Source organism: Rhinolophus ferrumequinum, chromosome 9 (genome assembly GCF_004115265.2).
Source record: "Rhinolophus ferrumequinum isolate MPI-CBG mRhiFer1 chromosome 9, mRhiFer1_v1.p, whole genome shotgun sequence".
Classification (NCBI taxonomy): domain Eukaryota; kingdom Metazoa; phylum Chordata; class Mammalia; order Chiroptera; family Rhinolophidae; genus Rhinolophus; species Rhinolophus ferrumequinum.
In genome coordinates this window covers 24,433,228-24,698,156 of record NC_046292.1, presented here as the reverse complement: position 1 = coordinate 24,698,156, position 264,929 = coordinate 24,433,228, and the positions used below count along the sequence as shown (strand labels likewise).

The 264,929-nt window shown below is 39.4% G+C and overlaps 4 protein-coding genes, 1 long non-coding RNA gene and 1 other non-coding gene across 13 annotated transcripts; 2 read left to right on the top strand and 4 right to left on the bottom strand.

Annotated features, from left to right (window-relative positions):
- Positions 1-2,181: 2,181 nt before the first annotated feature.
- Positions 2,182-20,163, bottom strand: TFAP2E (transcription factor AP-2 epsilon). Its single transcript, XM_033113224.1, has 7 exons — positions 19,846-20,163; positions 19,048-19,530; positions 18,451-18,502; positions 6,992-7,214; positions 5,566-5,684; positions 4,875-5,016; positions 2,182-3,105 (listed from the first exon to the last, which is right to left on the bottom strand). Exons 1-7 carry the CDS (start codon positions 19,870-19,872, stop codon positions 2,823-2,825), a joined length of 1,329 nt encoding a protein of 442 aa, XP_032969115.1. The 5' UTR covers positions 19,873-20,163; the 3' UTR covers positions 2,182-2,822.
- A 5,773-nt stretch (positions 20,164-25,936) lies between these two features.
- Positions 25,937-34,611, bottom strand: NCDN (neurochondrin). Of its 3 annotated transcripts, XM_033114280.1 has the most exons (8): positions 34,467-34,542; positions 34,131-34,198; positions 33,114-33,254; positions 31,041-32,009; positions 30,017-30,258; positions 29,231-29,455; positions 28,690-28,832; positions 25,937-27,434 (listed from the first exon to the last, which is right to left on the bottom strand). In XM_033114280.1, the coding sequence occupies exons 2-8, from the start codon at positions 34,161-34,163 to the stop codon at positions 26,998-27,000; spliced, it is 2,190 nt and encodes a 729-aa protein (XP_032970171.1). In that variant the 5' UTR covers positions 34,164-34,198; positions 34,467-34,542; the 3' UTR covers positions 25,937-26,997. The 3 variants fall into 3 exon arrangements, with proteins under 3 accessions (XP_032970171.1, XP_032970172.1, XP_032970173.1); XM_033114281.1 differs by lacking the exon at positions 34,131-34,198 and having other exon boundaries at positions 26,822-27,434; positions 34,467-34,611; XM_033114282.1 differs by lacking the exons at positions 34,131-34,198; positions 34,467-34,542 and adding an exon at positions 33,387-33,595 and having other exon boundaries at positions 26,822-27,434.
- A 55-nt stretch (positions 34,612-34,666) lies between these two features.
- KIAA0319L (KIAA0319 like) lies at positions 34,667-121,579 on the top strand. Of its 2 annotated transcripts, none has more exons than XM_033114279.1 (21): positions 34,667-34,789; positions 37,790-37,959; positions 63,585-64,111; positions 85,647-85,884; positions 88,209-88,310; positions 91,334-91,431; positions 94,266-94,353; positions 95,534-95,626; positions 97,421-97,553; positions 100,521-100,749; positions 102,035-102,158; positions 102,798-102,930; positions 104,716-104,864; positions 105,940-106,091; positions 106,413-106,551; positions 108,092-108,251; positions 112,069-112,211; positions 113,006-113,128; positions 113,666-113,756; positions 114,477-114,568; positions 120,297-121,579. In XM_033114279.1, the coding sequence occupies exons 2-21, from the start codon at positions 37,818-37,820 to the stop codon at positions 120,482-120,484; spliced, it is 3,144 nt and encodes a 1,047-aa protein (XP_032970170.1). In that variant the 5' UTR covers positions 34,667-34,789; positions 37,790-37,817; the 3' UTR covers positions 120,485-121,579. The 2 variants fall into 2 exon arrangements, with proteins under 2 accessions (XP_032970170.1, XP_032970169.1); XM_033114278.1 differs by lacking the exon at positions 34,667-34,789 and adding an exon at positions 34,955-35,141.
- A 45-nt stretch (positions 121,580-121,624) lies between these two features.
- Positions 121,625-129,312, bottom strand: LOC117026959 (uncharacterized). The gene is made up of 3 exons (XR_004423857.1): positions 128,367-129,312; positions 121,946-122,143; positions 121,625-121,758 (listed from the first exon to the last, which is right to left on the bottom strand). It is a non-coding gene; the product is annotated as an uncharacterized LOC117026959 (long non-coding RNA).
- A 928-nt stretch (positions 129,313-130,240) lies between these two features.
- Positions 130,241-261,469, bottom strand: ZMYM4 (zinc finger MYM-type containing 4). Of its 5 annotated transcripts, none has more exons than XM_033114939.1 (30): positions 261,102-261,469; positions 206,030-206,075; positions 182,218-182,739; positions 180,478-180,539; positions 179,963-180,133; positions 173,129-173,213; positions 172,633-172,888; positions 168,481-168,655; positions 168,168-168,380; positions 166,370-166,520; positions 165,771-165,886; positions 165,088-165,363; positions 164,764-164,914; positions 163,813-163,985; positions 163,125-163,275; positions 162,430-162,570; positions 162,060-162,097; positions 160,991-161,135; positions 158,683-158,798; positions 157,768-157,939; positions 154,892-154,945; positions 154,063-154,242; positions 153,569-153,663; positions 148,668-148,839; positions 148,389-148,484; positions 147,655-147,806; positions 138,999-139,110; positions 137,247-137,495; positions 133,116-133,245; positions 130,241-132,244 (listed from the first exon to the last, which is right to left on the bottom strand). In XM_033114939.1, exons 3-30 carry the CDS (start codon positions 182,726-182,728, stop codon positions 132,037-132,039), a joined length of 4,551 nt encoding a protein of 1,516 aa, XP_032970830.1. In that variant the 5' UTR covers positions 182,729-182,739; positions 206,030-206,075; positions 261,102-261,469; the 3' UTR covers positions 130,241-132,036. The 5 variants fall into 5 exon arrangements, with proteins under 5 accessions (XP_032970830.1, XP_032970829.1, XP_032970831.1 ...); XM_033114938.1 differs by having other exon boundaries at positions 261,106-261,469; XM_033114940.1 differs by lacking the exon at positions 261,102-261,469 and adding an exon at positions 260,920-260,938.
- On the top strand, positions 195,258-195,364 carry LOC117027905 (U6 spliceosomal RNA). The gene has a single exon (XR_004424020.1). It is a non-coding gene; the product is annotated as a U6 spliceosomal RNA (small nuclear RNA).
- Positions 261,470-264,929: the final 3,460 nt, after the last annotated feature.

Sequence of the window (264,929 nt, the reverse complement as noted above, 5' to 3'; positions counted from 1 at the left end):
AGCTCATGCCTGCAAGCCTCTCCGGGGGGCCATGGGGTGCAGTGGAAATGAAGGGATGGGCGGATCAGACAGATCTGTGAGTCCCACTCACTCTGACCTGGGCAAGTTGCTCTGAGCTGTAATTTTCTTATCTCTAAGCTAGGACTTGCTGAGGACTACCTGGTTAACTTAGGGAACGTTGTCAAGCACTGAAAAAGTTTGTGATAAACTAGTTTCTTCCTTGTTCACTGTAGAGGTACTTACAACCTTTCGCTGATGTGTTACCATGTGCTGGGCATTGTTTAAGGGTTATTTAATCCCCCTCAACTTCCCATAGTCTTAAGATAGTTTTAGTAGTTAAATGTCTCTTGCCAGGCCCAGGGCTTTGGTTAAAGCACAGCATACTTCCAGCCTTTCCTCCATTCTTCCTTTCGTATGGGTGGGTTGAGGTAATGAAACTTCTTGAGAAAAGAAATCACATCTTCAGACCTTTACCCGGGAGATGATGCCTGGACCCCATGTTCCTTTCAATTCTTTAGAACATTCAACATCTGTCTCTGACAGCACACCTGCAAAGAACTAGGGGAAGAGCCTTCCAGGCAGACAGAACAGTGAGTGCAATGGCCCTGAGGCATAAAAAAAATGGTAATTTGAGGAAGAGAAAGGAAACCAGTATGACTTGGAGCAAAGGAAGAGAGATAAGTTTGAGATAAGGTTGAAGAAGTAGGCCAAGTCCAGATATCTCCCTGCAGGGCCTTGCAGTGGTCCGGAGGACTAAGGTGGTGGCAGAAGGGATAGAACAGGATAGACTTTCTGATGGGTTGGGTGTAGGGAAAGAATCAAATAGGACTCCAGTTTTTGGCTTGAGCAACTGGGTAGAGGGTGGTGCCATTTATTGAGGGAAAATGTATTGGAGATCAAAATTTGAGTACTTCAGTCAAGTGCTGCATTTTGGACATAAGTTGGAGATGCCTATTAGACAATCCAGTGGAGACATCAGGCAGACACTTGTATATGTATACCTGGAGTTCAGGGAGGCCAACTGTTGGAGGCCAAGTAGAGAAGGAGCCAGAGTTGGAACCAGTAAGATCAGGAAACCAGGAAAAGTTGGGAACCACAGAGAAGAGAGTGTTTCAGGAAAGAGCAAGTGGTCAAGTATGTCAAATGCTGCTAAGTTCAGAGAAAAGGCCTTTGGTTTGACTTAGTGGCCACTGATGACCTTGCCAAGTGGATCTTGATAGACTGGTGGGGATAGGAGCCATATTGAAGTGGGTCGAAGAGTAAACTGAGGTGTGAGGAAGTGGAGTTAGGGGTATAGCAATCTTTCAAAAACCTGAATTGCAAGGGAAATAAATGGGGAAAGGACTTAAGTTTTCTAAGCTAAGAGAGCCTAGAATATGTGCTTTGGGGAATGATCTAGTAGACTATTCAGTAAGAGAGACACTGATGATGCAGGAAAGAAAAGATGCCTGAAGAATGAAATCTTCAAGAAGACAATAATGCTGGATTAGTGTTGGCTTCAGACACACACACACACACACACACACACACACACACACACAGTCAACAGCATTCATACTGACACACATACAAACCTATCACCAATGGTAACACATCACATAGACCTAACAGACAGACTGACACATTCACACACAGGCCCACCAAGTGACAACAATATACATACAGACCCAGGGGTCACTTACACACACACACACACACACACACACACACACACACAACTAAAAGCCACAGTGACAAGCCAGATAGACCTACCATCTGCACCTTCTCTCACACAGGTGCCCACAGCCCCGTCCTGTGATTCATCCTTGGAGGCCCCTTCCAAACCCCTCTTCCTAATTCCCAGGGCCTCTTGGGAGGCAAATACAGGCCTGGGTTAAAGAAGGACAGGGAGGGCTTCACATCCAGTGAAAAGGATTTATTAAGAGAATGAGAAAGCAATCTGAGAGTTGGGGAGGTACATCAACTGCAGGGTCCAGAGAAACAGCACACACAAAATCCCAGCCACAACTTCAGGGTCCCTGACATTTTTCTTCCCTCCCAGCCTCCCCCGCCCTTCCCCACAGCCCTTTGTGAGCAAAAACACCCTCTCCATCCTGGTCCAGCTAGATACCTTGGTGCATGAGCAGAAAACAGTGAAATAAGAGTCCAACACTCGTTGGGATAAATAAGTTGCACTGGACATTTTTAAACTTTCAAATTTAATTACAACACATAAATAAATAGGACAGACAGTAACAGGACTGTGAAGTGCAGCCTGGATTCAAGTTCTGCAATTTGTGCTTTGTCTTCTTTGTTCCTTGAGGGCCCCTCCTGCCCATGTCTTTCCAAGAGTGGGAGGGGCCCAAAGAGCCCACTCTGGTTTCCTACCTACACCCTTTTTCTGGGGGTAGGAAATTCTGGGATGAAGGGTGCCAACTTCGCAGTAGAACCTGTTTGTTAACAGTTTCCCTCCTGCCATCAGGGAAAACAGAAAGGCCTTGGATGCTAGGGCACCCACCACTGCCTAGGCACCTTCGTGGGCAGGGCGCAGCCCCAAGAACTAGGCTCTTCCATGCCAGTTTCCTGTCGAGCACTTCTTAGCAATCCAGGGTCAGAAAATTGCACATGTGAGGCAGACGACTGGGCCCTTATCAACAAACCACACAGAGAGGCCACCCCTCCTTTTCCCACCCAGACCCCTAACTGCGGGGTTTCTGGATGAATATTCTCTTTCTGGCCTGACTCCAACCCCACCTTTTAATCCTCTCAGGCGTGGCCACCCCAGGAGCTAAGACTGCAATTCAGGCCTTGGGCGCCTGTCAGGGATGGGGTCGGGGAAGTGCTTATTTCCGATGCTTGGCGTCCTTCTCCGAAGCCTTGGTATCACCATGCCCACTGCCCCCACTGTTTAGGAACAGCTTGTCCAGCCCCTTGAGTGACTCCAGCAAGTAGTTCTGGAAGGCAGTGAGGGCAGCACAGATGGCTGGCCCACCGAAGCCGTGGGTGATGAGGCTAAAGTGTGTCAGGCAGCTCTGTACACCCGGCTCCAGGATGAGGGCTGGGCAGCTGTTGCCCAGGGGCGAGCGGTCCTGAGCCATCAAGTCAGCAAACTCCTTGCAGATCTGCCTGATGGGGGAAGGAGGGTCAGAGGTTAGGGGACCAAGGCATGAGCTCAGAGGAGGACCCACCCTGTGCTGGGCCCTTTGTATATATTATATTTAAAATTGCTGACTCCGCCCAATGGTCTGCAAATGATGATCACACCCATTTTACAGAAAAGGAAAAGAAGGTTCAGAGACATTAACTGATGTGCCCCATATTGCACAGCTAGTAAACAGCACAGGCCAATACCCTGTGATTTCCCTTCCTGCCTACGTTCAAAGACCAGCTCTACTACATTATCCAGGAAACTTTCTTTAATCCCCTCTCCCACTCCTACTCCCACCCCAAGCACCCAGTGCCTCGCAGAGCTTTGTCTTTAAAATTATTAGGGAACAATCCAGCATCTGCCTTGAATAATTGAAATAATAACTAGTAGTGACCATGAATTGAGGCCTAGATGCTGTGCCAAGCACACTGCATGCATCGTCTCACTTAATCCTCACAACCAGTCTATACTGTCATCATCCCCATCATATGAGGAGGAAACTGGTTTCAGATAGGTTAGATGACCTGCCCAAGCGGCTCAGCTGGGATTTGAATTCAGCTCCAGTTTGCGGCCCTTCATTTCTTTGTGCATCCTGTGTGTGCTCAAGCAGGAGAATCCCTCATGTCTTACCTTTGTCCCACCATGGAACCCAGTCAGCATCTTTGACGTGATTGGGACCCAGGAAGTACTGGATGCGTTAGCTGATTGAGATGAGCCGTGCCCTAGCTAGGTTTCTCCACTTACAATCTGAGCAGCCTCAAAGGTCCCCTGAAGTGCCTTGAGCCTGTGCTGCCACTTCTGCCTACCGGACTTGAGGAAGCCTCGAAGGAGGGAAGGTGGAATTGTGATTTGCATTAGATGGGGGACTGGATAGTATTGTAAGTAGAAGAGTGAGCCTGAGGATGCGAGGGCAGGGGACAGAGAGTAGGTCACCTGGAGTGGGTGGGGTTTGTACGGGCCAGATTGTGGAGACCTCAAAGGAGTCTGGACTTTACCCTATTGCTAAAATGTACTGGTTTTCAATGTTTTCAAACTTCTCCCCTTTCTCTGTCCCTTTCTGTCTCTTCTTGCAATGGGATCCTTTCTGAAAATGAAATTTTAATAAAATACCAGTTCATTAGACAGACCTCAAGGCCTCCCCACAGAACCCAGTTTGAAAATCAATGCAGTAGCAGTGGGAGCCATGGATGGTTCTTGAGCAGGGGAGCAGCGCATGTGCAGGGAGTCTGAGAAACAGTGCGGCACTAGGGTAAAGGTCCAGGAGTGCGATTAGTAGGAGACCAGAGTTGAGGTGGCAGCATGTGAATGGTAGTGAAGGGAGGCACCAATGGGACTTGGCAGAGGGGTTAAGTGTGAAGTGACAAGAGAGGGTCAACCTGGGGTCCGGGTGGGTGTTGGTGCCCTGATGGAAGTCACTAGAGCAGAAGGGCTGGTGGGCGAGGCTCAGGGGGAGTAAGACCATAGAACCTCAGGCCCATGGTGGGACTAGGGCTGATGCTGCCACGGGACAGTGTATGGGGGTCTGGCACAGACTATGTAAAGCCGTCTGTGACACTGTTTTTGTTGATGCATAGAATCCAGATATGTTCATACATGTCCATGTGTGCCCTGTGGCATGCACTGCATGGAGCCTAGGTATGCCCTGTGTGGTGCCACTTGTGCCCATGTTTGTTGTCTGTCAGTGCATTGCACCCATGACAGCCTGAGCATGGTGTCCAAAAGCACCCACACGTGCATCCTCACTCACTTGGCGGCCAGCAGCATGTTCTTTCGGCTGTGCAATTCCCCAGGGTCAGCGTGCTGTCGGCACAGGTACTCGGCAGCTGCCTTGGCTGGGAACTCGGTCTCACAGACATAGCCGAAGTCTCGGGCCAGATGCACGGCCTCCCCTGGCATGGGGAGAGGCAGCCAGATGAACTGTCGCTATGGTTCGGTGTACCTTTGAGCCTGGAGCCCCACCTTGAACTTCTGACCCCAGGCCAGCGGCCGTCCTCCCCCATAGATACCTTCTTCTGCTTTCCCTCCACAGCCTCACGCCAGCCCCAGTCCCATTGCCCACCAGGGATGGGCTCTGAGTTCAGAGGTGGGAGCTGAACCCCCGCATGTATCCCAGAGCCTGACCTGAGATGAGCAAGCCCAGAGTCACCAACCTCCAGGGAAGGGACTCTCACTCCCTCATCCCTTTACCACATCCAAACACTGGCCACTCCCCCCGCCACACACACACACCTCTCTACTGCATGGGCATGTGCACACAGGTGTATGCACATAAAATGATACACACATACCGCACACACTGCATACTTACGTATGATGCACAGAGAACACACACGTGACTAACCCCACCCTCCGGCCTCAGAGACAGTCACGCACAGTCATACTGGATGACACAGGTCCCCCCAGGCTCAGGCTAATGCCCACCCCCAGGCCTCACTCACCCTCCACTAGTGAAGTCAGCAGCGTCACGTTGGCAGCCTTGCGACGGCCAGCTGGAAGGTTGAGCCCAATCTTCTCCAGCCGTTCCCGCAGGCACCGGCCTCCATTCTTGGATTTGGCCCTTCACATGCACAGAGAGGCAGACACACTATGAAGACGAGCGAGAAGCGTGCAGGCTGAAGTGGCCTGGCTGCCTCTGCCAACCCCTGCTGAGGCTTGGGTCTGGCCCTGGGGACCCTGGGGTCTCTTTCAGCCTGGTCCCAACCTCTTCCTAATTTTATTGGCTTTGTAGCCAAGATGGGGCAGGGGGCCTAGCATCCAGCTCCAGGGGCCCCTCGTTTCTCCCTGATCCTCTCAAGAGCAGGGACAGTCCAGGATGGGGCAGGATAGGCTGCATCTTGGCTCCATCTGCCCACCTTAGCACACCAGCTGGGCCATACGCTGTTACCAAGGGACACGTAGACCTTTATACAGAGATACACTGGGACAGGCAAACACACACAGGAGGCACAGGTACACATAGACACACGAACACACACTGAGGGCCAAACACACCCCAACAGAGACAGACATATGCCCAGACAAGCAGACTCAGACACTCACGGACACGTAGGGACACAGAGACAAATGTTCACATCAAGTCAGGATCCCAGGGACATGTGTATAGACACTTACAGATTCACGCAAGCCCCTCTGGGGCGCTCAAAGAGGCCAAGAATAAGGAGATATACCCTCCACCCCTGCACAAATGCAGCCCTCACGCAGGTACTGACATGTCAACATACATGTTTAGCTCCATATGTACATGCAATCACATGTACACAGAGCAGGATACACTCTAGCCAACACACCCCACCAAAAGTAACACAGGAAACTCACTCATGGAAACGTCCTCCTGGCCGTCTCCTACACTACACACACACAAACATGCATGCATGCATGCACTCACATGCACACACCACCTCAGACACATCAAAACTCATAGCCCTGAAGCACAAATACCCTCCCCAGGCACACAGACATGCACAAAGAGAGACAAATACACAACTGTGAAGATAACCATGGACCCCAAACAGACACACCAGAGAGGCCTATGCTCCACAGGGTCCTGGGGGAGAAGATGAAGATGGCACCCTCTCTTCCCCAGACCCAGCCTTGTCCATCCTGCCAATGTGGGTGAGTCTTCCAACCCTTCTTTGTGCTCAGGCTTCTTCCTTCACCCCCACCCCCAAGCCTGCAGACCCATGGCTGCTGCTGGGGACCTGGGCCTGCCCCAGAGCAGCACAATCCCCCAGGGAAATTGAGGCGTGGATGGTCCTATCACCTGGGGTGAGGCTGGCCCCTCTCTGATCCCCTGAGAAGGTCTGAAATGACCACGGGTTTAGCCCCGGCACTGTGCAGGGCGTTGTGGGCTGGCCTTCTCCCTACCTGCGAAGGACACCACCCAGAAGTGAGGCGTTGAGGCACTCGGGAGGTGACAGGCGCCGCTGGACCTCCCCCACTGTCACCTTGTACTTGGACGTTGAGCTGAGCAGAGAGAGCCGGCCTGGCACGGAGCAGAAGACCTCACTGGGGTTCGTGATGCCGCCAACCAGGCTGTCTTTGGCCAGGGAGAGGGCTGAGAGGCTGCTGGCTTTGGAGGGGATGGGGACTGTGGAGCAGAAGCAAGACGAGGGAGAGAGAGAGACAGCACTGAGCCAGGGACCACAAGATACTAGCCAGCTGTGGAGTGAGCGTGTTGATGAAGCACCAGCTGTGTGCTGGGCGCCCTGCTACATGCTGTGCACACACACAGCTGTATCTAAATGTCCCAGCACCTTTCACAGGGAGGTTCTGCTAGCCCTGCTTTACAAAGAAAGAAACAGAGGCACACGGAGGTTAACAGGACTCACCCAAGTTCACTCAGCTACCAGGGTAGAAATTGAACCCAGAGCTGTCTGGCTCTTGAACCCATGTTCCCTTCACTGAGCCAGGCTGGTTCCCTGTTAAAACTCAAACTGCTTCAGCAGTCTTGGAGTGTAGGCGTGTGTAATCAGAGAGGGAGTTAGAAATGAGGAAATGGCGTCTGAGCTGGAGACAGGGTTCCCGGTCCCGGTAGCAGGGCTTAGCCAGATCTGCACAATCACAAGGACTCCCCAACTCCCCTCTGCCCACTTGTGATCCCCACGTTTTCCCCACCCCCAGATCAGCAAGGGACCTGGGGGCTTTGGGGTCCCACATCTTGGGGATAGGGAGGTTATGACCCCATTGAGCCTCCAGCCTGTCCTCTTCCTCCCAAGTCACTGGGATGCTCAAGGAGACCAGGAATAAGGAGGCATACCCGATAGCCCCTCCCCCAAATGATCTCTAATTATCTACTAATATCTTTGAAGGGCATGGAAGGGAATCTGAGAAGTTGATTTTCTAAAACCAATTTGGATACTCTTGGCTCTAAAAAAAGTTCTTCCTGCAGTCTAACCTCCATCCTCCTGCTTAGCTTCAGGGGGAAGGGAGAATAATTGAGGGACGCATTTCTCCAGGGCTTCTCTTCTTTCAAGGAAGTGGTAGAGAAGCCAGGCCTTGTATATGTGTTGAGGGGTTGGGAGTGGATTAAGTGGGTAGTCTGAGCCCAACAGCTACTGGGCACTCACTATGCTATGTGCTTACACAGACAACCTCACTAAATCCTCAGGACAACCCACGACGGGGCTTCGTTTATCATTCCCATCTTACAGATGAGGAAGCTGAAGCCCAGAGAGGTGAAGTAGTGTGCCTGACATACAGCTGATACATTTAGAACTAGTCTCAAGCCCTGGACTGTGGTCTCAAAGGCAGCACTTTTAGCCCTCCAGCCATTTGGCAAATATTTGCTGAGTGCCTGTGTGCCAGGAGCTGTGCTAGGCCTCGGGAATGCAGAGGTAAACAAGGCTGACCAGCTCCCTGGCCCAGCAGAGCCCTCCAGCTTTTCCCTCTGGATGTGCATTCCCACCCTCCACCCAGTCACCCAGCCAGAAACCTCCACACCGCCCTCTCCCACCACATCCCATCCATCACCATGTCCCACGGCTTTCATCTCTTCACGTGCCCTGGATGTGGCCATTTCTCCACTTGCGTACACACAGATGCTCACTCACCTCCTGCCTGAATTTAGGCATAGCCCCTGCTCTGGTCTCCCTGCCCTGCTCCAGAGGGAGCTTTCTGAAATATGCATCACTCCCCAGCCTAAACCCAGTCAGTGCCTGGTCAGTGCCCTGAGAACCACATTCCAGCTCCCTCGCTGGGCAATATCACCTATCCTTCAGGGAACGCCGACTCTATACTAGGTGCTTTACATGAACAGCTCTGTGGAGTGGGTGCTATTCTCCATCCCCATTTTAAATGAAGAAACTGAAAGTTCAAAGAGGTTAAGATGACACAGCAGTAAGGAGCAGAAAAGGGTCTTGAAGTGTGACCACAGACTCCAAAGTTCACATTCTTAGCCATCACTATGCCCTTCTTCACCTCCTTTGTGGTCTGGCTGTGCCTATGCCTCTTGTCTGGTTCCCCATTCATCCTTTAGCTCCTTGATCCACACTGACCAATAGAAATATACTGTGAGCCACATATGTACATTTCCATTTTCTCATTGTTCCATGTAAAAAAAGTAAAAAGAAACATGTAAGGTCAACTTTAATATATTTTATTTATCCCAATTATAAAAAATATCACTGAAACATAATCAACACTTTAAAAATTACTAATGAGCTATTTTACATTCTTTTCTTGTACTCAGTCTTCAAAATTCATTGCGTATTTTACATTTATAGCCCATCTTCATTCAGACTAGCCACATTCCAAGTGTACTAGTGGCTCCCACAGTGGACAGCACAGCTCTAGACTTCAAAGAGGGGAGAGCACACAGGCAACATAAGAAGACGTGGGAGAGCGGACACTAGTGCTACCCTGTGTAAAGACGCTACTCGCTGAGTGTTACCATGCAGGACACACCAACATTGCCAGAAATCCTAGTTTGTTGGTTTGTTTTCTCGTGAGACCAGGGTTCTGGATTTCTGTGTGAAATCTCTGCATTTTTAAACATTGACAACTGATTCAAACATTTAAAAACCCAGTGCAGGCGAAATGGAACATGTGTAAAGTGCCACCTGGGATGTGGGACCACCAAGGTGTAAGCTCTGTAAGTTCCACAGTACTATTCACTGTCTCAGGCACCTTCTTCATTTTACTGAGCAGGGGCCCCTCCTTCCTAAGCCTCAGTTCAAGCACCATGCCCAGTGCAAAACTTCCTGGGCGTTCCACCCCAGTTCTCTCTCACCCTCCCTTGCTGTCCTTTCATACTGAAACTTCATATCTGTTTCCACCTCCATCTTCCTTACCACCTAGGAGGACCTAGAGGGCGGAGTCTTGGCACAAGTGGGTGTCAGTGAATGTGGAATAAATGAATGAAACAAGGGCCCTCAAAACCTGATCTAGGGGGTGGGCCGTTAGCTCGGTTAGAGAGCAGTGCTCTTAACAATAAGGTAGCTGGTTCGATCCCCACCTGGGCCACTCCGAGCTGTGCCTTCCTTAAAAAAAAAAACAAAACCACAAAAAACCTGAAGTAGGAAGACTGATGGCCCACAATCCAGATTTGGGGGTGGGGGTAGCCACACTAGGGGAGCCTCATTCCTTTGTTAGCACCTAATAGTAAAACTGCCCTTCCTCCCTGGGTCCCCATTCAGGCACCAGGGAGGAGACAAAAAGTCATGGATGAGGGTGAATAAGAGAAGTGGTGAGGTGGGGGATGTAGAGAGAACAATCAGCACACACACCCTACCCTAGGCCGGTTCCCTGTCCCCAGAACGGGATCATAATTAGGGTGAGGCAAGTGAGGCAATCAATCACCTTGGGTGCCAAATTTAAGGAGGCACCAAAAAACTCAGTCATCAAGATAAATAGTATTTAAATACAATATTTTAAAAAATAAAGTGAAAAAGTCATGATGACAAAATATCAAAATTTTAATTAGACACAGGCTCTGATCTTGCTCTTGCATGACTCTGTCTCACTCACCTGACCCTACCCCCAGCCCTCTTCCAGTCATGAGCAAGGATGTCCTGACTTGACAGACACACTGACACTGGACAAGCAATAGGAACCACCCCTCCTCCCACCCCAGTGTCGCCCAGGCCTGTACATGGGTTCCCTCTTCACCTGTGTCCCTCTGCCTTGAGGGGACTTTCTAGGGTGATGGAGCTATTCTACATCTTAATTGTGTTAATGGTTATGACTCTATATGCTTGCAGTTGTCTAATGCACATCTAAAAAGAGTGATCTGTACTGTATGTAAATTATATCTCAAGCTTGACTTAAAAAAAATAAAACAACAAATTGATAAATTAAAAATAAAAAGACTGTCCTCCCTCCCATGATCCCTAGCCAGAGGAGTGATCAGAGGAACAGAAATTTCTTCTCTCCTCCAGCAGCCTCTTCCATCCAACTTCTCTTAAAACCTGGGGTCCCCTGAAGCCAGCCCCTGTGAGAGGGAAGAGAGACCAAGTCTGCGTGAGGCTATTTGTATGTGTGCAGACAGGGACAAGGTGAGCATATGTGTGTCACAAAAATGCCTACACACAAAAATTGTATGCCCTGTCATAGATAGAACAATGAAGGGGAGATTGTGTATGTGCCCACTTACTCAACAAACACGGAGCCCCAGCTATACACACAGACATAGTCTCTGCCCCGCTCTGAGTGTTGCAGGAATGTGACAGCATGCATATGGCTACCTGCGAGTGCTTTTGCTCCTGTAGGTATATTTAAGCATAGTGGATCCCAGATTTATGCAAACATAGGTGCAGCTGAGTGTAGGTGCGTGACAGGTGGACATGTGCTTGTGTATATGAATGAGAGACTTTGCTGCTTCCCCCACATGTCCTTCCCCTTTTCCTTAGAGCCTCTTCCCTCCCAAAACAACAACAACAACAAAACTGGCAACAGGGATGGAACCTAAGGTGAGGGAAGCAGGTAGCCTGGGGAAGGGACAGTCATGGAAGTGGGAATTAACCTAGCTTAGATTGCAAATCAGGAACACTAGTATTTGTCTCCCCCACCACGGTGACTCCTGAAGCTGAAGTGGTCTACTCCTGGTGTCCCCCTGGTCACACAGGAAGAAATCATTCACATGCGACGTAGGACAATTAAATTCGTGAACTTATCCTAGAAAAAGTGCTGAATATCACTACAGTCACCTTCGAAGTACTCCCCTTGGGAAGCTATGCACCGACCCCAGCGCTGAGTCCACCCTTCAAAGCAATTTTGGAACTCTTTTTCTGGAATGGCCATCAGAGTTGTCATCGTATTACCCTTCATGTCCTGAATGTCATCAAAATGTCTTCCTTTCAATATTTCCTTTATCTTCGGGTAAAGAAAGAAGTCATTGGGGGCCAGATCAGGTGAGTAGGGAGGATGTTCCAATACAGTTATTTGTTTACTGGCTAAAAACTCCCTCACAGACAGTGCCATGTGAGCTAATGCATTGTTATGATGCAAGAGCCATGAATTGTTGGCAAAAAGCTCAGGTTTAACTTTTTCATGCAACCTTTTCAGCACTTCTTCCAAATAGTAAACTTGGTTAACTGTCCAGTTGATACAAATACAAATTCATAATGAATAATCAATCCCTCTGATAGAGAAAAAGATTAGCAACACTGTTGCAACAACTTCGCGAACTTAATTGTCAGACATCATATACTACATACTCCTACAGACACAAAAGCTTCTAGTTATTCAACCTGACAGGCAAGATTCTTATACACGTGTACATACTCTATTAGCAGGTGATAGATATATGGTCTGACTGCTGAATCTGGGGAGTATGTAACAGACTCTCCCAGAAAGCTGGTGAAATTGCAATTCCTTCTAGAAGAAAACATGGGAGGAAAATCTCTGTGACCTTGGCTTGAGCAAAGAGTTCCTACATACAACACCAAAAGTATGATCCATAAAAGAAAATAAAGATACATTGAACTGCATCAAAATTAAAAACTTTTGCACTTCAAAAGATACTATAAGAAAATAAAAAGACAAACTACAAATTGAAGAAAATATTGGCAAATCATATGTGATCAAGGATGTGTATGCAGACTATATAAAGAACACATAACTCAATAATAAGGTAAACCAATTAGAAAATGGTCAAAATCATACAAATGGCAAATGGACATATGAAAAAATGCTCAACATCACTAATCATCAGAGAAATGCAAATAAAAACCACAATGAGATATCACCTCACCCCAGTCAGAAGGGCTATCATCAACAAGACAAATAGTAACAAGTGTTGGAGAGGCTGTGGAGAAAAAGGAACCCTCATACACTGTTGGTGGGAATGCAGACTGGTGCAGCCATTATGGAAGGCAGTGTGGAGGTTCCTCAAAAAATTACGAATAGAATTACCATATGACCCAGCAATCCCTCTCCTGGGTATCTACCCAAAAAATCTGAAAACATTTATACATAAAGACACGTGTGCTCCAAGGTTCATTGCAGCTTTGTTTACAGTGGCCGAGACATAGAAACAACCAAAATGTCCTTCAATAGGTGAATGGATGAAATTGTGGTGTATATACATAATGGGATACTATTCGGCGGTAAGAAAAGATGATGTAGGAACATTTGTGACAACATGGATGGATCTTGAGAGTATGATGCTAAGCGAAATAAGTCAGACAGAAAATGCAGAGAACCATATGATTTCACTGATATGTGGTATATAAACCAAAAACAACAAGAGAACAAGACAAACAAATGAGAAACAAAAACTCATAGACACAGACAATAGTTTAGTGGTTACCAGAGGGTAAGGGGGTTGGGGGGTGGGAGATGAGGGTAAGGGGGATCAAATATATGGTGATGGAAGGAGAACTGACTCTGGGTGGTGAACACACAATGGGATTTATAGATGATGTAATACAGAATTGTACACCTGAAATCTATGTAATTTCACTAACAATTGTCACCCCAATAAATTAAAAAAAAAAGAAGAAAATGGTCAAAATATGTGAATAGACATTTCACTAGAAATGACATATGAACGGCTAATAAGCATATGATAAAGTGCTCAACATCATTAGGGAAATGCAAATTAAAACTTTACGGAGATACGGCTAGGATGGCTGTAACAAAAATGATAGCCAATATCAAGTATAAGTGAGGATGTGGAGAAACTGGAACCCTCAACACATTGCCAGTGGGGATGTAAAGTACAACAGGCACTTTAGAAAAGAGCTCGGCATTTTCTTAAAAAATGAAACTCCTAGGAATTTACCTAAGAGCAATGAAAACATGTGTCTACACAAAGACATGTAAATGTGAATGATCATAGCAGCATTACTTAGCCCAAAAGTGGAAACAACCCAAGTGTCCATCAACTGATGAATGAAGAAACAAAATGTGTTACATCCATACAATGGAGTACTACTCAGAATAAGAAAAACAAACTACTGATACATGCTACAACACGGAGGAACCTCAAAACATGCTACGTAAAAAAAGCTAGATACAAAATCCTACATATTTATATATTCCATTGATATAACATATCCAAAACATGCAAATTTATAGACAGAAAGCAAATCAGTGGTTGCCCAAGGTTTGGGGTGGGAATGGGGATTAACTACAAATGGGAATGAAGAAGTTTGGGGGGGTGATGGAAATGTCTTAAAATTCATTGTGGCTATGATTAACTATAAATTTACCAAAAATCAAATTATAGTCTTACAATGGGTGGATTTTAGGTAAATGTTACTTCAATAAATCTGGTAAAAAATGCAAGTTCCAGGGCGTTCCAGGGATTCTCATTCAGTAGGTGTGGGGTGATACCTGGGAAATCTGCAGTTTTCAACAAGTACCCCCAACGGCTTCTGATGCACGGGGTTCCTTAGGCCACACTTAGAGTACCACGGGTCCAAAGTGGTGGGGGTGGGGGGGCAGCAGGAGGAAGGCAGACCTGAGGGGTAGGGACCCTTCTCCCAGCCCACTTGAGTATCCTCACCTCCTCCAGTGGGCCCTGCTGGTTACCTTTCCTTCTCACCAATTACCAGCAGGTTTCTTTTACATATAACTCCTACCCTTTACTCCCCTGTTCTCCACTGCCCTCAGGTACCCTCCAAACTCTTATCTGCATGGGCACTTTCAGTCTCCTTCTGGGGCAAACAGTGACCTGCCTGGGAGGCAAGTGAGGCAGGGTTGTGGAGGTGCAGGGCCAGATTCTGTCTATATGTACATTTTTGATATTTTGTTTATCATGGATTTTTTTGCATTATTTTTCATTTTAAAATATCACATTAAGATATATTATTTATCTAAATCTTGCCTCAGAGGTGAGTACCTCACCCTAGGCCTGGCCTGGCTTGGAGATTCACTTGGAAACCCAGACCTTCCCCATCTACCTTTTTTCTCCCCGGCAACAAAGAGAGCAGAGAAGCTGACGATTTACATCAGCCACTGCGCTGGTGAAGCCCTGAGATTGGACAACAGAGCCCAGCAGAGAGGGACTTCCTACTCCCAACTAGGCAACCTACTCTCCTCAGAGAAGAGGAATACCTCAGTTCTCATCCCCAAACCATTTCCTTCCAGATATGATTATTTAACCTGAAACCCAGGGAAATTTTTAACCGGTTGGTCTTTTCCACAGGTGAAGGCATTTGTACATACTGCACCCAGTAAGGTGAAAGCAGCTGGGCCCTTTTTACACCCCCTCTCCCAATGCACTCAGACTTCAAAAACCATCAATCATTCATTCAGCAAACACCCCTTGAGCACCTATGGAGTTGCTTCCTAATGTCTCTCCTCCGGGAGGCTTCCCAACCTCAGCACTCACCGCTCCTCTACTGAGCTCCCACAAAGCCATGTACAGACCCATTCACTGCCTTTCTCCTCTGGCAAATATTCCTGTCCAGGTCTGTCTCCCCTGCCAGTCCCGCCTGCTTTCTATGCACCTAGGACAGGTCGCAAAACTGGAGGTGAAAAATGTGAGCAAAAAATGGAGGGCTCCCCGCTTCCCCTCTGGTTGGCATGGGCCCCATCTGCCGTCCCCTGACCCACATAAGGCTGCAAGGGGCGGCCAACCTGGAAGAGTGCCGTGGGGTAGGTGCTTCACATCCCCTCCCCTCTAGGACAAGTGCCTGGAGTAGAAAAGATTTTACAACCAAGGTCTGGGCCCCAAGAGCTCCCGGTCTCCCTTCCCCGGCGGCACTCCGCTGTGGGAAAGCCGCTTCTGGGGTAGGGCTGTGGCTGCTTCCCTTTCGCACTCAGGACTCCAACCGCCAGCGACACAGCCGCCTCTCCTTCCAGGGCCCGGAGGAGCTGGAGGAATCGGATACTTCAGATAGCCAAGAATGACTTTCCATAATTCCAGGACTCGGGCCGGAGTGGGATGCCCTCCAGCCCCCGGCGGTGCCAGAGGACTTCAGGACTCGACAGAGGCTCCTGACGCTGTCAGAAGGGCCTGGGGACGAAGAAGGGAGCTAATCCACGGCCCTCAAAGGGCTGGTGGCGCGGCCGGAGTCCCGCAGTGACAGCAGAGAGCCCAAGCGAAAACCGCCCTCCGCGCGCAGGGTTCCTCCACCTGCTTAGCTACAGCGGCCCTGCTGGGTCGCTTTCTACACATCCCCTACGTCGGAACCTCGGGGAACCAGTTCTGCCTCCGTGTTTGCAAAGTTTGAAAGCACCGGCACTACCCTTCTCTCCTCCCCTAAGGTCCGCTGCGCCAGCAGAAGGCCAAGCTCGTGGCTCAGGAACCAGGCGCTTTCTTCCGGAGGGAGCCCCCGGTTCTCACCCCCCACCCTTTCCACAGCTCTCCGGGCTGTGGTTAGTTGACGTCCATGGTGTGGTGCCCAGGGCACAGTCCCCAGCTCATGTCGCCGGAGCTCCACCATCGCTGCACTCGGCCACCGACAGGCTAACACTGTGGTCCAGCCGGTGCGCGAGCCCGTGCTAGCGACGTACCGCCCCCTTGCCCACAGATGCCCGCAGGAGCCGGAGTGCAGCACTCTGGGCAGTCCCAGCCGCACTCGTTGTGTTCTTGGGACCTCTGGAGATTCCAGCGCACACCTGGGACCCGGGATTTATGGAAGCTGATGTCCCCTTGAGAGAAACCAACTCCGGGGCCATTACAGGCCCTCCTCGCAGCCAGTTTCTTGTCCTGGCTCTGGCTGGGGATTGGAGTTTAAGGTACTCAGAGCTCCCGCTGATCTTTCTACACTTTCCAGGACAGAGGTCCCCAAGCCCCTTTCCAAAATGCAGTGGACTGGCTTGCCGCAAGGAGTCACGGAGTTAATGAGCCTAGGTCCCCCAGACTCTCCAATCGGGGCTGCAGACAGGAACTGGGGGCCGCGACCATGATCATATCTCCAGGTGGACCCAGCCCAGCGGCAGGCACTTGACAACTGATTGCAGACCGAGCTCTTCCTTCCCACAGGTTGAAAAAAGTTCACTAAGCCAAAGCAGCGCAGGCCCCAAAAAGCTGGGTCCTGAGCGCACACCTCTGCGGGGACTCCAGGCAACTGGGTTCCCAGAGTCCTCCCACACCTCAGTTTCAGATGACACAGCCCTAATACCTGGAGCCCTCCTCCCCCAAGTCCCGTAGGCTTGCACCCTCACCGTCCCCACACACACTCCCGGCGGTCCAGCTAGGGTTCAACAGCTGGTAAGGAAGCCCCAGCTCTTGGAAGTCCAGCCCCGGCACCCCACCCCCACCACAACCTCTCCTGGGAACACGGGGAGCACAAACAGAGCCCCGGCTTGAATTCACTATTGAAAAACAACTCGAGACAAATCCCGCAGGAGCAGCGCCTGCTCCAGGCACCGCAGGCTTGTGTGCTCATCCGAATTCCTCCCTGGCACCCGCCCTAAATCTAAGGAGGTTGCCCATTGCCTGGACCCCTCAGAGTCTCTGTCTCTTTCTCACCTTTTCCTGGCACGACCAGAACTCGGTCCTCAGACTGGAAAATCCACTCCAGGGCAGGTCTCAAATCCCTGGCTTTTACTAGTGCAGAGACATAAACACCCCCAAAAACACAGGGAGCCACCCTCACATGCTTAGAGATCCTCAGTATCAAAGGACAAGTTCCAGAACACAACAAAGTCCCTGACACACACAGACCCTCCCCCCAAACACACAGAAATGTATTCTGACATAATAGGAACGCAACACACACAGCAACAGAAACACATACGCCAAGAAATACCAGAAAGACACCTAGGAAAGAAACATACAGACATGCACAGGACCCTAAACTCACATAGACACCCAGGAGCAAGTGGGCCTTGACTCCTGCACACAGCCTAACACGATATTCACACACCAGCTCCCCTAATCCTAAATGCGGTAAGAAGCCCCCACTTGGAGAGAAAATTCCCCAGGGAAACACAAGGCCCCCAAGGCCCTTCTGGGAGGGAAGGGGCAGAAAGTGTTTGCTAGGCTAGCAAATGGTAAGACTCTGTAATGTGGAAACTATTTAACAAAATCCGTGGGAACAGCACCCCCATTTCCACCTCTTAGGAACAGGGAAGTGGTTTAACTAGTTCTGCAAATTAACTCCAGATCCATAAGAGCGCCCTCCCCTTAGCAGGGAGAGGCCAGGTCCCTGAGTTGCTTGGCTGGCCTGGGCAGCCCAGAGAGCGCTGATGGACTCAGGCACACCCCAGGGTGCAGCCTCTGGAGCCAACTCCCACCAACCAGAGCAGCTACCCAAGCTCAGGCCAGGCCCCCCAGCCTCCACTGCCCCTCTATTGGGAGAGTGCCCAGTGGTCACCGAACCTGGCTACGCGCAGGAGATACGCTTCCAGGGGAAGAAAATGGGTCTGTGTGCCCAGGGCCTGCACCATCTCGCCCGCTTCTGCCCTGGCAAATGCACGCCGTTCCTTACCTTTCTTGATCACGGACTGGTCCAGGAGGCTCATTCCTGGCTCATCCATGGCCTGCAAATAGGAGAGGTGGTGGTAAGGGCGCCTGTGGACATAGATTCCTGTCGCTTCCCAAGTCCCTGCTATCCCTGTCCTGTCTGCTCGCCCAACGCGCACCATTGTCGCCTGAGGTGGAGGGCGGGACCAGGATTCACCGAGGCTCAGCACCATCTGTGCGGCTGATCCGGGCCCTGGGTACCTCACCATGCCGTAAGGGAATTTTGAACCTTAGACAAGCAACTCCTCTGCCTCTCTTCGCTCTAGGCACAGGCTGCACCAGCAGACCGGGAGTGGGCATAGATGCCCTACGTGGCCCAGCACCTGCTCAGTTACTCCACTGAGGATTGCCGCCATCCAGGCACCGCGCACCGACTCAGTGCCAGACCGCCTTAACGGCCAGGCAGTGTCTAACCTAGGACGTGGGACACATCCTCGGGGTCACGAGTGAGAAGTAACAGGCTGGGAGAAAAGTCAGGTTCCCGCATTCGTCGTTCTGCCTCCAGCCAGAGTCCTAAATCACCGTGGCTGGTCTGGCCCATCCCGGATCGTTCGGGCCTCACCTGCAAGTCCTCCAGGCCGTGCGGTGCCGCCAGCCCCGGGAGGCCGAGGGGCGCGTCGGCTAGGCCGTGCGCGCCGTCAGCCAGGCTGTGCAGGAGCCTGGGCACAGCGGCGGCGTAGTCGCGGCGCGGGTCTAGGCCCAGAGCGCGGGCGGGCGGTGCCAGTAGGCCGGGCGGCTCATCGTGGGTGCGGGCGGCAGCGCGGGGCGCGGCCCAGGCAGCCTGTGGAGGCTGCGGTTGTGCCAGAGGCGCCAGGCCGCCGTAAGGGTCGCCGGCCAGGTGGGGAAAGGCGGCGGTGGCGTCGGGCGCCTGGCCGTAGGGCAGTGGCGGCTGCGGGTAGGGTGGCGGGAAGTAGGGCGGCTGGAAGTCGGCGGCAGCGGCGGCGGCCGGCGTGTGGCAGAGTGGCGGCGCCGGTCCGTAGGCCGCCTGGGGCAGAGACGACAGGCGGGCCCCGCCAGCCGCTGCGCCCAGCCCGTCGGGGCGCTCCTGGGAAAGGAGAGGGACGCGTTAGGCGACCCACCGGCAGCTGAAAGAGCCCAGCCCGAAAGGACATTCCTCTTGGACAGCTCGCGAGGGTTCAGCTGGCATCCTACCCACTTCCCGGGACTCGAGGTCAATTCTGAGTGACCCGCGGGCGCGTGAGCCTCAGGCTGAGGACAGCCGTCTCCTGCGCACACAGTTTTAAGCTGGCGGAGTCCCTGTGGCCCCCTCCCTCCGAGATTTCGTTGGAGGAGGACGTTCAAAAGGTCCAGCACTCAGGCTTCCTGATGTCCCCGCGTCCCCGGACCCGAGACTACTCACCATGGGGGAGTAAGTGTGCACCAGCATGGGGCGTGTAGCGTGGGACGCGAGGCGTGGCGGCAGCGGAGCCCTTGCCCGACGGCCAGCGCTGCGGGACCCTTCCCAGCCCGCAGGGGCGTTACTTGGCCGCGGCGGGGTTCAACCCAGCCTGGAACCCAGTGGACGTCGGGTCCTCAACTGTGGGCGCCCCCGGGAGAGTCCATGGGGGGCCGGACGTGGGCTGGATGGGCGCTGATCGCACTTGGAAAAGTCGGTCAACGGGTACCCAGCGCCCGCCCTTCTTCCTCTGAGCGCAGCCTGCTCCATGCACTCCAGTTATAGTGGCGGGGGCGCGCCAGGCCTCCGCGGGCGCGCATTAAAGAGACACGCAGTGTCTGCTTTCTCCCTTCTCCCCAGCGACTGCTCTCGGGAAGGCGTGGCTTTGGCGCGACCCCTTGGGGTGGGTTGTGGTGGTGGTAGGGACGTGTGACGGCGTGGGGGGCGGGAATCCAACCCCTGAAGGTCTCAGCCGCCTTCTAGGCTCGAAAAATCCCAGCTGCGGTGAAACGGAAAAGGATTGGAGGCTGGGACATAGGGGCCCTAGGTTTGCGTCTGGGCTCTATTGCTTCTTTGCCTTTGAGCAAAGCACCTCTCTTTGCTGGCCCCAGCTCCTTGTCTGTAAAACGGATATCAGTCCCTTCTCTAACCACCTCACCGGAGTATGGATGCAGAAGTTTGTGACCTGTAGACTCTAGCCACCTGGTTCATGTGCACACTTAGTGTGTGTGTGTGTGTAGGGGGCCATCACTATCTCTTTTAATGTTTCTGGATCTAAGAACCTCAGAGGGTGCCCACTTAACACAGGCTTCTCCAGGCTGGTAACTCCCAGTGCCAAACTTGGGTCTGAGGAACTTGGACACACAATCTGGCTAGAGAGAGTTGCCTGGGACAAGGGTAGGCATGAGTTCCACCTGAGAAGGGCTCAAGGTGTTTCTGAAGCCACAGGTTGATTGAGTGTGGGCCTGTTGAGTGCATCTGTGTGCAACTGACACTGTGGACCTTATGCTTTTGCGACACTGACACGTGCAGGCTGTGTGTTCCATGGCAGGCACTGGCTGGCTGGCTTGCAACCATGTTCCGGTCTCTGCAGTCACTTCGTCTTTCTTTTTCTCCAAACCCAACCCTCCCCTCCTAAGAAAGAGCGACAGGGGTTAAAGAAAGGGAAATGAGAAGAGTGCTGAGGGGAATGAGAATTAAGAAAGCAGAAGGAAGGTGTGTAAAAATGTCGGAAGATGATCAGACCATGGCATAGTAGAAACAATCACAGCAAACACTACGGAGTGTGCCAGACTCTGTGCTAAGTACTTGGTGAGTATTGAGTTATTTAACCCTCTCAACAGCCCTATGAGATAGATGCCCTTATCACCCCCATTCTCAGGTGAAGAAAATGAGGCAAAGAGGTCAACTGACTTACTCAAGATCAAGCAGCGAGTCAAGTGGCGGGGCTGGGGCAGTCCACCTCTAGCTCCTCTCTCTGCTCAGAATTCTAGTCTGTGTTGCCTGAGACTCAGGTGCCTAGAATTTAGTCCTGACTTCAATTGACCTGTGATCCTGGTAAGTCCCTTTTTCTCTCTGATCTTAGTTTCTGCAACTTCAACAACGAAAATGTAGGGTAGGGCAGAGGAAAATAGACTTTTCATAGGCCTCTTTCTAGTGAAGTGGAAGATGAGAACATAAAGATAAAAATATTGAGATAGAGGAGATATTGAATTGACACCATTAACCCATGGAATGTACATGGAGGAGATCTGAGGGGTTTGAGAAAGCACATGGCAGATGCAGAGCTCAGGTCTGAGTTATCTCAGCCTGGGTGGGTGGGGGATTTAGGGAAAGGGGAAATCTGACAGTAGCTAAGGATTCACCACTAAGAACCTTCCGGAGGCTGGAACCACCAGCTAGAGTGGTGGATGAAGCAGAAATGGGCAACTCTGCAGGCTTTGTGCCCAGGACAGATCCGAGGCAGGAATATGTTTGTCTGTGTCTATATATGGGGAGTGTGGGGGGTATGAGTCTGTGGTGAGGCCCCTCTTCTCCTCACCCTCAACTTCAGCCACACCAGTAGTCAGGTTCCAGGAAAGGTATAGTCGTATGTGTGTCAGTGCATGACATGCGGGTTGGTGGACCCCTTTGGGAGAAGTCCAGGAGCAGCAAGGCTGATAATGCCCGTGCTCAGCTGTGGGGATCCCCTGCTGTCTCCAGCAGGCTTGGGAAAGCCACAGTGCAGGGCAGGCTGCCTGTCCAGTGACTTCGTTGGGTTCCCCCCCCCTACTTCCCTGCACCCTTCTTGCTTTATTCTCTTCCTTTCTACTCTGGCCCCTCCTGAGTCTTCTTTTCTATTTCCTCTCCTTTTACCCACATCCTTAATGCCAGTTATTTATCCTCAGAATTGAAGCTTCTGTCTTTTCTTCCTATCTATAATCTTCATGACTTAGTTCATCCCCTCTCAAAACTTTAATGTCTAGCTGTCCACTGTTATCTCCCAAACTTGTCATCTCCAGTCTGTATCTCTCACAAGAAATCCCGGCCCATAGATGCAATTGTCAGCTGGATATTTCCTCCAGACATCGTGTTGTCACCATCTGAAACTTTCTAAGTCCAAAACTGAAATCAACATCTCCTCCACCCCCACCACCACCACCATCCTGCTTCTCCTCCCGTGTTCTGTAGTTCCGTAAATGACACCACCATCCTGCAAATTAAAAATAGAGTCATCCCAGACTCTGACCCTCTCCTCCCTCCATAAGCTACTCCTCATGGAGTGTTGTCATTTCTAACCCTTAAAATCTCTCTGTACCCCTCTGTCAGTGCCTTAAGCTACCACACTCTTTCTCATAGACTGACTGGTAGTTCTCAGTGGGGTCCCTGCACCAGCATCCCCTACAATACATAGGAACATGTTGGAAGTACCAGTTTTGGGGCCCCACCCCAAAAATGCTGAATCAATAACTCTGGGGGAGGGGCCTGGCAATCTGTGTTTTAATGAGCCCGTAAGGTGACTCAGAAGCAGAGTAAAGTCTGAGAATCACTGCCTAGATCATTGCACACCCGCTAACTGGTCTCCTGCCTTCATCCATATGTCTTCTGATCCAATTCCAGTTCCATTTAGCAACAAAAGTGACTAGACCATGTTACCTCCCTGCTGAAAACTCTCTTGGGGCTCTCCATGAACCATCTTCAGGGAAAAAAGGTTTCAACACTTTAACCACCATTGCAAGCTCTTTGCCGCTGCAACTAATTTTGCTTTTCTACCTCATGAACTCCTTCACAAGAAGATGAAACGAGAAACAGAAAATGTGTCCTGCACTGGGTTTGGTGCATGGCAGGTGCTCAGTGAATGCTTAGTGAAGAAATGACAAATGAATGAATGGATGAGTTTATGAATCCTTCAGTCTAGTGAGGGATCCTTTAGGAAGCCTCCATGTGAGTACAACCCTGGGTAGCTAGACATAGAACCCATGCATAATCTGAGGAGGATAATCTGATAAGTAAGTGATTTTGCTTATGGCTACGGGGGAGAAGAGGTTCTCCATGGTCTGCTGCTGCTTTGGGGGGCTCCTAAAATCTTCAGGACCCTCTGGTTGCAGACTCTGTTGCCTTTCTCTTTCAGGGCTAAGGGACTCCTCACTCTCTGAAGCATGAAGGTGAACACTGCAGGTCGCCTACTCTTTGGGACAAATACACACATGGAGAAGCCTGGGATGTGCATGGGGTACACATGCAGACACCCCTGAACACATGGGACACACAACACGCACAGAGAGAATCATGGGAAACACACATACAACATGGGAACACAGAACACATATTGACATAGGTGTACAAGTTGAAACACACAGACTACCATTTGGCATACTTGGCACATTGCTCTCTTCCCATGCTCAAATCTTTACCTTTTTTTTTTCAAAAAGTGAGCTTGCATTTGGACTTCATGTTAAGAAAAAACTCAGGCCTGCCTCCTTTATTGTTGACACAATTACACTCCTCCCAGCCTTTGACAGCCTCCTACTCTGGTCTGGGTCTGGCCAAGTGCAGGATGGGGGAAATCTGGCACAAGGAGATGTTGAGGCGCCACCTCGTGGTTGGATCTCACAACTGCAGCTCGCGTTTCCTTTTCTCCCTGGCAGCTGCATAATCAGGAGCAAGCTTGGTCTCTCCAAGTTAGCCTAGCCCTCTCCCTCCCCCCACTGCCCTGCATTCCGGGGCCCAAAATTCTCTGACCGTCCCTTTCTAAAGTACAGAGCTCAGTCTTCCTTGTTTTATGAGGTTTTCTACCAGGTTTATCAACCCCTCTGCACGAGGGAGAGTACTTGGAGAGGAGGGATTAACAGCTGCATGCCACTGCTTTGGAGTAATCTTCTCTTTTCACTTCCCGTGATCTCAGTCACTCCCATGACTTTTAAGGACCGTCTATACTGATAACTTCAAAACTGTCACTCACCCAGACCTCTCTCTGAGCCCCAGATCACAGAAAGCAACTGCCCACTGGATATTCCGCAAGCAGCACAAATTCACCATTTACTAAAATGAGCCTATACTTTGCACAAACCTGTTCCCCATGACTGTGAATGGCCTCCTTAACCGCTTAGTGGCCCAGATCAGGAATCTGGAGTCATCCTTGGCTCTTCATCCTACTTGACTTTCAATTAATCACCAAGCTCTATGAACTCACTCCTACCTATATTTTCTCCATCCTCACTGCTGCTGGCTTAGGTCAGACTTATGACCTCCCCTCTGAGCTCCTTGCCTCAGTCGTCCCTCTTGCAGCCAAAATCATCTTTCTAAAATGCACACTGGATCACATTCAATCTGCTCAAACATCGCAGTCTCGGCATTATCCCACACCTAAGCTTCTTGACACGCACAGCAGGACTTGTAAGGTCTGGTCCATGCCCACTGGTGCGACCTCATCTTCTACACGCCTCACACTCTCTGCTGCAGCAGTAATGACCTACTTGCAGTTCCTAAGCTTGCGTGCCTTTATACCTGCTGTTCCTCTGCTCGTACACCTGGCAAGCCCTCCTCACACTCAGGTCTCAGAGCAAATACTTTCTCTGAATTTTCTTAGACTTATTCAGACAGGCTGAGGAGCTCTTAGGCTCCAGCCACACTTTGTTCAGATCCCCCCATAGAAGCAACTGTTCACCTTTCGGAGCTCTCTGTTGCCTTTCCTGTTTCCCCTCTAGATTTTAAGCTGCTGAGGGCAGGGCAGGGTCTGTCTTTTCGTATTTTTCAGGGATTTCACGGAATCCATGCTAAGAACATGACTTCCAGTATATCGAATGAATAAATGAATGTTCCTGTCTATGCATAGCCAGCCATAGGTTGGCACTCAGGAAGAATAGGACTTGTAAGGAGTGAATGCTTGTAGGCTTGAGGGCTTAGGTGGAAAGGAGTCTGCGTCTGGTTCCTGTCTGACAGCTTTGGCTCAGGCCTGGTGAGGCAGTGGGTGCTCTGCTCATCTCCTGCTGAAGTACCTAGGCCTTTCCCCTCCTCACGTGACATAGAGCAGAGGTGAACAGCTGGTGGCCTGAAAGCCACATTTGGCCTGTCAATGTTCTGTTGGGGTAGCAGTGATTGTATTTTTTAAAAAATCAACATTCATAAATCACATTTCACATAAAAATTACGATTTCTGATTTCTCTTCAAAAATTGGAGGATGTAGCAGTGCCACTTGGCAACAAAGTGCTGACATGGAAGGGCAGCACTTCATCAGTACACCAGAGACCAGAGCCCCCACTAGGCCTGGCCACATCAACACCCCATCAGCAGCCTTGCTCTAGCAATGAAGGGGGTAGGCTGAGAAGTTGGATGGCCTACGTGGAGTCTTGGCTCTGGCACTTGCTACCTGCAACACTCTGAGCAACTCCCCTAGCTATGCCTAAGTGTCTTCTTCACCTGTAAAATCAGGATAATGCCTGCTTCATAGGATTCTTGGGTGGGCTGAGTAACACTTGTGAAGTGTGCCTAGCAGAGCATGTGTTCAGCAAATAGTAGCTCTGAGCTGCTGGACCCTGGGAGAGAAGGTGCAGGACAGACCACACAGGAGCCATCTTGTCACCAATGAACATTTATTGAGTGTCCACATGTGCACAGCTTTGAACTTGGCGATCACAGAACGCACTGGGGGAGGGAAGGGGGGAGCAAGAAATCAGGTGTGTGTGTGGGGGGGTCCCCCTGGGTTCATAATAAAGGTAGTTCCTGCTGGAGCCGCCAGTCGCGTCTCTCTGCAGAGAGGAGTCCTAAGCAGGGGTGGATTTAAAGCCAGGCACCATGACGGCAACGGGGTGCAATCACTAGGGAAACATGCGGCTTTTGGGGAAGTGTCCTTCCTGTTCCTGGCTCCAGCCAGGCAAGATGGCACCAGGGGGACGGGTCAGATGCTCAGGTGTCCAAGCAGGGATAAGGACAGGCAAAATAAATAACCCCCCAACCCCCATCATCACTCTGCTGCAACACGACACAAAAGCTTAGAGACCCAGGCCCAAGGGTTTCTGGGTCCCCTCAAGGAAGCTCAGGTGGACAGAGTTTTCCCCACCCCCCACCAGGCCTGTCTGCCCCTAAAAGGATGGGGCAGTTTAGACCCTGGGTCAGTGAAGCTGATAGGAAGAACTGCGATGTCAATGGCCTGAGCCTGCTCTCTGCCCATGAGGGCCAAGGGCAAGAACCAAATGGCCAATTTAAAGGACGTGGACCTGGGAGGCCAAAGGGGCACCACAGCCTAGGGGAGCCCACGCCCTGGCCGGCAGGGCACATGGGCTGAGGCAGCCAGCTCCTGCCAGCCCTGTCCCACCCTGAGGCCTCCCTCTTGTGGGGGAGCCAGACATCAGGCACAATGACACCTAGTGCCCCCCTCCCTGGGGGCTGCTCCAACCTTCCGGGGCCTGGCAGGCACAGCCACGTTGATTTCCAAGACAATCCCTGCCCAACTGGGCCCAGGGGACGGGACACAGTTCCTTACACTTGAAGGGTGGGCACAATGCCCTTGCCCTTGGAAAAGCCAGAAAGCTGGGGTGTGTGGGTGGGAGTCTGGAGAGGGGGGATCCAGTTTGGGGGCTTCAGGGAAGATGCCTCCTCCCTCCTTCCCTCGCTGCCCGCCCCCAGTGGACATCCCTTCAGGGCTCCGACAGGCATTGCTCCAGGGCGGCCATCCGATAGTGGCTGGCTGTCTCCTCACCTGCCTGCAGCCTCATGGCTTCCCGGCACAGCCGGTTGGCCCGTGCCAACTCAACCAGGACACCCTGATAGGCGGCTACCATCTCCGGTTTGACGGAGTTGGGACTGACACTGCCTAGCAGCTGGAGCAGCTCCTGTGGCCAGCGGGAGCGCAAGGCAGCGGGGGCCAGCCAGGGCAGCAGTGGCACGCAGCCCGTGAAGGCCTGCATGCCCAGGAACCAGAGCTCCTGCAGATCAGCCCAGATGCCCTCGTAGTCAGGGGACAGGGCCAGCACTGCCTGGTCTGAGCCAGGCGTGGCCCGTGCCACGTGGGACTGTGATAGGAAGAGGATGGCGGCCGCGAAGAAACCTCTGGATGCTGGTGTTCCCTGAAGAGCTGGAAGGCAAGCAGGGAGTGGGGGGCATGAAGCAGATGGGCCAGCTGCTTTGCCAGACCCCTACTTTCCCTTCCTGTCTGGGCAAATTCAGGGAGCCGAAGCATAGTCTGGAATCAGCCTGCCTAGGTTTGAACCCTGCCTTTGACTTCACGTGTGACCCTGGGTAATTCACTTTCTGGGTCTCGTTTCTTCACTTGTAAAACGGGACCAATAGTGCCAGTCTTAGAAAAATCTGCTGTGAGAATTAAATGTAATAATCTTGGAACATTCAATGTCATGGTCAGAACTACCTAAAGTCTGAGCAGTGACGTGAGTAGCTGCTGGGCCTAGCGGCTCCTCAACAGGGTAAGGAGGTTGCGCCAATTTGATTCTTGGGCCAGAAGAGGGCGCCAGAGGGGACTGGGAGCTGGTGACTCGGCTTTGCTTGCCTGTGGGCTGAGGGTCACCCCTGCACTGCAGACTCTGCCCCAGAGGCTGTTAATCTAACCTGGTGGCATTTGTGGGTGAACCAGCACTGGGGTTCTACTCAGGGGCTATGGTGACACAGTTGGGACTGAGCAAGCACAGGGGCTGGAGAGCAGGGGGTTCTCCTGGTCCACTGGGACTTGCTCATCTTCCAACTGTTGGGTACCCTGCTGGGATCCCCACGTAGGGAAGAGAGGCAGCTGAGGGTATGGGCTCGTTACACCCCGTTCCTGGGCGTCTGCTCAGCTCCTCCAACCTGACAGATGGGGCACAGGGAACAGGCAGGGACAGAGGGACCCAAGCAGACACCCACAGCCAAAGTGGGAGACATGGAGGGCTGGCAGGGGCTGAGCCCTTCCCCCTGCACACGGCCAGAGTAAGGCAGGGCTGGGGAGAGGGTATGTGCAGAGGAGCACCAAACGCTGAAGTCACGAGGGGGTGAGGCGCTGAGCAGAGAAAAACCTCAATGGAGATAAGTCAGGTATCTGACTCAAGGCCTGGTTGGGGGCGGCTCCTCCACCTTGGAAACACTGGATTCAGATTCCTTGGGCTGCTGGGAGTAGGCCTGTACTTACACCCACCAGACCTTGCCTTAAAAGTCTTCAGAAGGAAGAGAATGTTATCATTTTGGAAAGAAGGGTGGGGTGAGGGATGGAGACATACTTTAGAGTTCGTCTGGATAGGAAAATTCTGTAAAACCATTCTTTGAAAATGGTGACATGCCCAGAGGCCAGCAGGTCCACCCAGGTTGTCTACCCCATCCATTAGGTCTGGGTCCCCAGGACTTACCTGGAGAGGTGCTAAGGAGCCGGGCCATGAGGAGGCCCAGGGTGGCCACGTTGGCAGCCAGAAGCAGCCTCCCCTGCTGCTGCACTAGTGCGGGCAGTGACGTCATCAGGGTGTTCATAAGAGACGTGAAGCAGGCATCTCGCCTGAGGAGAGAGGGATGGAAAGATGGGGGGACGTGGGGGGTTAATACAGAGTCAGACCAAGCCCTGGGAAAACCTGGGATCCTGGGCTCCCAGCTTCATCAGGCCAGGGTTTGGCAAGAAATTAGGCAACAGGGTGGAGAGTTAATTTTGGGCCCCATTCATGGCACCTGGGGAGCAGAGACTGGGTTATGGCTGAACCAGGTAGATGTGCCCAGAGGAGTTCCAGAGATGCCACAGCCTTGTGTGGGGTGGCTCTGTCTATTCTGAGACTCTTTCATTCTAACACTAACAGGGACCCACGGGCACAGGGAAGCAAAGCAGGAGATGAAGATTTGGGGCAAGTTTGAGTAGCCCCCTTCTCCCCCCGCCCACTTCCTCCGACCGCCTCCCGGCCTCACTTGATCAGCCCTGGTGCAGTGACCACGAGGTTGAGGAAGATGTGGCAGCAGGTCTGCAGGCCGATCTCCACACTGTCGGGCAGCACTGAGGTGTCATGGCCGGGGGATGTGAGTTCCCACTGCTGCAGGAAATACTTGCAAAGAAGTGAGGGGGCCCCCTCTTTGATCAGGATCTCCCGGGGCCCATCTTCGACTGTCAGGTGGCACCAGCCTGGCAGAAGGAGCCTGGGGGCGTGGAAGGGACACAAGTGTGAGGGGTAGGGAGAGATTTCCTTTTTGGGGGCACCCCACCTAAGAAAAATGGAAGTAGGGGAAAAGGACACATCCTCATAGGTACTGCACAAGAAGCACAAGCTTTGGAGTTGCACAGGCCTAGGTTCAAACTTGGGCTCTGCCACATGGTGTGAGTGTGGCCAAGTGACTTTAACCTCCTTGAGTCTCAGTTTCTTCATCCTGAAGATGTGGATGAGACTTACGTCATAGATTTGCTGTGTGGACCCAATGAGATTTTGGTAAAGAGTACAGAAAAATGCGTGGCACGTAGTAGATACTCAGTAAGCATGAGTTCTCTCTTTCTAGAGAAATCGGGGGTTGGCAAGTGAGACTTGGCAGCCTAGGAGTCCTGTGGGAACAAGCCCCCCAACAAAAACAGAAATAATCCTCAAGGCAATCTCATGCTGCAGTCAGGAAGCCCAGCATAGCCCAGTCTGGGGGGAGAGGAGGTATCCCTCTGTTACACTTTTCTTTAAAACAGTGTGGCTGGACAGATTGTAACTACGAACTCACCGGAGAGCATCCCCTGGCCAGGTAGGCCCTGGGGTGGTGGGGGAGATGGCCAGGGTAGCCACCTGCTGAGAGAGGTCATTGGCTTCCTCTGCCTCCTCGTAGAGGGTCTTGGCATAGCGGACGAGGAAGGGCAGCAGCTGGCAGACCTCTTTGCGCAGAGATGAGGTCTCCTCAGCCAGCCAGGCACCCAGGATCCGCACCGAAGCAAACACAAAGGGCTCCTTCTGCTTTTCTGGCCCCACCTGTTGCCATAGGATCCCCCTTGAGATGGAGCAGGACCAGAGCCCCTGCCCTGCCTGGACAGCATGTCGACCAGCCTTGGAATAACACAACTAGAAGGGAATTCTGGCCTGGGAGCCCTTCAGAGGCAGGCCCTGTGTACTCAGCACCTAGAACGTGGTAGGGATGCACCCAGCAGGGGCCTGGCACAGAGCTAGCCCTCAGGGCATGTCTGCTGAGCTAACTGGACTTCAGGTGACAGAACTCTGCACTCACTGGGGCTCAACTTGTATTCCCCTGCCCCCCACCTCCAAAGTATCCCAAGGCTAAAAAGAAACTCAGAGGTCCAGAGCCAAGTAAACATTCCCTCTACAGCAGCTCTGACCTGGGAGGCATTAGCTGAACCTCTTCAGAGGCCAGACTCCAGGTGGCCATGCTGCTTTTCCCTGCAGGGTTACAAGTTTGTATGTGCATGTATGTAAAACAATGCTATAGACTGAGCAGAACAGACGGCTTCGATTGTGTGTGTGTGTGTGTGTCCTGGGGGGAGGGCTGTGAGTGGGAGGTTACTGTGTTGTGTGTGTGTGTGTGTGTACTGTGATGAGTGCACATATGGTGTGTGGTATGGTGCTTATGTGGAGGCACGGGAAGGGTGGGGAGGCTCGGTCACACACTACTCCCAGGGAAGTGCATCTTCGCTGTCTCTCCATTACTCGGAGGTGCAGGAGTTTCACTTCCCCCTTTCCCTTGGCTCTGGCTCCCCGCCCCCCACACTGGATTCCTCTGTGGGCCATTGTACCCTCACCTGCTGCAGGTAATGGATCACAGCTCCGATGGCCTCCTTCATGATGCTCACGAGCTGCACCTTCTGTGGCTCCTTAAGCAGTGACTGCTCACAGCGGGTGCATTCCTGGATTCCCAACTCCATGAGGGCATAGCAGGCAGTCACCACATCTTCTTTCACCTCTGTGCCTGTCTCCTCCAGTGCCAGCCGTACCTCCACGCACGCCAGATTCACCAGCAGGGCCAGGAACTTGCTCCCGGAGCTGCCCGCTGGGATCCAGTCGGAGCCACAGGCGTGCGCCAGGCGGGCTGCCAGCTTTAGTGCGGGGTTGCGCTGCCAGGAGCTCAGCTTGCTGCCCAGGATGCGTGCCAGCCCAGCCTGCAGATCCCGGAGGCATTCAGAGGGCACGGTTGTCGGGGGCAGAAAGATGGGCAGCAGCTGGCAGAGCTCAAACTTGCTGGCATCCTCAGCTTTCTGGAAATCTTCACTGAGGCCCCGCAACACGGCCAGCAGGTCAGGCTCTGCCTCCTTCCAGCACTGTGTCTCGGCAGCAGCCAGCAGCCCCACCAGGAGTGCCAGGGCCTGGTCAAAGCCATAGCCATGCCCCAGGTATGCCTGACACAGGGCAGACACGGTGCCACCAGCAATGAGGTGCCGGGGCCCACGGGGTGTGCCTGCCACAGCTGTCAGGCACTGGTAGGTGTCATCGATCATGGAACGGCGGGCAGCATCATCAGGGTCCCCCCGGGTTGTGAGGAAGGTACTAAGGATGGGGATCTTGTTCAGGACCTGGGGGTGGGCGGCCAGTTCAGGGTCACTGCAGAAGCAGGCCAGCAGCGCCACACCCAGGGCTCGGAGAACGTGGTCGGGGCAGCCATCAGGTGCCTCCTTGGTGGTCAGGAGACGATTGGGGAATGTGAAACCTACAGCATCGAAGATCCGTCGCCGAGTTTTGGCATCGATGTCACCTGCTTTGACTGCCTTGGTCACCTGAGGGGGGGCAGTATGTGCTATCAGCAGGACGAAAAGAAGAAGTGGCAAATACTGTCCCTTGCACCGTGGGGAGTTCAATATTAGCAGGATTACGTTATGTAACGGGACTCACTCTGGGGTTGGGAAGCCTCCCAGACTTCATCCAGTTCACTTCATCCAGTTCCTTCCTTCTCCCTGACAGATAGGTATGACCTCTGGGATCCCTCATCTATGATTATTCTGTGGAAGGGAGGCCCAGGCCTCCTCAACTATTGATACTTGTTCTGCGTCTTATCACCTGGTCAGTTGGGAAGTTCTTCCTAACTAATCTAGATGCCCACAACCTGAGTTGAAAGGGGCTTAGAACTCAGTATTTAAAATCCTCCAAGGATTTCGAGTCCCTTCTTAATTGCTCCCACCGGAGAAGTCTCGGATCCATTCCCGCCACCTTCTCAGGGGAAATGGCTCCTGTGTCTCGCTGCTCTGCCTGTCAAAACATTTCCCCTAACATTGCACCTAAACACCTCCTCTGCTGCAGTGTGAGCCCTTGACTCCAGAGCCTTCTCCCTGTTGCCATGGCAAACAAGCAGTGGCTGTACTCCCTCCTCCCTTCACCCCCCACACACCAACCCCTCCTTCCCAGCACTGCAGCTCTTGCTCTGCTGTCCCCAGCTTGGGTTCCTCCAACAGGGCCAAGCCTGGAACCAGCTCCCTTACCCTCAACCTACCTACTGCCATCCTGGCCATCCCCTGGGACCCCTTCGCAGTCACTTCCAGTCTTGCTACTCTCTCCACCCCCAGAACATTCATCCCCAGCCCTCAAGTGCTCTGCACAGTTACTACCTGCTGCTGCTATCCTATGAGTCAGCTCCCATCTGCTCTGGGACACCCGAGAGCAGACCCAGCCAGCCTCCTCCGAGGCTCCTAGGGCCATAACCCTTATTCATCCCCATTCTCCTCTTTGCCCCTGTACTCAAGGGAGCAAGAGTCAAAAGATAGGCGTCTTGGTGCCTCCAGGGTTGCCTGCACGACCTATATATCCTCGGGGACTTATTGACCCCATTCCTAGAGGGCCCAACCATCCAGCCCTTCCCACCTCCCAATTTTCAGTCAGCTCCTTACTAGCAGCAGGGCTGCAAACTGCTCGCTGTCATTCTTGGCCTCACGGAGAGCTCCCAGGTAGCGCTCCAGGGTGGGGTTTCGGCCCTCTGCCTGGTTCAGAGCTGGCTCGCAATCCGAGGCCATGATGCCCGCCTTGCCCAACTGTGAACACAAGAGGGACTGAGCATCCCACTGCAGAGGAGGGGCGGGGGCGGGGGTGGGAGTGGAAGATGGAGGGAGGGATTAACACACAGGGAGGGGAGGATCAGGAGGGATGGGCTCCTCAGGACTGACCTCCCTTTAAGGGGCTGGACCTTCAAATCTTTAGGGATGAAGGGACCCTGGTCCAAGGTCACCTCCAGAAAGTGGGAACGTAAGGACCATACATCCTGCTGCTCAGTTGGACAGCTCTCCTCACCAATCTCCTGGGGGTGGAGGGGGCTGGCCCCACTGTTCAGCTGCTCTCTGGCACCAGAAGCCTGGTTTTATCTCCCTCCACTGAGGCACACAGAGAGGGAGTGGTGAGGACAGACAGGGAGGAATGGAGACACACATGGGTGAAGTTCGATTATCCGGACTCAGGCTGACAGGAGGGAAAAGGGCATCCTAGGTTTCCTTTCCCCTCCCTTCTTCAGAAGAGACAGGAGAAAAGCTTCAGCTGAAGTGAGGACGAAGGGCGCTGACCAGGGGAGGCTTGGAGTTCCCTCTGGGGACCCCACCCCTCCAGCCAGGGCTTTCAGTCGCCCCCGCAGGCTCCTTGCCTCCTCTCCTTTCCCTCCCTTGGGCAGAAGCTGCAGCAGCAGCAGCAGCAGCAGCAGCAGCAGCAGCAGCAGCAGCAGCAGAATTAACCCCTTGCGCTCCCTCTCCTCGCCCTCCCCATCCCGCTACCAGCCTGTGGATGCCGGCAGGGGCTGGAGAAGCAAGAAGGGGTCCCAGGTAGCTCCCAGGACAACGGAGAATCCAAAAGCCGGATAATCGAAGCGGGGCTGCTGAGACGGGGAGATGAGAAAGGGAAGGAGGGTTCCTGGCGGTCACCACCTGTCCCGCCGCAGCCAGGTCACAACACGACATTGATGAAGTCACGACAGGGCGGCGATGAGATCACACTTCACGATGGCGCGGTGATGTCACGGAGAGATCACGGCAAAATCACGACATGGGACAGCCCCAAAGATGACAGTGCAAATTAAAAAAAAATAGCTATATATTGAAAAGGGCTGTGACAAAATGGAGTCTCGACAGGGCACGATGATGTCGCGATATGGCGCGATGGAGTCACGATAGGGTCCCCGGGGTGTGTCGGCGTCGATCAGCGCCGGCTCGGAGAGGCCCCGGCTGAAATGTAGGGGAGGGCCTCAAGGGGGCTGAGCTCACCAGGCTACGGCCCCGAGCAGCGAAGTCTTCTCTCAGCGCGTTGCTCCGGGAGCCTGGGGCCGCTGCTCACGCCGCGTTGCCCACTCCTGGCTCCAGGCTGCCGCAGCTCCACCCCCACCTCCGCAACGCTCTCGACCAATCCACGGCGGCTTCACTCCAGGCTCTGGCCAATGGCACGGCGGGGCGCTAAGCCGTGAGGTGTGCTGCCGTTGCCGCCATCTTGCTTGAGGGTATTGCCCGAGTCTGGGGCCCAGGGCTCGCGCAGGGCAGGCGAAGGCGCAGACTGCCTCTGGAGAGCGGGAGGCGACAGCGTGAAGGCTCAGGTTCCTTCGCTCGTGCATAGTTCTACCCCTCCAGCACTGCCCCTCCTCCCCCTCGGGCTCGCGGCTGGGATTGAGCTTCCGGGGGTGGGGGGTGCAGGAGGGCTTGCTTAGCCTGAAGAGTGTATTTCCGGGTTGAGCCCGTGAGGTGGGAGGAGGCGGCGTTTCCGGCCGCTGTCGCTGTCCGGGGAGGCTGAGGCGACAGGGAGCTGTCCGGGTGGGGAGCCTGCACTACCTTCTTCCTCTTCCTCCTCCTCCGGGTGAGGGGAGCGAAGGTTGGGGTCCCGACCCCATGGACCGGGAGGAGGCGGAGGCTCCCGAGAGCCGGGGCCCCGCTGTGTGGCCCTGAGCCCGGGTAGGTGGCCGGAGGCGGCTGGCTGCCAGGCCGAGGACCACGAGCTCAGGGGAGGGGCAAGGGGGACGGGCTATTTCTGAGGGTGCACTGGCCGGGTTTTGGGACCCGGAGGTGGCGCTCCTGGCCCGGCTAGGGCAGCCATCTGCTTCTAGCTTTACAAGTGCGGAGCTCAAGTCCCAGGCTGAACCCTGCTTCTTTCGGGCTCGGGCCTGGTCCTGCAGGTTCCTCTATCCCCTGACAGACAAACAGATCGGGCTCGGGGCGCTGCTGTCCTGCTTCCTTCGACTTCTGCAACCTCGCCCTTAACTGCTGTCTCTGGTGTTTGGTGTTCCCACCAAGATAGTCGATGCAGAATAAGGGGGTCGGGGCTGAGCACGAAGGCTACTTTACGATGTGAAATCTGCCTTATTCAGGACTTGGAAAATTGCCCCACAGAGGGGTCCTGTGGTGGCTACAGGGAGCACAAAAGTGAAATGAAGTCAAAAGAGAAACCCTCAGGCGGGATTCCAGGAAAGCTTTGCCTTCTCTCATCTCGTGGTGGTTGTGCCCAACTGACAATAGATGCAGTAGGTGAAGAGCATTAGCTGACTCTTTGTGCTTTCTTACGTGATTAGCAGACTGGAAGCCAGGAACAAACTGAAAAGACGACCTCCCAGAACAATCTGTTCGTTTTTTCAGCTATTTGGGAAACAATGTCTGCAAATATAAGCAAAGCTATTCATGGCAGTCTGTTCTGTAACTTTCCTAAATATCAGACTTTTTTCAAAAAAGAGCTTTATTCTTGATTACTCACACCAGCTGAATAGGCTGTTTCAGACTTGCTCTGTCCTTGTTCAAACATATCTTATCGCTGTGTACATAAATGGAGTTCCACGTATGTAGCTGACAGACTGAACTATGATACATTCCCCATCAACGTGAAGTATTAAGTAAACATTACCCCCTGCTCTGTCTGAACAGCTGCTGCAACAGAGTGCTTTTATTTCAGATGTACTTGTAACGCCCTACATGCCAGAACTACTGCAAGCTTTTCTTGATTTTCATTTGTCAAGTATTGTGGGGGTGTGTGTTGTCTTCCTGGGCTGTTACCCTTTGATTTTATAACAAGCCATTTGGATCTTGGTGAAGTGTTGTTGGTGAAGGTGAAGGGTCTCTGGTCAGCAAGCCTTTGACTGGACCCTAGCAGTGATTTGTGCGGTTGGGCAGTTGTAGGTTTCAGAGGAATGACCGGTTTGGTGTTCACAGGAAAAGAGCTCTCCCTCTCTCTTATGCATGGTTTGTAAGACGTTGTACTTCTTCTAATCAGCTTGCTAATCCATGGTGTTTATTACTCCCGTTTTCAAAACCTATTCATTTCTTCAATGCTTCTATCGCCCACCTGTCATACGCTATATTGATGACAGATGTTGAGTCACCTTGAGTTTAAAATCCTTTTGTGGTAGGCAGAAATGTGTTGGATGAGACACATACACACACACACATACACACCCTTTCCATCTCGGGAGGCTAGAGAAGTTGCTGGATATACTTTCTAACTTAGGCTCTATTTCTTAATCTCTTGAGCGTGTCTCTGGCTGACACACCACCTTTCTGTCCTCTGCTCCCTAACGTACAACTACAAAACAACTAGAAATAGGAATGGATGGATGTGAAGGAGAAAGATGAGGTCTTAAGGCTCAGTGAAAGCATTTTGTTGGGTGGGCTGTACCTCAGTTTTGCAGGTTGTGTGTGTCTGTTTCCTGGTATTAGTCAGTTTTGATATCCGACCCATGGAATGCCAATCTCCCTGTATGCTAGCCGTGGGTGGGGGTTGTCAGTCTGTGTCATTTGCCAGGGATGACAGGTGCACATTTAGGACAGAAGATTTTTGAATTGCTTCTTCAGAACTCAATCAACCCTCATAATGTTGCCAAAATTTATATAATACTTTATATATTATAGGAAATTGTGTAAAAGAGAAGAACCTGATGGAAAATCATTTTTTTCCTTCTGGAAGGGACATAAACAGCCTCTAGATAATCTAGAGTCACCAGCACAATATCTGGCACATGATAGGGCCTGGGTAAATATTTGTTGAATGTATATATGAATTCAAGTCAGGATTTGCAGGTGATTCTAGGGCTCAGGGAGGTGACACTGAACTATAAATTGGGTAGGTTTTTAAGATAATAGTGGTGGGGACAATAGCAAACTGGAGAGTGCATGTCTCCTTAAAGACAATCCCATTACATTTTTTTAAAAACACAGCTACACAGGTCCAACCTCTTCATAAATAAGAAAGTGTGTTGGGTCAAAGTCACAAAGCTGTTAGTAGCAGAACTGGAACTGAAACTCAGCTCTCTTTTTCAGGCTGGTACCCTTTCCATTCTTCCACATAGATGATTTTACTGTTAGACTAGAAAATAATGTAATATAAAGTGTTCCAGTTTTACAGTGGATTCATTTCACATCCCTTGCTGTGTTTTTATCCTGATAATTACAGGCTATGTCAAAGCTCAGGTTTAAAATTTATGGGCAGAGATGAGCAGTGAAAGGCAAACTTGAAATATCTCCTCCCCCCAATCTATCACAGTCTCTAGCATTCCACATTTTCAGGAATCAATTACTAATTACTTGGCATAAAATGTCTTCTCTTTCTCTTTTTCTAGTGGACTGGTTCCGCCTGTGTGGAAGGCCATGGAGAAGAGGCTGGGAGTCAAGCCAAGCCCTGCTTCCTGGATTTTATCAGGATTTTGTTGGCAGATATCTGTGAAGTGGTTGAGAAACTTGTACCTGTTTTATACTTGCTTCTGCTTCAGTGCTCTGTGGTTGTCAACAGGTACCATTTTCTTTATAGATTTAAGGTTTTAAAAAAGGGCATTTTGTGTGAGACCTGCAGTTCATTTTAAAGACTAGTAGGAGGCAGAAAAGCAGTGTGCTAATTGACAGAAACGTCCTGTTGGTGGACACTTGGATTTATTTATTTGTTTTGTTTTGGAACTGAAATTTAAATTGGGAGAATTGGAATGATCATTTTGAGATTTGATGAAGGTGTAATGGAAAGAAAAAGGTTTCAAAGTTGGACAGACCTGGATCTGGCTGTTTCCACTTAATAACAATAAAACCTGGAGCAAGATAAAACCTGGCTCAGAGCTTGATTTCAGAGATAATACAATTAAAGAATACAGTACAGCACTCTGAACATAGGTGCTTAGTAAATGATACTCTGCTTCCTTTCCTTTCCCAAAGGAATCAATACTTACAGGGAGAATGTGTTCCTTGCTTTTTCCATAGAAAGGGATTATGCTGATAGATTTCATAAAGTATGCTTTCCTCCTAGAGATTATTTCACCAGGCTAGAATCTCTTGCCAGAAAAGAGTTCCAAGAAGGCTAAATTTCAAAGAATATCCTCTTTCTGTCTCTTTTTTTCTTTCAGTTCTTTTGCTGACATTGTTTCTTTCAGAGTATGAAATGTGAGAAAATAGCCATTTAAAAAAGACTTCTGAATATGCTGCTGTTCTGGGCAGTGACCAAAAGCCTTCTGTTGTAGAGACCACTCTCTGGGATAACTAATCAGCCTTTTGCTCCTGTAATTACAAAGGTTTCTGTTGCTGTCCTAAAGGAATTGGTGGTCATGATCTTGAGAGTCAAGTAATTACTGTGTTTAGCAATTTCAGTAACATCGGCTTTGGGGCTTTTGTTGTCTTGCAGTGGTGGTTGATGATTGCATAATTGTAGCAGTGGAAATTGCAGTTGACAGAAAACTGACCTAAATGTTTTTTAACCGGATGATGCTTTGCTGGGACAGCTATTTCAGGCCAACATTTTATGTAAGATCATTTGAATTAAATAAGTAACTGATTTAGCACCACCAGAGTAGGAAGACCACATTTTTTTGAAATGCATCTACCACACATCAGACCCCTGGTTATAAACATTGCATATCTTATCTCATTTAATCTTCATGATAACCCTAAAACAGATAGTTTTATTCTCATTTTATAGATAAGGAAATTGAGGCCCCAAGGGGCAAAATGACTTGACCAAGGTCACACAGCAAGAAATGACAGAGCCAGGATTCTAAACCCAGGTTTGTCCATTCTGAGCTCATGGTCTTTTTCTTCTGCAACTGTGCCTCCCAACCACAGGTGATCTTTTGGAGGACCAAAGACAATTTTTTTTTACCCTGAACCGTTATAAGCGGCTTGTTATTTGAGGGATTCCAAGTACAGAGAAGGAAGAAGCATTTCCGAGTGTTACTGTATTGTTCAACCTAGTACTTGGTTAGACTTAGTACTATAGGTTCATTGGGCTAGTCTTAGTATTCCTAGAGCTTGGTGCTTAAAAACAGCACTCTAGAGAGTAGATTAAGTGTAAAGGTGCAAATGTGATATTGTTAGAAGTGGTTCTGGTGGAGATTGGATTATACCACTGTCATTTTAGAAAAGTTTGGAGCTTTTACCATGGAAGAACCAAGAACCATGTGTGTTCAAACTGAGGCAACATGCAAACAACGCATGATAGATTTGTCATGTATTTTTATTTATCAGAACTCTTTCTTATTAATTAAAAAAAACACAATATCCTAAGAAAAAATGAATAAAGGACATAGAGAGTACCATAAATAAATAAGAAATTAAAATTATTTATAAAAATTTAAAAAATGTTCATTCTTACTACTAACCAAACAGCTGCAGATTAAAATGAGAAAGCCTTCTTAATCTATCATATTGACGACGATTAATGTAAAAACATCTGGGAATGATGTGGTTGCTCTCATATTGTGCTGGGGAGTTTGAACACAGAGTTTTTTGGCATAAATATCAAGATCTTTAAAAAAAAGTTTATGTCCTTTGATTTAATAATTTCCCTTTCAGGAATGTATCTCAAGGACATATTTGGATGTGAATGAGAGCATTCATCAACCCTCATTTATTCTATGTTGCAAAACATTGCCACAACTGCCCAACAATAGAAGGGTGGGGAAATTATGGCATATCCACATGGAATATTATCTAACCTCAAAAGTAATATTTTAGAAGACTAAGTACATGGAAAAATGCTCCTGTGTTAAGTGATAAAAGACACATAACTGCATATTCATTATAGTGCCAATTTTGTGAAAAGAAAAAAATATTTTTATATAACAGAAAATGGTCTGAAACAGGATATATAACTAAACGTTTGCGTATTTCTTGAATAGTGGAATTATCTCTTTACGCTTTGTATTCCAGATTTTTTTTCAGTGTACATGTATAACTTTATTTTTTTTTTAAACAAGGGGGTGGAAAATCCTACCTGAAAAAGCAACAACAAAACAGCAGAAACCTATTGGTAGCCTGAGTCAGTGTTTAGCTACCCATGAGTTTGTTCAGTTTTTACCTGTGCTCTTAAGTTTTCCCTGATAAAATACATTCTTGATTGTTTGCAGTTGTCATTTAGCTCATGTAGTGTATGGATTATTGCTGAAAAACTCATCAAAATCAGGCAGCTCTCCCGTTATCACCATTCCTGTTTGCCACTTAGCAGTTTACTCCCTCTCAGGTAGAGCCCAGGCAGACATTGGCTTACATATGATGAGCTTCTGTTTTATTCCTGCTTTTGGGTTCAATGCTGAAGCCCACTGCTAGAAAACAGTGATAACAATTTGTCTGATAAAAGATTCTCTGTGTTTTCCTTATGGGCCATTGAACCACTATTTTAATGTTATTGTTAAATGGCTTGAAAAATAGCATTTTGGACATGGGGATTATCAGTATTTGGAGACAAACGAGGTGACCCCCCCAAATTTGGAAATTCCTGCAATAGACTGTCAGCTTCCTGAAAGTAGCTGGTATTCCTTTTTTTTTTTTTTTTTACTTATGCTAGGTATTCCTAGCAAGAACCAACAGCTGGGCACATAGTAGATGCACCATGAAAATATTTGTTAACTGAGTAAATTAATAAATTAGCAATAAGGGTAACTGTGCTTTGAGAATTAAACTTTGAAGTCGACATAGTCCATCATTTGAGAGTTAAAGTTTAGACTCAACACAATCAGAGCAGAGGTATATGAAGGTAACTTAAGGAGACATAGTGCCTTTGAAACTAGAAGAGCTGGTAAAAATAATAACGTAATAACATATCTAAAGAATGTGTACATCTGAAAGTTATGTGTGCATGTGTGTGAGGGATGACAGGATCTGAACCGGCCCTGGGAACCTAAAACGAGTCACTGAGGCTAATGTAGGCCTGAAGCTAAAAATTGGCTATGAAAACTTTTACTGATGCTCCCCTGCTTCTGGGAAGTGGATTACATAGTTGTTTTGAGTATAGAGAAAAAGGACTCAATTCAGGACCAGTTTTTGAGAATTCACTAGGAGTCTATAATTTAGGCTAGGCATAAGGGTAATAAAGATGTACAATTCCTTCCCTGGAAGAACTCCCAGTTTAATGAGATAGATATATAAATACTATGATGTCGTAAGTGAAAAGATAGAGAGATGCAATGCCCAGAGTGCTTCTGAAACCAGAAAGGAAATATTCAGCTTAGAGGTGATGGGGGAGAACTGAGAAATTCTCTCCAGACAACCTGATGCCTGAACAGATTTTTGAAGGTTGAATTTGAAGGATTCGAAGGGTATTTCCGGGCAATGGGAATGTAAGAACAAAGGCACAAAAGTGTGAAACAGCCTGGTATATAGCAGAAAATCTGTAAGCAGCTTAGTGTTGTGGAATATATAGAGCAAAGCTTGAATGAGAGCTCCTGAGAGGTAGATGGTAGCCAGGTAATGAAGGATCTGGTATACTATGCGAAGAAGCTTTGATTTTAATCTTTTTAGGTAGGTGGTCTGCAGATTTTCTTGATTACGTACGCTAATCCATAAAACAGTTGAGGATGTACTCCAGTATATGTGTATTTATACATAATAACAAGTACCATTGTACTAATGTCTTACGTATGTGAGATGCCAACCAAAAACAAAAATTTAAAGGGATCTACTGAAAACAAATACAAAGTTTTAATGTTTTCTTTTCATACCCCAGTGATTGTCTTGTGCAACTCTTGAAAACACTCTAGTTTGGAGATCATTGCCTTAGGGAATTGGGAGCTATTGAAAATTTTAAGCAGAAGAGTAATACTGGTTAATTTCTGATCATTTTTGCTGGAATATCGAAGAATGATAATGGTGGGGATGGGATGAAGATGGAAAGGGGAGGGGGAGGACAGGACTGGGGCTAGAGGTAAGGATATCTATTAGGAAGTGAATCAAGAAGTCCAGGAGAAAATTGATGAGGCTGTCTGTCTTCAAGGAACCTCTCGCACTGAAGACAGAAATTTTACTCAATACAAATCAGTAGCAGTAGTGTTAAATAGATGGGTAGAATTTAGGAGTTCTGTAGTAAGAGATTAAAGGAGGTCATTTTTTTTAAGTTGAGATATAATATAACTATTAATATCTAATTCTAGAACATTTTCCTAACACCCCAGAAGAAACCCTGTACCCATTAGCAATCACTCTCCCTAGCTTCTGGAAACCACTAATCTACTTTCTGACCCTGTGGATTTGCCTATTCTGGACATTTCCTATAAATGGATTCATACAGTGTGTGACCTTTTATATCTGGCTTCTTTCACTTAGCATAATGTTTTCAAGGTTCATTTCATGTTGCAGCATGTATTAGTATTTCATTCCTTTTCATGGCTGAATAATATTCCATTGTACGGCTATACCACATTTTGTTTATGTACCTAGGAGTGGAATTGCTGGATCACATGGTAGCTCTTTAACTTTTTGTTTTCTACAGCAGCTATACCATTTTACATTCCACCAGCAATGTATGAGACTTCCAGTTTCTCCATGTCTTTGCTAACACTTGTTATTGTCTGTCTTTTTGATTACAGTAGAGGAAATTATTGAAGTTTAGAAAAATCAGAGAGAGCTTCATGGAGGAAATGGAACTTTGCTTGTGCATAAAACATATCCAGTTTGCCGATAGACACATTAAGAAACAGCACTGGTAAAACAATGAGATGGATACAGATCATTCATTTGTTCTTTTTATTATTATTATTATTACATATTCATTCAACAAGTATTTATTGAACCAGGCATGTTCTTTGTGAGGAATCTCTAGCCAGGTCCTTGACTTAGTCTGCCCAGCCAGGAAAGCTTTCTGAAAGAGCAGAGTACATGTGCTGTCCCTATTCTCCCACTTCTGTTCTCCTCTGAATCCAGTGAGGTCCTGGCTTCTGCCCAAACCTTGGTTTTCGCTAAGGTTAACCAGTGACCTTCCTAATTGGAGATCTTTACTTGTTTGTTACCTTGCTTAACATCTGTGCTGCATCAGATACTTTTGCATACTTTTTTCTTGAGACCTTTTCCTCAGTTGCCTTAAGTTACACCTGCCTTCCAGCTGATGCATTGAGCTTTCTAATTATTCTTCCCTCACTCCCTTCTTAGCTTGTCCCTTGAATGTTTTATTCTTCTGGGTTCTGTTTCTATCCTTGTCTCAATCTTGTACGCTCTCCCTTGCCAAATCTCATTTCCCCCCAAAATTGTAACCTGTGTGCTCACTACTCCCAGATCTATAATAGTTTATTCACTTCTCTCTGGGCTCCAGACCACATAGTAACCTCAATGTCACATGTCTCCAACTGGATGTCTCATAGCTACCTCTAACTTAACATAGTGAAACTGAACCCATGATCTTTTACCCCTTTTTCTTCTCTTTAATTTCCTAGAACTGTGAAAAGACCACCTCCACTTGTATTCTGAAGTAGAAATCCCTGAGTCATTCTGTACTCCTTTCTCTCCTCCACATTCAAATCATTGTTCGCGGCGTGCCATCTCATATTTCCAGGCAGAGTGCTCCATTCCTCTCCATATGCCGTTATCATTGTGCCTGATGTATTCTGATTCAGGTAAACATGAGCTCCTTTGTGATGCTTTTCCTGAGGCCCCTGGTTTGAACTTGTTCTTATATTCTCATAGTGTCTGTACAGCTCTGTCTTATATCGTGTTATACCGTGAGGTTTTATGCTTTGTGAGGCGAGGTTCAGAGTAGGTCTTGCTCTAGAGTGTGAGCTACTCTAAGGTGAGGCCTTTCTGGAATCTGCTGGTCTACAGTGTTAATGTGATTTCTTTGCTCTGGCAGAGCTGAAACTCTGAAATGCTCCTACCTCCTTCCCCCAGCACTGCTTGCCCTCTGGTGATTCTGTTTCCCCTTCAGCACCTACTATCTAATAAACTTCAGGTGGTCTTGCCCTGTGCCTTTACATCCCACCCCTCAGCCTGGCATGGGACCTTCCCAATAGATTTCTGGGGTCTCCTCTTTTCACTGCTCCTTCGTCTCCAGTGTCTCACCACTCAGACTCTAGCCAAACTCAGATCTCTGCTTCTTGGGCTCAGTGAGATCCCTCTGTTCTGTTTGGGTTCCGGCTTTCTGTGCCCTGGTTGGGAAGTTGTCCTTTAACAGAGAACTAGGCGATTGTAGGGCTCACTTCAAGTCTCCCTTGTCTCAGGGACTGTAGCTTTTACTTGTTATGTTATGTTACTGTAGCTTGTTATGTTCTCAAAACAGTTATTTTGTATGTTCTGTCCAGTTTTATAGTTATTTATGGTAGATGGTAGTCTGGTACCAGTTATTCCAATAAGGCTGGGAGCAGAAGTCTACTATGATTACTTGCTTTTGTGTCTGCTTCATCAAACTTACTCATAGTTACATACCTAGTGTCTATTACATAGTAGGTAGCAATAAACGTTTGTTGGATTAAACTAAAGATAATACTGGAAATAGCACGACCTTGGAATATACATTTTAAGGAGAAGCATTCTTTCCTACTCTATTTTCCAATCTTAGACCATTTAGTGGGCACTTAGCTTCCTAGGAGGGAACAATATTTGGAAGGAAATTTTTGCTCTTTTTTCCCACTTTTTCTCTGGCTTTCTTCAGAGAAAGAGAATGGAAGACTGATTTTTCTGATGTGTGAGGCTGGGAAAGAATCCTGTTGTAAGGAATGGCCAGTCTTTAGGATTTGCATGTGTTCTCTCCCTGCCATGCTCTCATTGGTCTGCCCATGCCAGAACAGCCTGCATTTGTCCAACTGGGTAAGTTTAATTCAGCATAGGAAAGTATTAGAAAGCATTAGAAAGCCCATTTATGATTGTCCATCTAAGCTGTGTTCTCTAGTCACCTGATTGCTTCTTACAAAGGTGATATTGATCTCCATCTACCTCTAACTGCCTTGTTTTATTTTTAAATTAGTCCCCAATTCTGGGTGAGATTAATTATCTCCCTCAAACCCCACAGAGACTGCAGATGGGACAAAGAAGCTTCTGGCTTGGCAAGAGGTCTTTTCGCCACTAGTTGTCATTCTCTTTTTGATCTCATAATTGCATGTATTTGCCCCTGGCAGACAGAAGGCACCTGAACTCATTTTCTTCCTTTACTCTTACCCTTTGGTTGTACTTTAAGGGCTGTAGCCCCTGTTGTGTTAGACCAAGTGGTATCTTTTTCCTTTGAGAGAATAATATATTTTGAACATGCATTGGTCTTATCTTCAGGAGAAAAGCATTTTCAGGAGACTTTTTAGGTGGCGTTATGTTCCTGCTCTTATATCTGCTGGGCTCCTAATTTAAGGTAGATGACTAATGGAATATATCTCATTGCAATGAGCCTTCAGCAGGAACTTTTTCCTGCCAAACTGTCCTATATTCTTAACTACATTGCAGTACAGGAAAGTAATACATTATTAATCCTAAATCTGTCTCCTCGGATTGTAGGATAATGACTTGAGTACATGGCAACTGGGGGAAGGTAGAGTTTTCTGGCTGTTAGCACAAACCATGCAAGCTTTTTGATTCTAAAATTCAGCTGGCATTGAGCAAGTGTGTATATCTTGTTATGTTACAATTTAATTGAGCTAAGTAAGGCAAATCAGAATCCTCTAAAGTTAGCCTCTTTCCCAGTGAAATGAAGTAATTGTCTCATGCTAAATACTCTTCAGTGAAAGATACTCATCTTAAGTCCTTCTCTTTTTGCCCTTTAAAAACATTATGCCAACAAAAACTTACTTCCTAACAAAATGAAGAGGGATAAGAAAATGGCATAATTGGGCAGTAAATCCAATTCAATTTTGAAAACTTTCTTAAATTGACTCTCCTCAGGAATTCTTCAAAATAATAGGAGAAAATAATAAGATGGCAGAGGAGTTTATAAAAACAAAGTAACAATTGCAGGGCCAAAGCAAGGCCTGTTGGCTTATACTAGAGATTGTATAAAAATCTTAGACTGTATAAAAGTCTTACTAATTGGAACAGCTTCCATTTTAAGGCATTGTGTGGCAGGAAAATGACCAAGGACTATTGTGTGGTTACTGTCTGGACGTTTATTCTCAGGTGAGTAGCAGTGAAGAATTTGGGTCAAAATGCATAGCTCTTGGTTTGAGGGCCTGCCTTTTGGACTTCCTTTCTGAACCTTCATCCAAGAGCTTCCTTAAGAAAAGTCAGCCCATGTGGTTAAGATCCTTTAACTACTTTTGATTCCAGACACTACTGGATACGTTTTAGAGAGAAGAATTGGCCTTGATCACCAGCTGAGCAAGAGACAGGAGGCGGAGTGGTCAAGAGCATGGAGCATGGAACGACTCGGGAGTCAGACAAGCCTGAATCTGAGTCCTGTTTCTCTTACATACTGGTTGGAGTTACTGAAACCCACCTTTCATCAGGTTCCTCATCTACAAAATGGGAATGACAGTGCCTCTCCTAGGATTGTTGTGAGGATTAAATAAAATGTTCATGCAGAGTGCTTAGCAGAACAGAGGACTCTGTTCTGCTGCCATGACTGCACCTGGCCCTCAGCTCTGGTTCATTTCCTGCAGCACTGACGAGGTGCCCATGCTGGGCAAGGCCTTGTGCTGGGCCAGGTCGGCTCTGTCTGTTGGTCAGGACAATGTTTGACTGGAGCTGGATTTGGATTTTGTGTTAGAAGTTACAGAGTTAGTCCCTTCCTTCCTTCAAAATGTGTTTATTGGGTGCCTATGATCGTAGACATTAGAAGTGCAGTGGTGAGTAAGACAGACATGGTCTCTGCCTTCAGGGAGCTGGCATTCTGAGATTCCTTTGTCATTCCTAGGGAACAAATTCTTTGTAAGAGGGATGGGATGATGTTCCTGGTACGTAGATTTCCACCAAGGAGGCTGAGACTTCCCTAGGGTCCCAAGGTAATTCAGTGACAGGAACCCACTCTTCCTTATAGAATCCTAGGAATGTAGGAGATTAGGCAATTTGATGTCTCAATAGAATAACCTTTTGCTTAGAATTATGTAGGTGAAGCCCTATCTGCAATATAGTATGTCTCCAGCTTTCTTTCAATCCAGCCCATTCTTTCCACCATTAGTAACCCACATCCCTGAATAAGCAGTGTGGTTATCTGGAGATTTGGAAAAACTGTTACAGCTGCATCCTTTGCCCCCAGTTTGGAAGTGTGTGTCCTCTGGTGATTTCATGGGTATTAACTATACCCAGTCAGTCAACTCTTGAAAATCTATTCTGCATCAGAGTGCTCCTGCTTTTTTGGCATCAGGTTTGTTATGTAGGCCCTCAGGTGAACAGTTACAATGCTTAGCCTCTGGCGAACACCAAATTATATAATTCTGAACTTCTCTGGTCAATAACAAAAGGAAACTGTAAAATACCCTAAGATAAGAAGGAATTATAATGTCCCTGCATGGTGCATTGACCATCACAGAAGCTGTCCTAGGATATTCAAAAGCAGAGAAGAATGCTGGCCTGTCTGAAATTCCACCAACCGCAGACTCTGCCCCTAAAGATGGGTGCCTGGTGTAGCTCACTCCAATTTCCCCCTTTAAACTCTCCCAGCAAATGACAGGATTTTAAAGAATGTTCTCTTTCTTCCAACTGGCTTAATATTATGCTTTGATTCTAAACCAAGCAGCACATTTGAGTTTGAAATAAATGTGTGCTCATGGGTTCTCTCTTTTAGGTATTAAGGGGAATGACTAGTATTATCAGACCTGGGAGATGGGAGTTTATATTGATTTGGTTTTACTTCTGAGCTTTAATTTCAGAATCAAGTTTGAAAATTTAAAAGGACTGCCATTCTGCCTGTTAAATGGCTGCTCTGGGCTTTTGTTTTTTTGGGGATACCGTGTTTATTGTCCTGAACTAAGGGCAACCTGAGTCAGCTGGAGGTTTATGGAAGTGGAATGAGTGAGTCTTAATCAGAACAAATGAAGCAGCCTTGTAGAGAGAAGCTGAAGAGCCATATTCCGGTTCAGAAAGCTGAGTAATCTGCATCCTGCTGGGTCAGTCTGTGGCTTTTGGCTTGAAGCAAAACAGCCCCTGTGCTGAAGCAGTGCAGGCTTTTCTTCTACCTGTGCATTCCACTTCATCAGTCTCTTAACTGCTTGGTTTTCAAACTCGCTCCCAGCTGTGCTCTCCAGAGTGTGCTTAAAGCTGCACCCTGGCATTTCTCACAGTGCACTTTTCAAATAACCGTGCATTTGCAAATCACCCCTCTCTGAAAGGTTAAAGGGAGTGCTGGGCCTCTAACTTCAGGTAAGCAGACCTCGAGCAGGGTTATTTGCCCAGGATGGTCAAGGCAGAAGCAAAAGTTTTCTGGCCTTTCCATGGAGACTTTTGCTGTCAAGCATACCCCCTTTCCCTTTCCCAAGCTGTTTTGATTGAGCTGTTTCACCTCCACTCTTTCATATTCACGTAGGGTTGCTGCCTTGGCAGCATGGCTGCCTCTATCAGTGGAGAGGAAGAAGTAAAGGGTGAAGGCCCTTTGTATTGATGTTTTCAGGAGTTTTCCTGTGTGCTTATGGAAAGAGACAGGTGTATGAGAGGGACAGACAGACACACATTGAGACACATTTGGATATCATTATGCCCTGCCCAGAATTAATGTCATTTTAGAAGCAGCAGAGGAATACTGGCATTTTGTAGATGAGAAGGAAAGACCAGTTTCTTTATGGTTAGAGAGAATCTGTACTAGATAATTTGGTAGTCAGGGATATTGACCATTTTGCCCAAATTTATATTTCTGTTAGTAGAATGTGTGAATTACAATCAACTTGAAAATGGAGCTATAAGTGAAAGATACATATAAGTACATGTTATAAAAATGAAGTCTATTAAAAGCCACACGTCTGCAGTAAATAAGCCAAACGATACCAAATTATCTGACTTGTCAGTGCTGCATTATGTTGGTGACTTTAACTAGATTACACATTTTTAACATTTGTGATCCTAGGTTCTTCATATGTGTTGTCTTATATTCGACGCCTTAAAATATGCTTACCAAATTTTAATACCTTCTCTAGGATGCTTAATTCAAATCACTTAATGATAATTAATATCTAGGTATTATGTACATACTATAGATACATAGCATTCAGGTCACACTGTCTCCAGGTAAATAAAACCCAGTTCCTGCTATCAGAGTTCACACTATGGAGGCAGAGAAAGAAATTAAAACATAAAGTAGCATGACAAGTTCCAAGATGCGCTATGGGAGCACAAAGAGTGGGGCAGAGAAGAGCTGAACCCTGTTCTGTAGCAGGCTGGTACATAAGTGATATTCTAATCTCCTTGAACTTCCTTCTCCCGGTTTCATTCTAAGTGGTTTTTACCCCCCAGAGCTCTTTTCACTTCTTTATCTCAGACAGAGGGTTGGAGGAAAGAGTGTGTACAGCGCTGTAAAGTCTAGAGAATAAGAGCCCTAAGAAAATTATTTTTGTACAGATACAGATTGGCTTTGATTTCATTTGAATAAACTGGCTCTCAAAAATTCTAAGAATACTAACTACTCACAGTTTCGCTTTCATTTACACACAGATGAGAAAGCATCTGTAGCTCTGCATTTTATTTGCTATAAGCAAAAAGTGGTTTGAGATATTTAAGTATGCGAAGCTCAGTTGTACTGAGTCCTCACATGTCCCAGTTCAGCCCACTGCAGGGTTTTTTTTTATGACACTTACATAATACTCCAAAAAGAGAGATTTTTAATGGATAAATTGACATAAACTTTTCCTCTATTGGCCACATCTGCTGAAATAACACTTTACGGTTTGCTATATGATTTCCTTACTTCCTCCCAAGCTTACTGCTATTTTATTTAACTTACATATCTCTGCCGCAGCCCTCTAAATGGCTTTCTCTTTAGAAACAACAAAAGCAGCTAGCAAAAAACAAAGAGAAAAAAACCTTCCCAAAAAACAAACAGTGCTCTGATTCAGGGTTCACTGTGTGGGTTTCAAAAGAAGGTTGGTATGATTGTGGTGAATGCAAATAATTTATTAGCCCTGCAGTCAAAGACAGCAATCAACTGCAGGTTCATTACAGTAACATCTACAGTGGGCTGTACAGGAAACTGCTAGATTCATGACATCACATCTAGGTGGTTTTCTCCGCAGAAAAAAATTCCCTTTTTTTTTAGAACTATTATTGTCTGTACAGGCCAAAGTTTATGTTCTCATTCGAGCCCTATGATTTTTGAAGTACAAAGACAGTAAGACAGTATTACATAGAGAGATGTGGGTTCCTTCACGTGATGGCTTGGAGGCGTGCTCTCCTTGCTGACAGCATTCTCCAGAGTCTTTTAGTCATAAGGTGGTGGGAGAAAAGGCGAAGCAGGAGATTCTGAGTATATCATAGGCAGCAATGTAACCCCCTAGTTACAGACTTTTTTTTAAAAAAAGTACATGGTTAAGTCATTTGCCTTCAATCTGCCCTTTTTTTTTTTTAAAGGTCACTATACTTCTGCCTGGGTTTCTGTAAGAAAGATGCAGTTTTTAGTTTTTTTTTTAAATTTTTTTTATTGGGAAACAGTGTGTTTTTCCAGGGCCCATCAGTTCCAAGTCATTGTCCTTCAGTCTAGTTGTGGAGGGCTCATCTCAGCTCCAAGTCCAGTTGCTGTTTTCAATCTTTAGTTACGGGGGCACAGCCCAACATCCCATGGGGGAATTGAACCGGCAACCTTGTTGAGAGCTCGTGCTCTAACCAACTGAGCCATCTGGCCGCCCCTCTGGTGGCTTAGCGACAGTTTCTTTGTGGTCTTCAATCTAGCTGTGGAAGGCGCAGCTCACTGGCCCATGCGGGAATCGAACCGGCACCCCCGTTCAGAGCTCGGCTCTAACCAGCTGAGCCACCTGGCTGCCCCAATCTGCGTTTAAATATTATAAAGACCTTGATGACTGAATCATTTCTGAACAGGCGATTTTATGGAGAGCTATTTTTAGCTACACCAGTGTTTCCATTAAAACTGTCATTTATAACTTGGTTGTAAAAATGGCTTTAGACTAAACCTTAACAGATAGGTCTTTTGAAACTTAGTAGCAACTGTATTTAATTAATGCAAACTTCTGATTAATAAGTATCAGAAGCTCACTGCATTAGGGTTGTGATAGACCCGTTTCCATTTTTTCACTTACATGACTAGAACTTTGAGGTTTTTTTTCCTTTTTCTCATCATTACTCAGGAGACGGGCAATTGAGTGGCTCTAGATGTCATCAGTGATGGATGGCTCTTTGCTTAGGGGAACTGGGAAGCTGTTCTCCACCGTTGGCTTTGTTCAGAAAGTTCCATGATGAAAGTGCATCTTGATTTTGAGTAAAGTGGAGTGGTCTGAAATAGATAGCTCAGGGAACTGAAATTTGGTTGGTCTTTTCATGAGGCAAGATTGCTGTGAGATTTGAAAGCATTTTTCAGTTTAGTGTTTAGGCAGGAAAGGCTGTTTCCTAGCTGGTTATGTTAGATTCAGTTATCTCCTCTTAATCCATTTGGCTTTTCTTCACTTTCTCTCTTTGCGCATCTCTCATCATACCTCCCATTCAGTGTTCTCCCCAGTTTAATTCGAAAAGCTCTTTCTAATTTCTTAGTGAACTGGGAACTTTGCTCTTCTCTCCTGTCCCTCCCTCCTTTTTTTCAAGGAAATTACTTAACGTTAAGGATCTGACTCAAATGACTAAAACTCAAGTAATTCTGTATTGGAACTGACATCTTTTGCTAGATTTTGTTAGTCTGAAAAAATAAGAAATTTATTTAAATATCCTGTAGACTTTTAAAATTAACAAATAATTATTTGAATGCCTATTGTGTACCAAATAAAGAGACACAAGATAGAACCCTAGCCCTTAAAGAAAGGGCAGAGTGTGTGAGGGAGACAAACAGATAGGATCCAGTGAAAGAAATATTATGGTAGAGGTATATGTAAAGTATGCAGAAGAGAGGAATCTTGGGAAGACTTTCTAGAAGAAGTGGTACCTGAGCTGAAATGAAATGTAATAGCAACAACAAAAGTAATGGCAGCTAATATTTACTGAGCTTTTACTACTTGCCAGGCACTGTGTTAAGTAGTTTTCATAGCCTGTCTCCTTTCATATCTATAATAATCCTGTGAGTTAGGTACTGTTACCATTGTTCCTATTTTTTTCACATGAAAAACCAGGATATTTGACCCAAGATTTCACAGCTAGTGAAGTGACTGGATTGAGATTCAACTCCAGGCAATCTTATTTTAGGGGCCGAAGCCTTAAACAGACTGTGGGCTGGGGAGTCAGAAGATGGAGTGAGATGGAATAAGGGTATTGATCTTGATATGGGGGTTTTTTTTGAAAACAAAATTTTAAACTCAGTTTTATGAGCGTTCTGTATGAACCTTACCTTGGAGACTGGATGTATGTATTTTCTCATTAAACCAAGATTAAATGAGGGTGGTTTTCATAGTTCCTTTAAACTGGAAAGTATAGTTATTCTGCCTTTATAATTAGGTAGATTAAAAGAATAGTTCCCCCTCTTTCGCCAATAAATATTGCCCTCCTGTAAGGAGATGCTATGGTACTATTTTTCTCTTTAACAATTTGCCACGGTCAGTAACTTTGATGCTTCTTCAGTGACAGTCTTATAGGAGAGGACTTCCTCTTCTGAGAGGATTAACTAGAGAAAGAAGTGCTATAAAACTCAGGTTTTGTGATCAAGTCATTCGACGCTTTTTTCCCCATCTAGCGCAGACAATCAAAAGAGTTAACGTGAATAGTGGCTAAGAGGTATCTGTTGGCCCCTAGTTGCATGGGGCGTTTGTCTTTGATCAGAATGGTCTTTGGGAAAAATGGAAACATTACAGTCAAGGGAAAGTAGTCGGAATATGGATCCAAAGCTCACTGATTCTTGTTAGCTGTTAGTTTAGTTTCAGCAAATCACCTACACCATAGCATTTCACAAACTGTGCTCTTAACGAAGCGAGGCACACAGCAAAGGCAATGAGTAGTAATTATTCTCTTTTTAAAGGACTGCTTTGTGAGGCTGCTGCCACCTTTCAATCTAGCCGGTGTGCAGTTGAGGGAAAAAGTGTTGGCCCCTTTGAAAAGGAGAGAGGGCAATGGTTATTACCCTGACTTTTTCCAAACTTCATAATACCTGATTGTGCCCTTCAGAGGATTAGTTACCCTCCTCTGCCTGGCTTTCTGAATATGCTAACCTCCGCATGAGGGAACTGGTGTGGAGTGTAAAGGGGAACCATTTTTGTAGGTGTTTATTAGTGGGTGTGTGGGTGACAGACGTGCTGACTGTCAAAAGGAAGGTGAAGGGTGCCCCCGGGGTGGCTTGTTTTTGAACAGTTCCCGTGAGTTGTTTTGGGGATTGATAATCTGCCGGCTTGTCTCATTTTCGTGTGGCAGCCATCTTGGCTGAGACCCACTGCCTCTGAGAGAATGCATGCTTTTCATGGTAGCTACGGGACGGCAGATGGTGTGGCGCCATAGCTCAGTCACTGAGGGCAGCACCAAATTTAAGACTTCTGCCTACTGCTTGATAACAGTTCATTATAGTTATAATTATCAAAGGAAAGCTGTGAATGGATTCTTGACCATATTATAAAATTGTGAGACTTCATGAAAAAAATTTTAGTTTCAATGAATGTTAAAAGTGAGTGCACATTTTGCCTATAAAATGTCCTAATCATGTATTATTTCCCACAGAAACTTGGTTCCCCTTGCTGCCATTCTTTCCCTCCTTCCCTCCCAGTAAAAGAATTTACCAACTGCTCTTTTTTTTTGGAATAATACTGGTGGGGCATTCTCTCTACTCTCGTTCCCACCGTCTCAGCCCTTCCATTGGGATACAATTTGATGAATTCGGTTAAAGTGTGAATTCCCAATGACTAACAATATGGCTCCTAAGACGGGGGGTGGGGAGGGTGGGAGGGTGGGGGGTGGCGGGGGTGGGGGTGGCGGCATCCTGTGTCTCTGTTTCCCTCTTGGTTGCCAGCCAGCGCAATTTCCAATTTAGCTGGAGAAGTCAAGCTTGTTACCTGAGATTTAAGAATGCCAGAGGCAACAGCACTGTCTCTAAATAATTCCAGTGTTTTTCACAGCTTTCTGAAAGTATTTGGTGAATTTCCTTCTGGCAATAATCCATATATTCTATAGACTTTTCCACTCTGCTGCTTGGAATTATGAAACCCGATCTAGATTTTGTGCCAGATTTATTAGAATTCTGTCTGAGAGGTGGTAATGATAAGTAAGCATTGCTAGTTCCTGTTTTGGGGATCCTCTAGGTAATACATATGAGAGTCCTATACTCTCTGCTTTGCAGTGGTTTAGAAGAAGGGGATTGGCTCTGCCCCCTGTTGTCAACCTGGGTGAGCTTTCTACATGCTCCTACCAACAGTGAGTTTCAGACTTTCCCGAAGGGTTTTTAGTCCAAGGTTCCACCAACTGTAAGCCCTCTTAGTAAGGATTTTAATATTGCTTTTGCTTATGCCCTGGGCGCAGAGCCAGGCTATGGTGGCGTGGGCAGGGAGAGGAACTGATCTAAAACTGGAGCTTATTTTCATCTTACCTTTTATCCAAGTTACATCTGGAATCCAATATTGACTCTACAAATGATTCCCTGCTTCCTGCTCTGGTGAACTCCCTTTCTCAAGAGTAACAACAATGAAAATTGAATCTTGGAGAGGTTAAATTACTTTTCAATGGTTAAAGTACTAGTAAATGATGGACCTAGAGCTGAAACTAGAACCCATGGCTTTCAATCATTTGAGATGGTTAATCATCTTTTAATCATCTAAGAGGAAGAAGTGATCCAATGGCTGGATGAAAAAGAACTGTTTCCTCCCCATATTTTTATTATTGAACACATAATGGAGGAACATTAAATGTCTAATAAAATAAAAATAACTCAGTCAAAATCCCACTAACTAAACATGTGAACCAAGAGATCAGAGTACCTCCTCCTGTTTTTGGGAATTACTGGGATTAATTTTTTTTAGCAACATAGTAGCCAGCTAATCTCCCCAGAACTCACATTTCTTTTACTCATGGTCACTAAGACTTCTGACCATCTGTCTTCTCCCAGGCTCTATTCCCTTAAGCTACAACAAAGGATCCAATTGTCCGATAAGATTCACATGAATCAGAGATCTTACCCATGACTAAACGTTAGTAATAATTTTAAGAATACAGCAATCAAGCGGTACAAGTGCAGTAGGGAGAGTCTGGAACATCTTGTATGAACCCCCAGGTTGTTTTTTCTCTCATTGAACATTTTCTCTCAGCCAGAGTAATGGATGAGATCTCTAACTGAGGCTTCCAGGTCACCTCATAAAACAGGGAATGTTTGAGTTATGAAACGTTTCTCTTTTATACTACCAGATAGTTGTATAGCTTATGTGACATTTTTCAGGGAGCCATGGAAGCAAAAGAAGGCCTTTGCAGGACAAACCAATCTTGTATTCCCTCCCACCCCCAATCCAAAGATTTGGATTTAACCACAGCTGCTAGCAACAACCAGGGAATTAAGATTTTTTTTTTTGGGGGGGGGGCGGTCCTAGAATAAGCGTTTATTATCAGAGCACTAGTGGTCTGAGAAGGCAGTGGGTTAACAGCTCCAGAAACTGCCTTAACATTCTCAGACTGCCTGGGGTACTTAGGGGAAAATCAGGGCGCTCTCCCAGAGGCTGCTTGACAGTCCCGGAGGTCTGTTCTCCTTTCATGATGCCCCCCTCTGTCATTTTGGGAATTCAAATTTTTTGCTACCTTCCCTTTGACCTTGTAATCCCCATAAATCTCACCATTTTCCCTAAATCTGTTCCCCTGAAATTCCATTGGTAAGATATCCTCCATGACTTGCCTCAAAACATTCACTATTTTATACCAAAGATGGATAGGCAGCAATCCTGTCATCATTTCCTCCTCATATTTTTTCCATTGTCTCTTTTTTTCTTGCTATAAAGTGTCTTAACCATTATGATTTGTATGAGTGTGATTTGACATTCCTGTGCTTTTCAACTCACTCGCACTTATCACCCCTCCCTTCCCATCTTTTTAACTGAATCCATTTAGTTACTAAACCCTCTCTGTACTCAGACTTGTTAGTTAAGACATGAGTGATGGGGAATGTTCTGAGACCTGGCTTTTTCATAGAGAAAGAAAGACACTCTTTTCTCTCTAGCCTGCAGGAGATGGTTGCTCACTCTCCCATATTTCATGTACCACTGAGTTTGGAGGTGGAGCTGATGTCCTTATCACTCCTCACTGTCATTTCTTGAACATTACTCCTCCACTTTCATGTAAGAACTTCTGCTCTTTGAGGTTTATGCCACTTCCTACCGCTAATCGTTACTCATCTACCAATTGTCATTCACCCCCCTCATGTATTGTGGCAAATGAGCCTCATCGCTTTTTAAAGTCCTGTCATCAGTCTGGATGTGTTCAGTATGACCTACCAGATACCTGGCCATCTGGTTTCCTGACTGTTCATTCGTACATGCTTCATACATATGCATACATGCATTTATTGTGCCTTAATTCAAAAAGATTTTTTGAGCACCTACAGTGTAAGGTGCCAAGTCCTATGCTAGAATTGGAGACACAGTGGTGAGAGTTAAAAACAAAAAGCAAAAAACAAAAAACAGACATGGTCCTGTCATCCTGGAGCTTACAGTGTAGTGGGGGAGAAAGATACTGAACAAATGATCATACATTTGAACAAATGTAACTTTATAATAGTTATATTTGCTTTGAAGGAAAGGGGCAACAGGACCCACAGAGTATAGAAAGAGACCTGACTTAGCATGGAGATTTCTCTGAGGAAATGATGGTTTCTGCGACCTCATATGAGGAGTTAACTGGATAAAAGAGGGAGGCAAAAGAGTTCCAGATAGAGGGGGCAGCATGTGCAAAGCCCATGTAGGGAGGGAGCATAGTCCAATTAAAGAATGAAAGAAGGCTGCTGGGTTGGAAGGTAATGAAGGGGGAAAGCATCTTACAAGATGGGGCCAGAAAAGTAGGCAGGGTCCAGATCATCCAGGATCTCTGTTGGTTATATTAAGGAGTTTGGCCTTCATTCTAAGAGCCCTGGGAAGCCTTGAAAATCTTGCTTATTTAAATTTTTAAAATTTATTTTTCAAAACAGAATACTACATGTGCATTGTACAAATTTAAAAGGTATAAAAGGATATTCTTAAACAAACAAGTCTCTCAGTTTAGTCTCCCAGCTTCCTGGTTTTTCCTCCTAAAGGCAGCCATGCCAATTTCTTGAATATTCTTCCAAAAGTAATCTATGCATAATATACATAAACATTATATTCTTTTTTCCCCCAATACAGATTGTAGCATACTATACGTACTGCTCTGCACCTTCCTTTTTCAACATAATGTATCCTGGAGAGCATTCTATATCAGATCTATATCTCTTGATGTATATATGTTATTTCCAATTTTTTTTTAATTTCAAACAACATACAGTGAATATCTTTGATACTATGTGTGATAATATACTGTTTGATAAATTCCACATTTAGCTACCTTTATTCTATAAAGGCTGAATTTCCTTCCTTCAAAGCATTTAGATTAGTTTGCAGTCCTACATTTATTACTATGTCTGTTTAATCTCTGTCTCCCTCATCTAAATTACGAGCTCCATCAAAGCAATGCCTAGCATGAAACCGATGCTCAGTAATAATTGTTGAATGGATGAATGAATAAGGCGATAAGGATAATAGCTAAGTGGGAAATAAGGGCACCTTATTAATTAAACTTTTGAGGTTATCTTTTATACCAGACAGAAATAATTTGCATCTCTATAAAAATAAAATCATTTGCAATTTATCAGTCTTCTATAAGTTGACATCTAAATTGAGGCTCTACTCAATAGTAAAATAATAAGTCAAACAGAAGTACATTCTCTTAGACCAGGGGTTGGCAAACTTTCTTAAAGGGCCAGATAGTAGATATTTTAGATTTTGCCGATCTTAAGATAACTGTTGCAGCTGCTTAATTTTGCCATCGTAGACCAAAAGCAGCTGTAGATAATACATAAATGAGTGTGACTGTGTTCCAGTAAAACTTTATTTACAATAAAAGGCAGCATCTGGAGTTGGCCCTTGTGTCATAGTTTGCTGCCTCTGGTTACTGAATCAGTAGTGATAGCCCTTCTTTCATTCCTGATATTGTTAATTTGTGACTATTCTATCTTTTTCTGTCATCCATCTGACTAGAGCTTTATCAGTTTTATTGAACTTTTAAACAACAAGATTTTGGTTTCATTTATTTTTCTCTACTGTTTTATATTTCATTAGTTATTCTTTTTATCTTTTCCTTTCTGTATTTATTTTGGGTATAATTTACTCTTCCTTTCCTAGCTTTTATGATGAAAGCATAGATCATTGACTTTTTTTTTTGCTGTTAAAGTTTGGTTTTTATTTTTCCACATCTTTTTTAATGCATACAATATATATGTACAAACAAAAAAAGCTTCATTTTAAAAAATATAAGTAAAACCATAGTATATAGATTTTCTGCAATTAACGAGGTATCATGGGGATTTTCTATGGCTGTATATCAAACTCGACCTCATTGTTTTTAATTGCACATAGTATTCTTTAGTAACTATTTCCATATTGATAGACATTTAGGTTCTTCAGATATTTCACCAGTATAAACTATACTACACTGAAATTCTCACAAGTGAGAAGTTCTCCAGAATAGAGGTAGACAGAAAATTTCTGATAAATGTGTAATTTATTAAATACCTCCTTTTTGATGCCCAAAAGGAATAAACTACTTCTTTATGATTTACCACACTAACTACAGTTGAACGCCCATTTTTGTTAATAAATTTTCCTGTGCTGTTTCAGAGCTGAATTTTGGAGAAAAGTCTTTCCACATTAATTACATTCATTAGGTTTCTCTCTTGTATGGATTCTCTGATGTTCAACAAATGTGAGCTGTGCCTGAAGGCTTTCCCACATTTCTTATAGTGATAGGGTGTTTGTCCAGCATGAATTCTCTGATGTTTAATACCGTGTTTCCCCGAAAATAAGACCTAGACAGACAATCAGCTCTAATGCGTGTTTTGGAGCAAAAATTAATATAAGACCAGGTCTTATTTTATTATAATATAAGACCGGGTCTAATATAATATAAGACCCGGTCATATATTAATTTTTGCTCCAAAACACGCATTAGAGCTAATTGCCCAACTAGGTTCTATTTTCGGGAAAACAGGGTAAGAATTGAGCTCTTTGTAAAGGCTTTTCTATGGTCATTATACCAATAGGGTTTATTTCCACTGTGAGTTTTCTAATGTCCAGCAAAGGATGTATACCTGAAAGATTTTACACGTTTGCTGCCATGATAGTGTTTCTCTCCTAGATGCATTCTTTGACAACTATTAACAGTTGAGCTCTACCTAAAAGTTTTCCCACATTCATTAAATTAACATGATTTCTCACTAGTGTGGATTTTCTGATGTTCCAACCCAGTGGAGTTATCTCTGAAAGTTTTTCTGCATTCATTAACATTTAAAAGGCGTTTCTCCACTGTGTATTCTCTCGTGAGTAAAGGCTGCCTTAAGAATTCCTGACCAGTATGAAGTCTCTGATGACTTGAAAGGATACAGTTCTTTTTGAAAGCTTTTGCACATTCACTGCATTTATGGGGTTTCTCTCTAGAATGAATTCTGTGATGATTAATAATTGGTGAGTACTTCTTGAGAAATTTCCCACATTTAATACCTCTAGAAGATTGCTTGCTTATGTGAATTTTATGGTGATTTAAAAGAAATGAGCTGCTCATAAAGGCTATCCCACATTCTTTACATTTATGGGATTTCTCACCAGTAGGATTTCTCTCGTGGCTAATAAAGTAGGAATTATATCTGAAGACTTTCCCACGTTATATAATGAGCTTCTTCTCTGTGGACCTTCTGTCCTCCCAATCTAGACCTATCTCAACCATGACACTTTTTGTTTGTTCTTCCAGAGCAGATGCTTCAGAAGTATTTTGCTTTAGGGCTGACATCTTTGTTTCAAACCAGTATTCCTGGACTGCATAGGTACCTGCTGGAACTTCTTATACCTTCACCAAATGCTGTGCCTCTTGCTCCACTTGGCAATTAATTTTGGTTTGGAAGAGAGAATCCCCACCCACACCAGATTCCCGTAGTTTTCCAGCATCATGTCCCTGTACATGTCCACTGAATAACATCTAGGCATCTCCATTCAATCTGGGTTAAGGCCATAGCACATCCCAGGTGACAGTGATCCCTGGATCTAGGTTCTTGATAGTCATGGAGCCATCTGTCTCCTGAATTGTTCTACCGGGCAAGGGCAGAAAATCCTGAATAAGCCAATAGTTCTGGAGGTTGGACGCCCAAAATCAAGGTGTTGGCAAGGTTGGTCTTCTGAGACTCTAGGTAGAATACTTGACTTTTCGTAGCTTCTGGTGGTCACTGTCAATCCTTGGCATCCCATGGCTTGCAGCTGGTGCACTCCAATCTCTGCCTTTCATCACTTGACATTCTCCCTGTATGTCTCTCTAGATCATTGATTTTAGATGGTTATTCTTTTCTAAAACAAGCATTTAAACCTATACAGGACCCTTTAAACATTGCTTTAACTACATCCCACAAATTTTGATATGTTGTGTTTTCATTTTCATTCAATTCAAAATGTTTGCTCATTTCCCTTGTGTAGTTTCAATCTACACTTGGCAAAAATTACTGTTCAATCAAAGATTGAAGGGAGGTGGCCGGATGGCTCAGTTGGTTAGAGCATGATCTCTGAACAACAGGGCTGCTGAGCTCTCAACATTGTGGGTTCAATTCCCACATGCGATGGTGGGCTGTGCCCCCTGCAACTAAAGATTGAAAACGGTGACTGGACTTGGAGCTGCGCTGCGCCCTCCACAACTAGATTGAAGGACAATGACTTGGAGCTGATGGGCCCTGAAGAAATACACTGTTCCTCAATATTCCCCAATAAAATTTATTTAAAAAAAAAAAAAAAAGATTGAAGGTTCATTATCCAGATGTCTGGAGCGCTGTCTCTGTGTAGCTTCCTCCCTTTGGTAGTTTGTTCTAAAATTCTAGCTTGTAGTCACTCTGAACTCTCTTTCCTCAACTCGGCAAGACCTCCCTGTTTACTTGGGATCTTCTTCCCTGTGCAATCGTCTGGAGCTGCCTCTGTATGGAACCCAAAGTGGTCGCAGGGCTCTTTGTTTGTTTTCTTTTTTTCTGGGATCATAGTCCAGTGTCTTAAAACAGTTGTTTCATATATTTTGTCTGATTTTCTAGCAGTTGATGGTGGGAGGGCAAGTCCTATGGCAATTTCTCCCTTAAGGGCAAAAGTGGAGGTCATAGTGCATTTAAAAAAAATGAAAGATAATAGTGGCTTACAGAAAAATGCAAGTTATTAATATTTTCACCTACGTGGACCTCTTCATCATGTTAAATACAAGAGACTTCTGAGAATGATGGAAATTTGATATAAAGGTAATTGACAGTAGCTACTAATGTAACAACTTAACTGATTTCAACAGTCTCTATACTCAGATGGCGGTTACCAAGATTTGTACCATTGGTTACAGGGTGGGAAGATGGGTGAGGAAGTGATGGTTATTTCTGTAGCTCTTCATAGCTTCACTTTTTTCACAGCTGCTATTTCTTCATCCTTTCTTATTTTTTTCTGTTCTCCCAAATTGCCTTGGCTGGAGGTAGGTTGGTGCCAGTGTACCGCTCTTTTTTCTTTTCAAGAACAATGGCAGATTGGCTGCCCTAGCGCTTGCTCAATTCAATAATCCAGAAGCCCGCCTGTGTTTTCCTCTTATCTGTCAGTTGATGGGTATCCACATTTAGTCTGTTGGACATTTGGTATTTCTTAGGAATCAGGTTGGCTTTGGCTGATTAGCAGGTTGTTGTTAGTCATAGTCCTTTTTCAGTTATTGTACACACATACATGATTATCTACCTCTTCAGTGCTTTGATTCTACTGCATATTTTCTATATGTAATTGTAAAATGTACTTTGTGTTGTAACCACAGGGAAAGGGCTAAGGGGAAGAAAGAGGCACTTAGGGCACAAAATTTAAGGAGGCACTCACTCTCAAGGTTGGGAAAGCTAATCTGGCCACTTACATGACTCTGAGAGTGAGCGCCTCCTTAAATTTGTGCCCGAGGCAGCTCTCTTGTCTCACCCTGGTTCTGGCCCTCTAGAACCCTGAGCACAGTTGGTTACAGACACCTATATAACTAAGACCTTAAAATGAACTCTGTATAACAACTCTCCTTTTGAACATGCTTTGTCTTCATCTAAGAAAACAGAAGTGAGGTAATATTTCAGAAAAATCAATGCCATGCCGGAAGTAATTCAACAGCCCCAAATTTATCCATAAGTAGCATTAGCTAGAATTTTGGACCATGTTATGTAGGTGAACCTACATACAGTAGTAGGTCACTGGAGATAACCACAGTAGGTCACTATTGTACTTCTGTTCTTTCATGTCTTATCATGACATGATTTGTCATTAGGAAGTTCATTCCAGCAGAATCTCTCATGATTAAAATTTTGGTTAAGCTTGACTACTATTCTGTCTGATACCATGATATGCAAAACCTGCTTTGGCAAACAACTGGTTAGAAAGTTGGCAAACAACTGGTTAGAAAGTTGGCAAACAACTGGTTAGAACCTCTAGCCTACAAAAGGTCAAGAGGACTCAGTTTGTGTTGTTGCCAGTTCAGTGGGGAAATATTCCAGCTTGTTCACCACCTACTCCTCTGGCCCCCTAATCCTCATACTATTCCTGAGAAATGCCTTGGAGGTGAGTGGGAAGTCAAATGGTAGGACTCTGCCTGTCCTTCCACGCACTGGCACCAGAACAGCTCTTTTGTTTTGTTTTTTCTGTTTCATGAACTGGAGTTCTGTGTAAAAGGTCCACGTGGAAGAGACTCATTGAGATGGGGAACTAGCAATGAATGTGGAGCAGTACTTCCACAAGCTGAAATATCCTGAGCCAAAAAACACTCTATTTTGCTTCTTCTGTTCCACTTACTAGACAGCTTTCCCACCCTCTTAAAAACCAGTCTTTAAAATAGCTTTGGATGTTGGTGTTCAGAGCTTTTTACAGAATAGTAGTCTCTGTTTTTATTTCATCTTAAAATATTTTCATTCTTTGTTTTTAGATGCCAGTGAGAGCAGGTGCCAGCAGGTGAAGACACAATTCGGAGTTGGCCTGAGATCTGGGGGAGAAAATCACCTCCGGCTTCTTGAAGGAATCCCCTCTGTCCAGTCTTGTTGGGTTGCATGCTGTCAGGACTCTGCCTGCCACGTTCTCTGGTGGCTAGAAGGGATGTGCATTCAGGCCGACTGCAGCAGGCCCCACAGCTGCCGGGCTTTTAGGACAGACTCTTCCAATTCCATGCTGGTGTTTTTTAAAGACTTCCAAACTGCAGATGATTTGGGCTTTCCACCAGAAGATGATGTCCCACATATTCTGGGACTAGGTTGGAGCAGGGCATCTTGGAGGAGGCAGAGACCTCCCAGAGCTCCCCTCACACCCGCTGTATCTTCCAGTGACCAGCAGAGCTTGATCAGGAAGCTTCAGAGGAGAGAGAGTCCCATTGAAGAAGTTCCACCTATAGAGACACAGCGTTCTGAAGTGAATGACTCCAAGGAAGTAGGTGATCTGAATACCAATGGCTCTGAAGAGGTAAGCGTGTTATGAGTGAGGATCAGAGAACCTATTTCATCTGCTCTTACACGTGGCTCTTACACGTGGCTCTTATACGTGGCACACATGAACAATGAAGCTGCAGCCTGTGGGCAGCGTCCTGGGCTGAGGAGTGTGTGTCTAAAGCTGCTGCCCAGATGAACAGGGGTAATGCTGACCTTAGAGATGTTCATTCCGTGCGAGTCTGACCCTTGTTTTGGCACAAGCAGAAAGCTGCTCATTGTCTAGTCTAAGCTGGTTCTTGGCTTCAGGTAAGTGCTGTTGTGTGGGGGTTAGTCTCCAGCAACGATGCTGCAGTGTTTTCTGCCAGATTGCAAAACACTTGATTGATGTGGTTGCAGTCAAGTTCCTCCCCGCCCCCAACCTCCCGCCTGTAAACACATCCCTTATGAGGTAGTTTCTATTTTCTATTCCAGTCTGAAGTAACCATGCCTGGTTCTGCAGATTAAGACGGGGCCTGCTGGGCTTGGGAGGTGGATGTGGCCATTAGCCAAAAGATCTCAGGGGTGAATTCTCACCAAGCTTTGTATACCAAAGGAGATACCACCAGGAGAGTTTATTCTGCTTATTATGTTTCTTTATTGTTCATCTTCCTGGGCAAATGATTAAAAGGAATGACTCACTCTGTGCTCAGTCTCCTTTGATTGCTGTGACTTATTTCTGAATTGTTTTGTCCTGGTGTCTCTGTCAGGTTGAAGCCAGAGTGGGGAGGCTGCTGCATGCCAGGCACTGGGTATGCTAATCATTGTACTATGTCATTTCGTTTAATTTTCATAGCAGTATTTCCAAGTAGGTGTTATTAGCCCTGTTTTACTAGTGAGGAAACTGAGGCCCAAAGAGGTTAAACAGTTTGATCATGCAGCTAATGAACAACAAACATAGAAATGGAACCCAGATTTAATATTAAGAAAAAGCCTTTCAGTGCAATATTAGAGATACAGTCTTCGGCTTAATATGCCCATAAACATTTATCAGTGTTTGTAAGTATTGACAAATAAGTATTGACTTATTATCAATGTCAGGTACTCTTCTCAGCACCAGAGATACAAAGGTAAAGAAGACATGATCCGTGCCCTGAGTGAGTTTACAGTCCAGTGGAGACTCAGACGTGCAGATAGGTATTTATAATAAGGTATACTTGTTGCATTAGTAGAGTTATACAAACAATACAGTAGGAACACAAAAGAGGAAGTGATCCACTTGAGCAGGCAGGTGTGTATGTGCAGGGAAGACTTTACAGAGGTATTGAACTTATTTTCTGAAGGATCTGTAAGATTTCACTAAGGGGTTTAAGGGAATAAAAATATCCTGCACAGAGGCACAATGTATGCAAAGGCTCAGTCAGCAAGTGTTTGTTGCACATTTACTACCGTGTTTCCCCGAAAATAAGACCTAGCCGGACAATCAGCTCTAATGCGTCTTTTGGAGCAAAAATTAATGTAAGACCCGGTCTTATATAAGATCTGGTATTATATCATATCATATCATATTATATCAGACCCGGTATTATTATATTATGTTATGTTATATTATATTATATTATTATATTATATTACCCGGTCTTATATTACAGTAAAATAAGATCGGGTCTTATATTAATTTTTGCTCCAAAAGACGCATTAGAGCTGCTTGTCCGACTAGGTCTTATTTTCGGGGAAACATGGTACATGCGAGGTAATGTGCTAACGTAGACCCTGGGAATGTTATGCTAGTAAATAAGATAAATGTGATTTCTGCCCTAACAGAGCTTACACTCTGGCAATGAAAACAGACATTACATTTATAATAAATAATGATCAGTTTGATCCAGGTTATGAGAGGATAAGTGCGGAGTGCTATAAGAGCATCTAGCAGGGACTAATCAAGACTAAGGGGTAAAGTTAAGTTACCCTAAGGGAGGAGAGTTTAAGCTGAGACTTTAAGAAGAAGTAGGAGTTAGGGAAAGAAACAGACCAAGAACATTCCAGGCAGAGGGAATAATAATTTCAAAGTTTGTCAAGTGCCCTAGAACATGGCATGATTAAGAAATTGAGAGAGACAGATTTTGTTTGGCAAATAGAGCAAGAGAGCTAGGTAGCGGGTGAAAAGAGGCTTGAGGCCCTCTTAAAATATTGGTCTTTATCTTAAGCAGGGAATGATCAGATCAGATGTGTTGCTGTGTGGTGAGAAGACTGGACAAGGGCGAGAATGTACATGGAGCAAACAAAGCTCTTCGGGCAAGGGAACCATTGCACTGCAGAAGGAGGTCGAAGGTGCAGGAAAGGTGACAGACAACAAATAATCCCTTAGAGCTGCGGTTCTCAAACTTTAGCATCAGAATCACCTGGAGGCCTTGTTAAAAACAGATTGCTGGCCCCAACTCCAGAGTTTCTGATTCAGAAGGACTAGAGCGGGGCCTGAGCATTAGCATTTGTAACAAGTGCCTGGAGAGTGCCGATGCTGCTGGTCTGGAAACCACACTTCGAGAACCATTGCTTTATAGGGCAGGGGGGTTAGAATCCAGAGCACAGAGCACAGGATTAGCCTTAAGCAGGAGGAGAGACTTCTCCTTCATTGTGATCGGAAGGAAGAAATGGGTGGGTTTTTAGGTTTGGTAGAAGGAAACTGGTAGTTCTAAACTCATTCCTGTTTTTTCTGACATGAGATAGATCAGTTACTGAGAGCAGAAGCAGAGGTAGGTGGAGTGGGGATAGGTGGATAGAAGCAGGAAAAGCAGAGGTTTAGAGAGAGTGGTAAAGGTCTGAAACAACCATTGTGAAGGGTAGGAGATGGCAAAGTAGGTAAGGAAATAGATTGCTGGGCAGCATTGAAGATGCAGACGGTGAATGTGTGAGAGTGGTACTGACCTTTATAGTTGTATGATTCTCCTCAGCAGCTCTCAGCAACTCTGTCAAGAAAGGGCTGATAGTTTGATTCATCCAAGATTGGAACTTTGCCAGTCTTGTATAGAAGGAAATAGGGGCATGGAAATTGAGGTTGTTGGCAAGAAAGTGATTGAAAGAGACAGTATAAGAAGATAGGAGACGAGGCAAAGATAGGAGGGGCTGACAGACATATGAAAGAGGAGTTTGGCATTCAGAGGTTTTGATGATGGGAAGCAGATATAAGGGGCACAGGTAAAGGTGAATCCTGGAAGGACTGGAGGTCGTAGTCAGGGTATGGGATATTTGAATTTAAGATTTGGAGGTGGAAAGGTTCTGGTGATTTCAGGATCTAGGGTATAGCTATGGAAGAGGGTTGTGGTAGAGCTATGGTAGAGCTGTGGTAGAGTTGGCTGTGGTAGAGGGGGGAAGAATTTATTGGTGACAAGCAGCTCAAAGAACATGTTAGATGAGTTAGCCGTGTAGACATTGAGATTGCCTTAAATGATGATGGTGATGATAGCAATAGCTAATGTTGACTCGGTGAGCACTTAACACATGCCAGGCACCATTCTGAGCCCTTTACACGCCTTAACTCTTAATCCAAACAACAAGTCCTGGAAGTACTCTTGTCTCTATTTTACAAATGAGGAAACTCAGGAAAAGAAAGGTTAAGGAACATGGCCAAGGCAATATAGCTAGCATATGAGTATACCATGTTTCCCCGAAAATAAGACCTGTCCGGACCATCAGCTCTAATGCGTCTTTTGGAGCAAAAATTAACATAAGACCTGGTATCATATCATATCATATCGTATCATATATCATATCATATATCAAAGACCCAGTCTTATTATAGTAAAACAAGACCGGGTCTTATATTAATTTTTGCTCCAAAAGACGCATTAGAGCTGATGGTCCGCTTAGGTCTTATTTTCGGGGAAACACGGTAGGAGTACTGAGACTTGAACCCAGACTGTCTGATTCTATCCAGAGTCTGTCCTCTTACTCAAGATAAGGAATTTTGAGAGCCAGATGTCAAAGCCATCAGTAAAGTAGGAGGAGTAATGAGTAAGTTGCAAGATGACAGTTATGATGAAGTTGCAAGGTGACAGCTTTGATGAGAGTTGAAGTATAGTGCAGCAAGATGGCAAAGAGGTTTTTACAAAGAACAAGAGTGATGGTTTGCAAAGAGCAGTGGGAAGGGGAGCAGATAAAACAGCACCCCACTTTCAATCCTAAAGTGTGGGAGAATGAGTAGCCATCATATTGCAGAGATACATGGGAAACAGTATCCTCAGAGGAGGGAAGGCTTACAGTTAAGAACAGATGGGCAGGGACTAGGGTATGGGCACGTGACCTGTGCAGTTGTCAAGTCTCCACCCTGAGAAAGGCCCTGTTCTTGGTTTAATGCTCTGCTGTCATTGTCTTGAAATTCTTAATAATTTTTGAACAAGAGACCCTGCATTTTCATTTTGGACCAGATCCTGCAAATTATGTAACCTGTCCTGCAGGAGGTATACAGAACAAAGCATGAACTGACTGAGCATATAGGTGAGTTTTTGATAATGGAGTAGAAATTCTAGACAATTCAGTGGAATTTTTGGAAGAAAGAAAAGGTTTGGTCTCACAGGAGAGGGAGTATAGATGATTGTAGGAATAACCATTTAGTATAATACATATTTAACAGCTGGGTTTTCCCCAGAAAACAAAAACAAACCCTGAGTTACAGACTTTGCCAGTTTCCATGATGTAAATACTACCACCATGACCAATTTCAAGCTACCAACCTGAAGTCACTGAACACAGTTGGGAGAGATGGGCACAGTCAGCTCTTGTGAACTGCCTCCAGCACACTATAGGATAATTATGATCAATAAAATTAGAAATAGACCAGTAAAATTAGAAATATGCTAGATTTAGGCCTGACAGTCTCCTGGAAGATAGTGAAAATTCAAACTTGGGCCTTACAGAATTCAGGTGTGTGCTGGAAGGTAGGTCCTGTATTGGCTGGGGAGCTTGTTTTCTTCTTGTTCTCAGCAGTGGGCATAATAAGTTGCTGCTAGTGAACAGGATCTCCAGCTTTGTGGTCTAACATAGAGGGTGGGTGGATGTGGGGGAGGAATATTGAACTTGAAGTATGAGCCTTCAAAATGGCAGTGGGCCTTCGTGCACAGAGGCATTACGTAGTTTGGTATAACATGTTGAGCATTGCAAGCGTTGCTAAAAAATGGGCTAAGTGAAATCTTCAGATCCGAACAAGTTCTATTTGACCTCATGTATGCTATGCTTAGGAGCTTGGTTCTTATCCTGGAGGCCGTGGATAGATCTTGAAGAGTGGTAGGATCACCTGTGCATTCAGAATGGTTAACTGGTAGGCATTTCTTTTAGGAGAGGACTTGGAGTTAAAACTTCCGCCTAATGCGCGAGGGAAAGGAAAAGAAATGTATACACTGCAGATCTTCTCCTTCTAATTAGGGATGACCGGCCAGCGGCACTTGTTTCTAGTTTGTACTGTTTTCTCTAAGGTAGGTCAGGCAACTCTGCATCCAGAGGGGGAAGAAATTGTACCATAAATTGTTCTTGTCTTGCCGGAAATGCCTGCTGAGCTGCAAAGGCCTTGTGTTGTCAGTAGCACTTTTCATTCATTTGGAAACTTGCATATATTGTATCCAAGAGCAGGCATTGTGGAGCTTTTGCAGTTCCATAAGTGGAAAGGAATATCACCAATTTATTTCCCTTTCTCAATTTAAAGGAGAAGCTGGTACTGCTTGGTTTAATTACTGCATCCTTTCTATGGCATGAGCCCCTGAATTGTGAGCAGGAGGAGCATGAAAGCTTGTTGATTGGATGCTGGAACATTTGCAGTCCAAGCATTTCAGCTGCTGGCAATTAAATTGCTGTCAGTCCTGCTTTGTGAAAAGAGAAGGCGCGTTCTCTCTGAGCCCAGGAAATGAAGGTCCACTTCATTATCCCCACATACAAGGTTTGACTTTGGAAAGACTGAGATCTTCCTGTCTGCCCTCCCTGTCTCCCCGTTTCCAGTGAATAATCACAGCATTTCACCCCCTACAAGTCAGTGGCTTTCTGTGGAAATGACTGAGGATAAATAAGCTACGCAAGCCCTTGCACAGCTCTCTGCCGCCTTGTTTTCACTGAGGAAAACTCTTGTGCTGACTGTACGTGAGGCCAGAGCTTACCTCTTACCAGGAGATAGAGGCATGGGGTGTGGGCAGCAACAGAGGAGAGCCTTGCATAACCAAGGAGAGAAACCCAAGCAGTTCTGTTTCCCTTCATCCGGACTTTGGTTTTTGTTTGGTTTGTTTTTCATGGTTTTTGCTGGGTTGCTTTCTTTTGGTTTTTATTTTTAAATCTTTCCTTTAATGCTTTACGCTTGTGTAATTTTTGCCAAGGGTTCATTTATTCTTCTGGCTATTGTTTCCTGACAAATTTGGAATCCCTCAGGGCCTAGTCCCGCACCCCTCCCCCCCGCCCCTCCACCCACCAATTCTCATCCTCAGCAGCAGATACCAAAAATTTTGTAGCCCCAAGTCCCCTTCAGCCTTCTGGCCTGCATAATTTGTATGGGTTTCTCACCCCTCAGTGACCAGTACTGGCTGTGTGCATATATTCACTAGCGCTCCCCCAAACCCACCTCCCCACCCCGTTCTAATCTTCCATGAGTGGCTTAGTGTACCGAGAGAAAACCTGGGCAACCTGTTTCCTTGTTGTGTGGGGGTGTGCAGAAATTCCTGCTATTGTACTTTTACCTTTTCTAAAGTATTAGTGCCTCAGCCATAGTACCTTTTCTTTCTTTCTGCCTCCTTTCCTTCCTTCCTTCCTTCCTTCCTTCCTTCCTTCCTTCCTTCCTTCCTTCCTTCCTTCCTTCCTTCTTTTCTTTTTCTTTTTCTTTCCTTTCTTTTCCACTATACCGCTAGCTGCTCATTTTCTCCTATAATCTCCTAAATATTCTGATTCTTTTATCTGCTTATCTGGTTTTTACTATGTGAAATGAAGTCAAAAATGTGTTTGTTGGCAACTTTGTGAGTTAACTTAGAAAGCAGGAGATGATGAGGGTTTTGCTGTGAATCCATTAACAGATCCTTGCTAATTGGCTGAACTTGAGGGGGGGGGGAGTCTCAAAAGCAGCCCTTTCTTAGTTGACACTCCTGCCATCCCTCCCCCTTTCTCCCTTCATTGGTGGTTTTACTTTCTCTAGGGAGACTCTGAGAAGACATCATTTTGTGACTAACTACTGCACACATGAACCCTGCCATGTTCTCCAGCCTCATCTTGATAGTTGCCCAGAATTGGATTGGGATGTGTCTTTAAACTTCATCAGCTTTGCTAGTATAAGAAGACACCATCTTTGCTCTAGTTGGATTTTTGGTCATGACAATGGTAGTTTTCGTTTTAATACAGTTGTGTCTCAAATCAGAATGTATGGAAAGCTGAATTTTTGTGAATCGTTCTTTAATATTTGCTAGACACCAGGGTAGCATATGTCTTACCAAGGAAGGCCCCTACCTGGATTGTGATGATATGATCCAGATAAGCGTGAATATCCGATGTGTGCCCTGTAGACTCCTAGTCCGTGATGGAGAGTTTTTTTGTTATCTTGAATTATGGTGTTATTCGCTGGGGTTTGCTTGCTTGATTTGGAGAGGGTAGCCCCAGACTGGGAGTGAGGAGGAGGGAAAAGGAGGGAGAGAGAACTGGAGCGATGGAGAAAGAGAATGTGAATAAAAACTTTTCATCACTCTGAATAAAGCTTCTTTGAAGAAGAAATAGATGTATGCACCTGGGGCATGATTATATGACTTGGTTGTTCAGGATTGGCTTAATATTTATGATTTCTGTGAAGTGCCAGGAAAAATTGCCTAAGGAAATTCCATCCAAGTGTCCCCAACCCTATATCATCCCCTAAAAATTTCACTATTACTTCCTAGTTTCTGCAGTAAAATAATTTGCTCCATATTTCCTTTTTCTGTTTCTTTAAACATAATAATAATAAGCTGTTTCTTTATAAATAAAAATCTATCTGCCTTACTTAAAAAGATTCATACTTCTACTTCTGGGAATCTATTCTAAAGCAGTAATTCTAAATAAAGAGCTTTGCACACAATAGTGAGATGCTATTTATTTAATAAAAAAGTGGAAACAGTCTGTCTAATAATGAGAAAGTGGACATTGTGTAGCCATTAAAAATATGTATTTGGTGGGTGAATGGTTCTTTTGTTACTCCCTTCTACTTTCCACTCCAGCCACACTGAATGTCTGCTCTTCTGTGGATATCATACTTTTTAAAAACAGCTTTATTAAAATATAATGAACATATTAACTGCATAGGTTTAAAGTGTACAATTTCATTAGTTTTGACATATGTGTATAACCATAAAACCCATCACTACATAAAAGGTATCTATTACCTACAAAGTTTCTGCCTGTCCCTTTGTAATTTGTCCTTCCCATTCCCTCCCTTACCCCTAGGCAACCACTGATCTGCTTTAGGTTGTTATAGATTTTCTAGAATTTAAAAATAAATGGAATCATACATTATGTACTCTTTAACAGAATTATTGAGGTATAATTTACAGACCATAAAACTTTTGAGCATACAGTCAGTGATTTTAGTAAATGTGTAGAGTTGTACATCATCACCACAATCCAGTTTAACATTTCAGTCACCTCCAAAATATCCTTTGTGCCTATTTGCTCAAAAGTTCCCTTGTGACATCCCCACTCCCACCCCCAGCTCCAGGCACCCACTAATCTGTCTCCATAAATTTGCTGTTTCTGGACTATTCATATAAACGGAGTCATGTACTATGTAGTCTTGTCTGGCTTCTTTCACTTAGCGTAATGTTCGGACATTCGTCCTTGTTGGAGTGTGTCAGTAGTTGGTTCCTTTTATACTGAATAGTGTTCCATTGTGTGGATCTATCATAATTGTTTATCCATTCACCTGTTGGTGGATTTTTGGATTGTTTCCAGATTTTAGCTACAGATAACGCTGCTAGGAACATTTGTGTATAAGTATTTGTATGGGCATATGCTTTAATTTCTCTTGGGTATGTATACCTGGGAATGGAATGGCTGGATCATATTGTAGTTAGATATTTAGTATTTTAGGAAACTGCCAAACTTTTCCAAACAGTTGTACCATTTTACACTCCCACTAAAATGTATGAAAGTTCCAGTTGCTCTACATTCTCACCAACACTTGGTATGGTGAGTCTTTTTAATTTTAGACTGTGTGATAGTATCACATTGTGGTCTTGATTTGTATTTCCTTAATGACTAATGATGTTGAATATTTTTTCATTTTCTTATTTGCCATCCATATTTTTTTGGTAAAGTGTTCATATTTTCCCCATTTTAAAAAATTGGATTTTCTTACATATATTTTGCATATAAGTCATTTATCAGATATGTGATTCGCAAATATTCTCTCTCAGTGTGTGTCTCGTCTTTTCATTCTCTTAGCAGTGTCTTTTGAAGAGCAGATATTAATTTTGATGATGTCTAGTTTATCAGTTTTTTTTAAAGGGATCATGCTTTAGGTGTTACATTTAAGAAAGATTTTCTCCTAAGTATAAGTTTTATAGTTTAGGTTTTAAATTTAGGTCTAGACTTCTTTTGTACATGGTGGGAGCTATGGATGGAAGGGTTTTGTTTTGTTATTGGCATATGAAATTCCAATTGTGTGTGCACCATATTTTTTCCATCTTTTCTCCACTGAATTTCTTTTCACTTTTATTGAATATCAGTCAACCCTATGTTCATAAATCTATTTCTGTACCCTGTTCGGTTCCATTGATTTATTTGTTTATGTTGACATCAGCACCACGCTGTCTTGATAACTTTGTAATAAGTCTTTAAACTGGACAATGTAAATCTTACAAGTTTATACTTTGTTATCAAAATTGTTTTGGCTCTTCTAGGTCCTTTGTATTTTCATATAAATTTTAAAATCATCTTGTCAATTTCTTTTAAAAAGCCCTCCTTGATTTTGATTGGGATTATGGTGGGGTTGTAGGTCAATCTGGGGAGAATTGACAGCCTAATAATAATAGTGAGTCTACTGATCCATAAACACAGTATATCTTCCCATTTATTTAAGTCATCTCTAATTTCTGTAAGCAATGTGTTGTAGTTTTTAGAGGACAGATCATGCTCATCTTTTGTCCAACTTATCCCTAAGTATTTTGTATTTTTGATGCTATTATAATTGATATTTTAAAAAATTCAGATTCTATTTGTTGCTGTTGTATAGAAATACAATTACTTTTTATATATTGATCTTATATCCTGAAACCTTGCTAAACTCACTTTTTCATTTTGGTAGCTTTTTTGTGGATTCCTTAGAAATACACACACACACACACACACACACACACACACACACACACACACACCTATATGTATGTATATGTCTTATTGTTTAAATAAAGACCATTTTACTTCTTTTCTAATCTGGATACCGTATCTTTTATTTCTTTTTCTTGCCTATTGCACTGTAGTGGACTAGAACATCCAATACAGTGTTGAATAGAAGTGGTGAAAGTGTACTCCTTGCCACGTTCTTGATCTTAGGGGAAGTCATTCTGTCTTTCACCATGAAGTATGATGTTAGCTGTGGGTTTTTTTTTTGTTGTTGTTGTTGTTTTTGTTTATTTATTGGGGAAGGAGAACAGGACTTTTGGGAAACAGTGTGTACTTCCAGGGCTTTTTTCCAAGTCAAGTTGTTGTCCTTTCAATCTTAGTTGTGGAGGGCACAGCTCAGCTCCAGGTCCAGTTGCTGTTGTTAGTTGCAGGGGGCGCAGCCCAGCATCCCTTGCGGGAGTCGAACTGGCAACCTTGTGGTTGAGAACCCACTGGCCCATATGGGAATTGAACAGGCAGCCTTCCGAGTTAGGAGCATGGAGCTCTAACCGCCTGAGCCACCGGGCCGGCCCAGCTGTGGGTTTTTTAAACATGTCTTTTATCAGGTGGAGGAAGTTCCTTTGTATTCCTAGTTTGATGTGAATTTGTATCAGGAAAAATGTTGGATTTCGTCACGTGCTTTTTCGTCATCTATTGAGATAATCATGTGGGTCATTGTTTTTAGTGTGCTAATGTGAATAATTTGATTGATTTTGAATGTTAACCCAACCTTGTATTCCTGGGATAAACGCCACTTAGTCATGATATATTATCCTTTTTATATATTGTTATATTTGATTTACTAAATTTTTGTTATGCATTTTTGCATCTGTGTTCATGAGGGATTGTAGCCTGTAGTTTTCTTGTCTTTTAACATCTTTGTTTGGTTTTAACATCAGAGTAATGCGGTCTTATAGAATGAGTTGAGAAGTTTTCAGTCTGCTTTAATTTTCTAGAAGAGTTGTATAAAATTGGTACTTTTATTATTTAACTATTCAATATAATTGAAGCCATCCGGGCCTGGAGAAATTCTAAACTCCAAATTCAATGAATACGATAGATATATAGCTATCTAGGTTATCTATATATCTATAGTAAGATTGTGTCTTTCAAGGAATTTGTGCATTTTATCCTAGTAGTCAAATTTATTGGCATAAAGTTGTTCACAGTATTCCCTTATTGCTCTTTTAATATCTGTAGAACCTGTAGTGATGTTACCTTTCTCATTTCTGATACTAGTAATTTGTGTCCTCCCCCATACCCCATCCCTCCTCCTTTTCTCTCCTACTAATCAGACTAGCTATATTTTCTCAAAGACCATTTTTGGTTTCGTTCATTTTTCTCTATTGCTTTTCTATTTTCTATTTCATTAGTTTTTGCTCTAATCTTGATTATTTCTTCTGCTTTATTGTTTCTTAGATTCCATTTGCTCTTTTTCTAGTTTCTTAAGATGTAATCTGAGGTGATTGATTTGAGACTTCCTTTTCTTTCTTTTTATTTATTTATTTTTATTAATTTCAGGTGTACAAAACAATGTAATAGTTAGACATTTATCATTTATATCCTTCACCCAGTGATAACCCCTCTCCCCCCAAGAGACCTCCTTCTTTTCAAACATAGGCGTTACATAGGCATTTTGTGCTATAAATTTCCCTCTAAATTCTGTTTTAGCCACATTTTACAAATTTTGATATTTTGAGTTTCCAGTTTCATTCAGTTCAAAATGCTTCAAAATTTCCCTTTGACTACTGCTTTGACCCTTGGTTGTTTAGAAGTATGTTACGTAGTTTTCAAATATTTGGGAGGATTTTCTGTATTGTTTTATTGATAGGTAATTTAATGCCATGGTAGCCAGTGAGCATTGTATGACTTTAATGCTTTAAATTGATTGATACCTGTTTTATGGCTCGCAGTATAGTCTAGTCTGGTAGATATTGCATGTGCACTTGGAAAGAATATGTATCCTGTTGTTATTGTTGGGTGAGTGGTCTATAAATGTCAGTTAGGTCAAATTGGTTAGTATTGTTCAGATCTTCTATGTCCTTATTTTCTATTAATTTCTATCAGTTATTTAGAGAAGTAATAAAATATCACACTGTATTTGTAGATATATCTGTTTCTTCTTACTGTTAAACCAGCTTTTGCTTCATGTACTTTGAAATTCTATTATTAGATGTATACATATTTAGGATTATTATGTCTTCTTGATGAATTGACCCCTTTATCATTATAAAATTATCCTCTTAATCTCTGGTAATATTCTTTGCTCTCAAATCTGTTTTGTCTCATAATAATATAGCCACTCAGGCTTTCTTTTGATTAGTATTAGCATAATACATCTTTTTCCATTCTTTTATGTTTAACCTATTTGTGTCTTTATATTTTAAGTAGATTTATTATAGGCTGCATATAGCCAGGTGTTGCTTTTTATCCAATCTGACAGTGTCTACTAATTAATTGGAGTGTTTAGACCATTTTATGTGATTATTAATGTGATTGGATTCAAATCTACCAACTTAGTATTTATTTTCTATTCTTTGCGTTCTTTGTTTATTTTATTCCTATTTTGGGGGGTATTTTTTTATTCCATTTTATCTCTTTTTGTTGAATTCTTAGTTGTGGTAAGCAGGATAATGTCCTTCCTCCCCCCAAGGATGCAATGTCTTGATCCAGGAACCTGTGAATATGTTATAAAGCAAAGAGGCATTAGGGTTGCAGATGGAATTAAGGTTGTTAAACAGCCGACCTTAAAATAGAGACATTATCCTGCATTTTCCAGGTAGGCACAATTCAATCACAAGGGTTCTTAAAAGTGGAAGAGGAAGATACAACTATGGAAGGACAGAGAGATGTAACATTGCTTGCTTTGAAGATGGAGGAAGGGGACCATGAGCCAAAGAAAGTGGGTGGCCCCTATAAACTAGAAAAGAAAAGGAAACAGATTCTCTCCTAAAGTCTCCAGAAAGGAACACAACCTGTCAACCCCTTGATTTTAGCCCAGTGAGATCTGTGTTGGATTTCTATCCTACAGAACTGTAAGATAATAAATTTGTGTGGGTTAAGCTGCTAAGTGTGTGGTAATTTTTTACAGCAGCAATAAGAAAATTAATACATAGTTATAATTCTTCTATAATTGTTGTATAGTTTTACTGGTAGCTATAGAATTTATAGTACATATCGTTAGTTTATCAAGGACTACCTTCAACTGATATTTTACCTTCAATTGATATTTTACTATCAATTGCATAGTATACATAGCAGTATGCTTCCATTTTCTCTTCCCAGCCTTTTGCTGCTGTTACACATTTTACTTCTACATGTGTTATAAATCCCATTGTATATTGTTATTTTTGCTTTAAACAATCAATTATCTTTTAAAGAGATTTAAATAATGAAAAAAATATAACAAATTAGTTACTATTTCCAATGCTCTTTATTACTTTGTGTTGATACAGGTTTCCATTTGGTATCATTTTTCTTTGTCTTGAAGGACTTCCTTTATTATTTCTTGTAGTGTAGGTTTGTGGTGATGAATTCTTTCAACTTTTGTATGCCTGAAAGGTCTTTATTTCACTGTACTTCATCTTTGAAAAATATTTTCACTGTGTAAGTAATGGTAAGTTGGGAGGGTTTTTCTGTTTTTGTTTTTGCTTTCAGTACTTTGAAGATACTGTGACAATGTCTTTTAGCTTGTGTTGTTTCTGTTGAGAAATCTGCTGTAGTTTTTATGTTTGTTCCTCTATACATAATGTGTCTTTTTTTGCTCTGGTTAATATTATGATTTTCTCTTTATCATTGTTTTTAAGCAATTTGATTATATTATTCCTTAGTGTGGTTTTCTTTGTTTCTTGTGTTTGGAGCTTGTTGAACTTCTCAAATCTTGGTTCAAATGTGATTTTGTAGTTTTCATCAAATTTGGAAATTATTGATCATTATTTCTTCAAATATTTTTCTGTATTCCACCTTCCCTTAATAACTCCAGTTGGAAGTATATTTGGACACCAAAATTTGCCCTATAATTTGCCCTGTAATTTGTTAATTTCTTTAGTCGTTTTTCTGTGTGTTTCATTTTGAATAATTTCTATTGTTAAGTCTTCAAGTTTACTAACCTTTTCTTCTGCATTGTGCCATTGAATCTCTACAGTGTATTTTTCATCTTATACATTGTAATATTCATCTCCAGGAGCTTGATTTGGGTCTTTTTTTTTTTTAACATATCTTCCATGTCTCTACTCAATATATGCAATCTTTCTTACAGCTTCATGAACGTACAGAATACAATCATCATAATTTTCTTTTTTTAAAAAATAATTTTCTTAATATGCTTGTCTGTTCTGTCATCTGTGTTATTTCTGGGTCAGTTTTATTTATTTATTTTAATATTTTTAGAGACTTTTTATAAGAGTTTACTTGAACCAAACTGCTGACATATGCCAGGAGGGTAAGATCTCAAATGCTCTGGAGAATAATAGTTTTGCAGCTTCTTTTATGCATTTGAAATTAAGCTGGAAATGTAAGGAAGATTATTTGGAGGTGGGAGAAAGCAAGGCGGGGATTGGATTACGAAGTAGTTAACAAAGTTTTAAATTCTTGATATTTTTCCTCAATATAGGATTTATTTTCCTGCTTCTTTGCATGTCTGATACTTTTTGATTGGGTGCCAGACATTGCAAATTTTTTCTAGTTGGGTGTTGGATATTTTTGTGTAGGTATTCTTTTTTTTTTTTTTTTTTAACTTTTATTTATTTTAAGTGTGTTCTTCCAGGACCCATCAGCTCCAAGTCAAGTAGTTGTTTCAATCTAGTTGTGGAGGGCACAGCTCACAGTGGCCCATGTGAGGATCGAATCGGCAACCTTGTTGTGTTAAGAGCAATGCGCTCTAACCAACTGAGCTACCAGCTGCCCCTGTGTAGACATTCTTGAATCTGTTATGGGATATGGTTAAATTATTTGCAAGCTGTGGGATCCTTTTGTGTCTTAATTTTAAATTTTGTTATGTAGGCCCAGAGCTCCATTTAACTTAGGGTTAATTCTTCCACGCTATTGAGGCAAGACCTTTCTTAGTACTCTAACTGATGCCCCATGAATTATGAAGTTTTCTATTCTGGCTTTTTGGAATATGTATTATTTTAGCCCATGTTAACTCTGGGTATTGTGCCCTATAATCATTTTGGGTAGTTCTTTCTCTGGCGTTGGGTAGTTTCCATACACACGTGAGATGGTTAATACTCAGTTGAATACTTTAGGGGATCCTCTGCAGATCTTTATAGTTCTGTTTCTGCAGCTCTCTCCTCTCCCAGACTCCCAGCTACATCTCTTCAACTCAGGCAGACTGCCAGTTTCTCTGGATTTCCTCTTCCTGAGCTGTGGCCTAGAAACTTTCTCTAGACAGTGAGCTGGGGCAGTCATAGGGCTTGTTTTGTTTTTCATTTCTAGGAATTGCTTTTCTTCATGCCTGATGTCAGTGTCTTGAGTGCTGTTGTTTCACATATTTTGTCTGGTTTTCTAATTGTTTCAGATGGGATGATAAATCTGATCCCTAGTACTCCATCTTGACTAGAAGCAGAAATCCACCATGTTTTTTGTCTTTTTTTTAAAAAACCTTTTGGCATTCACTTGCTTTACTACTTATTCTTCAAGACTTAACTACCAATTATTCTTCTAGGATGGCTTCTCTGATACTCACTTCCCCAGATTGGGCCCCAATGCTCTCTCCTAAATGTTTGTGCAGTAGCCTAAACTGGTTGTCTTTTCAGTCTGAGAGCATGGTGTTTATTGTTCAAATTCAGTCCTTCCAGATATATCCTTGGTCTTATCCCCCTGCATCTTTAGTTACTCTTACATTGTTCTCTCTTCCTTTTCATCCAAAAATTTGAAGCATAGTCTACACTTGCTTCCCCTTCTTCATTCCCTTGCATTTAGTCCTCAGCCCTGTGAAATTTGGTTTCCAAGCTGCTCTTACGGGGGGTCACCAATAACCTCACAATTGCCAAGTGTAATATATTATTTTGAGTCCTCATCTGATTAAACCTCTCTGCATTATTTCATACAAGTTATAGTTGTCTCCTCTTTCTTGCTATAACTCTTCCCTCTTTTGTTCTTCTCTCTGATCTTTCCTTTTTAGTCAGTTTTGTGGGTCATTTCATTTGCTCACGTCTTAAACATTGGTATTACCACATATTCTATTTTTGAGCCTCTATTTCTTTTACTTACATATTCTTCTTTAGCAAGCTCATTTACTCCCATGGCTTCAGCTACTATCTTTGGGAACTTGATTCCAAGTCTGGATCTCTATTTGAATTTCCCAGAGGTACTTCAGATTCAGTATGTCTAAAACATAACTTGCATGTTATTTCTTAAAGCCACTGTGTAGTCTATTTTAGTTTTTGACACTGCTATAGTTAGTCCCTCTCAAACTAGAAACATGGGAGTCATCTTAAATTCTTTTCCCTAAGCCCGAGATGCATTTCAACTTCACAAATACTAGATCCTTAATATTTTAAAATTCGTCCTGCAGGGGGAATTTTCAGTAATGGTGGCAGAGTAAAGTGGTCTCCTGAACCTCCCTCCCCCCAACAGATAATAATTATAAAATATGTAAAAAGTGTATTTAAAGAAACTGGAAAGGATCCAAAAGCAGACAGAAGCTAGAGGAGAGTTTACTCTTTTTTTTTTTTTTTTTTTGAGAGTTTACTCTTGTATAGCTGCAACTGGAAGTGATAAGAACTGTGAGTTTACAGCTTTTTAAAATTTTTGCCTGAGGGCATTCACCAACCCCTACTTCAGAGAAAAGTGGCCGTGGAAAATCTCAGTCTTACTTTTTTATGGTGGCAAAGAATAGAGTTTAGGATAGAAAAATTACCCAGAAATGTAAAGGGAGGAGCCCTTGAAAGTAAGAAAGCTGTAAAGGAGGGTGAAACCCATAACCTAACTATAAACCCTGCTAAAATCCCTGGCTGACCCTCTAAATTACACCTGCATGGGGAGATTCAGGAGGGCCTGGTGAAAAAGCAGGCAGGGGTCAGAGAGGCAGAGTTCTGCCTTTGAAAGACAGACGGACACCAGGTGAGCTCTGTTAGTTTGTTGCCTTTTAAACGACGTGTAGCTCAGGTGGCAGAAATCTGAAGTCTTACTGACTTGAGGTGTCAGGGGACAGAAAATTAGGGAGTAGTCTCCAGAAGTAAAGAAAGCACAGTCAGAGCAGGCCCCAAATCTGAGCACAATCTATGGCCAAATTTTTGGCCCATCATCAGATTACATAAGAAGACCTGCAGGGGACCAGGCTAAAAAAGCAGCTGCAAGAATTACACAGACATATCAGTTGCTGCATGTTACAGGGGAAGCAAAGTCTACAGTTTAAGTCCAGATAAGTTACTTGCCTACTAGGAAAAAAAAATACCCCAAACAGTCCCAAGGAAAATATCGTAGAATCCAGAGTCACTACATGTATTAGATAAAATGTTGTCTAGTATTCAATTAATTATTAGACATGCAAAGGAATAGGAAAGAGGGACCCCATATTCAGGGGGCAAAAAAACCCCAAAACAGTCAATAGAAACTGACTCTGTGTTGATTCAGATGTTGGAGTTAGTAGTCAAAGACTTCAAAAACTATATAAATCTCGTAGAAGGAAATACCGGAGACTATTTTTGTGATCTTATTGCTGAATTAATGAATAAATAAATCACTGAAAACATGAAACATAAAAGGAAAATTGATAAACTGGAGCTCATCAAAAGGACAACCTTTTGCTATTTAAAAGACCCCATCAAGAAAGATAAAAAGTCGTGGCTCAGTTAGTTAGAGTGCGAGCTCTGGGCAACGGGGCTGCCGGTTCGATTCTCACATGGGCCAGCGAGCTGTGCCCTCTGCAACTAGAATGAAGTCAATGAGCTGCTGCTCAGCTCCCGGGTGGCCACATGGCTCAGTTGGTTGGAACGCAGGCTCTCAACCACAGGGTTGCCAGTTTGACTCTCACAAGGGATGGTGAGCTGCGCCCCGTGCAACTATCAACCGCAGCTAGACCTGGAGCTGAGCTGTGCCCTCCACATCTAAGATTGAAAGGACAACAACGTGACTTGGAAAAGTCCTGGAAGTACACACTGTTCCCCAATAAAGTCCTGTTAAAAAAACAAAAAGGACTGGGAAAACGTATTTGCAAATTAAATACCTAACAAAGGACTTATTTCTAGAATATATAAAGAGCACTTGTAACTTGGAAAACGAATGATAAAGCAAAGGATTTGAGCAGATTGTCCACCAAAGATGTCCAATAAGTACATGAAAAGATGTTCAACATCATTAATCATTAGGAAAATGCAAATTAAAACCACAGTAAGATGTTACTATACACCTCAATAATGGCAAAATTAAAAAGATTTCCTACACCAAATTCTGGCAACGTCGTAGAACAACTGGAATGCTGATTCTGGAGGTGGGACTATATAATGACACAACAACTTTGGGTAATTGGCAATTTATTAAAAAGCTAAAGGCACACCTTCCATATTCCCAGGCAATCTACTCATAGGTATTTACCTAAGAGAAATGAAAGGATATGGTCATACAAAGAAAGGCTTGTAGAGGAATATTTATAACAGCTCAATCTGTAATAGCCCAAACTGGAATCAATGCCAATGTTTATCTGTTGGTGAATGAATAAACAAATTGTGGCATATTCATATAACAGAATGCTACTCAGCAGTCATAAGGCCAGAATTATTAATACACATAGCAACATGGATGAATAGCAAAATAATTTTGCTGAGTGAAAGAAGCCAGACAAAAAAAGAGTGCATTCTGTGTGATTCCATTTATATAAAATTGTAGAAAATACAAACTATAGTGAGAGGCAGCAGAGCAGTGGTCTCCTGGGGAAGAGAAGGGGTTACCGAGGAGTGTGAGGAATCTTTGGATGTGATGGATATGTTCATTATCTTGATTGTGGTGATGGTTTCATAGGTATACACATACATCAAAATTTATCAAATTGTGCACTTTAAATGTGTTCAGTTTACTGCATATCAATTATACATTAATAAAGTTGTAAAAAATGAAGAAAGATTTGAATAAACTTAACCAAAGAAAATATATGACTGGCCAATAAACACATGAAAAGATGTTCAACCTCATTAGTCAGGGGGAAATGCAAATTAAATCACAGCGAGATACCATTAGAATCACAAAAAAATGAAAAGACCAAGATAATCAAGTATTGATGAAGTTGTCATACATTGCTGGTGGGAATACAAAATGATACAGCCACTTTGGATAACAATTCAAGTTTCTCAAAGTTAAACATACACTTTCATGTATATCAATAAATACCTCTAAGTATTTACCCATGATAAATTAAAACATGTTTATAGAAACATTTGTATTCAAACATTTATAGCAGCTTTATAAGAGCTGAAGACTGAAAACAACTTAAATCTCTATGAATAGATGACTGGATAAATAAATTTTGGTATATCTCTATAATGGTATACTACTTGGTAATAAAAAGAAATGAACTACTGATATACACAATCACGGATGAATCTTAAAGACGTTATGTTTTGTGGAAGCAGCCAGAAAGAGAAGTAGTACATATAAGATTCCTTTGATATGAAATATAAGAAAGCCCAAACTAACTAATGGTGACAGAAAACCAATCAGTGGTTGCCTGAGCCTGAGGATAGAGGCAGGAATTTGCTGCAAAGGAACATGAACCAACTTTTGGGGCTGATTAAAATGTTCTCTCTCGATTGTGGTTACATGGATGTTTACACTTGTCAAAACTCATTGACTTCCACATTTTAAATGTATGCAGTTCATTTTATGTAAATTACACTTCAATTAAGTTGATTTAAAAAAATCCATACTACCGCCTTTGTTTAGCCACTCATCATTTCTCATTTGGATGAACCCAGTACCCTCCTAAGTGGTATTCTGGCTGTTGTCGTACTTCTTTAAACACATACTCTAGGCAGCAACCTGAATGATCCATGTAGAACATAATTGCTCACCATTACCTGGCTCTATAAAATAGGATATACTGTCTTTTTTTTGTCTGGCCCGTAACTGTCTTTCCAGCTCATCTTCCCTTACTTCCTGCCTTTCGCTTTGCTTATGGCTCCCAGTTCCCAACACGCCATGTTAATCTCAAATCTTGTGCCTATACTCATCTCTCCCCTCAGCCTTTTTTTTTTTTTTTAAATTGGGGAAGGGGAACAGGACTTTATTGGGGAACAGTGTGTACTTCCAGGCCTTTTTTCCAAGTCAAGTTGTCCTTTCAATCTTAGTTGTGGAGGGTGCTGTTCAGCTTCAAGTTGTTGTCCTTTCAGTCTTAGTTGTGGAGAGCGCAGCTCAGCTCCAGGTCCAGTTGCCGTTTTCTAGTTGCAGGGGGCACAGCCCACCATCCCTTGCAGGAATCCGCAACCTTGTGGTTGAGAGGACGCGCTCCAACCAACTGAGCCATCTGGGAGCTCAGCGGCAGCTCAGCTCAAGGTGCTGTGTTCAATCTTAGTTGCAGGGGGCGCAGCCCACCATCCCTTACGGGAGTCGAACCAGCAACCTTGTGGTTGAGAGCCCACTGGCCCATGTGGGAATCGAACCGGCAGCCTTCAGAGTTAGGAGCATGGAGCTCTAACTGCCTGAGCCACCGGGCCGGCCCTCCCCTCATTCTTTTGTCTAGTGAACTCAGCTCAGCACTGTCCTCCTCCAGCACACCTTTATTTGAACCATCCTTCTTCTCATGCTCCCTTTCTCAGAGAGAGAGTTAGAATTATATACTCTCAGACTGTGTTTCTTTGGTTTATCATAACTTTTATACCATTATGGCTTATTATGTTTTAAGTTCTCTCTCCACTAGATTGTGCGCTTGTTGAGCATAGTGATTATGATTTTTTCATATTTAGGATCCAGAAGGCCTGTTCCATAATAGGTGGATAATAAGTATTTGGAGAATAATTGAATATAAATGTTAAGTGAGAAAAGAAAATGAAAGTACTATACATAGTATGATTATTACTATTCTGTTTTAAGCAAAAAACTGCGTAGAAAAAAAGGACTGGGAACATTTATATCAACATTTTTAATACCAGTTTGGATGGTGAGATTAGTTTCTTTAATATTTTTGACAGTTTTGCATTAAAAAAGATTTTATATATGATTATTTCATGAGACATAATCTAAAAAATGGGCTTTATAACTTTTGCTTACTCAATTGAATTTTTGCATTTCTTTAGGTCCACAAGGCAGTCACAGTTTCCAGTCCTCTGACTGGGGAGATTCCTGTCTGGTCAAAGAATGTATTGGTCCAACCTGAGACGTCAGAGGATCTGGGTACTACGACTAGTGCTCAGCACGTAAAAAGCCCTGAGAAAATTGAGATTGCTACTGAGCCTCTGCCAGTGGCTCCCTCCTACAGTTATGCTACCCCCACCCCCCAGGCGTCTTTCCAGAGCACCTCTGCACCACACCCAGGTGAGGCCCTTTGCTTCTGCCCATGGAGATAGGATGGGAAAGTGGAACATTTCATCCAACTTTCCCTTTTAGTGGAAAGAAAGGAAGGAGGCATGACTTTCAATACTGTAGGTTAAGAGAAAAAATAATCCTGCAAGTGTCCCCGTATTGATAGGATTTGGGGCTCTTGATCCTTTTCTCAACAGGGAAATTTTTGTGGGAATTTATGAGGCTCATTTTCCCAGAGTCAGACTCCGCTGTGCCTGGGACTTAAAGGCACAGGACTCAATTAAGTGACGTTCAAGGGAACCAGCAAACAGGCTGGGGAGGAGGAGTTGGTCTGTGCACCGACTTGCTTTCTGAACCGCTGGTGTAGGTCAGATATTTGTCTCTGATTTGGACAGCATCCTTATTTTTTAAAGCAACCATAGAAAGGAGATTTATACACAGAATGTTGCCCTAACAAGTCTGTGCTTCAGAGTGCTGCACTAAGTGTGAGGAAGTCATGGTTAATCGTGGAAACCAAGCTGATGTTAATTTCCCTGTAAAAAATCAACAGGGTGAATCAAAGCCAGTGAAAATGGAGTTTTGCCAGATTTTAATTTCCTTGGCTCTGGTGGTAACATAACAGGAAATTTTAGGGTTTCAATCCTGTGGCATTAAAGTAATTTTTTTATTCAGACAGAATGCCTGTAATTTTTGGTGCTACATTATATTTTTGTCCATTATATTTTCTCTGAGTATAGTGGTTTCTTCCCTTCCCTCCCTCCCTCCCTCCCTTCTTCCTTCCCTCCCTCCTCCCTCCCTCTCCCTTCTCTCTCTCTCTCTCTCTCTCTCTCAGAGTCACTTCAGAGAATTCTTGTTCCACCTCCTAAAGGGTGCTAAATGGTGAAGCTTCCGTAATGGATGGTTTTCTTTCTCCTGAAGTGCAGTGTTCCCAGATAAATCTCAAATGTCATATTTGTCTAGGAAGCCCTTCTCATCTACCAGTCTTGAAATATGGTTGGACCAGCCAGTTGTTTGCTTTAAGCTCTCTAGGTCCTAGTTTTCATACCAAATAAACAATTATTGTCAGAGAAATAAGGTTTATATAATCAGTGGTTTTCAACAACCTACAAATATTTTTGGTTATTACAACTATGGAGGAGAGGTGCTACTGACATCTAGTGGGTAGAGGCCAGGGATACTGCTAAACATCTTAAAGTACACAGGACAATTTACCCCACAACAAACAATTATCTGGTCCAAAGTGCCAAGGCTGAGAAACCCTAACGTGCATGAAATAGCTTGTGAGTAGTATAAAGACAGTATATACTAGCTATTAGCTGATGTGGTGTTCCAAAAATGCTAAAGTAGTTCAGAAAGTAAATCAGTTTCAACAGAAATGGTCTGGGAAGACTTCTTGGAGAGAAGACTGGCTTTGAGCTAGAAACGAAGTACTGTATTTAGAGTAAAGAAAGCACACACCCTAATTGAGGGAAATAGCTTTAGCAAGAGTAGACCATGGCTTCTATGGACACAAGAGGGAAAATGACTATAACTAGAGGCACAATTGGGTAGGAAGGGCGAGATGGTGTGATCAGATAATAATGGTTCTCTAATACCAACTTAGGAGTTTGGCCTTAAACATGGTGTGGGAGGAGGGGTCTTGAGTAGGAAAGTAACATGGTGGGTGAGGATTTTAGAAAAACTAATGATGGTTGTTGTATAAAAAGACAGAATGGATTAGAGTGGCGAGAGCTAGCAGAGGGAAGAACAATTAAGATTCTTGGAATAATCTAAGCCTGTGGTTGTAGAAACTAGAATGGAAAGAAATTAAGGCTGGCCTTCTGATTGACACTTGCCTTTTCTTCTAGGAACTTTATATATGTATTTTATTAGAAAGTTATCAGCATAAAGATGATCCTTGAAACAGAGTTGAACTCTTAATTATTGATCTCTGTAGAAAATACTATATAAAGAGGGTTTAGGGATTGACAGTAGTTAAAATACAGTGGAGAAAAACTCAGAGAGAAAGGAAGGAAAGTAGAACAATATGGTGTCATGGTAACCAAGAGTTTTAAGATGGAGGCAGTCAGCAGTATTAGATGCCACAGAGGTGAAGGATGAGGGTTGAGAAACAGCTTTAGGTTTTCTAAGAAGCAGTTTGTTAATGACCTCGAAAGATGATTTGCAGTGGGAAAATGGGGGTAAAATCAAATTTCAGGGGATTAGAGTGGATCAATAATGAAGAAATGAAGGCAGTAGCTGAATATTGTTTATAAGAGATTTGGCCACAAAAGGAAAGAGAAATGAGATAAGTTGGATCTAGTTTCTTATCTCTGGTATATTTTCTTTGTTTCCAGTTATAAAGGAACTGGTGGTATCTGCTGGGGAGAGTGTCCAGATAACCCTGCCTAAGAACGAAGTGCAATTAAATGCATATGTTCTCCAAGAACCACTTGAAGGTAAAACATCCCCTTACATTTTGATAGTGTTTTAATTTTTAATGATATCTGCATACCTCAGCTCCTTTATTCATTCCAGCAATCCTGTGAGAATAGGATATAGCATGTACCTGCACAACTGATGCGAAAGGTAATACCATGTTTGAGAACATAGGGTTTGATGTCAAGCCTGCGTTCAAATCCCGTCAGCCGGTCATTAGCTGAATGATTTTAAGCAAATTATTGAACTTCTCTAAGTTTCCTTTTTTTGTTTTTCCCCCTCAGTAAAATGAGGTTAATAATTCCTATTTCATTAGATTACTTTAAGGGTGAAATGAAATGGTATATAAGGCACCTACTTCAGTGCCTAGCATATAGCTGATGCTCATTAAATGTAAGTTGTATTATATCCATTTGAAAGAGGAAGAAACTGAGACTCAGGTTGACCTCTTTATTTTGGCTAACCAGTAAATAGCAGGTACAGAACTTGTAGAGAAGTTATTCAAGACAGACTACTGCTACTATAGATTTGTTACTTAAAAAGACAGACCTAGTGTGATATACAAAATTCAAATTTATAAAATATAAATTATGGCATGATTAATCCATTATTTAAGAAAATTTTTGTAATGTAAGTTTCCTTTTCACCTTTGAAGTAACATAGCAAAGTCTGACTTATGAACACATACATATTCTTTTTTTTTTTTTTTTTTTAGATTATATGGGGAAGGAGAACAGGACTTTATTGGGGAACAGTGTGTGCTTCCAGGAGTTTTTCCAAGTCAAGTTGTTGTTCTTTCAATCTTAGTTGTGGAGGGCGCAGCTCAGCTCCAGGTCCAGTTGCCGTTGCTAGTTGCAGGGGGCGCAGCCCACCATTCCTTGCGGGACTCGAGGAGTTGAACTGGCAACCTTGTGGTTGAGAGCCCACTGGCCCATCTGGGAATTGAACCGGCAGCCTTCGGAGTTAGGAGCATGGAGCTCTAACCGCCTGAGCCACTGGGCCGGCCCCATATTCTCTTTAAGACTCTCTCTGACATGAAGTGAAGCATAGTTTGATGGACAATGATTGCATTGGGTCTATATTACTCTCATTTATAAGGTCAGTTAAGTAGAGTGCCACACTATATTCAGGACGGGGCCCTTCTGTTTTAGGTACACGTTTCCAATACAGTCTTTCTACTTTCTGGATCTAATACCAAATAGTGTTTTTATGCAAAAAGCACTTTTTCAGAATCTAAATGGCCTTTGTTCTTTATTTCTGCCCTCAAATTGAGTTTTCTTTATTAATTCATTTCACCTTCCTCTAGAGAAGCGTTTTCCTTTTTTCCTCTGGTGGTACATTAAGGTGAATGAGTTTGGTGGCCTTTGAAGATGGAGGTGAGGGAAGAACCTCCATGAGTTGCACTTGCTTCCATTCTTTGTGAAAGATATGCTGGGCTCTGCTGTATTTTGTTTCTAACCCCTATTTGCATGTACATTTCTGTGAGTTAATATTGCCTTGTAGATCAGTATTCCAAAACACATCAGTTCAGAAACTGGTTCTTTCCAATGCTCCTCTCCCCAGCTACTTCAACCTTTAATCAGACACACGAGGTGGATGGTTTCAAACTTTCAAAGGTTGGGGACGATGAGGCAGGATCAGCTCTGCCTGTTCTTCATCCCCCTGATCTCCTGTGGCAGCCCCTAAAGCACCTCTCAGGATCCTTCTAGGGCTTGGAGGCAGAGTTTGCAAACCACTACCCCAAATCATTAAAACCAGCATTCTGCCTAAGAGACCTATACTTACTCATTCCTGCCCTTGGGTAAAGTTCTGGCTGTAAGGCATAATTTATCCCCTGAGCTTTTCTGTCTGGGGAATATTGTCCTTTTTGGAAATTTGTGTTATTAGCCTTAGATATTATAAAATTGTCAGTTCTCAAACTGTTTTCTGTGTTGAAAAAAATTTCCAACCACAGGTGGAAGGAAAGTAATTTCTTAGCACCGGTCCTGCTTCTGCTTCTTCCCTGCCCTGTACCTAACGTAACTTCTACATACACATTTGTGAGAGCTTCCTGGGGCTGACAACTGGCCAAAAGAAAACTAGTATTTTGGAGAGGAAGGAAAAGTAATCGATTTTATATTTCAGGCTTATAAAAGAAAATCAGGTCTTAAGATGAAGACTATCTTGGAATTAAGTTCTATGTAATAACTTTAACTTTTGAACTCTGAAATAAGAGATGACCATTCTAAGTATTTGAGGTCTCTGATTCTTCCTTTTATTTCTCACTTTTGGGTACTAACTTAAAGTAAACCTTCCTACCAAGTCCCATTCTCCCCTAGCCAGACATGCAGTTTATTCCCAAAAAAATTTAAGACCACTTTTACTGTGGAGAGATTCCATTTCTAATAGTAGATACAGGATTCTATCCTTGCTATCCCCAGTCATATAGTCTGAACTATGAGTGAGGACCATTTAATGCTTCATTTGATCTCAATTAATTTCATTGGGACCTGTTTTAAGTGGGCCATTCTCTACCAGCTTCTGCAGGGTGTTATTTAGCTCAGCAGGAATGAAGTAGCTCTTTTAACCCACCAGGCTGTGATGACCTCGGTGAGACAGGCATTGTTAGCGTTCTATAAAAAGCTATTTTTGAACCATGTTATTTAGAAGTCGTTGCTGTTCTTTGTTGCAAAAGAAGTTTTGCAAGAAAATGACCTTTGTTCCCAATGAGTTCATCTGCAGTAGTTGGTAGGGCATGTATTTTCACTGGGATGCCACACCATAAGAAACCTGGTATTTTGAGGGAGGATTGGCCCTGCGCAGGGTGGGTATTGGGGCAGGAATGAACATTTCTGGAAGAGTGCAAGGAGCCCTGACTGTAGCTGAGTCAGCAGAATCCACCCTTTCTTTCAACAGAATGTTTAGTTTCCCTATAAGCATTGGGCTAAAATCTTAAAAAGTAAGGCCTTGTCAAGATTCAGAAGAGACTTGTTATTGGCGGGCTGTGTGGCTGCTCTGTGCGTAGGTGTGTGTTTTGATGATTTTTGTAACTGCCCTTCTATAGGAGAAACCTACACCTACGACTGGCAGCTGATTACTCATCCTACAGACTACAGTGGAGAAATGGAAGGGAAACATTCCCAGATCCTCAAACTATCCAAGGTGAATTTGCCTCCTGTCATTTGCAGGCTGGGGCAGAGGTGTTGACCATTTAAAAAATTTATAATGTATAATTCTCTGTTCACACTTAAGTCAGGAACAGTCTTTCAGAAGTGAATCCTCCAAAAGTCTTGACTGGCTGACATCCAGTATTTGTTAGTGTATGATTCTCCAATTTTCATTTATGATGAGAAGAATATATAAGCATGGTGACGAATAGCTGAAAATACACACTAAACAGCTTTTAAGGGTAACAGAAGGATTTTAGAATTTGGGAGATAAGCTAGGTTATTTGTGGCCACATGGCTATGTAAATTGTCTCAGTTTTTTTGAGATTCAGTATAGTTAATAAGAGTCATAAAAATGTTCATATTCTTTGGCCAAGCAATTAATTTCTTCCTTCCTTTATTCCTTCCTCCCTCCCTCACTCCCTTCTTCCCTCCCTTTCTTCCTTCCTTCCTTCCAGCTGTTCATTGTGCAATAGTTATGTGGCAGGTATTGGGGATTTATCAGTGAGTTGATCATAACCTTAATATTCAAGGACAATAGTCCAGTGGGTGATACGGACTGGAAGCAGCTGATTATAGCATGGGACACACTCGGTCATTGCAGTGGGTATTGAAGCCCCTGGGAAGTTAAGAGCAGATTTCTTGGAGTTTGCCTACTTGGGTCATGAGAGGTGACTAACTTTCTGGGTAAAGATAATACCCTCAGCAGGGGAAGCAATAGGAATTGTATGTGATTCAGCCTGATTAGACCCTATGGTCTGAGCAGAGCAATGGTACAAGTCAGTTGGAGAGATGCAGGGGTCAGATTGCACAGAGCCTTTGTAAGGACTTCTTTGACTTTTTGTTTTTAGATGCTACTGATATTTATTTGAGAGAAGTGATTTTCAAAAAATTTTTTGACAGAGAACAATAGTAAAGAAATACATTTTATATCGAGACTAGTACACACATACATACATGTATACATACACACACTTCATAAAACAACACCGTTACATGTGATACAATCTTGTATTTTCTATTCTATGCTACTTCACTTATACCATGTGCTAGAAACAGTGCTAGTTGTTTTATGCAATTTTTTAATTTAATCTTCGTAACAACCCCAAGATGTAGATATCAATGTCTGTTTTACAAATTACAAAACTAAAAACAGGAAAAATAAAGTGGTTTGGCCAAAGTTCATAAAGCTATTAAATTGTAGATTTGAACTGGAACCTTGTCTCTAAAGCCCATGCTTTTAACAACTGCTGTGATGATCGGTTAAAAACTGAGGTGTTGGCAGTGTGAATGGAGACAAGTGAGTGGATTTCAGAAATATCTTGAAGGTCAACTTGATAAGATTTGGTGATCAGTTAATTGGGTGGAGATGTTGGGAGAGAGAAGTTGAGGATAATTCTAGCCTTTTGGCTTAGGCCTCTGGGTTAGATGTTGGTGTGAATGTGGTGATATTCATCGAAATGAGGAGCAAGAAAGAGGAGCAAGTTTGGGGGAGGTTTACAGGTGATTAATTCATTTGTGGACAGAGTCAGTTTGAGGTCCCTGTGAAACATTTAAGTGGAGGTGCCCTGTCAGTAGCTGGGGGTTGGGCTGGAGATCACAATACAAGTCTGGGCTAGAGAGGTAAATTTGCACACCGACCTCAAATAGGTGACAGTTGAAACCATGGTAATAGATGAGATCATCCAGAGAGAGTGTGGGGGGTAAAGAAATAAATGGGCAATGATTGGAATCCGGGGAACATTGTCATTAAACATATGGAAAGAGGAGGAAACTGAAGGAAATGAGGAGTGGGCACGAAGGTGAACGCCAATGAAGGGAAAGCATTGCAACAAGAAGGAAGTGATCAAAAAATGCTATATACAGTCAATTAGCAATTACCCAAATAAGGTAATTCAAAAGAAAGAAGAAACCCATTTGGCAGAAAGATGTTCATCATAGCAGTAGTTATAATAGTAAAACTTTGGAAACAATCCAAATAGCCAACAACGTGGAATGCTTATGTGAACATTTATTCATGTACTATTCCTCAGCCATTAAAATGACTATTAAAAAGACTTATAATGGGGAAAGTGTTCATGCTAAATGAATGGAAGAAAGAACAATAAAAAGTATGAAACACAACTTGATTTTAGCTACTTCCTGAATGCCATTGACCTATGAGCACCTTGAAGGTAGGGATCTTACCTTACTCATCTCCAAACCCCAAGCCTAGGACAATGACTGGTACATAATTGGTGCTCAGTAAATGTTTGTTGAGTGGAAGAACTGTTTAAACTATTTTTTTGTATGTGGTTAAGGATTGAGAGGAAATAAGAGAAATATGATTAATCAGCGTGTTAGGACAGTGGGATTTTGTGTGATTTTTTATTTTTTATTTTTTAATATTATGTTTATACAGTCAGTAGAAATCAGGAGGGAAAAATATTCAGGTATTTGGGAGCTATTTGGTAGTTTTACAAAATGTTTTTCTTTGCAGAGATGATTGTTTTCATTTCATAACTCTGGGAAGTAGGATGGCTGGGCCCTTAATGTTCTTCTTAAAAGGAAATGGGAGTACAGAGATATTGAAATCCCTTTTGTTGTTCTAGAGTCAGCTAGTAATAAGATTCACATAAAAAGCTATGGTGTTTTAGTTGGTGATTCATTGTTTCATCTCTTTGGCCAGTTTACTTTCTCCATTTTGGAAACAGTGCAAGAAGAGGAGCGTGCAAGAATAGGCATGAGAACGTTCAGATATATGTGCAATTTAAGTATAACTGCTGGTGGGGTTTTTTTGTTGTTGTTTTTTTTTGCGGTTGTCTAAAAGATCTTCTGTCCCTTCTGCAGCTCACTCCAGGCCTGTATGAATTCAGAGTGATTGTAGATGGTCAGAATACCCACGGGGAAGGCTATGTGAACGTGACGGTAAAACCAGGTGTGTTTCCCAGCCCTGACAGTCTGTATTGCTCCTCTGCGGGATTCCCAAGGAGATGGTGATTGGACTTTAGGGGCTTTTAATTCCCATTCTTGTTTTGCAATATATTTATTGGCAATTCCTACTTCAATGTAGTAAGAGGTTAGGGTGGCAAAGTATATACTTTGGTTCTAGTTGGAACACTTGGCTGGGCAAGGAAACATCAGTCACGTGGCCCACAGTACAGTATGTCCTGAGCAATAGTCTCCCTACCTGAGAACTACTCCAAGTGGGTCATGCTGAGAGAGGACCATGTGTTGTAATTAAGAGACACAAGAAAGCCAGGAACCTAGGGGAGGCATGTAGAAGGAGAACCATCCAAGCGGCTGGCCCTTTCTGATCTCTGCAGAAATGTGGGCCTTTCTACACAGACTTCCTCACTGAAACCCTGCCAGTCCTCTTTCACCTTGGATGCCAAATTCTGTCATTCTTTTTAAGTGATCCAGCACCAGTAGATTACAGTGCGATAGCAAGGTATCTTGTTTTGCATTTTCAGAGACATTTGGGGGAAGTTGGCAGGTGGCACATACATTGGCACAAATTCTTAATACTGTTAAACTGTCTTTGTTGGTCACAGATTTTCTTTTCCTTCCTTGAATCTTGTAGCCCAGGTAATCCTTTCTCCTTCTTAAAAATGTATTTAGCATAAAGACCATTTGATCATTTCTCAAAGAAAAGGCAGCTGGGCTCATTTATTCTGGTGGACCAGAGTGGGTTGTGACCTTTTCATCACTCTGGTGTAGTCACCTCACACATAGCTCCCGGACACGGCCTTGTGCCAAGGGGTAGTTTTCTGCCAAAGCCTTTATTGCACAAAGCCTATTTGCTGTCTGCCTCTAGTCAGCTTGCCTGAAAGCAGTCATTCGCTGATTTAGTACTTTTCATGAACTAGATAGCACATGAGCATTGAAAGAATGCATAGGGCATGGTCTTAGGAATAGTGAAGTTTGGAGGAAGAGGCTTTAACACTCCCAGGTGTCTTCTGTTAGAATGCCAACCTGCTCTTGTAACTTGTGCATTTGGCGGTGCTTCAGCCATCAATTATGTAATGGAAACATTTATAATCCACTCAGAGATGGCCTGCTCCTCCTAGAATTTACAAACCCCTCTTTTATTTTTTTCCGCGTCATTTTTCTTGCAGAGCCCCGAAAGAATCGCCCTCCCGTTGCCATTGTGTCACCACAGTTCCAGGAGGTTTCTCTGCCAACCACTTCCACAATCATTGATGGCAGCCGTGAGTACTTATCTAGTCATGATGTTTTAGAAGAGCATTCACTGTGGATCCTGGTAGAAGATTTGGGCAGCTATGTCTGCGTTCTGTTCAGGCTTCTTGACCACATTATGGGATGACCAAACATCTGAAGCAACTGATTAGGAAGTAAAAACCAGACAAGCCTTATTTAAAACTCCATGTGGCTTGTTTGAAGTAATATTTCTATTCTGAGGTGCCAAGAAAGTGGGATTAGGCATATATTTAGCATTATTTTAGTTGAAACTTGTTGGTCTTCAAATTTTCTTAGATTGAGTTGCTATTCTCAATTATGGAAACAATTTCCCTCCTATCACGGCAAGATCAGTAACTGAGAGTGTTACCTGAGTAGCTCTCACCCAGCCATCACTGCCTATCAAGATTCTTGTCAGCCTTCTCCTGATGAGACTCACAGAACATGCTCCACGCCCCTGCCTGGGCTCACCAACATTTTACCCTTCAGAGTAGTGTCATCTGATGGGTGTCACCTAAGAGGATTTCTGGGTCTTTGCCGTTGATGCTGGCTATGTGCGCAGGAGGTTTCAAGCCTATCACCCACCAGTATTTGCCTGGTTTCTTTGAGACCATTTAGGGCCCTGTTACCCTGACTGCCTTAGCACCAACAGTGGTTTTTTGTCAGAGGCAATCCCTGCCTTAGGAGAGGAATCTCTAGCAAGGTTAAACAATTCACGTAGATGGTTCTGACAAGAAGAGGAGGCTAGAAGAATAGGCCAAGAGGGAAGAGACAGAACAGGAGGAAGCACTTGTGCGAGTGGGAAAAAAGGTTCATAGAGTACCATTTTATTTTATTTTTTTGAATAGATCAAAGTTAAATAATATGTAAAGGTATACAGTGAAAAGAATCACTAGCACCCCTGTCTCCCAACTATCCAGTTTTCCTCCAATCAGTGGTATTATTTTATGTATTTTTCCGATATTTTATGCATATATAAGAAAATATATACACAGTCATTATGGTAAAATATTATATACACTGTTATGTAAAGCATGTTTGTATATATTGGAGAATTTTTCTGAATCAATATATGAAATACTTCTTCATTTTTTTTCCTCTTAACGATCACATAGCCTTCCATTATATGGATATATAATTTCATTGTTTGAATATATATTTGTTTTTGATCAATCTCTACTAATGCCCATTTAGATTATTTTTGGTCTTCCACTATTACAAATAATGTTACCATGAATAATCTTGGAAGCATGACATTTAACGTGTGTAAGGATATCTGTAGGATAAATTACTAGAAGAGGAATTGCAGGAACAAAGGTAAATTTTGCCAAATTGCTCTTTATAAAGGCTGTATCAACTTATGCTTCCACCACGACTTAGGAAAGGGCCTCTTTGTCCACACGTTTACCCATATACTGTGTTATGAAGCTTTGGTCTTTCCCAATCTGATAGGTTAAAAAAAATCATATCTCAAGTGTAATTTAAATTTGCGTTTCTTTTCAGTGAGGTTGAGTATTTCATATGTTTAAGAATTTTTGATTTTCCTTTTTTTATACAGTAGCATTTTAACCAGAGGTTGCCTGTGTCGGAGTCCTTGGAAAACTACACAGTGGAATATTATTCATAGAAAGACAGAATGACCCCATATTCCTAGGAGAGAAACACTGTGGAGAGATAGTCTGTAATTTCATGAAGTTCTCCTAGCCTCAAACCTCTGGGTAGTTGCCCTGGTTTGTGTAAACTGGATAAGTGCTGAGACCCAGCGCTCGCTCTCATGTTGTAACTGATGTTTCTTTATGGTCAAGAAAGCACCGATGATGATAAAATCGTCCAGTACCATTGGGAAGAACTTAAGGGGCCTCTGAGAGAAGAGAAGATTTCTGAAGATACTGCCATATTGAAACTTAGTAAACTCGTCCCAGGGAACTACACTTTCAGGTAAATCAGGATCCTTCAGATTTACTGTAGGCCTTTTTTTTTCCTTGTGAGTTTTAAATTCTTACAGGAATAGCTCTGACAGATACCAAATTCATTGCAGAGTTGGTTGATAATATAGCCTTTGGTTCCATTGGTTCTCTGAGCCCTATGGTGACTGTGGTCACGACATTAATAACTTTTTAGGGCAAAGGCCCTTACATAATAGGTCAGGACCCACCACAGTTAATCCTTCGCAAAGCCTTACCTGGCAGATCTCCAAACTTTGTTTTTTTTTTTTTTCATTTCTGTCATTAAGTGAAAGGTCCCATATTCCTTTGCCTTTTCTCAGGAAAATGTAGGAGGAACCTACTACTATCTTGTCTCTTCCCTTTAGGAAATGCTTCTTCAGCTTATGACATCCCAGAATCTTTACTATTGACTAGTGGTTTATACTACGAGTTGTAGGATTGTTCTCTATTAGGGCTTTTTGGAGAATTTGATTCAAAGACAGTGCTTTTGTACTGACATTCTAGAATGTGATTAATAAGAGTGTTAGGCTGACTGGAGTAACACTCCTTGTATATGACAAAGCACTTGTGAGTATCATACAAACACCATATGTTTATGATACCGTCCTCATTTTACATCTGAGAAAAATGAAACTCAGTGTATTTACTAACTTCTCTAAGGTCACACAGAACTGAAATGCAGATTTTCTAACCTCCATGTCAAGGGCTTATTCTACTCTCTTCCTTGGCTTGACCCATACATATTTCATTTATGCTTCCTTGAATGCCCTTCTCAATCTGTTGGGAGTTCTGCCTAACCTTAAGGATATACTCAGTTTTCTGAGAGGCTCTCGGAGATCCCCAGGGAGGAGGGAATATGGCTTTCCTCTTTCTCTGTTGCACTTAGTGCCTCTTGGTGGCGCCTGCCAACTTGCAACAGCTTATTCATGGGTGTCTGTCTTCCCCACCTGATCTGAGATTGATCCAGTCTTAGACACTGTCAGAGACATAGTGATGAACAGTTCTAGCGCAGCACCTGCCATATAAATATGCCAGTTCTGACTGAGCAGCTCTCACATTGACTCAAGACTTGAGGCAAATGAAGGGTAGCTGCCATTCAACAAGGTTGGAGCCTTCTCATTGGCTAAAAATGGAAATGTGAGTTGGTATTTACCTTAGATTTCTAGTGTAGGAATTGTAACATTCATGGAATTAGCCTGAGCTAGATTGGTCTTTTTAAAAACAGTAACAATAATAACTATCGTTTCTTGAACATTTACTATGTGTTTGACACTGTTCTGAGCTCTTTGCATGCAGTGGCCCATTTAATCCTTATCGCAGGTATTATAATTACTCTTATTTTAAAGATTAGAAGATTTAGGCACCGAGCGGTTAAGTAACTTGCCCATGGTCACACAGGCAGTCTGAACTTTTCATAGTGTTAACCTGTGGCATTTTGGATGGATGAGGTATTGGGAGCAGTTCTTTTTTTCAAAACCTCAATCTATGAAATGACAGAGTTGGGTTTGATTAGCATTAAGGTCCAATCTGATTCCATTCACCTTTTCCTCTCTCTTGCTTTCACATGGCATTAGCCTCTTTCCCCAGACCTGTGGGCAGCTGCTGTTTGGTTCCAGGATTCTTGCTTGCAAGCCAGGGACTGTTTGAGGTAAAAGTCAGAGTAATGGCCAGCTGCCATTTTTCTACCTGCTATAACTTGCTTTTGTTCTGAAATAGGAGCCAAATAGAATATGTCCAAAAAAACAAACAAAAAAACGGGGGGAACAACAGGGAAATTGGAAAAAGAGGAAAACTTCTGTGGATTTTTTTTCAGATTTTTGTTGATTTACACATATCCGTGTGTCTGATGTTTTTGTGCTTTTTTGTAAAGGCTGTAATGCCAAAAAATCCCTTCAGACCTTAGGAAAAAGGTGAGCCTTCGGGATAAAACATCACAGATGTCTGGCTCTGTCTAGTGGCTGGTGGTGTGATTTAAACAAACGACATGTCTTTTCTATGCGTTTCCTCTTTCTGTCAGCAAAATGGAAGGAGCCCAAAGCTCCTTGCTTGCTTATGCTGACATTTTGAGGTGGCAAGAGAAGCTTTAGGCTGTTCAGCTGGAAGGCATCATTTAGGTAAAAGCCTGCTTTTATAAATGAACATTTCTTTTTCCTCTTGCAAATCCTGTTTCACACTGGCACAAACTGTAGGACTGTTGCGTAGGAGAATTCATTTCCATCTCACACTCCTGTCTTACCAGAGCCACCCCTTCTAATCCCTCCCAGAGGCTGTCCGCCCTGGTAGTCCATCTTTGTGATATGTGTGCAGCCGAAACAGGATGATGAAAGGAGAGTCTGCTGCAGTCAGAGCTTCCTCTATTTCGTGTAGCGTCTTTAAGCCCCACAGGAATAGTGGGCCAGGGACTATCTCTTCTTAAGGCTTGGTTTCTGGGCTTTGGAGTCAGAGGACTGGGCTTGCATCTTAGCTCACAGTGGGGCCCTGGGCAGGTTACTTGGCCTCTCTAAGCCTCCTGTAAAGTGAGATTGATGATTGTCGTGAGGGCCAGATTCGACGATGTTTGTACAGGTCCCAGCACACAGACACGTGCAGGAAGCAGCAAAACGGTGCTGGAGACACATTACCCAGATTCAGATCCCAACTCCATTACTTTCAAGTTTGGGCAAGTTACTTTACATCTCTCTGCCTCAGTCTCCCCATCTATGTAAGGAGTAAAATGAGGGTAGGACTCTGCAGAGCTGTTGTGTGGATTTAATGAGTTCTAAAGCACTTGGAACAGTGTCCGGCACAAGTAAACCCTCAGTCAGCGTTAGCTTCTAGTATTCCTCTGCCTTTCCAAGAGGAATGGTAAAAATTGGTTACCAGTTAGTAACCCTGCCACCTTGGTATTTCTTAGCCTTGATTTGCAGTCCTCTAATGCTTATTCCCCTCCCTGATTGCACTCCTCTCTCTGCCCTGACAGCTTGACTGTTGTAGACTCTGACGGAGCTACCAACTCCACCACTGCAAGCCTGACAGTGAACAAAGCTGTGGATTACCCACCTGTGGCCAACGCAGGCCCCAACCAAGTGATCACCCTGCCCCAGAACTCCATCACCCTGTTTGGGAACCAGAGCACTGATGACCATGGCATTACCAGCTACGAGTGGTCACTGAGCCCCAGCAGCAAAGGGAAGGTGGTGGAGATGCAGGTAGGAGAGGACGGTTTCTGCCTTTTCGTGCCCAGGGGAACTAGAGCTGCCAGAGTGGATCACCTGTCCAAGACTTATCTTTACTCCATTTTATTTACCAAAGTCAGATTTGTACATAGAACATTAGTGTTTTAAAAAAAAATCCAGAAAGCTTAAGGGGCCTATAATTAACACACTAGCAAAAAACCTTTACCTTAAATGTTTAGTATCAGAGGAAAAGACTAGAGAAATGGTAGCTGTTCTAGGATGATTCCAGAGTCTCACTATTTAGAAGCCACATGGGTGCAAATCTTACTCGTTGGAGTAGGTTGCCTGACTAGATGGTGAGCATCTTCTCTCTGAAGATACGTAAGAACAGACTAGATCTGTCACCAGGCAGGTAACATACATACAGCAAGAAAACTGGGTGGGGGCTGTGGCGAACCTGAGAACTTAAGCCCTGACTCCAGAGGTCAGCTGCTCCTCAGGCCCAGCTAACCAGCTTGCCATATGGAAGTGTGGTCCCAATATTACGGGATCATACAACTTTTCAAGAGGAGACAGAAATCTAGACCTTTATGTGAAATTTTCCAACTTTTAAGACACTACAGGCCAAACAAAATGTCTGCAAGGTGGATTCAGCCCTAAGGCTGCCAGCTTTCACCAACACTGTTCTAGAGTAAGTTCCTGCACTAGAAGTTTGTCCTAGTTATTTATCATGTTCCTTCTGACACTCAAGAATCTACGTTTCTAGATTTGAGGCATAACTGAAAGCTCACATTTCACCTGGCTTTAGTTTAAGTATTATGTTGGGTTTCTCTGCTGTTGGAAAATCGGACAGAACTGTAAGGGGACAGCATGGCGTTCCCTTGCATCTCAAGTTGCTGCCGTGTGTTATTGAGAAAGCTTTGTTAGGATCACTATATGGCCATTGTAGGAAGAACAGTTTTTAAAATTGTGTTATTTTATTGTCTCTTCATTGTCTTCTTTCTGGCTTGGGTCATAGAGACTGATCTCAGTTATCTTTGCACATTTTCCTGTCTCCCCTCCCTTGTGAGAACTCTGATTTCATTTGAAACTGCTGATGTGCCAGGGAGGGTTGTTACCTTTAAGGGGAAAACTTTTAACAAGATGTCCCACAGCGTCTGATTTCAGCATTCACAAATTGTGCTGAACGAGGAGGTAATAGCCCAGTACCAGCTAGGTTTAGAAAACTGGGTAAATCACTTAGACCCGAGCAGGTCGTAATGTGTGATGATGTGATTCTGGGAGGCTGCTTTCCCACTGTCTGTATTTATACACCCAGGGAGTTAGAACACCAACCTTGCAGCTCTCTGCCATGCAGGAAGGAGACTACACTTACCAGCTCACAGTGACTGACACAATAGGACAGCAGGCCACCGCTCAAGTGACTGTTATCGTGCAGCCTGGTAAGTTCCAACCTTGAGGTGCAGGCTCTTCTATTGGCTGGTCCCTTTAACCTTGGGGGAGAAGAGGGTTTGGGTTCTGAGCTATATGAGGGTATAAGTGGAGGCACCAATCCATGGAGCCCCCGGCAACTTGTGTTGTGCTGGCAACTTCTGCTGTCCATTGCCCTGGCACTTTCTTCGTAGCTAGAGAGAAAGAGTACTTCATAGCCTCAGCTTGTGCACTTGCCCTTGGCTGGTTATTGTGCCTTTGAGGGGACCTAGGAGGTAGAGTCTCTGCCATCCCAAATCCGACCATGTCCTTTAGGGCAGCTTCAAGCCCACTTCCTCAGGAAAGCCCTATCTTATCACTCGGACCGTTTCATTTGAACTCCTGTAGCATTATTTTTCAAATTTAGCATAGCATTATAACTCCTCTAAGCTCTGCCACGTCCTTTCAGAATGTTCTTTGTATGTTTCCGTCCTCTATACTTCATTGTGAGCTCCCTGACTGTACCAGGACATACACGTCCCATAGTATCTGCCATTCTGTGTGTGGAGAGGCAGAGTCTCCTCATGACTCGCAGCACACATGTCCCAATTGGACCCTCTCCTCTCCCAGCTGGACTGCCTGCTTTTGACTCTCAAACCTCTGTCTTCTAGAAAACAATAAGCCTCCACAGGCAGATGCAGGCCCAGACAAAGAGCTGACCCTTCCTGTGGACAGCACCACCTTGGATGGCAGCAAAAGCTCAGATGATCAGAAAATTATCTCCTATCTCTGGGAAAAAACACAGTGAGTACTGACACAACCCCTTATTTATGCAAAGGTCCTAGACCTTTGAAGAACAAGGTTTTACTTGTTTTTAAGAGTTTACTTGCTCTTCTTGGCTTATTTGGGGTAGGGAGAGGAAGAAGGAGTTTCACTGCCAGACTTCCTATCATAAGAAAATGATATGAAGTAATTTTTGTAAGAAAAAAGGAATGCTTACCCCCAGCTAGTCCCCAGATAGTACTTTGTGGTCCTGGTGCTTTACAGGTACAATCCATCTGCTGAAATGCATAGTTTAATTACACTTGAGAGGCAAGATGGAAGGGGTAATGAAGCAGAAAAATACTGTTGCTTGAAATTAACTGGGTAAGGAGGCTGTCGGGGGGGATTGGGCAGAGTAGCTATTAAGAAGAATTGAAATTCATCTACAGAATGAAAGCATTACTCTGCTGTGGTTTCCTTGAAGACATTATTTACCAGTTAATGTTAGTAACCAGAAGCCAAAGGCAGTAACCAACATAATACTAATTAAACTGAAATTACCTACTCGAACCATTCCTGGTTCTCAACGGTTTCTTTCAGTTCCTTTAAACCATAGCAACTGCAACTCAGATTATATGCAGGATCCCGAAAGATGTGAAAGAATTCCAAGGAAGAGTTAAAAGAGTTCAGAGTTAAAAAATTAAATTTCTCTGTTTCCAAAGGTAGCAACCATAGGACTGGGTTTTTTTTGTTTTCCTTGTTGGGCTAGGACATTAGAGAAGGTTGGGAAGGGGCTATAATTTGACTAAAGAACCCACTTGACTTATGATTGGTGAGTTGGATTCTAGAAATTACTTTCCTCAACTCTTGTTTCTATCTTTTGGAGAACCTAATCTTCCTCAGCCCAGTGTGTTTTAATCATAACTGTTGAAGATACAGCCTATAAACCTTTTAGTTAAGTTTTATTAATGTTTGCAGTGGAAATAGTGCTTAGCATAGCTTCTCGAAGGAGAATCTGTTTCAGGAGGAGCTACTAGGATCAGAGGTTATACATTTAAACAGCAAAACAAAACAAAGCAAAACCGGGAAGTCTGCAGATTTCGCTGGTTGTCCAGTAGTTTTAAGGAAAGCTCTGGGGCATTTTGATCCTTAAGCAGAAGTGCTATGATTTGTGTAGCGTTGTGCCTGGGTGTTGGCACAGAGCTCACCCCCAATTGCTGGCTGCTGTGTGAGACCCCAGGGAGAAGGAAGGTGGCGGGGTGTACTGGGTCCTCTGTGGCCCCTGACCAGGAGCTGGAGGGAGCTTTGTTTACAGAGCTACTAAGAAGAGTATGGTTTTGCCCTGAGAATTCCTCTGCAGCCTTGGCCCATTTCCTTTTCCTGACTTTTTAGCAGGAAGGAATTTGGCATGTGATTAAGAAATTCATTTTGCTTCTTTGCTGGCAAGAGCTGAATCAACTACTGAGCCAGAAATGCTTTTCAGAAACATCACTCTGAAATCATTCTTTTGATGAGAAACCTGCTCAGAGCACTTTCTTCCTTTTATAAATTGGAACAGAAAGAATTTGAATGTTCTAGAAGCTCATATAAAAGATAAGGCTAGATGTGTTTAAAACTGGTGAATGGAATTTTCTGGTCAGCAGGTAGCCTGTATTTTGGGGCCAAATGACACTCTGTCCAAGTGGAATATTTTTAAACTTGTCCTCTCAAGGTCTGGGAAACAGTAGTTCATGTCTTAGCCGAGGCAATAATTGTCTCCTCCTGCTGATTCGGACGGGAGAGCAGCAGACAGGTACAACTCCACCCTCTGGTTCTCTCTTTGTCCAGGGGACCTGACGGGGTGCAGCTCGAGAATGCTAACAGCAGTGTCGCTACTGTGACCGGGCTGCAAGTGGGATCCTACGTGTTCACTTTGACTGTCAAAGATGAGAGGGACCTGCAAAGCCAGAGCTCTGTGAATGTCATTGTCAAAGAAGGTACCTACCTGCCTCAGGTTGCTGCAGCAGCCTCTGGTCAGATACCAGGGGGATCGCCATCTTTTGTTTGGCTGCAGAAACAGATTAGAGATAAGGGGTAGGAAAGAAAGTTGGGGGTAAGAGCAGCTGTTATTTATTTGCTTTTCTAAAACAACCTTTAATTGAGAGTGAATATAAGGTGAATTTTAACTTCTTGTGTTCCCCTCCTTTCCTCCTTTTTTCCCTTCCTTCCTTCTCTACTGAATAGGGAGAGAATTAAGGTTTTTTTCCTTTGCATTTTTATTTTGCCTCTGCTGCTAAGACCTGGGGTTTCTGTGACTCTCACTAGCTACAGTGACATCTGCTGTCAGATTTTAGAAAGACTGTCCTGCACTGTAGCTTCCTGTGCTGGTCCTAGGAGCCTGCCTGCTGAGGTCAACATGAGGGTGAGAGTTGGTTGGCCTTGCTCTGGCTTGCAAGCACGATGGTCAGTGATGGAGTTGAGAGAGGGCTATAAGCTGATAGTAGGGATAACGCCAGATATGCAGATGTAGCATCCTGAGCTCAGTGAGCACTACACACCTGTCTAAACAAAGCTGTGGGTGGGGCCCAGGTGTAGAGAGGTCTCTCTCTCTCTCCTGTTTCTCTATTAAAGTACTAAGGAAGGAATTTAAAAAGATATTCAGAGATTAACATTTTAAGCCACATTTTAAAGAGAATTTTTGGTATCAGCTGGATGAAACTAAACTTCCGAGGCTTTAATCCACTGTAGGCCTTTGTTTGCAACCATCATACACCTCCAAGGCAGAGAAATGGATTCCCTTCAGGGGGTCCGCTGTGAGAATACAGGAGGAAACTACACTTGTCTCCTCTGTCGTAAGGTGTCAGCAGAACTTTTCTCTGGGTGGGGCTGGACCGGTAGGAATTGCGGCAGTGCTGGCTTTAAATCTACAGTGTCATTTGCTGGCACAAATAGGACTTTGAAATAGTACTCCATTTAAGATGCTTTTGATGTTTAATTCCCCATAAGTATCACGAAGAAGCATTTCTTTTCTTCCAGAATGTGATATTATTTCAGTGATCTCTCTTTGATTAGAAATGAACAAACCACCTGTAGCCAAGATAACTGGGAACGTGGTGATAACCTTGCCCACGGACACAGCACAGCTGGATGGCTCCAAGTCCTCAGATGACAAGGGAATAGTCAGCTACCTGTGGACTCGAGATGAGGGGAGCCCGGCAGCAGGGGTAAGTGTGCCAGATGCTGAGAGCAGCACAAGGTCAACGTGGTGAAATGGGGCGAGTTCCTTTTATCAGACCTGGACTGCTCTCTGAAATCCAGGGAGCTTAAATGACTTTCCTAGGGTCCCTCTGCTAGTGTGGCATAGAACGTCTTTCTCTTCCCCGATCCCAGCAGCCATAGGCTGCAGTTCCATTACGGAGCGGAGAACTGCCCAGAGTTGAAGCTCTCCAGCTCAGAGAGGGCTTCGTTATGACAGAAGCAGCAGCTCAGTCCACAAAGGAGTATGGTTTTGTTCTGCAGCATAGCCATATTGTTCAATCCCACAGGAGGTGTTAAATCACTCTGACCACCACCCTGTCCTCTTTCTTTCCAACCTGGTCGAGGGAACCTACACATTTCATCTGAAAGTGACTGATGCGAAGGGTGAGAGTGACACAGACCGGACCACTGTGGAGGTGAAACCTGGTGAGTTCATTTAGTAATGAAACTGAGTGGAATTGCTGAATCAGCCAAGCAGGGCCTCAATCTGGAGACCTCTGCCCCCCAGCATGGACAGAGCCAGATGGCACATCCAGCTCCTTGAAAAATCTAGAAAGCCCAAGCTGAAGGATCGTTAGAGACTTTACCAACATCGTTCCAACATTACCTCTCCTACCCACTCAGTAATGTGGACCTCCCCCTGCTCATCTCAGATGGAGAAACGGAAACTGAGCGAGGGCGGGGTTTGCTCAGTGTCACACGGCAGTTGTGTCAGAGCCAGGCCTTTGTGGTCCTGTCCAGCATGTTCTCCCCTCCATGTGACTGATGAGAGAGGGCTCAGGGTACTTTGGGAATCTGAGCTCAGGAATAACTTGAGTCGTGATGTCTCATCAGCACCCAGATGCAGAAAACAATTTATTTTTATAAGTTGAGCCTCAGGCTTTATCTGACAACCCAGGGAAGGTAAAGTAACTGGTATCCTTTACATTTCCCAGATTTGCAGAAATAAAATTTCCTTCTTAAGTAGAACCAGGTTTTTATTTTGCTTTGAGGCTAATTTGGTATTAGAAAGGAAGTGAGTTGTGGGGTAGAGCTTTATAAATTCCTGATGATCTGATGAGGAGATGTTGACTTTAAACCTGCTCTTTATTATCTAGGCCACGCTCCTGTGTGGATGTCTTAGATGGGAAGGGATCCTGGCAGGTCTTTCAGTCCTTCCTTGTCCCATCTCTCTGAAGGACAACAGTCAGACACTATAAAATCTCTTCTGTGTTTAAAATCAGATCACAGATAACCCACTAATTATGTAAAGTAGACATCCGAATGGGCAGATGGTACACTCGAGTTCATGGATGAGGTGTTCCCAGTAATCACTCTGAACTTCCAAGTGTAGAACAGTCTTTAGGACATAATCAAAAGGAAAGCACACTGGTCTCCCAGTTCTGAGTTGTAAAAACCTCGTGCAGCTCTGTTGTGGCTGTAAGGAAATCCTTGTTTCTTGGTTGCCTGGATTTCCTTCTGTTTACTGTTTTCAAACCTGTAAGGCAGGTGCATTCCCTTTATTGATAAGATTGTTGAATGGACATTTTCCCTCCTATTGTTGTAGACAAGTACAGCAAGTCACGAATCAGATGTAGATCAGGAGAGATTGTTAGATAACCTCCTTGGCCTGGAGAGTTCAGCAAAGCCAGTTGGGGACAGGCTTTTAAAACCAACCTTGACGTGTTTCTCCCTTTCCCACTATCTTCACTAAACCCCGCTGCTTCCCAGCTTTCGCTTGATCCCCAGCACATGCACGGTGGTTCTCAGGCTGATACAGGGACCAGGTGCCCTTTTGAAGCGCTCTAAGCCAGCCCCAGAAGCATTACTAGGAATTCATTATTGCCCCTTTCCATTTGAAGGAAGTCTGTTGCATTTCTGAATAAGATCTCACAACTTTCTCTCCTGTGCCAAAATAAACGCACAGTGGCAGGTCTGTGTTAACTCTCCTGCTTCTAAAGCCATGACTGATGCACTTGCTTTCCAGATCCCAGGAAAAACAACCTGGTGGAGATCATCTTGGATGTCAACGTCAGTCAGCTAACTGAGAGGCTGAAGGGGATGTTCATCCGCCAGATTGGGGTCCTCCTGGGGGTGCTAGATTCCGACATCATTGTGCAAAAGATTCAGCCGTACACGGAGCAGAGGTAGCTGGGCCATGAAGGGGGGAGAAGAGGAAAGACCAGGGGACCCCTGGGCTTCGTGATTGAGCCGAGATCTAGTGTGGGTAGATAAAGAAGGGTGGGCTCTCCGACCAGGAACCACTCAATGGTGTCCATTTCTTGAATGAACTCTTGTCTTCTCGTATAGGTCACATGCTCTGTACGAGACACTGCAGCAGGGTACCAGGGTGTAAGGTCAGAAGAGGTCCATTCTGTTTGAAGGCCATAGTCTAGTAGGGGAAATAATCAAGTAAACATACATCATCAGTACAGAGTGGGTTTGATAGAATGTGTGGTATCTTGGAGGCACAGAGGCAAGGGCAGTGAATTCTTTCAGGAGGGTTGTGGGAGGAGTCCAAAGAATTTCCAGAAGACATAGAACTTGCATTGGTCAAGCATAGGAGGACTAGGAGAAAATTCAGTATGGGGGGACAGCATGAGCTCTGATCCAGCGGTATGAAAGTAGTTTCCTCTGGTTCAGAGCCTTACTGGGCTCCAGAGCGTGGTGGAAGAGAAGGCTGCTGTGTAGACTGAGAACAGTTATATGCAAGCCAAGGATTTTAGTTTTAATAATTTGGGCAGGAGAACTCAGCTTAGTTTGTTTTATGTGTGTGAAGTTTTGTTTTTTGTTTTTAAAGCAAGGAAATTAGGTTTTTTGTTTTTTTTTTTAAAGGGAGATCAGTAGTGTGGAGGCTACACAACAGTAGGGAGAGACTGAAGCCTGGGAGACCAATCAGGAAGCTTTGGGACTAGTCTCCTGAAAAGGGAGTAAAACCTGAATTAAGGTAGTGGCGATAGAAATGGCAGAAGACATTAAAAAGCAGTTCAGATGTAAATTAATAGGGCATGGTGAGCCTTCGGGAGAGTGAGAGTGAATGACATATGAAATAGAAGCCTGAATAGATGGTGAAGGCCATTCACTGAGATCAGGCATACAGGAGCCTGTTTCGAAGGAAGGATAATGAGTTCAGTTTTGACTATGGAATTTGGGGTTAATGGGGAGATGTTTCATCAGATAGTAGCAAGTATAGGCCGGAACTTGGGGTGGAGGAAAAACCAGAGATAGGGAGTCACTGCATGCAAGCAGGAGTCAAAGCCATGAGGACATGTGAGTCACACTGTGTCAGGAGGCTGAGGACAGAGCTCTGGAGAACACTGTATTTAAAGAGGAGGCAAAGAAAGGATTGCCAGCAAAGGAGACTAGGAAAGAGCAGTCAGAGGTGGGAGGAAATCCAGGTGGGACTGGTCTGCTGGGAGGTAAGGGAGGAGCTGGCAGTTGGGGGGGTGGGGGCGGGGGAATGTGGTGGCTGCCACCAAAGGATTCAGATGCTTACAGAGAAGCGGGTGTGGTGAGGACACAAAACAGGCTTTTGGGTTTGTGATTAGAAGATCATCAGAATTATAGCAAGAGCATTCTACCTAGGTGTTGGGGGCAAATTCATGTTATGGTTTGAGGATGCAGAGATGGTAAGTATAACACCTCTTTGAAGAGGTTGGTGCTGAAAATAATATTGGAGATAAGATCACAAAAACACCTTTTAAAGATGGGAAATTCTTGAGCATTTTTCTAGACTGAGGGGCAGGTGCAGAGGAAAAGTAGATGGTGGAGTTTGAGGGGGTGGGTTATAAATGGAGGTAGGTCTGGGGTTCTGGCCATGGGCACAGCAGGAGCACCACTTTGAACACAGGAGGAAAGGAGGGAAGACGTGCTATTATGGGCACGTTAGGGGTAGAGAGGATGAAATCGGAGAGCGTTGGCACCAACAGGCTGCATTTTGTCCTTGAAACTGGAGGCAAGGCCCTCTGCTCTGAGGAGGGAGGAATGAGGTGGGCAGCCTGAGGAAAGTGGCAAAGTTTGTAGGTGTAGGGGGGCAGCAGCTCCAGGAATGGGTACTGCCTTTGAGCAATATTGGGGTCTCAGCCAAGGTTAGAGACTAGGTGAGAGCAGTGGTTCTCAAACCTAGCTACATAACACAACCACCTCGAGCTTTTCTGAACGTCCCATTACCCGAGCCTCACTCACCCCGAGATTATGATTCAGTTGGTCTGGGCACCTAAAGTCTAACAGCTCCCCAGTGAGGGTTCGCTGGGTCTGAGACAGCATGATGGTTAGGACTTCCTTTTTAAGCTCTGCTCAGCAGTCCAGTTGTCGGTAGGGAAAGTGGCTGCTGGGATAGATCCAAGCTGTGGGAACTGGCTGGGTAGAAGTAGTGGAAAGACATTAGCCCGAGTGCTGGTAAGAGCACAGTGGAAGGGTCTGCTCGCAGACTTGCTATCACAGCACCGGGCTCGGGGAAGAGAGAAGCATCGCGATGGCTGGGCTTCTGGCTTGGACCAGGGTGACTCAGATGAGGAATTCGGGAGCAGAATGTGACTGGAGGGAGACAGCGTGTTATAGTGGGAAAGAGCACAGGCCTGCCACCAGACAGGGTACTTCACGTCTCTGAACCTGTTCTGTCACTTGTGAAAAATCTGGTACCCATTTTATAGGATTGTTATTGAGGCTCCAATAAGATAATGTTTGTGTAGTCCCCAACACACAGTGAGTACTCAATATTATACGTTTATTTTAAGACATGTTGGATTTGAGGTGCCTGTGGAAGATCTGGTGTAGGTATTCAAGCAAGCATTTGCAGATAAAAGATTGGGTCACTCAGGAGAGACATGGGGAGAGGAGATAACGATTTGAGGGTTATTGGTATATAGATAGAAATTGAAACTGTAAGCATGGATGAGAAACTAATGAGATGTGGACCACACATCTTTTATGGTAAAGATTTGTTTCTTGATTCTGGAATTTATGATACCTCATCATTAGCCTCCCTGTTTAGCAAGCTTTTGGAAAGTCGTTTATGACAGTGCTTCCGGAACTTTCATGCCATGCCACACATGGAAAATAATACTATTTACCTGGCACTTTGGGATAACTAGACTTACACTGTAAGCAGCTGGCCCAGGGCCTCTGGGATAGTCAGGTCCCACCCAGCCACCCGCGTGCTGAGGCACACGTATAAACCCAGTGTGACCGACCTACTGACTGGAAGGTTCCATCTGTGACACTAAGATGAAGTCAGGAAGCAGGCTAACAAAACTGGAGGCCAAGCCGTAGAGAATAGGTTTTGTGTCACCCAGATGTGAGTTCAAACATGGTCTGCGTCGGATAGAAACTGACAGAAAGCAGACGGACTGCGGGTGTGGAGTATTGTGACCTTGCATCAGCCACACCACTGTGGAGTCTTTCCTGTTGCTGTCATAGTAACGATCATTTTGGCTGTTTTGGCCTATGCATAATGCTTTGATGCCGCCTAATAATTTACATTTTACAAAGCATTGTGGTTTGTCTTACAAGTAACCCAGGCCCAAAACCAATAGCACTGCAGTTTTAGCTGTTAAAAGGCTGACAGCTGGGATGTAGTCACAACCAAATCCCCATTTTCCTGGTCTCCAGGTACTTGTTTAGAATGGGTCCTCTTGTTAGCCGCGGCAGCTTAGGGCAGTTCTAAAAGCACAGGCCTTTAGAAAAGTCAGACACGTCAGGGTTGGGGTCTGGCTCTGCCATAATTAACTGTGTGACCTTGGGCAAGGTACTGAACCCCTCTGAGCCCCTGTGTTGTCCTGTGTAAAATGGAGCTGACGTGGGCAACACCTTTCTCACGGGCTTGTTGTGAGAGAATGCGTGTAATACTTCGCATTGTGTGAATTAAACTATTCACAGCGTCTGGCACAAGCAGACGGTCCTTAGCACAGGGCAGCTACTGCTGCTGACAGCTTCACTCATTCAGACTGTTGCATGTCTCTGCAGCACCAAGATGGTATTTTTTGTTCAAAACGAGCCTCCTCACCAGATCTTCAAAGGCCATGAGGTGGCAGCGATGCTGAAGAGTGAGCTGCAGAAGCAGAAGGAGCACTTCCTGATATTCAGAGCCCTGGAGGTTAACACTGTCAGTGAGTGATTGTGGGACGTTGGGAACCGGGCCTCATCTGTCAGCCTCCCCTGCACTCGGGCTCCGTCCTGTCCTCCAGGAACATGGAGGTCATGTCCCCTCCACCACTGTCACCATGAAGGAGTCCCGACTCATTGCACAAGTTCCCAACCTGGGGCCCCTGGGCCCGGCAACAGCGTTCAGAAGGGCTGTGTGTTGAGTGGGGAAAATGACATCTTTCTTTTCATTAACCTCTAACTGAAATTCGTATTTCCTTCAGTTATGAAGGTAGGTGACAAACTTCGGTATTATTAACAAACCTCTGACTTTGAGGCAGTAGAAATCACAGGTAATTTCGTATCACACAACATGATGAAATGTCAGTTTTATTTATCACTAGTTCAAACTTATCAGTTGTTAGACCCACTTTTAGATCTTGCTACTTAATGTTTTAATGAAGGCACACGTTTATTATTTTTAAAAGTTATAGTCTCAGATATTTCAAAAACATGTTCAATGTAATTGCCTTCCTTTGTAATACTCTGTATTTTATTTTGACAATTAAACTATTCAGAGAAGGGGAGTCTACGGGACATGAAAGATTAAGAACTGCTGATGTAGAGAAACGACACGTACAACACAGTCTGGAACCATTCCAGTGGCCTTTCTAAGCTCTTGGGGTGGGTCTTCAGGAAACGTCACCACAGGCCACTGAACGGGGTGCCTTCACACCTGCACGGGAGCTGGCAGCTGTGAAGCTGTCTTCACCCCCAGCTCTGAATCCTGTTGCCTTTGTCCCTTTCCCGCTACTTCCAGCATGCCAGTTGAACTGCTCTGAGCATGGCCACTGTGATTCGTTCACGAAACGCTGCATCTGTGACCCTTTTTGGATGGAGAATTTCATAAAGGTGCAGCTGAGGGATGGAGACAGCAACTGTGGTGAGTTTTCTGCTCGGCACGGTGCCAGCTGATTTGGCACGGAGTGTGGCTGTGAGTTGAGTGGGTAGGTGTTGGTGTATCCGAGGCAGCTGAGCAAGTGAGGAGAAGAACTTTGTGTATTTTGTGTTTGCACAGGATTTTTGCTGCCTTCCTCCACACTTGTTCCAGGTTAGAGGAAGGCTCTGAAGCAGTTGTTAAGAACCAGGCTTAAATCCCCCAGCTGCACACTGCAGCCTGTCGGCCAGCCGCAGTGGCTCCTGTGCTGTGGAGTGCCTGCGTGCGACAGCCTAGTGGGAGCCCTCAGCTTTCCATCCCCCTCCCTCCTTAAAGCTCCTTACAGCCACCCCACTGCCCCAGGGTATCAGTGGAGGGCCTGAAAAACTGGGCAATTCAAAAGGTTTAAGGTCTCACCTTCCTGGGAGTCCTGGGGTCACTCTTGTCTACAGAGTGAAGCTACCTCTTGCCCAAGGTGGTAGCAGCCCAGACCTCCCTCTAGCCTCTTTCTCCACAGCCCTGACCATTTGTTTTCCTTGACAGAGTGGAGCGTGTTGTATGTTATCATTGCTTCTTTTGTCATTGTTGTTGCCTTGGGAATCCTGTCCTGGACTGTGACCTGTTGTTGTAAGAGGTAAGATGGATTCTCCTTGGAAACTCATTTGGCTTCCAGTCACACAGTCACTCATCCAGAGGGGTATCTGGTCCCTTGCACAGGGACAGTGCTGAGTCCTGGGATGCACCCGTCCCGTCGCTGGTATAGTGGCTTGGCCCACCCAAGGCACACGCAGAAGGGTTTTCCTCACCTCGACACTGCTGAGGACGGACACCCAGTCCTTCTGCCAGTGGCTGGCAGCAGTGATTTGGAACCTGGGCAACGTGGCCGGACCTAGATGTCGAGCTGGGTCACATCTGTAGGGCGTGTGTCCTTTAACACTCCACACCTCAGCCTCACCACCTTAACACACGAGTTCTTCATTTTTTCTGCTTTCTAGTTGGGATTCATGTGTATACATGTTTTCACATAGCTGTATACATAGGTTAGTCATGATTAGCATTATGCGTTTTTTCATTTGAACCTTCCTATCTAGTCCTGTATAATCGTAACATTATATGTTTTTCATTGTTAATATTCATATTTCCCTTGCCCTTTGCCCAGAATTGGTGAGGATTATTTGAAGAACAGATAACAGTTACCATCTTCTCTGGCTGAGAAGTGGGGAGAGACAGCCCACCCACTAAGCAGCCGCCCGAGACAGGGCCCTGCATGCCACCTGGCTGTAACCCTGCGGTGGGCTACCTGAGGTTCACACACAGCCTCTTTCCTGAGCAGGGAGGGGATTGTGTTTTTCAGGCAAAAAGGAAAACCCAAGAGAAAAAGCAAGTATAAGATCCTGGACGCTACAGATCAGGAAAGCCTGGAACTGAAGCCAACCTCCCGAGCAGGTAGTGACCATGGGAACAGGACTGGGGGCATCTAGATTTGTGCACTCTCCCTGTGAAGAGCCACTGTCACGGTCCTCTCCTAAATGTGTCACTAACAGCTGTTTGTGCTAGAAAAGCATTTTGTTCCCTGCCTGATGAAGGCTGAGGGTCAACGTGGCCCTGCGCTGGCAGAAGCTGCCTGCTGGATGAGCTCTCATGCCAGGGCTTGCTTCTCAGCTGTCCTTTCTTTGCAGAGGGGCTGGGCCACTTGCTTTCCTTTGCCTGCTCGTTCCCCTCAGGGTTCCGGCCTGGAGCTTAGCCTTTGAAGCGGCCCCTTGTAGTCTGGCTCAGGGACTGGTCTCTCATGCCTGACCTGTCTGTCCTTTCTGGGCAGACAAGGTGAGGAGATCAAAGCCAGTGTATGCCAGCTGACCTCCTTTCAGCCAGCCTTTCTTTCTCTTCATCTTCTCTCCTGTGTTTGGCAGATAGATGCATAGGCTCCATCATTGTCTTAGAGCAATGGAGGGTTATGCAGGTGCATCGGGCTCACCTGTCAGGTGCCTCCCACCCAAGAGCTGCCGACTGCACGGGATGCCTCCTAGCACCATCACTAGATGGCTTTCAGTGGTGGGGCGAGGAGGGTCAGGATGGTAGAGCCTCCCTTCCTCAGCTGGGCTCAGTCATCGGTGAGGTTTCCATGCATCGTGGAGGCCACAGGACAGGCATCATCTGTTAATGGGAACTGGACTCTTGTGTAGTTATTCTTAAACCCTCTGCAGGTAGAACTACTACTACAGAGTATTCAGCATTTCTCACACTTAAAGCTTTGTGTTGGGAGATGTTGTAGAGGGAATATAGAGAGTTCTAAGACACAAGCTCTCTCCTCAGAATTTCAGTCCAGGGAGGGAGAAAAGACTTATCAGAAGAAAAGAAACGCTCGAGGGAGTCTGGGCTCTGCACCAAGCAGCTCGGTTAGGGAATGCTGAGGGGTGGTACCTAGAGGTGGTGGGGCTTGTAAACCAGAGAAGTGCAGCCAGAGCATCCATCCCACACCCGAATATCGAAAACGGAAGTCTGGAGGTGAAAACATGCACAGCCCACCCTCCACACAGCAGCCAAGGTTGTTTGTGTTACTCTGACAAGGTTTTCCCACCGCTTAAAACCCTTCAGCGACTTACTTGGGACTGGTAGGCATGGCCTTGGTGAGCTTGGAGCAGTTTGCTTTTCTCAGCTCTTCCTTCTTGCTGATTTCTCTTTTCTGCCGGTTCCTACCTTCTCAACCCCCCCTTAACCTGCTAGTTAATAGTCGTGTTCATCTTCCTCCCACGTGTTTCACATTTCCCAGTATTATATTAGTTATGTACTTGTCTGTCTTCTTACCGGTCAGTGGAATCTTTGAGAGCGGGGACTGTATGTTACTCATCTGTGAATATGGGTGCAGACCACTGTATACCAGGCTCTATGCCAGACACCACTTAAATTATTGTCAGCCAGACAGACTCTGCTCTTATGTGGCTTATATCAGACAGACATTAAGTGTACAAATACACAAAAATGTGATAATGAAAAAGGTCTTTATAAAGAATAATCCTCAAGCTGAGACCTGAGAGACAAGTAGGAGTTGGCCATGTGAAGACTTTGGGAAATAGCATTCCAGGCAGAGGAGCAAGTCGGTGAAGGCCCAGCTGCTGGAAGGAGCAGAGGACATTTGAGGAAGTAGAGGGTGACACGATGTGCTGGACATGGTGAGCATGGGGCAAGTGGCATGAGGCTGGACAGAGAGCAGGACCTTGTTGTGGGTTCCTTCTAAGAGCAATGGGGAGCTACAGATAGTTTTTAGGGGGGTGAATGGTGCAATTTTATTTACATTTTAAAGAGACAACTATGGCTGCTGTGTGACGGAATTTGGGAGGGTCAAGAGTAGGTGAGAGGATATTCTATAGAATGTCTTTATGGTAGAGAGATGATGGGATAAAGAGAGGCAGGTAGAGTCCAAATACACTTTGGGGGAAGATTCATGGTATGTTGGCTGAGGAGTGTGAGAGAAAAGGACAAGTAAAGGCTGGTCCCCAACCTCCTTTGAGTATCTGTGGGCTGGCTGATGTTACTCTTTGAGATGAGAAAGACTGGAAAAGAAATGAAGATCGAGTGTTTGGTTTAGGGCAGTTATGTATGAATGAGGTTGAGGAAATGAGGCTGGAAGATGGACAGGACCAAATTGTGGCAAGATCTGAACATCAGCCTAAGGAGTTAAGCACTTATTTTGATGGTGATGAGAAATGACATCTTGAAAGTGCTGGCCTAGGAAAATTAGTCTAATGACAACATTTAATTGATTGAAAGGAAGAAATTACAGGTGAAGGCCATCAAGATTTCTGCGTTGGTCCAAGGAGGAGGTGATGATGGCTCAGACAGCATAGTGTCCTTGGGATTGCGGAGCGAGAGAGACAGAGAATGAGAGCACTGTTGAGGGAATTAGGACTTCTGGTGCAGTGACAGTGTGGGGAAGAGAAGATGAATTAAATTGGACTGGAAGTGTCAGTGTGGGGATCTTCCATGTGCTGGTGAGTGCCACAGAAGTGGGTCACATGCCTTCTGGGAGAATGTTGAGGGCTGAGAGAAGAGTCCAGGGCTGAGCAGCCCAAGAATGGCAGTGGAGGAGGGAAGAGGGGCATCACCAGGTAGTGGCCAGCAGCGTTTGCTTCTGCCCAGGAAAAGGATGAGAACTGATGACACTGGAACAGTTTCTGGTCACCTAAAGAGCTAGAATAGCATGGTCGACGACAGCTGATGTGAAAGTGCCAATTATTTAGGAAGTGAGTAGGTGGTGAGGAAATGGAGGCCCTAAGTATTTAAAAGTCCTTGAGTTAGTTGAGCAATAAGTGAAACAGGACGGGGGTTAGAGGGCAGGGGCTTTCTCAGAGGGGGTTCCAGCAAGTCTGAGAAAGAAGGAGGGAGTGGGGCATAGAGGAGAGAAAGGAGAGAAGGGGACAAGTGGAACTAGGAGACCTCTTCTGAGGCAGGGAGGGAAAATCTGGGTGGTGGTACAAAGAAGTGCAGGGTTGAAAAGGCAAAGTGGGAAGGGAGCCTGATGGCAGTATGGCAGGCAGGCTTCTAATGACAGGACAGGGTGGCAAGGGAGCCACAGGGTGGTCATCTGTAACCAAGATGAGACTAGATGAGGCTCTGCAGGCCCTTCTCTTGTGGGGTGTCTAACTGGGAGCGTGGGGAGGGCCCCTTGGATTTGGTGTAGCACTTGTTCTGGGCTCTGCGGATTTGTGGCTGCGGCCCAGAGCAGGGTCACTAGTGGGATGAGGGGAATGGGATTCGAGAACGTGTTGTATAAGAAATTCAGCTTGAAGAGTAAATTTAGTGGGGCATGACGTACGTGGAAGTGTTTGTTGGGAGCCCGGTTAAGCTTGGATGAGGAGTGACTGTGGAAATACGCTTAGAGCGGTCCCACCTGAGCGAGCGCCGGGCAGAATGTGGGGGAGCCCGCCTCAGGAGAGGTGGTTTACATTCAGCAGCTGTTGTTTTTGGTTTGGTTTTGCTATTCTGTTGATTAAAAAAAAATTTTCTATTGAAGTATATTAGATTGAACCATATGGAATTACACCAGTAATTACACGAGTAATCTGACCTATAAAAATGGCATTTTTTTGTGGTTCAACCTAATACGTACAGAAAATGATTCACACAGCTTACTGTATTTTCACAAGTGAATATGCCCATGGAATCAGCCCCCCAGAAGAGCCCCCCTTTGTGTTCTTTCCAGTCACTGCCTCCCACCCGCCATTTATTTCTTGTATCTTGGAGTCGTTTATATAAATGGAATCACTGTGTTTGGCTCCTTTCACTCGACATTCCATTTGTGACATCCATCCATGTTATCAGGCATGGCAATAGTTCGTTCATTCTCATTGCTGTGTAATTTCCATTGTGTGAATGTTTTTATTTGTCTGGCACAATATTGATGGGTGGCTGCTTTTTCTCCATTTTTGGCTGTGATGAGGAGTACAGCTGTTACGTGTCCCTCTTCCATGTCCTTTAGTGGACAGACGTGTGGATTTGTTAGGTGTTGACTTAGCAGAGGAACTGCTGAGTCATACATGTGTCTGTTGAGCTGCCATTGACGTTACCAGTTTCCCAACTTGTGTTGCTTAGTGGGTGAAATCCACCCAGTTCTTCAAGCAGAGTGGGAGCCCGTGGCAGGAGGGCCCAGGGTGAGTGCTGTGTGCTGTGGAGCCAGGAGCACGTGTCTCCCCTTCAGGCTCCTGCAGCTGTGGCCCGGACGGGCTGTGGGGAAGAAGGGAAGCATCAGTGGGTACTGGGAGGAGACAGCCCCCAGAGGGCACAGAGAGGCAGGGCTGAGTGTTTCATCTACAGCAGCACAGCAGGGGTTTTGAGGGCCTTGAGCCTCCACTGGGCTTGGTTCTTATGTTGGCCACTATCCCCCGCCACCGGAGAAGCCCAGGATACTGACGTTCTCTGGCCCTGCTGCTCTGGCCGCTGAGGATCAGTGGGGGACGTGACTGTCTGCAGTCATGTCCCAGAACTGTACCCCTGACATGGTCAAGGCTGGGGAAGCTCCTTGCTTGAGCCCCAAAGCACACTGCGCAGATGGACCAGCACATGGGCATGGTCTGCGTGGGGGAGGTCCCGAGTGACAGATACAGATGTAGTCAGAGCCAGGGTGCCCTGGGCATTCCCAGCCTTCAGTCCTGTCTGGCCAGGAAAGGGCAGAATGGCTGAGAACCCTCTCAGGCCCTCGCAGTGTTTCCTGGGGATCTGTGTGGGATCACAGGAGGGAGAGTGATTGCGGGATGAGGAGGGTTCAAACACACCTCACCTGACTGGTCACCTTTTTAAGAAAGGAGGTAGGATAGCTCCTGGGGGTGGGCAGTGCCAGGGCCCAGAGCACTGCCAAGCCAGGTTCTCCCTGTTGGCAATTCCCATTTCTAGTCCTGCTGTCTCAGCCTACCTTTGCTTTCTCTGGAATAGTAGTTGCACCAGCCAGAGGGCAGCCATCTTGCTGTTAGGTGGGATCTGCCCTAAAGCCATCACCAGACCACATGGTATGGCGTGGCCTCTGCGCAGCCGTAGGCATAAGTAGTGAAGGTGACTTCCGTGGCTTGCAGAATCTTAGACATGTTTTCTGATCTCAGTTGCTTCTTACGGGTCCTTGTTTGTGTGTTTTGACGAGCTGACGGCTTGGGACTGACTCTGAGAGCCCCTCATCCAATCAGACTCCCCCTGCAGGAGAGCCCTCCCAAGCCGTGTGCCTGCCCTCCCTCCCCGGTCCCCCTCAGTGAAGCCAGAGCACGCATCTCCGTAGAGTGAAGTCGCGTCCTCCCTCAGTGTCGGGAACTCTGATGAGCACTTCACATCCATGCTGAGGCAGGACATGGTGAAAGCGCCTCTAGAGCCTGAGTTCTTGTTCGTTGTGCTTTCCTGCCTCTCGTAGAACTCCTGTTCATAAAGGGAGATGAAGAAACATTGTCCATTTAAAAGAGAGTGTCATTGGGTGGCACTAACCAAAGCTACTGGAGATAAACAGTCAGCACCGGAACTGTTGGGCTCGTTTACTGACTTCGTGGTTCCATTTAGCCAGGACGCCTCCTTCCCATCTGCCCTCCCAGCGGAGGGGACGACAACTTCCTGTCCTCTTCAGGCTGGGCAGAGGGTACCGGGTGTGGCGCAAGCATGGGGAGTCTGCTCCTGACGCTGGGGTTCCTTGTCTCCTTTGCAGGCATCAAACAGAAAGGCCCAATGCTGAGCAGCAGCCTGATGCACTCAGAGTCGGAGCTGGACAGCGATGATGCCATCTTCACTTGGCCAGACCGAGAGAAGGGCAAGCTCCTGCATGGTCAGAATGGCTCTGTGCCCAACGGGCAGACCCCGCTGAAGGCCAGGAGCTCACGGGAGGAACTCTTATAGCCACCTGATCTGTGTCCTCAGGGTAGGGGTGGCAGGGCCCGGGTCCGGAGCATGCCAGGCTGGTTCTCATACCTCCCATTTCAGTGGGCAGCTGTCCTCCCGTCCCAGCCTCCACTGGTCACTCCCGCCAACACCCCCAACGAGAGCTGCTGGTACTTGAACCCAGAGAGAGATTCTCGGGAACCCCTGAACAAAGCTGTGAACGAAGAGGTTTCCTCTTTAAACCTGTTTGGTAGCCCCTCACCCCACCCCAATATCCTCACCTCAGGGCCTCCTCTTTTGCAAACACTCCCCTCCTCGGAGGGTGGACAGAGCCAGCCCCTGGCTTCCTTTCCAGCTCCCTGTCGGCAGTGTTGCTGCTCCCAGGGCACCTGCACAGCGAGGCCTGGCTGTGCCCCTCACCCCTGGCTACAGAACCAAGCACCACCAGCTTCTTGGCTCTAAGAGCCTGCCGGCATGTTCTTTGTTCTCTTCTTTGGGATGCAGTGTGTCCTCCCTAGGTCTAGAGGAAGTGGCACCCCCTTCTCACCACTGATGCCGGACTGGTAGTGTAGAAATGGTGTCTGGCCTAAGATTTGGGGAGAACTGGCTGTTTCAGGAATGGAGAGGGTTCCCTCTGGCTGCTGGGCTGTTGTGTCAGAGCAGCTAGGCTGGACACAGACTGCCTCCCCCTTCTCCTCCTGACCAGCGCTGGCTACTTCAGGGCTCAGGCCACCACTCCCTGTGCCCAGAAGAGACAGCCACAAACGACTGGAATGTGCTGGCATGAGAGCACATGTGTGCCACTGCCCCACTGCGGTTTCCTCTGCGTCTGTGTGTCTTCTGTGTCCTTTGCATGTGTGTGTGTGCTGGAGTGTGTGTGTGTGGGGATCACCTCCTCACAGGGCTCTCGGCTACTCACAAGGCAACCTCGATCTGGAAAGACTTTCAGCTCCTTGGAACAGACTTCCTGAATCCCTCCAGCCCTCTCACCGGTTCCTCAGCCACAGGTGTTGAGGCGTGGGAGCTTTGGGGAGTAACTTTTTAAAAGGAAACTTACAGTTTATACTACACTACTGTCTGCTGTGAGATGATTAAACATGCTATTTAATTGTACACGTGCCTGCTGCGTGTGCTTCGTGCTCTATCACTGACCTGTATCACGGGTCCAGCCACCTGTGCGCCCGTGACGTGATGGCCTCCAGTCGGGAAGTCCTGGGCTGTGGCCAGTGGGGCTGGCTGCTGCTGGAGAAGTGCGTCACTTCTGGCCTCTGCCAGCCAGCTGTTCCCCTGGGCTTTCAGGGAGGGGAGTTTGCTGTCCTTTCTTACCTTTTGTTAACACAAAAAGGGCCCACCTCCACCCCCAGCGTCCTAATGCCCAAGGTGTGGGCCCTTTCTAGAATGGCCAGAAGAAAGGCAAATAGAGGGCATCCTTGCATTTCTGAAACCCCACTAGGTAGTGTGTGCATAGAGGAAACTCACCAGGAAGCAAAACTCAAAACCCCTAGGGCTGGAAGGCTGCAACCTTGGCTTTCCTGCTTGGGGAGAGACTGATCTTGTTCTTCCAGCGTCCCTTTCGCCCATCTGATAAGTGGAAGGAGCTGATGGTGGTCATACAGTGAGAGCTGCTCTCTGAAAACAGGTATGGAAAGAAGGTGCGTGCAGTCAGGCCATCAGCCCCTGGAAAAGAGAGTTTGAGGAGTATGGATCAGGCCCTTGACTCTTCCGTGGAATTTGTGTTGACTGGCTTAAGGGCCCCTATATATACCAGGAACCCACACCCCATTAAAATATTAATATTTTAATATTTAACTGATCTTTTATCAGTGCCTCAGATTTGTATAGCCATACCGTGCCCTCGGCAAAGGGGAAAACCAGCCTGAGCAGCTCAGCTCCAAAAGACTTGCAAACCAGTTGGGCTTGGGAAGACAAAGGGATAAAGTTCTCAGACACTCAGTACCACTTAATTACCGCAGGCAGAGGCCCTTGAACTCGGCTGTGGCAGATATCAATCCTTCACCAAACCAGGGTCCATTTTCCAGGACACACAGCTCACTCACATCTCCAGCCTAATGCACAATATGGGCAGAAGAGAGGTGTTCCATCTTCAGCCCTGACCTGCCAAAAATTTGTGTGTGGCTTGCTCCCTTCCTCCATCTGCTGACCAGAGCAGAGGCGTGCTCAGGGGACTCTGAGGCCATGATAGAGACACAAGATGGAGAGAGTCTTGTCCCTGAAACACCATCTAGAAGAGCGCTACCCTACCAGAATGGCTGTTGGATTGTTACGAGAGAGGGAAACTTTCTGTGCTAGCCAACGCAGTTTTTAAAAAACTTACGTTAATATCAAGTGCCCAGGCCCTTCTTTGGTGACAGGCATCAGTATGTTACCAGGGTTGACGATGCCTCTCAGCTCAGGCCTCCACAAGAGTCACATGGGCTATACGCTGCCCTAAGCAGCACAGCGATGCTGACAGCCGTTGCAGCCAGAGAAGAGCTTTGAAATCGTGCCTCCCTTGCCCCACCTATCCCAGCGCAGCTCGGTAGAGGTAGTAGAGATGTCCCCCAAAACAGCAAGGGCAGCGGTCATTAGTTAAAAGGAGGTAGCTCTGGAAGCTTGCAAAACCAGTTCACCACCTGCCACATTCCCCCACCACAGTGGGGGTACCCCGTAACAGGTGAGCTGGTCACAGATGGGACACCAACCATTCCAGTGGGTATGCAGCATTTTCCTTAACAGAAGCAATGCTGCTCTGTGATCCCACAGACGCAAATAGTACAGATAAAAGAAAACTTTTGTTATAACACCATCTACTAAAAAACAAAAGAAAGTATTCTACTTATCAACCTGCTGAATTGTTGAGAGCAAAACAGTACCTAAACAGGAAAAGAGTTCACTACCTCAAATGCATAGACAAACCATCAAAATACCATGAACAATCAATGTAACTTGGAAGCACAGAAAGAAAATGAAGTCTCCAGAAACCAAACTGAAAATCATGGAAGACTGATTTAAATAACATAGAATTTTCAAGACTGCACTTTTCATGAAGACACTCGGTGATATAAAAGAAAACTCAGAAAGGCAGTTCAATAAGCTCAGGAATACAATTAATGAACAAAAGGGGTACTTTACCAAAGAGACTGAAACTATAAAAAAGAACCAAACAAATTTTGGAGCTGAAAGGGGTGGCAGGATGGCTCAGCTGGTTAGAATGCGAGCTCTGAACAACAGGGTTGCCAGTTCAATTCCCACATGGGCCAGTGAGCTGTGCCCTCCACAACTAGACTGAAGGACAATGACTTGGAGCTGATGGGCCCTGGAGAAACACTGTTCCCCAATATTCCCCAATAAAAATTTTAAAAATAAATAAATTATGGAGATGAAGAACTCAAATAAGACGAGGAATGCATTAGAGAGTATTGGGAATAGAGCAGACCAGATGGAAGAATTAGCGCGCTCAAAGACAGAAATCTAGAAATAACCCAGGAGAAAGAAGAGAGAGAACTAAGAATTTAAAAAAATGAAAGATTTCTATGAGAACTATTTGACTACATTAGAAAGAGCAATATAAGGAGAATAAGTATACCAAAAGAAGAAGAGAGGGAGAAGGAAACAGAGAGCCTACTCAAAGAAATTGATGAAAAGTTCCCAAGCCTAAGGAAGAACTGGACTTTAGAACAGAGGAGGTGAACAAAACACCTAATTACATCAACGCAAAAAAACCCTCCAAGACACATTTTATTCAAATTGTCAAAAGTCAATGACGAATTCTCAAGGCAGCCAGCCAGGGGAAAACAAGACTAACCTACAAAGGAAAGCCCACTATATTATCATTAGATTTCACAGTAGAAACAACATAAGACAGGAAAGAGTAGAAGGAAATATTCAAAATATTCAAAGAGAGGACCATCAGCAAAGGATAATATATCCAGCAAAGTTATCCTTTACATATGAAGGAGAAGTAAAGGCTTTCCCAAACAAAAATTGACAATTTACCACAAGACCTGCATTACAAAAATTGTTATAGGAGCTCTTCTACCGGAAACACAGACAAAAGTATACAAAACTGAGTAAGATGACTTAAACAAAAGCAGGAAAGTGGAAATCTACTTCAGAATAGGATATTAAACACTTATAAAGGGCTAAAAGGGATCCACACATTAGAAAATAACTATAATGATCGCACAACATAAAAAGACATAATTTATGACAATAAAATCATAAAAGGGGAGGAGGAGGAAAATGACTTAATGGGTATAGGTGAATGAAGATAAGAGACAATCAGAAGAAAGAAGATTATTGTATGTATGAAATATTTTCACAAACCTAATAGTAATCTGAAAACAAATCCAGAGCTGAGACTCAAATCATAAGAAAAGAGGAAACAGAGGAAAAAAACCATAGAAAACTGCTGAAATAATATAGCAGATAGAACAAGGGGGAAAGAACAAAAATCGAAAAAGATACAATGGCTACAATAAATTCTTATTATGCGTATATGATTAATCAAGCTAAATATAAATAGACTGAACTCACCAATCAAAAGGCAGAGTAACAGGATGGATTAAAAAACAAAACCTAACTATATGGTGCCTGCAGGACACTCACCTCAGCTTCAAAAACAAACGCAGGCTCAAAGTAAAGGGGTAGAAGATGGTACTTCAAGCTAGTGGTATACAGAGAAAAGCAGGTGTGGCAGTATTTAGATGAAATAGATTCCAAGATAAAAATGGTTAACAAGACACGATGACCATTTTATAATGATAAAGACAACACATCGATATATATGCACCCAACCTGAGAGCACCAAAATACATAAAGGAATTACTAACAGACATAAAGGGAGAAACTGATAAAAATACAATCCGAGTAGGGGACCTGAGTACCCCATGACAGCAACAGATACGTCCTCCAGGCAGAAAGTAAGGGAGTATCAGCCTTAAATGACATGAGACCAAATGGACTTAGTTGACATTTATAGAATTTTCCTTCCCAAAACAGAATACACATTCTTTTCAAGTGCACATGGAAAAATCTCATGGGTAGCCCATATGTTGGGGCACAAAACTAGTCTCAATAAGCACTTTTCTGACAAAAACGTTATGAAACTGGAAACCAACCACAAGAAAAAAGCTGGAAAAATCTCAAATATGTGGAGCTTAAACAACATGCTACTGAACCATTGGTTCAAAGAAATAAGAGATCAAAAGATATGCAGAGACAAATGAAAATGAAAATACGACATACCAAAAATTTGGGGATGTAGCAAAAGTGGCACTAAGAGAGGCTTATAGCATTACAAGCCTACTTCAAGAAATAAGAAAAATATCAAATAAATCTAACATTAACCTTAAAGAACTAGAAAAAGAAGTCCAAAGAATAAAGTCCAAGAAGAACAAAGTCCAAAGTCAGCAGAAGGAAGGAAATAAAAATCAGAACAGAAATAAATGAAATAGAAAACAAAAGTAGATAAAATTAATGGAACAAAGAGCTGGTTCTCTGAAAAGATAAATAAAATTGACAAACCTCTGGCAAGACTCACTAAGGGAAAAAGACCCAAATAAATAAATTCATAAATGAAAGAATGAGAAGTTACAATGGACACCACACAAATACAAAGGATTATACAAGAATACCATGAAAGTCTATATGCCACCAAATTTGATAACCTAGAAGAAATGGACAAATTCTTAGAATCATACAACCTTTCTAGACTGAATCATCAGAAATTGGAATAGACTGATCACTAGTAAGGGAATTGAAACAGTAATCAAAAAGCTCCCCAAAAACAAAAGTCCAGGACCAGATGGCTTCAATGGTGAATTCTACCAATTATTCCAAGAAAATTTAATACCAGTCCTCCTCAACCTCTTTCAAAAAGATGAAGAGAAGGAATACTTCCTAACTCATTTTATGAGGCCATCATTATTATCCTGATACTAAACCAAGGCAAGGACAATACAAAAAACTGACAGGCCAATATCTCTGGTGAACAAGAGCAAAAGTCCTAAACAAAATACTAGCAAACTGAATACAATATATTAAAAGGATCATACATTACACTCAAGTTGGATTCATTCCAGGGATGGTTCATCATCCGCAAATCAATGTGATATACATTAACAAAACAAAAAACATGTGATCATATCAACAGATGCAGAAAAAGCATTTGAAAAGATACATCCATTTATAATAAAAAACAATGAGTATAGAAGTACCTCAACAACATAATAAAGGCTATATATATCTTCTTTTACTTTTATTTCTGATTTTATTACTATTTTCTTTTTTCTCCATTGTTCACTCTTTATTGAATGATTGCTTCATTCATTCTTAATCTTGTTTCCTGAAAATGATTTCATGAAAATGAAAAATGATTTTAAATCTATACTTTTTCCCTCTCAGTTCTGCTTTAGCTGTGTTTCTAGATTCAGACATAATGATTTTATTAGCCCATTGTAGGTGTTTTGTTTTCCCATTTCCTTTTTTAACTCAAGGCTTTTCCATTCTCCCTTTTCTTGTCCAAAACTTTGTTTTCAGGCTGTTTTGAGTATAGTAATATCCATGATATTTCCATTTTTTTAATTTTTCTTTTTTATCGGCATATAATCCATTTTTTTTGTGTTGAATTGTTTTATCAGGTATTATAAATATTGCATCCCCAGCTTTTTCTTGGTTAATTTTATTTGTCTGATAATATTTTCCCTTACCCTTGTTAGGTATTTGAAAAAGAATTCATACTGAATCTTTCAAATTTTTACTCATTTATTTATATCAGTATAGACTCACGAATTCCTATTTTATGCATTAGGTTATAATCTGATACTCTATTTTGATACACAAATTGTCCTAGATTTAACCAATGGAAGCCTCTTCTGGCTGGCTCGAATGTCCTTGTAACATATCCCTATCATTTTTTAAGCATTAAATTACTCAAAACAAGATATTTCAGGATTATTTTGTACCTTTCTGCCTCAGTCTTGGAATCAGCCATTGAACCCTAATGCCTTAGCACTTGGTATGCTCATTGCTACTAAGGTAAAATTGTTTCTATACCCTGTCATTGGATAGAATAGATCCATAAATATATACACATATTCATACAACTGTATATAACTCTTATCTATCTGATATCAATTCTTTTGATTTCAATTCAGCACCTCGGGGTTCTTTCTAGCGGTTTTCCCTTTTTATGTTCGTTAATCATTTCTCAAACAACAAGAATTGTGACTCCCAATATTTTCAATATATGTACTTATTTTTCAATTATTTCACTTATTTGTACAATGTACGAGGTGTGATCAAAAAATACAATGAATACTGCTGCTGAGAGCCATCCAACAGAAAGGCAGGAATCTTCAACATGGGAAGCAGCACGATGAATCTTAGTAACAGTGTGTGACAAGTTTCAACTTATTCGGTGCAGTCAGTCGGGTGCGAGCTACGGTTGAGAGAAGGTGTGTTTTAAAGTGTGTCGTAAATCATCCTCCATCACGACAATGCTCCATGTCACACATCACTTCTGGTACAGCAATTTCTGTCAAATAAAAATATTATGGTGGGTCCTCATCCACCTTAATTATTGGATCTGGCACCATGCAACTTCTGGCTCTTCCCCAAAGTAAAAATGACCATGAAAGGTAAATATTTTGAATCGATTCAGGACACCAAGACAGACACAACAGCGCAACTAAAGACACTCACGAAAGAGGACTTCCAGAACTGCTTCAGGAAGTGGCAAGAACCATGGGATAAGTGTGTTCGAAGTCAGGGGGAGTATTTTGAGGGGGTAATGTGTCTTTTACTGTAATAATTTTTTTTTTCAATTTAAACATTCCCGTATTGTTTGATCACACTTCGTAGTTAGTCTCCTAACCATTCCAGCCACCCACTGCCTCACTTGCTCTGCTGCTGGGCTGTTTCACTGTGGCAACTCTCACCAGTGGGCATCCATGAGCTCCGGCACACCAATTCCTCCACGCATTTACTTCCTCAAACACTAATGTCTCTATGCAGGGAAGGGCAAGTGAAAATGAAAAAGAAGGGTGAGAGTCTGTCTTCGGTTAAATTTGAAATGCTTACATTCATTTTAACTTAGAGCTTATTTCTGCTGTTATTTCACAAATTCTACTTAACTACCTCCTCCCCCCTTGCTTTCCATTGAGTAGCAATGGGCAATTTTCTTCTACCTGTTTAAAAGCTAATACATTGTACTTTTTTTTAAAATATGGCTGAGTAGCATTCCATGGTATATATGTACCTCATCTTCTTTATCCAATCATCTGTCAAAAGATGCTTAGACTGTTTCCATGTCTTGGCTATTATGAATAATGCTGCAATGAACAATGGGGTACATATCTTTACTTTATATTTGAAATCCCACTATGTATCAAGCACAACTTATAAAAGTTATTATTACCCCACTGAATGAGAAAACTGAGGCACAGAGAAGTAATTTACCTAAAGCTATACAACCATTAAGAGGAAAGACTAGGCTCCAAGACCTTGATCTTCCCACTCTGTAACAATGCCTCTTATTACTTTTTCAATGACGATAATAACGTATGATGATGATAGATGAGAGGAACTGGGGATATTATTGCTTAATTATTTCCTAAAATTTCACCTTTGTACCATAGGGAACCTTTCTATTTGCATGGAAAATTCTGAATTTAATAGAAAACTGGGATGTGTTTACAAAAATTTGTTTTACTTTAGACATTTTGGGGAAACTGCTGTTTTATAAAATGTGGAATGCTGCAGGGCAGGTGGATATATAAACAGTTTATATGGAATTTCAAGGTATGTTGTACAATATAAAGATAGCTCTAGAATATAAGGAAAATGCCATTTAGTCTCACATTCGCACATTAAAAAAATATATATATATAAAGTATATATACTTAAAAATGGATATATTCTTTAATCTCACAATTTCAAAATGAAATCATTCAAGGTAAATGCAAATTTTGTTAATTTCAAAGTCTGTGTGAAATGAAATATATACATTATACCTGATATTTCTAGCTTTTAGGGCTTTGAATATAGTTAATAAATTAACTAAAAATGGAAACAAGTCTTTTGATGGAAGAAAGAAAACAACTGAAAAGACTGTAATGAAACAATATATTTACTGGACCGAGTAAATAACCAAACAATTTATTTTCTGAAAACTGCTTGCTCTCTGTTATATACCACCTGTTGGGTCATACCAATAGGGTCAAACAGAAAAAAAATATTTAAAATTCTTTCAAGACAAAGAAAAAGAATAACTCACCCATCAAATACAAATATACTATTTTATTCTAAGGGAATATTTCTGTGGTTTCTGCAAGGGGAAAACCCAAAAGTGGTTAAAAAACAAAAAAGAACAGAAAGGATAATTTAGATGTTTCTCTTGTTTGTTTGATGTTTTTTTTTCTCCCCTGGGAAAAAAAATGTAATGTTACATAATTTTAATAAAAAATTTTAAAGCAAATAATTGGACACACGTATCAACAGCTGTGCTTATGAGGAATGATGAATAATTTTTTTACGAATTAATTTAGGGTCTGGAAAACTCTGTGTACTAACATGCAATTAAAATTCCGATACAGTCCTTTACCTGGGTATTGGCTGTTCTCAATTAAAACATACAGATTCTTTTTCTCTCTGGTGTTGTATAACAATTTATCTACTGTGCCAAGAATATCTGTTTTTCATACAACTACAAAAGGGGAAATGTTAGTGTTTATACAAACCATAAAGTTCATATAGTGGGGACTATTACACCTGAAGTTTCTGGACAGTTTATTGGCAGACTTATGAGACAATCCAATTGTTTTTCCTCCATATCAAACAAGATCTGGAAGTAAGTTTTCTGATCAGAAATGACAAACACAGATGGGATTAATCATACAGAATCGGGGCAGATTTACTTCTTTCACACAGTTCTCAGTAACAAAAACAAAATTTGTTACAGGCAGAGGGACAGAACCATCAAGTACACAATGTCAAAAGGCCTATTTTTAAATTTTTATTGTAGTTAAATGACTTTCATTAAAAAAAAACCAAAAACAAACAAAAAAAAACACCTGCCACTCCCATCAAAAAATGGGACATAGTGAAAAGTCTTTCAAGGTTAAAATTTCTAAGAGGCATTTTGGACTTCTCTAATTTTATTACAGGGTCAAATTAACCTCTGCTAAAGAAGTTCGGTGATTAGCCAGCATCATAAAAGCTGACTCAAAATTTTGCAGGGAAGAAACTGAGAATGGAGATGAGGGAGATGGATCGATATGTCAAACACACCTATGACTTGCATTCCTCAGAGAACCACTAACACAGCTAGAGTTTGGAATAATGCTATAAGAAAACCTGCTTGTGGATATGCAAGACAGTCAATGTCTTTGTATCTTAACCCCAGAATCCCTATTTTCAAGTTTCTTAGGACAAGGTCATCTTCCAAATGCTCAATATAGGAACATATTAGGATCTTTTCTACCATAATCTGATAGCTGAAGTAATACTGTGTTTTTGTGGAAATACCCACAGGTTTGCCAGAGTAAGGAGAGAGATTATTCTCTTTGAAATGACAAGGGCCTCCAGAAACTGGTGCAAAAGACAAAATAAGAGGAATTATTGAGGAAATAGGAAGATAAAACAATGGGAGAAAAGCTGCCATCTGGGGATAAAAGGAAAATAAAAGAACCCCTGTTTCTGTGTACCACAGCTCATGCTATGAGACAGCAGCAACAAAGGCTGACACCCAGAGAAGTGGGCATTTTAGTGGGTTTTCTAGAAACATTTCAAGACACTTGGGATCCAATGGGCTCCACAGATTTTCTGTGTGCATAACCAGTTTGCAGAGTTTCAGCCCCTTTACCTTAATTTGCCCACATCCAGACCCACAGCTGAGAAGGCTAGACCCAGAAAGTAAAAGGGACACATTACTGTGTGAACAACAGTGAAGGCCTTTTTCCCTGATGTGAGGGGCCCATGGCAAAAGCACCAGAGGCTTCTATCCTTCACAGAACTGGCTTGGCAGTGAAAATCAAAATCAAGACCACTTTACTCTCTACCTTGTAAAAAAAAGTTGAGTATTTTTATTGGGTCTTCAAGTCTGGGTCCCAAGTCCTCACCTGATGTGACTCTTAGCTCTTTACTGATTCGTCCCCCGACTTTTAGATAGGGCTTGCTCACGTAGCCTATTGCAGCCAAGGTTTCACTCCAAAGCTACCTCTCTAATGTCTAAGGTTACTATGGTAGAGTTTTATACAACAGTTTTCCTTAAAAATATTCCACAATTTGTTATTCCCAAACAAAATAAGATTATGCACCACTCAGAGAAATTGGTTAGTCATTCTGAAGATGTCTAATAACTGTATCACTGCCAAAGAACATTTCTCAGTTCGTATTCTTTCCTTCAATTTTCATTTGTACATCCACACTGTGGTTCACGAGTCGTCTGGTTTCCATTATCTTACTATCAAGTCAAGAGGACTTGGACTTATACATCGTTTTCCAAAGCTGGATGCATTCACAGTTTGGTGCATACCAATGTGTATGAAAATAGGAACCCCACTTCTGCTTTAATCTGATAATTCAACATCAGAGTCTTCAGATTTGGCTTTGGCAAGTTCTTCGTGTACCTCCCTCACCATGAGAATACGTGTTAACATGGTGTCCAGGGTCCCAGGGTCTATCGGGAATGTGGAGTACCACATGGGGCTATTCGGAACACAGGAGCGCTCGGGCTGAAGGTAAAACACATCATTCCTCTGCTTCACACTTTCGGAACTATCCATAGGGGAAAAAAGAAAAAAGAAAATTGAGGATCAGACAATATAGGAAATACATAACTACTCTTTAATGTAATGGCTCTCAACCTCTCCCTACTGTGACTAATACCATAGATAAGCAATGTACCCACAGAGATAAATAAGCTTCTAGGCATTTTCCTCCCACATTCAAGAAATCACACTGGATTGGAAGTGAGTATAATGTTAATACAAGACAAAGTGTAAATACTTCACAAACTTTAGTACTTAAAACATTAACAGCAACAAAAATTCAACTCACATGTGTCACTATGGCTAGAACCACATATCCTCAGCACCCATTATCCTGGAATGAACCCTAGGAGCACTCAATACACAGTATCAAAGGGCAAACCCAGTTATTATAGTTCTTTGAGAATAAAGTGCTTCGGTGTGGATCTCACAATTCTAAAGTCACAGTTTCTGTAAGAAAAGGACCACTCAAATTTTTTGAATTCCTCAAAAATAGTTTTTCTATTTATAGGTTTAGCAGTATAACCTCTTTAAATATCTTTTCTATATAAATAATAAAATCACAGCAGTTTAGATATCACATAAAGGTTGAGCAACAGTATAAAGATCAAACAATGGCAAGGATTCTTATTCTTGCTTTTAAAGAGATTTTGGGGAAACAGATTATCAAAATAAAGCAATTTGTCTCTTTGCTCAATATCCAGCCTGATTCGAAAATGGAGAAATAATGAAATTAGAGGCAAATCTTTGTCTTCAGACTTTGACTTTGGTCACAGGCGAGCTACATTTCTGATATTCAAGCCTCTGAAACCCAAAATACGTTAACTACTTTTTGAAGTATGCTACCTATATATACAGTTCCCAGGAGGTTCACTCACCATTTTGACAAGTAAAACTCATAAAGTCGGACTGGGCATCTGAGTGGGTTGTCAGTATTTTCTGCCATCTCCACACCGACTGGAACCTCGCCATCTTCATTTCGCTTCCTTTTGCCAACAGTTAGTTTATCTTGAGGCAGGAAATAAGAATCAGAAGATTATTTTTGCTTTGCTTCCAGTCACAACTATCAGTCCCTACCCCTTTCTTTCACTTACGCATTCAACAAATACTGAGCACCTATGGAGGTGGAGGTGTGAGATATTATTTTAAGTGCTGGGTCAATAGCACTTAACTGTACAAAACTGTACAAGTTATGTTCCCTTAAGCAACAAACTGGGGTGCTGGAGAGTACGTCTCACTTCTGAGCCTGACTTGGTTAGATTTTCTTAGGTATAGGGTTCTTCAGGGTTTCACATCTCTTCTCCTATCGTAGACATGGAGATAGAAGTTGTCATCTCTTTATGTGAAAATATTTCTACTATGGGGCACCAGTGCCTACTGGGCATTTCTTCAAATTTCTTTTGTTCTAGTATTATGAGAAATGGAATCTTTGTTGGGAAAAGAAATTCTCAGTAAAGTGGGCATTTGGTAAGAAAAGAGCAAATCCTTTTCACCTACAGAATTTTGCAGAGGCCAAGGGTGAAGACATGGAAAGTGGGCTATTTCTTTCCCACTTTCTCCATTCACACTCCAAGAGAAGAGTAGGTGGATCTGAGAACCTGAGGAAAAATGTTTTCTTCTGTTCTGACAGCTGCTCTTAACCACTGGCACAGAACCTTCCCCACCTTCCTGCATTAATTATTACTTAATCAGAATTCACCCCAATTGTCTATTCAGAGGCTACCTAAATAGAAAGACTTTGTTAGTTACTCATTCAGAAAGAAGCTGAATTTATTACCAATCTTGTCAAGCACCTAATCAGAAAACAGGGAAATGTTACCCAATTGCGTCTCTCTCCCGTGGTGAATATTAAGAACACAAAATGAACTATATATGAATAGATGGAAGGAAACAGGACAAACACGTGGTGAAAAACCAAGATAATCTTATCATTTTCCAAAGTAAAGTTACAATTGAGAAAAAAGTTAACACCATAATTATTCTTTAAGATTTTAGTTTCAGTAATTTTAAATGCTCAGATTCAAAAAATATATTTCACTCTTATACCAAGGAGGTAATAACTTGCTTTTGGGAATTTCAGAACTTACTATTTTGGTCAAAATCAATAAATTTAATTTCGATTTCTATAATAACAATAGTGATTTTTCAAACATTAAAAACAAACTGTTATTTAATAGGCTGTTTTTGGAATGCAAGACCATAAATCTTTTAATAAAATTGTCACTGTTGATATTATTCTACTTTGTACAAAAGCAGTAAACTCTAGGCCACCTTTTAAGTTCCTTCAGAATTTGACAACTAATGTTAATGAAAAAGAGATGCTATGGTCAAAAAAAAATAAAATAAAACTTAGAAACAGTAGCTTTAAAAGTTATGCAGGGGACACAAAGAAGCATGTCCCAAATAAAAGAACAGAACAAAGCTCCAGAAAAAGAACTAAACAAAATGGAGACAACCAATCTACCAGATGCAGAGTTCAAAACACTGATTATAAGGATGTTCAATGATCTCAGGGAGAACTTCAATAAAGAGATAGCAAACATAAAAAAGAATTAGTCAGAAGTAAAGAATACAATGACTAAAATTAAGAATACATTCAAGGAATCAACAGTAAATTAGAAGAAGCAGAGAACTGAATCAGAGATTTAAAAGGTAAGGTAGCAGAAAACACCCAAAACAGAATAGCAAAAAGAAAAAAGAATCCAAAAAAAAACGAGGATAGTTTAAGGCCTCTGGGACAGTATCAAGCGTACCAACATTCACATCATATGGGTAATAGAAGGAAAAGAGAGAGAGCAAGGAATTGAAAACTTATCTGAAGAAATAATGATGGAAAACTTCCCTCACCTGGTGAAGGAAATAAACATACAAGTCCAGAAAGCACAGAGAGTCCCAAACAAAATGAACCCAAACAGGCCTACACCAAGACACATTATAATTAGAATGGCAAAGGTTAAAGAGACAAAGATAGAATCTTAAAAGCAACAATAGAAAAGCAGTTTGTTATCTAAAAGGGAGCCCCCATAAGATTGTCAGCTGATTTTTTAACAGAAACTTTGCAGGCCAGAAGGGATTGGCATGAAATAGAGATGAAAAGCAAGGACCTACAACCAAGATTACTCTACCCAGCAAAGCTATCATTTACAATGGAAGAACAGATAAAGAAAGAGCTTCTAAGACAAGAGAAAGCTAAAGGAGTTCAACAACACCAAATAAGAATTACAAGGAATCTTAGAGGGACTTCTTTAAGATGAAAAAAAAAAAAGGATAAGATAAAAAATATGAATAATAATATGGCAATAACTACATCTCTATCAACGATTACTTTCCATGTAAATGGATTAAATACTCCTATAAAAAGATAGGATGGCTAAATGGTTAAGAAAACAAGACCCTTACACATGTTGCCTACAAAAGACGACTCACCTCAGATCGAAAGATACAAAAGACTGAAAGTAAAGGGATGAAAAAAACATAATTTATGAAAATGGAAAGAAAAGAAAAAAAAAATCTAGAGTAGCAATACTTATACCAGACAAAATAGACTTTACATCAAAGGCTATAACAAGAAACAAGGACCCTGTATTCCAACTTCTGGGTATTTATCTGAAGAAACCAAAAACACTACTTCGAGGGGGCGTGTGCATCCATATGTTCATTGCAGCATTGTTTACAATGGCCAAGATGTGGAGGCAGCCTGGGTGTCTGTGGATGGATGAATGGATAAAGAGGAGGCAGTACATATATACAATGGGATATTGCTCAGCCCTGTAAGGGAATGGTTGCTTGTTATCTGTGGCAGCATGGATGGACCTGGAAGATAGTATGCTGAGTGGAGTATGTCAGACAGTGAAAGACAGATGTAATGTGATTTCGCTTATATGTGGAATCTAAAGAACAAAATAAACAAAACAGAAACAGAAACAGACTCACAGGTACAGAGAACATTTTGATGGTTGCTAGATGGGAAGAGGTTTGGGGTAAGTGGAAAAGGAAAAGGGATTAAGAAGTACAAATTGGTTGTTACACAGTAGTCATAGGGATGTAGGGTACAGCATAAGGAATATATTCAATAATACTGTAATAACTATGTATAGTACCAGATGGATACTAGATTTGTTGGGGTAATAGATGGGAGGGGGTTCGGAGGCAGGGTGAAAAAGGTGAAAGGATTAGGAAGTACAAACTGGTAATTACGAAATAATCACAGGGATGTAAAGCATAGGGAATATAGTTAGTAATATGGTAATAACTATGCATAGTGCCAGGTGGCTACCAGACTTGTCAGGGGGATCACTTAAGTTATATAAATGTCTAACCACTCAGCTGTACACCTGAAATTAACATATAATAATACTGAATGTCAATTGTAATTGAAAAATTAAAAAGGGGAGTGGAAAGGTGAAGGGGAATAAGAAGTTCAAATTTCCAGGTATAACACAAGTAAGTCATGGGGATGTAATGTACAGCATAGGGAATATAGTCAGTAACATTGTGATAGCATGGTACGGTGGCAGATGGGTGCTGGACTTTTCATGGTGACCACTCCTTTATTTATGTAAGTATTGAATAACTGTAGTGTACACCTGAAACTAATATAATATTGTATGTTAGCTACATTGTAATAAAAATCTTAGAAAGAAAAAAATAAGCAGATTCCTTTTAACTAGCAACTGACCCATCTGTTGCCTCTACATCAGTGATTCTCAACCTTGGCTGTCTATTTAAATTCCTTGGGAAGTTTTAAAATAAAGATTACTTGGGCTCTACCCTAGGCACTAAAATTAGAATTTCTAATTTAAAAGCTAATAAAAGTATACTGAAGCAAGTGATTCCTCTCATTTTGAGAAAAACCTTGAATCTAGCCCTGACAATAAAGAAAAGCATTTAAGTGTTAAACTAAAGCTACACTCTTCTACGTCTAGAATTTACAATGACCATGCTGCAATTAGTTTCTATTTGAACACTAGTAAGACTTCAACAGAAATCTTACGAATTCCACCACACACCTGGTTCTGACTCTGGCTTTTGCAAAGGTGGGAAGAACCTCAGATATGTCATCTTGGTACTGTACTTCAAAATCCTGGTCCGTCTCATCACGTGGGCAAAGGAAAGCTTCAAGTGCTCAGTAACATTCTTTAGTTGAAAGTATTTGGTATTGAAGAAAAGGAGGGTGTTCAAGAGGACGATCGGTGAGTAAGCGCCCAGCTGTTTGCACTCCCACAAATGTTCTTCTTCAATGCGAGAGAACATGTAACCTGGGCAGAGTAAAGGGGTAAAAGAAAAACAGTACTCAGCTTCTGCTACATAAGATAAATGTCTCAAACTCTTAGACTTGAAGATATAAAGGAGAAGACTGATTGTTCCTCTCCTTTTCCCTCTTCGTTAGACAGAAAAACAGAAAATGCACCGCAAAGAAAAGGGGAGCCAAGTGCACTGAAGCAGACACTGAGCACCCCCATGCAACAGTTTTAATCTATTGTTATTTTAGACCACGGGTTGGCAAACTTTTTCTGTAAAGAGCCAGATGGTAAACATTTTAAGCAGTGTGGGCCATATAGGCTCTGAACAACTTTGTTGTTGTAGAAGATAAGGAGCCATAGACAATACATAAATAGATGTTGCTATAACATACCAATAAAATTTATTCATAGACACAAATTTGAATTTCATGTAATTTCCACATGCCACAAAATATTCTTCTTTAGATTTTTTTTTCCAAACTATTTAAAATGCAAAAACTACTTTTAGCTCATGGATTATATACAAAAAAGGCAGCAGGCCAGATGTGGCCCAGGGGCCACTTTGCAGACTCCTCCTGTTTGAGTTCACTACGCTTAACTGGTTCAGTTTTATTTATAATAGCTATGATCATTAGAAAGCAGATTGTGCCCTTCCTTCCGCCCACCATTTCTTATTTTAAATTTATATTAAGAGCAATTACTTCATGATGACGTATCTGGGCTTTTCTTGAAAAGAAGAGGTTTTGCAGAAGATTTAAAATAGTATACCTTTAAATGCACCTTCCTCTAGATATCCCTTAAATGCAGGTCTTTTCTCATGTTCTCTCCCCAGTCCTCTTTGCTGCTGATTCTGCATTCTATTCTTAGGAGACTGACTATCCACAAACATGAATTTATTGCTTCCAAATCTATGTCCCTAGCCTCCTCTTTGAATGCTAAATGCATGAAGCCACCACGTCAATCAGAGTACTTCAAAGGTGCTCTGCAGCCCGACAGAGAGGAGCACAAATCTCAGAGCACCCCATGCAACCTCTCCATTCACAGCCGCAGCGCCTGACAACAGGAGGGAATTAGGGACTTGTCCAACGATGTATGGTCAAAGACAATTTAAGGACGAAGACTTAACTCTCAACAACCAGTTCAGGGTACTTTTTATAAACAACTGAAAAAGGTCCATTGCTAACAGGCAGAGTCTAAAAGTAGAATATGTGGCAGTTACCGGTACAGTGTTCAACTTTACCAACACTACCAGGTCAAAAACAGTTTCTAAAAATATAAACGCAACCTCCAGTTTTTCATTTTCAACAGTTAGTATTTTCAACAACATGCATTCTTTGGCCGTTATAGTTTTACTAAAATAACCAGTAATAAACCAGACTTTCTCCTCAGAAGTCCAAATACGTTATAAATCAGCACAGAAATAGAAAATGAACAACTTATAAAAAGATAACCATACAACTTAAGCAATTTAAGAAGGGATATCATAAAAACAATCAAAATAAAAAACAATCATCCTACCATTAGGAAGTATTGTAGGTTCCCATATTTTCAAGAGTTTGGTAAGTTCAATCATAAATCTGGAATAGGGCTCTGTAAAAATGTTATCTATTCTACCATTTTCAAACAGGTACTACAAGAGAAAAAAAATGGAAACATGTTGATACAAAGAAAACAAGTTTTTTTTAAGATTGTTTTAAGTGAAACTTATATATTGTTATTAACCAATGTCACCCAATAAATTTAATTTTTAAAATATTAAAATTTTTTAAAAAGATTATTTTAAGGGATACAGTTTACCCTTAATCTTTGTCCTTACAATATTATGAACCATTTTAAGGATACATGTTAAAAATACTAGGATTCAAGCTAACGATCCCTTTCACATGAATTAACATTACCTCAAGCACTGAGCTTGCAAAGTAAAGTTTCCTATTTCCTTTTTAAAACATGGATGATACAGAAAAATTATAATAAATAAGTAATTTTATTCAGTTCATGAAACTGATATACTAAAAATTGGTCCTAATTTGTATTTTTCAAATCATTTTTCTAATTCACAGTATGTGTGCAGATGTGCTCTCAGAAGTTTTTGTTTTTTTAGCCTAGTTACAAGATCACTTCCTGAAATAATACAGTTAGCTGGTGTCAGGTGACCTGAGGATACCCAAATTCAAAAACTATTTATTTGGAGCCTTCTAATCACAGCTCTCAACTCTGCCCCACAACATAACCTTCAGAAAGTTCAAGTCAATGGTAGGATGTAAAACTACGCTAATTAGAACCATCAAGAACCAGATCACAGGATGGGAAACAAGCCACAGCGTGGGTAAAGTACTGCTTAAAAAAACATCTTGAGGGTGCAGGTCAGGCCAGATAAAATCACTCAGGGAAATACAATGAGCATTTATAAAGCAACACGAGGTAGTGTATAATTACATGCTAAAACGCTTTTGATATTTTTAGATTTGGTATTTTAAATTTATTAATCTATGGTTACCTTGGTTTTCTGCTTTTCTATCAATGTATGACTTGGAGAAATTTTTTATTTCCACTTAAATTTATTCCGGCTAATAAAAATTAAACACCATTTCAATGTACATTCTCATAGGTCTCTTCAAAGGCAATTTATGATTATATTGCCATATTACAGTTTTGTTGTTGAAAAGTATTCTTCTTTTAATAAAGTTATTTTTCCAACTTAAAAATATATCCTCATTGTGGAAAAAGTTTAAAATACAGGAAAAGTGGAAGAAAAACATACTCAAACTCACTACACAAAGGCAACTAAAATGTCATTCAGCAGTATTTCAATCATTTAAAAAATTCCTTTTTAAACACATAGAGTTGAATTTTGTACATTTACTCAAATATATGAGTACATATAAAATACATTTCTTTTTTTGAATCACTTCCTCCTTAGATCAGGAACAAGACAAAAATGCCTGTTCTTGCCACTTTTATTCAACATTGTAATGGGAAGTTCTAACCAAAATGATCAGGCAAGAAAAAGAAATAAGAAGCATTCAAATAGGAAAGGAGTAAAACTATCTGTATTTGCAGATGACATGATCCTCTATACAGAATCAAAAAAAAACAAACCCCGTTATTAGAGCTAATAAAGGAATTCAGTAAAGTTGCAGGATACAAACAACATGAAAATAAGTTGCAATAGACCATCCAAAAGGGAACTAAGAAAACAATTCCATTTATAATAGTATCAGAAAGACTAAAATCTTAAGAATAAATTAAACCCAGGAGGTACATGACTTACACTTAAAACTACAAAAAAACTGCTGAGAGAAATTTAAAAAGATCTAAGAAAAACGTCTCGTATTCACGGGTCTGAAGAAAATGTTAAAACGGTAATATTCCCCAAAGATATCTACTGATTCAATGCAATCCCATCAAAATACCAGAAGACTTTTTTTTTTTTTACAGAAATGGAAAAGCCAATCCTAAATTCATATGGAATTGCAAGGAACCTCGAATAGCCAAAAGAATCTTGACGAATCACACTTTCCAATTTCAAAACTTAGCAACAAAGCTACAGTAATCAAAACAGTGTGTACTATCGGAAATAGTCTCAGCGATATAGAGGAAAAACTGAGGGTTGCTAGATGGCAGGGGGGTTGAGGAGAACGGGGAAGGCGAGGGGATTAGAAAGCACAATTGGTAGCCACAAGATTGCCATGGGGATATGAAAGTCAATTTGGGGAATGTAATCAATAATGTTGTAAGGATTTTGTAGGTTACCCGATGGACACTTGTCCCATTAGGGAGACCACCTCAGGGATGATGTAGATGCCTGATCACTACACTGTACAACTGAAGCTGAAGCTGAACAATAATGAATGTCAACTACAATTTTATATATATATGTAGTTACAAAAAGAGGAGAGCATTAGGAATAGAGACAGTGGAAATGTAATGGCTGTGTGCGATGTCAGAGAGGTGGCAGATGGGGGGAGAGGGTTTATTACTGTGTGAGGGATATAAATGGTAAATATCTGTTACATTGTTTTGTACACCTGAAACTAATTAAAAAAAAACACACAGAAGGTACTGCCATAAGATTAGCCATATAGAATCACATATTGGAATTTAGAGTCTAAAATAAACACATACATATTTAGCCAAAAATAAGTATGTCAAGACCATTCAATGGAGAATGAACAACCTTTTCAACACATGGTGCTGTGAGAACTGGTTATTCACATATCCAGTTATCCCTAACACACACACGATATAAAAATTAAAATGGGGGCAGCCGGGTGGGTGGCTCAGTTGGTTAGAGTGTGAGCTCTGAACAGCAGGGTTGCCGGTTCAATTTCCACATGGGTCAGTGAGCTGCGCCCTCCAAAACTAGACTGAAGACAACAAGCTGGCATTGAGCTGCTGGAGGGGCGGCTGGATAGCTCAGTTGGTTAGAGCACGAGTTCTTAACGACAAGGTTGCAGGTTCAATTCCTGCATGGGATGGGGCGATGAACCCCCTGCAACTGAAGACTGAAAACGGCAACTGGAGTTGGAGCTGAGCTGCGCCCTCCATAACTAGATTGAAGGACAACGACTTGGAGCTGATGGGCCTTGGAGAAACACACTGTTCCCCAATAATCCTCAATAAAAGTTAAAAAAATTAATTAAAATGGATCAATGACCTAAACTTAAAAGTTATGAAAACCATGAAACTCTTAAAACACAGGGACAAATTTTAATGAACTTGAATTTGGCAATGGATTCTTAGGTATAAGACCAAAAGCAAAGCAACAACCAAAAAAAAATAAACTGTGAACTTCATCAAAATTAAAAATGTTTATGTATCAAAGTACACTATCAAGAGTGAAAAGAAAATCCAGAGAGTGAGAGAAAATATTCGCCAATGGCATATGTGGTAAGAGTTTAATCCAAAATATATAAATAAATCTTACAACTGAACAACAAAAAAGACAAACAACCCAATTAAATAATGGACAAAGGATTAAAATAGGTATTTCTCCAAAGAAGATATACAAATGGCCAACAAGTACCTGAAAAAAATGCTCAATGTTATTATTCACTAGGGAAGTGCAAATCAAAACCACCTCATACCCATTAGACCCATAAAAAAAAAAAGAAAAACAAAAACAAAAATTATCAAGTATTGAAAAGGAAGTTAATGGAGCCCTCATACATTGCTGCGGGAAAATGGTTTGGTAGTTTCTCAACAAGTTAATCATACAGTTGGTTTGGACCATATGACCCTGCAATTCCACTCCTAGGCATATACCCAAAATAACTTAAAACAGATGATCAAACAAAAACTTATACATGAATGTTCATAGTAGCACTCACTATTCGTAATAGCCAAAAAGTGGAAACTCAAATGTCTGTCCACAGATGAATGGATAAACAAAATGTGGTATATCCAACAATGGAGTATTATTCAGCCATAAAAAGGAATGAAGTACTGATTAATGCTACAACATGAATAACCTTGAAAACACTACGTTAAGTGAAAGAAGCCAGACAGAAAAGGCCATACACTGTTTAATTCTACTTATATAAAATATCCAGAATAGGCAAATCCACACATATAGAAAGCAGATTTATGGTTGTCAGAGACTGGATGGAAGGGGTAATGGGGAGTGACTGTTTCCATTTGGGTGATAAAGATATCTAGAACTAGAGAGTGCTGATGGCTGCAAAACATCATGAATATACTTAATGCCACTGAATTGTACTCTTTAAAATGGTAAGTTTTGTTATGTGTATTTTACTATAACATCATACTACACACACAGTTTTGCAAGTTACTTTTTAAAATGTATGCCTGTAAGAGTTTTCTATGCTAATATCTACAGAAGCAATTCATTCCTTTTAAACAATTGTATAGTATTCAACAGCATAGACATATTATATAGTTGACTGAACCATCATTCTTTTTGATGAACACATAGATTTCCAAATTTTTGCTGTTAAAAACAATGTTACAGTGAAAAGACTAGTATATGTCATTCTAGGTATGTGTATGCATTTCTTTGGGGAAAGATAATGATCACTGGATTTGTTAGATTGAAGAATCTATATGCATTTAAAGGTTTAGTAGTCAGTCAATCTGCCCTATGAAAAGGCCCCCAACAGTGCATAAATATCTTCACTAATACTTGGTATTATCAAATTTCTCAGTCTTTCAAATTTTTTAATCCATCTGATAGGTGAAAATTTTCTGATTACAGTTGAGCACCTTTTTATGTTAGAGAAGCGGTCCAACATAGTGATCATAACCACAGACCCTAAAGCTCAACTACCTGGGTTCACATCTTGGTCCTACCATTTACTACACTGTTGAGACTTCAGGCAAGTTATTTAATTTGCTGTGCCTCAAGTTCCTCAGCAGAAAATGGTGATGGTAAGTTCTTACACTTCATAGGGCCACACTAACAATTAAGTGAGTTAATATATGACATGGACTTACATTAAGACACAGCATACATAGTAAATGACTGTTAGATGTTCCTGGTACATTTTTGTCTACTAGCAATCTGATTTTCTCCTGTTACTTGCCTGTTTGTTTCTTTTGCCAATCATCCCCTTCCCAGCTAATGTTAACAGTGGTGGTCTAGGTGCTAATATTATAGTTGAATTTAGTTTCTTTCTTTACATTTTTTATGTATTTTCAAAATTCTTTACAATTAGCATAATTATTGTCATTCATAAACAGAAAAAAATAAAAGAGAAAAAGCACATTTGAGATGTCAACATAAATAACCTTTTAAAATTATTTACAGTCATGGAAAGTTTATTTCTTGTCAAAATTAATATTAAATAAATAATTAATATAGTTCATAATATTTACTTTCTACAACAGTCATCTAACAATTTGTTATCTTATGGCCTCTTTTAGTAGTATTGTTATACAAAGTCAAAAGAATAGGACTAAGATACTAGAAAAAAACTTCCATAAGTTTACTGATTTGTCTCACACATTAGAGTATATTTTATATATAGCAGAAGAGTATCTGAAGTGTAAAGTACTCAAATGTTTTTTATTGCAATCATAGCAGTGACCAGTATGTTCTGATTACATTCAAATTATTAGAATATTAATAACTGCCCCAAAACATGTTATTTCTTGACATATGTATTGATAAATTAGAAAATACTCTTTAGATCCAAAATATTATAAACTCTAACAACAGAGGAAGTGTGTCTAGAATCTTCAGTTTTTCCCTAGGCAAAATGCATGCATGGCACATAGTAGGTGGCTGAAAAAATTTGTTAAAGAACCTATAAAAGTCTTCTCGTATGCTAATTTTTAAAATATATTTTACAGTCTAGAAAGTGGATCAAAATATAATTAAATAACAAAGGTACCATTTCAAGTCTGTGGGAAAATGGATGCTGCTTGCATAACTAGCTACCCATCAGAATGTTATTCATCAGAACTACTTATATCATGTACAAAAATGAATTTCAGATGTAGTAAAGATGTCAATCTAAAAAAAAGAAACCCAAATATTTTAGACAGAAATTTATGAGAATTTAAACATTCAAGCAGGAAGAGCATCCTAAACAACATGGAAAACCCAGGAAATATAAATAAAAATATATGCATATTGGACTACAAAGGAAAACTTCTACACAGTCTATGAAGTGATCCCCCTGATAAGGCCTGACCATGGTGCTCTTGAAGCTGAAGTAGAATAATAATTAATGTCAACTATAATTAAATGTGTGTGCGTGTGTATGTTTACAGTGTCACAGGATGTGGAGTACAGCATAGGGAGTATAATCAATGGTACTGGAACAGCTATGTATGATGTCAGAGGGGTTGTAGACTTGGGTGGAGTTATCACTTTGTGAGGGGTATAAATGACTACTATGTTGTTTTGTACACTGGAAACTAATATAATAAAAAATGGGAGCGAGAACAAATGAACAGAGAAAAAAAGGAAATTTTCTTGAATGGCAAAACATAACAAACAAAAATAGACAAAAATAAACTAAAAAAAATTATTTCAAATACTTAGAGTTAATAGCCCCAATATAAAAGAGATTCTACAGATAGTTATTCTACAAATCACCAACATTATACTTTACATTATATGTAAAAGACATTATACTTTACAAAAGTTGGAAAAATGTTAACTGGAGCCACAAGATGCCACTTTTTTAAAACTGAGAATAATAAATATTAAAAAGAGGAATGGTGAAGAGAGTGCAAGAAATGGGCACTCACACACACTGCTAGTAAAATTGTAAATTGCTATAACCATTTGTGCAGACAGAGCTAATTCTGTCTTAAAGCTAATCCTCCATCTTGACACTTGGGTGAACCCGGACCCCTGACCCATTCTCCTTTCCCCACATGAGTGCTGGAATATGTACAAAGAGCCCTGGGCTGATCACAAGATTTCCATTAGTTCTGTCGCCGGGGCGAATCGCCTCAATATTATCTCTTAACTGGCTCTGGCACCAGAGCCTCCTGACACCTGATCCCTTTGATCATCCATGTGATCTTACTGTTTAGGAGACACAAGCACACAGTCTAGAGGGTGGAAGATGCAGGGATCCATTTCGTCTTGCTGTTGCCTGACACTGCATTTCCCATATGTAAGTAAATTCCCTATTAAACTCTCAACTGACAAGCTGGACTTGTCTGCTTTGTTCCTTGACTTCTAGGCTTCTCTGGCGTTTGGGGGCTACATTGCATGTATAGGCCTTTCACAAAACATCGTTCTGAAAAATAATCTAAAAACATCTTAAAACTGGAAAAATACATACATGCTTTAACCTAGAAATAAAAGCACCAGTTTATCAGATACACAAACAAAATATTTACTGAAATATTATTTGTAAGAGTGAGGAGGCTGTGGAACAACCTGAATATATAAAAGAGGAAAGGCTGAATAACTGGTATATTCAGACTTCACAATATTATGCAGCTTTCTTTTTTAAAGGAAAAAGTCTCATTTATATTCACCAGGAGGGGTACACAGATTGAGAAAAGCAAGCTACACAAAATGTGTATTATATAGGCCCCATTTTGCTAAAAACCAAGCAAAACAAAAACTATTAACAAATATCTATACACATGTATAAATGTACAACACAGGAAAAGGTAAAGAAGGACATTTACACTGTAACACTGGTTACCTTGGGGAGTGAGAATGGAGGTAGAGAATTTTTCTTTACATGTCTTCACTTACTGTTTTAACAGTTAGACCTGAGCACACAATACTTATGTAATTAAAAATCAAAACTTTTAAAATAAATGCTTAAATAAAATACCCCCCATACAAATGGAAGAAAATTTGGCAAGAAAAGAAAAAAATCAATAACATCCAGAGTTCTACCATCCCTAGATAACAACCACTGTAAATGTTATTAGTGTATTTCAATTTGTTATGTATTTATGTGACTGGTTTTTAAATCACTGTTAATATATACTGATACACAGAATTTGTACTCATATTCATTTAATGCTTTAACATTAATATTTTTACATGTTATTAGAAGTTACTTTGTAAACAATTTTTATTGGCTACATAATATACAACTTTATAAATATACTACAATTCATTTAGCTATCACATTTTGGTGGACATTGAGGTTATTTCCAATTTTGTACAATGATACCTGAACTTCAGAGTTACTAGCTTTGACAGACTCCCAAAAAGTGAATTACTAGCAAAAGAGTATGAACATCAAAAATATTCCTGAAACATATGTTCAAAACTGTTTTCTAGAAAGTATTTATTAGTTATCACCAGCCATGAGGTGAACCCGACTTACAGAACTCATATCAAATGTTATAATTTTTGACTTTTGCTAATGTGATAGACAAATAAGCTATTTGTATAGCTATTATTTTAATAATTTAAATGAGACTACATGATTTACACAGTCACCTGTGTCACTTCTTTTGTATATTGCTGCTTATGTCTTTTTTTGTCTATTTAACAATAAAATGCACCATCCTCAATTTCTGTTATTCTACTACCAGTCTCCATTTAGCTTATAAAAGGCTATATGATTAAGATTCTTAAACCAGGCTCAGTGGTTCATTAAAAAAAAAGAGTATAGGAACAATACTAAGCAACCATTATACACTACAATTTTTCAAATTCATTCACAAGTTCTATCAGAATTATTAAAAATGCAATCAATTTTATAATAATTATCAAATTTGATACCTGCTGAATTCCAAGGCACAAGTATAAAATACTGTCTGGATCATATTTTTCACCATTTGGTCTCCGCACCTCTTGGATAAACTGGCATAAGCCCAAACTCAACTCAGCAAAAGTGCAAGACAGAATATCTTCCTTCAGCTTGACAGAGCGGACTGTGGAAAGGCAGAAAACATAGGAAATTAACTTATAAGAAACAGTAATATTACTTGATTCTCTGAATGAACACTGACTACTCCTGTGCCCCAGGAATTGTGGTGGACACTGGTAAATACAGAGATGAAACACAGATCCTGATCTCAACACTTTTTTAGTTAATGAAATAAAGACAATGCAGTGCATATGGTATAACAGGTGCTATGAGAGAGATTTTATTTAAACAGGATTTAATGAGAGCAAATGAGGGACATCTAATAGAGAAGGGTCAAGTTAGACTCTGGAGGATGTTACACACTAATGCTAGACCTCGAAATGTGAAGAGTTAAATAGGTCAATAAAGAATTTGAGCTACTTACACAGTGTTAGAAAAAAAGAACAAAATTCCTCGGATTTGCATAATAAACTCAGAAAAATACAACCTTACCTTTATAACAAGCTCTTTAAAATTGGGACTAGTATATCAGTTTCTCTTTTTAACCATAAGACTTCAATTTTTAAATAATTTTAAATATCACATTTACAAATTTAAAATTGACAATGATATTACAAGTAACCACAAGGAGAAAAATGCGTTTTACCTCTACAGCCTGGCTCCGAGGACTCCTGAGAGAGTGCTTGGTCTTGAGCACTTCCTAAGGGGTCAGAACATGGGCTAGATGAGGCAAGTTCAACTCCTGACAAGGAGAAAAAAATAAATGAAAAGTTTAAATAAAGATGGGGGGAAAATTAAGTGACGCAAAAACCAAAGTTTTATGCAATTTTTGACCTAGTATTTATCCCTTTTGAGTAGTTTCATGACTTTATCTATATTCCCTTTACCCCCTAAATCAAAACACAAATTCATGCTGTGTATTTACCGCCACATTTCAGATCTCCCTGCTCTTCCTTGGCATTTTTCCACTGAACCCAGTTCTTCCAGGCATTTACCCCATACATGTATTTCAGTGTCATCCCAGGTACTGAACACCCTTGAAAGGCTCCTTGGATAAGACTCCTGGGTTCCACAGGCACTATAGACTTCTTCCGTCCCTGTAAGAATTCCAAACATATAGAATATAAGATTTAGTTTTGGTTCTTTAAGAATCGAGGTTCTCAAAGCTAGAAAGGGTATAAATTTACAGAATACAGAATTTAGTTTAGATCTGAAAGGTTCAGAGTTCTTAACAGAAAAGATCTGCTTATCTAATCCAATCCATTATGAGAAAAGAAAAAAAAATAAAGGTGAAATATAACAGATCATATGTAATAATTACTAGCATTTTAGTATTTACTTTGTTTTAGATACTGGATCCACCCAGTGAGGTATGAATAACAGGTATTATGACTCAGGTCTATTTAATGGAACACATTAATAGAACACATTCTGAACTATAAAATAAGCCTCAATAAATTTCTAACTGCAATGGAATTAAACTAGGAACCAATAATGGAACGGTGCTAAGAAAATACTCCAAAACTGGAAATTAAACAAGACATTTATAAATAATCCATGGGTCAAAGACAAAGGCAATTAGAATATATTTTGAATTTGATTGAAAATCAAAATTTTGTGATGGTACTAAAGCAGTGCTTACAGGGTTATTTACAATAGTAAAATGATTTATAAGAAATGAAAAAGGTCTAAAATGAATAATCTAAGCTTCTATCTTAAGAAACCAGAAAAAGAGCACATTAAAACCCAAAGTAAGGAAATGAAGGATATACATAAGAACAAAAATTAATGGAAAAAAAAAAAAGAGAAAAGTCAGTAAAACTAAAATCAGGTTCTTTTATAAGATGAAAAAATTGATAAATATCTAGCTAGAGTTATCAGGTAAAAAGAGAGAAGACACAAATTACCAATACCTAACCCCACAGACATTAAAAGGGTAATAAAAGAATATTGTGAACATAGTTATGCCAATAAATTTGACAACTTAAATGAAATAAATTTTTTTGAAAGATGCAAATTAACAAAAAGCTTGCTCTGGAAGATATAATCTAAATAGCTACAGAAACTGAATTAATAGTTTAAAGCCTTCCTACAAGATAAAATCCAGACCCAGGCCTCACTGTTGAATTCTGCCTAACAGTTAAGGTAATTATATAAATTGTATTTCAGAAAATAGAAGAGGAGGAAACACCAACTTTATGATGACACCATTACCCTGATAGCAAAGCCAAAGTCGTTACAAGAAAGCTACAGACCAATACCCTTTGCAAATAGAGATACTTAAAACCTTAACAAAATATTAGCAATTTGAATTCAGCAATATATAAAAGAATAAATACATCATAAAAAAGTAGATTCACCCAAGAATGCAAGATTAACCTATCATTTGAAAAATCAATGCATTTTACCACTTTAATAGACACAGGTAAAAAACCTAGATAATCATCTTAATAGATGCAAGAGATCCACTTGAGAAAGTTTAACACACAATCATGATTAAAAGCTCCCAGCAAATTAACAACAGAAGAGAAGTTCCTCAACCTGATGGAGGCCATCTATGAGAAACTTACAGGTAACGTAAGACTTAATGTTGTAAGACTGAACACTTGCCCTAATTAAGATTGGGAATAGGCATGAAGGTCTGCTCTCACCACTAATATTCAACATTGTATTGAAGAGCTTAACTATTGAAAAAATGAAGAAAAAGAAAGGAAATGTATTAAATTTGGAAAGGAAAAAGTAAAACTGCCTTTATTCATAGATAATATGATTGCATAAGTAGAAAATCCTAAAGATTTTAGTTGTGTAAAATCACAGTTTATAAAGTCAATATACAAAAACCATCTCAATTTCTATATGCCAATGAGAAACATTAGAAAATGACATTTAAAAATAGCACTATTCACAACAGCATCAAAAATTGTTTTAGTGCCGGCCCGGTGGCTCAGGCGGTTAGAGCTCCATGCTCCTAACTCCGAAGGCTGCCGCTTCGATTCCCACATGGGCCAGTGGGCTCTCAACCACAAAGTTGCTGGTTCAACTCCTCGAATCCCACAAGGGATGGTGGGCAGTGCCCCCTGCATCTAAGATTGAACACGGCACCTTGAGCTGAGCTGCCACTGAGCTCCCGGATGGCTCAGTTGGTTGGAGGGCATCCTCTGAACCACAAGGTTGCCGGTTCGACTCCCGCAAGGGATGGTGGGCTGCGCCCCCTGCAACTAGCAACAGCAACTGGACCTGGAGCTGAGCTGCGCCCTCCACAACTAAGACTGAAAGGACAACAACTTGAAGCTGAACGGCACCCTCCACAACTAAGACTGAAAAGACAACAACTTGACTTGGAAAAAAAAAGTCCTGGAAATACACACCGTTCCCCAATAAAGTCCTGTTCCCCTTCCCCAATAAAATCTAAAAAAAAAAAAAAAAATTGTTTTAAATACTTATTAATTTATAAATTTAACGAAGTACAAGACTTATACAATAAAACATAAAACACGGTTGAAGAGAAATTAAAGATAATCTAAATAAAGGAGAAAGATTGGATTGGATGGCTCAAAATTACTAACATATCAATTGGATTGATATGGCTCAAAATTACTAACATATCAATTGGACTGGATGGCTCAAAGTTACTAACATATCAATTCTCTGCAAATTGATCTATGGATTCAGAATAGTCTCAAACAAAATCCCAGCAGGTTTTTTTTGTAGAAATTGACAAAAGTTGATTCTAAAATTTATATGGAAAAGCCAATGACAATTTTTATAAAAAAAGAACAAAGTTGGAGGACTTAACACTCCTGATTTCAAGGCTCACTGTAAAGCTACAATAATCAAGTCACTTGGTACGGGTATAAAAATAGACATATAAATCAATGGAACAGAATAGAGAGTTTCAGAAATAGACTCATCTATATGGTCAGTTGACTTTTAACACAGGTGCTAATCAATGGGGAAAGGATGGTCTTTTACAAGATCAGCTGAATATCCATATACAAAAAAATTAACCTCAATGCTTGCCTCAACTCATACATAAATATTACCTCAAAATGAATCACAAACATAAAAGCTAAAACTACAAAACAAGAATATAAGAGAATATCTTAGTTATCATAGGATAAGCGAAGATTCTCAGATGAGATTCTAAAATGCCTGAATAGCAAAAGAATAGAATTGATAGAGTGACTTCCTCAAAATTAAAAAGTTCTGTTCGTCACCATTAAGAAAATTAAAAAAGAAATCACAGAATAGGAGCAAAAGTCATATTTGATGAAAGAATTATATCCATGATAAAGAAGAACACTTAACAACTCAATAAGATGACAACCAATCCAATTATAAAATGTGAAATGGTTCTGAACAGACACTGTTGCAAAGAAGACAAAATGACAATTATGCATATGAAACGATGCCCAGCATCACTATTCATTAGGAAAATGCAAATTAAAACCACAATGAGATACCACTACACATTCACTAGAATAGCTAAAATTAAAAATTGGTAATACCAAGTGTGACGAAGTCATAGAGAAGATGGAACTCACACACTGCTGGTGGGAATTCAAAATGGTACGTCCACTTTGGAAAACAGTTCGGCAGCTTCTTACAAAGGCACAAATACACATACCATAAGACCTAGCAATCCCACTTCTACCCTGTTTCCCAGAAAATAAGACCTAGCCAGACAATCAGCTCTAATGCATCTTTTGGAGCAAAAATTAATATAAGACTCGGTCTTATTTTACTGTAAGACTGGGTCTTTAATATAATAATATAATATAGTATAATATAATGTAATATAATATAATACCGGGTCTCATATTAATTTTTGCTCCAAAAGATACATTACAGCTGACTGTCCAGCTAGGTCTTATTTTCAGGGAAACAAGGTAGATATTTTTCCTCAAAAGAAAATGTATGTTCGCACAGATTTATACTAGAATGTTCATAGCAGGTTTATTCAAAATAGTCCCAAACTGAAAACAACTCAAATTTCCATCAACTGTTAAATAGATAAACAAATTATGGTTTCTCCATACAATGAAATACTACTCAGAAATAAAAAAGGATGAAGTACTGATACATAAAACATGTGGACGAATCTCCATAAAACATGTGGAAAACATGCTAAGTGAAAAAAGCCAGACACAGAAGACTACAAATTATATGATTCACTCATATGAACTTTTAGAAAAGGCAAAGCAGTACCATTTTGCATCGATCTGCAAAGCAAATTGGTGGTTATCAGGAGCTAGAGATAAGACTGACTGCAAAAGGTTACAAGGGAACTTTTTGGGACAGTAGAAGTCATGTCTGTGGTAGTAGTACATATTGAATACATTCAAAGCCCATCAAATTGTATACACAAAATTTATGAAATTTTAAAATGTGACTATAACTCAATAGAGCTAATTTTAAAAAACGCAATTATTCTTTTAATTTTGGAATGGGAAAGCCCTGACAACATAAAAAACAGGCCACATGGACTTCACTATTACACTAAATTATATAAAATAGTGAGCCTCATTATTATTGTGTGTTAAAAAAAAACAAACCTATATTTAGACTTTTTAAAAAGTCTATCACAAGGATTATAAAAAGCTTTTTAAAGTAAACAAAACAATAAAAACCCTCAATTATAGAAACAAAACCAAAAGGTCCCTGCTAAAAGGAACAAAAACAAAAGCATAAAAACACAAGGTTGCAAAACGTGTGAAATTTGCTGACCCTGGCTGTTAAGAGTTTTATAAATGCAGGAACTAATACACATTTGTGGAATGAAAGGGGGGAAAAAAAACCCAACAGAAAAATTAAGCTATTGCTTACTCTTCGTCTGGGCTGGGGAAAGCCATCTCTGTGTCGTCGTCTTGTTCGGGAACGTGCCTGGATTCCCTGTCCTTTATTCAGTGGGTCAAAGGATTCTATCAGCAGAAAGCATAACAGGAGGTAAATAACTCACAGACTTAAGCAAAGACTAAGACTGGGAAAGAAAATATCACGTAATCACTATATTCATTATTTTGTGATATTAAAATAAGGATTTTACTTATATATTTAAGAGATATAGCATTTAAATTAAAACTTCATTAATAACCAAGAAAACGACCTCTTTTATGGTTATTGTCGGAAAGCTTTAAAAAAGCCAAAAAAAATTAACTACTTACAAGAATAGTATCGTACAAGTTAACACCTTCAAAGGCAGGGATCATTTGTACCCTAGATTATTATCACACATTTTAACTGCTTCATAACATCAAATGAGAGTTGTACCAATCTTCTAAAATAAAGGACTTTTAGCGGACAGATTACATTGCACAAACCTGATGGAAAATCTGCTTCCAGATCCTGTTCAGTTTCCCCTTTTGAGAACTGCTTTAATTCTGAATCAGCCTCTTGCACAGCATTTGACTTTAAGGCATAATGATTCAACTCTTCCTCCCAGCTATGTGGAGTAGATACTGCCTCTGATTCAAGATCACCACTGTATGTACTTCCTTGGTCTAAAACATGTAGAAAACACACCCTCAAAATAAGATAGACTCTTGACATGGCCAGAAACCTTCCTGAACCCCTGAATATCAAAAACTGAAATATAGAGTGGCCGGGTTTCTCAGTGGTTACAGCACAGTGCTCATAACACCAACGTCACCAGTTCAATTCCCACATGGGCCAGTGAGCTGTGCCCTCTACAACTAGAGTGAAAACAACGACTTGACTTGGAGCTGAGGTGCGTCCTCCCCAACTAGACTGAAAATGATGACTTGACTTGGAGCTGATAGGTCCTGGAAAAACACACTGTTCCCCAATAATAATAAAAACAAAAGAAACAAACTGAGATATGGTTGCTTGACAATTACCTAGGTATATTCAAGAATGAAGTAACTTGTGTACCAGCCTCACAGAACTGGATTCATACGCTTGCTGTGCATTTTATAGCATTATCTCAATTAGTCCTTAAAACCAACATTTGAGGTAGCTTTTATTATTTCTCATTACAAATTAGTACACAATCACAGACATCTGCTGCCCCCTATAAATAGCTAAAATTGCACATATTTAACCCAAGGATGCTAATACTTTATGGGTTTGTATTACTAACAGAGAACAGCACATATTTCTAAGATCCAAAATATATTTACAATTACAAACCTTTTTCGAATATCTTGGTGTCTAGAAAGAGTTCTTGTTCAGAAGTTTGGGATCCTAAAGAAAAAGAAAAGCACATAATAAACAATTTATATCTATACACAAAGAAAATTGCATCTCAAATGAAATGACTGCACTATATACATAAATCATACTAGGGAGTTCTAAGTAATAGCCTTCATCTGCAGAAAGAATGATTCATTAATAAAATTAGGTATTAGTAGTAAATGCAGTTAAACAAATTACAACAGTAATTTGTCAACAGTGGTTACACTTCTAGGTAGCAGTATGAAAGAAGTTATGGCAAGAGAGATCTGTATTTTGCATTTTGCAGTCATGTGCGAGCTGAAATATTTTTTTTGGCCATGATACACATACACCCACACATTCTCTCTCTCTCCCTTTCTCTCTCTCTCCCTCTCTCTATCTCAGAGATTAATAAATCTGATTTAAATTGCTTTCTACCCCCTAAAACATAGTTATGTTTCAGCACTGCATGAGAAAGCCAACAGACTTAGAATGTAAGTTACATGAGCAATCAGCACATGGAACAGAACACAGTTCTATCAATTATAAACTACTCTAAAAGTAAGAAGCTTAAGGATTCAAAAATATTATAAACCAATTTCTTAAAAACCCAGGAAAATTGCTTCTTTTCTCTGAAATCCAAGATAAATTAGCCAGGTCCATTCAATTGGAATACATTTCTCCTTCCTTTATGTCTTTAAACCATTTGATATTACTTACACTATGGTGATTACAAGTATCTATCTTGAGGCATAGTTTTGAAAGTTTTTCTGTCTGACTCAATTATAGGCTAAGGAATTCACAATATTTATACAGAGGAAGTACTTGCTAAATGTTTATTAATGTGAATGGAAAAGCCAATTTAAAATGAAGTTTTATCATCAGGAATTGCTTGAACTTCGAAACTAAATATATTATCAGAGAATTAGAAGATCAAGCAAAGGAACAATATTCTAAGACATTAAAATACACATATAAATGGGTCAGAATTATGAGATTATATACTAAAGAGCAAAATGAGACCAGAAACATTGGGATATTAACAAATAAGCTTTTTATCTATCACTCAGAATATATGTGATTTAATAACTTACAACAGAAAAGTTGACATTTTTTTTCAAATGCCAGTGTTCAAAAAACTCATCTAGCATTTATTATGCAAAATCAAAACCTAGTGGTTAGCTTTGTAAAACCTATCACTGAAAAAAAGAAAAAAAAACTGTCGATCAAGAATAATTTCTTGGCTCATCACTGACATATGAAAAGGCCTTTGTGAAAATTTACCTATGTATTTCAACTATCTTAAACACCGTATTTTCTCTCTCTCTCTTATTGAGACAGGTTAGTTAGTGTGTTGCTAGATAGACAGGGAGGTCCCTGGTGGAATAAACAAAAGACAGACATATTCTAAAACTTCAGGTTTTGAAATCACTCCTTCACTCCAGCACAAAATGTAACAACGCCTTGAGGTTAATCATAAAATTCCTTTTGGCCTAAAAAACAGATCTGATAGATAAAGAGTGGGTTATTTTGCTACAGTGGTACCTCGGTTTTCGAACGTAATCCGTTCCGGAAGACCATTCGAGTCCTGAAACGTTCAAAAACAGCCGACAACTAGGCCTCAGGATCTTGCACTCAGCAGAAGCCGCGTGACATGTTCGACTTCAGAGGTATGTTTGAAAACCGAAGCATTTACTTCTGGGTTTATAGCGTTCGTAAACCAAAATGTTCATCAATGAAGACGTTTGAAAACTGAGGTACTACTGTAATTCCTTCAGGATGGGCAAGCAGAACAAACCTGGTAGACGAATTTCATTAAAAGGCGCCAGCTCCCCTTCCCCAAACAGGCAAGGAAAGGTATAAAATTAAGAGCTTTTGCCTCAGTCACTGGGCACCCCTATTCGGGACCCCCTCCCGCTCAGGAGCTCTGACCCTTTGCTTTCAATAAACTATCCTCTTTTTAAAACTCTTTGCCTTTCCTGGGTCCATGTTTCCATTCTTCGGTCTCATGAGACACGATCCCGGCACTCACTCACTCCAAAGTCCCCTACATCATTTGGGGACTCACAGAGAAATATTCCTACTTTATTACTGTTATATCTCTTTCGATACCCAAACACCAAACATCAAGGGGCTGCTAATTAAGGCTAGAAATCTTTCTGAAATATATATTACAGAGTTCTGGTTAATATCATATATCATTTGCTTTGGAGTCAGACAGACCTAGATTCAACTTCTGGTTCCATCACTTCCTTATTGCAAAACTCGGGCAAGTATAATACCTTATTTTCCAAATGAGGAATCTGAAGTAATCAATACCCCCCTAATAGGGTTGTTGCGATGACTAAATGAGGCAATGTACATAGTGCATTTAGGACAATGCCTAGAGTGTGGTAAACATGTAAATGTTAACTATTGTTATTATCACTATTCTACACTCATACAATGGGATTCATCTATACGCATAGGTTACTTTGAACCAAATGGTTTTATACATCCTAAGGTTCTATTTACCTTCCACCAACATGCTAGTTATTACACAACAGAAATTCTTATCTGGGGACCACGGTTTTGAGTATAGGGATGAAACCAGAAAATGATCACGAAACTTGGATTTATAGGTTTTTCTGGAATCATTAACAAAAACTGTTATTGAATATCAGTACTTAGTTTCCTTCATAAAAAGGATAGAGTTTTCAGAGATAACCAACAAGTTTAACAAACACAGACTTGGTATTTAGACACAATGAATCTTTTAAAAACACCTTGACTGCCCGATATTTAAAATTACTTGAGTTACCTGAAAATCTGTAGGTGTGTTTTTTCTTTCTTTACTTTAAAATTATACCAACCTCCCTGGGATAATGTCTTCTCCTTCTCTTCATCTTCTGTAATCATTTCTGCCATCTCAAGGAGATCAGCTTCAAATGAATGTGAGGGAAGCTTTTCCTTAATGTCTTCAATACTCTCAGTAACTTTATCTTCATTATCCATTGAGGATGGAATAAGCATAGGGACAGGCATCTGAAACACCAAGGATAGACTGAAGTTTCTTGGAGGATACATTCATCATTAAATGTATTATTTGTAACAAGTTTTAAGTACTAAAATAATCAACAAATTCAAGATATTTCTATTGCTAATTAATTAAAATAGTCTTGCTAGTTTGTTTTTCTAAGACAATGGCCATTTAAATAAAAATTCAGTAAGAGGTTTTCTGGAAACTCAACAAAACATCTCTGAATCTTCCAAAAGAATAGTTATCTAGCACATTTTTAAAAAAATTATATTTCTTGCTTAACATTTTCATACAACTGTTTCCCTTAAAAATTCAGTACTAAGAAAAAATATATTTCCAGCAAAAAATGAATACACTTTTCTTTAATAAAAAGTGAGAATCATGTAAATCACAGTATTCATCTTTTACCCTTGCTAGAATCTAGTGTTCTAACACACACACATACACACACTCACACACACACACACACACACACACACAGAGTTTCTGATCTTTTTCTATGTGAGTGGTCTTATTGTTGTATGAAACACTGTAAAAAAGCTCCATCATAGCCTTCTCTCAGAAGGCAGTGTACAAATAAAGGCAGTCCTTTATATACCCCACTTTAAGTAATACAGTAATATGATAATAGCCAACCAGAGTCGGGTGTATTTTACCAACAAGTGAAAAGTTTTTAATGAAGCTACAAAATTTTAATTGAAGAAAATGTGTACTAAATTAATTTTAGTCTCTATAAATGATTACTCACTGGAACTGGGATTCCAAATGGGACTGGAGCATACTGAGTATAAAGATGAAGAGGTATGGGCACAAATACTGGTACAGGAACTGGCACCACAATGATCTGGGGAGAGCTTGGCGTATCTTTTAATGAAAATAAAAATAACAAAACCAAAGAGGGTTAGAAACAAGATTTTAATTAAAATTTTTTTAAAGCACACAGAGATTTACAGTTCAAAAGAAATATAATCTATGATACTAGGAGTTCATAGAAAGGAGACACAACCGAAGTAGCAAAAAAAGGTTTGAGTACAGCACTAACAAAAAGTGGGTAACACAATGATTATCAATGATATGAGGATAAAATTAATGAAAGATATAATTTGGATGAATGAATGAATGGAAGAATTGGAACAGGGATCTTAGAAGAGGGGTATGGAAAGCTGTTAACATGAATAAGTAGGGTATGTTAAAGAGAAGACTGAATAGATACAAGGGCTGTTTTTGTGAGGCTATAGTGCACATTATTAAATCATTTCTAGTAGACAGTGGGGAGCTACTACAGATCTGTTAACACAAAGGAATGTGATGAAAATCGCATTTAAAAAGATTAATTTGGCTGCCATCTCAGCATGGAATAAAAAGTATATAAAGTATAAAAGTAGGAGGCAATAAGTAGGTAGAGCTAAGATGATGAAGGCCTGAATTACAGTGGTTACGATACGCACAAAAAAAGAATAAATATATACAGCTGATGTCCTAAGGTACTAAAAAAATGAAACAGAACTTGGAAACTAACTTAAATATGAGTAGAGAAAAAGTAGGAAGGATGGAGGATTCATTCAATTTTTTAACAAGTATCTGTAGAGTCCTTTCTATGTGCCAGAAAAAAACACTAGATAACTATAGAATTATTAATGTAAGTGAAAAAGGTAACGCTAGTCACAAGAAGTGAAAAGCTGACAATTTGACTTGGGTTAAAGGTAGGAAATAATACAGGATCAATTTTTTCATGGTACACTGGATGTAAATAATAAAAAAATAAATGTTATCTGAATATACATGTCTGATAACCAAGCTATATAATACTAAATAAGTCACTATTGATACAATCAAAATATAGGACTTAGTCATCTATAACCTTGCTACCCATGGACCAGTAGCACTGACATTACCTGGGGGCTTGTGAGAAATGTAAAGTCTCAGGCCCCAGTCAGAATATACTCAATAAAATCTTCAAATAATTCATATGCATATTAATGTTTGAGAAGCACTGGCCTACAGAATAATCTTCCACATCGAGGAATCTAGAATTCCTTTCTAGTTTAAAAATTCTGGGGCTTTCATTTGGCAGCATGAGCTGCTCCACAGACCCCTTCCCTAGTGAAACAAGCAAAGCTGGTGAAAACTGTTTAAAACAACCTTTTAATTATTTGGAAATTGTCTGTAGGGCATACAGCAAATGGAGAAACATTCATTCAAGAAAATCTACTGAAATACAGTAAGAAGTGGGAGTCTATGATAGTTGATCTATCACCTGCTCCATATCCCCAGCTCAGTCAGTTCAATTGACAGAAGCTACACTCTGGGTGGGTGTGGTCAGTCAGCCCCCAGTCAAGGGTTATTATATCTAGCTCACCAGGAGGGGCAGGCCACCATCGTTTCTCATGCCCTCAAACATCAAGTTCAAAACATTAATTTCCTGGGGAGTCTGGCTGACAGGCTGGAGGCTCCCTTTCTCTACCCAGCTCCCACCCGTAGGATAGAGTCCCTACAGGAACAACAGGCTAAGAATAGGACGGTCTAAATCACAGTCACCCCAGATCACTTGTAGGGAAGATTCCATACCAGGAGAGGCAAGCTGAGACGATCAGAGGCTAACAACCCTCCCAGCATTCAGAGAAATAGCTCAGAGATTATGCCTTGGGGAGAGGTAGTTCATAAGAAAAGAAGCTCTAAAACTCTCCTCAAAGGAATTAACTTTATTTGAAACATAGTGTAGAAAAGTTCAAATCTAGGGGTAAAACAATAATTCTTCTTAATTAAGACCCTGTCTATATATAATTTCAAAGTCTATACTTACTCTATACTAATACACTGTCATTAATAAGGAAATTAAATGAAGTGTTCACACTATGATATTATCAATTAACTACCTTCTCTTTGCCATAACTTGTTACATCTTAGATGGTAAAAATACCTAACTCACAGGGATGTTGTGAGGACTAATCTGAACAATGTATGTAAGCAGCCAAACACATTATCTAGGAAATATAGGCAGATCCCACATTCCTTTCCCCTAAAAAAATTAAATGGAGCAAGTACAAGGAATATACCTGTCTGGCATTCTTTGTTTTGGGTATGTGGTTTGCATGAGGTGGCTTTAGTCTGTGTGATGGGTTTGCACAATAAAGCTTTATTCTTCAAAAGTCTTGGAGGCTGAGAAGGTGGCAGTTTCAGGGCATCTGTTTGTGTACTTGCCTAGTTAAAAACAAAAATTAAAAGAAATCAAAAACAAATCTAAGAAACCAAAAAGGTTTTCAAAAGCTTATCATTACAGAAAATATTATAATTTCTAAAGAAATACTATATTGGAATTACATGGAAGACACAGAAAATAAATATTCAACTAACTATGTAAGAAATATAATATTCCTGAAATAGCAATAAAGGAATATTTTGATAACTATATGTTAATTCTTAATATATCTAATTATCAGTTTTGTTTACCAAGAAAAATGCTATTTCTATTGTAAGCCATTGTTGATGAATAACAAAGTTGGCTGAATTTAAAATGAGAACTGTTTCTTCTTGACTAAGTGTTAGAAGCTTTAGTTTCACGATAACTAGAAATAACAGAATGACTGATGATCATTTGAGTGACTTGAAAAAAGATATGAATGTTATCCCAGAGACCAGGAAACACTTTAAAAATGTCATTGTTTTAGTAGTTTTTCTCATTATTTATTTTCTTCTTATTTTAAGAGACAAAGCAAAAAATATTGAGTAAAAAAGAGGAATGCTTATGAATAGCGTTATCTGCACTGGGTGAAAAACAAACTACACTTTATAAATATTTTATTTACGATCTGACTATATTATAAATGCCCCCAAAAACATTTTATGCCTGAATTCTGGGCAATTTACTTTAAATGAATACAACTAAGAACAAAAACAAAACTTCAGTTAACTACACAGATAGCAAGAATTCAAAAAAATATGAAGTATATAAGACCTAGTTAAATAAACAGAAAATCCTATTCCTGAACAAAGATTAAATGAGCTCATGAAATTTATTTTATTAAATAAAAAATAAAGAAGGGCAAATTAGCTTAGACATATTCGTACTGCATAAAAAAAATGGAAAGTAAATACAGTGGCAATACCAATAAAAATAAAACTTACATCCCCTATGATTTTCGCTGTTACTGTTGGAACTGCACCTGATATAAATTAAAATATATATTTAGGATCTTATACAATTAAACATTAGCATTAAAAGCTGATTATTGGACAATAAACACAAAGTCTCTCATAATAAAAACATGTGCTATCTTAATTTAATTCCAGGGAAGACTAGCATATAAAGTATAATACAAAAAAAAGAGATCTGGAAATTATGAAAACATTAATGCCCTCGCAGCACACGGTGAGCCACCATTCCTAATGTGAATGTGTCAAATATATGAAAATGATTACTGACAGCAAAAAGATAGAGAACCACTGCATTCACTTCAAAAAAGGCCAGATAAAATGCTTTTAAATCAAGTCATACCTTGCAAAACACTGTTAGAATTCACTGTGGGCTGAGCAGCAGGAGCACTTGCTAATGAGACTACATTAGCTATAACTGGAGTTGAATCTTTTCTTAGCGATGGGGGCCCTGTTGAAGCAGCTGACACCATGGAAATACTTGCTGATTAAAATAAACAAAAATTTTAAAACCTCATGTAATATAAATGCACATACATAGAAACCAACATCTCAAGACAGTTAAACAATGCTTTTAAGTTAGAGTAAATACTGTTCGAGCAGTCATTTCAGGATTAACTGGGTTTTTTCCTATTTTTTAATTGGTGAAACTTAAAAGTATTCCATGTGCTTTATCTTGCATAACTATGCAGATGGTATATTTAAGAGGCCATGTGATTTAGATTCTATGTCCTTTGATATAGTCTCAAATCCTTTTCCTAGGGAACTCAAGGTGTCTATATCCAATTATAAAACATTAACTGTCATTCTTTTCCATAAAGTTCTTAGTTTATTTGATTCAATATGCCCAGAGAAAAGTAACAGAACTCATTTACTGGGCTTTAATTTAACGTGTTAAATAAAAAAGGATTTAAACGTTAACGTCATTTGAATAGAATGAAATTTATGTTTCACAACATTATAGACAATTGTTTAATGTTCCCAATCTGTAGAACAGTAGTCACGCACACTGATCAGAAACTAAAAGTTTAATTTTACCCGCATTGTTTTGTGAAGGTGGGTCACACATACTTTGCTGATTACAGAACATCAAGATACAAAGCAGGTTACAGAAATGTTTCATTTCTCCTCTCCATTTCAAGGACTCACTGAGTTTACCCTGTCGCTTACAACCATCACATTTGGCCATCTGAAAAAGAAATAGAAGATATTAAAGGAGTAAGAAACAAACAATCTGTGGTCTGACAGAATAACAGCAGGATACACATAACAAGTGAGGAAATTAACTTAGAATTTAGGTCACAAAAGTGAGGGTTAACTATCCTAAAATGGTAAATGTTTATCTATCAATGATTTTACACTAAACATTAAAAAAGATCACACTACAGATATGCCAATAAATAGTAATTTAAAAACAGTGAAATGAAATAAGACCTACCTTCCTGAAAGACTTCAAAAGACAAATTCATTTTAGTTAAATAATAAATGCATAAAACTATAATTTTTAAATATTTTAGTATCTTAAAACTGTTATGTATTTTACAAAGAAATTAAAAACAAAAGGAATATAACTCAGTGACATTAAAGTCTCCAAAATCTTTTTTTTAATGCTGGAGGAGAACATAATACATTTAATACTTGAAAGTATAAATGATTAAATTTCCTTCATACTCCATTAAATAACAAAAGAAGGGAATAATGTATGAGGAATGTGAATTATGTTTACCTGATAGAACAGAACTGTGTATTTGGACATGCATTCTTCACAACAAAACTCTTCCACCTTCCCCCCCAAATTATTCTGTACCAATTTGGGAGATGTCTGTAAACAATAACTGCACATTTTACAGTGATTTCCCCAGAGTTTTACCAAGTCATGTTTATAAAGCAATTTGCAACCTGAAAAAAAAAAATCAAGAAAGAGAAAATTAACATTAGAGAGAAATATTAAGTATCTCCATATTTAATTTAAATGCCCTCTAATACAGTTTGCACATTTGGGTCCTCACCAATTAGTAGATCAAGAAATCAATATAGAGGATCGATATTATCATTTAGAAAATAATATAGTGTATATCTAGGAAAAGTCTATTTGTTTCATGAAACTTTTGTTTTATTTGGGTATGTGGTAACATACTGGGTCACAATGTAAAATGCATTTCTTTTGTGTTGTGGTCAAAAGGTCTGAAAGCCACTAGTTTAGTAGGCTAACCTTATGCAGTTTTAGAATAAAAAAATATTCTAAACATATACTATAATCATTTAAATAAAGGAGAAAATATACCTCATATGGATATACAAATTCAGATCACTTATATTCAGAAACACAAAGGCTGTTTAAAACAAGAAAAGTATAATCTTAGGATGCTACCAAAATTTAAGGAGTTTCCTTTAGAAGTGCTATAACTAAAAGATCCCTATCAACCTAATAATATTAAATGTTTTTCACATTATCACCATCTTCTGTATATACTTGGAGGATCTTTTCTTTCATTTTAACAGTTATATGATATGAAGGATTAGATGAGAAAAGAGTAAACAGGTGTAAACAAAACAAAAAGGCTTTGGTGTTATACAGAGGATAAAATAGATAAACGTACGGAGTAACAGCTTAAATCATCAACTACTTTTAAAACAATCAACATGCTCATTAGGTAAGATAATCTTGTGTCTTTACCTTCACTACAGAATGACTTGTCAGCACCTGAGAATCGCACAGTCTCCTTTACAATTTTCTCAATTTTACAATATTCACACATTGCCATTACATTATTTATTTTCTTATATTCATCAGAACAATTCTTGCCACAAAACTGAAACATTTTACCCTGCAAAGAAATAATCGTTAATTACTAATTAAACATTTGGTTTATCTTATGGAAATTTTTATTCCTCTTCCTTTGAAAGCAAATAGTGTAATTTTGAAAGATGAAAAGCCAGAAACAATTTTACAGATAGACCAGTTTACCCTCAAACCCTTTATCATGATCCTATACTTTACCTTATAGTCAAGAAGTTCTGGTTTTGTGCCAAAAAGACGGTTACAGTGCTGACACTTAAGTTTTACAACACTTCGTGCAAACCCAACATGTTGAGATTGGGCAGCAAGACGCTGGAGACCAGCTGCAGCAGAGCTATTGATGGAGGTGGGAGAAACAGCAGAGGTGTTACCGCCTCCTGCTGACACTGTTGAACCTCTGGGGATGCTTACAATTACTTGGCCCTGAGACAAGGGCACTACCGAAGAATTCATTCCTGTTGGTTTGTTAAACAAATTCTGAAAAAAACAAACAAAAAAGATCAGTCTCACCACTTGTTCAAATAAGTAAGTACTGACTGTCTAAGTATGCCAAGCAGAGTTCTAGGTATGTAAGATACATTTGTGAACAGGGAAAACTCCCTGCCTTTGAATGGGGGAGGAGTATTTATATCCAAACTTAAACAATTTTAAGTCTTCAAAAATAATATCCTCCCAACAGATAATCTGGATGATAACAGTACCATTTAATTTTAAAGAAGACAGTTAAACGACATGCCTCCAATTAAGGATGAACCAAAAAATCTAAGTTTAATAGGACTGAGATAGAAATTTAGCAATCTAGGCACTAGAAACATCTAAAAAGTTTACATCACTATAGTAGGCCACTTACTAACTGGAGAAGAAGAAGATTCCTGAAGCCATACCTGGAAAGCTACAACACAACTGTAGCTGCAGAAGTTGCGTATACTTCCATCTGACATGGCTAGGTGATACTGAGGGATTGCTGAGGTTTTACAACTGTTACACTGAACTTGTACACCTTAGCAAATTAAAATAAAAACTAATAAGTAATATATACAAATGTACACAAATGTATGAGAAGATAAATATTATACAACATATGAAAATTCAAGGGCCAGGTCAAGTTGCAACTGAAACTAAACTAAACCCCATCACATATAGACAAAACTAACCTAATGTTCAAAATATTTTTTTAAAGTTGTCATACCTTGAAACTATAAGATAAATGTATCCTGAAATAAGTCAGGTGTGGATAAAGAAAATACATTAAGGAAACCATATGAAATTCTTTTGGTAAGGAGGAATGTACAAATAGGAAAGCAAGTAAATAAACACAAAATAAGCAATTAAGGTAAGAGATGGTATTTTACAACACAGATCTGAAATATTTTAAATTTATCTTAAAAAATCAACCAAATCTTGACAAAAATCTGTATTATACAAAGCAATAACCATAATTTTTCAACTACTGTATTGATATAGTTTACAAAACGAATATTACCTGCAGAAGTAACCATTTTAACTCGGTAAGCAGATAAGCAATTAACAGAACAGAAAAGCTCTGTCTTTCCCAAGCTATTGGTATTTTCAATCATTTCTGCTGAGGATCTCAATGATTTGCAAAGCGCACATGGTGTAATTTTGGCTGATTTCTATTAAGAGAATAAAATAACATTCATTTTTACCAAATTGCAAGTAAAATCATAATTCTTTGAAATGTTTATACTTAAAACTGTTGAAATATTTTAAATTAGTGGCTTTCAAACTTTTATGATTACAATCCTCAGTAAGAAATAAATTTGACAGAAACCCAGTACGCACACACTTATGAGGTTTTATTTGTGTATTATACAATGTGCCAGTTTCTATACTAGGTGCTTTCTCTTTCTTACTTCATATAATCCTAAAAACATCCCAGTGAAGTAGGTAGTATAATACCTATTTACAGATAAGAAAATAGACTCAGGTAGTTTAACTGCTTTCCCCAAGGCAAAATTCTACTTGAATAGAAAGTTTGGGAAACAAAAGAAGGTCTGCTTTACTTCTAAATCTTAAGTTCTTTTTCTACATCACAGTACATATTAATAAGTGAGAAATGTAACAGGTAGTAGCTAAATTATAATAAAATTAAAATTAAGATGTTTCAACCTATTTCTCCTCTTGTGGGATATGAAACATCTTTCAACTGACTGAATCAAGTCAGTTTTAGTACTTGAAACAGTATCAGGAAAACAGTCTTTTGGACAAAGATAAAACACATGAAAATATTGTTGGGGGTTTTTCCTACTGTGAGAGCCAAAACAAAGTGTTTCTAAAAGAAGGAATAAATAGTGAAGCTATGCCCTTTCAATGGGTTTGTATATTAACCAGAAATAAATGGAAACACTGTATAATGTTTAAAATTCCAGAATTATTGCAAAGTTTTATGAACAATTTAAATAAATTTCCCAATCAACATTAATAAATTCACAAATTTTGGTAGACGGTATAAAAATTCACTATTCTAAGAAAAAGAACGATCAGCAAATGCACTGAAACAGGACATTGTAAAATTTAAAATGCAAAAAGTTCTTACTATGTCTTTGGGTTTATCAATCTTAAAATCTAATTTATGATCAAAATTTACTAATGAAATATAAATTTAGTATAAACAAAATTGCGTAAGACATTCCTCATATAAGAATTAATCCAATTCATCCTCTACAAACCTCAATTCACAAAGTAATATATAATCCACACTTATTTATTATTTTCTATTTCATGAAGAGGACAGAAAACCTTTTAAATAATTAAATAGTAAGATGTTTATTTTCTGAATTGCAATTTCAACCATATGGATTTGATTTCAAGAATACAAATACAACTTGGACCTTACCCTGTCAAAAAAAAAGTGTGTGTGTGTGTGTGTGTGTGTGTGTGTGTGTGTAAACTGAAATATATTCCAAAGATTAGAAAGCTACACACCAAAGGATGGGATTGGGTATCTCTGGGAAATGCATTATTTTTCTTCTTTGTGCTTTTCTAAATTTTCAAAATCACGAATCACACATGAAGTAAAAAAGCTATACCCTAAAAACATCTATTTCAAATGCATGAATAGAAATATATGCTACTTACAAACTCTATTACAAAGTTTTTAACAGGCATTCATTCGACTACCATTTATATGTAAAAATATTAATTAAGCTAATAATAAGATCTTAATATTTTTGTGACAGCATTTTCATAAATAATTTCCACCAAAAAATTTAGATACCCCTAAAATGAACAAGACACCGGGATTAAATATGGTCATGTACCTGCTTATATGCTGTGACACACGTTGAACTACAAAACTTCTTAGACTGCCCCTCTATCTGAAGCATGTGGCATTGTCCAGAGCCACTGTAACAGTAACCCCCACAGTTCTCACAACAGTTCATGGTGAGGTTGTTAGCAGAGCGAAATTTAGAGAAGCAGGCATCACTGCAAAGTTTATGTACCACATTTTGGTAATTAACTTCATGTCGAATCTAGGAATTAAAAAATAACAAGCAGAGACCATCAAAAGCTGTTCTTTAAACACAAACTTTAGACTCTTCCCTTCCCCCCAAAAGTAAAAGAATAACTTACAACAGCATTCTTCTGACACATGCTGCATTTGGTTGAAATGCTATTTGTATTTATGGTAACAACAGGTTTTCTTTTCAGTTCATATGTTGACAAACATGACTGACTGCAAAAATCTTTACTAATGGTGGTATTTTCAAACTGGGCACTGATCACATCCTTTGGATTTAAAATGTCTCTAAAATGGTAACAAAGATAAAATAAGCCACAGTATTTAATTCATTTATTTTCTTTTTTTGTCAGCTAAATAAAACAGAGGCAATTATAGTGTAGGGAAGGGCACTGATACTTAAATCAGAAAATCTGGGTTTTCTTGGATAACTTAAAAATTGCTTTGATCCTTAAGTTCTGTTCTATCAAATGAGAGAATTAGTATACTATATTTCCAGATTAAAAGGATATATATCAGTTATCATTCATTATCTGTGGTAGGTGGAATTATAGGCATCTGTAATTCTTTAGGTTCTTTTGTATTTTCAAAACATTCTTTAAAAATAATATTACACTTGAAAATTTTGAAAACCGCTATCTTTTAAAAACAAAAATACATTTCATACTACAGTGTATATTCTAGCATGGTTATATAAAATTGAGTATTTCCCTATCTAAATAATTTAACTTGTAGGCATTAGTAGCAAAAGCAATGAAAATAAAAACCCTAGTGATTAAGGCTTCCTACCAATCCATACCTTATCTCATTGGCAAACAAGTACAATTACATAGTAGTTTATCAGATAGTTTTAGTGTAACCATTTTAAAAACCAATTTTTAAAAATACTTTGATGAAATTTTCTTAACACCTTCACCCTCAGTAAATAAACTGTGTCATATTCATTCCTGCATCTTAAACAGATTATACTAACAGAGTACTTTTTAGAAAAGATTGCAAATATCTCTGCTTCCATAAAAGATAATAGTAAACATAATGGGACTCATCACAAGGAACACCTGACATTGCACTTTGCAATGTACTATACAGAGGGTGCCAAAAAAATATATACACATTTTAAGAAAGAAAAACTGTATTAAAATCGTAATAATATATACCGATAACAAAGATGAATACAAGTCACGTTTGACTTCTGCAACTACAAGAGGTGCTCAAACTGGTTACTAGCAGCGTCCAGACACTTCTGATTACAGGGAATTACTGCTTGAGCAACATTCACCAAAATGTCCACTTGTATACATTTTATTGGCACCCCTGGTATAACTTCATACCTCATTTTCTATGCTTAACAGTTCCAGACTACTCTTTCTGCATTTCTTTTTTTTTCACCTTTACAGCTTTTTAATTAAGTTTTACTGTATTTCATTTTAGAGGTATTTCTTGAGCCAGGTACTAGCTAAACCCTGTATCAAGATATGGTACAAACATGAACTCAAGGAGCTCACAGTATATTGGGACAAACAGATAAATAATATATAAAATACTGTAACAGAAGCATTCTTAAAATATAACAGAACAGTGTAACAATTTTGAAAAAGATATGTATAATGTACTACAGAAAGAAAGAAACAATCATTTCAGATAATATGTGACATGAAAGGCTACCCAAAAGAAGGTGACATTTGAGCTGGATCTTAAATAGGAGTTTCTAAAAGGTGAAGGGGATAAGCGTTGGGGAACAGCATGAACAAGGCAATGGAAGTATAAATGTAGGTACTTCTCACTGCTCTCAGTAGACTCAGGGTCCAATTATATTACATCTTATTATAGTAGAATACAGAATGAGAAGGCACAATCTCATTCCAGATAGTGAAAATTCAGAACTGATACAGACAATCCTGAAACAGTTACTTCGAGTGCCATTATAACAAGAAATCTGATCTTTCTAACCGTATTAATAAAATCACCCTCCAAATTACTTTTTATGTAGGATTTGAAATATATTTTTTAAAAACAAATCATTAGGTCCCTATTATTAAGGAAACCTAAAAATTAAATGATCGTTAGCCAAAATACATCCAGTTTAGGATAAATTCAAGAAGTTAAGAGATATGGTTAATAAAAGATTAAGAAAAAATTGTTATTCCAATGGCTAATGAGTGGCCTTCAACCTAAGTGCTCCTGCTATATTTCTACTGATCTATAAAAAACAACAGTAGCTATCAGGAAGGAAAGCTTTTCTATCTACACCTATTTAAATTAAATTGAAATCCTTATTATAGGGATTGACTTACAAAGTAAACCTGTTTAACTATTAATATATGGGTTATGAGGGAGAGGGGGAAGAGACGCATGTGCCAAAATTAACCAGTTATGTGACACTGAGCAAATCTTTAACTTCTTTGAATCTTATTTCCTTATATTTAAGGTATAATCCAATTCAACAATTTTATAATCAGATAACCAGATTATCCCAAACTGTTATAATGATTGTATAAATAAGAGGGGAAAAAAGGGAAGGGAAAGTGGTGAAAAGGAGATGAAAGAGTAGTTCAGGAAGTAAAATGGAATACAAGGAAAATAAGATTGATCAGTGGTTGAGAACTGAGTGACAGGAGAAAAAGGTATTCTGTAATGAGAAGGGGAAAAAGTAAGAAAGAGAAAATAAAAAAGAAAATGAGGTGATAGGCAGATAACGAGTACTTGAAAGAAGAACAGAAAGGAACAAATGAAAAAGAGCAAGGGATAAAAAAGGGGTAACAGAATAACTGAATGAAGAGATAGAACAGTTAAGAGTCAAGGAATGACAGGTTGAAAAAATGGAAAATTTATGGATAATACCAAATATAACAAAAAAAGAAAAATGTAATCTTAAAGAATTAAATTACATAAGATCAAGACAGAGATAAGATATAACATGTAGGCAAAAATGACCTGTCTCCAGATAACACTAAGCAAATACCAGAGACCACAGGGATATAATAAATTTAGGTGAAAGAATAACATATGTGGACAAGAATTTAAAAAACAAAGAAAAAGGGTACACATTTTAAAACTTCTTTGAGTTTTCTATGGTCATTTTGAAATTCACTCATAAATCTCTGAAAGTAGTATCTATGACTATTATTATGAAAGGAAAATATCGTTGAAATTTTAGAAAGTGCTGATTCCTAAAAAATTAAAGGAAGAAACATAAAAGGATGTTATTACATGAATTACTTCATTGCAAAATAGGAAACAGGGAAAAAAGCCTATAAAAATTGTAATTTTCAAGTTGATTTAGAATCCGATGGTGAATATACCAGAATATAGAAATTAGACATGTGGTATATTAAGTAGTCATTTTTAAAAGCATGTTTCATAATTCAAACAGTATAAAGAAACAAGTCTACTTTTGCTAAATCAAACTTGAAACATAGAGGGATGTGCATATGACTAACTTTCAGAAAAACATCTAACCATATTCAAATTTCTTTTAAAAGTCTCTTATCTATATGCCTTTTTCCAATTGAACCAGAAGAGGGAGCATCTTTTTCCTTTTCCAGACAGAAAGGGCAGCATCCCTGTGAGGAACTATAAACACAGATACCTAAACTAATAAATCATGGTTTAAGTAGCTTAATAATAGAAACCAAAGTGTTTCAGAACAAGAGCATTATTCAGATTTTTCTGACTTAAAGTTTTTATCACCTCACAAAATCAGCCAAAATTAGTTCATAGTACCGTGTTTCCCCAAAAGTAAGACCTAGCCGGACCAACAGCTCTAATGCGTCTTTTGGAACAAAAATTAATATAAGACCTGGTCTCTAATGCGTCTTTTGCAGCAAAAATTAATATAAGACCCAGTCTTATATTACAGTAAAATAAGACCGGGTCTTATATTAATTTTTGCTCCAAAAGACGCATTAGAGCTGATGGTCCGGCTAGGTCTTATTTTCGAGGAAACATGGTATGCTCATATAATACCCCTAAAAGGGTACAATTTTTGTATTATAAAGCATCCCAACTAACAAGGATGAAAAGGTTGGTTTCAAAAATATCTCTTCATATATAAAAGGCACATTATTTAAAGTTTAAAAGAAAACTGAGCACCTAGTATCCAGAAAGAATGGAAGCATATTTGTTGGTACTAAATAACATGATATTTCTAAAAAATAAAATAAAATAAACACATAGAAATGTAGAAAATTAAATACATGGATAAGAACAAAGTATCTTAAAAGAAAGGAAACAAACAAAGAAGATAATTTAGAATTCTGCTATACTTAGAGCAACTTGAACAAGTTTTCTTGGTGGGAGGAGGCGGTGGGCGGGCAGGTGGAACGGTATAACCAGTGAGGCACAGTGTGGAGCAGAAAAGCTGTGTAGACCCTTTCCTCTGATAAGCAGTTTGCCCCTTCTGGAGGATTTTCTTGCAGCCAGAACAGGAAACTCGAACAGCTGTGGCTGGAACTGAAGGAAGCATTTTATTCATGCCAGATGACGTCAGAGAAGGCTGAAAACCAGTAGTCAATTGTGGAGCTTTAAAAAAAAATTGAAAGAAAAAATGTTTTACTTTTTACCATGAATTTTAAGTATGCATCCTTTCTTTCTCTTCTAGAGCTGGTCTTGAAATCCAACACTAATTATGCAATATACAACTAAAGCCATTCTAAATGGGCAGAGAGAACTGCCTCGTTTACTAATACAAGAAGATACTCTTCTCACTCGTATTGGTCAGAATAAACATACATGATTCATTTATTCAGTTCTGTTTCTTACCAAGAGGACTGCCACTGACTGAAAACACAGCACTAATTTTCAGTTCTCCCTCTTGAGTTTTTTGCTGTTGGCCATGACTGTACTCCTTTTAAAAAAAGAAAATAAATACGTAGAGGAAAGAATGAATACAATGTATCTAAAGAAATCCAGACATTCAAGACATGTTACTATCACTATATCGAGGTGGAAAATGTTTATTTACTACATTAATATTAATAAGAAATAACAGCAGCAAACTATAATTACAGTAAGGGTACAAGTTTGTATAGGCTAAGAGAGTAAAACAGCAAAGAAAAAACCAAAAACGTCAGGTATCTAATTAGCTTGTAGCACTACCAGATATTTACAAATTATTCTTGATAACTGTATTATTACAGTATTTAAACTGTAGTTCATTATAAAAGTAATACACACTATACAAAATTTAGACAAGTAGAAATAAGGATGACATTCTAATCATATTTCCATCACCCCAAAACAACCACTGTCATTCTTTTGGTATATTTCTTTCCAGTCTTTTCCCCTCCTGCATTCAGAGGTTTTATTTCTTTACATGGTTGCAATTATAGTGAATATACCAGTGTTATAAAATGACTTTCGGGTCACGTGAATCAACCGAGCATTTGCATATTATTACACATTACCCAAAATAACTTCGAGTGGCTAAATATCAGTGTTTTTTAAGTTGGAGTCCAAGAGTCCTTAAAATCTATAGATATACTCTAAGGAGTCTGAGAATTCTAAAAGAATTATTTTTTAAAACTGTCTTTGTTTCAATAACCTTTTTAGAGAATGTAAACATCTGTTAAGTCGCGAATAACCACATATAACTAGTTATATTACAAGTTTTCAGTGCTGTTGTTTGCTTTTACAATTATTGCATTGTGAAACCCCTAAGTGGTAGATTTAATTTTTATTTTAATTTGCTGAATCAAACTGAAACATGAGAAATCCCGCAACACTTCTTATTCTTGGAATTCTCAGGTAATTCCAACATACACCCTGTTTTTGTGGTGAGGGGTCTCTGTACAGTAAAGTTTGGTAAATACTGATATATTTTAATAGACATAGCAGATTACACAGGGAAGAGATTGGGGTGAAGTGAGTTAGTCACTCGCCTCAGGCACAAAATTAAAGTATCAAAAATTTCAGTAAACAAGATAAATAATATTTTAATGCAATATTTTTTATAATAAAAAATGCAAAGACCCATGATGCCAAAGACCACAATACCAAAATTTTAAATAAATGACAGGATCAGTATTGCTAATTTTTCCTTTGGATTCAAGCTCCAAACTGATGGCCCTGCATGGCATTGAGATTATATAACCTCAACCCAATGTTGGTCCATTTGTTTCCACACATTTGGTATAATCAGTAATGCCATGATGAATACCTTTGTGAATATTCATACTCTCATTTTTAGTATTAACATCTAAGGAAAGGATTTTTACAGTGGAATTAGTAGGTAAAAAGGTACATAGCAAGGTTCTTGATACACAATGACAGATTGTTTTTAAAAAGTTTAATTATATTTATTTTAGTTATTTGTGGAAAAAGCCATTTAAAAGGTCTTTTCCCACTGGTGTTTCAATCTGCAATTCTTTTTTTAATATCCATTTACAAAAAAGCATTATAATGTAACAATGCTAACCCCGTATAGCATGTTATCAACATTTTTTCAATATGTACTTTGAATTAAAATTTTATGAAGTGGTTTGTTTTTATGCCAAAAAGCTGGCAGTTTTTAACCTTTGTGATTCCCTCTATTTCTCACAAAGTTCAACTTCAGCAATAAAATTCTAAGAAAGTAGTTTCATTGTTATATAATATAGTGCTTTAATTCAGAGGTCAATAAACTTTATCTGCAAAGGGCCAGACACTAAATACTGACTTTGCTGGCCATACTATCAGAACTACTCAACTTTGTCCTGATAGTGCAAAAGCACCCAGATATAATATGTAAATGAATGAATGTGGCAATGCTCCAATAAAACTGTATTTACAAAAACAGTGTACAGAAAAACAAAAAACAGAAACACAAAAGGCAGGCTGGATTTGGCCCACTAAGGATAATTTGCCAACCCCTGCTTTAAATCCACCTGGGATATATTTATTTTGTCATATGATAGGCATTTTTCTTTTTCTTTCTCTGAATAGCTGTTGAATTCCTTCCACTCACCACTAACATATCAAATTCCTCAAAAAATATCTTTTGTGGCAATCTATTCTGTATCGTTATTAGCCTGACTAATCTTATGAAATCACACTATCCTAATGAAAATAATTGTGGGATCTTTAATCACTTAACAGAGTTTGCCTCTATCAACCTCTCTATTTTTTAGAGCATTTGTGTAATGTGTGTGTGCGTTACTATTTTTCTTCAAAACATTAGAACCTATAGATAGTTTCATCAGAATTATATCAAAACTATACCTTCATTAAGAATAACTGATCTCTTACATTTTTAAAAAAGTCTCACCATTCATTCAAGTTGTCTTTTATCTGACGCAAGTACTTTTTGGTTGCCTTGCTGTAGCAAAAGTGTATCTTCTCATCATATCTAACTGGGAAACAACTGATTTGTAGAATATTATCAATTTTTTACAACTAAAATTCAACCAGCTACTCCACTGAACTTTCATGAATTCCACTAATTCTCTAATAAAGATCCTTACCAGCAAATGATGATAAATTTTGTCTCCCCTTTTCCATTATTTCTTCTAATTTCTTTAACTTGTATTAGGTCGAAAATCCAACAATCCTACTGATGTCCACCAATAATGCTGACATCAGTAATTTGTGTTCTTTTAGTAATTATTAACAGTAGGTTTCCATCATTTCACTTTAAATTCAATGACAGTTATTGATCTGAAGTAGATATTTCCTTACCATGATCAAGAGAGTATTCTAAGAAATGCACGGTGAACTATACAAGATGTCTTTTGGCATCTAGATATCTATCTATGTTTTCTTATTTGACCTGTTGGTGAAGTTATACATTAAAAGATTTTATAATATTGACTCATCCTGACATTCCTACATTATATAGTATAATGCAAATTTCAAGTAAAATTTTTTTTTTTAATTTCAGAAAACTCCAGAAAAAAATCAGTACTCATTGGCACACTTTAATGGTCTCCCATCAGCTCTCTTTTTCACTATCTGTGACAGTACTCCAAAGTTCTGATACATTCCTTAAGCCTCAAGTACTTATTACTTATGTAATACAGTAAAGTAAGTATATATCTTAAGGACTCTGCTTATACAGTCCACAATGCCTTCAAGGCAGAATCGTGTTTATATTAGTATCCTCCCACAATGACTCGTTTTACAACTACTTAATAACAAATCAATGACTAACTTGAGAAGTGAAAATCTGATTACCCAAAAGCTTTCAGAGCAGAAAAACAGGTGTCAAAACAAAACCAAGAAATCCTTTACCAATACCTTTACCTTCCTTTTGTTTACCAAAAGGAAGATCCATAAAGGTATCCCAAGACAGTATCTCAGAAATGAAAAACCCAGCTCCTATAGCCATGTTATCTGGACATGGCAAAAAGAAGCCCCAACATTTAATTACTGCATTCTTATTTCCAACACTGTGGGACTCACTACTGTTACAATTAATTTGCTTTCCCATTCTGATCCATTTATTTCTATGAAAGATTATAGATTAACTTTCCTTTTATTATGAGCAAAAAGAATAGGAAAAAAATCATGATTTTAATGTAAAATTTATTGAATTTCCAGCTTTTAGAAACTATAGAAAAGGGGGAAAAATGAGTTTCTTTTTTCTTCTGGCTCTCTAAGGTTTCTATTTTAAAAACTTCTCTAGGCCTTTTTTTTTTTTTTTTTTAAATTAAACAGCTTTTATTTACAAAAAGATGGGTAGACTAATAACAATAAGACCTCGATTATGGCCCCAGATTGGCTCCTTCTTGGCCATATGTCCTTGAGTAACTAACTTAACCTCTAGGAACCTCAGTTTCCTTATCTACAAATGGAGTTAGTATCATCTACTCTGGCCTTCTGAAATAAGAGGAGGAAACAACATAGTACACGTAAAAGCTTCTGTAACTGTAAAAATACTACGGAAAATATTATAGTGACATGCAATAGGATTTGAATGAAGAAATGAAACTGGGAGGTCAAATGATGGTATGCCAGTAACAGACAGGAGGATGACACTGACAAACACAGAAAATCGTAACTGAGGAAATAAGAGCAAATTAATAGAAGAGGTGAAATTTATATATACACATTTCAACACCTTAGTGATTTATATGGGAAAGAAAAGAAATTAAAACCCAAATGAATTTTGTAAGGAGAATTAGGGAATGAGCTGAAAGCAAAACTACAAGTTAAGCGAAGAGAAAAGCCAAAGGATGTTTAGACATGGTGCCATGAGCTAAAGCTATGATCTTATTAAACCATGAGAAAAGCTACTACGTACTAAACTAAAGGCTAACCACACCTGCTAAATTTACCAGTATTTTGTGAGAGTTAGGATAATAGTACTGTTTTAGAAAATAATATATTAGAACTCCCTTTTCCAGTCTATGGGAAATGAGTAAGGTGGTACTGAACAGCAAGGAATATACATTTTCAGTGGTCATGGGGGAGAAACATAATACCTGAAAAGAACAGGACAATGAAGAAAGGAGAGGGAGAGGGAAAAAGGGAGGGGAGGGGGGAAGGGAATAGAGGGAAAAAGAGGAGGGAAGAGGGGGGGAAGGAAAAGAACGAACCCAGTATCTATAGTGTAACATGAGGTCCTCTGTGGGATTTCTAGAAGAATTATCAAAGGTCTGATCCTACAGTACTGTTGTAGCTGATAACAGAGAGGACCTCTCCGAGAAAAACAGCTTTACCCACTCAGATGCTGCGACTGCCTTCTTGTAGAGCCGGGGTAAAGAATGCTCCTGGACCTCATATCGAGGACCTACACACATTCCTGCTTGGTTTTCAAGAGTCCAATCAATCAAGTGTTGAGCATTTGGGAAAGTCCTTCCCCATTATCATGATAAAACTTCATATTCGGCATTTTATAACACATTAATACACTTTGAATAGTGTATAAAAATATAGGTGTTTCTTTGTCCTGACAGTTTCATCCTATTAGTATTCTCTTGCCACTAGAACCTCTGGTTGTTTTCAGAACAGTAATACAAAAAGCCCTTCCTGATGCCCTCTTCCCCTATGTATCTTGTCTTTGCTACAACTGCCTTTTCTTGTCCCAAGGAGTGTCACTAGGTCACGTACACCGAGAAAGGATGCCTTTGGCACCCTATCAGCATTATTTCTTACAGATTTCTGATGTCCACAGTGGGGTGTGTAAAGAGACAGGAGATCTTCCCTGTACACACACATGGTTGTAGTCTTCTGAGGCATACACTGCCACATGAACTTTCCCTATCAGGACATTTCTTTATCCCTAATTCAGATATCCAAGGTCTCCATTCTGCCTGCTTCTATTAAACATACTTTCAATCTACCTTCGATTCAAATATTTTTGTTTCTTCTCTACCGTCTTCTTCTTTGTAGCCACTACATTCATATCCATCCAACTCCCACAGCTTTATCATCACTACTCTACACAGCTACCTTCCACTGGGCATCGTGGAATTCTTGCTTAACTAAGCATCAATCTGACTCTACACATCACCTACATCTACAAATCATGTTTCTATCTCCTTATTCTAAAACAGTGGTTCTCAAGAGCAGACGATTTTGCCCTCCAGGGGACATCTGGCAACATCTAGAGACACATGGGAGACAGGGGTGCTGCTACAGACATATAATAGGTAGAGGCCAAAGATATTGCTGAACATTCTACAATGTACAGGACAGTCCCTCACACAAAAAATTACCTGGCCCAAAAGGTTAATAGTGCTGAGATACAAAAACCCTGCTCAAAGACATCAGAATGAAAAAAAAATCTCTTCCACAGAAGTCTTGTGTTCTCAAACTCCCTAATAGGAAAGGTAATCTTTCTCCTAATCAACTGTCATTTCAGAGAAATAGTTAATTCATGCTATTTTTACTTTCTCAGCCTCTGAATTCATGCAATCTACATAAAATATAGACCACCCTCAAATAATTGCTGCTATTGTATATTCATTGCTTGTTCCTCTTCCTACATTCAAAAAGGATTACAGTACCTGATATAACTTCTTTCTTCCATTCCAACCACTGCAATGTCATTAACTGCATGGATAACTTTGCTGACTTCAGGACCACACAGTCATAAGGTCTCTATGACTTTTACCTCCAGAGCAACACTGAAATAGCAGAGCTCTATCTTTACCCTTATTACTCCTGGATCTCACATTTGGAATCTCCTATTAATCATCAAAGCTTCCTTTACCTTCTACTCACTGATCCAATGAACTGGTTCTTCAATCAATTAAAGAGATCCTGTCCATTACTCCCTCCTAAAAAACACAACTGAAAAAGGCCTATTGCCTTATATAAACTTAATCAAGCCATAAACTCATATATCTTCAGCCATGTCTGCTTTATCAATTTCTAATCCTTTAAGACTCACACTTTCGCTAATCCTGCACTGAAACTGTAAAAATCAGAGAACAGTGGTATTCAGGAACAAAGTGAATTAAAAGCCTTAATTACTATTCAGGAAAAGTTTCATATAACTTGTTGATTCCTTAGCATTACTCTCACAAGATAATTCAAATTGCCTCAATCTTCATTAAAAGTCTTCTCTTGCCCTGTCAACAAAATGCTTCACTCCTAATCAAGAACTTCCTCTCTCAAATGAATAATTAATGTGTGGAACAAAAAGAAGGGGAAAAAAAAAGGTGAAATGTTTACTTGAGCATTGTCAGGTTCATCTTTAATTTTGTCTAGTAGTCCCTGCTGTGGTGCCATTGCTTTGTCATACTCATCATCCAAAGGTTCTTCTTTAATTCTAATATTTGATGCAAAGGAATTCCCCAGTTCCGAACCAATGGATTCTTTATTGGCAAATGGATAGCTGGAATCCTAAAACACAATATAAAGGATTAATAAATATTCAGATTTAAAATTTATTCCTCTTCAGGTTTAACACCCAGAGAAAAACTCACTGGAAATGAAGAAGTCTATGGACATCAATTAGAGTCCCTATGCCTGAAGTAAATGTGACATATGTCTAAATATTAAATACGAATAAAGAATCTAAGAGTTGAGGCTTCTTAGTACATCTCCAAAGATGTCCTTTCCCAAATAATAAAAACAAAAATCAGCGCTCTACCTACTACATATAGGTTACAGTTTAGAAAGTGACATAAAGAAAACTTTGACACTTGCCACAGTTACAGTATTCTACATACACACTGAAAACTTACCCTAAAGTTTGTTTCTGGGGTTTGTGGTAAATGGGTATGTAATGTTTCTTCAACTTGATTAGCTATTGAAAGAAAAACAAAACAAAACAAACACATGTATATGAATAACAAATCTTATAAAGAGTGACCTAAAAAGCTATAATTTGATAATCATCTCTCTTTTCCAACAAAGATGCTCATTAGTGTGAAACTGATCATTCCCCCAGCCCCCCAAAAAACACCCAAAAGGTAGTGTCACTCAAAGTAAACTATCTGGCCCCACCTATTTTTAGCCTCATCTCACACTTTTCCTTGCTCAAACATAAATAAAGTGATTACTTTATTCATTATGCTGAAAATTATTTGTGTTTGCTCTACTCCAGTTCAATTTATATCATTCCAAATCCCCTCTATCTATCCCCATCTTTATAGTTTTCCAGACTCAGCCCAGTTCAAAATTCACCTGTCCTCTATAAAACCTTCCCTGGCCAATAAGCTAAAAATAATCTCTAAGAATACCTAAAACATAATGTTTCAGTTACGTGAAAGAAATCTTCTTGTACTGCCTTATGACAAACTCTTCCACCATAGTCTTTAATTATAAATTAAATCTTACACTATTCAACTGGTCACTGACATTCTACTATTGACTTGTCTTGTCCCTCCTAGTATTAGACAAGATCCTTGAGGATAAGCACCCTCAAAATTTTCAATATCCCTGCATGGGGTACTGAAAATACATAGTGAATAATATAGTATACCCTTGTATAGCCTCCTACATCATGGATAAATTAATTGCTCTTTTTAACAATACTGATTTGGTCTTCCTACCACATTCTTCCTAGTATTGTCAGAAGAAATGTAAGGGTTGGTAAATTATACCTTTCTTTCCTTCACATCTACTGAACATTTATTGAAATATCACTATTTTCACGATACCAGGTTAGGCCCCAAGCATACAAAGATGAGTAAGATACAATCTGACCCTCGATGAACTCTTAAACTAGTAGGTAAGGCAAAAACAAATATAGAACTGTAATACTGTGTGATAAGTACTATTAATGAGGCATGAACAAAATGCTATGGAAATATAGATAAGGAAACCATACATTCTTGATGTAGAGAGATTAGGGATGACTAAAGGGTAGAAGAGGTTTATGAGTTAGGCATTGTTGGGTGAGAAGTACTATTACAGGCATATATACAAAGAGAGAAAATGGCATGCAAGCAAATGGAACAGTAAGAGAAAAGGCATGAAGAAAATATATGATATATTCAAGAATGGAACTAAAGCTAAAGTACAGGGTACACTGGGCAAAGAGGCTTAAGAGCAGCCTCAAGAAACTTCTAAAACATAAAACAGAAATGTTATCAAAAAGAAAAACCCTTCCTAACTTGGACTAATTGGTGGGACAGCAGTTTGAATTAGTGCTTACAGCACAAAGAAGTTAAATCCAACTTCAGGTTCCAATGTTCAACCAAAGAAAATGAACAGGTGATTCGAGTATCTTGCCTTCTCATCAAAATATTGCAACCAGGGGAGGGAGAAATGAGGTTTAGAGCTACTTTTCAACCATATATACCATTACCAAAAGTTACTGGGAGAAATTCAGTCACTCTGTAAAGAACAAGGATAAAAGAAAAATGACAAGCTTACAATGAATTTAACTATTCATACGTTGCTTAGCATCAAAAGTAATATAAGCTATTATTATCAGTATGTTATTTATTGTTTTATGGCTCTGTTCCAACAATTATTACCTGCTTTATCAAAAATACTGCTTTTCAACCTTGAATCCAATTCTTTATGGGGTTTATCCAACCGTTTTTCACGTTCATAAGTTAGGTCTCTATTTTTCTCCTTTCCAGAAAATGTCTCTTTGCTGTTTTCTCTTACTAGACTAAAATCTTTCCGTATTGATTTAAAGACAGAAACCTGATCAAACTGCTTAGGAAAGTCTTTTTTTAATTTATTTTGAATCTGTATTTCATTTTCATTGTCTGATTCATGCTGTGTGACTCTTCTCTCTACTTCCAAGCTATCATCAGTATGAATTGAAGAAACAAGATTGTCCTTTGAACTAAAATCCTGTTCATCCTCATTGTCACTACCAACGACTGGAATTCCTGCAAGATCCCCAGAGTTCAAAAAATAATCATCTTCATCCAGCAATGAATTTTCAGATCCTGTTTGATTCGGCACTCCATAAGACATGCTGTCAAGGGTAGGAGTTAAGTTGTGGTCTATATCTTCAGACATTTCTGTATCCATGATACCACCACCTTAAAAAGTAAAATACTGTTTAGACAAATGATAGTGCTCAAGTTGACCACATTTACAAGGTCTGTCTGGTATTTAATCAATTATATTTTTCTCTCCAAACAAAATATAGATAATACTGAAGTATTCAATTAACACTTTGAGTTAGGTAAAGACAGATATAACTATCCCTATTTGATAGATAAGGAAACAGGGACCTAAAAGTTGAGAAACTTATTTTGGGTTAGGAAGAAAGGCAATATGATATAGAAAAAAGTACCAGCTTCAGAATCAGACATATCTGTGTTGGAATCACAGCCATGATCACTGAAAATCTATATGATCCTGAGAAGTAAACTCTCAGGTTTCTTTATAAAACAGTATAATACTCACCTTGGAGATTAATTTATGGTGAGGATTGATGATAATATGCATAAAGGGCCTACTAACAGAGTGACTGACACATAGAAGGGAATATAAAAATGATAATTATAATTATTATTTATGATTGTTCTGGGGACCTGATATTAGAACCCAGGTCTCTGGTCTCAGAGTCCCAATTTTTCTGCACTAAGTCTAATAAACACAGCAGTTAATGTTTACAATAGTAAATATTTAAACATAAAAATAAAATTTATCCAAGCCAGAATAAATTTTAAAACTGTTTACTGTTTAAAACTACATGCTCAAGTCTCTCTCATTCTAAAATAAAACAAAAAAACCTTCGAGTCTTGTATTTCTCTTGCCCTCATTCACCTTTCCTTCACACAAAAAGTCTACAATGGTTTGTTTCTGCTTCATCTTAATCCTTTGAACTGCAATCGGTTCCCAAGTTTGCAAGGAAATGCTCTCTTTAAGATCATCAATGATCTTTCAATGGTCAAATCCTTTAGGATTTGTGTGCCACACCCCTTACGTGGTACACCCATCCTTTGGTTTCTTTGACACTATATTTCTTCCTACGTTTCTAATTGGTCTATTAGTTTCACACTCCTCCTCATCTATGCAGTCAATATCAGCTTTCCTCCAAGATTCCAGGTCTCCTCTCATTTTTACACACTCAGACAACTATTTTATTCACCACAATAGCCTGGACTTTTGCTGTTAGTTTCTTAAGCACTTTAGCTTAGACCTTTCTTCCAAGATTCAGGTATCTATACTCTTACAGTTCCCTTAGGGACCTCCAACTCTAAAACCAAACTCACTATGTTCCCATTCCAAGCATACTCTTTTTGTATTTCCCTCAGTTGATTAATAGTATCACCAAACCAGCTGTTTGCTCAAGATAGAAAAAGAGAAGCATTCCAATTCTCCTTCCCTCTGGACAAAATTCAAATCAATCTCCTCTACTTGGCACCATTCCAATACCCATCTCTTCCTGTTGACAGTGTACTAATTCAATCCACATGATTATCTAGGAAGCAACCATATTCCTACAAACCCTACCTCAGAACCACATTTAACTGGTCCATGAGCTACCAAACTGGAACTGATAAAATTACAGTGAAGCAAACACTAAAAATATTAGTGGCACCAACAGCACTGCTTTTATTTGTCACTGAAGCCCAGATGAAATCTTCAGTGTGGTCGGTTCTTCAAATCATTCCCTGGATTCCATGATCCAGGATAAATTCCTCTTCTTGTTTAAGTTGATTTGGTTGGACTGTTACTTACAATCAAGTCCTAATTGATAAAGGGTCCAAATGAAAGCTGTCTTCAAGTTTCCTCGCTCCATAAAGCCAACAGAATTATCTTTCTAAACCATAAATCATTCCATATTATACCTTTCCTTGAAATCCTTCAAGCTCCCCACCACGTAAAGTACTCTTTCATTCAGCACATATTTATTAAGAAGCCATTCTGTGGTGAGTACTGTGATAAGCTCTAGGGATAGAATGATGAAAAAGACAGCTATGATTACCCCTCCTCACAGAACCAGAAAAAACAGACAGACAGAGGAAATAATCAAATTAGAAAATTCACTATTTTTACTTATCTAAATAATAATTCAAACAACAGATGCTAAAATCTTAGGAATATCTTCAACTTATTTTTACATGGTATGCCACAGAGAGCGAAGCAGGGATGGGATGAGAAAGCATGCACAGTATTATAGATATTCATTGCACTATTCTTTCCATTATTCTATTTATTTGAAAATTCTCATAATAATAGAAAGTTAGGGAGAAAATATAAATAAGAAAGCAGGATGTTAAAATATACACATACATATAGTGTGATAAATCTACCAGACTGTAAGCAACTGAAGGTCAGGGTTAGAGCCTTCTTTATACAACGGTTTATCCTTAATACCCGACCACATAGCCATGTGCTCAGTAACTGTTTCATGAATAGAAAGAATATGTAATTCATGTGGTCAGCGGTTTAATCTAAGTTCCACAGTACATGAGAAGTCAATACTAAAACGTATATTACAAACTTTCACAATCTCTACATTTAAATTCAAGATATGGTATTGGGAGAAAAGAGTAGCCACATGGAAAAACTGGATCCCTAACTCATACCAAAATAATTGCCACATGTATTTAAGGTTTAGACATAAAAATTAACACAAAAATAGAAAACCATGGAAGAATTATTTTTAAGCTTAAAGTAGGAGAAAGCCTTTCTTATGATAGCACAAAATCCAGAATAAATATATTGAATAAAACAACACAGATGGGTACTATATTTATTGGGGTGATCACTTCGTAAGTTATATAAATGTCTAATCACTATGTTGTATACCTGAAACTAATATACTGTATGTCAACTGTAATTGAAAAACGAACAAGTACTTTTTAAAAAGATACGCACACAAAAAACAAAATGTAAAAAAGAATAAAAATCAAATGTGACTAAAAAATTCCCAAAGAGAATACAAAGAAAACCAAAAGATACAGAATAAACTGGTTAAAAAGATTTTACTGCACTTTATATAACCAAAAGGTCATTTCCCTAATGTATAAAGACTCTTAAAATTCAATAAAGATACAAATAACCAAATACATAGAAGCAAAGAATTTGAACAAACATTTCATAGGAAAGTAAACACTAAGGTTGAACCTTGCTCATGAGTGAAATGCAAACTAATAATGCAATGAGATACCATGCTCACATAGCAGGTTGGTAATAACAAAAGGTTTTGATAACAGCCTGGCTGCTATGCTATAGGCCAAAGCTGCCAAACTATAGACCACGGCCAAAAAATATTAAAAAAGAGTCGGTGACAAAGACCATATGTGAGCTACAAAGCCTAAAATATTTACTGGCTGGCCCTTAACAAAAAGTGTAAATTGGTACAATTAAATTAAAGAGCAACCAGCAATATTTGTAATACTTTAAATACACATACCTTTTGAGCCAGCAATTCACCTTCTAAGAACTTATCCTCCTATAATCTCATAAGAGATCTATGAAAAAGAACACTTAAAGCAGCAAAAGACTGGAAACAGCCTATATGTTCATCAGTAAGGCTAAATTAATTACAGTAAATACTTATAATGGAGTATTATATAGTTGTTAAAAAGAATGAGGCAGCTTTATGTAAGTTCCCAAGGTTGATTAAGTAAAAATATCTAAGTGGGTAAGAATATACTCGTATACACATATTATGCTATCACTGCTGTATTTTTTTTTAATTATGTGTATGTGTAATTGTTTATGCATAAAAATATTGATTTTCTCTGAGAAAAAAGAAGCTGCTGGAAGACAAAAATACTAACTTTTCAAAGCTTACCCTTTTGTATCTTTGAATTTTGAAGTATATGCATCTACCATCTAGTAAAAGATTTTTTATCCTCATTTGAGAATGTAGCTGAGATTTAAAACCTTCTCAGAGATAGCAATTTCTAACAAAGCATCTAATTTAAATTTGCAATTTTACTAGTTTATTATACATTAAACATGTAGGCTGCACAAAATCTTATGAGATTAAAATGTAAGTACTAGTTATATATAATAATATATATAATTAACTGTAACAAAATTCTATTCATCCTTGTGGACCATGGAATCAAACAAAAGAAACAGCTTCTGTTTCTCAGAACCTGGATCTACAGAACAAAACACAACAATATATTGTATTTGGAGATCATAATACCTAGTGAAACACTTGAAAGCAAATTTCTCATGGAAGATTCCAGCTTTTAAACCTAACTGTGAACATGTTTGGCACATCTGAGAAAAAGCAAGGACAGTATGGCTGGAATTGAATGTGGAAGAGCAAGAGCACTAAAAAAATGAGAAAAGAGAAAAGGCCAAAGGATAGGTCTATTATGAATTTGCAGACCACAGGGGGAAAAAAAAGCAATATATTTAAGTGTGAAAGGAAGTCATTAAAAGATCCTGATAAGGGATTAACATGATTTATATTTTACAAGAATTGCCCTAGCTTCTGCATGACTACTTAATGGCTGTTAAAAGTAATAGGGAGTAAAGAATAGAAGGAAGGCCAGTTAAGAGGCTACTATGATAATCCAAGGAAAAACTGGTGGCTAAGACCAGGATAGTAATGGTGGATATGAGCAGTAGTGTCAGATTTGGGTATATTTCAAAGGTAGAGACATTTCCTGATATATGAGAAACTGGGTATGAAAGAAGTCAAGGATAACACAACAAGGTGCAATTTCTTGAGACGGGAACACTAAGGGATGAACAGATTGAAAGGGGTAGGACGAATGGTTTGGTTTGAACCTGTTAATTTTGAGAACCTTATTAAATCTTCAAATGGAGATTATCAACAAGGCAATTGGATATATTAAAGAGAAGTTAAAGAGGAGACTCTTGCCAAGAAATGACACACAAATTTGGGACTCATAAATGAAGAGATGATACTTAAAATTCATGGGACTTAAGATCACCTAGTGAGTTCATTTACTACAGATGGAAAACACCTAAGAGTTCTGAAATATCTCAACATTTAGAAGTCTAGTAGAAAGGACTCAGGAAAAAAGACTACGGTGACTGATATCACAGAAGTTAAGGGAAAGAAATATTTCAGTAAAGGAGTGACCAACCACAAAGAACGCTGCTGAAATAACACATAAAATGAAGATTGAGAATTGATTATTAATATTGGGAAAGCGGAAATGAACTTCTAATTGACGAGAGCTTTATTGGTGGAAAAATAATGCACAAGCTGGAGTGGGGTGATTCCAATAGAGACTGAGAGGAGAGAACTTGGGAACCTTAAGTACGAACAACTCTTTAGAGAAGTTTAGCTCTAAATTAAAGAAAATTAGCAGAAACTGGACTAAAATCTGGAGTCAAGAGCTTTTCTGACCGTGTGTTTTTGCTTTTTTTGATGGTTATTTTTTGGTGAGTTTTTTTTTTTTTTTTTACGATGGAGACTATTAGTGTTTGTTGCAGTATGCTCATGGGAATGAGCCAATGAAGAGGGAATAACTAAGGAGTTCAGAAGGAAAATCTCTGTGCAATAGGGGATATGATCAGTACATAAACTTCCTCTGTAAAAGAATGAAAGGAGGACCTGGATTAAATGCAGGCAGGTTATTAGATCCTGTGAAAGGAGAATGGAAGAGTAAGCAATTTAAGTACAATATTTGTGTTTGGCAATGAAAGGAAATTTCATGATGCCAAGTTAACTTTTATTCCTTGTCCTTCTTCTGCATAGTTCTTGCTTTAGTGGCATATTGATGCCTCTATCTGATACTCAAGAATCATTTCCACAAAAGAACACAATTATCATATAAATGAACATCGAGAAAGGGTTGTTGGTTACTTTCATTGCTAATATATTACTTAATTCCTCCCATACATTTCTGTTTTAAATCAAAGCATAATTTTCAGAAATAAAGTAATATCAGTTGTAATTGTAACTTTAGAAGACATGTTGGTTCTCTAACAATTATCTGAAGTTGCTTTTTTCTCTTATATAAGGAGCAAAGAATCAAAAGTGAAGAAAACACAAACTCAAAATATTGCAAAAACAAATAAGCAACATAAAAATGAGGTCATCTTGGTTCATTTTAAATAAAAACTTCAATTATTAGATGTTTTGTCACTGAAATATTTCTAAGAGATGATTTATTGTTATTCAATAAAATACAATTTCCTAAATAATAAATCTTCTTCGTAATATCATGAATTTAGTTCAACAGTTAAAAGTCCAATAAAGTTAGGAATCATTAAAAAAATCAAATGTACTTGGCTTAAACATTTGTTTTTACTTGGGATATAGAAAAGCACATTGGCCAATCATTTGACGATCAGCCAAGACTTTGAGAAGGGGTATGCTAATTTGACTTCTTTCTTGAACAAATCACATCCATAATGCAGTATTCGTGACTGCAATTCTGGTTTCTTTAAAGTGGAATGAGAAAGTAAAGACACTTATACCTCCATGTTTTTACTGACTTACCAAGTAAGTCTTTCTAAAGCATTCAAATTATTCACAGAAACAACTCTTCAATGTAAATTTCAGTAGTTTAAAAACAGTACATTAAAATGATATAATTACAAGTAATACTAGAATAAACAGGTTTGGGAACAAATGACTCTTAGTAAGCATGCAATTCAGCAACAGCTCAATCATGTGGCTTTTTCTGAAACTACTAGATGCTCAACAACCATTCTAGCTGCCTCCCTTAATGACAGAACCTCTCATCAGGGAACACTTACAGTAATAGGAAGAATTTTAATTCCTATTTATGATCCTAAGCTGAAGAAGAATCTTAGCTATTAATAGACCAGTAACCAGCAGGAAACTTTTCATGGAAATGGGACAATAACTTGACTACAACAATCCAGTCTTCTTTCAAACTGCAGGTATCAACCCATTAGTGAACGAGGATCAGGATTTTTTTTTAAATGGGCTAGAACAGAAAACAAAGTGCATCATTCAGAGTGACAATAAGTAATGCTACAAAAAACTTTTATGCATACACGTAAGTCTCAGTGCAAAATATATTTTTAATAGTTTTTCAAAGTTAAAAAAAACTAGTGATGGATGATAACTAAACTTATTGTGGTAATCATTTCACAATATACATATAGCAAATCATTATGTTGTATACTTAAAACTAATACAATATTACATCTTAATTTTACTTCAATTTAAAAAAAAATTTTCAACAAAACAAAACAAGCACCGCTAGATAATTTTGCTTTTGATGCCCAGTGACACTTAAGGATCACTGACCTAAAGCAAAGCTTCTCAATGACTACTGGACTTCAGAAGCCTTTAGTGAGCTTGTTGGAAACAGATTCCTGAGCTTCACCTCCAAAGATTCTGTCTGGTTCAGTAAGTCAAGGATGGCAGCCAAGAATTTGATTTCCAACATACTCCCAGGTGATGCTAATACTGCTGATCCACAGACCACACTTTGAGTACAGGCTCTAGTTTTGTATAAACCAGGCATAAATGAACTGTGCAGATAAAAAATCACCCAATGGTTGAAAGCGATCTTCAGATTCCAGTCCAACCTCTTCTCAGATGGATGAATTTTTCCCACAAACCCCCCCACACACAACAAAAGGTCAGCCAGGCCCTTGAATGTTCTACCAACAAAAATTAACCATTGAATGCTCTACCACACCAGAGATAAACCATTTACTTAAATCAGATCAATCACAAACGATCTATGCTAAGTACTAATGAAGATGAATGAGTGTTCTTGGGGAGTTATGACTAAAGATTACAGCTCTCTTTTCTTGTTTTCATTTAAATACGTTATTGTTACTGTGGAACTATTAAAGTATACTATTGCTCACTCTACACATTCAATGAAGTGAGATGAGACTCGTAGGTGAGATTCACAGAACTTACTTTCATTAATTTTTGCTTTTATTTGTTCCCATAGGGAAAAAACAGTCTGTAGCCAGTGGAATATTCAGAACAATTTGATTTTGTAACTTACTAAAGGTGACCAACAAAAATTGACACTTGAAACACCTCTGATAGAAATTAATTACATTTTACCAATTTCAACATTTACTTGTGTACTATTAATGTTAAGGCTAAAAAATGATTTTAAAGCATATTATAAAACATCTTATAAAGCTGATAACCGGGTGTTCTTCACTATGAGGACGACTAAAGTGAAGACAACAGAGTTTACTTTTTTGAATGTTCATTAATATTTATATTGCTCTAAAAGAAACGATCAAGAAGATCAGAGAGATCTCAAACTAATACATTCAACATGTACCTAAAAACGGTCCAGGGTCTATTAAAACTGAAGCACATCACTAGAACAGAATGTTATACATTTTAATGGAGTAAAACATTTACATATTTCATAGTATTTCAATATTTCAGAAAGCATATTACTTTTGCAAGCAGAATAAAATGGAAATTTAACAAAGTAATAATTTTTTTAAATAATTTATGCCAATAGTTGCAGAAGCACAATGCCACAGAGACATGGGAAGACGGGCCCAACTGTGTCCCAATTTACAGCTGCAAAACATTCCTGCTATATCCCTTCTAATTCCAAACTTTCCGTAACACAGTTATGCTATCTATAAAATGAAATGTTTAATTTGCAACTTTTCTCCATTCTTGCCACACTAGATTTAGCTGATCTCCCTTTTAACTCAGATAAACAAGGATCTGTTCAAGTCCTGAACTTAGTTTTTTACCCCACTCCTTATAATGTAATGTTAAAATAATCATTTTGTAAGGACGTCAAAACTGTAGAAACAGTAACTTGTACTTCCCCCCCTTAATGGCATTAGTAAATTTATAATTTCTCTTTGTTACTCTCATGAGTTCATTAAACATCTGCAACAATGGTCAATAGAGACTTGAACAAAGAAAAAAATCCTACTTGGACAACTTTATCTATAGTAGGGGTTGGGCTGGGGTTGGTAAACTATAGCCCCTTGACCAAGGGATGGATGGTCCTTGAGCTAAGAATAGTTTTTACATTTTTAATAGAAGAAAAAAGGAGAAAAAAGAATGAAGGAGAAGTAGGAGAACATATCAGAGACCATTATTCGTTGGCCACACCCAACAGAGCCTAAAAGTTTACTTTACGTCCTTTATAGAAAAGGTTTGCTGACCCCTGACCTACAGGAATACTGCTGATTGTAGTTCACATAGTACAATTAACATTATGCTAGAAACACATATTGAGTTAAATAGGCCAAGAAAACTCCTTAGGACAATTATCTATATTAGAAGTATTTGAGTTAATCCAAAGTACTTGTAACATGGAGATTGTAAATTAGACATTAGCTACAATTCACTGATCATAAAACTCCACTTCTAACCGTGGCACAGTACTGGTACCAGAATAACCTTCTGAGTATGAATAACTAAATATGTGAAACAAATATATTCAGAGTATAGACAACAAGCAACCCAACAACTGTGATTTCTGAGAAAATGGAAACAAATGAGGTGATTGACCTTGGCTTTCTGCCTGGGAACATTTATCAAACACCTGTATAGAGAGGGAAAATTCAAGTAGGGCACACCAGTCTCAATAAATTGAGGAGATAAGAGATTGAAAAAAATGAAGCAGCTGGTATTTCCAGGTCAGATTACCAAAGAAAGACCACTAGAAATTCTTTGAACAGTGAGTCCCACATGAGATAGTGGGGGAGGTTATGCTTGTGTGAGGTAATGGGAACTCTGTACATCCCCTCAATTTTGCTCTGAACCTAAAAATGCTCTCAACATTAAAGCCCATTTTTTAAAAAAGAAAGAGACCTTGTCAAACACCTGGGAGAATCAGTGAACACCTCTGAAAAGTCACACATAAGGAGTATAGCTAAATTAACTCCAAACTAAAGTCAGCTCTAAAGCTGCCCTAACAAGGTTTTAAAACCAGTCTCAAAAAGATCAAGCTGACCCAAAGCAAACTAACTGCATGTCAGAATAAAATTCAACATTCCTTAAAGGGAGAAAATATAATCTGACACTCAACAATGTAACATTAATAATACCCAGCATCCAAGCAAAAATTATTACACATTTGAAAAAGCAGAGCTTCAGCCATAACCGGGGGGAAAATCAAATTTAAAGAAAAACAAACTTACTGAGGAGAAAAGCAGAAACTGTATTTTTAAAAAAGGAACTTCAAAAACTGAAAATGTAATAATCTGAAATGAAAAATTAACTGGATGGATTAATAGCGCATTAGACAATGCAGAAGATACTAATAAGGAAACTAAGATGGCAATAAAAATTACGTATACAGACAGAAGCAGAGAAAAAAAAAGGTTGGAAAATAACGAATAGAGTATCACACTTGTGATACAGTATTAAGCAGGCTAACTTGTTTAATCGGAGTTGCTTAAACAACTCTGAGTTGGGATAGGTACTTGAAGATACATATTTTTTTCCAAAGTCACTGAATTTAAAAGTGATGAAAGAAAAACTCCTGTCAATCTAGAATTCTATAACAAATGAAAATAATCTTTAAAGGAAATATGCAATAAAAATATTTTTAGATAAAAGCTGAAAGAATATGTTACCAGCAGACCTGCATGACAAAAATGTTAAAGAAAGTTCTTTAGATAAAAGGAAAAAGACAGCTGAAAGTTGGATGTCCTCAAGAGAATGAAGAACACTGAAAACTGACAGAATCAAAAGCAAAACTAGACAAGTCCGTAACAGTTGAAGAGTCCCACATTCCTCTGCCAGTAACTGATTGAACAAATAAATGGTCAAAAAAAATCAGTAAAAATATAAAAGGCCTGAAAAGATGCTGTCAAATAACTGGAACTAATGACATTTATAAAATATTAATCCCAAAATGGCAGAACACATATTCTTTCCCAGTACACATGGAACAATCACCAACATAGATCATATAGTAAGTGATGAAAATATAAAATAATGGAAGTTTTACAGAATATCTACTTTGACCAAAATGGAATTACATCAGTATTCAATAACAAAAGTGCATTTAGAAAAGTCCCAAATATTTAGAAATAAAACAAAATACTTCTTTAAAAAAAAGGCAGTATTGGTAAGAGAAGAAATCATAAGGAAAATTAGTAGGTAGTTTGAAATGAATGACAATAAAAACACAACTTACCAAAATTTGGGACGTGCAGTAAAAGAAATGCTTGGAAGGAAACATAGATTTATATGCTCCCATAAAAAAAGAAAAGGTCTAAAAATCTATGACCTAAACTTCACCTTAAGAAGCTATAAAAAGATCAAACTAAAGTCAAAGTAGAAGAAGGAATAATAAAGGTAAAAGAAAAATCGCAATAGAAAATGGGAAAACAATGGAGAAAAATTAATAAAAACAAAAGCAAGATCTTTGAAAAGAACAACAGTAATAAACCTCTAGACAAAAGAAAGATACAAATGGTAAACACACACATGGAAGATGTTGAACATCCTTATTCATTAGAGAAATGCAAATCAAAACTACAATGAGGTATCTGTCACTTCACACGCATTAGGCTGACTACTATCAAAAACAAGTGTTAGCAAGGATGTAAAGAAATTGGAACCCTTGTGCACTGTTGGTGTGAATGCAAAATGGTGCAGCCATTAGAGCAAAACAGTACGACTATTCTTTTCTTCAAAAAACTGAAAAAGAATAACCATACCATTCCAAAAGAACTGAAAGCAGGGTCTCAATGAGGTATTTGTACACCATGTTCATTGCAGCATTATTCACAATAGTTAAAAGGTAGAAGCAACCAAATGTCTGTTCATTGATGGACAAAATGGAGTATATCCACACAATGGAGTACTTATTATTTAGCTTTAAAAAGGAAGGAAATTCTGGCATATGCCACAACATGGATGAACCTTGAGGACATTACGTTAAGTGAAATAAGCCAGTCACAAAAAGACAAACACTGTATGATTCCCCTTACATGAGGTATCCAGAGTAGTCCAATTCATAGAGACAGAAAGTAAAAGGGTGGTTGACACAGCTGAAGGGAAGAGGAAAGGCTAGTTGCTGTTTCATGGATATAAAGGTTCAGTTTTGCAAGATGAAAAGAGTTATGGAGATTGGTTGTACAACAATGTAAATGTACTTAATTAACACTATTGAACTATTGAACTACACTTAAAATAGTTAATATGGTAAAATTTAGTTTCTGTGCTTTACATTTAAAACATTAATAAAAAATACAGAAAAAGTTGAGAGAGAAAAAAAAGCAGCAGGAGATGACAACAACAATGACGAAGACACAAATTACTGACATCAGGAACGAAAGAAGGGACAACACTAAAGATTTCACAGAGACTAATAATCAACTAAATATTTTAATAACTTTATAGCAAATGAATTTTCAAATACTACCAATAACTTTGACAATACATTAAAAATTGCTAACTTATGGAAATGAATTTGACAGGTTAGATCTGCAATGTCCAATACAGTAAGCCACCAGCCACCTGTGATTATTTAAATAAAATTAAAACGTCAGTTCTGCACTCATCATATTTCAGGTGCTCAAATGCCATAGGTAGAAAGTGGCTACTATACTTCAACAGTGTACATATAGAACATTTCCATCATCATAGAAAGTTCTATTGGACTGTGCTGACTTAAAGGAAATGCCTTGAAAGGTGCAAATTATCAAAACTGACATTGAAGTGCTCGCTTCGGCAGCACATATACTAAAATTGGAACGATACAGAGAAGATTAGCATGGCCCCTGCGCAAGGATGACACGCAAATTCGTGAAGCGTTCCATATTTTTAGAAAAAGTCAAAAAAAGTATTATTTTGAAAAATACTGTATAAGAATATTATAAAGATTGACTGTACCTCTTGCATTCTATAAAAATAAAATTTTACTATGATCAGGCCCTCCTAAGCCAAAGAAAAAAAAAAAAAAAAAAAAAAACTGACATTGAAGAAACAGAAAATCAGAACAGTGCCCAAATGATTTCAGCAGTAAATTAAATAAAACATTTAAGGAAAAAATAATACCCATCCCATCCTACATGAATTGTTTTGGCAGATAATACAAGAGAAAAAAGTACTTTCTAACTAATTTTGTGAGGCCTGTATTATCCTGGAACCAAAAGCAGAGAAAGACATAACAACAAAAAAAACTATACACCAATATTTCATAAACATAGGTGCTTAAAATATCAGCAAAAATACTAAATATTAGCAAATGGATTTTAAAAAATACAAAACATATAAAAACATCTAGGAATAAATTTAACACGAGATGAAAGACCTGTATTGTAAAACCTATAAAACATTGAAGAAACTGAAGATAACAAATAAATGGAAGGATATACACTGCACTTGTATTAAAAGGATTAATATTGTTAAAATATCCTTACTACTTAAAGCAATAGACAGAGTCAATGCTATCCCTATTAAAATGCCAATGGTATTCTTCTTGAAATCAAAACTAATCAGAAAATTTATATGGAACCATAAAAGACCCCAACTAGCCAAAGAAATTGTGGGAGGTATGATACGCCCTGACATCAAACAATACTACAAAGCTACAATTATCAAAACAGTATGGTATTGCCATAAAAACAGCTATATATATCAATGGAATAGAATAGAGCGCCCAGAAATAACTCCCTACTTATATGTTCAATTAATCTAAGACAAAGGTGGCAAGCATATATAATGGGGTGAAGACAGTCTCTTTAATAAGTAGTGCTGGGAAAAATAGGCAGATGTACGCAAAAAATTGAAACTGGATCACATTATTACACCATATACAAAAATAAACTCAAAATGGATTGAAAACGTAAAGACCTGAAACCATTAACCTCAGAGAAGAAAACACAGGGAGTAAACTCTTTGACATCACTCCTAGCAGTGTGTTTTAGGATGCCTTCTCAGGTAAGGAAAATAAAAGAAAAAATAAACAAACAGGACTACCTCAAACGAAAGTTTTTGCACAGTGATAGGAACCATCAACAAAACGAAAAGACAACCTACTGAATGGGAGAAGATATTTGCAAATAATATACCCCAAAAGGGGGTGACATCCAAAATATATAAAGAACTTAACACCAGAAAAAAAAATCCAATTTAAAAATGGGCGGAGTACATGAATAGACATTTCTCCAAAGAGAACATACAGATGGGCCAACAGACGTATGAAAAGATGCTTAATATCACTAATCATCAGGCAAATGCAAATTAAAACCACAATAGTATATCACATCACACCTGTCAGAATGGCTGTCATCAATAAATCAACAAACAACAAGTGCTGGTGAGTGTGTGGAGAATAGGGAACACTTGTATGCTGTTGGTGGGATTGTAATTAGTGCAGCCACTATGGAAAACAATATGGAGATTCCTCAAAAAATTAAAACTAGAGCTGCCATACAATACAGTAGTTCCACTTCTGGATATCTATCCGAAGAAAACAAAAACACTAATTCAAAAAGATGTATGCCTCCTATGTTCACTGCAACATTACTAGTAATAGCTAAGATATGGAAGCAACCTAGATATCCATCAATACATGAACGGATCAAGATGTGGTACACACACACACACAGACGTGCGCGCGAGCATGCACAGAGGGTACCAAATAAATGTATACACAATTTAAGAAAGGAAAAAATTGATGGTAACCACTTTGAGTACTTCTTGTAATTGCAGAAGTCAAATGTGACTTGTATTTATATTTTGTTATTGGTATATATTGAGTATTATAATTTCAATAGTTTTCCTTCCTTAAAATGTGTATACATTTTTTTGGCACCCTGTACGCGCATGCGTGTGCGTGCACGCGCGCACACGCAAACACACACACACACACACACACACACAGTGGAATATTATTCAGCATTAAAAAAGAACGAAATCTTACCAGTTGCAACAACATGGATGGACCTAGAGGATATTATCCTAAGTGAAATAAGTCAGACAAAGACAAACACCATACGATTTCATTTATATGTGGAATCTAAAAAAAACAAAACAAATGAATAAACAAAACAAAATACAAACAGACACATAGATATAGAGAACAAACTGACTGATGGCTGCCAACGGGGAAAGGGTGAAGCAGACGGGAATGAAAAAAAAACAATAAACAAAACAAACAAAAATACAGGAAAAAATATTGTTCTTCTAAAAATTGAACTGATGGTACAAACTCTTCATATTGTAAAAACAAAAACATCAATGTTTGGTGTTGAATGTCTTTGATTTTCACAAATACTTATAGAGAACTGAGAAATATCTCATATCTGTGTTCCCACCAAATAGCATAGTGTTTGGCATACGATACTGTAGGCATTCAATATATGTTTGTTGAATTAAATTGGAGAGATTATTTCAAATATTAAGACTTCTTGAAATTAAATATTAAACTATTAAAACCAGAAAAATGTATCTGGGTGCGTGAATTGCAAAAGCAGACAAAGCAACGTGAAATATCTGACATGCAGTGTTCATGTACTGCTAGTTCCCTATTTTTAATAAATAACTGAAGAAATGAAAAGGATGCTAATATCAAAAAGAAAATTAGAACATTTTAATTTCAAATCATTTAAACTAAGTAAACGCAGACGGTCAACCAACTTAAAAATAAATATACTTTTGTGTGATTAAAAAACTAAAATTAAAAAGATATAAACAAATAATAAATCATGACAAAGAAGGATTTATGAATGCAAAGTGGGTTTCATATTCAAAGTTCAATTTACTACATTAACACAATGAAGGAAAAAAATAACATGATCTTCTCAGGTTAAGCAAAAACATTTGACAAAATTTAATTTTCATTCATGAAAAACATCTTTTAGCAAGTTATTAAAAGAGAGAAGATCCTTAACCTGAGAGGGCATCTACAAAGACAATAAAAATCAATTAAAAACTGATAAAATTTTTTAAAATCATTATACTAGAATAAAAAATAAAAATATTACATTTCCAATCAGTAAGTAAAAGATGGATTATTATTCACTGACTTGGAAAGGAATAACTGGCTATCTATCTCTATGAGGAAATATTGTCCCTTAATTTATCCATACACAAAAAAATCCAGAAAAAATATTAAAAAGAAATCAGGAATGCTAAATTTCACAAAATATATGCAAAATCTCCTGACATATACTATAAAATATTATTTAGAAATTGAATAATAATTTAGAAATTATTTAGAGATTTAAAGACCTAATAAAGAACTATACCATACTCATGGATAGGAAGACACAATATATTTAAGATGTTAATTCTCCCCTAAAATTAATCTGCAGATTTAACCACTTCCAATCAAAGTCCCAGTGGCTTATTTGTATGAATTACATGTTGATTCTAAATTGGATATGTAAATACAAAGGAAATGAATGGACAAAACAATTTTTAAGAACAGAGTTGAACAATTTCCACTAACTCATTTTATAAACCTCTATTTCAGAGTGAGAAGTTAAAATAAAAACGATTTTTAAATATGGTAAATTTTATTATCTGTACATTATAATTCAACAAATTTAATTTTTAAAACTTTCACTTACAATAGCATAAGAAATTTAAGATACATAGAGATAACAAAATATATATAAGATTTGCATTCTAAAAACTATAAAATATTGCTGAAAGAAATGAAAAAAAAGACCTAAATAAACTGAAAGACATATCAGATTCATGTATTGGAAAATACTATTATTTAGATGTCGGTTCTCCTCAAACTGATCTATAGACCAAACACAATCCCAATCAAAACCCTAGGAGGCTTTGTTTAATTGAAAATAACAAACTCCTGCTAAGAAATTGCATGAAAATACAAACGATCTGGAATAGCAAAACAATTTTGAAAAATGTGACTCCGAGTATCTAATTTACTACAAAACTAATCAAAACCATGTGGTACTGGCTCAAGGACAGATACACAGAACAGAATGAGTCCAGAAATAGACCCAAACATACAGATCAATTGATGTGTATACAAATCAATCAGAAATAATAATCTTTTCAGTAAACACTGCTGATACAAATAGATATCCACATACAAAAATTATTCATTTTGATTCTTACATTATACTACATACAAAAACTAACCTGAGATAGTTGACAAACCTAATCATAAAAGCTAAAGGTAAAACTACGAAGTTTTCTTGGGGAAAAAAAAAGGAAAATATTCATGATTTGGGATTAAGTTTCTTAGTCAGAACACAACACAGACCACAAAAATAATAATAAGACTTCATCAAAATTAAAAACTTGTGCTTATTAAAGGACACCACTAAGGTAATGGAAAGGCAACCCACAGAATAAATAGAAACATGTATGAATTGATGGATGGGTGGATGGATGTATATGGAAAGAGAAATATAGACAGATACAAATAGTGAAGATACAGAAATATCCCTATCTATATCTATATATTGATCTATACCACAGAAGACTTGTATACAGGATATATAAACAGCTTTTACAATTTAATAAAAAGACAAACAACAAAATTTTAAAAAGGACAAAGATTTGAACAGACTCTTCACAAAAGAAAATTTAATGAGTAATACACACATTGAAAAGATGTTCATCATCATTAGTCAGCAGAGAGATGCAAGGTAAAAACTACAAAGAGATGCCACTATCCTTCCCACTAAAATAACTGTAATTCAAAAGACAAAAGACTGGGCCAGCGCGGTGGCTCAGGCAGTTAGAGCTCCATGCTCCTAACTCCGAAGGCTGCCGGTTCGATTTCCACATAGGCCAGTGGGCTCTCAACCACAAGGTTGCCGGTTCGACCCCGCAAGGGATGGTGGGCTGTTCCCCCTGCAACTAGCAACTGCAACTGTACCTGGAGCTGAACAGCATCCTCCACAACTAAGATCGAAAGGACAACAACTTGACTTGGAAAAAAAAAGTCCTGGAAGTACACACTGTTCCCCTTCCCCAATAAAATCTTAAAAAAAAAAAAAATCATACATGATCAGATTCATGCAGCTGTGTTTATGTATTACAGGAAGTAATGAATGTTATGAAGATCCAAATATAGACCTAGAGGATGATTTTTTATTAAAGCCATCTTTTGGTTTAGAATAAATTATTCTATGACAGGATTATATGCTGTGACAATAGACTGCATTTTCCAAATATGGCTGCAACAGTATCTCCCACCTACATGCTTTTCTACAATGTGACCTTGACCCTTCTATGAAGAAGTGAGTTCTATATCCTCTTCTGAATCTGGGCAGGCTTGGGACTTGCTTGTAGCCAAAAGAATGTGGTGGAAGAGATGCTGTGTGACTTCTGAAGCTAGGTCAGAAAAAATGCAGCTTCTGCCTTATTCATTGAATTATTTTTTGCTTGGAGTCCTGAGCTACTGTAAAAAAAAAAAAGTCCGACTACCCTGAGTCTACTATGCTCCAAGGAAGGCGCGGCAATGGGGAGACCTTGTATAGGTACGCAAGTCATCAGTCCCAGGACGAGTCTCCTAGGCCAGACTAGACATAACTGAATGAGAGTCCCAGTTATTCCAACACCAAGCCACTGGGCTTTCCAAATCTTCTCTGCCAAGACCCAAGACAGAGTGGAGCCAAAACACGGCATCTCCATCCAGTATACTCTTTCTGAACATAAGCCCCAGAATCCAAGAGCATAATAAATTTACTCCACTAAGTTTGAAGTGGTTTGTGAAGCAGAACATACCGGTAATCATAATGCAAATTAAAACTGTATTTTATTTTAAACAGTTTAGATAGTAGCCTCTACAAAATTATGTTACCTGACTTACAAAGTGACAATAGTGATGACAAAGGCAAAGTCCTAAAATATGCACGTCCCATACTTAAAATTCTTTCACGAAATAACTGGGAGAAAAGCAGTATTTTCTAAGTTAATATTACCGTGTTCCACCAAAAATAAGACGTAGCTGGGCAATCAGCTCTAAAGCGTCTTTTGGAGCAAAAATTAATCTGAGACCCGGTCTTATTTTGCTATAATATAAGACCCGGTCTTATATAATACCGGGGCTTATATTAATTTTTGCTCCAAAAGACGCATTAGAGCTGATTGTCCGGCTAGGTCTTATTTTTGGGGAAACACGGTATTAAACACAATGAGGTTTAATTATGTATATAATTACCAAGTGATTCATAGAAATTTTTCATCCCTTTGTCTAAGAGATATACTCTAGGTGGCAAAATTTGAAGTTTTTAGATTGTTCACTGGGAAAATGGGTGAGAACCCTGTATTTGGAATCACCTTATATTCAAAGATTTGCAACATACTTTCACTCTTTACCAGTCTTTCATATTAAACTAAACTACACATACAATTTATATCTTCCTTTCAGTTGTCAAAGTTTCTCTGGAATCACTCAATTTTAAAGATAATAACCTTAAAATATGGGTGTAAATTGTTTGCAAAAATATATAACTTTCAGCAATAGAGATAATGCGAAAATTAGTTTAGTCCATTTTATTCATTCAAAACTTTATGTAATTCAAAAAGATTCTGTTTTTCTTTAATAAACTACATAATTCTTGAGCATGGTAAGGTGTTTTTAGTTAAGGTCATCTCAATTTTGTACCTATATTGACATCCCCAAAGAAGACTTTAGGCTTTGGTTTCCAGATATTCATGAAGATTATTCCTTCACAATGTTAGAAGGACCCAAATAATACTCAACAATAGAAGCAATAGACCATGTAAACAGAAATATGTAAGTAGCTCTGAGGTCAAAACAAAACAAAAAAGCTTTTCAACTCATCAGTTCTTTTAAAAACTGAGCTGCATTGATATGACAGATACAATTAAAACACAAACTGATGTTGATACTCCATAGGCAGCCACAAAAACTTGTCATGGTTAATACTCATTAAATATTTCCGAGTTACTTTACAATTATTCCTTTATTTCTAGCAAATAATTATTATTCTTAAAAACCTATGATTTCAGTGAACTAGGGAATAGTTCAGAAATAGGTAACAAAAGATTTAAAAGGAGCAGCTTTGGAGTGAGGTAAACCTGCATTAAAATCCTGATTGCACCATTTAAAAGCCAAATGATGGCTCTAAGCCTTACTTTCCTCCTTGACAAAATAGAGACAGTTGTAGTATCCTCATCTAGAGGGTTATTATGGGCGACACAGCATACCTAGTAACAATTCTCCCTCTTCTCCTTACTAAGAAATCTTTGATTTTATTGTTGGCAACAATGGGCTCAATTAACTAAAGGACTATAATTCCCAGTTTTCTCTGAAGTTAGGATAGCTAGTAAGACGTAAACCAAAGTACAGAGGTAGAGTTTCTAGGAAAGTTCTTTAAAAGGTGATTCTGTGGAGAAGTATGCCTTTTTGTCCTCCTCCCTATCCCACAGCAGTCATCTTAGAATACCAGGGAATGGAAATCATTTGCTAATGAAGTGATACAGAAAGCCGGAAGGCCCCTGGGCTCCTCATAACAAGAGCCATTTTATCATCTGGGCTTCTTTTACATGAAATATAAATTTCTACTGTGTTTCTGTTATACATAGGTGAACATAATCTATTAATACAATTTGTTATTAGGATTTTAGTAAGATAATACATGTAAAGTTTTCCACAAATAAAACTGGTACATTGCAAGTAATCAAAATAATATGAAAAATTTTTTGAATCCAAATAACTGTACTTCAGCAAATCAGCAATGCTCTTATTTTCCTCTCAAAGTTGGCAAGTTTGTCATGTTCAATGAATTTCATCAGTAAGAAAATTAACCATTGGTCAATGACCAGGTGGTTACCTTAGAACCAATTTACTTATTAGTCCTTGATTTAAGGAAGCAACTGTCTGAATGTTTGTTTGTCTGTTTGCTTTAATTTCTCTATTCTATCTGAACTTCTTTCGAACTTCACATAAACTGCCAATGGTTAAGGGAACATGAATTAGGATAATCCACAGTATCTGTCACTTCCTCTTTCACCATGTATTTTTAAAAATCCACAGCACAAATTCTCCTGACAAATGATAAACTAAAGTTGGACAAGCCTATTTTCTCTTTTGACTTGCATGAAATGCTGAAGGCTTTTTTCTCTTAAATCCCTTTCACTGAAAACAGTACATCTTTGGAAAGTCAACTCAGCGTTCTCATGTTTAAACCAAATTCCCCAAATTTCTCATTGATGGGGTTAACCTCTGTCAATTTACGTGTGCCAACAATTAGCAGATACTACATTCTGCTGCAAGTTTCAGAAGAGCTATACCCGAGGAGGGCTGAATTTGATCTATAAAACAAATATTTGAAGCCCCATGTCTTGATGGTCTTGGGCATTGATTACATGGTAGATCTAGTTTTATACTAGACATTTTGAGACACTGTTCGCCTGAGAAACAATTAATTTCCATATTTCTAAATACAGGCCTCAAGACAAAATAAATGATAGGTCTTGAATGACCATCTTTGGAATCAGATGCTTCCTGAATATCATCTATGCAGCAGTCTGCCTTTTTATCTCCTAGAGGTACCTATGTTCCTGAATCCCTTCATGGATAGAGGCCAGTTTGCCCTTCCAAGCTAGTCAATTCTCTGTCTCCAGAGCCTTCAACAGCCCCTGAATGATAAACTACCAGAAAGGGGGAGATACAGGGCAATTTTTACCTCACTATTTACACTAAATATTCGGTATAAAATAACCTGCTGTAAACCTATAGCCCAAAAATGTTTGCGGGGCTGTTACACCAGGTACCAGAAACATAAACCCCAAAATGTTGGGTCAGGGACCCAAGTACAGCAGCTTGGCTAGATTCCTGCTACCACTTTAAGATAGTTGTTACTGCAACATCTTTAATAAACAAAGCATCAGATTAAAACCTTCATTCGAAAGCTAGCTGATTAATTTCTATTACTACGTAGTACACAGACTTGAGTGAAGGCATGTCCAGAAGCAGGTAATCAAAAACTATACGGTGAAAGTGAGTAGTAGTTGTTGAGGAATACCTCCTAATAGCCACGTTTTACCTTCTGACCCTATTTGCCCTGACCACAGATGATTGTTTCACCCTGGTACAGATGACTGTACCAGATCCAAGCTGGCACAATCATAATATTTTTCCTAGGAACTTGAAATTTAAAATGGATATACAGAAAGAATGCAAGTCACTGGAACATCACTGCTTTCTGGCAGCACTAGATAGAGCAGGCTCATGATTTCCTTTCAGTGAGTTTCCTAGGGGAAATTTGTTCTATACCTCCGTCCTAAATTCTGAGAAATATCCCAGTATACTTCTAAAGTTTCTTCTGGATAAGCAAGCTGGAGTCTAATTTTGTTGCTTGTATGTAAGAAAAAGGACAACTAAATCCACTAAAGATCAGGAGAACTAGTTACTTCTCTAAATAGTTTAAAAACTGTTGTCACTCAAAAATATTAACTAATTCCAAAGAGAAAGACGGTTCTCAAATATCCTACTGGTGGAAGTAAACTTAAATAAATAAATAAATAAATAAATGCACATTTCCCTTGACTTAGGAATTCTAGATGACAAAATTTACCCTTCATAAACAAGCGCATACATATCCTTTGATGATTCATCAATTCTATTCTTAGAATTTAAACTATAGAAACACTTCAATAAGTAGACAAAGATGTGTATAGGAACACATACTCAATATTGCTTGTAATAGTGAAAAATTAAAAATAATATACACATGTATAAAAGAGGAAGTTGGTTATAGTACAGCCATACAATAATAGAGTAGCCATTACAAAGGAGGCAATATGCCCAAATTCACAGATTCAGAAAGATGTCTAGCAGTTGAATGAAAAAAGCAAGAACAGTATTCATATAATCCCTACACACATACATAAACTTCTGCCGCCATATATAGATATACACTCATAGAAAAAAAAAGTCTGGAAAGATATATAGTCAATTTTTAAAACTGGTTATCTTTGGAGAATGGTAAAGACAAAGGCTTTTCAGTTTTACTCATTTTCATACTGTAAAATTGAATGTATTACTTTTATAATCAGAAGAAACAGAGGTTTTCTGTGGGGTTTTTTTAAGAAAATCATGTACTACGGAAAGAAAATTAAGAGACTCTATAAACAAAGTAGAAACCTTTAAGTGGTTAAGTATAAACTTCTATATACTTCACACATACACAAAGTGTGGCTGTATTTCAACATTAATGACTGTGAGAATAAAATACTAGGTTGGTGCAAAAGTAACTGTGGTTTAAAAGGTTAAAAATAATTGCATATAAATTTTTTTTTAATTGCAAAAACCACAATTACTTTTGCACCAACATTTACTTACAAAAAAGAGTAAGACTTAAGGTTCAGATTAACTTGCTTAAAATACTAACAGTACAATGAGATCTAAACTAAATCAAATTGGATCATCACATTAATCAGCCCTGTTATAGATAAATGCTCTACCTAGACTTAAATTTATTATCTATCTAAAGACATGATTGATTATTTTCAAAAATGGTACTTACAGTTCTCTACAATTTCATCAAACACTGCACCAGTTTTCTGCTCGAACTGAAAGAGAAAAAAAGAAAAAGAAAAAGAACATTATTATCATATCCTTCTAGCATACTTTTTGATATCCCTCCTGACTGCCCCAAGAGCTGATTTTCAACCAAAAGTATACAAATACACAACATAAACAAAAACACCACCAAATAGAATAAAATAAAATTTATAATAAATAAGTTCTCAGGCCAAGATCCACAAACCAAAATTGAAGAGAGACTTCTCTATTAAAAAACCTTATTTTTAAAAAAATCACTTTCATGTCACTAGAGGATCACATATATTTGTAATAATAATAATAATAATAATAATAATAATAATAAAGCCAGTAAGTATTCTCAATAAACACTTATTGAGAACTTAGTAATACTTACTGAGAACTATGCAAAACTTCGCATCAAAACTGAACAGAACAATCAGTATCAACCGGTTTTGCTCTTAAGTTAAAGTAAAGCCAGAAATCTGCTGCTCTTTAAATGAAAATGAGCCACGTTACAGGGATGGTTGCTATTTTAATGCTAGGGCCTAAGACAGAAGTAAAGCCAAGTGTGAGATAATTTCAGACCTTTAAAAGGGACACGGGTTGGGGGGTGGTTAAAAGTAAAGCAGAGGCAACTCCACCCAGAAGCTGCAGACACTGGCATGCTCCATTCCTGGTCTTTAAAGGTCTACTCAATTCAGCCAAGTGTGAGTATTCCAGCTTCCTGCTTCCCTGCCCTACCTGTCATTGAGGCAAGAACACAAGAAAGGCTAAGAAAGGCTGCTTCTTGATAAACCTTGCCTACTATAACCCATTCAAGGGAGAAACATTTCTAAGGGGAAAAGAACAATCTAGTTACTAGGTAGCTATCTACACATCTGCAGAGGAAACACAATAGCTAGCTATAATAATAAACAGTATCTGATATTCATAAATGTGAACAGACAACCAAGGATTCCCGGCTTCTGAAAGAATTACTGTGAAAGATAAGGTTCAAAGTGAACAAGAACAACCACATCAGGAAAAAAAACAATTAATTTACAGAAAAGAAACTTCTTAAAAGTATTTTAAGTGGTATCTGAGATGTCTGAGAGGCTAAAGATACAAATAACTAAAACACAGATGGCCATGAAAAGGAGACGTGAGAGAATACTGGAAATAAATAAATGACTGCAAAAATAAAAATTTTACTGGACAGGCTACTGACAAAGTTCTCAATCAGTTTCCAAAAAAAATAATAAAACAGAAAGTCAAAGAGTTGACAAAGATATTTTATATGACAACATGAAAGACTGAACCAATAGAAAACAACAATCTCAGAGGCATCCCCAAAGAACAGAACAATGGAGAGGTAACATAATACAAGAAAATTTCCCGGAACTAAAAATATGAATATTTGAGATAGAATGACCCCACCAAATACCAAAGAGGAAATGAAAAGAAAAAAAAAGACATCCTGGTGAGACTTCAGAATTCCAAAAGAAAACAAGAGGAATAAAGAAAACTATAGTACAGGTGATTCAAAAACACATGTAATGTAACTGAATTCAACTATATAAACACTGAAAAGGAAAGAAATAGTAAAAGGCCACTCTACCTACCATTTCATTCAATGACTTATGCTCCAGAATGAAAGGGAAATGGGAGATGAGACTCTTCAAGCCAAATAATGAAAGCACTTCTCTGCACTAGGGACCCAAGTGTTTAAAAATAATGCACTTTTTGTACAACACTGCCTCGAGACACTTTACATGGTGCTCAACCAAAGAAACTACAATCATACTCAATGTTGTAAGAAAAAAAATGGTACTTAATGATATTACTAAGGGTGGTATGTCTATACTTATGTGTGACTTAACGAGATTTTTCTAAGGTAATTTGGACTATGTACCATTTCATCTTGTGAGCTCATTATAAAACCTAACTCCTGACTAAGATAAGACTGAGTTCTATAAGAAACAAGAACCAGACTGACATCACACTTCTCTGCAAACTGGAACACAAAAGATCGACAACTTCCACATTCTAAACGGAAAAGAGTATCTGAAATTTAGACCATTCAAATTTTACTATGAAAATATTTAACAAAATGAAAATGAAATACGTTAATTAAAATTATACTGAATACAAGAAATATCAGCAACTGACTATGACTCAGAAGAAATGAAGAAACCTAGAGGGGAAGGACATCAGGCGCTGACAATTGAGCAGACAAGCTTCTGAATGGCCAAAATTCCAGTATTAAATTTCCTCCTCCTCTATGGTTAAAAACCAAACCCTGTTTTCCTACCTCTCCCACCTCCCTCTCAAATAGAAAACAAAATACAAAGACCACAACATTGCCCTTTGATGCCAAACCATTTATATGTTTGTTGACAAACAGATACAGTATCATTCAGTAAGTCCCTTTTGTTGACCCTGGATGTACATTTCAAAACCACAGGGACAAAACAGATTAGTGGCTGCTGACCACTGCGGGGTGGCGAAGAAATAGAGAATGACTGCTAATGGGTACAGGGTTTCTTTTTGGGATGATGAACATGTTCTAAAATTGACTATGGTTGCACAACTGTGAAAACAGTAAAAAAAACTACTAAACTGCATACTTTAAATGGATGAATTGCATGGCATATGAATTATATCTCTATAAAGCTGTTTAAAAATATACTGAGAAAAATACAGTTGACCCTTGAACGTGGGTTTGAACTACACAGGTCCACATATATGGATTTTTTCCAATAAAAACTGTAAATGTTATTTTCTTTTATGATGTTGTTAGCAACATTTTCTTTTCTCTAGCTTATTTTAGTCTAAAAACAGTGTACAATATATATAACCTACAAAATATAGTTAATTGAATGTTTATGTTATCGATAAGTCTTCTGGTTATGATTTGGGGAGTCCAAAGTTATATGCAGAATTTCAACTGCATGGGGGGAGTGGGAGGGCCAGTGTCCCTAACCCCCGCATTGTCAAGTATAGTGTAAATTAGCTCAAATATTACAGGGAATTTATTGGCATATAAAAGTAAAGTCTGGAAATTGGGTAAGGTTCAAGCACATTTTTACCAGTGTTCTAGCTCTCCTCCTTTATGCATCTCTCAACTCTTCCCACTAAATTTTAGCTTCATCCATGCATTGCACCATAGCCAAATAAAGAGATGTCTCACAATTCCTAGCAATCAATGTTCCTGAGCATTTAATGGACTGGACCACCTCATAACCAGTCACTGACCTAGGCTTTATTTCCTGAACCAACTACTCTGCCAGAGAGGACGGCATTACCTTGTTTAGTTTGGACAACGAAGTCATGAAGTCTCCTCAGCTCACTCAGATCATCTGTCTGCTACACAATGTGAAAAAGGAGTAACAAATGTTGGGGAATCCAACCAATGTTCTCCCCAGTGAACTGACGAATGCATTTTTTCCCTGGCTGGTGACATCTCTAAGTGGCTAAAAACAGCAAAAAATAAGCTGAGGAATTTCTTGGGTTTCTTTTTCCCCAAGTCCATACATACCCATTCCTCTAAAGATACATTTGTCTAAATCTTCAGTATAGAGTCTTACAGACAAGCTACCTGAGTGCAAGGAAACTCACGTCAACACAAAACAGATCTGAGCTAATTTAGCCTTTGCAGTGTTGAAAAGGACCTAAGCTGCAAGTAGAGATATACCTCAAGATCTATTTTACAGTAGCCTCAGGTAAAGAAGAAAGAGAATGCCAAAACAATTAAACCTGGGGTGGTCCAACGAATATCCTGGCCATTGCCCCATCCAATCCAGTCCTACTTCAGTGGAGGGGAGAGGAGGGTGGAGAAGTTCAGGTTTAAAAGGCCACAGAAATACAGACCACCATTTTTTAAAATCCGTAATTACATTAAAATTCCAAAATGAGAGCAGACACAGATTACTATGGAGTCTACCTTTCCTAACTGTAAATCCATCTCCCCATTTCCGTCTTTCTTCTCTTATGATATATATCATGTCATGTTATTAGAGTGTAAGCTAATTAAAGAGTAGTTCTTTGATATGTGCAAAATGCCTAGAATGGTGTCTGGCATATTGTACACACTCGCTAAATATTTATTGTTGAATGATACGTACATGTCTCAAACACCAAATATTCAAACAAAAGAAACCATGAAAACAGACATGCAGTACTTTCCATTCTTCCTCTGCTGCCCCTACCCTCCACTGTTCTGCATGCAGCCTCAGCTGTCCAAATACAACCTTCCTGCAGGCACCTTAACCTCCCAGGCAAATCAGCCAACATGCCTGCCTGACCCCCTAGTATATAAACCAAGGGTGCCAAAATAAGTGGACACTTTGGTCAACGTTACTCAAGCAGTAGTTCACCGTAATCAGAAGTGTCTGGACACTGATGGTAACCAGTTGGAACATCTCTTGTAATTGCAGAAGTCAAACATGACTTGTATTCATCTTTTGTTATCAGTATATATTGAATATTACAATTTTAGTAGTTTTTTCCTTTCTTAAAATGTGCATACATTTTTTGGCACCCTCTATAATTTAATTACTTTAGCTTTATTGACAAAACCATAGGTAGGGTAGGTGGGTGGGTAGGTAGGTAGGAAGGCAGGCAAATAGACAAGATTTTTATTCAAAAGCTATTCCCGAATCGTCTTTGGGTTGCCTGTGTAGGGTCCCCCAGACCCTTCAAACACTACTGTGGAACAAGGGTCCAGAATGGACACACGAGGTGCACAGTGCCATCACAGACCAGGAATCCAATAAAGCTCATTCTTATCTAAACATGCTGTGTGTTGTATCTGTCCAGTGAGTTATGGTACCAGATCTGGAACACCTCACTTAAAGTAAGTTTAAACAAGGAAATCTTGCTTCCCTGTTTCTGTAGACTAGTATATAAGAAAGAAGACTAAATGTGGACACCACTTGACCCAGATCCTTGACTGAATCAGTCTTAAAGAAAGGTAAGAAGTTCCCCATCTTTAATACTTCTCAAATTCCTCTTTTTCATTAAAAAACAAAAATTTTCTTTTTTTCACTGTGACACAGGTTATTTAGAGTGCATGACACCTGGACTGCCTCTCCTCCCTGGCTCAAAACAAGGCAGAGCTTGGCATGAGAGTGGGAATGGCCTCTGGGTGAATGACAGCCCCAGGAAGGGAGAGCCTTGGGTTTCTGGGGAGAGGAGTCACCTTGGAGAAGCAGCTAAGCTGATGGCAGATAAGCCCCCTGCAAGACTTGCCAGGACCCAGTCTGGGACATAATGCCTTCACCTTCAGAGTGTGGACTCTAATCCTGAAGAACACGTGCTGGTCAGGACTTCAGAGGTAGTCCCTGCACTGTTTACATACAAGGAACAGAGCTTTGTGTCTTCAGTTCATTCCCAAAAGGTAACTGGTGAGTGAACACGTTGTAGAGAGAAAAATACCCCCTTGTTATCTCTATCACATATAACATTTCCAACTTTATGAGCCACAAATACAGCTTACATATATTTATCTATCAGTCAAATCACAATTCAGCTCTTCTTGTAAAAATGAAGTGAGGGAAAAAAATCAAAATAAAACAAAAAGAAGCATTTCTTCTAAATTCTCATTGGCAATAGCATCCACCAGTTTTATTCCACTATTGTCATCAAACACACAGAGGGTCCTGCATTTGGCTTCCTGAGGAGACTACCTGCTACCCAGTCTGGAGGCAAAGTCAATTATAGTTTTAGAATATATATCTACAGCCTTACCACCACTCAAGTTCCCCAAATGCACACTACCTGTTATTTTTACTGCTAAAATATTGTGCGAATTCTACCCAATGATGTGATGGCAAATGTTTAATAACCAACTCTCTAAAAAGAATGCAGACATATAGATAGGCACCTAAGTTTAATTCATTCTCACAGAATTCTTTTGTTGATATTTTGGGGAACTCTTATATCCACAGCCAAACTGTAACAGCAATGGATGAACGGATGTAGTTACAACATGAGTGTTGATGTTTCCTTTTACTTTGGTGAGAAGTATGAAAGTGAAATTACCAAGATGAACGTCGAAATTCCATTTATTCTTTCTTTTCAATGAATAACATTCATTGATAATATTTTTCCAATACTGGAAAAAAATTTCCTTAATTATTTGTGCAATTCACAATGTAATAAAGACTTGACATATTTTAAGTTTAATTTACATTACAAATAATTCCTCCATAATCACTTTGTTAAGTCTATAGACAACCAACAAAATAATAAACCAAACTCATGCACAGACATGTCTACCTGGCCCCCAGGACATATAATTTTAGGTACTTTCTTAATGTATTTTTAGCTTTTGCTGCTATTCATGGTATAAATACTCCCACTGTTCCTGATTTTTAAACTACCAATTTGATGTCACTGAAAGTTCGAGCTGGCAAGAGAGGCAGAGTGGTTCACCATTAACAGTACAACTGATCCTTGAACAACACAGGTTTGAATTGCATGTCTACTTACAAGTAGACTTTTTTCAATAAATATTGTAAATGTATGTTTCTCTTCCTAATGATTTTCTTCGTAACATTTTTTTCTCTAGTTTATTGTAAGAATACATATACAAAATATGTTACTTGACTATTTATGTTACTGGTAAGGCTTCCAGTCAACAGTAGGCTATTAGTATTAACAGTTCAGTTTTGGGGGAGTCAAAAGTTATATGTGGATTTTCGATTGTGTGTGGGTCAGTACCCCTAACTCTGGTGTTGTTCAAAGGTCAACTGTACTTTTAGGAAGTTTTGGTATTAAAAACAGAAGGACAGTACTGAAACAAGATTAACTAGAGATATATTATATAGCATATACCAGTAATTTTTAAAACAAACATTTAAATGTGTTAATCACATTTAATACAATGAAGCCACTCAGGTGCAATTGCCTGTACTAAGAGATTACTTCATTTGTATGTAAATTTCTTTACCTTTTTGAACTTAGTAAGGTACAGCATCAATTAAGGGACAGTCTATCTTTGACTCTCTGATTTTTTTTTTTTTGCTTTTAAGTGTTTTATTTTAAACCTATTGGTGACTATTCTCTTAACATTGTACAAACAGGTAACACAAACACTGTTCTCGATTAATGATGGGCAGACTTGAGAACACCTGTTTGGCCTATAATGTCACCAACTGGGTGACAAATTTACAAGTAACACTTAGTTTTGTGATAATATTCTTTTACTATATGTGTTTGGGTACTTCTTGTCCAACTATATATTTACAAATAAGAAATGAGATGTAAGTAGTGAGTAACTTAGCTTTGAAATTAATGTCCTACTACTAATCCCTCAAGTTCCATGAAAGATTTAAATGAACTTAAAAGCCAAATTGATTTTCTTTCTAAGAATCTGTAAGTTTGGTTTTTTTCAGTTGTTGTTTTTTTCAATTAGTTGACATTCAATATTATATTAGTTTCAGGTGTACAACAGTGTTTAGACATTTATATACCTTACAAGGTGACTCCCCCCCATAAGTCTACTATCCACCTGACACTACAGTTTTTACAATATTATTGACTATATTCCCCATGCTGTACTTCACAGCCTCAGGACTATTTTGTAACTGCCAATTTGTACTTCTTAATCCCTTCACCCTTTTAATCCAGCCCCTCAAACCTCCTCCCATCTGGCTACCATCAGTTTGTTCTCTGTATCTATCAGTTTGTTTTGTTTGTTCGTTAATTTTTTTAGATTCCACATATAAGTGAAATCATATGGTATTTGTCTCTCTCTGACTTATTTCAGTTAGCATAATACCCTCTAGGTCCATCCAAGTTGTTTTAAATGGTAAGATTTCATTCTTTCTTATGACCGAGTAATACTCCATTGTATATATGCACCACAATTTCTTCATCCAATCATCTATCATTTGAAACCTAGGTTGGTTCCATACCTTGGCTAATGTAAATAATGCCACAATGAACATAGGGATACATGTCTTTTAAAATTAGAGTTTTGGATTTCTTCAGATAAATACCCAGAAGCATGATTACTGGGTCATACTGTAGTGCAATTTTTAATTTTTTGAGGAACCTCCATACTGTTTTCCATAGTGGCTGCACCAATTTGTAATCCCACCAACAGAACGTGAGGTTTCCATATTCCCCCCATCCTCGCCAACACTTGTTGATTTATTAATGATAGCCATTCTGGCAGGTGTGAGGTGGTATCTCATTGTGGGTTTTTTTGTGTTTGTTGGGTTTTTTGTTTGTTTGTTTTTAATAAATTTTATTGGGGAATATTGGGGGACAGTGTGTTTTTCCAGGGCCCATCAGCTCCAAGTAGTTGTCCTGCAATCTAGTTGTGGAGGGCGCAGCTCAGCTCCAAAGCCAGTTGCCGTTTACAATCTAGTTGTGGGAGGGAGGAGAAGGATGGCACAGCCCACCATCTGGGGCGGGAATCGAACCGACAACCTTGTTGTTAAAAGCACGTGCCCTAACCAACTGAGCCATCTGGCTACTCAATGGCAGCTCAGCTCAAGTCATCTTCAATCTAGCTATGGAGGGCGCAGCTCACTCGAACCGGCAACCTTGTTCATAAGAGCACGCGCTCTAACCAGCTGAGCTAACTGGCTGCCTCTCATTGTGGTTTTAATTTGCATTTCTCTGATGATTAGTGACATTGAGCATCTTTTCATGTCTATTGGCCATCTCTATTTCCTCTTTGGAGAAATGTCTATTCAGATGCTCTGCCCATTTTTTAATCGGATTGTTTTTTGGGTGTTCGGTTGTATGACTTCCTTATATACTTTGGATGTTAACCCCTTAGCAGATGTATCATTGGCAAATATCTTTTCCCATTAAGTAGGCTGTCTTTTCATTGTATTGATGGTTCCCTTTGCTGTGCAAAAACTTTTTAGTTTAATGCAGTCCCATTTGTTTATTTTTTCTTTTGTTTCCCTTGCCCAAGAAGACATATCTAAAAAAATATATTACTGGTGCCTGACCAATACGCTACACACCTGAAAAGCTGAAGTAGAATAATACTGAATGTCAACTATAATTAAATATATAGATATATATAGTCACAGGATATGGAGCAAAACACAAGGAAGGCAGTCAATGGTATTGCAACAGCTATATAAGATGTCAGAGGAGTAGAAGCTTGGGGGGTGGGTTATCACTTTATGAGGGGTTTAAATCTCTATTACATTGCTTTGTACAACTGAAACTAATAAAAATAAATAAATGTAAAAAAGAAGAAATATATATATTACTGGGAGCAATGTCAAAGAGTTTACTGCCTATGTTTTCTTCTAGGAGTTTTATGGTTTCAGGTTTTACACTTAAGTCTTTAATCTATCTTGAGTTTATTTTAGTATAGGAAAGTGGTCTAGTTTCTTTTCTTTTTTTTTTGCATGTATCTGTCCAGTTTTCCCAACACCATTTATTGAAAAGACTGTCTTCACCCCAGTGTATATTCTTACCTCCTTTGTCACAAATCAATTGACCATATAGACGTAGGTTTATTTCTGGGCTATTTTGTTCCACTGATCTATGTACTTGTTTTCATGCCTGTACGTGCTGTTTTGCTTACTATGGAATTGTAGCATAGTTTGGTATCAGGTAACATAATAACTCCAACTTTGTTGTTCTTTCTCAAGATTGCTTTGGATATTCAGGGTCTTCTGTGGTTTCATATAAATTTGAGGATTATTTGTTCTAGTTCTGTGAAAAATGCCATTGCTGTTTTGATAGGGATTGCACTGAATCTGTAGATTGCGTTGGGTAGTATGGATATTTTAACTATGTTGATTCTTCCTACCTATGAGCAATGTATATGCTTCCATTTATGTGTATCTTCTTCAGTTTCTTTCTTGAATATCTTATAATTTTCAGAGTAAAGTCCTTTACCTCCTTGGTTAAATTTATTCCTAGGAATTTTTTTGATACAATTGTGAATGAGACTGCTTTCTTAATTTTATTGGTGTATAAAAATGCAACTGATTTCTGAATATTGATTTGGTATCCTGCTATTTTACTGAATTCATTTATCAGTTCTAATAGTTTTTTGGTGGAACCTTTACGGTTCTCTATATATAGTATCACGTCATCTGCAAAGAGTGAGTTTTACTTCTTCCTTTCCAGTTTGGATGACTTTTATTTCTTTTTCTTGTCTGATTGCTACAGCTAGGACTTCCAAAACTATGTTGAATAAAAGTGGTGAAAGTGAACATGCTTTTCTTGTTCCGGATCTTAAGTGCTTCTAGCTTTTCACCATTAAGTATGATGTTAATTGTGGATTTGTCATATATGGCCTTTACTATGTTGAGGTATGTTCCCTCTATGCCCACTTTACTGAGAGGTTTTATTATAAATGGATGCTGGATTTTTGTCAAACACTTTTTCTGCATCTATTGATATGAATATATGACTTCTATCCTTCATTTTGTTTAAGTATTGTATCTCATTAATTGATTTGTGGATATTGAACCAACCTTGCTTCCCAGGAATAAATCCCACTTGATCATGGTATATGATCTTTTTAATGTATTGTTGAATTCCGTCTGCTAATATTTTGTTGAAGATTTTTGTATCGAGTTTCATCAAGGATACTGGCCTATAATTTTCCTTTTTTGTAATCTCTTTATCTCGTTCTGGTATGAGGGTAATGCGGGCCTCATAAAATGGGCTTAGAAACCTTCCCTCCTCTTCAATTTTTTTGCAATAGTTTGAGAATTAGATGTTAATTCTTCTTTGAATGTTTGGTAAAATTCATCCATGCAGCCATTTGGCCCAGGACTTTTGTTTTGTTGGGAGTGTTTTTTTAATTACTGACTCAATTTATTTAGTAGTTATCAGTTTGTTCAGATTTTGTTTCTTCTTGATTTGGTCTTGGAAATTTTATGTTTCTAGGAATTTATCCATTTCTTCCAAGTTGTCCAATTTGTTGGCATATAATGTTCATAGTATTTTCTTACAATCCTTTGTTTTGCTCGGGTATCAGTTGTTACTTCCCTCATTTCTGATTTTATTTATTTAGGCCCTTTCTCTTTTGTTTCTTCCCCTTCTTCCACCTCCCCCCCCATGCGGGTTCAAGTCGTTTTTTCTCAGTCTAGTTGTGTAGGACACAGCTCCCTGGCCCATGCTGGTATTATGAGCCTTGCACTACCCCCAGTTGAAGCAGTCAGTCGCCAGCCATTGGTTGGCCACTCACTGCAGCACACAGTAGCCCATGGCCACCCACACCTACCTCACAGCAGCCCAGCTCCAGGGAGAGCTGCTGTTCACAATCTTAGCTGTAGAGGGCACAGCTCACTAGCCCACGTGGGAATCGAACCGGCAACCTTGGCGTTAGGAGCACAGCACTCCAACCACCTGAGCCACTGGGCCGGCCCTCTCTTTTGTTCTTGATGAGTCTACTTAAAGGTTTATCAATTTTGTTTACCTTTTCAAAGCTACTGGTTTCACTGATGTTTTGTACTGTTTTTTTAGAGTGTATTTTGTTTATTTCTGCTGTGATTTTTATTATTTCCTTCCTTCTATTCACTTTGGGCTGTGTTTGTTCTTTTTCTAGCTATTTTAGGTGTAAGGTTAGATTGTTTATTTGAGATTTTTCTTGTTTCTTGAGGTAGGCCTGCATTGCTATGAATTTCCCTCTTAACTGCTTTGGCTGTGTCCCATAGATTGTGGATGGTTGGGTTTTCATTTTCATTTTCAAGGTATCTTTTGATTTCTTCCTTGATCTCATTGTTAACCCATTCATTGTTTACTAGCATGTTTTTTAGACTTCGTGTACTGGTGTGTTTTTCAGTTTTTTTCTTGTAATTGATTTCTAGCTCCATACCATTGTAATCAGAGAAGATGACTGATATGATTTCAATCTTATAATATTTATTCTTTATAAGCAAGGATTTCATCAATACTATGAAAACAAAATTAAAACTTAAAAAGACAAATGAATGTGGATACTAATTTAAGACAAATTATACCAGTTGATTTTAGTTATCAAAATAGTCTCATGAGTTCCACCCACTGACTTCAAAATATGTAACTGTTGCATATTTAAACTTAAAAAGTAAATGTTATGTAACTTTAAGAAGTATGACAGCACATTAGTTAACGTCTCAAGCACCGGCTCCAGTCTCAAATTGCATAAATTTGAATCCCACCTCTGGCCACTTACCAGCTATGCAACTTTTAGCCTCAAATTTCCTCATCTGTAAAATATAGATAATAGTGATAACTACTTCCAAAGATTGTCAAAATGATTAAATTGAAAGCACTTAGCATGGTGCTTAGTAAACTGTAAATACACAATAAATGACAGCTATTATTATTACACTAATAAAAGATATCTTCCCTCGTTTTAAAAATTAGGGTTCACTATAACATTTCATTTGGTAAAATATATTCACTGTTTAAAATAAAAGGAAAGCACTGGGCAAATGACTCAGCCCCCTGTATTTCAAAAATTATGAACTGGGGATAAAATACATTTTTACTTACAAAACAAAAAGCTCAAGATCCCTAACCCTGAAGGGGAGAAAATCTGAATATACTGTGAATTGATAAACATACCATCCATATCCACCTGCCCAAGGGGGAAAAAAGCCGCAATTAGAAATTTGGATCCTAAACCAATAATTTTTATTTTAAGAAGTTAACTTTCTCTTCTATCCTCCATACAAATATGATGACAGTTCTCAAATTTCCTAGATATAACTGATAGAATGACTAATACCATAAACATTATTTTCAATAATTTTCAAACCGATTTTACTATCTGTAACAATTTGAGAGTATATATAATAAACTTATTCAATGGAAACTACATAATACAGCAATAGCTCTAAAATAGTTTGAGAAGTTGAAGTGGGTTTTTCAATAAGTAGAAACTGAAAACTGAAATGTGCTTCATTTCCTTCCCCTCTAAAACCTACTCTTTTTACCACTGGCCCCTTTTTCATTTTAGTTGCATCCCCAATACCCTGGGAATCAAATGAGAACCCTCAAAATTAGGGGTTTTTCTCCATTCCCTTTAATTGATCAATAGTAAGAACTATCATTTCTATTTCTAACTCACCTCAGTGTTTTAGATAAATCCTCTACTCTCCATGGTGAGCTAACCTATACAGAGGTCAGGTAGAGTATAGAAACTGTTTGTTAATTTAATTTGAAAGATGACTTAGAATTGAAACTGGTGAAAAGGTGGGAGAGAAGATTCAAGAAAAGAAAAGCAAACGTAAAGGTTTTTAGCAGTAGAAAGAATATAGAAATCAAAGAAGAGAAAGGCTATGTGGATTAGAATTCCAGAAGTAAAGCAGGCCAGCACACTAAGATAAAACTGATGACTAATGATGGACCAAATCCTACAGGACATTCTTTATAGACAGGTTGACCACATATTCCAGTTAGCCAAAAGCATCTCCGTTTATGCCAATCATCGATACGTAATTGTTAATGTGCTCCCTTTCACTCTCAAAAGTGTCAGAAGTTTGTAAGTATTAGTCATGTTTGGGTACTGGATGTTATCCTAAGAAAGACCACTGAAGGAGAAGGCAGGAAGAAGATCTGAACTCTGAAAATAATCACTCTGGCTATACAGTAAAGTCATTTCTGACTCTTATCCCAAAATTCTAATCACACCATTTTCAAATTTTCTCCCTATGGGAATGATGTCTATCTGATGAAATCCCACTGCTTCTTCAAAGTATAGCTCTTCAGTGAGCCCTTTGCTGATAACCCATTTAGTATTATTTACTCCTTCTCTGCAGCACTTAATTTATATTTCATTTACAGTCACTTCTGGCACAATTAACTTATGTCAGTATTACTGTACAGATGAATCTTTTTCATCTTGGGATGCCCAAAGTCTCTAGAATATTGAACAGTAAGACCTCATTTAACATTGTCGATGGGTTCTGTTACTTTAAGCAAAACAATGTACGAGTGTAACACCACCAATTTTACCATAGGCTAACTGATATAAACAAATTCCTAAGGCATCTCATCATTATAACGAGATGTTGAATGAAATGACATCATTCAAGGATTTGATGTAGTGCACAATCTCTCAATGCCTTTTTTACTAACTAAATGCCATACTTTGCATTTCTGCAAGATGTTCTAAGAAAAAAAGTTCTGTGATCAAATAAACATAGGGAATACAAATCTTTTTCTCAGTTATTAACAATGCTTGTTAATTTATTAAATGCTAAGAAGTTCTAAAACTAAAGAAACCTGTAATGCTTTGCTTTACCCAGCATTTTCCAAATGTACATAACCACAGAACCTCTTTGAAAGTTAACATCAACATATTACAGAAATACTGTGGGAAACGATACTAAATTATGCTAGAGTTGTAGATTTCTACATATTTCAATACAATAAGGTCATTTTTAATTTAGTAATATACTCCAAAGTAATGCTTTTAGTTGTTTTTTTAAAATAATCATGCCATTTGATCATTTGTGGTTTTCACAAGTATTGTATAAGCAAGTACTTTTCCTCTTGATAGTTTAACAAATACATAGAACAGAATGTAATTATTTAACATGCTAAAGGATATTTCTCTCAAATTATCAGCCAAATTAACATGGAAATATTAAATAAGAATAGTAAATAATTGGCTCCTAAGACTCTCTTCCTACAAAGTCTGTCCTTCCACCACTAATCATCCACAATTAATCAACCACAGCAATCTCTCCTACAAAGTATGGATACATTATCAGAACTGTTCTCAACTCAAAGTTCAGGTGTCCATTTATAATTAATTGAAATTGGCAGACAAGATCAAATATTTACCATTTAATTACCAGTGAAGTGGTAATAGTACCATTATTTCACCTTGTTTTGAACGTTCTAGTCTATGCAATAAAAAAATAAATAAAATGTAAATACAGTGAAAAGGAAACAAAATTTTTGGTTCTTTACAGGTAATATACTTGTCTACTTGAAAAATCCAATATAGTAGACTGAAAAAGTATTAGGAGTAAGAATACTTTTCAATAGAGTGATTATTTACAAAATTCAACATTCAAAAAATCAACAGAATCCTATGAACCAGCAATAATTAGTTAAAATACAATGGGAAAAAATCCAATTCACAATAAAACTACATATACAAAGTTCTGAAAATAAACTTAAGAAATATATAAAAGTTATGGAAAAAAACTACAAAACTTTTCAGTGGGTAAATAGGTGATATACCATGCTTATAAAAGGGAAAAATCAATACTACGAAGAACTCAATTTCCTCACAAAATAAGGAGGGGTGGAGTGAATAAAACAAAGAGACAAAAACCATTATCAAGAACATCTGGAAGATGTCCTTGGGGTAAAAGTAATACCCAAGAAAATGTTGAATCATAATAGTAACACGGAGAAAAATATGCCCTACTATATATCTAAGGTTCAATAACTAAAATATGTGATACTGGCATGACAATTAATGAAATGAAATAGAAAATATAAAGTCCAAAGTACATTTAAGAATTAGAATATGACCAGTAACGATTTAAGGTTGAAAAATTTGGATCACCAGCGTACACTTGACACCACAATAAATTCCAAATAGACTAAAAACAAATTGAAAAATGAAAACACTGGAAAATAGGAAAGTCTTATACCAGAAACAGAAAAAAATCCTCATGAGAAAGTTTAATAAACTTGAGCATATTAAAAATAAAAATTGGAGGGGTGGCCAGTTAGCTCAGTTGGTTGGAGTGTGGTGCTGATAACACCAGGGTTGCCGGTTCGATCCCTGCCTGGGCCACTGTGAGCTGCGCCCTCCTTAAAAAATAATAATAAAATAAAAATAAAAATAAAAATTGGAAAACGTAAGGACAATCTGGGGGGGGGTCTGTATTAATAATATCACAATGATTAATACCCTACCTATAAAGCAGTCTTAGAATCCACTAAAGAGCAGCATCCCATAGAAAAATGATCAAAGATATAAACAAGCACTAAATATTCAATCTCACCTGAAGTAAAAATTAAAATGAGATTTCCTCTTAGGCTGGCAAAGATACAAATAAATGGATACAGAAATTCTCTTTTTATTTTTTTTAACCTAAGTGTAAGGGAAAATCTAATTCACACTTTTTAGTGATTGCGGTATTTCGTTGTATTATATTCACGGGCATTTAGGTTGCTTCAAGCTTTTTTCCCAAATATTAAAGTTGTTATCCTTATACATAAGTTTGCTTACATATGTGAATGTGTGTGTGTGTGTGTGTGTGTGTATGAATGAATATGTGTGTGTGTGACCAATTCCTAGAATTGGAATCATAAAATTAAAGGGCACAAGCACTTAAATTTTTGATAGATGCAACCAAACTGCCCACCAAAAGCATTCCACCAATATACAAGTATATACTATATCTCAATCAATAGGATGAGTTCCTGTTTCTCAAGTACTTCTCTACCACTTGGCATGAAGTTTTTTTCAACTTCTTCAATTTGGTCGGCAAAAAAATGTTATCTCATTGTTAAATGTCCATTTTGTTGTTTTATTTTATATTCTCGTATTTTAAATTTTGAGTAAGAATCTTTCCACAGTTATTAACCATATGTGATTCTTGTTTCTATCAAAAGCCTATGGAATTTTTTAGGTGACCTGAGGCACTGGTTCCCAAAGCATTATAATTAGTGGTTAACATTTAGCTGGAACTTCACCCTCTGCCTGGCACTTTTTTCAACCAATTTATGTGCCGTCATTCAACTTAACCTTCCTAAAATCTCATCAAGTAAAGACTGTTTACACCTCAATTTTATAAATGAAGGTAATGGTAGGTTGAGAGGACACACACCCCCCTCTAAAAAAGGCTCCCCAGAAAAAAGCCCAAACTTCTGACTCTCCAAAATCTGGCCCTATCTTTCTCTACTGCTTCATCATTTCTTGCCTTTACGTTCCCATTACATGCCCATTCCCAAAGCAAATGTTCTGGTTGTTATGAATAACCTGTAATTCACCCATCTTTCAGGCAGTTACATGCCTCTGGACCACTGTGCACAGTGCTCAAGCTTTTTCAGTTTTAATTCAATAGCAAACACCTACTCAGCTTTTATGACTGAGCTAAAGTTACAATTCCATAAGGATGCCTATCACACAATCCACACACACCCAACTTCCTAACCAAAGGAGAATTCACAGCTCTTTCCTAGCGCTACTACCGCACATGTGTCTGTGACAGCCACTGTAAAATTTTCACTGCAAAGTTGGGGATGCTATATGGAATCAAGTACCCTACACATCCTGAAGCTGGACCATGAAATACATCATCTTTTTGTAGATCCATCTGCTTACAACTGAAATTATACAAATGTGGAGTTTTAACCCCATTTTGGAGAATATCTAAAAAAGAAATCAATAAAAGTAGTTTTTATACAAAAGCTTAAGAATTATAAAAAATTAAAAATAATCAAGTTAGTTTCTTTCAACAGACCCTTAATGAAATCAAGACTGTAAAGGATTAGAGATTCCACATTTCTCAAAGTAGGGGGCAGGTTAAAAATGTATCCTAATCTAGAGATATTTTTGTTTGTTCTTTATTGCTGTAAGCCTAGCGTCTACAATGCCCAACACATAACAGAAGTTCAATAAATATTTGCTGAATAAAAGAATTGCTGTTAATAGTTAATAAGTAATTTAAAACTTATTTATATTACAAACTTAAACATCCTAGAATGTACTTTAAAATTTACATGAATCTCAAAAACTGAGCAGAAGCTTCAAAGAGTTTTTATGCTTGCAACAAACCACTCTGAATTAAATGCCCAATCCTCTTCCTCACCCCCACATGGTAATTCTAGTCTTTACCTATTGCTACTCCCATTCAAACATCTCCTACTTACACTTTCAAATTTATTCAAACCAATGACCTTTACAATCATTTTACCAAGTTGGAAAATATAATGAGTTGTTATGAAAAAAAAAACATATTTTTATACAGCCAATATTCACTTTGCACTGTAGTGCAGGACCATAAAAATGACCCTGCAAGCTGAAACCAACAGAGTAAAGCGATCTTAGTAATAGAAGGGGAAAAAATTACAATTGTTCTGTGATCCTTAAAATTTTTATCAAAACATTTAAAACCCTTTAAAACTGTCAGTTATAAGTATTTAGGGAAATGAAAATATTGTGTAACATATTTTACTATTTTATCATTTAAAATACCACTTAAAAATAAATAAAATAAAATACAAGAAACTTTGAGAATCAAAGGGCTTTATTTCTTTGTAAAAAAAATTTACCAAGAGTAGATAGCGCTTGCCTTCTTTTCCTTATATAACTTACGATACAGAATAAGCATCTTTTCTATGCCTTTGCAAACTGTCATAATCCTTTCCAACTTTGGTTCAGCTTCCAACATTTTACCGTTTGCCCGTTTAATCTATTTCCAAGAGTCCTTGAACATGAAGTTTGTGGCAGGAGTCAACTTCCTCTAAGACATCTTCATCCTTTTTGTCACCATCACTTTCCTCATTTATATTGATAAATTTGCCATTACTAAGTTCACCAGGCTTATCTTACTCTCCCCTTTATGACAAATTGAGGAATCCTGTATCTTTCTTTCAGCATGTAAGTTATTGATGGGAATGCTTTCCAAAACAGACTTATCCCACATTAAATAATTGATGATCATAATTACTTGCTCAATTAATTACTGAAAACTGGGTGCAAGTCCCCAGCAGCTTAATCCATGCTGATTCTGAAACGAAACCTGCCTATACTGGCAATAAAAAGTTCTTCAGTCTCCTCGTAATTTGCTTTTATTTCAATGCAGCAAGTGACTTCAACGCTTTGACATAAATGCTAGCCAAACTGATTGACATCTGTTCCCATTACGATTTAAACTAAATGATGGTGAGGCGATTTTACATTTTTATATTCACCTGACTTTTTCAATACAGTTCATACCATACCTTCATAAAGGCAAGCCTAGCTAGGAAAAAGGAAGGAATGTCTTATCTTCATTTACCTATGGCTATTTCCAAATCTTCTATGATATCCAATTTTTCAGGTCTAGTATTAATCACTTTTCATTTCTTTGCTGCTCTTCCACCTTTGTTGGTCAACTCTCTCCTTTGCTTATCCAATTTTGTAAAATGTCACATGGATTTACCATTGGGAGACAAGGAAATAACATAACTACACACTTTGCTGTCTGTACAAGAAATGCATAACAGACGCAGTGATCAATCTCCCAACAGACTTTGAGAGAAGTAACATAATTAATTGGTCACTGATTGTGATGGATATCGTTAATCACGTAGTGATTTGTGAACTGCAGAGCTTGCACAATTAGTTAACATACCATAGTAAGTGACATCTGAACTCTGTTGTTAGTGGACTGATGTGTTATTTAACTAAATTGAGAGAACTGAAATTCAAGCATATCAGAAGGCTGCAAAGTAAAGAATGACTGTAAAAAGTAAAACATTATGTGGAAAATATTTGCTGTCAAATATGACTGTTAACATGAGTATTATTACATTCTAGTCACTGCTCTGCTACTAATTCACTAACAGACCTTAAGCAAGAAACTTAACTTCTTAGGGGCTGCAATAAAATTAATGAAGTTGGTCTACAAAATTCTAAACGTTCTCTTCAAACTCTCAAACTTCATACTCACCACTCACTCCAAGCGAGGCACAAATTAAGAAATCAAATTGGTGTTGATGGAGACTGAAAACTTGATAAGGACACTATAAAAGTAGATCTCATTCTCTCTTTGTAGGAGCTTTTTTCTAATTACATGAATTTTTAAGATATTAATATTCCTTTAAAATGGAATCAAATCCATCTTCTTTTCACATTTTTATTTATTTAAAAATGTATGTAAAGTTAATTTAAACAAATAATTATTTCCACTGAAATTACTTTGACATGAACTAAAAATTAAATAGGCTTCATTTCACCATCAAAACAAGCCTGGCTATGAACTTACTTTAGGTATAGTGTTTGTAATTCATATTGCATGTGCTGTCAGCATAATTGATTAGTGGTGTTTTTAAATGCTATGTAGAATAAAAACCAAAGTTCTAAGTAGAAACAGTTGAGATGCTGGATTTTACAAATCCATAATTCTATAAAATGAAGCAACTTAATTAACTTTAAGTTCAGAAATATACTGAACAACTCAGCCATTAGAAATGTATTATTAAAGACTCACAGTGTTATCAAGTATTAAATTTACATTATATAATGGGAAAAAATTTTGTTCAGATAGCTACAAAAACCTAATCAACATAATACAGTCAAAATTTATCACCAAATATAGGGTAGATTATCAGTCACTGCTGAGAGGATAGCTTCAAACAAAAATCAGACTCAATTGTGAAGCTATCACCCTAAAATGACTTTCTTTATGACTTAACAACTGCTAAGGAAAGAATTAAGCTATCCAGACTTAAAATGGAAAAGTTATTTTTGAATAGATGGATAATGTCTCCCTTTCATTCTCAATGTGTAGAATGCTATATTTAACCTGACGCATAAAATAAGAGAAAGAAGAAAAATATATGTTCGCGTAATTCTTTATAGCATGTTTAGATCTATTAAACTACCCTTTTGTCACCAAATCTTCTACTCCAAAATGATGTATGAATTTGGTTACTGGTTTGGAAAATCAGCGACATTTATAATAAATCTATGACATTCCTTAAGGAAAATCGTTTCAGTGTTTTCTAAAATCTACAGCAAATATGAAACTGTAAATTATAAAACTAAATAAATGAAAGACTTCTTCAACTATTTAAGGTAAAAATTTAAATCTTGGATCCCTGACTTAAATCAAAGAGCATATTGTCACAACATAAAAAAGTAAAAATCCAAAGAAATTTCCTAAATCATGTATTGACAAAAAAATTGAAGAGCCAACTGACACCTAGCTTCAAAGTATCTGTGGAATGAAGACAGAAGCCAAACAAAGATTACTCTGCCTGCAAACATCTGCAGCCATATAAGAAACCTTTGAAAAAGAACAAAACCCTAAAAGCAGTGGCTCTCTATGTGTGGATCTTAGACCCTTATTGGTCCCATGACCTTTTCAGGAGTCCACAGAGTCAAAACTATTTTCACAGTAATACTAAGACATTATTTGTAATTTTACTGTGTTGACCTTTGCACTAATGGCGCAAAATCAATTCTGGGTACAATTACTGGCCCCTTGGGCAGTGGCATCAAATTTTACCAGTAATCATTGTATTCATCACTGCCCAGTAATGGCTGTCACGCATATAGGTAATACATATATTAGAGAGAAAATAGGATTTAAATATTTTTAAAGTTCTAAAGAGAGTGTATCTTATAAAACTAACCAGATATCAAGCACTTCTACTTAAAAGAAGAATAATGTAAAAGCAAGCCCAGTCGGTTCAGTCTTAATTGTAATTAAAATATTTATTCCTTTACTGACATACCATTAACAACTTCTATCATGAAAGACATTACTAAAATCTAAGTTCTTTGTGCTTTTTTTCCAAAGCTACAATATGTATGGTAATAAGATTGTAGGCAATTATACTTTCGTATAACATTTAATACATTAAACAACATAATATAAGTAGAGACCAAACGGGTTAATCTTAACTGGTCACTAAAAAATCATATTTACTAAATTTTCATAGTTCTTAGTTCTCAAACCTAATTTATGTCCTATGACATTAATTCTAGCTAATCTAACAGGTCAACAAAAAGGAAACCAATAAAAGATATCTAACAAGTATGAAAACTTAGCATTTCTGATCTTTCACCTTATACAAGAGTTACTCGTCTTTTTGAATGAACGTTTTACTAAATGCGCATATACTACCTCTTTCTAAAGGTGAGGAAAAGACAGTCTATATAAATGAGTTATCAGTCAATATGTTACATGCTAGAAAGTAATCGAGTAAATTGCTTTCCTAACTATAGAAACTAGATGCACTCAATCATACATCTCTAAACTCTTAATGAAATGTCTATAAATGCTGTTTTTTGAGAGGACCCACATAGATCAAAAACATACCTTTTTAAACAAATATGTCAATTATGTATTTATATATATTATACATGCGAGTATAAGAACTGATATATATGTAATCTCAATTACAAACTGCTCTATAACACTCAAAAATTTTAAATAATCATGTATCATGTTGATAAGAGAATATAAAATTTTAAGCCCTAATAAGTTATATTACACATAATTTAAAATATAGCATGCATTTTAATATAACATTTTTAAAAAGAAATGTCAACAACTGATAATACAGTAAAGGTTATTATCCACGCCAACACACACATACACGTCCTTTATAAATATCCTAACCTTTAGAACTGTCCCAAGGAACAAAAAATAACAGACAAAAGCTTACCTTTAAAACACAGAAATTAGACATTTGTTGACACATTATTTTCAAAAATTAAAAAATCCCTCTGCAGGGAAATGATTAAATGATCTGGAGATGGATGGTGGTGATTTTTGCACGTAATGCCACTGAACGATAAATTTAAATGACAAATTTTATGTTATGTATATTTTACCACAACAAGAAAAATGAGTAAGACAGATCTGAATATACTACTATGATGACATGCACTGGGAGAAAACAGACAGTTTCACACTCTGCAACAACTAAGGACAGACACTTTTTAAACTACAAGAAAGACAAAAAGTCTCAACAAAGAAACAGAAGAAGATATAATGAAGAATCAGATAAAAATTTTAGAACTGAAAAATTTAAAAAACAAAATAAAAACTCATTGAATGGTTACCAGAGGCTGGGGGGCAGGGTAACGGGTAGTTATTGAATGGGTACAGAATTTTGTCTGGGAGGATGGAATAGTTCTGGAGATGGACAGTGTGAAAGTTATTAATGCCAATGTATTATATGCTTAAAAATGGTTAAAATGGCAAATTTTATGTTATATATATTTTACCACAATAAAAACAAATTCATAATGAATAAAACTAAAAGAAACCTTAATTCATGGGTTCGACAGCAAAACAAAGATGGAGAGAAGAGTAGTGAAAATAGATTAATTGAAATTACATTATCTAAACAAGAGATAAAAAATTGAAGGAAAAAAACAATAAAACAAAAAACAGAGCCTCAGAAACCTGTGAGACAAGTATGAAAGGTATAACATTAATGTTATCGGAGTCCCAGAAGGAGAGAAAAACTGTAATGCAGAGAAATACACTTGAAGAAATAATGGCTGAAAACTTCCCAAATTTGAAAAAAGACATTTACCTTCAGATTCAAGATAAGCAAACCCCAAATAGGATAAATCTAAAGATATATACCCCCAAGACACTCATAATCAAACTTCTGAAAACTAAAGACAAAAAAAAACATCTTAAAACAACCAGGTAAAATGACACTTTTACTTTTCACTACAGATTTCTCATCAGAAAACTTGGATGCCAAAAGAAAGTAGAAAAAAACATTTTTAAAGTGCTGAAAGAAAAGAATTGTCAACCCACAAATCTATATACAATGAAAGCACCCTTTAGGAATGATAAGGTAAAAAATGAAGATAGTGTCTGATGAGGAAAACTAGAAGCATTCACTGTCAGTGGACCTGTTCTAAAAGAATTAAGTAAGGTTTTCTTATGCAAAAGTGAAATATCAAAAGAAAATTTAGAATGTCAGGAAAGAGCAACAGAATTGGTAACAATCTAAATAAACGTAACTATTTATAACTATAGACCATTTTTCTATGCTTGAGTTCTTTTACATATGTTTGACAATTGAATGTAAAAACGGAAACATTATACGATAGGGATTTGATATGTATATGAAATATGACAACTACAACATAAAGGAAGAGGATAAAACAACTTTTATGGTGATATCTAAATTTCACTTGAAGTGATAAAAAGTTACTGAGTTCAATTCAGTCACTCGTCAGCAAAAAGTTTTTGAATATTTGCCTAATATAAATCTGGCACAAGCTGTGCTGGTCACAATGTTCAAATAGAATAAAACAAAGAGTTTTAAATAAAACAAAAGGTTTTATTTAAAGAAAAAAAAAGAGTTCTTATATTCCTTCAAAGTCTATCAAAGAATACACATATTAAACAAAGAACTACAAAGTTAGATGAATGCTGTCATGGAGAAGGAAAAGAGACTATGATATTTAATTAATGGGAATTTAACCTTGGCTAAATATGTAAACAGCATCTTTTAGATTAGAAGGATGAAAAAGAACTCACTAGAGGGAGTTTTAAGGAGAGCAAGGAGTACATAGAGAAATTGACAGAGGTCTACAACAGTTAGAAGGAGGGATAGGTGAAAGAAACATGAGAGAGAAAACTAGATATATAATCAGGGCCATGTATTCCCAGTCTTAAATGATTTTTGACTTTATCATATGGTTAACAGAAAGCCACTGAAAAATTTCAAGTAGAGGAATAATATGATCATATTAAAGATTTTAAAAGAGCACTCTAGAAAATATTGTATCAGAAAGAAAGGACTAACAAACTGATGATAATTAAAAAAAACACACACACAAAAACAGAAACTAAGTTGAAGGAAATTCCATGGGCTGAATTTGGGATGATGTGAACATGAAAATAAATAATGGCAACAATGCATCACTATACACTGATTTAAGAATCAGTGAGACCACACTGATACTGACAAATAAAATAAATAAGCACACACAGAAGTAAAATAAAAGACAAAGTCCTAAAACAGGGTGAGGGGAACGGACGAGGAAGGAGATAAATGAAACATATTGTAAAAGATGACAAATGATATAATGTTTAAAGGTGATGAATTAAAAGATACATATTGTAACCTCTAAAAAATACATCACATAAAGAAGTCCATGTAAACATTCAAAATGGAACAGTGAAAAAGATGCAACCAAACTATAATAAAAGAGTAACAAAGAATAAAAATGAGATAAATAAGAAATACCACTTGAAACTAACAATAAAAGTAATTGAAGAAAAAAAATACCAAGATGGAAGACATAAACCAAACTATGTAAGTAATTACATTTTATTTAAATGGAATAAACACAACAATTAAAAAGTACCACATTAGGAAAAAAAGGCAAGACCTAACTATATAGTATTATAAGAAACACATTTAAAATATAGAGACACAGATTCACTGAAAGTAAAAGAGGGGAGGGGAACACATACCATTCAAATTCAAAGTATTACAAACCTGATGTAACTACATACATATATTAATGTCAGAAAAAGTCAACTTAAACAGGAGTATTACAAAAATAATCATTTAATAATGATCATCAACAATATAATTTTAAATATATGGCAACTAACACAACTTCAAAATACATAAAGCAAAAAACAGAACTAAAGTGATAAACATAAAATCTCCAATTATGATTGTAGATTTATAGCTGTAATTTTAGAACAAGGAGACCAAAAAAAGGTAAAGACAAAAATTTAACAACTCTATAAACTTTAAGTATTATATATAAAAACACCAACCAAGTATAGTGTGTGTATATATATATTATATATATATATATATATATATATATTTTTTTTTTTTTTTGCTGACACCCAACACTTTATTGTGAAGAATGGTGGTGTGGGAGGGGGAAGCTGGGATGGACAGAACCAGCGCCCATCTGGCGGACTTTCCTGGACATCAGGCGTTCCTCCGTGCAGATTTAGAGGAAACACCGTCATGGATGAAATCCCCAGAAGTATATACTTCTTTTTAAGTGTACATGAAGCAAGCACCAAGATATAACACATGTTGAACCATAAAAAAGTATCACTAGAAATAAAATAATGGAAATAGAAGACATATTCACTAACCTCAGCAATATTAAACTAAACATCACTAACATAAATAACACCAAAATGTGTACACTAAACATGCTTCTAAATAAACCATGTATTAAAGTAAAAAAAAAAAAAAGTGTTTTGAACTAAATGATAATGAAAACAAAACTTACCAAGAGTTTTGATACATTAAAAGCAGTGCTTAAAAATGTTGACAGCTTTAAACATTTGTGTTTTACGGGTGTCAAATCAAACAGCTGGGAAAAGAGCAAAGTAATCCCAAAAGGAGTGAGAATAATAAAGATATGAAAAAAATCAATTAAGCAAAAAATGAAAAACAAAAGTTCAGTGAAATGAGAAATTAATTCTTTTAAAATATCAATATAACGGTAAAAACCTCTATCTAGAATGATCAAATAAAAAATAAAGACACAAATTGACAATATCAGGAATCAAAGAAGAGACACAACTAACTACACATCAACAGACATTAAAAGAATAAAAGAATATTATGAATAATTTGGCCAATAAATTCAACTACTTAAGGTTAAGTGGGTGAATGCCTCAAAAGACACAAACCACCAAAAATAAAACAAGAAAAAATAAAAATTCTTTCAATTTTTATAAAAATTTATTTGAGCCAAAGGATACACCTGGAAGCAAGATCTCAACAAACTGAGATAAATGCTTCCAAAAATTCTTGTATCTATTTTAAAATTCAAATGATTAACTGAACCTCTCACAAAGAAAATTCCAGGCCCAGATGGGTTTACTGGCAAAAATATCAAACTTATTAAGAAATTAGTAGGAAGGAATATTTACAAACTCAATTTATAAGACCAACATTACCCTGACACCAAAGACAGTAAAAGAAAATACAGCTTCTAATCAATATTGCACATAAACATAGATACAAAAACTCTTATCAAAACATTATAAACTTAATCCAAAAACATATAAAAAGTATTATCCAGCATATGGAGCTTACTGAAGGAATGTAAGTTGGTTTAATATTCAGAAAACAAAGGAATAGTCAGTCAGTCTGGGGGGGACAAAGAACTATATGATTTTTGCAGTACATGCAGAAAAAGCATTTGATAAAATTCAACTCTATTATGTTACAAGAAGGGACTATCTAAACCTTAGAGGTAGAATATATGAAAACCCTACAACAAAGGCACCCAAATTGGAAAAGTAAAATTATCTGTCTGCAGATGACATGACCTTAAATGTGGAAAACCCTATAGATGCTACAAAAAAAAACCCCGTTAGAACTAATAAATGAATTCAGCAAAGTAGCAGGATACAATGTCAACACACAAAAATCAGTAGTCAGCTGCATTTCTACATACTAACAATGAACAATCTGAGAAGAAATTTATAAAAATTCTATTTACAATAGCATCAAAAAGAATACGATACCTAGAAATTAATTAAACGAAGGAGATGAAACACTTGTACAATGAAAACTACAAATTATTCTGAAATTAAAAATATAAATAAATGGAAACACATCCCACGTTTATGGACTGGAAGACTTAATATTGTTAATATTGTTAAGATGTTAATACCACCCAAAACAATCTACAGATTCAGTGCAATTCCTATCAAAATCCCAATGATGTTTTTTTGCAGAACTAGAATAACCCATCTTAAAAGTCATATAGAATTTCAAGGGACCCTGAATAGCCAAAACAGTCCTGATAAAGAAGATCAAAGCTGGAGGATTCACACTACATGATTATAAAACTTATTACAAAGCTAGAGTAGTCAAAACAGTGTGGTACTGGCATGAAGACAAACATACAGACCAATGGAACAGAATAAAGAGCTCAGAAAAAAACCCTTCCATATAGGGTAAAATGATTTTGACAAGACTGTGCCAAGGCCATTCAACGGAAAAAGGATAGTCTTTTTGACAAATGGTGCTGGGAAAACTGGATGTGCACATACAAAAGAATGACACTGGACCCTTACGTCACAACACATACAAAAATTAACTTAAAAAGGATAAAAGACCTGGGGATGGCCGGTTAGCTCAGTTGGTTAGAGCATGGTGCTAGTAGCACCAAGGCTGCCAGTTCAATCCCCGCATGGGCCACTGTGAGCTGCACCCTCCTTAAAAAAATAACATAAATTAATAAATAAATAAATGAAAGAAAAAGGATCAAAGACCTAAACATAAGACCTAAAACTATAAAATTCGTAGGGCACAAGCTTCACAACAATTGGATACGGCAATGACTTCATTAATATAACACCAAATGCACAGGCAACAAAAAAAAAATAGACAAGTTAAACTTCAGAATGAAAAGTTTTAAATTTAGTGCATAAAAATTTACTCAGAGTAAAAAAACAACTTACAGAATGGGTTAAAATATTTATAAATCTTGTATCTGATAAGAAGTCAATATCCAGAATAAAGAGGGTGCCAAATAAAATGTATACACATTTTAAGAAAGGAAAAAACTGTATTAAAATTGTAATACCAATATATACCAATGACAAAAGATGAACTTAAGTCACATGTACACATTTTTTAGCACCCCCCGGTATATAAGGAACTCCTAAAACTCAACAAAAACTAATCACCCCAACTCAAAAATGGACAAAGGACTCGTAAAGACAGTTCTCCAAAGACATACACATGGCCAATAAGCACATTGAAAGATGCTCAATATCACTAATCACTCAGGAAGAGGAAATCAAACCAACAATGAAATACCACCTCACACTCATTAGGATGGCTGCTATCAAAAAAACAAAACGAGTTGACTAGGCTGTGAAGAAATGAACCCTTAGACATTGGTGGTGGAAATGTAAAAAGGTACAGCTGTTATGGAAAACAGTACATCAGTTCATCAAAAAATTAAAAATAGAATTACCATGCGATCCAATAATTCCACTTCTGGGTATATACTCAAAATAACTGAAAACAAGCAAAGTCTTGAAGAGATACCTGTATACCCAGGTTCATAGCAACATTTTGGCAATGATTAAAACATGAAAACCCAAGTGTCCACTAACTGATGAATAAATAAGCAAAATGTATATACATAATGGAATATTATTCAGCCATTAAAAGGAAATGACTTTTGACATATGGTACAACATGGAGGTAACTTGAGGACACTATACTAAGAAATAGAGAGAGATAGTAGAATGGTAGTTGCCAAAAGTTGGGAGTAGGGAAGAATAGGGAATTATTCTTTAATGGGTACAGAGTTTCAGTCTTACAAGATGAAAAGACCTATGCAGATGGATGGTGGTGATAGTTGTACAATATTATAAATGTATTTAATATCACTGAACTATACACTTAAAAATTGGTTAAGATAGTAAATTTTATATTTTATCACTATTTTCTTTGTTGTGTGTGTGAAAAAAGCAAAATAAAGAGTTTTTCAGGTGTACAAAAGCTGGAAGAATTCATCAGCAGTAGCACACCAAAACGACAAGAAGTATTAAAGGTAAGTCCTTCAGGAAGAAGTAAAATGACACCACATAGAAATCAGCGCCTACCCAAAGGAATGAAGAGTACTAGAAATGTAAATATGTAAGTGTACCAATGACAAATGTACTGGCTCTCAACTCCAAACCTGTTCTTCTCTGCCTTGCTTTGTGATAATAGAGCTGGCACCGATAAACATTTCTCCTTTGCCAGCTGGCACAATGTTAACAACCTTTGTCAGAAGATGGCACTGAAGGAGTACTCCAGAAGGAAGGGGGTTCTCGTCCCATTAAACTGTGCCCTAAACTGCTTGCTTCAGTGGAGGCTACTGGTGTGCAAGACACCCTATGACCCTCTCTCCTTAGGTGCCAACTTGCCTCCAAGTCTCCAGTGACACATACACACAACCCCATGAATGGTTTTCTAGCAAGTGTTGTCAGCATCCCAGAGTGTGGGAGGCCTCCCAGAGAATTATGCCAGTGCCCCAGCTGGCTTCTAACCCAGGTTCAGCAAGAGGCTTCCTAGTGACTTTTGTCAGCACCCCAGAGGGAGATTTCCTGCTTGCCAACAACATCCTCAGCACCTCAAACTTCTCCAACATCCAGTGGAACACACCCTGTCCAACAAGATCTGAATCTCAGCCTTAAAACAGAGATGTGGCATCTTTCAAATCTGTTCCATCCCTGCTACTCTGCCTCGGCCCTAGAGGTAGTGGCTGCTCCCTCTGCCTGCTATTCTGCATACTTTAAAATTCTTTTTCTCCCTTAGGGTTAATTCTCTGTTGCTGGTTAGTAATTCTTTACATTAAGCTTTCCCTATTCAAATCACTGTGAGGTTTCTGATCTCTGACTAATAAAGGACTGGTACTGGCAGTGATCACAACAGATAGACCCATAAAGATGGGATTTGAAGATTGGCTTGGTTGTGTCCTTGGCCTTCAGCAAAGGGCTCAAGTAGGAAAAAGGATACTAGTAATAATCCCTGGCATGCAGTGGCATCAAGCTATCACCTGTGGTTGGGTGTGATGAAGTGCCAACTGGAGCAAGTGCCTTGAGAACCCAAATGGCTGTTGCACTTGACTGTTAAGACAGTAGTGATGACTACAAGATCTGTTAAAGTGAGATGCATTCTCTATGTGCTCTTGAGCAGTTACAGAAGAAAGCAAGTTCAGGTCTATTAACGCTCAGATCAAATAAGTCTGAGAAACAGAGCACTTTCATGACAGTATTAAAATAAAAACATCCTTGGGGCAGTTAGCTCAGTTGGTTAGAGCATGGTGCTAATAATACCAAAGTTGCTGGTTTGATCCCTCCATGGGCCACTGTGAGCTGCGCCCTCCTTAAAAAAAAAAAATCTTTAATACTTGTAAATACAGGTTACTGCTGAAAATCAAAGGCAAAATTTAATTGGGCAAATAGCTGAATTACACCACCAGATGAATTCATAGTGTCACTAAGTTTCTCATATGAAAGTAAGAGCAATAACTGGAAAAAGAAAAGGGACCCTGAAACTTAGAATGGGAATATGTGGTTGAACCAGAATAAAAAGGACAATTTCAAACTTCTAATGGAAGTAATTTACCCTTCTGCATCTAAGGAAAGTAGCATTCCTTTGCTCGAAAAGCCTGTGATACCTTATGTGTAGCAAATGACTTGCTGGAGGATGTTTATTCTCCTCGTGACCAACCACAACCAACCCTGCTAGACCCATAACTAGGTTCAAATTTCAGCATGTTACAGCGGGACAGGTACAACTACAACCCAAGAGGAAATGCCTTACAAACTGAAAAAATACTAGGATTTTGCTAATATATAAAGGTAAAACCTGGGAAATGTGTAGAAATAGATGCACAAGGAGGTTAGAATTCATTAATATAGGTGAGGGCTTACTACAGATTCTGAATTTAATGTGTTAGCTTGTGCAATTGAAAGTGGCTCTAATGGCTTACTTGTTGATTTAAAGTTACACTCTACAATAGCTGATAATCATTAGGGAAATACAGATCAAAATTACAACTAACACTAACACTGAACATCAAATGAGGTTTAATAAGGTTGAGATACTAAAGTTTCACTGGCAATATGGGGAAGAGAAAATCCAAAGGCCTGGGAAGGAGGAATATTGGAGTGGATTTATCCTATGCAACTTGTACACCAACTATTCAACTATATTCCCTGAGAAAGCCCAGATGACATAATATTAGTGAGGGGAGCACTGCATAATTAAAAAGCTGTGTGGCTGCTTGCTATTGTAGGTCAGGTATGACTATGGGGAATGTCACCACTGAGATGGGCTCCCTGATTTCACTGAGGATGATGGGTTCCCAAAGTAGTAGAGGCCAACTGGCGGCACTCAACCCCAAGGATAAGGGCGGCAGGGGCATACAGAGAATCAGAATGCTTTGGCCCACAGGGATCTCTGGCAGTGTCTAACAGATCATGATGTTCCTAGGGATTAAATACATGGGCAGTTTAATCTATATTAACAGAAAAATCCTTAAATCTGGTGGCCAAAAACCAAACTGCGTCATCACAGTAGAAGTCATGTACATTCGCCTAGTTTTCAGACCCAGGCAGTTCACAGACCCTTAGCCTCTTGACTGAGGAGAGACTGAGTCCCCTGAAAGGACTCTGCACCATTACAAGTACGCACCAGAAATCTTCCTCTAAGGCTTCCCCAAAGGGACTGACCACAGTCACTTAGAAGAGCAATGGTTTTCAATCGGGGGCAATTTTGCTCCCCAAATCTAGAAAATCTGGCAATGTCTCAAGACATTTTTGATTATCATAACTGGGGAGTTCTACTGACATCTAGTGGGTAGAGGCCAGGAATGCTGTGAAACATCCAATATGTACACAACAGCCACCACAACACGATCTAGACAGTGAACTCCCGGATCTCATCTCCTACTGCTCACCACTACCTCGCTCCCTCATCTGCAGCTACCACCTCTCTGTTCATAACACACTCTCCTGCCTCACAGCCTTGCCATGTTGTTCCCGCTACCTGGAATATTCTTCTCAGATGCCAACATGGCTCACTTTCTCATCTCCTTCAGATTTTTGCTTAAATGTCACTATTTAAAATTGCAATGCCCCTTCCACCATAGAATATTTATTGTATCTTTTTTTCTGCTTTCTCTACAGAAATGCTCCATTTTAAATCCTCTATATTATTTGATTCGCATTTCTTTCTCCCATCACTAGAACGTAAACTCCATAAGAGCATAGATTTTCTCCATTTTATTTATTAATGTATGGTTCCCTGTATAAACTAGACATTCAAACATTTGAATGAGGGAGTGGCTGGTTAGCTCAGTTGGTTAAAGCAAGGTGCTCGTAACAAGGTTGCCGGTTCGATCCCCGCATGGGCCACTGTGAGCTGTGCCCTCCACAACTAGATTGAAATAACTACTTGACTTGGAGCTGATGAGTCCTGGAAAAACACACTAAAATAAAAATAAAAAATAAATAGTAGCACAGTTTTTAAAACTGCTCGATTTAAAAAAAAAAAACGCATTTGAATCAAAGCATGAACGGTAACTGGGTGGAAGTTAGGGATGTGGATTTCTAAGACGACTCCTAACGTGGTTATCTGCTTTAATCTGTCCAATGCCCCATCTTCTAAAACTAGTCATTTCTATTTGTCAGGCATTTCAAGTACTTTTTCCTTTTTTAAAATGTGGTATTTTTTCAATGTAGTCAAATCGATCATTCTTTTGAATTACTATCTTATTTTATTTTTATGCTTAGAATGGCATTCCCCATATAAAGACCTAATATTTACCTACATTTTTTGGGAGTACTTAAATAGTTTCATTATCTTATATTTATATATTCAGTCACTCTAGAATTGGTTTTGGCATCTAAAGTAAGAAAAAGATCTAACTTTATTTTTTGCTGAAATGACCGGCAGAGTGTCTAAACACCAGTTAATAAATAATTTATAACTATATTCTTATATATAGACATAAATCTGTTTATTTGTAACAATTTGAGCATTCCTATAGTGGTATTATATTCAGGATCCTGTACAACAAGGTACCCACCCATTCCCCTACTCCTGCACTCTCCCATTATTCTAATTCAAAACTGTTTTCACTATCTTTCACATATTTATAATTACTAATGAACTTGACCATTGTTTTCTCAAATTCTACTCTTCTCACCATCAAAAACAAAATTCCATTGTGACACTGACTGGAATATTTTAAATTAAACATGTATTTTTATAATATTGGATTTTCCCATCTAGGAACGTGGTATATCAGTTTTTCTCGAAAGTCATTAAAGCATAGTGGTTACAGATTCTCATTTACACATCCTTAATGAGCTCCAATCCCATTCCTTCCTCATTCTAGCCAACTAAATAACCTTGACAGGGCATTTTCCTGTTACACTCAGGCATTAAAACTATATTATAAGGTCATTTTGAGGATTAAATGCATTAAGACATGTGCTTAAAACAATATTGAATAAAAATTAGTTGTTGTGACTATTGTTTTTATTTTGTCATTTCCTTAAGTCGCAAATTTTAAATCTTACATATTTCTTACTAGGTTTATCCCAAGCAGCTTTAGTTTTTTATTGCTTTGTGAATCAATCTCTTTTTAAAATATATTTTCCAACAAATTATAGTCAAGGTATTGGGTTTTGTGGGATTTTAAAAATATTTTTAGGGGACGGGTGGCTCAGTTGGTTAAAGCGATAACTCTAGGCAACGGGGCTGCCGGTTCAATTCCCACATGGGCTAGCGAGCTGCACGCTCTGCAACTAGAATGAAGTCAATGAGCTGCCACTCAGCCCCCGAGTGGCCACATGGCTCAGTTGGTTGGAGTGTGTCCTCTCAACCACAAGGTTGTCGACTCGCAAGGGGTGGTGGGCTGCGCCCCCTGCAACTAACAACAGCAACTGGACTTGGAGCTGAGCTGCACCCTCCACAACTAAGATTGAAAGGACAATAACTTGACTTGGAAAAGTCCCAGAAGTACACACTGTTCCCCAATAAAGTCCTGTTCCCGACTTCCCCAATAAAATCTTTTAAAAAAAGTTTTTTTTTTATTTTGTAATAAAGCATTTTACTGTTCCCTGTTATAACCCTAATACATTTTCTTCTTTTCTTCCAGATTGTTTCCATTTTTACTTCTTAGCCCTAAAATATTTTCTGTTGATACTCTTGAGATTTACATGTAAATAACTTTATCATTGAAAATACTGATTTTATTTCCCAATTTCCAAGATTTACACTTCTTATTTCTTTTCCTCATCTAACTATATTGCCAAGAACTTCCTAGAACACTAATAAGCAATTAAGGTAACAGCAGGCATCCCTCCTAAATTTCTAGGGATGGCTGTTGGATTCTTACGCGTACGGAGGAAATAACCCTCTATTCTTAGTTTTATCAAAAATGATACCAAACATACCGAGGTATTTTTTGGCATCTTGATATAAGATTTTTTTTCTATTTTGACAAATATTTTTTAAAACATGAAAATAAACTGTTCCTCGGGGCCACCAGATGATTAGAGCATGAGCTCTAAACAACAAGGTTGCCAGTTCGATTCCCACATGGGCAGGTGAGCTGAACCCTCCACAACTAGACTGAAAATTATGAGCTGCCGCTGAGCTTCTGGAGGGGCGGCCGGATGGCTCAGTTGGTTAGAGGGCGAGCTCTCAACAACAAGGTTGCCGGTTCAATTCCCGCATGGGATGGTGGGCTGCACCCCCTGCAACTAAAGACTGAAAATGGCGACTGGACTTGGAGCTGAGCTGCGCCCTCCACAACTAGATTGAAGGACAACGACTTGGAGCTGATGGGCCCTGGAGAAACACACTATTCCCCTATATTCACCAATAAAATTAGAAAAAAGAAAACAAACTGTTCCTCAAAGGTTACAAAGATTAGAAACTTGAAGGGTTGTTCTTTCACATTATTTACCATTTCTTAAACAGTTATTGGCCTATTCAGGTTTTCTACTTCTTGAATGATTTTGATAACTTACTTTATAAAATCTTCCATTTCATCTTATTTATATCTGTATAAGCACTGTTAATTAATTATACATACAATAGTTCAACATATTACCCCAATCTATGGTTATAGCCTTTTCTTCAACTTAATACTATTTCTACTTTTTTGTTTTTTTTCTCAATTAGACTTGTCAGAAACTTGTTTATCTGTCTCTTCACAAAGAATCAGCTCTTATTTTTATCAGTCTATAGATTTTCTACTTCTTAATTCATTTCTTCTAACATATTATTTTCAACTTTACTAATTCTTCCCCTGTGCTTTCCTCAGGTTTATTTCATTGTTTTAACATATAAAGTTGAATATGCAATTCATTTTTTTTACACTAAAAGCATTAAATGCTAAATATTTCCTCTAGAGTATAACTCTGCTCATATCCCAACTTGTAATATGGTGTGCTCTCATTATTATATTTCTTTATGTGAGGTATAACTGAATATAACTCATTGTTATATTCCTAACAGTTTGTAATTGAAGTTAGTTTCAACTTGTTTAACCCAACAGTTGCTTAGAGGTTTTTAAAATTTCCAAATAGTTGGGTTGTTTTAGTTGACACTTTACTCATTTCAGCTTTACTGCAGTGTGGTCAAAGAACTGTAGTCTCTAAATTTTAAGATTTTAAAATGAAATGTAGGGCTGGCCCGGTGGCTCAGGCGGTTGGAGCTCCGTGCTCCTAACTCCGAAGGCTGCCGGTACAATACCCACATGGGCCTGTGGGCTCTCAACCACAAGGTTGCCAGCTAAACTCCTTGAGTCCCGCAAGGGATAGTGGGCTCCACCCGCTGCAACTAAGATTGAACATGGCACCTTGAGCTGAGCTGCCGCTAAGCTCCCGGATGGCTCAGTTGGTTGTAGCGCGACCTCTCAACCACAAGGTTGCCGTTTCGACTCCCACAAGGGATGGTGGGCTGCACCCCCTGCAACTAGAAAATGGCAACTGGACCTGGAGCTGAGCTGCGCCCTCCACAACTAAGACTGAAAGGACAACAACTTGAAGCTGAACAGCACCCTCCACAACTAAGACTGAAAGGACAACAACTTGACTTGGGGAAAAAAGTCCTGGAAGTACACACTGTTCCCCAATAAAGTCCTGTTCCCCTTCCCCAATAAAATCTTAAAAAAAAAAAAAAAAAAGAAATGTAAATTATGATTAATTTCTGTAAATGTTCCATGGGAGTGTAAAAAGAAGATGTTTTCCCCTATAGTGTACCAAATTCAATTAAACTTCAGTGCCTCTAAACCACTTAAATTTTTGTTTTATATACTTCAATGGAAGGTTTTTTGATACATAATGGATTCATGGTGGTTACAACCTCAATGTGAATTACATATTTTACAAACAAGAAGTCAGAAATTTGTTTGTGCAGTTAGTTACTTTTTCCATAAATAGTTTTGTTTTAATATTAAAATTTTAATTGTTCTACATTTGCTTTATATATCCTTTAATTTTTAATTTTTATTGGTTTCCTTTCATTTTAGAATTATCTTAAAAACAACAAAGTAGAGATTATAGACAATCTGAGAATCTTTGTCACTTAACCTTTTTAAATAGTCTCAAATAAGTCCAATTATAAACATGCAAAATACTGAAGACAAAGATTCATACACTGGGTAGAAACTCCAAAGAACCCTTGTAAATATAAAAATTAAGACCATATAACTTTAAAAATGGTCAAGTGTTACGGTCTCTGAACACTATTTCCCACTAAGAGGAACCAGGGCTTCTGGTTTCAGATTTGGAGTGGGGAATGTACAGATGAACCTGATTCATCTTGCACCAGAAAGCAAGAAAGTTAACAAAGATTACTGGAGTCGTAACAAAATGACTTAAGAGCTAACTTGAAAAAGCTTTTATTGACCAAAGATGGTACAAAAGACTGACATACAATAAATACAGATCCACTTACAATGATTTATCATGATACCCCTTCTCAGTTCCCCAACCCCCAAAAAACAACCTTCACTTGTGGAGGCTGCCAGGACATCAATTCATTCTTGAGTTGACAAAATGACAAAAAATTAAGCATTTATCTTGTTTTTTCTGTATTAACATATCTCAAGGTAATAAGGAAACCAAATAGTTGATTAGGGAAAATTCTTCTCTATAAAATAACCATAGCTGACAGATACCGGAGAAATAAAATTAGAAAACCATCATTTTATAACCCCTAATGAAATAGCGAATTAAGAACTAATTATCAATGAATGCTAAAACCATTAAGTCAAAAACTGAAGGGAAACTTTTTAATATATGGATTAGGCTGACATCACCTGAACTAGGATGAACATTATTAAAGTGATGTGCTTCCATTAGTGGTATCATAGGAAGAACATAGAAGAATATGAAGAATTCTTTCCAAAAAAACAAAAAAACAACCTGAATCTAATCACATTTCTAACAATCAATAGGAAACACAAGGGATAGAGAAACATGTTCAATAACACCAGAATCAGCAAATCCCAGAATGTGGGAAATGCTGCAGAATAAATCATTCAGTATCTTCTAAAAATTAATAGCATTTTTTTTAAATGGGAGATTTTTTGATTAAAAGAGGCTAATGTGACATAGCAACCCACCATCCTTGTAACAACACACGAAACTTGTTTGAACTCCTTTTTGAAACACATAAGAAAGTTGAACAGGCATGTACTAGATGATATTAATAAATTACTATTGATTTTATTCAGTGTGATAATGGTATTATGGTTATGTTTTTTTTGGAAAGGGACTTGTATATGTTAGAGAAGTATTGATAGATGAAATAAAACATGTCTAGGATTTGTTTTAAAAAATTACAGGGAAAGAAATGTAGGAGGAACAGATGAAACAAGAGGCAGAAAAAGGAATGATGAATACATTAATGTTGGCTGAAGTATTTGTTCTACATTTGTTTTAAAATTTCCATAACAAAGGTTTTAAAAAAGTAGTGATCAACTAGAAACCTCTTAAATGCAGTTGTACTCCTCACACTAAACAAGCAGCTTTTTTCCAAATAAAACTTCTTACAACCCTAAAAATAACTCACTATTTTTGAGCCTTTCTGTATTCTTTTCTTCCAACAAATGACAACTAAGCAAATAAAGCAAACCCTCCTTTCTTACTAGACACAGGACCCTTCTTTCCGGTTCATTATGATCATATATTGCTTCATTTAAAGTAAAATTATTTTCCGTATATAAAAATTGTATCAAAAAAATTATATAAAGGGTGGCCAGATGGCTCAGTTGGTTAGAGCGTGAGCTCTGAGCTGCAGGGTTGCCAGTTCGATTCCCACATGGGCCAGTGAGCTGTGCCCTCCACAACTACGAATATTGAAGACAACGAGCTGCCATTGAGCTTCCAGGGGGGCGGCCAGATGGCTCAGTTGGTTAGAGCGCCGGCTCTCACAAACAAGTTTGCCGGTTCAATTCCTGCATGGGATGGTTGCCTGTGCCCCCTGCAACAAAGATTGAAAACGGCAACTGGACTTGGAGCTGAGCTGCACCCTCCACAATTAGATTGAAGGACGACTTGGAGCTGATACACCCTGGAGAAACACATTATTCCCCAGTAAAATTTGTTTTTTAAAAAAATTATTCAAGGAAACTACTCGTACTTCTTTAATATACATGTTAAGACATCAAACATGAAGAAAAACTGAAGGACAGTAAGCATGGATATTTTCTACAACTATGTTTAGAGAAACGTTTCAACTGATAGAAATTCTATGAAAAACACATATAAAGAAGCAAGGAGGTTACTATGATATACTGGAATTAAAAAACTTCTGAAAACGTCATAGTCCATTTCAGTAGAACAAAAGAGTTGAATAAAAGAATAACTGGAGCAAACATTTGCTTCTTAAATGCAAGTGTCACATAGAATAGAAAGCAAGAAAAGATAATGTTCACTTCCACTTCCTGGCAAGGACTTCCACGGCTTCCATGACACTATCCTTGGCTCCTAACCTTTCCCCTTTGCTTCTAGAAATTCCACTGAGTATATAAGTTCAGACAATTAAGTTCGCGAACTCATCCTAGAAAAAGTGCTACATACCTCATTGCTGAGTATCATTACAGTCACCTTCAAAGTACTCCCCTTGGGAAGCTATGCTCTGACTCCAGCGCCTAGTCTACCCTTCAAAGCAATTTGGACTCTATTCCTGGAATGGCCATCAGAGCTGTTGTCATATTACCCTTGATGTCCTGAATGTCATCAAAATGTCTTCCTTTCAATATTTCCTTTATCTTCGGGTAAAGAAAGAAGTCATTGGGGCCAGATCAGGTGAGTAGGGAGGATGTTCCAATACAGTTATCTGTTTACTGGCTAAAAACTCCCTCACAGACAGTGCCGTGTGAGCTGGTACATTGTCATGATGCAAGAGCCATGAACTGTTGGCAAAAAGTTCAGGTGGTCATTTTCGTCTAACTTTTTCATGCAGCCTTTTCAGTACTTCCAAATAGTAAACTTGGTTAACTGTTTGCCCAATTGGTACAAATTCATAATGAATAATCCCTCTGATATCAAAAGAGGTTATCAACATCGTTGCAACAAGTTCACGAACTTAATAGTCAGACCTCGTATGCTAGGTATTTCATGTGCACTAAACATACTGAAAACTACAAAGATTTAGACAGTGTCTTCACTTCCATTTTATCTATAACGTAACAAAAACCAAGTTACCAGTAAGTACTAGGGCAAAATTCTATGACAGTGGTTTCTATTCTGCAAACCTCCACCCTCTCCCCAGTAGTCTATTTCAGAAGGTCTGAAATAGTTAGGGTCTAGAGTCTAGACACTCGTGTACTGTAAGGAAGGGGAGGGAGATGGAATTCCCCCAGGAGATTTTGAAGCATATTGCTAATTAAAAACAAATACACCGTGATGTATTTTCCTCTGGGTCCTCTGATGTTATCTATCTGCTAATTCTCACAAAATTAAATTTGTGTCTGTGTATGTGTGTATACTTACCAGCCTCAATCTCAATCTCCGCTCTTTGGAAAACACTGTTAAGAAAATGAAAATGGGCCATAGACTAGGAGAAAAGATTTGCAAAACACACATCTAATAAAGATTTGTATCCAAAATATACAGCTCTCAAAACAAAAGGTAAGAAAATACACACTTATATAATCCAGCAATATCACTCTTAATTATTTACCCAAAGGAAAATGTTTACGCAAAAATCTATAGGTGAGAAATTCAGACTGCTTTTTTGTTAAAAAGAACACATTACTGAAGACATTGTTCATTACTCAGTGTCTCCTAATGAAAATTCACATTTGAAATTACTTCTAGAATCAGTGCTATAAAATCCTGCCTTTTCTCAGATGCAGTAATATTTGCTCCATTTCAATAATGCAGCATACTTAACTAATCATATTCTCTGATCAATCACAACATTAAAATGATCATATCTGTATTTTCCTTTACGATGCTCCTTATTTCTTTTTATACACACACACACGTAAACTGCCTCAAATTCATTGTGGAAAAAGATAAATTTAAATAAATGTATACAAAAAATATATACCCAATATAATAAGCTTTTCCTTTTATTAATCCTTCTTGGGAATGAAGCATTTTTTTCCTTTTGTGTACTTTGCTTTAAATTTCTTTGAAACAGGAAATTGTTAAAGATAGTATGTTCTTGCTAATATATAGCATGTTTTTTAAAAAAAAACAAAACCTGTAGGCAAATGTTTATAATGACTTTATTCATAATCACCAAAAACTAGAAACAAAACAATTATCTTTAAACTGGCAAATAGATTAACAAATTGTGGTACATCCACAAAATGGAGTCTTATCACCAATAACATGGATGAATCTCATATTATGCTAAGTAAAAGAAGCAAAACTCAAAAGGCTGCATACTGTATAATATCATTTATACAATTTTGTGAAAAGTCAAGATCATAGAATAGAAAACAGATCAGGGACTAGGGGTAGGGGAAAGGCTAGCTATAAAGGGGCATGAAGGAATTGGGGGGGGTGATGAAACTGTTCTGTATCTTTACTGTGGTGACAGTTACAAAACTATATGCGTTTGTCAAAACTTGGGACAGGTCTTTAGACTATATGGTAAACATAGCTGGACCAGTGGTATTCAACCAGGGGCAACTTCCCCCACCCCACCCCGAGACATTTGGCAATTTCTGGAGATAGTTTTAGTTGTCACAAATAGGGAGTCAGTGCTATTGGCATGTAGTTGATAGAGGGCAAGTATGCTGCTAAACATCCACAACGCACAGGACAACTCCCCCCACCCCCAACAAAGAATTATCCTGTCTAAAATGTACTGAGAAACTCTGATTTAGCCTTTACATTGAAGTTGTCACATGATCGTCAGGAAATTAGATAAGGAGAGTAATCTAAAGTAAGGAAATAAGTTTCCTCCTTCATCCCCATTACTGTGTGTATGCTTTCCCAGTTTTCCCATCTCAGTCTGTGGTGCCACCAACAAGCTAATTTTTCAAGGTGAAAACCTCGGGGTCAGCAGTGTTCTTTATTTTCCTACAGTCATCAACAAGTCCTATCAACTCCACGTCCAAAATATATCACAACCAACTCTCACCATTTCCACTTACTCCGAACTATGATTACTTTCACAAAAGGATTACACCAATAGCCTTCTAACTGACCGTTTCCCATCTTGCTCCTGAAGTTCATCCTTTACATAAGAGCTAAAGGAATCTTTTAAAGAAATCATATTTTTAAATCACAAACTAGATTCTCAGAGAAGTATCTAATAGTTTCTTCCCATTCCAATCACTCACTATCATAATATGCTATCTTATAAAAGAGCATACTATCCTATGCTATCTTATTTTCTTCACTACCTGAAATCACTTTATTTCTTTTGTTTTCTATCTTGCCCCCACCACTACCGTGTTTCCCCGAAAATAAGACCTAGCCGGACCATCAGCTCTAATGCGTCTTTTGGAGCAAAAATTAATATAAGACCCAGTCTTATTTTAATATAAGACCAGGTATAATATAATATAATACCGACTCTTATATAAGACCAGGTCTTCTATAACACCAGGTAAATATAATATAATACCGGGTCTTATATTCATTTTTGCTCCAAAAGACGCATTAGAGCTGATGGTCCGGCTAGGTCTTATTTTCGGGGAAACACGGTAGCACAAATCTTGTCTTTCTTGTTCATTACTATTTCTCCAGCACCTAAAACCATGCCTGATATATGTCCTAAATATTTGCTGAATGTACAAATCTCTCTTACACTGACGTTGGTCTATTTGTTCTATTGGGGCCAAAGAGTACCATCTCTGAAGGAAGGAGACAATCTCCTAAAGTGAACTGATATTCCCAGTGTTAGTCAGCCCAAAGAACAACAGATTGCTTATAGGTCAGGATGGTAGCTCATTACAAGGGAGAAAAATTAGTTCTTTCCCCAGATTTCAACCTGCTTATTGGTTCCAAATAAAAGATGTCCTCTGCCCACCAGAAGACAGACTAAAGGCTCAACAGGTAAATGTCGCCCATTTCTCCTCGATCAGCCATATATAAGAGCCAATTATATTTTATTATATTAAACTTAATAAAGTCTTGTTTAAAAGTCACAGCCTGGTCTCAGCTGTGCTGGGTGGAATTAAGCAAAGATTCTATCTCCACATTTGGGCTGCATGGCCCAAAACGATCCCTAAGGCCAGCATGATAGTAGCAGAGATAATCAGAAGTTCTTCCATGAAGGAAAAGTAAATTTCTAGGAGAGTCAGAACTGTGAGGCAACCTGCCTCACGCCACATGGAGAGAATACACACAGTACCTATCTTGGGGAATTGCAATAGTGTTAAGGGAGCCAACTTACTGCCTTATAAACAGATTTTCATTTTTGAATATAAAGCAGTCTCCAAATGTATAAAATAAATGGGGGAGAGGAAACAATAAAGAAGGGAGAGGGAAAAGAAGAGTTGTAAGGGCATGGGAAGTAAAAAGACAAAGCAAGCAAAATGAGTACCAGAACAAGGGTGATGGCAGTAGAAATAGTTTTTTAAATTATATCTGAAGTAATCTCAACAAGACTTAAAACTGGATTTAAAATTAAAACGGGATTAAAAAGGGAAAGAAGCAAGATGACTCAGAGGTTTCTAACTTGGGTGACTAGAAGACATCAAAAGACAGACTACAGAAAGAAAAGCAGGTAGAGAAGGAATGGGGCACTATTTGGGAAAGTGAGTACTTGCCAGGGTAATAAACACTTAAAAAAAAAAGAGTCCCGTTTTAGGCATACTGAATTAGCAATACTTGTAAGACAGCAAAATACAAGTAAAGAATGATTTTGGAAACACAGGTTTTGAGTTTTAGAGGCAAAGAAGCAGAAAGGAAATCACATAATGTATTTAATGAGTAGTTATTTAAAACTACTACTGTAGAAGAGATTACTCAAGAAAAATACAGGCCAAGGCAACAATGCTTATTGGGCATGCAAAGAGTCAAAGATGACCTAAAAGAAGGAATTCAAGATAAGAACCATGTGAATGCCATCGTGTGTGTGTGTGTGTGTGTGTATAAATACATATATACTTATGTAACGGGAAGTTTCAAGGAGGAAATGGGCAATAGGGTCAGAAATATCAAATAAAAGCTCTGAAAAGCATCCATTAGACTTGGTGATTATTAGGTCATTTCAGTGATCCTAAAGAGAAATTCAGTGGTGAAACAAGAAAATAAGGCATATGTGTGCTGAGGAACATATGAGAAACACACAACTGATGTTAACATCTCAAAAGAACTAACTTCAAAAACTTCCCTGAGTTCAGACTGTAGTCTCTACCATATCTCCTCACCGAAAGGTACTAGGGCTCCTAGGAGTTAAATCCAAATCTGAGATAGTAATATATAGGATCAGCCCAGGTACCTCTTTTTGGCCAAAAATCGAAGAAATTTCCCAGGACTATTGGAGTGAAGTCAAAAGGATGTATCAAATGCCGAAGTATTTTATTCTTTTTGATATTAATGTAAATGAAATCATTTTCTTGATTTCTTTTTGGGATTGTTCATTGCTAGTGTGTAGAAATACAATTGATTTTTATGTTGATTTTTTATCCGGAACTCTGCTGACTTTGTTATTAACTCTCACAAAGTTTGGGTTTTTACTTTGTTTCGGGTGGATTTCTAGCATTTTCTACATATGTGATAATGTCATCTGTAAATAGAGATGGTTTTACTTTTCTTGCCACTGTGGATGCCTTTCATTTCTATCTTGCCTAACTGCTCTGACTAGAACTTTATTAAACTTTATTTTATTTATTTTTTTAAGGAGGGCACAGGACACAGTGGCCCATGCAGGGCTCGAACCAGCAACCCTGGTGTTATTAGCACCATGCTCTAACCAACTGAGCTAACTGGTCACCCCAGACTAGAACTTTACCACATTAAACAGCAGTGCCAAAAGCCAGCATCCTTGTCTTATTCCTGATCTAAAAGGAAAGCTTTCAGTCCTTCACCATCAAATACGATATTAGCTATGACTTTTCCTACACAGCCTTTATCACGTTGAGGAAGCTCCCTTCTATTCCTAGTTTATAATAAAAGGGTGTTGGATTTTTTTCAAGTATTTTTCTACATCAACAGAGATGATCATGTGGTTTTTTTTTCCCTTCATTCTGTTACTGTGATATATTACATTAATTGATATTTAGGAAAAATTTGACCAAGAAGGTGAAAGACTTATACATTGAGACTTGTACAAAACGTGTTGAAAGAAATTAAGGACCTAAATAAATGGAGAGACATCCCATGTTCCCTGATTGGAAGACTTAATAGTGTTAAGATGACAATACTACCCAAGATGTTTACAAATTCAATTCAATCCCTATCAAAATCCCAATTGCATTTATTACCAGAAAAAAAAAAACAAGGAAAACCATCCAAATTTCACATGGAATTTTAAGGGACCCTAAATGCCGAAAACAATCTTGAAAAACAAAAACAAAGTTGAAGGACTCACATTTTCCCATTTCAAACCTCTTACAAAGCTGCTGTAATCAAAACAGTGTAGTACTGGCACAAGAAGACAGACATGTAGACCAATGTAAGAAAACTGAGAGTCCAGAAATAAGCCCTTATATATATGGTTGCTATGGACTGAATGTCTGTGTCCCCCAAATTCCAGTGTTGAAGCCTGAAAACTACAGTGTTTTGATATTTGGAGATAAGGCCCTTGGGAGGTAGTGTTAGTTGAAGTCATGAGGGAAGGGCCCTCACGAGGGGATTAACGACCCCATAAAAAGAGACACCAGAGAGCTTGCTTAATCTCTGAGCACACACAAAGAGCTCAGGAGAGCACACAGCAAGAAGAGGACTAAAAATAAACCAAGAGAAGAGTCCTCAAAATGAAAACTACTTTGCCAGCACCTTGAGGTTAGACTTCTCAGCCTCCAGAAGTGTAAGAAATAAATGTCTGTAGTTTAAGTCATTCAGTCTATGGTACTTTGCTATGGCAGCCAAAGCTGATTAATTAAAAAATCAACGGATTTTTGACAACGGTGCCAAGATCACTCAATGGGGAAAGAACAGACTTCAACACATGGTGCTGGAAAAATTGGATATCCACATACAAAAGAATACAAGTATACACTTACCTTATACCATAAACAAAAATTAACTTGAAATAGATTAAAGGCCTAAATTAAAGAGCTAAACTATAAAACTCTTAGAAGAAAATGTATGAGAAAAACTACCTGATCCTGGATTTGGCAATAGTTTCTTAAATATGACAACAAAAACACAAGCTATAAGAGGAAAACATAAATTGGACTTCATCAAAATTGAGAGCTTATGGATGAAAGGACACGGTCAAGAAAGTAAAAAGATAACCCACAGAATGGGATAAAGTACTTGTAAACCACATAACTGATAAGAGTTCATTACCCAGCATAAATAATTCCCACAACAAAAAAGACAAACTACCTAATTAAAAAAATGGGCAAAGGATTTAATAGACATTTCTCCAAGGAAGATATACAAATGGCCAATAAGTATGAAGAAAACATACTCAACATCATTAGTCATTAAAAAATACAAATCAAAACCACAATGAGATACCACTTTCACACCCACTAGCATAGCTACTACCAAAAAGAGGGAGATGAGCGGAGTGGAGCAGAGGAGAGAGAAAGGAAAAGGGAGAGGAAGAGAGGGGGGTGGGGGGCAGAGAGGAAAAAAAAAACAGTACAGTGCTGGTGAGGATGTAGAAAAATCAGAACCCTCCTGCATTGCTAGTGGGGTGGAAGCTGGCCCAGACTCTGTGGAAAAGTTTGGTGATTTCTCAAAAAGATAAACATAGATCTCCCATATGACCCAGCAAATCCATTTCCAGGTATATACCCAAAAGAACCAAAAGAGCGGACTCAAACAAATAGTTGTAGGCAATGTTCACAGCAGCAATTTTCACAATAGCCAAAAAGTAGAAACAATCTGAACGTCCATTAACAGATGACTGAATAAACAAAATGTGGTATACTGAGCTATTATTCAGCCATAAAAAAAGAATGAAGCTTTGATACATGCTACGACATGGATGAACCTTGAAAACATTATGCTAAGTGAAATAAGCTAGACACCAAAGGTCAAATATTATATAATTCCACTTATATGAAATATTTGTTTTGTTTTGTTTTTAAAGATTTTATTGGGTAAGGGGAACAGGACTTTATTGGGGAACAGTGTGTACTTCCAGGACTTTTATTTTCCAAGTCAAGTTGTTGTCCTTTCAATCTTAGTTGTGGAGGGTGCTGTTCAGCTTCAAGTTGTTGTCCTTTCAGTCTTAGTTGTGGAGGGCGCTGCTCAGCTCCAGGTCCAGTTGCCCGTTGCTAGTTGCAGGGGGCGCAGCCCACCATCCCTTGTGGGAGTTGAACCGGCAACCTTGTGGTTGAGAGCCTACTGGCCCATGTGGGAATCGAACCGGCAGCCTTCGGAGTTAGGAGCATGGAGCTCTAACCACCTGAGCCACCGGGCTGGCCCATATGAAATATTTGAATAGGCAAATTCATCAAAGCAGAAAGTAGAGGAAAGCATACCAGGGCTGGATGGAAGGGCAAAGGAAAGTTATTCCTTAAAGTGCACAGAATTTCTGTTTGGAGTGAAATAGATAGTGGTGATACTTGCACAACATTGTTAATGTACTTAATGCCATTGAATTATATGCTTTAAATGGTTAAAACGATAAAATTGTATGTGTTACATTCTAACATAAAAAATTTTAAGGGGGCCAGCCCAGTGGCTCAGGCGGTTGGAGCTCCATGCTCCTAACTCCGAAGCCTGCTGGTTTGATTCCCATGTGGTCCAGTGGGCTCTCAACCATAAGGTTGCCGGTTCAACTCCCTCAAGGAATGGTGGACTGCGCCCCCTGCAACTAACAACAGCAACTGGACCTGCAGCTGAGCTGCGCCCTCCACAACTAAGACTAAAAGGACAACAACTTAACTTGGGGAAAAAAGTCCTGGAAGTACAAACTGTTCCCCCTCCCCAATAAAAAATCTTAAAAAAGAAAAAAGAAATATAAAAAAAAAAATTTTAAGGTAATTGTGTAAGCATAAAATAACAATTTTTAAAAAGGATTCAAGTGTTAACCTTAAAGATCCTATTGTAGGCTGAACTGTGGCCCACCTAGAATCTCGGGATATGACCATTTTGGAATAAACTTCTTTGCAGATGTAATTAATGTAAGATCTTGAGATGAGATCACCCTGGATTAGGGTAGGCTCAATATCTAATGAAGACTGTCCTTAGAAGAGACAGAAGACACAGAGAGAAGGCCATGTGAACAAAAAGGTACAGCTGGGGCCACCAGAGTTTGGAAGAAACAAAGGATTCTTCCCTTGAGCCTTCAGAGCATGGCTTGATTTTGGGATTCTAGCCTCCAGAACTGTGAGCAAATAAATCTGTTGTTTTAAACCACCAAGATTGTGGTGATTTGTTATGACAGCCTTAGAAAGCTACTATAGAGATAACCATTGATCAAAAGTATGACAAAATTAAACATCAAACAGAATGCTAACAATAAACTTAAATATGTCAACTATATTAAACCTTACCTCTGGGATTTGCGAAGGCATCAATTCATTCCTCTAAAAATTGGTAAACAAAGGGAGGGGGGAATAAGCATTTGCTCTGCTTTTCTTGTACAAATGATATTATTACAAGGTAAACGACTGATGAAGGAATTGTTTATGGAAGAATAAGTCAGTGAATAAATGTGGGAGAAAAAATAAAAAAATCACTCTCCTAATGAACTAATGGATCTAGACATAATCATCAATGGTTGATAAATCCATGTGAAAAGTTAAGAAATTAAAACATCTGGATCCCGCTGACAGAACCTAAGCAGATCAATTTTATTATTACTAAAAATACAAGAATCATTTATGTGCCTCCTAGAATGATGCAACAAGAATTCACAGCATCGTATAATAGGCTGACTATATACCCTAATTTGTCCAGGATAGTCCTAGTTTATGGCTATTGTCCCACTGTAATTATTACATAGCACACCCTTTCATTCTTAAAATTGTCTGATTGGAAATAAATTACATACAATCATTATTTATGAATTTTTCTTTCTAAAGAAACAACTTAAATCTCATCAATTCTATCAATTCAAGTTCTCAACCTTGGCTACAGAATGAAACTTGGGAAATCTTTTTAATTATTGTTGCCCATAATCCATTCTATGAATTCTGATTTAATTGATTTGAGATGTGACCTAAGAATCAGAATATTTAAAAGCTCTCCAGGTAATTCTAAAGTTTCAACCAAAGCTGAGAACCACTGCACTATATCTGACTACTAATTTGTGGAAAATATGAAGGATAATTGAACATGTTAAACACCACAAGGATTCAATCAGCCAAATGTAGAATGTGGGAAATTCTCCTGGACAATTAGTTTTTCAACAAATAGCACGGGGAAAAGCACAGGAGGTATAAGGAGAGGGATGGTTAAAGAGAAACTTAAGAGACATACAAACCAAATGAAATGGTAAATCTTATTTGGATAGTGATTTAAACAAGACATTTAAAGTATCAGAGAAACCTGAACACAGACTAGATTAAATAACTCTTAATTTTGTTAGATGTGATACTACTGTGGTTGTATTTTTTTTTAATTCTTACTTGTTAGAAATACATACAGAAACATTTATAGATTAAATGATGCGATGCCTGAGATTTCTTTGAAATTATTTCAACAAAAAAAAAACAGAAAGAAAAAGGAAAGAAGGAATAAATCAGACGGGACAAGAATGTGGCAAAATGTTGACAACTGTTTAGTCGTCAAAGCTGGGTAACAGAAATACGGAGTTTTACTACACCAATCTAGATTTTATTTTCTATACTGGTATGGAATTATGAAACAATTTTTTAAATTTTTGCCTATAAATGTGTACTATGTATGTGAATAAACATATATACAAAACATTTAAATGTGTAAGACACTATGTTGGGAGTTGTAAAGAAAGATAAACATACATGATCCTTGAACTCAAAGAGTTCATATTAGTGGGTAGTCTATATGTTGGATAGAAAAGGCTTGCTCAGGTACTGTCTTTGGTCAAAGGCAGGAAGATAGCTAGCTCAAGCTTCTGGGAAGCCAGAAAGATAAGAATGAAATTAAAATAGCATTATAAGTATTCCTTAAATATAAGCTAATAAGTGGGGATGTTACTATCCCAGTATTGCTAATACCAGAGATTGTACCGTAACCTGACTTTGAAAAGCCCAGGTTCTTTACGATTAGGTTGAGCCATATGAAAATACATTTTTGTGGTTCAAATGGTCAAATATTGGCAATGTTGTATGATTCAACCTAATACTATGCTATGATGCTTTGCTTTCTCTTCCCTTTGGTAAAATAATTACATATAGTTAATTCATAGTAAAATAGTCAGAACATTAAAAGGAAATGCTAGTCTTCATTAAAGAGTGAAACTATCAAAACTATAGAATTCAAAACTATCTTCTAAACATCCATATAAGTTGCAATTTTACATTTATCTACTTGTATTTTCTAAAGTAAATAAGATCATTCCATTTTCAAAGGAAGCACAAACTTTATCTTTAAAATCAATCATAGCAACCAGCACAGCCAACTTTATTTGTAAAACAAAGAAAGGCTTATTTCTCCTTGAAAATAAATAAAATCATAGATTTAATATACACTAATATTTAGTTTATATTTCCTTGAAAGTAAACCTTTGAGTTGTAAAGGTGTGTTTTAAAGTTATCCCAAACAAGAATGTATTTCTTAGGCAAAAAGTTAATTTGATGCTTCCTGAGAAGTAATTTACATCAATTTGATTTAAATATAATTCAATTTATTTTAACCAAAAATTTCAGATAATGAATTCTGGACCTATACTATTATTATACGTTACACATAATATATATTATTATATATTTCTATAACAATTACGTAACATCATAATTACATTATACATTAATACATTACATAAATAATTCCATGATTCTAGATTATAATTAATTATATACTAATTGTTGTATTATATATTATTACAATGAATTCCAACTCATACTATTTATCAAACAGTAAATTTTATAAGTAGTACTTGATCCTGATTTAGCCTATTATATTATGACCTTGAGAAAAATATCTGTGCCTCTTCAAATGTTCTCTTCAAATGCTTTCTATACAAAGAGCCAATGCATTCTTAAAGCAGATGATTTACTTTGGGTACACATGACCTGCAAATATTTTTAATATGTACCACGTTTTTAAGTAACACATTTAACAAAAAGACAAAAGATAAAAAGTTCATTAAGGAATTTAGAGTGATCAACTTTTTTGCAATTATTTATTATAAAATATTAAGTATCAGAAATCCAAAACAAATCTCCATAATCACATCACATAATAAAATCACTATTTTCATGTTATTTTCTATTCCTTATCTACGTGTGTTCAATTTATACATATTTACAACACAAATAACATTTTATAGTCTACATTTTCATTTACTATCATACCATGAATTTTTCCATTTTGCAAAAATTTCCCCCTTATTCTCCATTTCCTTTCTCTTCACCACCCCTGAAGGTAATCAATGGTAATTGTCTGACACATATCCTCCACAACTTTCTCCAAGTTCATACATATACAAGTAGAGACATATATGTGGGCAGGCAAAAAAGGACAGTTTGTTTTTACAAAAATGGAAGCATACTACTTATAAATATGCTTTCTTTTAAGCATACCAAACATATATATACTACAAATTTCATATACAAAGAATTTTAAATATGATAATGGATACAACTTACTAGACCAGGTAATAACACATACATTTACAGAAGTTATTATTTTCTCTGTGAACTTTGAAAAGATACAGGGATTTCACACAAAAAATATGGCCACCAGATTTAGTTAGATTTCATGCTTTATAACAGTTTATTATAATATTCAAGCATAAAATAATTCTACTACTTACAATAAGCCTACCTAAGGAATTTTAAAAGTTATTTTAGAAAAAATATTTACAATCTTTAAAAACTTCAGAATATCTCAAAAATATCCTGACTTTAAAGTTAGAGAGAATGTGTGTGTTTAATACTGGCCTGCATATAAACTTGGTTCTTTCTATAGCAGAGATGATGGATGTAGTTCTGACCCACCCACATACTCTGCACCCCCAAGTTGATAAACTGAGAGACTGGCATTCAGTTATGGTCTGAATACAATCAAATTAATCTTGTCTAATTAACACCTATTATTCTAATTGCTCACAAGCATTACAATAAGACAAAAGGCAGGCCTACAAAGAACTTAAAAGTTGTTAACCCAATGGTCTTAAAATACACTCTTCTATCTAACCATACAACCAGAACAATCAGAAGATCCCTAAATCTGGATCCACAGGAGAACTTTGGCAAAAGAGGATGGTAAGTAAGAAAGATTTACAGAAGCTCCCAAAATTACAACACTTGGTAACCAAGCGATAGTCTCTAGTGTAACGGGTAAACTTTTCTCACCAAATATCTATGTCTTTTGAGTTCCTATATATGGAGGTTATACGTAGGTGTTAGAGATGCAAAAAGCAATGAAATGGGCTCTACCCCAAAGGGGTTCACAATTTAGCAGAGAGCCAGAATACATTATCTTAAATGATCATAAACGCCATACCACGATGTCTAGCATATAGCTCATCAACTACCATATATGCTCAATAAGTTTCTGTGAGTTTGATTATAAAGCTCAAAGGCAGTAAGCATCATAAATACAGTATCATGTCATCAATGCAATTTTGGATTAAGTAACCTGAAGTTATTATCTTTAGGTTAATATCTTTACGTAGTTTGTTTAAATACCTCAAGGAAAAGTCAAGTTACTTTAAAAAATACTGTATAGTCCCCACTAACCTGCTTGGAGTACACATATGAAATCCATGTGTAATTTATCACACTCACACTCAAAAGAACCAAAAAAAAGCACTACCACATGTACCACTTAGGACAACTCTAGTGAATAGTCTAACCAAATGTCAAAAACAAAAAGGATTATGAGGGGTCAGCCCGGTGGATCAGGCGGTTAGAGCTCCATGCTCCTAACTCCGAAGGCTGTCAGTTCGATTCTCACATGGGCCAGTGGGCTCTCAAACACAAGGTTGCCAGTTCAATTCCTCAAGAGAGCAAGGGATGGTGGGCTGCGCCCCTGCAACTAGACGTGGCAACTAGACATGGCAACTGGACCTGGAGCTGAGCTGCGCCCTCCACAACTAAGACTGAAAGGACAACAACTTGACTTGGAAAAAAGTCCTGGAAGTACACACTGTTCCCCAATAAAGTCCTATTCCCCTTCCCCAATAAAATCTTTAAAAAAAAAAAAAATTATGAAGCTCAAAAGATACTGAACGTAACCGTCTACCAAATGAAACTAGTAAAATAGGGAAACCTATACAAGTGCTCTACATATTTTTAAAAAGTTGTTACAAGTTTAGATAGCTGCCAATATGGCATCTTTTAAGTGTACTAGAAGAGAAAAAATACATTTAAAATACAGTTGAATTTACCAAAGTGCATAGATGTTTTCTAGAACATTCTATCTTGAAAGGTGAATGACAACAGCATTAGCAGCTGGATTCAGAGATCGCCTTGAATGAACATTACACATTTAAAGTAACTTACCCTATATATTTTACTTGGTTGACCACATGCCATATGCCTTCACTCAAGCATGAGGATCCAGTTTAAAACTCACAGCTTGAAGAAAAATTTTAAATTTCAAAACATGTGCATTCCATACCCAATATTTTTATTAAATGAACTATTTGAACATACCATCATACAGCTTAACTTGTTGTATGACCAATTATTGCATGAGGACTTAAAATTTTATAAACCTAAGGCTATCAACATTACATTTTAATTGCTCAAAATACAATGAAATGCATTATGATAACCAATGAATGGATAAAGGGTAACTATATGGATAAATATGTGATAAAACAAGAATAGTAAATGTTAGTGGTAAATCTAGGTCGTGGGTGTATGGATGCTCCCTGTAAATTTTTCCATTTTGCTGTGTAATTGAAAATATTTTCCTAATAAACTTTTGAAAAAATATTATTTGACACTTCTTTGGTTATTTATAATTTAAGCTTTTAAGAAGAGAAACATAGATTAGAGGAACTCTTATGGAATGTCCAACACAAGCACTGTAGTTGGGACAAACCTGGATACAAATCCCAGTTCCATCTGTCTTAACTAGCTATCTGCTCTTAATTACTTAACCCCTCTACATCCACATTTCTTCATCTGCAAAATGGGTCTTACATAGTTTATGTGAAATTAAATTCTTCCTATAAAGCATTTGCCAGGCACATAATAAGCATTAAAAATGTTAGCTGTAATATTATGAGATTGCTAATTTTATGCTATATGGAAAGTATTTATACTACTCAATAAAGATTAAGTAGTAATTTTTTATACAGTTGGCTTAACACTAATTTGATAATTTTGAGACCATTCCCAATAGGAAACTCACTGCTTAACATGCTATGGGGTTGGGGGGGAGAAGGGGAAGTAAAAGTCTGAAAAATACTGCTTAATCGATAGTATTGTTCTCCATCTGAAAAACATCATTCACAATTAAATAAGAAAAGTTTCGAGACAAACTTTAAAAGGCACTCAACAGCTCCTATAGAGAGAGAACTGACACCACCTTTGCAGGTTGGTTGGGTACAACCTTGTGATGACAAAACTTGTCATACTCTTATACGTTCTTAATTGTTGGTAAAGAGTCTAGACTAGAACATGACATCTTTCTCCTAAAAAATCTTCCTCCTAAATCAGGACATGCCAACGACCCCACTTCTTTACAGGTAAGAACACCACCTCCACCTTGGTCTAGATAACGGTTATAGGTGGAGGGTAAAGGAGGCAGGAAAATGAACTCGCGATGATGTTACTGAAGAACCCTACTGTTTATCCCTTAGGAGACCCCTTCACGACTTATTCCCGCCACCACCACCCCCACTGGACCTCACCCCAGTTAAACTTCCAGACTCTGATTTACTAAAGACGCACTTAAGAATGTGACACCTTCCCTCCCCTGGCCCAAGTAACGCACCCTCAGTGCTAGAAAATTTTTAAAAAGCAAACAACAGCCCCCGCCCCTCCCCCTCCCAACCAGCAGCAAATCTTTGTCCCACCTGCCGAAGGACCACACTCCAGCGCGCTCCAGAACCAAGCTTGCCTCAGTCCTGCCCGCAACCTTTCCCCAACCGGGACTCGGCGACCCCTCCACGAGCTTGTGCTTGGCCCATTCCCGGCCACGGCCCCAGGACGCGGCCCCCGCCCCGCCCCCCGCCGCCCGAGTTCTGCCTCACCTCACCTACCCTCTTTCGGGGGCCGGACTCCACCTCTCTCTCCGCCATGTTGGGCCCCGCTTGGAACCGCTGCGGCTCCCGGCACGGTGGCGGCGGAACCTCTCGGGCCCCCGGCCCCCGCCCACACTGCAGGAACGGCCGCCTCGCGGCAGCTTCCCGGGACCCGGCCGGGCCTGGCGCTGAAAGTGGGGAGGGGGCGGATGCCGCGCGCCGGGTCGGAGACCTTGAGATCCCACGGGTGCGCGCGTGGGCGGTTGCGCCTGCCCGGGAAAGGGGGGCTGGGACTCGGGGGGTTAATGGCCTCCAAGGGGCCCCGTGAGTAGGATTATTTTCTCTCAGAGAAATTCCTCCGCCTGCGGTTTCTTAAAGGGATCACTAAACCAGCCCCTTGCGCGCGCCCCTGATGCGCAGGCGCACCTTAAGCCCCTCCTTCCTTTCCCACCAAGCCCCCGGTCCTGAGCGTGCGCGGTAAGTGGCCCAGGGTAGGCCAAATCCTGCAAGTCTCTTTGCTGCCAGCAGCTGCTCCCACCACTCAACTATGGCCGCTTCCTTAAAGGGACCATGACGTAGTGATGAAGGAGGAATGAAAGAAATTAGTGAAAGGGCTATCTGGAGAATTGGGTGAAATATCTTTGAGGGGTCCAGATCACCATCTTACACCTAACTGCAGATATAACCATTGTAAACAGAAAATGATGATGAGCTGAAGTTCTCAGTGGACCTCTGGACATGAATCCCAACCAATGAGGGAACAACAGCCAGTCATCTCAAGGAGATGTAGCTTTCCTGCCTTTAAACAGCCTGATCTGAAGCACAGGGCATAGAATATCAAGAGCCAGCTCTGATAGCCTAACCTCAAAATCAGATCCTTTGGTGATTTTGAACACTGAACCAACAACTGGAGATAATGTCCTCAATAATAATTTGTACTTAGAGTATCTAAATCAAGAAGAATCTTAGGAACCATTTACTCCAATACGCCAAATGGTAAAATTGCAACCTGGTCAAGAGAAGTAATTTGCCCCAAGGCACGTAGAGCCTGGTGTGAAATTAGAATCAAGATGAGTCACATTTATCCAGGATTTTCACGCACCAAACTGTCTTCAAAGCAAGAGAAATTTATTTTAATCTAGAGGATTAAAAAAAAAGATCCATGATATTTTAAGAAAATTGTAATTCTTCTCTGAACACATGATGATTTGCAGATATTGTCTGTCCTCATTCACCTCCACTGAAGGAGTTTTGAGATTCTGACTTAAAGGATAAGTACCCTAATCTCTAAGCCAAAAACTGGGAGGTAGATTAGGGTCTATCTTGCCCTGAAACCGAAACTGAGGATGTCTGAAGAGAATGGGGGCTTGATTCATCCCTCTTTATCCATTTCAGTCCCCCAACCTCAGATGGAGAAAATTGCCCTAATGGGGTTCATGATGATAGTTTAGGGGAAACATGTAAGGAAGAAATATAGTGGTGGCTTAGGGGAAACATCAGTAAGAAATATAGGGGCGGCCTGGTGGCTCAGTTGGTTAGAGCGGGAGCTCTGAACAACAGGGTTACCGGTTCAATTCCCACATAGGCCAATGAGCTGCACCCTCCACAACTAGATTGAAGGACAATGACTTGGAGCTGATAGGCCCTGGAAAACCACACTATTCCCCAATAAAACTTATATATAGATATAGATATATTGCCTCTGAAGATCATTCCCTATGAGACAAAAAAAATTCAAAAGCAACTCCTAAAATTCACAGGATAACGAGATGTAAACTTCTGTATGTCACTTCAACTTTTGTGTGCCATTTGGTAGCTATTTTGAAACAACTTCCTAATCCATCACATTTTGCTGGTAATTATCTGTGAAATTGCTGAAAGTTTCCATGCTGGTCCTTACTTAGCCTGTTCATCTTTCATTTCACTTCTGGATAGGAAAGAGGAGAGAAAGTAAAAAAAAAAACAAAAAAAAGGAAAAAAACAGTATTTCAGCCAGAATTTTACAAACATGTCAGACTTCCATGTTCAAGATAATAAGGAAATAAAAAGAGAAGCCAAGAAAAGATAGCTCCAGGGAATGTGGGGATATATATAAGGTCTAGTAGTTTTCACCTGTTTTATTGGTAGTGGACTACTCCCTTCTAATAAAATCTGATGACTTAAAACGAAGTTGCTAATTTTGAATTAGAAATGGGGAACCTATAAGCCTGCTCACCCAACCTCCCCCTTGCCCTCTTTCTTCTTTTCATGCCTCCTCCCACCATTAGAGAAATGTTGCATTTTTTCAGAACACAGTTTAAAGCCAGATTTTATCCAACTGCACATTTTAAAGATGGAACCACCAAGGTCCAGAAATATGTGACTTGCTTGAGATCACCCAAAGGATTAGTAAAAACACCAGGGCAGAAACAGGCCTCTTGACACGCAGCCAAAGGCTGTCTCCTATATCAGACTGTTTCTAGAGGTATTGAGAATGTACTGGGACTTGAACAATAGGCAGGATTTGTGCATTATAGATAATATGCAAGCATACCATGAATGTTCAGTACGGCCATCCATATGGAAGAAGGAGAAAAGAGAAAACCAATACTTGGTGAGCACTTCAAGGTTAATCATATTATCTTAATTTTACAGAGGAATTTATAGCAATTAAGTGACTAGTCCAAGGTTGAGCAGAGAAGCCAAGCCAGAATTCAAAGCCTTTTTTTATTTTTTGCTGGCTTATTCAAATATATCATAAACTGGAGGTTGCAAATTGATGGCCTTGGAGACAAATCTGTCCCACAGACATGTATTTGGTTTGCACTAAGTATAGCTATGTGATCTTGCTCAAGTTACTTGCCTTGTGCATCAGTTTCCTCATCTGTAAAATGGGATGTTGGGAGGATTAGTTAATATATCTAGTCTCTTAGACCACTTTTGGTTCCTAGCACTGTGGGAGTATAATTTTTTTTTAATTTTTTAATTTTTGAACTATATGTCAACATTCAAAATGGGATACTTTACATAATCCAAATTTCTGACTTCTCTTTAAAAGTAGAATATAATGATGTAATATTTTGCAAGTATCAAGCTGACTCATTTTAATTTTCTTCTTTTTTTTATTTTTTAATTTATTGGGGTGACAATTGTTAGTAAAATGACATAGATTTCAGGTGTACAATTTTGTATTACATCATCTATAAATCCCACTGTGTGTTAACCACCCAGAGTCAGTTCTCCTTCCATCACCATATATTTGATTCCCCCTTACACTCATCTCCCACCCCCCATAATTTTTTTCTTTAAATCATGTTTCATTATAGACCCTTGACTATGGCATTGCTCTGAGACTTTCTTAATCAGGAGAGAGTAGAATAGGATTCATGGAGAGAAAAAGAACTTGTTAAATTTCCTTAATTCCACTTAACCTATGAAGTTTAGTACATAATAAGTGTTTCATAGACTTCTCTCATACTCCAGAGGACATGCTCCTTCCATCTAGTACAGCTAAGCCATGAAGCTGTGACATAGAGAATTAAAAGTCTGACTCTTAATTAAAGGGTAGAGGGAAGAAGAAGGAAGAGAGAGCTTAGAGAGGCAGCAATTTTGAGACATGTGCCCCTATCTTCCCACTCCAGCTCTTCAAAATAGAAAGCATTCTTGCTTTGCTTCTGTTTGGAATTCCAAGTAGAGATTCCACTTGCGGACTATGCCCACAGCAATAAGCAAACAGCCACATATGAGTAAAAGTGATGGCTCAGTGTAGTTGGGAAGAGAGAGAAGGCTTACATTTAGCTCCTCAGAGTGTCTTTCAGTACCTTCAGTGGGTGAATCCAAGTTATATGGGTCTTGAAGCTGAT

Excerpts from the sequence above, each read along its gene's own strand:
- TFAP2E (XM_033113224.1), bottom strand. The coding sequence starts at position 19,872 with ATGCTGGTGCACACTTACTCCCCCATG. Across the intron at positions 19,531-19,845 it reads TGCACACTTACTCCCCCATG|GAGCGCCCCGACGGGCTGGG; the intron begins GTGAGTAGTCTC and ends CTCCTTTCCCAG. Across the intron at positions 7,215-18,450 it reads CCAGTCCGTGATCAAGAAAG|TCCCCATCCCCTCCAAAGCC; the intron begins GTAAGGAACGGC and ends TCTGCTCCACAG.
- NCDN (XM_033114280.1), bottom strand. The coding sequence starts at position 34,163 with ATGTCGTGTTGTGACCTGGCTGCGGCGGGACAG. Across the intron at positions 32,010-33,113 it reads AGTTTGCAGCCCTGCTGCTA|GTGACCAAGGCAGTCAAAGC; the intron begins GTAAGGAGCTGA and ends GCCCCCCCTCAG. Across the intron at positions 28,833-29,230 it reads ACTGCACCAGGGCTGATCAA|GCGAGATGCCTGCTTCACGT; the intron begins GTGAGGCCGGGA and ends CTCTCTCCTCAG.
- KIAA0319L (XM_033114279.1), top strand. The coding sequence starts at position 37,818 with ATGGAGAAGAGGCTGGGAGTCAAGCCAAGCCCTGCTTCCTGGATTTTA. Across the intron at positions 100,750-102,034 it reads GGAAGGTGGTGGAGATGCAG|GGAGTTAGAACACCAACCTT; the intron begins GTAGGAGAGGAC and ends TTATACACCCAG. Across the intron at positions 113,129-113,665 it reads GGATGGAGACAGCAACTGTG|AGTGGAGCGTGTTGTATGTT; the intron begins GTGAGTTTTCTG and ends TTTCCTTGACAG.
- ZMYM4 (XM_033114938.1), bottom strand. The coding sequence starts at position 261,144 with ATGGCGGAGAGAGAGGTGGAGTCCGGCCCCCGAAAGAGG. Across the intron at positions 206,076-261,105 it reads AGTCCGGCCCCCGAAAGAGG|TTCGAGCAGAAAACTGGTGC; the intron begins GTAGGTGAGGTG and ends TTTCTCTTTCAG. Across the intron at positions 161,136-162,059 it reads CAGCGAAAATCATAGGGGAT|GCAAGTACACAAACAGATGC; the intron begins GTAAGTTTTATT and ends GTTTTTAACTAG.